The 238,820-nt window shown below is 44.7% G+C and overlaps 9 protein-coding genes and 1 long non-coding RNA gene across 14 annotated transcripts; 7 read left to right on the top strand and 3 right to left on the bottom strand.

The window, feature by feature from the left end:
- Positions 1-4,781: 4,781 nt before the first annotated feature.
- On the top strand, positions 4,782-37,355 carry FBLN7 (fibulin 7). The gene is made up of 8 exons (XM_080998175.1): positions 4,782-5,133; positions 18,295-18,454; positions 19,484-19,654; positions 26,720-26,845; positions 27,295-27,432; positions 29,448-29,585; positions 31,435-31,573; positions 34,740-37,355. The coding sequence occupies exons 1-8, from the start codon at positions 5,059-5,061 to the stop codon at positions 35,110-35,112; spliced, it is 1,320 nt and encodes a 439-aa protein (XP_080854301.1). The 5' UTR covers positions 4,782-5,058; the 3' UTR covers positions 35,113-37,355.
- Positions 37,356-65,780: 28,425 nt separating this feature from the next.
- On the top strand, positions 65,781-92,993 carry ZC3H6 (zinc finger CCCH-type containing 6). Its single transcript, XM_080998121.1, has 12 exons — positions 65,781-66,540; positions 72,572-72,755; positions 73,513-73,635; positions 76,276-76,513; positions 76,856-76,968; positions 78,864-78,980; positions 79,965-80,078; positions 80,981-81,088; positions 82,483-82,736; positions 87,215-87,684; positions 88,720-88,962; positions 90,650-92,993. The coding sequence occupies exons 1-12, from the start codon at positions 66,449-66,451 to the stop codon at positions 92,125-92,127; spliced, it is 3,534 nt and encodes a 1,177-aa protein (XP_080854247.1). The 5' UTR covers positions 65,781-66,448; the 3' UTR covers positions 92,128-92,993.
- A 117-nt stretch (positions 92,994-93,110) lies between these two features.
- Positions 93,111-107,472, bottom strand: LOC308472882 (uncharacterized protein). 2 transcript variants are annotated; one of them, XM_080998118.1, is made up of 8 exons: positions 107,151-107,472; positions 104,882-105,097; positions 103,435-103,618; positions 97,118-100,396; positions 95,949-96,140; positions 95,044-95,216; positions 94,306-94,423; positions 93,111-93,720 (listed from the first exon to the last, which is right to left on the bottom strand). In XM_080998118.1, exons 2-8 carry the CDS (start codon positions 105,085-105,087, stop codon positions 93,526-93,528), a joined length of 4,347 nt encoding a protein of 1,448 aa, XP_080854244.1. In that variant the 5' UTR covers positions 105,088-105,097; positions 107,151-107,472; the 3' UTR covers positions 93,111-93,525. The 2 variants fall into 2 exon arrangements, with proteins under 2 accessions (XP_080854244.1, XP_080854245.1); XM_080998119.1 differs by lacking the exon at positions 107,151-107,472 and having other exon boundaries at positions 95,044-95,183; positions 104,882-105,246.
- Positions 107,473-110,208: 2,736 nt separating this feature from the next.
- On the top strand, positions 110,209-143,609 carry TTL (tubulin tyrosine ligase). 2 transcript variants are annotated; one of them, XR_013983801.1, is made up of 8 exons: positions 110,209-111,044; positions 126,150-126,228; positions 129,471-129,703; positions 130,764-130,899; positions 131,051-131,320; positions 133,669-133,812; positions 136,216-136,946; positions 136,977-143,609. XR_013983801.1 is itself a non-coding variant. In XM_080998179.1 (7 exons), the coding sequence occupies exons 1-7, from the start codon at positions 110,888-110,890 to the stop codon at positions 136,328-136,330; spliced, it is 1,134 nt and encodes a 377-aa protein (XP_080854305.1). In that variant the 5' UTR covers positions 110,209-110,887; the 3' UTR covers positions 136,331-143,609. The 2 variants fall into 2 exon arrangements, 1 of the variants encoding a protein (XP_080854305.1); XM_080998179.1 differs by having other exon boundaries at positions 136,216-143,609.
- Positions 143,610-146,276: 2,667 nt separating this feature from the next.
- POLR1B (RNA polymerase I subunit B) lies at positions 146,277-166,484 on the top strand. Its single transcript, XM_080998122.1, has 15 exons — positions 146,277-146,492; positions 147,787-147,954; positions 149,220-149,366; positions 150,277-150,409; positions 151,838-151,974; positions 152,693-152,916; positions 154,097-154,268; positions 155,888-156,059; positions 157,127-157,408; positions 159,177-159,310; positions 159,628-159,798; positions 160,915-161,071; positions 162,165-162,361; positions 162,961-163,214; positions 164,385-166,484. The coding sequence occupies exons 1-15, from the start codon at positions 146,313-146,315 to the stop codon at positions 165,262-165,264; spliced, it is 3,408 nt and encodes a 1,135-aa protein (XP_080854248.1). The 5' UTR covers positions 146,277-146,312; the 3' UTR covers positions 165,265-166,484.
- Positions 166,485-169,330: 2,846 nt separating this feature from the next.
- LOC308472948 lies at positions 169,331-173,629 on the bottom strand. Its single transcript, XR_013983806.1, has 3 exons — positions 173,544-173,629; positions 171,108-171,233; positions 169,331-169,878 (listed from the first exon to the last, which is right to left on the bottom strand). It is a non-coding gene; the product is annotated as an uncharacterized lncRNA (long non-coding RNA).
- On the top strand, positions 173,511-177,392 carry PTCRA (pre T cell antigen receptor alpha; the record flags this gene model as incomplete). Of its 3 annotated transcripts, none has more annotated exons than XM_080998207.1 (5): positions 173,511-173,642; positions 174,803-175,126; positions 175,511-175,552; positions 176,344-176,476; positions 176,931-177,392. In XM_080998207.1, the coding sequence occupies 5 exons, from the start codon at positions 173,576-173,578 to the stop codon at positions 177,076-177,078; spliced, it is 714 nt and encodes a 237-aa protein (XP_080854333.1). In that variant the 3' UTR covers positions 177,079-177,392. The 3 variants fall into 3 exon arrangements, with proteins under 3 accessions (XP_080854333.1, XP_080854334.1, XP_080854335.1); XM_080998208.1 differs by having other exon boundaries at positions 173,522-173,642; positions 174,806-175,126; XM_080998209.1 differs by having other exon boundaries at positions 173,576-173,646; positions 174,810-175,126.
- A 2,138-nt stretch (positions 177,393-179,530) lies between these two features.
- Positions 179,531-186,013, top strand: CNPY3 (canopy FGF signaling regulator 3). The gene is made up of 6 exons (XM_080998196.1): positions 179,531-179,738; positions 181,805-181,928; positions 182,854-182,950; positions 183,081-183,203; positions 183,983-184,100; positions 184,916-186,013. Exons 1-6 carry the CDS (start codon positions 179,618-179,620, stop codon positions 185,164-185,166), a joined length of 834 nt encoding a protein of 277 aa, XP_080854322.1. The 5' UTR covers positions 179,531-179,617; the 3' UTR covers positions 185,167-186,013.
- Positions 186,014-197,889: 11,876 nt separating this feature from the next.
- Positions 197,890-210,865, top strand: LOC308472921 (glycine N-methyltransferase-like). The gene is made up of 6 exons (XM_080998195.1): positions 197,890-198,222; positions 200,166-200,293; positions 203,762-203,875; positions 207,147-207,289; positions 208,366-208,487; positions 210,379-210,865. Exons 1-6 carry the CDS (start codon positions 198,017-198,019, stop codon positions 210,548-210,550), a joined length of 885 nt encoding a protein of 294 aa, XP_080854321.1. The 5' UTR covers positions 197,890-198,016; the 3' UTR covers positions 210,551-210,865.
- Positions 210,866-212,336: 1,471 nt separating this feature from the next.
- Positions 212,337-229,514, bottom strand: PEX6 (peroxisomal biogenesis factor 6). The gene is made up of 17 exons (XM_080998130.1): positions 228,594-229,514; positions 226,631-226,794; positions 225,337-225,420; positions 224,754-224,856; positions 224,133-224,269; positions 223,364-223,475; positions 222,139-222,347; positions 221,602-221,794; positions 220,786-220,862; positions 219,764-219,896; positions 218,217-218,422; positions 218,072-218,133; positions 217,848-217,956; positions 216,189-216,305; positions 215,170-215,247; positions 213,858-213,997; positions 212,337-212,843 (listed from the first exon to the last, which is right to left on the bottom strand). The coding sequence occupies exons 1-17, from the start codon at positions 229,497-229,499 to the stop codon at positions 212,710-212,712; spliced, it is 2,964 nt and encodes a 987-aa protein (XP_080854256.1). The 5' UTR covers positions 229,500-229,514; the 3' UTR covers positions 212,337-212,709.
- Between the last annotated feature and the right edge of the window lie 9,306 nt (positions 229,515-238,820).

Genomic DNA, 238,820 nt, shown 5'->3' with positions numbered 1-238,820 from the left:
TGTGGCATTCCAGATACAGTGGTACCTTGGGTTACAGACGCTTCAGGTTACAGACTCTGCTAACCCAGAAATAGTACCTCGGGTTAAGAACTTTGCTTCAGGATGAGAACATAAATCGTGCTCCGGCCGCACAGCGACAGTGGGAGGCCCCATTAGCTAAAGTGGTTGACCATCGGTCCTGCGGGCTGGAGCTGATGTGGGGGGGGGGGGCTCTTAACACATCAGGAGGGACACAGGTTCTCCATCCCTGAACTAGAAAATGATTTAGAGGTAAGCATAGGCAAGCAAAACCACCACAGCAGAGGGAAATGGCTGCGAAAAGTAAAGCAGCAGGACAACAAGAACTACCACAATGTTCATAATATACTAGTAGAAACAGAAGATGATTAAAAAAATAGGATGTGCAAAGCTGGTGAGTGGCACAATCATCCTCATTTCCTAGGATAAATCACATGAGGAAATCTCTGACATCAGTCCCTGAAAAGGCCACTGTTCCTTTAAATACTAAAAAGGTAAAGGTACCCCTGACCATTAAGTCCAGTCGCGGACGACTCTGGGGTTGCACGCTAATCTTGCTCTATAGGCCGAGGGAGCCGATGTTTGTCCGCACACAGCTTCCGGGTCATGTGGCCAGCATGACTAAGCCGCTTCTGGCGAACCAGAGCAGCGCACGAAAACGCTGTTTACCTTCCCGCCGGAGGGGTACCTATTTTATCTACTTGCACTTGACGTGCTTTTGAACTGCTAGGTGGGCAGGAGCAGGGACCGAGCAACGGGAGCTCACCCCGTCACAGGGATTCGAACTGCCGACCTTCCGATCGGCAAGCCCAAGAGGCTCTGTGGTTTAGACCACAGCGCCACCCACGTGTGACATCAGTCCCTGAAAAGGCCACTGCTCCTTTAAATGGTACTATAGCAGCAATTTCCATTGAAGAAAACATGCCAATCGATTGAAAGCTTTGGGTTCTTGTGCAAAATCCCTGCAGACCTGAAACAAATTCCTAGTCTAGGAACGTGCTCAGAGGCACCCAGGACAGAACCAGAGAGGTGCAGAGGGAGTGGCTAAATTCAGAACCCAGAGGTCCGTGGATCCAAACCATCTTTTGCTAGGCAGGCCCTGGCACCCTATGTTACTTGCAGTTTCAGTTCCCTGCTGGTGGAGCACTTGTGCTCTTCAGCAAAATGGCAGATTTTGGGAACTCTGGCAGGCTGTACGTCCCCTGACATAGAGGCAAGGCAAGGATAAGGCAATATTGCATGAGTTGCCACCTTTTTATCTTCCTTCCTGGAGGATACCATACCTTAAGATCTTAATATAAATCACATACTGTTGTCCCCCCCCCCCCTTTTTAAATGTATTTATTAACAAATTGCACATAAGAAATTGTCAAACCCCCCCCCCCCCGGAGACTTCCCTGAGCTCCTCTCTCTGATTTCTCAGCACATATTACTCTCTGCATGTTATAAAATTATACATGTCCTTACATTATCAACTAATAAATTTGTGTATGTTTATTCAAAACCTGCCAAGGAGTCCAAATCATTTTGTTGTCTTTTTAGATAAGTTGTAAAAAGCTCCCATTCTTCCTTAAAGTCACAGTTGTCCTTGTCCCGCAATTTGTATGTCAATTTAGCCAACTCTGCGTAGCTCATCAATTTTTCTTGCCACTGTTCTTTCGTTGGGATTTCCTCATTCTTCCATCCTTGTGCTATCAAGACTCTTGCCACTTTTGTAGCGTACATAAATAAGTTCTTTGTTTTTCTTGGCAGGTCTTGTCCTACAATCCCTAACAAAAATGCTTCTGCTTTTTTTACAAGTATAAGTCACATGCTGTTTTCTTTCCTTAGTGATGGCAGATAGAAACAATAGAATCTTTCTAATACTATGTTTAAAGCAGCCATTCTCCAAACTGCATCTTCCAAGTAATTTGCAGTTCACACTTGAAAGCTAGTGAGGGGGGTGATTTTTTTCCTACGTCCACTAATTTATCCTGATAAGAGTGGCACCAGATGTCAAGCTACCATGACATAATGCAGCTTGGCTTGCTCTGAAGGGGTCTCAGGTGAATGGCAAAGCATCTGCTTTGCAAGCAGAAGGTTGTGAGTTCAATCCCCAGCATCTCCTGGGAGGACAGGAAGAGGGCCTTACCCCAAACCCCAGAGAGCTGCTGCCAGTATGTGCAGACAATACTAACTATATGGACCAATGGTGTGACCCAGGATTCGAAAGAAACCTATGTTCCAAAGTACCTACGTTTCCTTGCCAAAGGTAATACCTCTTCACTGGAGACATAAAGGTAAAAAAAAGGTAAATGTATTTCTCTTTCGTCCTAAGGTTTCCCGCCCCCACCTCCTTTTCTTTACTGAACCTATGGCTTTTCTTTCGCACTGGCAGTGCTTTTAACTGTTTCTACAGCAGATGGTGCTAGAGGTCAGGATAAATGAATACTTTTCTTAATCGTTGCAATCAGATGCGTCTAGCTTGTTAAAATCTTGATAGTGGGGTCTTGTGCTTTGGGAATCCTCGACAATTTTGCCCATGCAAATTATCGGGATTTTGTTTTGTGCAAGAAGGTGGAGGGATGACAACAACAAAATGTTGCAGCGTATCCACAGAGAGTGGTGACACAGCATGTCCTGGACTCCAGCCAACTTCCCTGCCCACCATGCTCACCTTGAGGACACACTAGGTCAGGGGTGCGGAACCTTAGACCTATGGGCCAAAGGGGATCCACACAGCATCCCAGAAGCCACACACTTCTTGAGTGCTTTCGCCTGGAATGTGTCCTTGAGAGGTGTGTGTGTGTGTGTGTGTGTGTGTGTGTGGTCTAAACCACTGTGCCTCTTGGGTTTGCTGATTGGAAGGTTGGCAGTTTGAATCCCCTCAATGGGGTGAGCTCCCGTTGCTCTGTCCCAGCTCCTGCCAACCTAGCAGTTTGAAAGCACCAGTGCAAGTAGATAACTAGGTACTGCTGCGGAGGGAAGGTAAACAGTGTTTCCATGCACTCTGGTTTCTGTCACGGTGTCCAGTTGCCCCAGAAGCGGTTTAATCCTGCTGGCCACATGATCCAGAAAGCTGTCTGTGGACAAACGCCGGCTCCCTTGGCCTGAAAAGCGAGATGAGCGCTGCAACCCCTACTCACCTTTGACTGGACTTAACCGTCCAGGGGTCCTTTACCTTTACCTTTTATGTGCAAAAACCTCTGAATTCTTTTTGCATGGCTGGAATATAGCTTAGTATACAAATGTGAATCTATTGCTCCAAGCACTTCTGTATCTAGCCTGCCCATTACAGTCATACCTCAGGTTACAGACGCTTCAGGTTGCGCGTTTTCGGGTTGTGCACTGTGCCGAACCTGGAAGTACCAGAACAGGTTACTTCTGGGTTTCAGCGCATGTGCAGAAGCACTAAATTGTGCTTTGTGCATGAGCAGAAGCGCCGAATCGCGACCCGCATGCGTGCAGATGCGGCGCTGCAGGTTGCGAACGTGCCTCCCGCACGGATCAGGTTCTCAGCCCGAGCGTCCACTGTACTATGACCATCCAGTGAGGTCTGTGGGGGGAGAGGCTCCTTTCCCCCCAATGCCAGAGATATTGTTGGCGAGAATAAGCGAATGTCTGAACAAGTGTCAGTTTGACACCCACTTCAGGGACAATTCAAATCTGAAGGTGAGGTGGGGAAACGGATGTTGTGGTATGATCCTGACTGGGGCGCTCCAAGGCTGCTTTCCTTCCAAAATAAAAAGCTTGAGCTCACTTAAACAAAACAAAACAAAACAACCCACTATGAATAATGTAATGTGTACTTTGGCCCTTAGCCACTTCCCTGCAACAGCAGATGAATACTGCAGAGAATGATCCTGGCCTACCTTACAAGGTTGCCGTAAGGATTGCTGAGCTAATTTTGTCAAATGCCAGATGAATGCAAAATAATAATAATCCTTGCGAGCCAAAACAAACAGGAATGTTGGATGTTGGAATGAAATAATGTGGTTTTAGCAGAAATGTTATAAAGGATTAAGGAAAAATAGATTGCTAAACGGTGAAGGAGGGAAAGTAAAGTTACATTATATTAAGATAAAATAGAGGACAAAAACTGGAAAGGAGGGAAAGGATTTGCTGAAATAGTTAATTGAGCTAGAATACAAAAAAGGGAGGTGTGAGGAGGTCAAGGAAATAAGCAAATGAAAGATAAGATATGGGAAGATTTATTGTATTTTCTCTTTTTTTCTTTTTCCTTTTCTTTTTTTTTCCTTCTTGCTTCTTTTTTTTATTATTGTGATGTGATATGATGTGATGTTTTGTATTTCTTAAATATGCTGTTTTTTAAATTTTTTCTTTTTGTAACCCTTTAAAATTTAATAAATATTATTAAAAAAACAAACAAACAAACAGGAATCTCCAACCTATTAAAGAAAATGTGAGTGGCACCTACTGATCCTGACTACTTAAACGCTAATGTTTAGTGTGAGCTCTTGGCTTGGGAGGGCAGGTTATATATCTAAATAATATCCTAAATTATGGGCCACTTTGATTTTTTTTTTAAGTCATCCTATTTCTCTCTCACACACAAGTTTTTGACTGTGGTGGGGAAGAGGCGACTCATCGTCTTTGAGTAGCAGAAATAAAGCAAGCTAAACTTCCACGTTAGAGGCATCAGTCTGAGATGCAATTTTGCAAGATCTCTCTCTCTCTCTCTCTCTCTCTCTCTCTCTCTCTCTCTCTCTCTCTCTCTTTCTCTCTCTCTCTCTCTCTGGGGTGTGTTTCTGTGGAGGACAGCTCCTAGGAGGCAGCACACTGGCAGCGAAGGCAGCCTACCAATGAGAGGTGGAAACTGAGCTCTCTCTCTCTCTTTTTTTTTACTCTTTGGATCTTTGGAAAACCTGCTGTGTGATGTTGCAGTCATTTCTGATCTGAGCACAGGAGTGCTCTCTATCCCTCCTGATCTACAGTCAGGGCAACTTGGCTGTCGAGCAAAGTGTTTTGCCAGGTGTTCCCGTGCAATCTGAGAAGAGTTTTTTCTTTCTATCTCTCTACCTATCTTGGAATAATAGTGCCATGCCTTCTGGATTGCAAAACAGCCTCTTTCTCTTCTTGTGCCTAACATCATGTCAGGAATTTCGAGCATCCCAGGTAAGCCCCATTCTCCCAATCAACAACTGGTTAGGTCTGGATAACATTTCATCTATCTATCTATCTATCATCTATCATCTATCATCTATCTATCATCATCATCTATATCTATCTACCTACCTACCTATCTATCTATCTATTACCAATCTACCTATCTATCTATCATCTATCTATCTATCTATCTATCTATCTATCTATCTATCATCTATCTATCATCTATCTACCTATCTCCCTATCTATCTATCTATCTATCTATCTATCTATCTACCTATCTACCTACCTACCTATCAGCTATCTATCGATATCTATCATCTATCTATCGATATCTATCATCTATCTATCTACCTATCTATCTATCTATCATCTTTAACATCTATAAAATCTTGGAGGGGTTATGAATGCAATGCATGAAAGAAAGGACACGTTTCCCTTGACAGTAAAACAAATGGTGGGTTTTTATTATTATTATTATTGCTAACTTTTGCTTAAAAGGCTGGACTTTATTTTAGTTTCCCCTCCCCGGCCTCATGTGTCTCTTTCTGCAAAGACAACAGGTAAGTAAAATGATGGTTGCTAATGCCCTTTGATACACATCCTCTAATTTTCAACTTCACACCAACGACAAGAGGTGTGGTTAATATTTTGTGTAAATCAGAAAAGACACGCAGGAAACAAGGCCAGTCCAAGGCCAAATAAGCACCATCAGTCCAGACTAAAATGCAAATCTTCATCAGGAGAAATTTGAAGACTAAAAAGATAGCCTTCCCATCACTTAATTCTCGAATTCCTCGACACTGTTTGAGGTGAAGAATGCAGCTCCAGAAGTGTAGGGCATGTAATTACTTTTGCAAATTATCTGCCTCTGAAAATTCTTACATTTCTTGCCCTGTATCCCTGCCAATAATGCAACTGCAACCCTCTTGCTGGGTTAGGAAACTCAACCTGTTCCTCCGTTAATGCCTGAATAAACCAGCGCAGTCAAGTGATTGCAGAGCTTGTGAGTTCAAGTCACTTTGCCGGAATATCAGCATGGGCTGAGCGAGCTGCACAGTGTTGAAGTTTATTATGCTTAACTGTAGCGCAGTAGTTCAGGTTAAAAATAACTCTTTAACAAAGAGCTTATTATAAAGGTATCCAGTACGACTTTTTTTTAAAAAATGCCTGCTGCATGCTACATATGATAAGAGTCTTCGGCAAGAGAAAACTTGTTCACTCCCCAAACCCCGAGAACATGCTTCATATAAAACATGGCAATTAAATTCTTGTTCATTCAAATTGTAAGGAAATGTCAGGTTTATTGTGTCTGCAGTCATTCCTTTTTGACTGGCTCCTGTCCCAGTACTTAGTGCTGACTTTTGATGCTGGTGAAGACGTTGTGCAACGGATAAAGAAAGTCAATTTCACAGCAAAAGCAGCATTTGTGTGGGTGTGTCTGTGCATGTGCGATCAGCAATAAGAAGAATTTTGTTCACTTCGCATTTTACTTTGACCTTGCCTGATTTTAGTGCAAGCCGCCCTGCAAACCCAGCTATATTTCAAAACTTGCACTTCTCTGGATTTCAGGATGCAGTTTTCAAACCAAGAAGAGTGCACCGGGGGGGGGGGGAACTATATTAACCTATGGATTTGCTTGCAAACATATGTATAATAGGCAAAATTGCAAAAGAAAAGAAAAAGAGATGCATATATTAGGCTTAACCTGCATGGAAATGCATGCTGATTTTCGTGTTGACTTTTTTATTCAAAGTAATGCAGAAATAGGCAAACTGAACTTAAGGCTGGGAAAATGGGAAATCGAAAGAAACTGAAAATGACAGGTTTGTGCATCCCTATTTGCGATAGATGGACAGATAGTGATAAACTTGCTGAAATATACTTGGAGTCGAGTGTGGATTTGATGCTCTTTATTCAGCTCATAGTAGTGAGGAGGAATGGAAGTTCCCCCAGAATGTCTGCTTTATATACATTATTTACACAATGGGCCCCATGTGATTGGCTAATTCTAGGATTCTCCTGTAGGCCAATCAGGTTGCGGATTCACTTCCACCTGGAGTTGGATTGGGTGGCTCCTGTGGACCAATCAGACTGTTGCATTCTGGATCCTATTCAACTCAATACATAACGCTTGCACAGACAGACCAATAGATATGCATTTATGGCTGAGTGGATATAGGATTTAGATAGCGTAACAGAGGAATTAATCCCTTGTGCAATAGGTAACATTCCTTTCTTGCAGGAGGCAAACAGGACTGAACAACTTGGCACTCTCAGGGCATAAAGGAAAGGCAGGGGGCAGCAGCTGTTGAATGAGTTCCTTGCATTCCATTTGCTCTCTTGGCAGTCATTTACATGAAAGTATTTCTCACGTGACACTAAAAGTGATTCTGGGGGCTCTTCCAGCATGTTGTGGGATACAAAGCAGAAAATAACTGTTGTTGTTGTTGTTGTTGTTGTTGTTGTTGTTGTTTTAATCAGACACTCACAGTTTTGCTTATGTCAGCATGACAAAGTCAGCGCTAGCAGTTGGAAAATTTGGGTGCTTTTGGGGGGCCTGGACCAGTTAAGGAGCTGCCTAGCACAAGAGACCCACCAACTTTGCACCAAGCCTGTCGCCATGGAAGAAAGGAGATCAAGTGTCATGGGCAGCCAAATACCCAGTAAACAAAACAAAACATGTGTGACCAGCCATATCACCTGATGGTCCACACACCACTCACCAGATTTCTTTTTTTTTTTTAAATGATATTTATTGAAAAAAGAATTTTTAAAAAAATTACAAAGAAAAAAGACAAAACAGAAAAAGAAAAAGAAAAAATAAAACCATCATTTTCAAATTCTCCACTTTCATTACCTTCTTTCTATGACCTCCTCCTCCTCCCTTTTCTTGTATCTTGATTAATAGTTGTCACAGCAAATCCTTTCCATAATTCATAGTATTCTGTCATTACATTACCTTACTCTATTTTCATCTTATCTTATAAAAAACCTTAAAGCTTAAGACTTAAATCTTATTTTTACCAACTTCTCATAACCATTACCTTTTTACCTAATTCTTTAAACATTTTTACGAGAGCCAAGTAATTTCATTTCAACATTTTTCTAACATTCATCAATTTTATAAAACATTCCTAATGATAGAAAAAAGAAATAAGAACAATCCAATCTTCTTCCAGTGTCCCTTCCTCCTGGTCCCGGGTTTGTCAGTCCTTTTTATCCCATTAGTCTGGCACATTAACCTGGTGATCTTATATCCGAGGCCCTCAAGTCTCTTCCATGTCCCTTCCGCAGCTCTTCTTCATATTTTCCTTTCACTTGTGGGAACTCCAGCTTGGTAGTGTTTTTGACCCTTTTCAACAAATCAGCCCCTTTCCCATAGTCCAGACTAGACTCCATGTGGTATTTTAAGACATGTTTCAAATTCCCTCCAAAATTGGGAGCCCCCACAGCTCCAAACATCTGACGGCCCATTGCCAGACTCGGAAAGTCCAAACATCCCTGCATGGGGGGGTCAGTCCAACCCGCCATTTCCAAATCAATCCAAACTTTATCTTTCCAAATCTGGTTTTTTCCAAGTTCATTTGTCAAATCCAAAGGCTCATTTTCCTGCAGGGCCAAAAGTCCCTCCCTTTCTGGCGCCCAAGATTCAGCAACATTCTCTTCTCTCAACTGTTCTGTCATGGCACACTCCTGTTTAAGTTCCTGGGTGGGCTCCATATAGTTTCCCACTACCTGTTCAAATGTTCTGGCCGCATTAGTCATCAAATCCGTCTTCTGACTTAACTGATCCAATAGGGCATTTATTTTACAGAAAGCACCCAACAGTGCTTCTGAAAACATTGTCCTGCAAGGTCACAAGTCCTTTCCCACGGTTGTAATCTGTGGCAGCTGCAAGCTCCCTAGAATTAGTTACAGTTTCACAGTCCCCCTCTAGGGGGAAAACTTCTGGTTGTTCTTTCTTTTAAGGACAATAGCAACAAAGTTTCTTTTTTTAAGATATTATGCCAATATTTGTTCCTTTAAAATGCAAAAGGAAACAGTGGAATCACAATGTTACTCTTCTTTTAACTGTCTGTCAAAAACATTTGTCTCTGGTCAATGAGCTTCAAACGTCAATTCTGACACCCGCTCCAGGATCAGGACGGTGGAAAGTTACTGTCAGGGAACTGCCATTGGAAGGAAGGGAGGTGGAAGGGCTCACACAGGTTGGGAGAGACTCAGCAGCTGAAGAGGGAACCAGTAGGGGGAGAAGAGCTGAGCTGAGGGAAAGTGAGCAGGAGGGATGGCTCCGAGACACTTCCAGCGAAAACAGTGGGGAGGTTTCAGGACCTCCTGTAGGGACACCCACTCCTCGCCGGAAACTGTCACGCAGAGAGTCCAGAAGACGTGTTTCCGTTAAGGAGCTTTTATGTTGGAAGCGATTCCGAAAGCAACCACTGTCGGAATCTGCAAGCGACTGACAGAGCCATGTTTAAGGGGCTCCGTTACAGACAGAGGTTTGCAAACTTGACCAAACTCTGAGGGACTTGGATTTTACGCACAAGCAGCTCATCGTCCCATCACAGCATTCCGACAGTCTCTGTGAGCAGTTTGTGCAGGAGAAGGCATCATGAGCAACCCAGCCGGAACCGAAGAAGCAGGAGCTGGAGCGGGTCCAAGCCTGGAGGAAAGCGTTGGAGGTCCAGCTAGCGCTGCAGACGGCGAGGCTCGAGGAGAGGAGGGCTCAAGATGCAGAGAAGGGGAAAACCACCCCGCTCGCCAGAAAGTTGCCAGGATTGGTGCAGAAGTTTGGGGGGGAGGCCAAGGACTATCATGCCTTTAGGACAGAGATGCAATATGCCCTTAATCTGCAGTTTGATGACTTTCCCGACGAGGAATCGCGGGTGGCTTTTGTGATTGGGCATCTCGAAAAGGGGGCGAAAGACTGGGTGAGGCCCCTGATGGCAACAAACAATGACATCCTGAAGGATACGAGGAAGTTTTTTCGTGCTATGGATTTGATGTTTTCCAGCGATATTGAGCAGGGAGTGGTACGCAGACAGTTAATGGCGTGCAAACAGGGGAGCCGATCTGTGCGTGAGTACTGGACTGAGTTTACCATGTTGATCCATAAATTGGGGTGGGATCTATCGGCGGAACCCATTCAAATGCTCTTTGAAGAAGGGCTTGCTTCGGCGGTAAAGGATGAACTTTCCCGGGCGCCCAGGGCGGAGTCTATGGACCAGCTGACCAAATCAGCGCTGACCATAGGAGCGCGCCAAGAGGCGAGAGCCTTGGAGAGGCGGGAAGGGAAGGGGGAACGTTGGAGGGAGCTTCGCATTCCAGAGATTCCAGAGCCACCGTTCCCGCCGGGAGAGCCGATGGAAATTGGAACAGCGCGCGCGCGCGCAGTTTCAAAGCCCAGTGAAGAGTGGAAGAAGGAGGGAAAGGGCGCCAAGAAATGTTATCTCTGCCAACAGCCAGGTCATTTTGCCAGAGTCTGCCCCCAAAGAAAGGAATGGCAAGGAATGGCGGGAGCTGTTGGGGAGAGGGAGGAAAAGGTACCGGAGCAAGTAAAAGCCAACGCCTGGCTGCCACCGTCGGGGCACAGCAGCCAGGCCAAAGAGCAGTGAAAGTGCCCACGCCGGAACCTCCTAAACCCGCCCTAGTGATAGAGGTGTTACTAGAGCTGCCTAACGGACACCCACTAAAGATAAAGGCGCTATTGGACTCAGGCAGCTCCTGCAATTTCATGAGTAAGGAGTTTGCTGCTGAGCACCAGATACAGACTATCCCTTTAAGTAACCCTTTGCAGGTGACCACGATCGATGGAAGGGAGCTGCTGGGAGGAGAAGTCAGCCAGCAGACCGTCCCAATGATAATGAGGGTAGCAAGACACACTGAGCTAATAGCGTTTAATGTGGCTACCTTGGGAGGAGCTCCCATTATTTTGGGGATGAGCTGGCTAGCGTTACATGATCCGCTAGTGGGCTGGCATCAGAGAGTGGTCTCCTTTGGGTCAGCACATTGTCTAGAACACTGCAAAGAGCGGGAGGCTCAAGGAGGGGCCAGAGCCACTCTAGCAGGGACGGAAGTAACGGAGAAGGGGAAGGTTCCCGGAAAAGTTTACTCCCTGGGGCACAGCTCCCTGTAGGCAAGCTGTACGCCATGTCAGACAGAGAGATGCAGGAGCTAAAGGAGTTCATTGACAAGAACCTGAAGAGAGGGTTCATCAGAGAGTCCAGGGCGGTGGGGGGCAGCCCAGTGTTTTTTGTGGACAAAAAAAACACGGACAAACCCAGGCTTGTAGTGGACTTCAGGGCCTTAAATGCAGTGTCAGAACCAGTGACTTTCCCAATGCCCAGAATTGATGACATTTTGACAAGGGTCAGGAAGGGAAAGATTTTTACTAAACTGGACCTGAGGGGGGCGTACAACCTGATACGAATAAGGAAGGGGGATGAATGGAAAACCACCATGTTCACCCTTTTGGGGGCATTTGAATATTTAGTTATGCCCTTCGGCCTACAAGGAGGCTCCGCGTGCTTTCAATCGTTTATGAACCACGTCCTGGGGCCTTTGCTTTACAAGAATTGTGTGGCCTTCTTAGATGACGTGTTAGTATATTCAGAGACTGAGGAGCAGCATGTAAAAGACGTCAGGGAAGTGTTGGGCAGACTGCAAGCCAATCAGCTGTGGGTGAAGCTAGAGAAGTGTCAGTTTCATGCCAAGGAGGTGGAATTCCTGGGGTACCGCTTGTCGGACAAGGGATTGGCCATGGATCCTGGCAAGGTCCAAGCGGTACTGGAATGGAAAACACCGAAAACAAGGAAGGATGTGCAAAGATTCCTTGGATTTGGAAACTTCTATCGGAAGTTCATCAGAAATTTTGCCCACTTGACGGCTCCCATTACGGACTGTCTCAGCAGTAAGAGGAGATTCGTTTGGACGGCGGAGGCGGAGCGAGCTTTTGAGGAACTGAAAAGGGCGTTCGCTTCGGAAGAACAGCTCCTGCATGTGGATTTACAAAAACCGATGCGAGTGGAGACGGACGCATCAGACCGGGCTGTAGGGGCGGTGCTTTTGCAGCCTGGGAAGGAGGAGTCAGAGTGGAGACCGTGTGCCTTTTTTTCGCGAAAGCTGAACAAATCTGAGAGGAACTACACGGTGTATGACCGAGAACTACTTGCCATTCATGAAGCGTTCAGGAGATGGAGGCATTTATTAATTGGGGCACAACATAAGGTGCAAGTGTGCACGGACCACAAGAACTTAGAGTATTGGAGAACGGCACGAGTGCTCAACCAACGGCAAGTGCGATGGGCCCAGGAGTTCTCCAAATTTCACTTTGAAATCTGTTATGTGCCAGGTCCAGAAAATGTTAGGGCGGACGCTCTCTCACGCAAACCTGAATATTTGGAAGGGGAGGGGGGACCCGAAGAGAGACATGTCATCCCAGAGGACCGCTGGGTGTGTGGGGCGGCATTGGTGGGGCAAAGAGAACTGGTAGAGGAAACAGAGAATGATGAATATGCCCAGAATAAGCTCAGAGGTCTTAGGGGTGAGGGAGAGGAACCAGGGGGTTTTGAAGAAAGAAATGGAGTGTTGTATTACAAAGGGGCACTGTATATCCCCGAAGGAGACTTAAGGGGGAGGGTACTCAAGCAGTTGCACGACAGCCCCACGGCGGGGCATTTTGGACAACACAAAACCATGTGGTTGGTCACCAGGGAATTTTGGTGGCCTAAGGTGAGGGAAGATGTACGGGAGTATGTAAGAGGGTGTGAGCAATGCCAGCGAGCCAAAGGGGAGAGGCGGGCGCCGGCGGGGCTATTAGAACCCTTACCAACCCCAGAACGACCTTGGGAGGCAGTGTCGATAGATTTTATGACTGATCTGCCGAAGTCCAAGGGGAAAACAGCCATCATGGTGGTGGTAGACCTACTGACAAAGATGTGCCACTTTGTAGCCTGTTCGCATGCAGTCACGGCGGAAGAGACAGCGAAGTTATTTGTAGAACACATTTTTAGGTTGCACGGGTGCCATTGAGGGTGGTCTCAGACAGGGGAAAACAATTTACTTCCAGGTTCTGGAGGAAGCTCATGAGCTTACTGCAGGTGGAGGTCAACTTTTCGACTGCCCGGCACCCTGAAACCAACGGGCAGGCGGAAAGAGCAAACGGTGTCCTCCAGCAATACCTGAGGTGTTATGTCAATGACAGAGAGAATGACTGGGTAGAGAAGTTGGCGCTGGCGGAATTTGCCTACAACAATGCAGAGAATGTGTCCACAGGGATGAGCCCCTTCTTGGCTAATTATGGGTGTCATCCCAGGGCATTCCCAGGGGGAGGAGGGGAGAGATGGAGCATCCCGGCAGCCGAGCATTTTGTAGAAGAAATGGAAGCAATCCATCGTCAGCTCCAACTCAACTTAGAAAGGGCGAAGGAAGAATACAAGAGGCAGGCAGACAAGAACCGAAGGGAAGGTGAAACCATAAGGGTGGGAGATCAGGTGTGGCTGTCAACCCAAGGGTTGCCGTTCAAAGGAGGTTGTAAGAAATTAAGACCCAGGAGGTTGGGTCCCTTTGAGGTCATTCAACAAGTCAACCCAGTGGCTTTCAGGCTCCTGTTACCCAACCACATGAAACTGCACCCAGTATTTCACAGGTCGTTACTGTCACCGTATGAGGGGGGACGAGAAGGGATGTCCACTCGGGGACCGATCATAGAAGAAAGGGAATGCAGCAGCCATGTGGCAGAAATCCTCGACGCCAGGTGGAAGGGGGATCAGGTGGAGTATTTGGTAGCGTGGGAAGGAGAACCGGAGTCAGAAAACACTTGGGTAATGGCAGAAGATATCAATGACGAGGTATTGATAGAAACGTTCCATCAAAGGTTCCCAAGGAAACCTCAGCCTGTGGAGAGGTTCTGGAGGGAATACTTTGGGACCACCGATGAGGAGGAGGAGTTGGAAGGATTCACGGATTCGGAAGGGGAAGGGGAGATGGACTCTGAGGAGGAGGAGTACTTCGAGACCAGGAACCGCGACAGGTGGAGAGAAGTGTTCGAGACATTGGAAGGTGAAGGAAGTTCCTTCCGGGGTTTTGCCTCCTCACCGCCCATAGAGGAGGGGGCGGGAGGGGGTGAAGGGGGCCCTGGAGGGGAGGTGGATGTCAGGGAACTGCCATCGGAAGGAAGGGAGGTGGAAGGGCTCACACAGGTTGGGAGAGACTCAGCAGCTGAAGAGGGAACCAGTAGGGGGAGAAGAGCTGAGCTGAGGGAAAGTGAGCAGGAGGGATGGCTCCGAGACACTTCCAGCGAAAACAGTGGGGAGGTTTCAGGACCTCCTGTAGGGACACCCACTCCTCGCCGGAAACTGTCACGCAGAGAGTCCAGAAGACGTGTTTCCGTTAAGGAGCTTTTATGTTGGAAGCGATTCCGAAAGCAACCACTGTCGGAATCTGCAAGCGACTGACAGAGCCATGTTTAAGGGGCTCCGTTACAGACAGAGGTTTGCAAACTTGACCAAACTCTGAGGGACTTGGATTTTACGCACAAGCAGCTCATCGTCCCATCACAGTTACTTTACTTTAAACTCATTTCTGCAGGTTTAAACAGTCAAAAAAAAATCCCCCTTCTTCTCCTGCTACCGAAGGGGGGTTCAACGATTTTAAATGGTGAAAAACAATCCTTTGAAAGTGATTTTCTAAGCTCTAGTTTACGTTGTCTTTGCTTTCTTCTGACTACAAGGAAATGGAAGGCTGACTTCCTGTTTAGACCTTCCCGTTTCAGTACCAAATTAAGGTAAATTTTTAAGTCCAATTCCTTTCTAATCGCCAGTTCTTATTTGAAGTCCAATTGTTCAATGTTTAAGTACTCACGGGTGATTATTTTAGATGCCAAATTGTCCCAGGAAAAAGGCAGCGCTCTCCGGCAACAGCTATGCGGCTTCGCTCCACAGAAAAAGCAATTGACTCACAGCACCGCGCCACTTCCCCCTCTTCGCTTCGGAGCCCGTTAGTGGGTTCCTTTGCGGGTTGGGGGGGCGCTAAGGGTGCCCGCCGAGTCCCACGGTCACAGGCTTCATCCGCCTGTGATTTCTAAAAGGGTCCCCGCTTCGCCGCAGCGGAAAAGACCCGTTTCGCGCGGAGCTGGTCCCTCCGGTTCAGAGGGAGTCTGCCATTGCCGATGGCGCCACCCCGGAAGAACCACTCACCAGATTTCATCCCGGCTCCACCCTTGCACTGTCAAGTACAACACCCTGCCAAGAAGACCAATATTATTGACTTCCAAAGTTGGCTGCCAGGACATTGGCCCAGCTGGAAAGGCCAGTACCAGTTTTGTATATTGCTTAGCACAGTGGAGGAGAATCGGAAGGGGTTAGGCCATGAATGCTAGCAGGGGGACAATGACAGTCGTATGCCAATGATCTCATCAGCTCACGGCTTTGCTAGCCACTCTTGGCATAGCTGTCAACGTTTCCCTTTTTTAAAGGGAAATTCTCTTATTCCGAATAGGATTCCTCACAAGAAAAGGGAAAAGTTGACAGCTATGACTCTTGGCCCCTGTCAAGGCCTTGTATTCTGACATTTGCTGGACCAAGGAAAAGTTCACGCTATCTTAATAGCAACAACAACAGATTTATTTGTTACACTAATACATTTAATTTGTTCTCTGCCAGTCTTGTAAATAGCCATAGACCAGGGCTGGGCAACGTTCAGTCCTAGAGCCTTGTATGGCTCTTAGCCTGATTAAAAATCCCTGTACAATTCATACCCCTGGCAAGAGCAATCTGGTCCTCTTCTGATGCATACATAACTTTATTTTTATGCCACCTTTCCACAGTTCAAACCATGCTCATAGGTGACTTACAACATGGAAAAAATACATAACTACAACACAACAAGCGTAGTCATAAACAATAAACAAAATATTAAAAAATGCATGACCAAATTGAACAATTTCCACATAAATGACAGCCAGATCTAAAATATACAAAATACAGCAGCAGCAACCTCACCCAACAAAACACTCAAACACCCCCAGCCCAATTTGGTAGGGAACAAGAGTGGCAGAAAGAAAGAAATGGAGGTGGGGAGGGGCAAGAGAGAGAGAGAGAAGGGTGTTGGGGGGGGAGCAGTGGCTCCACCCATTTTTGTCCCTGGCCCTGCCCACCCCTTGCATGTGGCCCCCAAAGAATGCAGCCATCAGCAGAAAACAGATTGCCAACTCCTGCTTTTGGCAACTTCCATCAATAGGAAATGCACCCTTATAATAGATAAATACTACTGAATTACCGTACAAAATCAGTAGTAGAAGAAAACTATAACCTATTCAAAAGCATAACGTCTCAGGGCAACCAAACAACAGTCACCTGGCTTGAATGTTTTACCAGGTCAGCCTCTGCCAGCTTGGAAGCCTCCAAATATTTTGGACTACAACTGTCATCAGCCTCAGCCAACCTGCTCTGTCAGAGTTGACAAATGTTAGAGAAGGCGAGGGCCCTTTAAATGAAAAGTGACCTTTCACTGATGATGGAGCTGACTCCTCCATAAGGCTCAGCCTAAGAACTGCTGTTGCTGAAACAACATCTAAGTTCTACTGTCCTACAGCATTCAACCTGAGCACGGCACGGAGCTGTCCAGAGTTCCCAGGCAATTGCTGGAACCATTGCTCACGTCAGAACTGCTTTGAAACACATTTGTTACATGCATGAGACACAGGTCAGCACGAAAGACGCAGGGCTTGGTTGTCAGTGAAGTTAACTCTTTATTCAGGGGCATGGCATACAACTCAGCAACACTTCCAAGCAGATCTTGCCTCTATGAAACAGTTGCCAGGACTGAAGGTCCCCGCCTTCAACCCTTTCTAAGGCTCTCCTCTCTTGGATGTTTCCCAAGCAGTCTCAAACTGTGTCTGCCCACCTCTGGCCTCTGCTCTGCCCTCCTCCTTATCCTTATTATCCTGCACATTCTTGGAGACCAGCAGGGAGGGGAGCTTGTTGTAGCAGGAGAGGGAGACTCCCTGGATTCTTCAGTAGCCTCTCAGTCCCCCTCTGCTTCAGCCTCGGTGTCTGAACTGCTCCCTGTCACAGGTTCCTCCTTCTCACTAAATCCTGTTGCCCCTTCAGCATCCAGCCCTGCCTCCCAGTCCTTTTCCCTCTGACCTCTCCTTGGTGTCCCACCACCAAACCCTTGGCTCTGAGCCTTCCTCCTCTGTGGTTTCCCTTGGGGGTTCCCCTGCTGGTGCCTCCCACCACTCCTCTTTGTCCAGCCAGTCCTTGACACATGTCTTACAATGTTGTGAGTACACAAATTGTTTCAGGTTCCAGCTATAAAAAATATAATGTGTGAAATGACCACTGAGCTCAGGTCTGTGCTCCACTGAGCTACAGATCTTGGTGGGTGGCATGGGCAGGTTGCAATGACTCAGTTAATTCTGCCTTACAAGGCTGGTACTGTGGATTCCCTGAAGGAGGTACAGGAAGGTCAGGATAGCTCAGTTGCTTAGAGTGTGGTGCTGATAATGCCAAGGTTGCAGGTTCGATTCCCATATGGGAGAGCTACATATTCCTGTATCCTCAAGGTCCCTTCCAACTCTACAATTTTACGATTCTATGATACAAATCAAGTGGGGAAGACTGTCACGGTCCAGCCAATGGGTGATCGAAGTCCCGGCTGAGGAGGTTGGGACCGGGGGCAAGATGGTGGGGTGGGAACAGGAACAAGAGTCTAGAAGCCAGGGGTCTGAGGGTCAGGAAGCAGGGAGTCACGAAGTCAAGGGTCTGAGGGTCGAGAAGCAAGGAGTCAAGGAGCCATTGAGCTGGGGTCCGAGGATCAGGAAGCAAGGAGTCAAACACAGCAAGGCAGGAAATGTGTTGCTGTGGCAAAGAGCCGAAGGGAAATGCTGACCTTATATCCTTTCCCGGCTCTAGCCACCAGGTGCAGTGAGTTACCAAGCGGCCTCACCTGTGCCACCGTGCCTTGCCTCTCCAGAACAAACTTAGGAAGGTCCCAGTCCTGCGAAGCCCTACTGGTCACAGGGCCCGGCTCCTGCACGCACTCCTGACAAAGACATTGGGGGAAATGGCTTTCTAATTGTACTCAACCATCATGTTTAATGCCGTACATATAAAGGCACATTTAAATGCCTGATCGAGCTGTTTAAAGTCTTTGTGTTTCCCACAGAACTGCATGAACAAGCAGCAGCTTCTGACTGCCATCCGCCAAATGCAGCAATTTCTAAAGGGGCAGGAAACGAGATTTGCCGAGGGGCTCCGTGTCATGAAACACCGGCTGACGACTCTGCAAAACACAGTCATGAAAACCACCCCTGACCCACCAGCTGGTAATTAAAACAACAAGCCTAAAGTGATGGCAGTGCAAGAGCAGGAGCAACATTGCTCAGACGGAGAACCCAGGGCACAGCCAGCAGCATTATAGGACCAGATGGACCCCGATTGGCTCCTTGTGTCATATGACCCCTATATACTGCTCATCCATTATTAAATGACATTTGTTAGTCTCTCTTGGATATAGAGGTAGGAAAGTCTTCGAACAAAACAAGTAACATTTTTTATAAAAAAACTATGGGTGTAAAAGGGACGCGGGTGGCGCTGTGGGTTAAACCACAGAGCTTAGGACTTGCCGATCAGAAGGTCGGCGGTTTGAATCCCCGCGACGGGGTGAGCTCCCATTGCTCGGTCCCTGCTCCTGCCAACCTAGCAGTCCAAAAGCACGTCAAAGTGCAAGTAGATAAATAGGTACCGCTCCAGTGGGAAGGTAAACGGTGTTTCCGTGTGCTGCTCTGGTTCACCAGAAGCGGCTTAGTCATGCTGGCCACATGACCCGGAAGCTGTCTGCGGACAAACGCCAGCTCCCTCAGCTTATAGAGCGAGATGAGCGCGCAACCCCAGAGTTGGTCACGACTGGACCTAATGTTCATGGATCCCTTTACCTTTACCTTATGGGTATAAAATGCTGGGACCGTGCAAGATCCAGGGCCCATTGTAAAAGACATGGGTCTTGGCCCCCTGAGTCACCCCCTAACCACACCCCTGCATCCCAGCATGATTCTGTGATGGTGATGCTTTTGCCCTCTTTCCTCTAAGAAGAAGACGAAGAAGAATTTGGATTTGATATCCCGCTTTATCACTACCCTAAGGAGTCTCAAAGCGGCTAACATTCTCCTTTCCCTTCCTCCCCCACAACAAACACTCTGTGAGGTGAGTGGGGCCGAGAGACTTCAGAGAAGTGTGACTAGCCCTAGGTCACCCAGCAACTGCATGTAGAGGAGCGGAGACGCGAACCCGGTTCCCCAGATTACGAGCCCACTGCTAACCACGTCTTTTATTATTTTTGTGTACCCAACTCACAGTGTTCTGCCCTGCCCTGGATGCCCCACTGAATGGCAAAAGATTTGGCACCAAGAATATGGTGGACCACGAAGTTCATTTCACTTGCGATCCTGGATTCCGACTCGTCGGCTCCAGTTCTCGAGTGTGTCAGCCAAACGGCAGCTGGACAGGAGATGTTCCTGAGTGCACAGGTAATTCACTTTTTTATTCCCTTGGCTCGGGCATAAACACTCACCTTCAGATGATCAAACACAGCTGTTTCAGGAGTAGCCACAGATGCTGAAGATGGTTGAATTTGTACCCCACCTTCCCTCAGAGAAACTCAAAGTGGCATACATGGTTCTCCCCGTTCCCAATTTTATCTTCAAACAACCCTGAGGTAGGTTAGGCTCAGAGGAAGTGACTGGCCCAAGGGTTATCCAGTGAGCTACATGACTGAATTGAACCTTGGTCTCCTGGGTCCTAGTCCAACACTCTAACCACTACACCACGGTGCTGGCTCTTGTGGACTACGGCTTCCATAATCCCCTATCATTGGCTATGCAGGTTGAGGCTGATGGGAGCTTGGGTATAATTACACCTGGAGAGTCACAGGATCCTAATCCTTCTTGCACATTATATGGTGTGGTGTTCGTACAGAGCCCCCGGTCGTCTCACGGACTATTAACCTGTACACCACTAATCCACTGCCACCAACCAGGTCCTCCCCGGTAAAATCACTTCAGTCTCAGTCTGGTTCTCAAGTTAATAAAGAGGAGTGTGTTTTATTTCAGACACAAACAAACTTTTACAGCATTCCAAACATTGTTACTCTTTGCTTTCTTAGTCTTATTTTCCTCTCTCTATCTCTTCTACCTCCCCTCACGCAAGAACCCACTGCCCTAACAGTCTCTCTATTACCAACTGCCTTTCCCAACCAGCCAACCCACTAAAACCAACCAACTACCCACCAACAACTCTAACAAACCTCGGGCTAAGCCCTTTTATACACATGTAGGCTCCGCCTCCAGCTTTCCTATTGGTCTACATTTTTAACCCTTTCTTCCCCCCTGTACAGATAGGCTCTAAACAAACATGCAAACGCCACATAGGATTAGAAGACTATCACTTTAGCATTTATCCTCAGGTGTTACTCATCATTGATGTGCAGGGTTAGGGCCAAACTAGAAGTGAATTTGAATGCACTGAACATGCATATTTTTGTAGAATGGAAATAGAATCCATGGGGAAGCTGATCAGCCTTAGGACTACTTGCAGGGATGGGGGTGAAGGGGTGTGTGAGAGTTGAATGCTTTCCCAAACTGATATTTGCATTTCAGGGTAAACTGCCATTGATGCCAATGGAGGCTTTCTTTGCAATGCAAAAAGAGAAAAAGAGAAAAGCTGTTTCACAGAATGGATTTGTTGTGCCCAAATTATTGCTGATTGCTCTAAATCCACACGACTGTTGTTCATTGTGTATGAGGCTGCAGATCCAAGCATATGTCAAATCTTTTAATAGGCAATTTATTACTAGGAAACAGATGACAACATCTGAGAAATCGACTGGCACAAACACAGTAATTAATTTTATGTGCTTTGGGGGGGGGGGGGACCAACATGAGGTTTATCCAGATTGGCAAATGAGAAACTCATACATAATTACCTCTATTAAAAAAAATTGTTTACTGGGCAGAAGTCGGTTCTGTTGATGACGAGCAGGCATTTGGCATAACACACGCATTTTATATTCCTGAACAGCCATTGTTACTGTGCTTGCCTGTAGCTGAAGAAGGCAAGAAAAGTGTGATAGAAATGTCAAACCATGGAGGGAAGACGTGGTTGGAAGCCTCAGGGTGCAACTCTGCTTACACTGTAGGCTGGTGTACCTGCATGAGAGGCATAGAGACGACCCTCCGAGCTTATTTATGCTCACCTTTTGCTCTTCCTTCAGTATTAATTCTCTTTGGGCTGCTGACCTGACGGCACTCCCTTCTCCTTCTCCTCCATGCCATATTTCAAATCTGGACAGAAATGTTGTTGAGCTGTTTTGTTTATTTTTGGCAAAGCTTACATATGGCAACCCTATCCATACCACGACAGCAGACATACTTGAAGCTCTTTCCACTGAGATGGTAGACCAAGCATGGTGCATCTTAGATAGAACTGGGATCCTTCCTATCAAAAGCCAACATGGTGCAGTGGTTAGAGTGTCAGACTAGGACCTAGGAGGCCAGGATTCAAATCCCCTCTTTTTCATGAACCTCTCCGGGTGACCTTGGGCCAGGCACTGCCTCTCAGTTCAACCTACTTCATGTAGTTTTTGTGGGAATTAAATGAAGATTGGGAGAACCCTATACATCACCTTGAAGTCTCTCAGCCCCACTCACCTCACAGAGTGTTTGTTGTGGGGGAGGAAGGGAAAGGAGAATGTTAGCCGCTTTGAGACTCCTGAAGGGGAGTGAAAGGCAGGGTATTAAATCCAAACTCTAAAAGGTGGGATATAAATTCAGTAAAGTAAACATTTCCTACATTAAAAGTAGCTCATTTTCCAAACTCAAAGAGTCACAATGTGATTCCATCCAGAACAAAGCGTGCTCCTCCAGCAGGGAATTCTGCAGCAAATTCAACTTCTGCTGAGAATTTAAACTCCAAGGTCTCTGCAAACTATGATTCTACTTATGGGTGCTTTAGAGCTTTCCTGCTCTAATCTGGTTCCCTCCAGATTCTCTGGACTACAACTCCCATCAGCCCCAGCCAGCACATATGACATAAAGTGGGCGTGGTTTAGGGGGAAATGGCCTCATGGGTCGAGTAAGAACTTGTGCCTGGTGTAATTAGACCTGCGGGCCAGAGGATTCCCACCTCTGGCTAGAATACTGTACCACAGATGGGGACTAGGGACATTGGGAAAGGCCAATCTGAGACCAGACTAAGGGACCAGCTGCAGCATGTTGGTTGGGGGGCCTCTATAACAGCAATTGCCTCTTAGCTGTAGGGAGACTTGAACGCAGAACTGTACTTTAAAAGGGTGTGTGACAGCTTCAAAGGGATACAATACAGGCAGGAGTTCAAAAAGATATGATGCAGACAAATAGTATATCTGCCGTGTAGCCACTGCAGCCCATCAGTGATTCTGGGTGCAGAAAAGAGATGGCTAACCCATCCCATTTGAAATCTCTTGACTAATTTTATTACGACTGTTAGAATTGCTTTTGCTGGAATCCTGAGCGATGCAAGATATTATTAATGCACAGTAAATTGCATATTGGATTACCATTTCTTTAAACTATTAGTTGTCTTTTGACTCTCCAAAAATGCTTCTTTATTTTGAAACTACTAGTATGAAAATTCTGGGTTGAACAGAAATTTCTTCTGAATTGAACCTGCACTTATCCCTAAAGTGTGCCTTCCTTGTATTTTGCTTATTGAAATGCAACTGGGGAATGAAATTAACTACAATAACCTATAGAAACTGGCCTCTGGCCTTGCTCCTGTGTCTTTTACAGAAGCCTTACACACAAAAATCCCACCATCAAAGCTTTTTCATCAATCATCTCTGTGCCAAAAAATCCTTTCCTTCCTTGGTTTCGGCCCCTTACAGTGTTTCCCAACCTTGGGTCTCCGGCTGTTTTTTTTACTACAACTCCCATCAGCCCTAGCTAGCAAGACCAGTGGTCAGGGATGATGGGAACTGTAGTCTGAAAACAGCTGGCAATCCAAGGTTGCGGAATACTGCCTTAGAACGCCTGTTTAGCATTTTAGAATACCGGTATTTAAAAATGTTTTTAGCACATGGAATTCTTCTCCTTCAGCCTTCCTCAAACTGGTGCTCCTCAAGATCCTTTGGACTACAATTCCCATGAGGCACACCCTGATCATGGGAGCAGCCTTTTATTGCTCCTTTTAGAGATGTTGCTGGTTTTTATTGTGCTATGTCTTACTATATTTGTAAGCCACCTTAAACTATACGAGGAAAGCCAAGGGTCAGGTAAATAAGCAGCAAATAGATGGATTGTTATGGCTAGCTAATTTTTATTTCCTGTTAACGTTGGTCCTTCACCACACGTTGCCATTTGATGGAGAGATTGCCATCTCAAACATTGGATTAAATTAGTGTGCGGGAGATTTGCATCCATTTTCCTGACTTTGTCTCTCTCAGTTAACTCGATGCAAAAATTCTTGGCCCTGGTCTGTGTGGTTTACATTTTCACACGCTCCTCCATAGGGTGCTTAGGCCCCTGTGCATTGACAGCGCTGTTTGTTTAAGTGAATTCCTACCTCATTGTGCAAAATGCTAATGAGCCATTGAGCCGCTGGCTGACCAAACGGCTGCGAAGGCCAGAGACCTGCCACTCTCCATTGTGTTTGAGAAGACAGACATTTCTAAAGAGATTATGACACAGTGCGCTAGACAGCCAGCCAGATGTGACTCTAGAACAGGGGTGGGGAGCTGCTTTTCAGACCAAGGGCTGTATTCCCCATCTGGGCAATGTTGTGGAGGCCACATGGCAGTGGTGGGAGGGGCCGGAGCCAATAGGTGCAAAGCAATGAAATCTACTTCTGTACAGTAAGTTGGTTTCTATGCACAATTCCATCCATAGGAGCCAGTGTGGTGTAGTGGTTAAGAGCGGTAGACTCGTAATCTGGTGAACCGGGTTCGCTTCCCCGCTCCTCCACATGCAGCTGCTGGGTGACCTTGGGCTAGTCACACTTCTCTGAAGTCTCTCGGCCCCACTCACCTCACAGAGTGTTTGTTGTGGGGGAGGAAGGGAAAGGAGAATGTTAGCCGCTTTGAGATTCCTTCGGGTAGTGATAAAGTGGGATATCAAATCCAAACTCTTCCATGCAACCAAGAGGCAGGACCAGCGTTCAAGGCGACATCCTAGCAGGGCAAAAGCACAGGAAGAGTGGGTGGGGTTAAAAGGGGGGTGTCCCCTATGGAGAGGCAGGAGGGCTGGATAGAGAGGTCTGATGGGGATGTGCTGGCCTCTGGCCCAAGGTTTCTGACCTTTAGGCCAAGAATTAAGTGAGCAGTGGGAATCAGGAGAATGCCCGTTGCCGTTATCCACAGCAGTCTCATTCACAACATAAATTTAGATTACCATGATGCCACTGTAAACAGTAATGGTGCCTCTCCAAAAGGATCCTGGGACCTGTAATTCTTAAGAGTGCTGAGACCCTTTTACCCTCTGTTATGTACTGAGTTGATTAGGATCCAAAATGCAGCAGTCTGATTGGTCCTAGAACAATAGGATTCAGAATGCAGCAGTCTGATTGGTCCTAGAACAATAGGACCCAGAATGCAGCAGTCTGATTGGTCCACAGGAGCCACCCAATCCAGCTCCAGGTGGAAGTGAATCCGCAACCTGATTGGCCTACAGGAGAATCCCGGAATCACGTGGGGCCCATTGTGTAAATAATGTATATAAAGCAGACATTCTGGGGGAACTTCCATTCCTCCTCACTACTATGAGCTGAATTAAGAGCATGAAATCCACTCTCAACTCCAAGTATATTTCACCCTCACAGAATTACAATTCTCAGAGTGGTCAAACCATTCAGCTGAACACTGAGGTCCACCTCCAAGGCACTGGCAGAGGAATGGGAGTGCGGAGGGAGCGGACTGCAACCTGCACCACTATTCTGGTAGAGTGCCATTGCGGCGACCCCCCCGGACACGTGCCGCGCACCCCCATGCGCCGGGCACTACGTCCCCACAGGCAGCGCGTCACACCCCCTGAACACACGTCACACCCCTGCAGGCGGTGTGCCACGCCCCCACCTGCTCTCTGCCCCTGATAGCGTAGCATGCAGCTTCGCCACTGCTCCAAGGGTCTTCTGGCTGTTCCTTCACTGTGAGAAGTGAAATCACAGGGAACCAGGCACAGGGCCTTCTTGGCAGTGGCACCCACCCTGTGGAACACCCTCCCATCAAATGTCAAGGGGATAAAGAACTATACGACTTTTAGAAGACACCTGAAGGCGTCCCTGTATCGGGAAGTTTTTAAGGTTTGATGTTTCATTATGTTTTTATATGTGCTGGAAGCCACCTAGAGTAGCTGGGGAAACCTGGTCAGATGGTTGGGGTATTAATAATAATAATAATAATAATAATAATAATAATAATCCCTCTTCACAGGGAACTCTGTGAATTGCAGCTCTGGGAGGGGAATAGTGGTTCTCCTAGCAACTCTCAACACTCTTAAGCAAACTACATTTCCCATAACCCTTTGGGGGTTGTCCGTAGTAGAGAGGTCAGTTGGTTAGAGCACGGTGCTGATAATGGCATGGTCACAGGTTCGATTCCCGTATGCTTCTTCTGGCATTGCAGGGGTTAGACTAGATGATGCTCAGGGTCCCTTCCAAGTCTATGGATCTATGACTGTTTAAAGTGGTATCATAGTGCTTTTGCATAGATGGCTTAAGTATGGCCAGTGTCTTCCTTGGGTAGCTGGCATCTATGCAGGTGAAAAACCACCATTTGTTCTCTTTAGGACATCTGGGCAGTGTCTGGTCCTCTTCACGTTGCCTAGCCCAGGTGTCGATGAGGCCTAGTGCACACAGTCAGCACAGAAAGCCAGATGAGAATCTCGGCTTTGTAGAAAGTTCAAGGAAGCAGGAGCGGGTGGAAAAATTCGGCTACAACTCCTTGGCTGCTTGTTCAATAACTTCATGGTCTGGCGACCCCTGATTATTTAGAGTATTCTATTGATGATCAGGGGAGCTTGGCTTTTTGGCAGATGGGAAGCAGTGGCAATCCATGAGGCATTCACTCACGCAGTCTGTTTCTTCAAGGAATTCCACTGCGCTAATTATTTCAACACATAATAAGCCAGGGAGAGGTGAAAGGGTGCCTCAGGTGAATAGAGATTTTTTATGGGGGGGCAGGGGAGAATCTGGCCAGCTCTTGCAAATAAAAGATTTTGCTTCTTCCATAGGAAGACTATGTGCATTTGCAAAACCAGGGGGAAGCTGCCTAACCTTGTCACAAACATGCAAATAGCTGCCATATTGCTGTTGGTTGTGTTCACCACAGGTTGCCCTTGAGCAGGGGTAGCCAATGAGGTGCCGTCTGGATCTTGTGGATTGGGGGGGATATTAGAGGGAAATGCTTGAGAAAAATCAGTACATTCAATCCAAATTTTATACCGAAAAGAAAATTATGAGGAGAAATTTGTACTAAAATGTTGTAGGCTTTCACTGAAGAACTTCAAATGGGTTGCGGAAATAATTTGAAGCTCTGAAGCCTCCTTATTTTATTGGCCTTTTCTTAGATATTGGGGTTTGCACCAGTCACCTGTGCCAGAATGGAGGAACATGTGTTGACCGAGGTGAACAGTACAAATGCTTTTGTCCCCAGGAGTGGACAGGCCCCAACTGCCAATATCAAACGCAGACGGGTATGTATTGTGGTAAGGGGTTAAGGAGGGTGGGAAAGAGGAATCTTTAAACCTTAATGTGTGAGAGAGGGGAGGGCAAGCCCTAGAAACAGAGGACATTATAGTGAGTCAGACCATTTGCTCATTTAGCTCAATAATAGCTACACTGACCATAGTCGCTGGTTTCCACTGATATCCTTTCCCTCCATGTGGGGGAAGTGATCAAAAAGCTTACACAGAAAGAGGCAGAGGACTTGTCATGGGAATGCTGGTTTTGCCCATCTCCGTCCCCACACTTTGTGTGTAATGTGTAGTTTTCCCCTCCTTGTCGTAGATGTAGAACAAACCCACCACTCCATTTTATTAGCTGCGTAAAAATAAAATTAAAAGTAAGGATGTCTTCTCATTTGTGGTTTGGGATTTTACACTGTCCTGGAGGCGGATTCTTCCCTCCCCCACTTGTCCTTTAGTACCACCAGAATGGAGCGTAACAGATGATCCGGCGTTCAGCCGTAAACCTCGCTGCGCCAAATTTGACCGGATGCAGCAGTGCAGCTGCGAAGCAGGCTTCCATATGAGCGGCACAGCAGAAAACAGCATCTGCCAGGGTAAGAGTGCAATTGCAAGAGATCTCTGAGGAGTCTGCTGCTACAAGCTGCTTCGGCTTCCTGTCGAAGTTAAAGCCATGTCTAAACTGAAGAATATGGTAGTGTGGCCTCTCATTTATAGACTTTCAGTGCTGTATGGGGGGGGGCATTATAGAATAATGTAAGTTTTTTTTAAAAAAAAGATGAATCCCTGATCCAAGGAGCTTAATACAGTAAATTCCAACAGTAATAAAGTTGACAACAGTAGGAACTGCAACAACTTATTGCAGCATGGAGTGCTTCTGTTAAGGGTTCCAGCACTCCATTCTTTTCCTTCTCTCTCTTAAAGTTTTCCGGTTCTCCCCCAACTCTTCCCAAACAATCAACCACAATTCTCCAAAGTATCCTCAGTCCTCGTTGGGCTTTTTAGTTTAGTTTTGCTTTTGCATGTTTATTTTTTGGTGGGGTGGAAGACATTAAAACCTTGGCATTCTCCACTGATTACTGGGGACAGGTCAAATCGTCCCCTGGCATATTTAAAAAGAGCTTCTCAGTGTGAACCAGTAAACAACCTATCCGGACAATGAGATGGTTCTCTCTACCACTTTTCTATCTATAAGCTTCTAGCTCCATTTCTTGAGCGTGAGTGGCGCAGATTTGCCAGTGTAAACCCAATTGACTGAAGACTTGAAATCAATATTGATGTGTACAATGCAAATCCATTTGAATTGATTTAGAAAAGCAAAGCGGATTTATACAATTTTTAAATCAATAAATGAAATGCAGTTGCAGCACACACACTTGAGCTCATGGTGAAGCCATGAGAACCTTTACTTGGAAGCAAGTACCACAGAGGATTACTCCAAAATCAAGTGAACATAGAAGTCCAACCTTAGCTTCAGTTGGGGATAAGAACCAGAAGGTAATAAGATAAGGGGGTAAGAACCATGGAAGGCAAAAGGCGAGCCGCCCCTATTGTTAGACAAAAGGTAAAGGGACCCCTGACCATTAGGTCCAGTCGTGGCTGACTCTGGGGTTGCGACGCTCATCTCACTTTATTGGCCGAGGGAGCCGGCGTACAGCTTCCAGGTCATGTGGCCAGCATGACTAAGCCGCTTCTGGCGAACCAGAGCAGCGCATGGAAATGCTGTTTACCTTCCCGCCGGAGCGGTACCTATTTATCTACTTGCACATTGACGTGCTTTCGAACTGCTAGGTTGGCAGGAGCAGGGACCGAGCAATGGGAGCTCACCCCATCGTGGGGATTCGAACCGCCGACCTTCTGATCAGCAAGTCCTAGGCTCTGTGGTTTAGCACCACCTCAAATGGCAAGTGCTGACAAGCAAGACTGGGCACCACCAGAGCTATTCTTCCTAAGCTCCCGTTCCCCCTGGGCAACATCCTATGCAACATATCCCTGGCCCTCTGAACTAGCCTTGCTCCTCAGGTGTGGTAGAGGGTGATTTCCCATCACAGGTGTTGAGAAGTAAGATTCAACAGCTAGTCCAGCCAGAATGGGCTGAAGGCACCATCTTGTCAATAAAATGTCTGAAGGCGGCAAACTCTGCCACACATATAAGGAATTCCAAAGGGTTTCAACACCACCTTGCGGACTGCCTTGGGTCACTCCCAGGTCACTGTGTCTTAGGCAACTACTGGTGGGAACAAGCTTGCTGTTATCTGCACAATGGCCTGCATTCCTGAGCCAATTTATCATTCAGAGCTGAGCATCCCAGGCTTTAACAAAAAGGCCCTCCAGAGTTTTCCAGCGGCAGGCAATTTCAGCAACTTAAGAATCAGATCTGTACAGCAAGGCTCTCCTTACGTTGTTATCCAGCAGGAAGCACCAAGGGCTGTGCTTTTGAATAAACCCACACAGTTCATAGATCTGGAAGGGCAAAATGTATGCTGCTAATATATATAACACCAGTAGCATATCTCAGAGTTCCGCACACACACACACACACACACCCTTGCGCAGCCTGTCATGAAATTTGTCCAAGCAGAAATAACGTTGCTTTTCTTTCCCCTTGCAGATGTGAATGAATGCGAAGTTTACAAGCTGGAGGGAGCCCCTCGTCTCTGTATGCACACCTGCATAAACATTCCTGGCTCGTACCGCTGTTCCTGCCCCAAAGGATACCAGATCTTCAGCGACGGGAAAAGCTGTGAAGGTGACTTTGGCATGAGGCAGATGGCATTTCACAGACGCTGAATGACAAAATGTGCAGGCTTCAGGCAGACTTTTTGGTCCCCGAAAACTGCTTAGATTGTGTGCAGTCTGTTTCTCTGCAACCAGGGTTTAAGCTGCAATCCTGCACATTCTCTCCTAGCAGCAGGGACTTGGTTAGGCGCGCGTACATTTTTATGACTATAAATGCAAGGAAATGCTAACAGAATAGAAGCTGGACTTCCCAAACGCCGTGCAAGAAGCCAGATTTTTGTAACGGTTTGTAATGCACGGCTACTTAAAATTCTGGCTGTTAATGCCAAGGGAGTGAGACCCGCTGAAACAAGGTAGACATTGTAATACCATTTAGATATGTCGGGAGGTATGGCGGTCAAGCGCCAAAAGGAATTGAATAGCGATATTGTATGCATGAAGCATGCACTCTGTGCTCTCGCTGGCTACAGAAAATACCTTCAGATTATGATAAAACAGAGCTAATCACTGGGATTTGGTTGGCTTTTTTGTTGTTGTTTCTAAAATTAAAGCATCTTGTGTAAGGGAAGCAGACTGACATTGCACGGCTTAAAATATTTTCTGTCCACTCCACAAGCCAATTAACCTGTAATATTTCCCCTCAATATTTACTTTGGCTACATGCACACCATACAATTGAAGAACATCTGACGCACACATACCCCTCCCCCCAAAAAGAATCCTGGGAACTGTAGTTTGTTAGGGATGCTATAGCTCTGGGTAAACTACAGTTTCCAGGATTCTTGCAGGGGGGTAACTTTAAATGTAAGGAATCTTTTGCGCAACGTGGGGCTTGAACCCCCAACCCTGAGATTAAGAGTCTCATGCTCTACTGACTAAGGTATCCATGCATTTTATCCTTGCTACAACACTATGAGGTAGAGTTAGGCTTGGGTCTTCTCATATCTGTGGAGTGACCACTTAGGCCATCATCTGGAAACGGGAAATTCACCACCAAAAGAAGAGGTCAGAGGGTACCAATTTGCAGAAAACTTCCTTGGCAGAGCTCAGCTCCAGATACCTCTCATGTACATAGAAAGGATTTAGGTGGAACTTCTGTGCAACAGTTAGAATGTGCAAATTGTCACTGGCCTTGAGAGCCAAAGGGTGGAGAAGATAATACCTTCCCGTTTCTGTGTTAAGCGCGTCACCCAAACCATCGACTCTGGTCCTTTGCTTTTCATGTTTCCATTTTAGCGGCAGCTAAAAAAGCCAATGCAATTCTGGGCTGCATCAATAGGAGTATAGCATCTAGATCAAGGGAAGTAATAGTGCCACTGTATTCTGCTCTGGTCAGACCTCACCTGGAGTACTGTGTCCAGTTCTGGGCACCACAGTTCAAGAAGGACACTGACAAACTGGAACGTGTCCAGAGGAGGGCAACCAAAATGGTCAAAGACCTGGAAACGATGCCTTATGAGGAACGGCTAAGGGAGCTGGGCATGTTTAGCCTGGAGAAGAGGAGGTTAAGGGGTGATATGATAGCCATGTTCAAATATATAAAAGGATGTCACATAGAGGAGGGAGAAAGGTTGTTTTCTGCTGCTCCAGAGAAGCGGACACGGAGCAATGGATCCAAACTACAAGAAAGAAGATTCCACCTAAACATTAGGAAGAACTTCCTGACAGTAAGAGCTGTTCGACAGTGGAATTTGCTGCCAAGGAGTGTGGTGGAGTCTCCTTCTTTGGAGGTCTTTAAGCAGAGGCTTGACAACCATATGTCAGGAGTGCTCTGATGGTGTTTCCTGCTTGGCAGGGGGTTGAGTTCGATGGCCCTTGTGGTCTCTTCCAACTCTATGATTCTATGATTTGTTTTACAGACATCGACGAGTGTGCTCTCTCATTGCACAACTGTACCAGGGGAACGACGTGCATTAATACAGGAGGAAGCTTTCAGTGTGTTAATCCAGAGTGCCCCAAGCCCAGTGGAAACATCAGCTATGTGAAAACATCGCCGTTGTAAGTATAACGGGGATTCTGTCATTTGCCACCTTTGACAGCAGTAGGCTAGCTTTGTTGGCTATTTGCAGCTTCGTTGCGCTGCAGAGAGCTTGCTGGGGAGACCACACATTATAAGGAACGCAAAATAACTTTAGCTAGGTTTTAATAACAAAAACAAAAACTCCTTTTACATTAATTATAATATATCAATAAGCATGACCCATCCACCAGGGTGCTGAGAGAGCTCGGTGCTGCTCTTTATATACTATACCCAATTGCTGACACAGCTTAATTAACACAACTTAGCAGCACCTGCTATACTGTTTCACAGCTGTAAAACTGGGTCTCGTTATTTGCTCCGGCCCTTAAAGACATACACATCTTGTGGAACAATAATGAACCTTCAAATTTAAAGAGACCATTCAACAAGCTGAAGGCACTCGGGGCAGGTCATGCATGGCACAGAGTGAGCTCTGTATTCCAACACCTCATCATACTCCCTGCCCTGCTCCCTCGCCTCACTCTGCCTAATGATAGAGCCGTCCCTGGTTCTGGGCATAAGGAAAGAAATGATGACTGCCCAGGAAACCCACTGTGCAGTTCCAGTTCCTTTCTTTTAAAACTAAGAACCAAAAGATCTTGATGATCCAGGCTGTTGGCATATTGTTTTCTGGTCTGTGATCAAACATTACGACAACCTTATGAATATTTCCCCTCCAGCCAGTAAGATTACTTGTTATATTTTCTTTGATACAGGGCCAATGTTCTGTGCCTTGATTATGCACCATCGCTGTGTGTTGCAAATGGAGCTTTGTTTGAGTTTAGACAACTTTTTGGTCACAATCCAGACGAAGTTAAAGACCTTTAAATCCAACTGATTTCCATGAGAGGTTTATTCTGCAGAGGCACCATATCCTTAAAGTGCGTTTCCTCGTCGCCAAAAGGAATCCTGGGAACTGTGGTTTTTTAAAGGGTGCGATGGACTGTAGCTCTGTGAGTGGTGAACTACAGTTCACAGGATTATTTACAAATGAAAAATGTGCTTTAAATGTACAGTGTGTCTTCAGCCTTAGGCTGCAGTCCTAATCCCATTTACCTGGGAGTAAGCCCATTGACTAGGGACGCAGGTCACACTGTGAGTTAAACCACAGAGCCTAGGGCTTGCCGATCAGAAGGTCAGTGGTTCGAATCCCCATGACGGGGTGAGCTCCCGTTGCTAGGCCCCTGCTCCTGCCAACCTAGCAGTTCAAAAGCACGTCAAAGTGCAAGTAGATAAATAGGTACCACTCTGGCGGGAAGGTAAATGGCATTTCCATGCTCTGCTCTGGTTCGCCAGAAGCGGCTTAGTCATGCTGGCCACATGACTCGGAAAAACTGCGGACAAAGTCGGCTCCCTTGGCCAGTAAAGCGAGATGAGCGCCGCAACCCCAGAGTTGGCCACGACTGGACCTAATGGTCAGGGGTCCCTTTGCCTTTAAGCCCATTGAATTCAATGGGACTTATTTCTGAGTAGATGTGGTTAGGTTAGTGCTGTTCACTGTAGCGGGCAGGATTCACCTCATGAGCCCCATCAGCAGAAACCGTACACAAGGACTTCTGCTTGCACCCTGAGCTTTCCCCTGCCTCTTCTCCTGCTGTATGCCCCCCCCCCAAATTGGCTTGAGAGGTGGTTGGGAGAACCCCCAGAACAGCATGGGGGTGGTGGAAGTGGGCGGAGTTGTTCCAGCTGGCAAGCAGAAACCCTTGTGCAGATGGAACGCTCAGTTCATCAAAGCGTGACATTGAATTCCGATCCAATATGCCAAATTTTTACCCTTCAAAATAAATGGAAATGAAAAGTGCCAAAGGTCATCTGGATTTCACCTTCAGACTCTAAAACAAAGGTGGGTGACCTGTATGGAATCCAACAACATCTCAGAGCCTTGCTGGGAAGAAGAAAAGCCGTTGTTAAAGATTCTGCAAAGACCACCTGGAGTCTAAATCTTAGCAGTATTTAAAAAAAAGATTTAATATATTGTTTAGATATTTGTCCAAGTGTTTGGACCATTATGTTAGGGGTATGCCGACCCAACATATATTCTCACTGGCACTAACTGCGTTTTATCCAACTCTCTGGTTTTTGATTCGCTCAGGTGCACCAACTCTGTGGGGTTGAAGGCACCTTGGCCCCCTCGATATTTGTTTTAAGGGGAGCGGACCCTCCTCATCTTCATAGCGCCCTGCATGTGGTGCATGTGTATGACATCACATGCACAGCACAGGTCCAGCGCTGGCTGCTTCAGAGTGTATGGCTTCCTGCATTGCACATGCGTCATCACACACGCACAATGCCCAACATGCAATGTGTGTGACACCATGCAAATGCATTGAGCATTGGGTACCCTCAATTTTGGAGGCAACTTGGCGCCTCCGGATTCACTTATACTGCTGCTTTACAGTAGTACCTCAGGTTAAGAACTTAATTCGTTCTGGAGGTCCATTCATTGGCTCCCAGTACGTTTCCGAGCACAATTCAAAGTGTTGGTGCTGACCTTTAAAGCCCTAAACGGCCTCGGCCCAGTATACCTGAAGGAGCGTCTCCACCCCCATCGTTCAACCCGGACGCTGAGGTCCAGCTCCGAGGGCCTTCTGGCGGTTCCCTCACTGCGAGAAGCCAGGTTACAGGGAACCAGGCAGAGGGCCTTCTCGGTAGTGGCGCCCGCCCTGTGGAACACCCTCCCTTCAGACGTGAAGGAAATAAGCAGCTATCCTATCTTTAAAAGACATCTGAAGGCAGCCCTGTTTAAGGAAGTTTTTAATATTTAATGCTGTACTGTTTTTAACACTCGATTGGGAGCCGCCCAGAGTGGCTGGGGAAACTCAGCCAAATGGGTGGTGTATAAATAATAAATTATTATTATTATTTACCTGAAACTGTTCTTAGGTACCTCAGCCTAATGGGGCCTACTGCTGCTGCACGATTTCTGTTCTCATCCTGAAGCAAAGTTCTTAACCCGAGGTACTATTTCTGGGTTAGCGGAGTCTGTAACCTGAAGCGTCTGTAACCCGAGGTACCACTGTATTGTCATCACTGTTTGCAGCCTGTTGCTCCAGACTGGAGGGAGGGCAGGATGTAAAGATATTCCATACGACGAAGAAATAAACGCATCTCCTTTGTACCCCCACCCCTCACTTTCCTTCCTAGCCAATGCGAACGGAACCCATGCCCAATGGACAGCAGATCCTGCCACCATGCCCCGAAGACCATCTCCTTCCATTACCTCCCTCTGCCATCCAACCTGGTCACTCCCACCGCCCTCTTCCGCATGGCAACCGCGTCGGCTCCTGGGCGGCCTGGCCCCGACGGCCTGCGCTTTGGGATCGCAGCAGGCAATGGCCGGGGCCATTTTGTCATGCAGCGCTCGGACAGGCAGACCGGCGAGCTCATCCTCGTCCAGAGCCTGCAAGGCCCTCAGACCACAGAAGTGGAAGTTGACATGACCGAGTACCTGGACCGCACCTTCCAAGCGAAGCACGTCTCGAAGATTACCGTCTTCGTGTCGGCTTACGAGTTTTAACGGAAGCCGTTTGACACAGGAGAGGAAAAGAAGCAGCTTGCGGCCTGCTCTTATTCACCCAGAACTTTTGGTTCTAACCACCAGCTGTACTACAAAAGCCGGAACAGACATCAGGCATTGCTGTCTGGGTACTTGCCTGTATTAATGCCAGCCTCAGATATAATGGCTGTCGCCTTTCTGCTTCTCCTCCGGGGGTAGCTAGCATGGCTCTCTCCTGATGCTGTTAGACTACAGCTTCCATCTGTCTTGCGGGCTGCTGATGGGAATTCGAGTTCAGCATCATTTTGAGAGTGCCACATTGGCTACCCCTGTTTGACTTTAAACACTCAATGCCCTGAGTGCCTTGGAGGGATAATAATGTGATTGACTGCCAACTATGGTTGGTGTCCCACCTTGACCAACGCCCCCCTTACTCTAACCCAGACTTTCTCAAGCTGTGGGTCCCCAGATGTTGTTGAACTACGACTCCCATCACCCCTAGCTAGCAAGGCCAGAGCTCAGGGATGATGGGAGTTGTAGTCCAACAACATCTGGGGACCCACAGGTTGAGGACCGCTGCAGTCTAACCTGCCCTTTGTTAGCCAATCCAGCATGCCACATATACAGACAACCTGTCCTTAATGCAGACATTCTGCCCTCATCCCAAGCAGAAGTTCAACTAAGGAAGAGTACAGGTCATCTCTCTTTTTCTCCCTGTCCCTCTCTCTGATGCTGTATGAGAGCAAAAACATCATATATCTGTTGCAAGGGATCTGATTCTACTTTCTGTTGTTTGTAGAGTACTAATGCTGATCTGATGTCGCAAACCATGAGCATGATTCAGCAACCATGGAAACGCTTTTTAATTCCTGTTTATTTCAATGGTAAGGGCAAGCAATGGTGTGCTTAACAGTGCAAACCTATGCATGTTTGCCTGGTAGTGAGCAACACTGATTTCGTACGTACAGCCCTAGCCATGTCTACTCAGAAGCCAGTCCTACTGAATTCTGGCGGAATATCTGAGAGTGGAGTTCGGTTTGCAGCCTAACTCTCTAGTCAATGTACACAGAGTTACACTGCACATCCCTCCTTTTGATATCAGTGGGATCACAACAGGACAATCTTATGCACATCTGCTCTCAGACCAAGTAAGTCTCGCTGAGTTCAGTGGGGTTTACTCCAAGGTAAGTGGGTCTTCTAGGATCGCTCCCTAAAATACTGAGCTGGGTCAGTTCTAAATTATGTTGCAACAAACTCACCATTCCAGCCATACTTCAGAACTAGATTTTGAATATATATTTTTCATAGTTTGCCTGTGAAATAATAGCTTTGAGGGACACTTTGAGGAAACCGAATCTTAAGCCTTGATGATGAATTGTAGAAACCGTTATTATGAGTTTGGATGGTGCCCTGAGTCCCTTCCAGTTATTGGGATCCTGTATCTGTGGGGGTAAACCATAGGAGAGCAAACTTACCAAACCAGTCATTTTGTCTAGGTAAAGGTTTTGGCTGACTAGTTAAGCACCACGATTAGCATAACCAAAGAAGTTGCTCTCTGCCATAGCACAGGTGGGTGGGTCTCCCTGCCCCCAGCTGCTAGGAAGGAGAATAATAGCCGGTGTAGCATGTCTGAAAGAGGGAGAAGCAGGCTGGAAGCTGTAGGTGCAGAGACATGTTTGCTCTGTGCTGGATCCAAAGTTATAACTAACAGAGAAGCAAGATCGGGGTGTTAATGCTGCGAGCCCCTCCATCTTATGCTCAGGTTGTATATATGTGTAAATAAAACAATTTATCCAAGAGGCATCACAGTCTCCTTCCTATGGCCTTCATTCCAAGGAAACTCAACCCCAAAAAAGAGCCTTGAACCCCTGGATTCTCTCACCACTCAGAGACTGGGGTGGCATGTAACACTATTACGCTAAATAGTAAATTGTCGGATTTGCACCTTGCTTCCCCCCGCTTCATAATCCCACTAAATTTAACAGTATTTATAACTGGGAATACCCCAAAGAACCGACGTACATATGAATGTATTTTCCCATTATGGTTCCTTGAGGTATTCCTACTTCTAGAAGCCTATTATGTTTAGTGGGCTATATATATAATGCAAATCGCTCTTATAAGGATCTGTTTACACTCTCTCTGCAATAGCTCTGTGTCCACCCCCAGCTCCAAAATAATAAGAATTTTGTTCCAACTCTGATATCTTGTTTGGTCAAAGGGATGTGGGGAACACAATTCCATTAAACATGTCCTTGTTTGTATTTCGTGTGTGTTTTTCATTGAGTGCCTTGGATTTTATCTTCTTCTGCAGTTATGTATGCCCCTGGGATCATGGATCGCCAAAACCCAGATGTAGTTTCACCGAAACTGACATGACAGAAATCTGGATTATGACATAACATGAACAATGGCAAGCATCAGTTCATCCAGATCTGCCTTGTTTATTGAGCATCCAGGTTGCTTTAATACCTGCATACATAAATGTGTGTGTATATATATATACAGAGAGAGAGAGAGAGAGAGAGAGTGTTCTACGTCAGTGGCATAAACAGTCACAACACTGGCACAGAAATCTGGCTCTCTTTTGGTATCAGTGCCCAGGGGCATACTAGGTATCTGCTTCTGCCAGAATAAGAAACCTGGTAAAAGGGTATATCAGCTGCTGTTCCCTCGGGGTTTTTTTAAAGTCTCTTACTGGAAGGGGAGCATCTATATAAATTTCCTGGCAAGTCAGGCTAGACGTTCTCAGAGCAGTTCCAGCAAGGAGCATATCATGGACGCCAAATTTACAGCATACACTTAAAGCACTACGGCGCCACTTTGTGAGGTCATGGCTTCCCCCAAAGAATCTTAGGAGTTGCAGTTTGTTAAGAGAGTTATGAAGAGACCCCTATTCCCATCCCAGAGCTGCAATTCCCCAAGGTGCCTGTGAAGAAGGATTGATAGGTAAACCACCTCTGGGAACAACCTCCCACTAAAGCAGGATTAGGGAATGTGTGTTTTTTCTAGCCAGGGTGCAGAATTCCTTTCTGGAGAACCTCCAGAGGACCACATATCAGTGGTGGGCAGGGCCAGAGGGAAATGTGGGCGGAGCAACAAATGCAAATTTTGTCTTGTATAATAGGCTGGTTTCTAGCCACATTCACACACATCTCTCTGTCTTACAGAGTCATTACTGAAGTTCGAGGGCCATTTCCAACTGGGCAAAAGCACTCAAAGAGGGTGTGGAGCAGGGGTGTGTGGCCTGGAGAAAGCGCCAAGGGCCTGACAGAGAGGTTTGGAGGGCCACATTCAGCCCCTAGACCTGAGGTTACCCCACCTTGCGTTGAAGTTGCATCTTTCACTATAAATCAGCAGTAGGAGGCCACATTCCCTCAGGAGATAATCTGTTGCAAGCTACATACCAGTGGTGACAAGTGTCAGGAGCTCGTCCTACACTCGAGTAGGACTCTGGCAGAGACACATGCCCAACTGGCATGTTCTCTCCCTCCTGGTCCATCATTCAGGAGCTTCAAAAGCTTTCTTCAGCCCAAACATCACAGCGACTGATGCCAACAGACATTGGCACACTTAGGGATCCGCAGAGTTTGCGCAGCTTGCGTAACAGACCTCAGCAACTCAGCATTTTGGCTAATCTACTTTATTTACATATAAACACACACGGAGCACTGCAACATGGCTCCCTCTCTCACTAGCATCAGACAGCAAAGAGAAAAAGAACAAAGGACAATATTCCCACTTCACAGAACATAGTAACACAAACATCCTGTCTCTGTCACTTCCCACTCTGTGGAGTCAAAGCATATACCATCATGTGATAGACAACAATCCCATGACTGCAATCATGAAGCAGGAATTCTAACAACAAGAAGAGGAAAGGTGGAGCAGAACAGACCATCCCTTTTGTTTTTCTTTCTGACATCCTCTCCTCTCCTTTCTCTCTCCCTGTCTAGCTGGGAAGCAGACTCCTTGCTCTTCTTAGAGGTCTTAACTGGGCACTTGCAGATGACTTCCCTGTTTCCCTGCCCCAAGCCCCATCCATTTTGGGTTCCTCCCCATCCTTGCATTCCCCCACTTCTCTTCCTCCAAGCTCCCTCACCCATGTGAAATTAGGCCAAGGACCACACGCAGCCCCGTAACAGCTTGTGGCTCACCCCTGCTATAAATAGGGGTGGAGAGAATTTTGATTCAGTTTGCATCTAAAAATGAATTTACTGCAGCCACCTTTTCTGAAATGGTATGAGAGCTGAAACACAAGCTGTCCTTCGACGTTCACACTTCTCTGAATTTTTGCAATGCCATTCTCCAGCCAATCAATGTGTAGATAAATGCACAAAGTGCCCATATGAATACACACCCCAAAAAAGACATTATATTGTGGAAATCAGCTATGCAGAAAGATGTGCACTGGGCAAATTTGCAAACTAAGTTGCATATATGAGGAGAAATGAGCACTTAAATGCTGGTGGTTTTTTATGAGGACATTTGTGAATTTAAGGCTGGAAAAATGAGAAATCGACAGGCAAAAATTGGCATATTCACACACCCCTAGCTATAAGCTATACAAAAGGCTAGGGACGAGGTGACTTTTCTTGCTTACCTGCCATGTGAACATGTTATTTGGTTTCAAGCGACAGCTGATGCAACAGGTTTCCGAGAAACCACTCAAAACAGAGTTGCCGGGGAGAGCTAGGAGGGAAAAGGAAAATTTAGGTTAACAATACTAGTGGGAAATCTTTGAATAAATAGATGCTGATTATGCCTCTTTTATCTCCATCCAATCCCTTTTACATCCAGCAATCTCAAAACATTTGGGTCAATGATGTGACTAAGCTATTGGCTAAGAAGCTTGGACTAATTTGAAGTCATCTGCACACAGGAGCAAACAAAACTGGATGTTCCCTCTGGCGCATGGGCCTGGGTGTTCGAGTTTCCCACGCAGCAGTGGTTCCCATCAGCATCTATCCAAAATCTCGTGTGAGGGCTGCCGTTTGTTTGGAAGGGATCAGCTTAGGCTAGGGGACATCTGAGTGCTTTGCTAACTAGCTTGTGCATTTAGAGGGAATTGATCTAACTAAGCCGTGTCAATTAACCAAATGAAACTTGGCATTCTTTTTTTTTTTCCAACCAAGAGTACAAAATTAGCACTATGCCCCTCAGTGAATATATTTACAGTGGTACCTCGGGTTAAGAACTTAATTCGTTCTGGAGGTCCATTCTTAACCTGAAACTGTTCTTAACCTGAGGTACCACTTTAGCTAATGAGGCCTCCTGCTGCTGCCGCGCTGCAGGAGCACGATTTCTGTTCTCATCCTGAGGTAAAGTTCTTAACCCGAGGTACTATTTCTGGGTTAATGGAGTCAGTAACCTCAAGTGTCTGTAACCTGAAGCGTCTGTAACTCAAGGTACCACTGTACTTACTTTTATCCACCTATTCACGCTTTCTGTAACAATTGCTGAGGGCAGAAATGGAATGGCACAACTCAATCTTCAACCTTCGAAGGCTTTTAAAGAAGATTAAACAAATTCACGGAGGAGACGGCTATAAATGGCGACTAGCTACTATTTTCTTATGAACACGGCAAACTAGCACACTGAAACTCCTTGCTTCCTATCCTGCACTCCTTCGGCTAGCCTGCTGCCTTCAAGTGCAGTAGAAGGTGCTGTCTCAACAAAAAGATTTGGCTCACTTGTCAGTTTTTCTACACAGACTGGGAGAGGTGCCATCTTTATCCTTCACCTCAAGAAGCAAAACGTCTTGGGTCGAGTTGACAGTGAAACGACACTGAAAACAGTAGTCACATGACTGTCTCTCCAACTCGCTCCGTCCATGCGTATTAGCATGCATTTTAGTCCTGTGAATTGCCCCAAACATCCCCCAAAAATCATGTCATTTTCTCCCCCTGACAAGTTCTGTGCTATCGTGAACAATGTACACGGCTCCCCACTCAGAGAAACACAATGCCTGTACATGTAAATCCATCCCTTGAAATCATTTATCAGAGAACAGCGTGTCCTTGAAATACCAGGCCTGGGAGTTTCGATTTCTTTAAATTGCTGGACCCTTGCCAATTTGTACCTTGGAAGTGAACATGCAAACTGAGGGGTTTTTTTTTTAAATAAAAAAATAAAATCAATGTACCTATGTACTCAAAATATGTAGGTCAAATAACATATTTATCAACTCGTATCTTTTGCCTATGAACATGTGCAATCGTGTTAGAATGGAATGCAACAAATGTGGAGGCAAACCTGAAGCTGTGCTCCCTTTTTTTTGGAAGCATAAGCCAACAAATCTCTCCTTGAGATTCCCTCTTCTTTTAGATGGGGCTTCATATGTACAGCCAGTTCCTCACACGTCCTGTGCATTTGTACCTCCAGCATTTAAACACATAATCCAGGAGTTGCCAGCATGGAGCCCATGGACATGATGGCACCCTTGAGATATTTCCCTGGTACCTATGAAGGGTCTTTGTCATCTCCCCCCCCCCCACTGCCCCCTGGACCATCAGCTGGTGAGGGTGGTTGCCTTTTTCCTTCTTCAAAAAATGCATAAAGCTGAAAGGAAAACACATAGAGCTGAAGAAGGAAGTTGGAAGAGAGACGCTCTTTCCCACTTCCTCTTTCAGCTCTATGTGCTCAGATTAATCCTACCCAGTGGCGTAGCGTGGGGGGTGCAGGGGGGGCTGGCCGCACCGGGCGCAACATCTGGGGGGGGCACGCTCGCACTCGCAGCTCTCTGCCCCTACTAAAATTCACGGGTTAGGGGGCGCAAATTACTTGCCTTGCCCCGGGTGCTGACAACCCACGCTACGCCACTGATCCTACCAGGTCCAGTTTTTAGCGCAATCTCTTGGATAAGTGACATTTAAGTGTGTGCATGGTTTCTCTAATGCTCATCCGGCAGAGAAAAGTGTCCCGCGAAGGTGACGCCCATGGTACTCACTCAAACAGAAGATGACTAGATTGGCAGCTGCATTTTACTGACAACAGGGTAGTGTCCTTCATTGCGCTTGATGCAGCTGGATAATTTAGGGGGCTGAAGACGAGGGAAGGAAGGATCTGTCCATTTCTGTTTTCTCAATTTCTTATTTTTCCCCTCTTAAATTCAGTTCCCCGCATTTTGGCAATTTGCAATTTAAAAAAATAAAAAATCTCATGAAATTCACCAGCAGCTTAGTGTGAATTTCTCTTACTATAAACACATTTTTGTAAGCAGTTTTGAGTCACCTGCACATTTTCTGCAAGCAAATTTCCTGAATACAATTTATATTTCTATGTTATGTCACTAATATATTTATTTTTGCGTACCCTTCCCCCTGTTATATGCATTTTTGTAAACTGGTAGGAGAACTTCATTGTAAAATGTGTACAAGTGCAAAGGCAGAAGAATGACTGTGTTTCAGTTCTCCTGTTGTTTTGGGCAGTGCCCCTTTAAATGTGAACTGAACTAGATTTCTCTCTTTCCCTACATAGGACAGGTCATGTGACATATATAGCTCTGTCCTCCAACGGAGGAAAATGAGTGCAGAGGATTGAGTGGAAATGCTTGGGAGGGATAGCTTAAAAAAAAATAGATATTTGTCTGTTTCAAAAAAAGAGCAAGGCTTGTGATTTATCTGCAATTAAACTCAGAATATTAGGAATTTTATTATCCAGGAGATCAGGGGCCTTAAATTCCCAGGAAAATAAAATAAAGCTGTCATGCAGAGTTCATTTCCAGTTGGAAACGCTGTGTACCAAGATCTGCCCGTTGCTTTCTCACCAGCATTTAGTCTCTGTTAAATAAATTTATTACTCTGCCTTTGAGAAAGGGGGGGGGGGGACCCTTACAGAATTCATCCGGTTTTAGGTCTTCACAAAGTTTAACTGGGCAACAAATCCTCCTTCCACTGACATTCCTTTGTCTAAAATTGAACTTGTGAGTGGAAAACTCACCAACGTTACATCAGAAGACCACCAGAAAGATGCATGTGTCTTGACCCAGCAAGGGCAAGCTATGGAGAAAAGCAATCTTCCACACCCAGGGGGCCATAATATATTTGTGGGGCTGGGCCCCTATGAAATCAATGGGCAAAGTTGAAACCCTTCGTTGTGGGCACCCACAATCTTTGGCGCGAGATGACACCTATGGTTCTGAGTTATGTTTATGCCAAAGGGTGAGGTAGGTAAGTATGCTAGTGTGGGATGGAGAAGGGAGGTCCGTTAAGAACCTGTGGGCACATCGTGAGGGTTCTGCAATGCACACAGATCCCTGAACAATCAGCAGTGTATTCTCTGCTAACAAATGATCCTCTAACAAAGAGGCTGAATCCAGACACTCCCTTTTCCTTCTCTCCTCTGCTTTCTGGTGATTAGCACTGATCATGTATTCGGAAGGAGAACGACAAGGAGAAGACCATTTTCACAAGCTGCTTCTTGGAGCCCATTTATGAAAGAACGACCGTATTTTTCCGTGTATAAGACTAGGTTTTTTCCCCTAAAAAATAATGTCAAAAATTAGGGTGCGTCTTATACACTGGGCCATCTTCCCCAATTTTCTTAAATCTGGTAAAGGTAAAGGGACCCCTGACCATTAGGTCCAGTTGTGACCGACTCTGGGGTTGTGGCGCTCATCTCGCTTTACTGGCCGAGGGAGCAGGCGTACAGCTTCTGGGTCATGTGGCCAGCATGGCTAAGCCGCTTCTGGTGAACCAGAGCAGCGCATGGAAATGCCATTTACCTTCCTGCCGGAGCGGTACCTATTTATCTACTTGCACTTTGACATGTTTTCGAACTGCTAGGTTGGCAGGAGCAGGGACTGAGCAACGGGAGCTCACCCCGTCGCGGGGATTCGAACTGCAGACCTTCTGATTGGCAAGTCCTAGGATCTGTGGTTTAACCCACAGCGCCACCCACATCCCTCTTAAATCTGAGTCCCCCATAATAGGGGGCATCTCATACATGGGGGCGTCTTATAGACAGAAAAATATGGTATATATCAGAACAAAAATGCAGAAGGAATGAAAACAATGCCTCCTCTGGTTCCATTTGCGGTAGAAGTGTTTCAGAACTTAACCACTTTCCCCTCAAGAGAAGACATGATCCTTTACCCATGACCAATGAGATCTGTCCATGGAGCCTCAGTTCTATTCCCTAGGAATCTACCAACACTCAAGGTCCCTCACATTTCAAGGAACCTCTGCTTGATCTGGCAGCACCAGGCACATCACCTATGAAGTGCCATGAGCATGTGACGCTAGAAATCAGGGCACTGCCCTTGCAAGATCATTCCAGCTGACAGGAGGGAGAATTAGAATCACTACAGTTGTCATTGGCCTTTGTAGCAACATCTGTGGTTACCTGTTGCTCTCCTTGGTGCTGAATGTGGTCTGGTCCTATTTATTGGCGCTTTGAGTGGGCTCTGACCCTGGGCGTTCTTTTGGTTAAGGGATTCAGGTGACCCTTAGGCTGAAAAGGGCTCCCCACTCCTGCCTTCCGTCACGATGGCTGTAGTCTAGGGTTGAAGAGCAAAAAGCCATTGCTTGAGCTCAATACTAGGTGGAGTGTTGCTCAGCCCGAAATTCAAGCCTGGACAGCATTTCTAGCCAGCCTAAAACAGGAGGAATTAACGGGATTCTTGAGGAGTAGCTGTATGCTGGGATTTGGAAGAGCATCAACCTCACTTCTTCTTCTACAGTACAATGCCAAATGCCTCACTATTTGGTGTTCCAGCACACAGACCAAGGGATTCCTGATCCTGGCAGTACTCAAGATATGAACACAAAGTGCAGATATTTTGCCAAGGAACTGGCCAAAGATTATCAATGTCCCTGCTCCCCCCCCAAAAAAATATCTGGTCTTATGTAAGGTATCCACTACCTTATATGCTATGTTACAAATGACCCAACAGTATTCGCTTCTAAATATATGGGATGGTCACACTCAAAGACTGCAATCTAAAGAATTGGTAATATGGCTGTTGGCAGCAGCTAGAATATTCACAGCACACAAAAAATGTTCTTGATGTTTCTACTAAAAGGCATCTCCTCACATCTTCCAATTTTGCTGACAAATCAAGATACGTGGACCCCTTTGTCATTTCTGATTTTTCCTGTATTCTTACATTTGCTCTTGTTTGTGTTTATATCTTATGTGTGTTGGTATAAAGTGAATCTTACATTATTAACAAACAAAGAAACACAAGTCCAGATATACCACCCACACTGCTTTCTGGCTCACTTTGCAAGGGAGAAGCTCCATCGTCGGGTACCAGTTCCTTGCAGAAGACAATTTGCTCCAGCGTTGCAGGGTGTCTGTACCTTTGCATCTTTTAGTGACATCACATCTACTTTCACCTGAAATGAAGAATGGAACTGCCTATTGCTGTACAATAGCAGCTCGAAAGCACGCCAAAAAAAGTGCAAGTAGATAAATAGGTACCGCTCCGGCAGGAAGGTAAATGGTGTTTCTGTGCGTTGCTCTGGTTTCGGTGTTCCAATACGCCAGAAGTGGCTTAGTCATGCTGGCCACATGACCCGGGAAAACTGTCTGCGGACAAACACTGGCTCCCTCGGCCTGTAAAGTGAGATGAGCGCCACAACCCCAGAGTCGTCTGCGACTGGACTTACGTAACTGTCAGGGGTCCTTTACCTTTACCTTTATTGCAGTACAGGGGTAGACATTCAGTCTCCAGGACAATAGAGAGTTTACATGCCATGCGCTCCCCCCCGCCGCCGCCGCCCTTAATACACTGCAAAGGCTGTTTTATATGCATTTGGCTTAAATAAGGCAGACTTGTGTTTATTCAGTCGATCTTACCTGACTTCGGTTGCATAAGGAAGTTTACATTAGCTAGAATTCCCCAGGCGATATATTTGAGGTTGAAAGTTGTTGGCGCAGGGGTAGCGATGGAATCGCAAGTGTGTTCATGCGCGGCTGAAAGTTCCATTTATGTCCCAGTGTCATAAAAATAGCCTCTACCTTTGATAAGACAGACTTAACACCCGAGCTGTTGGGTCCAAGTGTATGCATAGGAAAGCAAAACACAGGGCAAAGTGTTAATCTAATGCATTTTTTCACCTGGTGGAATTTTAAACGCTTACAGAACCTTTAGGACTGGTTTTCCCTTGTCTTGGTAGTCTTTAATATCCTTCATGCACGGAATGCCCAATCACATGCAGTGTCTGTGTCTGGGACAGGACATTGCAAGGGTAATCAAAAAGCAGATCACCTAGTGCAGGACTGCCCAAACAGTTTGGTGAAGTGAGCATGCATGAGGGCCGACCAAAGTTGTTGAGCTTTTTTTACAATTTTACCTCAAAGTTGTTGAACTTTTTTTCCCGATTTAACCCAATGACATATACTGCCACGGAGGCCGGATTAAATTGACCAGCGGCGTGGATTAAGCCCTGAAAAGGTATTATGTACTGAGTTGAATAGGATCCAAAATGCAGCAGTCTGATTGGACCTAGAACAATAGGGTCCAAAATGCAGCAGTCTGATTGGTCCTAGAACAATAGGATCCAAAATGCAGCAGTCTGATTGGTCCTAGAACAATGCAGCAGTCTGATTGGTCCGCAGGAGCCACCCAATCCAGCTCCAGACGGAGGTGAATCCACAACCTGATTGGCCTACAGGAGAATCCCGGAATTAGCCAATCACGTGCAGCCCATTGTGTAAATAATGTATATAAAGCAGATACTGTGGGGGAACTAGCCATTCCTCCTCACCACTATGAGCTGAATAAAGAGCATGAAATCCATTCTCGACTCCAAGTATATTTCAAAAGGACTTTGGACATGCCTGACATAGTGATTTGAACTGAATCAACGAGGATTTCAGACTCCCAGTTGTCCAACAATAGCAGCGGCTTCTGCCCCCGACATCTCCAGTTGAAAAAGGGTCAGGCAGCAGGTGATGTGAAAGAGGTTCATATAAGACCACGAAGACAGACGCTGCCAGGAGGGATGGGTTAATCTGTCAAATTTGAGTTCTCTCGCTTTCTCATTTTTTCCAGTCCTAAATTCAATTCTCCATATTTCCACATCAGTTTGCCTTTTTTAAAAACTCCAGCATTTTAGTGAGATTTTTTGGTAACATATACCTTTCTGTATGCAAGTATACCTAGTATCAGGGCTTTTTTCAGCCAGAACTCACCAGAACTTACTTCTGACACCTCTCAGGTAGGCGGCTATTGCCGTTATAAAAGAACAAGGGATGAACTCTTTTTCTAGAAAAATAGCAGTGCCAAATAAAATGCATTTTTGTATGTGCTTTTCTTTAATATATGAATATTTATGCTCACTTCACTCTAACACTTGAATTTTTGTAGGTGTGCCTTGGCTGGAAAGCTGCATTACATAATTCAGAGAAGTTCTCCGGGTGGGAAGAGAGTGCCCTTGTGCTCGGGTCCTCTTTGCCATCTGGTTGGCCACTGTGAGAACAGGATGCTGGGCTGGGCTTCAGTTCTAGCCCTGTTTTGGAAAGTAGAAATTAGGTTAGCTTGCCTATAGATGCAGCCTTTAGATGCAAGCAAAGACATCACCTTGCCAACAAAGGTCCGTATAGTTAAAGCCATGGTTTTCCCAGTAGTGATGTATGGAAGTGAGAGCTGGACCATAAAGAAGGCTGATCGCTGAAGAATTGATGCTTTTGAATTATGGTGCTAGAGGAGACTCTTGAGAGTCCCATGGACTGCAAGAAGATCAAACCTATCCATTCTGAAGGAAATAAGCCCTGAGTGCTCACTGGAAGGACAGATCGTGAAGCTGAGGCTCCAATACTTTGGCCACCTCATGAGAAGAGAAGACTCCCTAAAAAAGACCCTGATGTTGGGAAAGATGGAGGGCACAAGGAGAAGGGGACGACAGAGGACGAGATGGTTGGATGGTGTTCTCGAAGCTACCAGCATGAGTCTGACCAAACTGCGGGAGGCAGTGGAAGACAGGAGTGCCTGGCGTGCTCTGGTCCATGGGGTCACGAAGAGTCAGACACGACTAAACGACTAACAACAATAGATGCAACCTGAACCACATTTCTCTCTCACCTGTAGCTGTGCAAAACCATTGTACTGGGGATGCTTGAGCAAACAGGTGAAACAGGTAAAAGGCAGCTTCCATTTTCCATATGAAAGCTTGAATATTGCCTCTTATTTGACACTGCAATTTGGTTTGTGGCATTTGAGATCACATCCCTTCATCAGATGTTGATATTACAGGCTGTTTTGCATGCATCCATGGAAGGCCCCCCCCCCCCCTTTTTGGCTTGCACATCCGAGAGCAACAAACGAGACACAGCTGAACCTTTCGCCAGGCCCTGTGGCCTTGGCCCATCAGGCACCCACTGCTGCTTGAACCTGCTTTTCCTTTTATTGATGTACTCCGCAGAGTAATTATTCCAAGAAAGAGCAGGGAACATGTTTGCCTGAAGCAAAACAAACAAATAAATAGAGAAATCTTTATCGCTGTACTTCCTAAATGCAGACATTTGAATAACAGCAAGAACTGGCAGAGGTTGATTGTTTCAATAACTGCGAGGCAGTTGATTTCTATCATCTTTTACGTGGCTCCAGGCAGTTCCGCAGAATCAAGCTTTTTGTGCAAGCAGTGAGTGTGTGTGCATTTCCTATGGGCGTCCCCTGAAAGCAGTTTACTTGTTGTGGAAATAGAATCGTAGAATCATAGAACTGTAGAATAGGAAGGGACCCCGAGGGTCATCTAGTCCAACCCCCTGCAATGCTGGAATCTCAGCTAAAGCATCCATGACAGGTGTCCATCCAACCTCTGCTTATAAACCTCCAAGGAAGGAGAGCCCCTAACCACCCTGAGGGAGCCCATTCCAGAACTGAATGTGGCCCTCAGGTTGAAAAAAGCTCTCTGCACCTGGTATACAGGATTACAGCCTAAGATCTCTTGTAAAACCTGCGCCGGGAAATTGGGTTAAAGAAAACCAAACACCCCATCATGCTGGCACACATAGCTGGCTTCTTCAAAGTGAACTGTGAAACAGTCTTGTTCCCCTCCGAGGGTTTCCGCTGGGGGCTCATCTACTGATCCAGTAAAAACACTACGCAGGCAAAGGGAGGGAAAAGAAATCGCAGAAGAGCAACATCAGCTTGGTTTCAGTCCAAATCCTTCAAGGTTGTTTATTTTAGTTTCTTTTTTTAAAAAAAAAATCTCTAAAAGTATGCAAGCCCAGTAGCCCAGGATTCCCAGATTCCAGTAATGGTAAAGTGGATAACTTGGTGTGGGCAATAATAGATTATCTTATTTACTACTGTTGATTACAAGGAAGGAAGGAAGGAAGGAAGGAAGGAAGGAAGGAAGGAAGGAAGGAAGGAAGGAAGGGTTCCAACTTGAATAAAATATTGGGGGAGCAGCCCTCTCAAATATTTTATTGAGTGGGGGGCAAAGAGACCTCGGCCCCTGGGAGGTGGCTCCTAAGGAAGCAAGGAAGCTATAAAAGTAGTGAGTTAACCTTTCAGAGGCCTTCTGCTTCAACTGGAGCCACATTCACACCACACATTGAACACATTATGATAAACAGTCATGGTTTGATGGGTAAAATAGCCTGTGATGTAGAACAAAAGTAGGGAAAAAATATTCAGGTGCAATGGAAAATATGCTTAGTAGCGCGGCACCGACACTATCCGCTAGCTGCCATACTTAGAGCAACCCTCGGTCATGCGGTACCTCGGGTTGCGAACAGGATCCATTCCGGAACGCAACCTGAAGCGCCGTATCTGCACAGGTGTGCGGTGTGATTTGGTGTTTGTGCGCATGCACGAAGTGCGATTTAGCGCTTGTGCACATGCGCAGGCAGCAAAACCCGGAAGTAACCCTTTCTGGTACTTCTGGGTCGCCGCGGGACGTAACCTGAAAGAACGTAACATGAAGCAAACGTAACATGAGGTATGACTGTACAACAACAATAATGACATGAGAACAGCCTGCTGGGTGAGGCCAGTAGCTCACCCAGTCCAGCGTTCTGTTCTCACTGTGGCCACCCAGATGCCTGGAGGAAACCCGCAAGCGGGATTCACGCTCAAGAGCATGCTCTCTTCCCGTGGTTTCAGGCAACTGGTATTCGAAAGCAAGAATGTCTCTGACCATGTAGGCAGAGCATAGCCATCACGGCTAGTAGCCATTGGGAGCCTTATTCTCCATGAATTTGTCAGGGTGAGGTAGCTGACGGGGGGAAACCTACACACCATATTTTTCAAAATATTATCGAAAATGCTGATGAAATGCTGCCTCCCTACAGCTGAAGCACAATCCATAGGGGGAACAAATTGCCTGCAAGGAATTAGTGATGACCCTCACCTAGGAAAAACCCACCCTAATTAATACTTTAAAGCACTACCAGAAGTTGATGCCAGCAAAGCACTTTGGAGACCGGTGGTCTACTCAGCTCTGCATATTGTCCAATCTCTTTTTATCGAAAAGCAAAACCCTAATGCATCGCTCCATCTGTGCGTAAGAAAGGCAGTCGCAAATAAAGCAATAGCCCTTAGAGAGGAAACACTGCTTGTGCGAGCGTTTAGAAATTGAAAACAAAAATAACTCCTGGAAGAATGCAAAGGCATAAATCATACCCTGAGATGGTCTGCTTGGTGATGGATCCATTATATAATTCCTCTAGCACTCAGTTTTAGCAGGGGCTCATCTGTGTCTTCCAAAGATGAGGCTTTGGTACGAATGACTTCCATATGTGTGCTAGCAAGCAGCTGGAAACTGGGCTTATTCTCCTCCCCAATCAATCTTTGGTCAATCTAAGCCAAATAGCATGGCATATACAGTTTTCAGGTGATGGGAGTCCTGATAAACTTGAGCTTATATAAAATAATTGGCACTGTAGAATACTGAACTGGATGAAATAAATCCAAGGGGGGGAGGACCTTTTTCAGTCTGGGGTCTCCATGCTAGTGGAGAGTGAGGCCAGAGGCAAACATGGCTGGGACAATGGATCTGACGCTTACCTTTGTACCATAGGTTGCATTCCAGCATGTAAATGGGGAGTTGCCTGTACTAATTGCACACAGTGAGCGCTCACTGGAAGGACAGATCCTGAAGCTGAGGCTCCAATACTTTGGCCACCTCATGAGAAGAGAAGACTCCCTAAAAAAGACCCTGATGTTGGGAAAGATGGAGGGCACAAGGAGAAGGGGACGACAGAGGACGAGATGGCTGGACAGTGTTCTCGAAGCTACCAGCATGAGTTTGATCAAATTGCAGGAGGCAGTGGAGGACAGAAGTGCCTGGCGTGCTCTGGTCCATGGGGTCATGAAGAGTCGGACACGACTAAATGACTAAACAAGAACAAAAACCTTGCATGGTAAGGTTAATTTCAAACAAGTTCTTCTATCCACTTATACTGGTGGAAAATCAGCTCTAGGACTCTGAAGGAAATCAGCTGATCTGGGATGAGTTACATAAAAATGGAGCTTACCAGCCAAAGTGAAACGCACACAGCATTACATAACGGCAAGCAGAGAGGCTCATTCGCTAGCGAGTGGTGACTGCGAGTCCCTGGATATTCTGATAATCTGGTCCCAGTGCCTTAATAAAGCTTACACTACTAGGACACGATCTACCATTAGATGGAAATGTTGCCTTGAGTTCAGCTGGCTTCGGAACAGTCCTTAAGCCCTCAAGTGTGGGTGATCTCCAAGAAACACTGAAAAGTCATTAGTGTCAAGCTCGTTGAAGTCACACGGCTGACCGCAGAGAATATGCTCCTGTGGCAGCTGAGAACGGTTTTGGATCCTGCACAGTCCCATGCTAACCTTCAGGTTTTTATTTGTACATATGGAATCCATTGTCGGACGATGTTGTTTCCTGGAAGGATTTCTTTCTTCGTAGGAAATACTCGGGTTTTTTTCTCAAGTCTGCAAGATCACCTTTGGTTTAAGGCCTGTCAGTGCCGTATTGTTACCTAATAATCCCGTGATCATCTATGTTGCTGCCGAAGGCTACAGAGAGTGTTGATGAAATAACAGCAGTGTCAAGAGCTGGGATTCTGCACGTGTGTTTGTTATGATAACCCCACCTTTTGTGTGATATAATTTCTGTTTGTAGAGGAGATGTGCTTCTTCTCCATGCCAAAATGCAAACCCTTAAAAAAGATGTTTCTTCTTGTTTCTGTCTCTCTCTTACCCAGGGGCAAACAAAGGTTAACCGACAACAGGGGCGGGGCAAACCGCTGGCTGCGCATGCGTTGCCCTGCTACGTATGATGCATGTGTGGCATCGCTACGTACGACGCATGTGCGGCATTGCTACATACAGCACATGTGTGGTGTCGCTACATATGACGCATGTGTGGCGTTGCTACGTACAGCGCATGCGTGGCATCGCTACATACGACACATTTGCGGCATTGCTACATACAGCACATGTGTGGTGTCGCTACATATGACGCATGTGCAGCTTTGCTACGTACAGCACATGCGTAGCATCGCTACATACAACGCATGTGTGGCATCGCTACGTACAGCACATGCATGCGACACTGCGATATTGTACATAGCTGCCCGAGCACTGTACGGACAGTGGCAGGATCCTCTGCTCCCAGCGGTGCCGGCGGAGGGATACTTCACATGTGGCTACGGCGGTGCGATGGCTGCTCGCGCTACCGCGCTCAGGGGTGGTGGGGTGAGCACCCCGCAGGGTGCCTTCTTGTCATCCCTCCAGACATGGCACCCGGGGCAACCCCCCCCCTTGCGACACCACTGCTCTTGCCTCCTTGCAAGGAGGGGTGGGAACTCAGATGCAACAGAAAAATAAAGATCTGCCTTGCTTTCACTGCATCCTGCCTCCATCCATTCATCTCTGACCGATCATAGACTTAGGGGGCTCAGTGCCTTGGGGAGTTGGGCAGCAAAAGCCAAGCACCCCTATTTTTTCTATATCAGTTTTTAGTATATTGGTCCCCAAAAAGGTTCAGTGGTACCTTGGGTTACAGACGCTTCAGGTTACAGACTCCGCTAACCCAGAAATAGTACCTCAGGTTAAGAACTTTGCTTCAGGATGAGAACTGATATCGTGCTCTAGCGGCGTGGCGGCAGCAGCAGCGGGAGGCCCCATTAGCTGAAGTGGTACCTCAGGTTAAGAACAGTTTCAGGTTAAGAATGGATCTCCGGAACGAATTAAGTTCTTAACCAGAGGTACCACTGTAATTTCATAAATTGTTCAGATGTAGGGCCAATATATCATGAGCCAAGCTGAGTCTAGCTAATCTGGGCTGCAACAACAGAAGCATAGCCTCCAGATCAAGGGAAGTAATAGTTTCACTCTATTCTGCCTTGGTCAGACCACACCAGGAATACTGTCTCCAGTTCTGGTGCGGGCTGCCTTCCTCTGCTGCAGCAAAGACTTGCATCAGCAAGACTCAGATGATCCCCTAGGTTGTTTGAAAAGCCCACTAGATGATTCCCGTCCAACTGTTCCAGTTAATCTGAATACATGTCCCCCTTCTCTCCGTTGCCTTCCATAACCCTGGAGAGCCACTGCCAGCGACATAAACAATCCAAAGCTACTGTAGATGGTCCAATGCCCTGATTCTGTACAAGGCAGCTTCCCATGCACCTTTGCTACAGGGAAGGGCTGTATCTCAGTGACAAAGCATCTGCTTTGCAGGCAGGGTGTATTGGATTCAATCCGCAGCATCTCCAGGTAGGGCTGCAAATGCTATGTCGACAATACTGTACTGTGCTAGATGGACCAATGATCTGACTCAGTATAAGGCATCATATGGCCCTATGTATGTTGCATTTCTGCTTAGCTTTTTTCACTCCATTGGCCTAATAAAATTTGTTTTCTTTATTATGTATATATATACACACACATAAATATACTTTATTATGTATGTATGTATGTATGTATGTATGTATGTATATACACAGGGACGCGGGTGGCGCTGTGGGTTAAACCACAGAGCTTAGGACTTGCCAATCAGAAGGTCGGCGGTTCGAATCCCCGTGATGGGGTGAGTTCCCATTGTTCAGTCCCTGCTCCTGCCAACCTAGCAGTTCGAAAGCAGGTAAAAGTGCAAGCAGATAAATAGGTACCGCTCCTGCGGGAAGGTAAACGGTGTTTCTGTGCGCTGCTCTGGTTCACCAGAAGCAGCTTAGTCATGGTGGCCACTTGACCCAGAAGCTGTACACCGGCTCCCTCGGCCAATAAAGCGAGATGAGCGCCACAACCCTAGAGTCGTCTGCAACTGGACCTAATGGTCAGGGGTCCCTTTACCTTTACCTATACACACAACACTTTTAAAAAGAACTCTGTGTGGTGTATGTAACACAATATAAAATAATGATCAATAATATACAGAGAGGGGAAATAATACACAGAGAAAATAAGCAACATTTTAAAGGAAATACTAAATTATATATCTATTTTTTAAAAATTAAAAATGAGTCTAAAACAGTATAAAGAGCATGCCTGTCTCATGTTACTAGGCGGGGACTTCCAAAACATAGATGCTGCTGTTAACGGAGAAATCCGACAAAAAAACAAGGACACCAGCCAGGAATAACAGAGCAAAACGGCAGCCAGTAGGCTCGGTCTTTATTGAAAACCGCCACGATAGGACTCCCACCTGCCACCAGGTGAAACAAAATGGAAGCCCAGAACAAAAGAAGACCCCAACTTTTATTAGTTACTAATCCCCCAAACTACACCCCTAGAACTACATCACAACTACATCATGACTACATCATTGACACATCACAAAAAGGAGGGGTTGAGGGAGGAGTCGTGGAGGTAACCTCAGTATCTTGTCACCTGGCTGGTTCCTCCTTTCCCCCTACCCATGAGTCATTTCCAGAGGACAAAGGGGAGCTGGCAGTTTCCTGCCCCCAGAGGGAAGATCTGATCATTATCCTTTGTTCCAGTCCATGTTGAATCCACTCCCATATGCAAGTCCTTTGTGACCTTGATGGTCTTCTGTCTGGGACCATCAAGATTGTCATGCCAACTGGGCAGGGCTCCTGTGTATTTGCTGGTACGGTTAAGGGATTATGGCCGTCCTATATCAAACCATCCCCCTTTGATAGTCCTTCCTTCATGGAGTAAAATAAAAGTGGACCGGTGTAAATCCGATGTATGGTTGATTTACTATGAATTTATAACAGAAAAGTCACGTATGTCGTGTGTGTGTGTGTCGTGTTTGTACAAACTGAATGATTGGGGGGGGGGGTCCTGCAACACTGCCACATGTAAAGCAGGATTCCTAACAGATGTGGAACGAACATTAAACGGCACTTCTAACAGTCCAAGCTCTGTAGACCGACGTTTATAGGCAGTTACAGATAGGTAGCCGTGTTGGTCTGCCATAGTCAAAACAAAAAAATTCCTTCCAGTAGCACCTTAAAGACCAACTAAGTTAGTTCTTGGTATGAGCTTTCGTGTGCAAGCACACTGAAGAAGTATCTGAAGAAGTGTGCTTGCACACGAAAGCTCATACCAAGAACTAACTTAGTTGGTCTTTAAGGTGCTACTGGAAGGAATTTTTTTGTTTTGTTTATAGGCAGGAACAGGGCCATTGTTAGACAACTGGAAGTCATAAGCCCTTGCCAATCTATTGCAAATTGCTAGGAGAGCTACCAGTAGAATCAGGGAGAAAATAGATTCAGTTTGCATTCGTTAGTATGGTTATTATTAATTTCAATTTATTACCTGCCCTTTGCCCTAAGGTCCCAGAGTGCATTGCAGCAATTAAAACCAGCTTAAAACAGTTTATAATCACATAATTAAGCTGGATCTCAAGCACCAAAAGCCAGAGTAAAGAGGTGCATGTTTTTTTAAAAAGGTGAAGCTACCCAATTCTCACTTTGCAAAACAATACGTGAACCGAAACTTCTATTCTTTGAAACTCACACGCCTCCATATTTGCAGTGTGGTTCTCTAGCCAAGTAAAATGTACAGAAATGCATAAACTGGGACAAAGTGTGCCTAAAAATGCATATACTAGCAAAAAATAACATGCAAAAATGTGCTATATTAGATGTTGTTTTGCAGGAAACTGCTTTGAGGCAATGCGCATATTCATGTCCATACATGCATTTTTAGAATTAAGCCTCAGTTCAATGAGTCTTGCTCCCAGGTACATGGGTATAGGATTGCAGACTAACTGTCCCCCACTGAAATCAATGGTGTTTAAAAATTACTGAACTACGGCTGGATCAAATCTGTTAACATCACTCTACTCATGTAGGAAATAAAGTCAGGGAAACGTGGGATTGGCTGAGCATGGCTTGTTTAAATAGCAGTTACATTATTTAAGGAAAGTTTATGATAACAAGACATACACTGACGATGGAAAACTGAGCCATTAATTAATTAAAAGGTTTTAAAATCATTCATTCTTGGTCCTGCATAGTACTGTGCTGCCTGAGACTTACTGTAGGTAGAGTCCAACAAAATCTGCAGAAGGAAGGCTACTCTGAATTTACCATACTGTCATTCCTATTCAACTCAAGTCATTGTTTGGGGCATGTAAATTCCAGTGTATTTTTAGTCTTCTCATGCACATAAAAAGGAAGAATGGTGTTTTTATTAATTACTGTACTTTTCCATGTATAAGACTATGGTTTTTTACTCTAAAATAATGTTCAAGATCTGGGCTCGTCTTATACACGGATAGTAGTATCTCCCCCTATTTTCTTAAATTGGAGTCCCCCAAAATAGGGGGGTGTCTTATACATGGGGGCATCTTATAGATGGAAAAATACGGTACATTTGTTAGCTGCTTTATAGAATCATAGAATTGTAGTGTTGGAAGGAATCCTGAGGATAATCTCTACAATGCAGGAATATGTAGCTGTCTTATACAGGGATTGAACCTGCAACCTTGGTGTAATTTATACGGAAAAGAATCATCTTAAAGTGACTATCATTTAAGAAAGTCAAGAGAGGAAACCTCCATGCACTGTATTACCCAATAAATATTTCATTTGTATCACGAAAATAAAAGACGCCTGCTTCTTGGGAGAAAAGCAATGACAAACCTAGACAGCATCTTAAAAAGCAGAGACATCACCTTGCCAACAAAGGTCCGTATAGTTAAAGCTATGGTTTTCCCAATAGTGATGTATGGAAGTGAGAGCTGGACCATAAAGAAGGCTGATCGCTGAAGAATTGATGCTTTTGAATTATGGTGCTGGAGGAGACTCTTGAGAGTCCCATGGACTACAAGAAGATCAAACCTATCCATTCTGAAGGAAATCAACCCTGAGTGCTCACTGGAAGGTCAGATCCTGAAGCTGAGGCTCCAATACTTTGGCCACCTCATGAAAAGAGAAGACTCCCTGGAAAAGACCCTGATGTTGGGAAAGATGGAGGGCACAAGGAGAAGGGGACGACAGAGGACGAGATGGTTGGATAGTGTTCTCGAAGCTACCAGCATGAGTTTGGCCAAACTGCAGGAGGCAGTGGAAGACAGGAGTGCTTGGCGTGCTCTGGTCCATGGGGTCACGAAGAGTCGGACACGACTAAACGACTAAACAACTAAACAAAAACAACAAAATTTTGTTAGTTTATTGAATAAATCTCTAACAGTATATCCTACAGTCAAACTTTTTCCTCTTACAGGTGCAAAACAAATACTGTACAAAATTAACAGAAGATGATGTAAAGACCAAGCCCCTCCAACAAACATTTGTTTACCTATAATTACATGTATTTGTGTTGTCAAGGAAAAAATAGCACATGGGAGGCGAATAAATGGCACTTTTTTGTAGCTTCGAAGTACAACTAAATTTGGCCTGTTCGACTAAAGAAATCCCTCAGTACAGTATACACGGTCAGATTACACAAACATCACAGGAGCCAGGCTTCTGAGTGTATAACTTAGCAACATACTTAGCAACCATAACAAATAAAAATATTATGCTTCAAAGTTTCATTAAAGTCAGCAGTGGGATTAATAAGTGCTTTGGAATGTGTTCTTGCTTCTTGGATTTAGGGAAAGTGTTTAAATGTAAGCCCTTCAAAGTGGCAAGGCATCTACAGTTTCCGTCCCTGAAATTAATTTGCCTACAACTTGATTCTTACTGAGAAGCAACTGTTTAGCCGTAACATTAGCAATAGTCCGCAATTACCCCCGCTACAAATATGGATGTTGTTTAGGTAGCTAGACAGATTAGACAGACAAAATGCACTGTTTTAATGGAAAGATGTAGTTTGCATGCTTCCCTCCAGTTTTTCCACTGCCCTCGTCATTTGAACCAAGGTTTAGATTATTACATAAACTAAACCTCGGTTCAAATTACGAATGCCATGGAAAAACGGAGGACAGACATGCAGAATACATTCCTGTAGAGTATTTTTGGGATGTATAGAACATCATCCACATGAGCAAAGTTGTTCCTGCTCAGAAAAGTTTACATTTCAAAAAAAAACAGGTGCATACATCTTCTTTCAAGATACATCAAAATATAAGGTCCAGAGTCAGTTTAGTGATTACAGCAATGGATTTGGACCAAGGTGATTTACAATGCAATTGCATACATATATCTACTGAGAAGTAATCTCCATTGAGTCCAATGGGCCTTTCATCTCACTGTGGTCTAAACCACTGAGCTTGCTGATCAGAAGGTCAGTGGTTAGAATCCCTGTGACGGGTGAGCTCGTGTTGCTCTATCCCAGCTCTTGCCAACCTAGCAGTTTGAAAGCATGCCACTGCAAGTAGATAAATAGGTACCACTGCGGCGGGAAGGTAAACGGCATTTCTATGTGCTCTGGTTTCCGTCACAGTGTTCCGTTGCGCCAGAAGCGGTTTAGTCATGCTGGCCACATGACCCAGAAAGCTGTCTATGGACAAACACCGACTCCCTCGGCCTGAAGCAAGATGAGCACCACAACCCCATAGTCGCCTTTGACTGGACTTAACCATCCAGGGGTCCTTTATCTTTTTTTTTAACTTTTACCCCCTGTTTGCAGAGATATTAGATGAGTCCGACTATTTAGTGAGCATGCATCCTAATTTGTTCACAGGGAGGTTAGATGGCGTGTCAAAGCAAATGTTACCCCACACTTTTCAGTGTGTTTTCCCAACACTTTCCTTACGGCAAAAAGTTCAGGCTTTCAGAGATATCTCTGAACTGCACACTGTTTCTATAAACACACACATAGGTGTCAGGAGTGAGCAAGCCAGCAATAAATCACACAAAGTAAGTGGAGTTAAAGCTCTGGTTTTCCCAGTAGTGATGTATGGAAGTGAGAGCTGGACCATAAAGAAGGCTGATCGCCGAAGAATTGATGCTTTTGAATTATGGTGCTGGAGGAGACTCTTGAGAGTCCCATGGACTGCAAGAAGATCAAACCTATCTATTCTTAAGGAAATCAGCCCTGAGTGCTCACTGGAAGGACAGATCCTGAAGCTGAGACTCCAATACTTTGGCCACCTCATGAGAAGAGAAGACTCCCTGGAAAAGACCCTGATGTTGGGAAAGATGGGGGGCACAAGGAGAAGGGGACGACAGAGGACGAGATGGTTGGACAGTGTTCTCAAAGCTACCAGCATGAGTTTGACTAAACTGCGGGAGGCAGTGGAAGACAGGAGTGCCTGGCATGCTCTGGTCCATGGGGTCACGAAGAGTCAGACACAACTAAACGACTAAACAACAATAACAACAAGTGGAGTTAAGCCTTTATTTGAGAAAACAGGATCCGCACAGGAGTGTCAGGTCAAATGAGCACAACAACGCTTCTGCAGTTGCAGTGACTGAAGTTCCCCCCTTCCCCACAGCTTCATTTTAATAGGACTTATTTTGAGTAAATAAGCTGTGAAATGCAGCCTAGGGGTCTTATGCTCCATTGCACTGCAGCAAAACTGCAGAACCAATATGAATTTCCCAGCATGGACACAAACAACCTTTTTATTTCCTTCTACCGGTGTTGGGAGTTGCCCTGGCCCAGAATGGTAGGGCTGCCAAGCTACACTGCTGCTGCAAGGTCAGATCAGCTTTTGCCTGTGAACAAAAAACATGGAATGAGTCATTTCATGATGAAATGACTTAGCGTTCTGTCACAGGTCCAAGTCCACTTAGCACCCCAGCCAGAATGTTGGTCCAAAAGGACTGAACTTTTAGAAAACATTTTGCATGTGTTTTAAAAGTGTTTGCTGCCAATCGGTCAAAGAGGCCAAATGCACGGTGGCCCAGCAGTGTCTCCTCCTGAACCAGAGGAGTTTACAATGCTTATCAGTGCAAACATCATATTAACCAAAGACCTTAACTGTAGAAACAATTCAATACTTCAGATGCAGTGGAAGGTTCCAAGGAAAGCTTTCTTTCCTCATCATTTGCATGTGACCATCAGCTTCCTGCTTTGAGTAAGAGACCGTGCTCAGTGGCCTACAAGGTCTTCTGCAACTAGGATGGGGGTGAATTTCAATTCAGTTCCCATTTAAAAGTGAGCCCACATAATTTTGACTTTCTTAAACTATATGGGGACCGAAACACAGCTATCCTGTGAAATTCACACTTCTCCGCATTTTACAAAGCAATTCTCCAGCCAACTAATGTGTACCAAAAATATTGAGGTATGCTGGCCTAAACACATATATTGGTGAAAAGAGCATACAAAAATGCATAATTCTAGGGGAGAGAATTTTGCAAAAGTATGCATATAAGATAAAAAATGCATACATTAACATATATATCAGGAGAAATGTGTGTTTAAATGCTGGTGAATTTTCAGAATGACTTTTGTTTTTTAAAATTTCAAACTGATGTAGAAATGTGGAGAACTGAAGACAAGGTTAAAAAATTAAGAAAGTGAGAGAAACTGAAATTGACAGATTCGTTCATCTCTACCTCCAGCTCTGCTATTCTTTCTCTCTGTGTGTGCCTTTGCTGTTAGAAAATAAAATACATGCCTGCCACAAAGGTGACCACTACACTTTGTTGTAAACAAAAAATTGCCCTTTTCCCTTATGGGGTATCCAAGAGCCCATCTAGAGTCCTTACATAGGTTCCCTATTGGTAGGAGAAAATAACAGAGGCCAACCAGAGAATATTGAGAAGCAAAGCAGCTAGTAAGCTTGATCTTTATTGATCTGTTGGAACAGGGTGCTCCCCTCACACGCAGGAAAGGAGGAGGACCCAGAAAAATGGTGTGCAAGGGCTTATAAAGACTTTTGAAATTCCCATCCTGTAGATCAAGACCACCCCCCAGAAACATCACAGAAGGAGTGTAACCTAAGACCACCCCTCAGATACATCACAGAAAAGGTGGTCTTAAAACAGAAATTTCAATATTGTTTTTCTCCTGTCCTTGTTTATTTCCTGTCTGGCAGGTTACTTGATTGGATTGCCTGAGGAGCCTGGCCAGTCTTTTGTAGTGATAAATACTTAGTTCCTGGACCAGGTCACACCCTATTCAAACGCAGACATACCCTTAAGACAGGATTTGTGAAGGAAAAGACAATGGGGAGGCTTTTCCATTTTGACCTTGCAGAGAAAACATTTGCTCAGTTTAGGAATCAAAATGGTTCCAGGTTGGCCTTCCTGTGGTGATCTATGTACGTGCGGTTATGAACATTACCATATATCTAAGACCATAAAATTCCTATCACACTTGTCATACTTATGCTACAAATTTATTCATTGAATCTCTCTCTTGCCCTTCATTTGATTAAAAAAAGAAAGAACCATAACTCTCCCTCTGTGTGTTTCTGTGTCTGTATAGGTTGGATTGCTCACATTCAAAAGGCTGCCACAACAAGGGACATGGGGAAAATTCAATTCAGTTCATGCTTAAAAGTTAACTTACCTACATTTTTTATTCCTGATATAGAGACACCCTTCAAAATGTGCACTTGTGCAAATTTTGCAGTGCACTTCTACAACCAAGTAATGTGCAGAAATATGCATATATTATGGTAAAGTGTACATGAAAGTAACGTATGCTAGTGAAACTAAAATTTAAAAACGCATTGTACTAGGGGAAACTGTTTTGCAAAAATGTGCATATGAGGCAAAATTGCTGGCCAAAAAAAAGTATGTATATTAGGAGAACGTCTCAGTAGAATTTTCATAAGGGCTTAAAACAAAAATCACAAACGAATGTAGAAATGTGAAGGGCTGAATTTAAGGCTGGAAAAATGAGAAACTGAGAGAAACCAAAGTTGACATTCACCCATTCCTAGTCACCAACAAAAAAGAAAAGAAAAGATAGGTAATATATAGCTCCTATACGCCACCTGGTGGATAAGGAGAAAATAACAAACTCCAATTATGATAAAGGTAAAGGACCCCTGACAGTTAAGTCCAGTTGCAGACGACTCTGGGGTTGCGGCGCTCATCTCGCTTTACTGGCCAAGGGAGCCGGCGTACAGCTTCTGGGTCATGTGGCCAGCATGACTAAGCCGCTTCTGGTGCAACGGAACACCAAAACCAGAGCAGCGCACGGAAACGCTGTTTACTTTCCCGCCAGAGTGGTACCTATTAATCTACTTGCACTTTTGGCGTGCTTTCAGACTGCTAGGTTAGCAGGAGCTGGGACTGAGCAACGGGAGCTCACCCCATTACAGGGATTCAAACCGCCGACCTTCTGATCGGCAAGCCCAAGAGGCTCAGTGGTTTAGACCACAGCGCCACCCGCTTCCCTCCGATTATGATAGTTCATAGCAATTAGCAGAACCTGCCACAAAATGTCACATAGGATGCTTCCAGGTGGTGTGTTTATTTGAGCATCCATCCTGTTTTTCTTGTAGTAGCATTAAACAACACTGGCTACTTCATGAGAATTCCCTCTAATTTGTTTGTGGGGAGGTTAGACCACTTTGGGCCAAAGCAAGAGTTATTCCATGCTTTCGAGTGCATTTTCCAGTTACTTTTCTGATTGCAAAAAGTCTGATCTTTGGGGAAAGTGGGTTACAGTGGTACCTCGGGTTACGCCTCAGGTTACATACACTTCAGATTACAGACTCCGCTAACCCAGAAATAGTGCTTCAGGATGAGAACAGAAATCGTGCTCCGGCAGCGCAGTGGCAGCAGGAGGCCCCATTAGCTAAAGTGGTGCTTCAGGTTAAGAACAGTTTCAGGTTAAGAACAGACCTCCAGAACGAATTAAGTACTTAACCTGAGGTACCACTGTAGTTGTAAAACTACTCCAAGTCAGCTTTAATTTACCAGCTTGTACTTGAATTCCACCCTTGGATATGCTCATACCAATAACTAACTTAGTTGGTCTCTAAGGTGCTACTGGAAGGAATTTTTGTTTCAATCACCTAACAGTGAGGGTGAAGGAATCACCAAAAAAGTAAGGTTTGAAAGGAGGGAAGGAGAGAAAAAGAAAGGAGCAGAGTGGCATTATCCTAAGTACGCTCATAAAAATTCCAGGCATAAGAGATGGCATGGAAGAACAGGCGGGTCTATTGAGAACAAGTAAGGGAAAGGAGAGATAGCTGCCTCGCCTTCAGATAAACTTATCTAGGATTGTTGTGTCTTGAGTCTCTGGCTCAAGGCCAACTCAAGAGCTCTTGGTGCCTAAAATTATAAGATGGCGTCCCACCTTCTTTCTAGGTATGGGAGGAGTGTGGGGTGGGGAAAAGGTTATGTCCTATATTTGAAGAGTTAAGATGCTTAATCCAGATAGGAATGTATTATTACTAAAAGGTTGTTTGAATATCACAAAAGAACAGTTGGCAGCAGGTGTGTTTTTTTAACATCGAATTTTAAATGGAATGGGTAAATTCAGATTTAAAAGGGGAAGGGATATGAGCTGCCATTTTGATGCTAATGATGTTTTCTGAACGTTGCAAAAAAAATGCATGAAGAAAATCAAAACCACAAGAAATACCTGTCTGAAAGAACTCTTAGAAAAGGTTTGCTGGTGTGTGTGTGTGTGTGTTAAAGGCTACAGTGTATGTAGGGCAACATACGCGGGTGGCACTGTGGGTTAAACCACAGAGCCTAGGACTTGCCAATCAGAAGGTCGGCGGTTCGAATCCCCGCGACGGGGTGAGCTCCCGTTGCTTGGTCCCTGCTCCTGCCAACCTAGCAGTTCAAAAGCACATCAAAGTGGAAGTAGATAAATAGGTACCGCTCCGGCGGGAAGGTAAACGGCATTTCCGTGCGCTGCTCTGGTTCGCCAGAAGCGGTTTAGTCATGCTGGCCACATGACCCGGAAGCTGTACGCCGGCTCCCTTGGCCAATAAAGCGAGATGAGCGCCGCAACCCCAGAGTCGGCCACGACTGGACCTAATGGTCAGGGGTCCCTTTACCTTAAAATATAAAAGTTATTTCAACCCTTCCTCCTCTCAAGGACCCCTTGTGGGTGACAACAGCTTAAAAGACAGCAAAAGACATACATTTGATTTTATGTTCCTTGGTTTTATTGTTTTCACTTTATTAGTAAAAACCAGAAAATGACATGTATTTACAAGCAAAGTAGCAACTGTATAACAGGATGTTTTATTAAAGTTAATTCACACAGACTTAGCTTGTGCTGTTTAGAAACATTCAGGTTAAACTTTTCTGTTAGGAATTCAGATAGTCGAAAGGGCAATGTAACTGGTCGTGCATGCCAGGTGGTACATGAGAAACAAGTCTGCTAAGCATATTGTGACTATATGGTAATATATTTGTGACTACAGACATGCTGTTAAGACCATATTCATGGAAGACAATCTTACGAGTGATCGCCAAAGAAAGAATATATTTGTGACTAAGAAAAAATTGAAAATAAATGTATTGCATACATTTTAAAACTTGTAGATGCAGAACCTCCTCCGTGCTGCATATATTTGCATAATGTTCATGCACAATCCTTCAAGTGGCTTTCTGCTGAGCTTCCTGCTCACAACCTTTGCTTCAAGTCTTGAGGAAGTGATATTCTAATCTAAAGTTTTCTGCAGGTCCTTTCCCTTAACAGCCATTCCCAACTGGGATCTGGAAAGCGAATGTCTCTGAATTCAGCCGGAGGCTGTATATGCACTGGAAAGATCCATGCCATCCATTTAAAGCACATCTAAGGAGCTATTTGGCCATGTCTAAAATAATTTTTAAAAGGTTGATAACGAGCCAATATTTAGAGATTTTTAGGGGAGCAAGGTTGGCAGCCAAGTTTTACTCAGACGTATTGAAATTAATGATCCCGAGTCATGCTCGTTAATTTCAATGCGTGTACTCTTGAGTAAAACTTGGCTGAATGCCACCCTCGATCCCAGTGAAATAAATGAGGCGATTTATTAGCCGCTCAATCAAGCGGTACACCTAATACACACGTTATAGGGGGGAGGGGGAGAGAGAGAGAGAGAGAGAGAGAGAGAGAGAGAGAGAGAGACCCCCCCCGCTATCTCTGCGCTTAGGAAAGCAGGAGACGGCGAGAGAAGCGGACGCGCGCCCGTTTTATAAATAACAGGAGCGGTTGCGCGACGCGCACGCAAGAGAGAGGGGCTTTCCGCTCTTTTGCATTTCGAACGCGCCCTCGATAGGCAGCAAGCTCACCCAATGGACGCCTCCCCATCTACCCTCGCGGGCCAATGCTGAGAAGGGAAGCCCCCCCCCTAAAGCTGGGCGATGACGACAGCGGCGGGGCTCAGCAGAGCGCGCGGCCAAGCCCTCGCCTCGATCGCAGGCGACCCGTGAGGCGCCAACAGAGAAGCTCCGCTGGCCCTTCCCCCTCCCCTCCCCTTTCCCGCCGCCACCTCCTGCTCCTCCTCTGCTCGGCGCCATTTTGTGAGCGCGTCCCACCTCCTCCCCCACCCGCTCCCCTCCCCACCACCCCGTTCCGCCGCGCGCCATTTCTCTTCCCACGCGCTCTCTTCCCCGTCTCGCTCTTTTCTCTGTGGCAAAGCGACCGGGCGCCATGTTTGTAAGGAAGACATAACCAGACCAGCCTCCTCCTCCTCCTTCTCCTCATCCTTTGCGGCCAACGGCACCTCTTCCCCGTCCCCTCCGCCCTCACCGACCGACCCACCACTCCCTCCTCTTCCTGTGGTGCGTGTGTGTTGCCTGTTGTTAAACCCCCCCTTTATTTTAATTTTATTTTTTGAAATTTGTGGCCAGCCTCGCCCGGCCCAGAGCGACCGTTAAAAGCGCCCTTTTCTGGGGGCCGCGCGCGCGCGTGTGTGTTTGCGTGTGTCCCCGTGCCCACCCTTCCCGTCACTCAGTAAAAAACCGTGAGTGGAAATCTTCGCTGCTTCTTGCTGAGGTGGTGGGGGGGGGCCCCAGGCGGTCCTCCTCCGGCCGCCGCCGCCGCTTCTGCGTATATTTGTGTGTGTGTGTGTTGTGTGTGTGCCTAGTGTCTCCTCCTCCCTCCTCTTTCCTCTCCCAACGCCCCACCACGGGCAGCAGTGTCCTGCCTTCCTCCTCCTCCTCCTCCTTCCTCCTCCTCCCTGCACACACAGCCAGAGCCAGCACAATGGCCTTTGAAAGCCTGTTCTCCAAGCCCCCAAACCCAGTTCTTGACCAAAACATGCCCGACTCTGACAGGCAACATGCAGGGGACGAAAGGTCGAGTAACGTTCTTCTCTCTCTCTCTCTCTCTCTCTCTCTCTTTTTTTTCTTTCTCTCCGCTTCTCAATGGTGATAATAACTAAGAATGTGAGATGATGGTCGTGGTAATAATGATGATGATAATGATATTGTCTTAAATGTACCTAGGTGGGTTTTTTTTTAAATTTAAAATGTATGTAACATTGTACTGGGGAGGGGAGTCACCTTCAGCCTGAGGGAGGGGGGTGTTCTTAATACAGGAACAAGGATGTCTTTTGAGGAGGGTGTTTTTTTTGTCTCTTCAAGGTGCATTTTGCATGCATTCCCCCCCCTCACATTTCATTATCTTTTTAAAAAATCCCATCTTTTCATAAAATGCACTTTACATTGGGTGTCTGTATAATGTCACTGTTGTTCTTATCCTTCCGTATATCCCTTACTGCCATTTGAAATCAAAGAGTGTGTTTCTCTCCCCTCCCCCCTTTATACATGGAGCTACATGTAAATGTTTACACCTTACACATTTAACTGGATCTCTCTTTGTGCAGGTGAAGTTCTGTTGGATTTTATCTTTTCCACCTTTCAATCCCTTTGAGCCAAGACACCAGAGGGGTTTTTTTTTCCCTGGTTGAGGTCTTGTGCCTTGCTCTGTTTTCTCCAGCCTCTGGTTTTCATAAGATCTGGCTCTTCTCAGTTGGTTAAAAAAAGGGGGAACCTCTCTGAAATTATTGATCTGTCATTCACCAACATGTATTCAAATCTTGTTCCTTAGAACACCGTTTGTAATTGTATTCCCCATAACAGCAAGCCTACCCATGGTCCACATTCCCCAACAACCATGTACAATACTGGTTTATCAAAGTGGTAAAAAAAAACATAACATAACCCCTAATTCATGTAGTAGCATTGTAGGTTGTATACTGCTTTCATCTTTTATAAGCCAGGATACAGAGACAAAATGGCAATTAAAATGACTTGGACAGAGCTACAGTGAATCGGACTGGGCCTTGTATCTCAGATCTACATATCAGCAGTCCTTCATAGCTGTAGCAGTTTAAAATGTTCATGAAACAGTTTGTACTGCAAAGGTTACTACCTGGTGCAGTATTGTTACTTTTAACATAGTCATAAATGCAGCATGAGTTGTCCAGCAAATATTAGTTAAAGGAAAGGCTTGCACATTACTGAATTATTAATAGACCTGGTGCTAATCATCCTAGGAGTTCTTAAGAGATATTACTCTTTTGAAAGGGGAACTAATAAGGGGAAATCAAAGATTACTACATCATGCAATGTGTTCTCGTAGACATTTAAAAACAAAAAGTATGTCAGAAAAGCAGGTGACCCTCAAATCTATTGACAAGCAAATCTTCTGAGATACATTGGAATTGTACTAAGTAGTTTAAGCACAGCCAAAGCCTGTAAACTTGTATCGCTTTGCAGAAATTGCAGCTCCTAATGAACTAATTCCCCTGCTAGCCTGTCAAATCTCTGAATTTTTTATGTTTCTTTCTAACTCCCAATAATAAATTAGACCTTTTTATAGGTAGATAATTTTAATATTGGGATTCCCTGAATTGTTGTTGGAAAAACAAGAAACACAGGGGTTGTGATTCCTTGTTTTGCAACAGTAGCAGATACTCTTTCTGCAGAATCTCAAAAACAGTTAAGTTGCAAAACAAGAGGGAAAGTCTACATGGAGAAATTTAAAATACAATGGGAATCCTCAGTTCTTTCGTGCCATACTTTAAAGCAAATAGAGATAGGGCTGCTACTTTTGAATTGAATATATATTTTGTTTTGTTTTGACATAAGACATCTGGGGCAAGGAACTCTGCAAATGTTTAGCAGATGTTTCCATCCTAGTCCTTGGAGGCCCAACTGCCCGTTTTACTGCCCCACTTATTGCACTGAGTGTAACTTACTATGTACAGCAGACAGAAAAGGAGGGTGTTTGAAATGTTGAGTGTTGGGAGTCTTAGAATTTGCTAGAATAAATAATATATAGTTAAATGGGAACACTTGGTGCCTATGAACTTGTTATTGTACACCAGTAGTACTATTCTTAATCTATATCAGAGTTAAACCTTATAGTTTTCTCTTTTCAGTATAACTTAACACAGCACTGTTGGACAGAATTAGATTCCACTGTATACAAGAGCCAGATCTTTTTCTGTTTATAGCTAGATTAATCTAATTTATAAGCATTGATCACATCAGTGGTAGCCAACATGGTGTCTTCTGAATGCTTTGGAATACAACTGCCATAATCCCTGATCATTCACCATGCTGGCTGGAGATAGTTGTTGTCCAGACATATAGAGAGCACCATGATGAATACCCTTGCTTCACATTAAGAAAATACTAATAGAGCTATTTTCTCATTTTGTGCTCTTAGATTTCCCCCCCCCCCTTGCATTAATGAACACATTTTAACTGCATATTTAAAGGGTTATCTTTTTCATCTCACATTAAATTTTAACTTGAATATACTAGATTTGTAGATCTGTGGAGTTTAGTTAACAGGGAAGCAAGTAAATTCTTGCATCTCAGTTGCAAGAATGAAAACCATATTAAAAGCTCCCACTTCTGAACAGGTCAGTTTAGAAAAAGAACAATTAGATAAATTTTGGAGAGGTTTTTAAAAAATCAAATCCTTTTTCTCAGAATAAGAGTGTAAGGTTTACTGTTACTGGAGGATCAAAATATATCATGATGCTGTTCATGCTAAACTAGTTTGGCCCTTCAGATATGTTTTAAAACTAAAGGTATGTACAGTGGTACCTTGGTTTACGAACTTAATCCGTTCTGAAAGTCCGCTCTTAAACCAAGGCATGCTTTCCCATAGCAGCAGGGGACTCAATTTACAAATGGAACACACTCAACAGGAAGCGAAACATGTTCTGCTTCCAAGGCAAAGTTCACAAACCAAAACACCTACTTCCAGGCTTGCAGCATTCTTAATCCAAGTTGGTCATAAATTAAGCTGTCCTTAAATCAAGCTACCACAGTATATGGCAAAAGTGCATATTTCAAATGCAGTTTCTGCATAACTAAGATGGTGGAATGTTAATAGTTACAAAATTACACCAACCCACATTCCTGAGACTAACTTTGATAAACATTTGATTACAGTGGTACCTCGGGTTACATACGCATCAGGTTACAGACTCTGCTAACCCAGAAATAGTACCTCGGGTTAAGAATTTTGCTTCAGGATGAGAACAGAAATCGCGCTGCGGCGGCGTGGCAGCAGCGGGAGGCCCCATTAGCTAAAGTGGTGCTTCAGGTTAAGAACAGTTTCAGGTTAAGAATGGACCTCCGGAACAAATGAAGTACATAACCAGAGGTACCACTGTATTAAACTAAAGATATGTTTATGGCACATTGCATATATTAGTAGATGCCATACAAGTCATCTAATTTAAACCTTCAGTATTGAGACCACCCCTGGTATCCAAATGCTGGAACCCTCCAAAGGAGGAGACTTTCTGTTTTCTAATCAGTTCCTTAGCTAGTTATCCTTGTGTGTATAGTCCTTGTTTATGTCTAATACAATACACTGCCTTTGTGGAATTTAATTTTGTGTTTTTCACTGAGCACAAGATTATCAAGTTGTGTGTGTGTACTTAGATGATTTGGGGGGGGGATCAGTGTTAAGGCCTGCAATGTTGAGCAACTATGGTACATCTCTCAAGTAAAAGGTAAAGGGACCCCTGACCATTAGGTCTAGTCATGGCCGACTGGGGTTGCAGTGCTCATCTCGCTTTATTGGCCGAGGGAGGCAGCGTACAGCTTTCAGGTCATGTGGCCAGCATGACTAAGCCGCTTCTGGTGAACCAGAGAAGCGCACAGAAATGCTGTTTACCTTCCTGCCGGAGCGGTAACTATTTATCTACTTGCACTTTGACGTGCTTTCAAACTGCTAGGTTGGCAGGAGCTGGGACAGAGCAACGGGAGCTCACCCCATCATGAGGCTTTGAACCGCCAACCTTCTGATCAGCAAGCCCTAGGCTCTGTGGTTTAACCCACAGCGCCACCTGCATCCCTACATCTCTCAAGTACTTTTTAACTATTTGCCATAGCTCTGGCAGTACAAGATGCCCAAAAGAATTGTTTCCCCAAGAGTTGTAGTTGGCTTTTGCAACATACCTCGTCAGCATTTCCCAATTGTTGAAATGTAGACAAAGTTTTTCCAAGTAACATTTCATGAAAAAGCTGAACAATAGCAGCTTGAGGTGGTACTGTCCAGAAGCAAATTAACCACTTCATCTGCTGTTTGAATAAACTTGATCAGAGGCCTTTGATACAGCGATAATTTAGTGCTCTCTACCCCAACCAATGTACTGAACAAATGGTTGCCTGTATGTCCTGTTATACTTAAAGTTGGTTGAGATTTCTCTGTTCATTATTTTTTTCTGGGCATATATGTTGTAGGTCTTTGCAGATTTTACCAGAGCCTGAAATAAATGCTTTGATTTCTTTTATCAATCATTGACAATTCTACCCAGAGGCAAATTGCAATCATGCTGTTATTCACTATGGCAGAGGAATCTCACCCTGTGCATGCTGTGAGGCATTCTGGTACATAAGAAGAGCCTCCTGCAGGGCCAGGCCAGTGGCCCACCCCACCCAGCCTCCTTAGCTTTCACAGTGTCCAGCCAGATGTCCCCATGGGCAACCCTAAGAGCAGGATCCATGCACAAGGGTACTTTCTCCCTTCCTGTGGCTTCCAGCAACTGGGATTCATCCTATGCCCTTTTAAAATGCGGGGGGCTTTTGGGGGCGTGTTATTGGGCTGTTGTTTTTATTTTGATTATATACTGTAGTGGTTTTATATTCTGATTTTGTTCTGTAAACCGCCCTGAGACCTCCAGGTATAGGGCGGTATATAAATTCAGTTAATAATAATAATAATATTAAGCATACTCACATATACCTTAATCCAGGGTTAAATCCATCCCTCCTACACCTCACTGATCAGCAGCTGTTAACCTTAAGGTAGACATTAAAAATAAATAAATTAAGACATCATACTAAATTTGTGAGATGTGTTTTGTTTTAGTTTTCCTTCAAACACAAGTAGCCTATTTTGAGAAGAGTTTAACTTCAGTACTTTAGAGAGCCTTCCTTTTTAACTGATGTGCTACACCACTTAACATAACATCACTGTTCTTGCATAGTTCATTATTTCTATATTACAAAGTGCATTTCAATTATGAAATTCACTTACACTTGCAATAACCCTGTAAAGTAAATTAACCAGAAAATAATTATTTGTGCAAGGCTAGAAGTACAGGACTTAGAAAATAGATTTCCATGCTCTGTATTAAGTGTAGTTAAGATTATTCTTCCTAACAAATTGTATATGTTATTATTTTAAATTGTATATCGTATATTTTCACAACCAAACTAAATAACATTGCTGTCACATGTGATCAGTGTTATCATAGTAAATCAATACCAAACAGTGTTCCCATAAGAACCTGCCTGATAGTTAAGGTATGCAATAGATCCCTCTTTTCCAGGGGCCCTTCATAAGTGAGTCAGGATGAGGCCTCACTTCACTAGGCAAGTGAAGGAGGCATCTACACTAGCATCATTTAGTTCAGAACTACTATATTCACCTGGGCAATTAATTAATGTTTTTTAATTGCTTTTTAATAGATTTATCTGCTTTATTGGTTTTGTCAGCTTTTCATGTCTTGGTTTATTTATTAATGTATTAATAGTTTTTAGGTTTATGTTTTTATGCATTTCATAGTGGTGAGCTTTGGGAACTTTAAAATCAAAAGTGTTTTTAGTATTCATTAAACTGCCTATAATTTTAAGGTAGTACACTGAAGCTATGTAATCCTTGCATGCCGCTGTTTCTTAAAATGCAAACAATACTAGATACTACTAGTGTGTAAATGTTATGTAATTGTTGTGGTTGTTGAACAAATAAGCATGGGAGATGATTGTACTATTACTGTCAACTATACCCCCTTAAAAAATAATAATATTCTAATTCATATTGAATCTAAACTATTGTGACTTTATAAAACAGAGAGGATGGTGAACTCGAAGATGGTGAAATAGATGATGCTGGATTTGAAGAGGATAAGGAAGAACAAGATGCAAAGGTTGAAGATAAACAGAAAAATGAAAAAACCCACAGAAAATCCCGCAAGAAACGCAAAAAAGAAAAAGATAAGAAAAAATCAAAAAGGAGAAGACGAGATAAACACAAGGTTAGAATTATTAGTCATTATTCTTTGCAACTCTAGTAATTATTTTTCCTTTACTCAAAGTAGTGTTAAAATAAGTTAAGAAATAATGTTTAATTATTAAATTTGTATTCTGTTTGCCATGTCTAGAGTGGCAAACATTGAAAATATTTAAACTGTACAATTTAAATAGAATAAAAACATATTTAAAACACTAAAACAATTTAAGAAAATTTAAAAACATTCACATATCACAGTTTTTAATTTCACAGTTGCCATGACCATTATCTACAGTCATCAAATGCCTGAGTAAACAAAAATATTTTAAAGTTTCTCCTGAAAGTCAATAATGAGGGAGAAAGGCACACCTCTCCAGGGAGGGCACTCTGCAAATGGGAACCACCACCAGTAAGGCCCTGTAACAAGTGAGCACCAACTGGTTATGTACAGATTATAATGTGCCCAAGAGTATTGGCCTACTAAATCATTATTTGCTGTGTCCAACATTCCTCACACCACATGTGTACTGGGAAGTGTGCCAAATAATGTATTGCAATGTTTGCCTGTTCATGAGGCTCATGACCTGCTCTAGTGCATACAGCCAAAGTACAAGCTACCTTAATTATTATTGGCAATAAATTAGCCCTCATGGGGATTTGAATTGTATGCCACTTCCCCACAATCTGCTTGTCTTCCAATTGACTTTACTGTAGCATTTTAAATACAATATATATAGTTCATATGCCTGCATTATACAAATGAAATCATTCTTGTTTTTCAGCATAATTCCCCCTCTAGCAATGACAGTTCTGACTATAGCATTGATTCTGATGCCGAACGAACAGAAAGATCCCATAAGAAAGGATCTGGTTTCTACAGAGATTATGAGTCTTCATTCATTCAGGTACAGCTTCCAAAATGTTCATTCCATCCAAAGTTATAGATCATGCTGATTTCGTGGCTTGTTACCATTTTTTGGTGATATGGGGGCAAGAGAGGGCAACAGTTTCCCTTGTTACTTGTTAGTAAAGTTTCCAGTCAGAATGAATCAATTTTTATCCTCCCTCTTTTCTGGCCGAGTATGAAAGCCTTCCATTTACTTCTCAATAGCTTCAAAAGTAATTTGTGTCACTTTGAGTTTTACTGGGGCCATGGGTTTCTTTTTTGCCTCTGCCATATTTATTCAAAGAAATGGAACCAGAGATTATTAAAGTAGCATATGTCTTTGCCTTGACTGCCATTGAGATTTTCATTGTAGGAGTTTTGTGCAGTGTTTCAGTATTCTTCAAAGGATCAGTAACAGGCATTCCTTACAGGGGAGTAGTATCACTTTGTTCTCTGTTACAAAAGCTTCCTCTAGATTCATATGGAAAGAGGACATATGAGTGACTCTGTTGAAGTAAATCTCTCCCAGAAGTAAAAATGATCTCGCCCTATGAGGGCTCTTGCTTTCCATCCAAAACCTCCTTCCATTACAGTCACCTCAGGTTGCGAACACTGCGGGTTGCACATTTCTGGGATGTGGACCGCGCCAAACCTGGAAGTATCGGAATGGGTTACTTCCGGGTTTTGGCGCATGCACAGAAGCTCAAAATGACGTCATTCACAGAAGCGCTGAATAGCGTCACGTGCGTGCGCAGACACAGCGCTGCGGGTTGCGAACGTGCCTCCTGCACGGATCACGTTCGCAACCCGAGGTATGACTGTATTTGAATAAAACAGGACTTCGTTGGGTTTTTCTTGGCTTCATGTCTTCCCGAATGAAGGAGCATATGCTTTCTCTTGACTAGTCTAACAGTTGCTCTGGGAGAAGATAAATGTCCATTCAGAACCGCAAACAATTTTATTACTGCTTGACTTATAAAATCAGTAGTAATTTCATACTATCTGGAGTTTAAGGTAGCACAGCCTTATATGGATATTTATTTATTTATTTGATTATTTTTATTATTATTATTATAGACAAAACATTAAAACAATCAACACATTCCAAAGATCATGTTGAGAGAGACAATACATAAGTGAACTGTGCATCCTTATTCCACACTTCCAAAATAATATATCAAAAATTATTAAAATTAAAGGTGCTGGCAGAATGAAGCCTAAATTCAAAACATCATTTATATCACATGAAGTGTTTTTGATATGGCTTGCAACCAATTCAAATTGAAAATTCATAAGGTGAAACCCAGAAAAAGGAGATAAATATTCCAGACATAGAGCAGGGAACCAACTCCTATCAGCCCCAGCCAGCACGGGGAGTGGTGATCAAAGATGGTAGGGTTTTAGTTTACCATAACTGTAGGGCCACAGGTTCCTCAACCCTGCAAAATTTGCTACTAGCATAGCGTTACTAATCATAAATTTATTCACAATGCTGGAAGTCATCAAATTGGATGTACTACATCTAGAAAAAGGGTGGAACTGGCATAAGAATTGCTTCACTCTTACTGCCAGAAAAAGGGTTGCAATATCTTCATGCTACAGAAAATAAGTAAGAATTTTTTCACTTGAATCTAGTAGTTCTCATTGGAGAAATAATTAATGCTTACTGTATTATATGCTTATGTTTCAGCATGTTTTCATAAATTTCTCTGCAAGCAATGAGGACAGTTGATCTTGCAAAAAACCATTCCTTTGTGCTCCAATTACTCTACTAAAATTGAATACTAAAAATGTTAATTTGCATAATTTTGACTTACTGCAGAATTTCACTTTTGTGGGGAGCTGAATTTGTGTTGACTTGGCACACACTTAATTGTGTGTGCCCTTTTTTGGCAGGGTAGTCTTGATTCTGCCCATGCATCTGTGGTGTTTGTTACAACTTGAACTCTAAAGCATGAGAAAATCATGTCCTTAGAATGGTTTTTTATTTATTTGTTATTGCTCATTGCAACAGAATGATACAAATAACTTGTTCAATAAAGTCATGTGTCTTTTGCCACAAAATGAGCTATTTATAGAATAACACCTGTAAAAAGAGTGTGTGAGCTGCTGCATAGGAGGAGAAGCTGTTAATTCTGCTTCTCCTTTCATCCATCTCCAGTATTTGCATGTACACACTTGGCTTAGCAAATGGGTAGTGCCAAAGTCTCTGCTAAAAACAGTTATTTCTACTTTGGCCACTCTTGTGTGAAATACAGACAGATTTGGAAGAAATAGAAACTTAGTGAACCATTTATATTATCCACCCACTTCACCAGGGAGTCTTTCAGGATCAGTATTTGTTGCTCTCCCTAGAACAATGGTTTGAGGGGACAGAAAGCTCTACTACAGTTTGGAGGCACAACACCCATAACCAAGTGAACAGATCTGTGTTCATCCCATCAATTCTCCATCTATCTATGGATAATCAAGCACTATAGGCATCTTTGCACTGTCTTCAATTTGCAACTGCACTACACATTTAATGACTTGCAAATAACAACCCTAATTCAGGATAGAAAAGTACACATGAACACCAATAAAATGTTATGTTTTCTTTGTAGAGAAAATAGTGAGAGGTCATATCCTAATGGTTTTCTAATTATTCTCTTTTGTCCAGCATGGGCATATTTCAGGAAAATACACCCCTTCACAGAAGTCACAGCATACTAAAAAATCAAAAAACAAAGATTATGATAATTACAGTGATGATTTTGTCTACAATGAGGATGAAAAAGAGGATTTTGCTGACCAATTAAAACAGTATAGACAAGCTAAAGAAACTTCAAATGCTGATTTAGATGCTCCAATTTCAAAAGAATCCATGAAAAAGCAAGGAATGAAAGGGATTCAGAAAGGTAAGGCATTGGTCTAATGCTAGCTTAGTTTGTGTTAGAAACCCACCTATGCATAATTACAGCATTTACAGTGAAATTGTGTTCAGAACAAGCATTTTCCATTGAATGGCCTGGAATGAAACTTTTTGGGGCCAAGTTGCAACTTCACTGTTTTGGAAGCTAGAGTTAAAATGCTATTTTATAATTTTAGAAATGACCTTTAAAAACACTATAGTTCTGACCTGGCATGTATGCCTTACGTGACCTCTTCACTCTGCAGAAAAGTACAGGTGGTATGTATGTACATTCTTCTTTCAGGTCAGAATCTTTATGCTGAAATGTGTTGGGTGTTTTTGTTTTTAGGTGCTACACAGACAAGCAATAGTTACGGTATTGGCCGAGGGCGTGGCATGCAGAAGAAAATGAAACGCAAAGACCGTGGAAGGGGAAGAGGGATAAATAAAGGTCCTGAAGAGGTAATAATAATAATAATTTTTATTTATACCCCGCCCTCCCCAGCCAAGGCCAGGCTCAGGGCGGCTAACAAGCAATAATAAAAACAAGTTGAATGAATACAACTTAAAAACAAAATTAAAATACAACATTAAAATATTGAAACATTAAAATATTAAAATGTAGCCTCATCACAGGAGGAGAAAGGAAAAGAAAAAAGAAAGGGGGAGGGAATCAAATTGGCTCCAAGCCAAAGGCCAGGCGGAACAACTCTGTCTTACAGGCCCTGCGGAAAGAAATCAGATCCTGCAGGGCCTTGGTCTCATGAGGCAGAGCGTTCCACCAGGCCGGAGCCAGAGTTGAAAAGGCCCTGGCTCTGGTTGAAGCTAATCTAACTTCCTTAGGGCACGGGACCACTAGGATGTTGCTATTTATGGACCTTGAGGCTCTCCGTGGGGCATACCGGGAGAGGCAGCCCCGTAGGTACGAGGGTCCTAGGCCGTGAAGGGCTTTAAAGGTCAAAAGCAGCACCTTAAATCTGGCCCTGTACTCCACCAGTGCAGCTGGAAAAGCACTGGGTGAATATGCTCCCATGGCAGAGACCCCATGAGGAGCCTCGCTGCAGCATTCTGCACCCGCTGGAGTTTCTGGGACAGCTTCAAGGGCAGCCCCGCGTAGAGCGAATTACAGTAGTCAAGCCTGGAGGTGATCATCGCATGGATCACTGTGGCCCGGTCGGGGCGGGAAAGGTAATTGGAATGGAAGTGGGTTAAGTTACGTTGAAACTTGGGATTTCTGTTTAGTTTGCTGTGTATAATTTAGAATACCGTATTTACTTGAATCTAATGCTCTCCTTTTTTGGCTAAATTACGTTGCAAAAATTAAGGTGCGCATTAGATTCAATGGCACATTTACATTCGCCAGCAAATCCTTTTTTTGGTTTCAAGGTTTTGAAAACTGAGGTGCGCATTAGATTCGATGGTGCATTAGACTCGAATAAATACAGTATTTAATTTAGAATAAGCAGCCCTTCAGTTATTATTACTCTGCGTCATAGCTGTCAGAGCCAGTGTGGTGTAGTGGTTAAGAGCGGTAGTCTCGTAATCTGGGGAACTGGGTTCGCTTCCCCGCTCCTCCACATGCAGCTGCTGGGTGACCTTGGGCCAGTCACACTTCTCTGAAGTCTCTCAGCCCCACTCACCTGACAGAGTGTTTGTTGTGGGGGAGGAAGGGAAAGGAGAATGTTAGCCGCTTTGAGACTCCTGAAGAGGAGTGAAAGGCGGGATATCAAATCCAAACTCCTCTTCTTCTTCTGTCAACTTTTCCCTTTTCTTGCAAGGAATCCTATTCGGAATAAGGGAATTTCCCTTTAAAAAAGGGAAACGTTGACAGCTATGCTCTGCATCATGTAGCTTCAGTATTGCAGCCTTAAGGACACATGCACTATGAAATGAACTTCTGGTAATGCTAAGCTGGAGGAAGGCGTAGTAACAATTTTGCAGTTTGGAAAAATAATGTGACTAAGATAAATATTAGTAGTTGGCAGGTAGCAACATTGGCAAAATTAAAATGATACAGAGAACTAGGGCTAGTGAAGTCAGTAATAGTAAAATGTGTACAGCTTGGGGAAAGAGTGAATGAATTGTCAGTCCCATCACCTTCCATCACCACCACTAAAGACGAAGAATGACATGTTTTTCACAGCTTTGTTTCCTCATAAGCAAAACGTCTATGCCTAACACTATGCCTAGCATTTACCATAACTAGAATGTCAGTGACCATACCTGTTTGTGTGGCCCTATGCTTTTTGAGAAGCTTGACTAAATCATTTTAGTTTATCATTTTGAGTACTGTAACTTTGGATCTTCAGTGACACTTTAGGTAACGATGCATTAAAACAGGATGCTTGTTTTTACAGGAAATAAAGCCTGTTAAGAAATGGCCAACTATGAGTCAGGCATTCATAAATCAGCATACTGTGGAACACAAAGGAAAACAAATCTGTAAATATTTCCTAGAGGCACGATGCATTAAGGTAAATATACAATTGTACTCTTTCTAGAAAGGGTAGGGGGAATGTGTGGGTTTTATTCCAGTTTGCTCAACACATATATCAGCCCCCACCCCAACTGTTAAGTATTTTTAAAGTACTAAAAATATATTTAAATTTAAAATATGGGTGTATTTTGTTCAGTCATTTTATTTTTTGTGCAGGCTTTTATATTTAATGTTGAAAGTGTGTAATATTTAAATGGCAGCCATGATCTCCTTTTATTGAAATAGAAAAGCTTGATTGTACAGTATATAGTATATCTTCTAGTGAGCTATGTAAATTATCGCACAGAGTTGCATCACTGTGAACAGAGCTGCTTAAACATTTCTACCAGTCAGCTGTAGGAGAAAATTCAAAAACTATCAATGCATTCTGGCAGGCAAGTGTGATAGGGCTTTTCCAGTGGTTTCACTTGTTTTTAGAAATGACCTCCCCAAGAACTGCATTCGGCTCCCTCCTTGATTTATTTCAAAGCAGCCCTAAATATTTTTCTTTTCCAATCAGCTTTTGGTTAATTTAGGGTGGCTAGCATGCTGTGCTGGGAGTGAGAGGTCTAGCCGTGCTATTTTCATGCTTGTTTTTGTTTGTTTTTTAATTTAAGATCAATATTGTATTGATCTTAATTGTTTAGGTAGCTGTGTTGTTTTATTATTTTGCTTTGGTTTTCTACTGTAAGCCGCTTTGGGAAAGGTCTATGGTCCTGAAAAGTATTATAGAAATGACTGAAATAAATACAATTCTGAACAACTGCCATCTGTTTAGTGTCAGCGCAGGTATAGTTTCATGTTCTGCTTTTTTAATGATTGGTTTGCCTTACAAATAACTTCCTCCAACACCACTGGTGGGGGGGGGGGAGGAAAAGCAGCGAACTATGTTTGATCAAACTTTCTCATACTATCATTGAAAATTCAACTTGAAATACAATAATTCCACATTTGGAGCTAATAACCTCTTTTATGTACACAGGGAGACCAGTGTAAATTTGATCATGATGCAGAAATAGAGAAGAAAAAGGAAATCTGCAAGTTTTATATACAGGGTTATTGTTCCAAAGGAGAGAACTGCATTTACATGCATAATATCCTTTTACAAATAATATCCTAAAGATATTTTGTTTAATAGTGTGTGTGTGTGTGTGTGTGTGTGTGTCTACATATACATATAAATATGACCTCAAATATATAATGTAAATTATATTTTCAAAGTGATAAATAATGGGAGATCATAGTCTTTGATATGTCACAGTAAGCGTTATACTTAATATATTGTTTATACTTTGTTGTTAAAACATCAAAAATGCAGTGCTTACAATTAAAGAGCAGGAGTCCAAAATTTTGACTCTGCTTACAAGTCCTGCCTATTATTTGTGATGCCCACTAATTTTCCCCTTTCCTTACTCCTGTGCTATGTTCAAAAGCCACACAGGATGGGAGAGAAACTATTTCTCCTTTCCTTTCTGGAGGGGTGGAGGATCTAGGGAGAAAGGAGAGATGATTTGTCTCCTACAAGTTGGACTTTTGCAGAAAGCTTCAGCAGCAACCTGCTGCCACTTCCACCACCTCCTACAAAAGCCTAATAGAAAGGCAAAGAGGCTACTCCATTTTTCCTCAACAAAATGGGCAAGAAAGGAGAGGGTCAATTCTCTCTTCCTGTTGGGTTTTTGCTGGAAACAGCAATGAGGTACTGCCAGAGCTGTTTGCAAAAGCCTAACTTCTCATGGAGAAGCTACATCTCTTTACCCCCATGGAGGACTGGAGAGAAAGGGCTTCCACAAGCAGCAATTTTGCCAAATGGGAAAGAGGTGTTTTCTGCTGGTAAGCAGGTGAGTAAATTTACAGAAGGCAGAAAATCTGAATCCAAAACATTAGCTGAGCATGATCCATCCTGTTCCATTAACAGTCATGAGGAGTTCCCTTTAGGGAGCCCAATAAGCCCACTCTCAAAGTGTTATACTTGTTAGAATCCTTAATACTGGCTCACATGAGTTCCCTTGCAAGTTCTATCATACAGGAGCTAAGTGCTACCACGGTGACAAGTGCAAGTTTTCTCATGATCCACTAACTAAAGAGTCGAAAGAACTCCTTGATAAGGTGAGTAATACTCCTTTGTATCAACAGAATACACCACATCATACTTTAATATGAAACTGATATTTCAAATAAGCTGTTTTTCAAAACTAAGAAAAGTCTGTGGTGACCCAGTTTCAAATTGATTTTCCAAGGAGTCCAGTCATGTTTATCGATATTTCAGTTGCACATGATGTACAGTGTCATCTGTCAACGTAGTATATTTTCATGTAGAAAAAGCTATTCTAGGCTTCATAGATTTTACCAGCATCTCATGATAAAGACAAACATCATATAAAAAGGGAGCTTACAGCAAGATCCTTAGCTGAAGGGTGAACCTGGCGCCCCTCAGCTTTGCAAGGCTTGCACATCACAAATGTGCATGCCATTAAACTAAATGCTGTCTTAGCATTTGATCTTGCCCCTCCTTTGTTTCACCATCAGTTTATTTTTTATAGCACTGCTTACGCATTTATGCATTACCCATTTGTTTTCACCCTCCACTTAAAATGGGGAGGGAGGGGATAAATGGCAAAGCTCCAGAAATTTTGGGAGAGGTTTCTTGTTCACTTCATGGGTAGCAGCTAGTTAGCAAAGTGGACAATCAGTTTCTGGCAGGACTGGACTTTTCCCCCTTAGTGGTAGAACCCAAAGAGGAAAAGCATGTTTGGTCGGAGCATTTTTATGTTAGCCCCACTGAAGTAAAAATGTTACATCTGATTTAAACTTTCTGCTTTCTTTTAACCCATTATCACCTTTTCCCTTTAGTTTTCCTCTTCAGGTATTATTCTTTGAATCTCCTAACTGTTCATACTGGTGTAGTGTAGTCTTACAGAAATTGCAAGGTGCACATCACTGCACACTGTCCATGAAATCATAGGATCCAAGGGTTCTGGGATGGGCTTGTTGTCTATTGACAGTGTTAGAAAAGATTCTCCCCAAAGTCAACATTTAATTTCTTAGTCATGGTCTAATTGAAACTAGCTGAAATAGTTGTTGCTATTGAGGGAGAAACCACCATCCAGTTCAGTTCAGATCAGCGTACCAAAGAGTTGAACATTCATAGCAGTGAGCAGATGTGAAGCCAAAGTTTGGATGGTGGACTGTACTCTGATTGATCTAAATGTTAGAACATAATGTTCTGAAAACTTGGTTAGGTCTTTTATAGGTGGCTTTTTTTAGGAGCTGCACTTCAAAATGGTGTTTGAGAGATTAATTGGGGTATAGTATGTGAGTTATTTTAATCTTGTTTGAATTCCATGGATGCTTTGACTTTTCTATTTCGAAGATTTGTAACCTACCCTGATCCTTCAGGATCAGATCAGATAGAATTCCAGTTAGGGAGTTGTATAGCAGCAACCAGAATATTATGCAACAGAAACTTTTATAACTCCGAGTATAATTTGTGTATGTTTTAGGTACTGAATACTGAAGAGGAGCCACAAAACGATGATGAAAAGGAAGTGGAGGAACTTCGGAAACGAGGCATAGTTCCTCTTCCTAAGCCTCCTCCAGGAGTTGGGCTTTTGCCAACCCCACCAGAGCCGTATTCATTTACTGAGGAAGATGCAGAAAACTTTCAGGATCCCTCTGGTGAATTCAAGAAAATCCCATCTCTCTTTGAGATAGTTGTGAAGCCTACTGTGGATTTAGCCCACAAGATTGGGAAAACGTAGGTATTAGAAGTATAAAAGTTGTGCATGGTTTTAATGAGGCAATAAGGAAGTTCAGGAAAATGATGGCATTATAGTAATCTTACAGGATTGGTTAAAAAGAGAAAGAGAGAGTTACAAGCACAATGACCCTAGAATATAACAGTGGTGGCAGGCATAGTTTGCCACTCTTAGCTGAAGTGGCAAGTAGTTTCAGACATACCGGTAGAAGGCTGCATTACGTTTTTTAGGAGAAAAGAGCTAAAACTGTATTTATAACCTTGCATAGATCTAGTATGTCTGATTGAAATAACACCTTAGTGAAAAATTTGTGTAATTATTGCCTACCTATTTTGATCTAAAATTTGGCCTATATTTAAAAACTAATTGCATATTGTTGACATCCTTTTCAGAAAAATGGAAACTACTGGTTGTCCAGTCAGTCTCATTTAAAATATACCGTATTTTTCGCCCCATAGGACACACATTTTCCCCTCCAAAAATGAAGGGGAAATGTGTGTGCGTCCTATGGGGCGAATGCAGGCTTTCGCTGAAGCCTGGAGAGCGAGAGGGGTCGGTGCACACCGACCCCTCTCGCTCTCCAGGCTTCGCGCAGTTGCCTGTTCTGGGGGCTGGGGTCGGGGGAAGCTCGGGCTTCCCCCGCCCCAGCCCCGCGCCTGGGGGGGAAAAATAATTTCCCCCCCTTTATTTCCCCCCAAAAAAACTAGGTGTGCCTTATGGGACGGTGCGTCTTATAGGGCGAAAAATACGGTATGTATTAAGGAATGTCTCAAATCTCGCTTCTTTGTATTTCATATGTTTACCTTTCATAAGAAGAGCTCCTTATAAGGAGAACAGTTGCTTTTCATCTTTTTATTAGGCACTTAAGTATTTGAAGACTTCAGTCATGCTCCTTGTAATAATCCAAAGTTCACCTGTTTATGGTCTGGTGAAAACACCAAACTGAATGGTAGTGTTCCCGTCTAAGAGAAAGCAAACTAATTTTGACAAAATAGAGCATGTAGACATTTTCAGACTCTCGACCACTATGCTCCTAATAACTTGCTTATAGTTTATACTTATATAAACTATATAATTATATATAAACTATATAAACTAAATTTTTATTCCTTTTTTTCCTTTTTTCCTTTGTTGGGGGTGGGTGGGATGGATAGTTGGTTGGGGATTAATTTTAGTATAATTGTTCTGTTCCTTTTTGTTGTTGTTGTTTTATTGGTTCTGTATAGTTTGTGTTTTGTTTTTAAGGGGCGGGATCAGGGCTGCCTGGGAGTGGCTCCCCAGCCAACACGATGGCTGGGACAAGTTCCACAGGGGGGGAAGCACTGGGACATCCGATCTCGGTGATCATGGGCAGGAGGCGGAGTTACGCTAAGGCCAGACCATGTCATTACCGAGGAGGCAGGTTTAGTCGTTGTTTGACGACTATCCCTGCCTCCGGGTCTGGCCTTGACCGGATGGATACTGGAATCAACAGGGGAAACCCACATGACCTGAAAGTGTTGCTGTGCAATGCCAGGTCAATGATGAATAAAACCACTGCCATCCACGACTTGATTGTGGATGGAGGATTTGACCTGGCACGTGTGACAGAGACCTGGTTGGAGGAAGCAGATGGGCCTGTCCTTGCCGCTGCTTGCCCACCAGGTTTCTCTTACGCACAGCAACCCAGGTCATGTGGGCGGGGGGGGGGTTGCAGTGATTTTTAGGAAGTCACTAGCTTGCACCAGGCGTCCTACTGGGAAGATCCAGTTCTCTGAGTGCATGTTCTGGAAGTTGGGCAATAGGGGCAGTACAGGATTCCTTTTGGTGTACCGACCTCCCCGCTGCACCAAGGATTCCCTGTCCGAGCTGCTTCAGGTCGTGGCGGATTTTCTCCTGGAGACACCTAGTTTGGTTGTCCTAGGGGATTTTAACATCCATGCCGACACGACCTTACAAGGGGCTGCTCGGGACTTCGTGGAAAGCATGGCCTCCATGGGGCTGTCCCTGAATAAGTTTGGCCCAACTCATAGTCATGGACATGCCTTAGACCTGGTGTTCACCTCTAGTGAACGTGGGTGATCTGACACTAAGTAAAAGTGAAACAAAAGAAGTGCCATGGTCAGATCACTTCCTGGTGCAACTGGACTTCTCCACGACCCTTCCCTTCTGCAGGGAGGTGGGACCAATTCGGATGGTCCGCCCCCGCCACTTAATGGATCCAAATGGTTTCCAGAGAGTGGTAGGGGATGCTTTAGCCCATGTTGATGGCCTTTCAGCTGATTCCCTGGTGGCCCGCTGGAATGCGGAGTTAACCAGGGCTATCGACTGTCTGGCTCCGAAGCGCCCTCTCCGATTGCATGGAGCGAGCCCGGACAGCCCCATGGTTTTCTTCGGAGCTGAGGGCGATGAAACAATCGCTGAGACGGCTAGAGCGTCGGTGGCAGAAAACTCACTCTGAATCTGACCGGACACAGGTTAGAGCTCAACGTCGAGCCTACCAAGTGGCGATAGCGACGGCGAAGAAGACTTTCTTCACCGCCTCTATTGCATCTGCAGAAAATAGTAGCAGGAGACTCTTTCAGGTGGTTCGCAATTTAACGGAACCACCTTTACCACCGGGGCCTTGTAAAGACCCCAAGATCTCCTGCAACGATTTTGCAAAGTTTTTTGCAGATAAAATCACTCATATTCGGAAGGAGCTAGACACCACCGTGGGAGCAGGGCGGGAGAGTGCTAGAGCTCTGTCTGGTCAAGTTGCATGGAATCAATTTCAATCCGTTACCCCCGAGGATGTGGACAGGCTGCTGGGACGCGTGAAACCAACCACCTGTCTCCTTGATCCTTGCCCATCCTGGCTAATAAAAGCAAGCCGGGAAGGGCTGGGCGATGGGCTCTGCGGGGTGGTGAATGCTTCCCTCTGTGAGGGAACATTCCCAGATCCGCTGAAAGAGGCGGTCATTAAACCGCTTCTTAAAAAACCATCTTTAGACCCGGCCAGTATGGCCAACTATCGCCCAGTCTCAAATCTTCCATTCTTGGGCAAGCTGATTGAGTGAGTGGTTGCTGAACAACTCCAGGCACACCTGGAGGATGCGGACCATTTGGATCCCTTCCAATCGGGGTTCAGGCCTCACCATGGGACTGAAACTGCCTTGGTTGCGCTGGTTGATGATCTCCGGCGAGCTAGGGACAAAGGTGAGAGTTGTTTCCTGGTTCTGCTGGATCTCTCAGCGGCCTTTGATACAATCGACCATAACATCCTTCTGGACCGTCTAGAGGGGCTGGGAGCTGGGGGCACTGTTATACAGTGGTTTCGCTCCTTCCTCCTGGGCCGTGTTCAGAAAGTGGTGGGGGGGGATGAGTGTTCAGACCCCTGGGCCCTCACTTGTGGGGTGCCTCAGGGTTCCATCCTCTCCCCCATGCTTTTTAACATCTATATGAAGCCGCTGGGAGAGATCATCAGGGGGTTTGGACTGGGTGTCCATCAATATGCAGATGATACCCAGCTCTACCTCTCTTTCAAATCAGAACCAGTGAAGGCGGTGAAGGTCCTGTGTGAGTGCCTGGAGGCGGTTGGAGGATGGATGGCGGCTAATGGATTGAAGTTGAATCCTGACAAGACAGAAGTATTGTTTTTGGGGGACAGGGGGCGGGCTGGTGTGGAGGACTCCCTGGTCCTGAATAGGGTAACTGTGCCCCTGAAGGACCAGGTGCGCAGCCTGGGAGTCATTTTGGACTCACAGCTGTCCATGGAGGTGCAGGTCAATTCTGTATCCAGGGCAGCTGTCTACCAACTCCACCTGGTACGCAGGCTGAGACCCTACCTGCCCGCGGACTGTCTCGCCAGAGTGGTGCATGCTCCAGTTATCGCCCGCTTGGACTACTGCAATGCGCTCAACGTGGGGCTACCTTTGAAGGTGACTCGGAAACTACAACTAATCCAGAATGCGGCAGCTAGACTGGTGACTGGGAGCGGCCGCCGAGACCACATAACACCGGTCTTGAAAGACCTACATTGGCTCCCAGTACGTTTCCGAGCACAATTCAAAGTGCTGGTGTTGACCTTTAAAGCCCTAAACGGCCTCGGCCCAGTATACCTGAAGGAGCGTCTCCACCCCCATCGTTCTGCCCGGACGCTGAGGTCCAGCGCCGAGGGCTTTCTGGCGGTTCCCTCATTGCGAGAAGCAAAGCTACAGGGAACCAGGCAGAGGGCCTTCTCGGTAGTGGCGCCCACCCTGTGGAACGCCCTCCCATCAGATGTCAAAGCGATAAATAACTACCTGACATTTAGAAGACATCTTAAGGCAGCCCTGTTCAGGGAAGTTTTTAATCTGTGATATTTTACTGTATTTTTGGTTTCTATGGAAGCCGCTCAGAGTGGCTGGGGAAACCCAGCCAGATGGGCGGGGTACAAATAATAAATTATTATTATTATTATTATTATTATTATTATTATTATTAAAAAGTGGTATTGACCTAACTTTCTGTCTTGCAGTCCACCAGCATTCTATAACAGCACATCACCGCCAGGACCAGAGTTTGAAGGAAATGATCCACATATGTATAATACAGAATCGAGCCCAGGACATAATGGACCAGCAGGGCTCCCAGGTTCTCCTGGGCATCCTTGCATAGGTCTAGGAGGGCCGCAGAGTCCGCCTTTGCAGCCAGTTCCTCCGGGTTACCTAGGACCACAGGGTCAAGCCGGTGGACCAATGCATGGACAGCAGGGTGGGCCACCTTTGACGCCACCTGGTTCATCATATGGCTGTGCAGTTGCTCAAGAACATATGGCAAACATGCCCAGAGACAATCATTGCCTACCTGGTCCACCATATCAGCAAATCCCCGGTGAACGGCTGCCAAATACTTGTTACGAGTCCCTTCAGAATCCAGCCAATTTCTATGATAATTACTATTCACATCAGGCTGTACATAACTTTCAGACAACCAATAACACTGGTGGTAAGTTTTAATGTATAAATCTTATGTCCTTAGTTAGAAGTAAAGAATTGTGTCTCATGAGAATGGGAGCTGTATTATAACTCAAAGTCACCTAGTCTTGGGCCCTTCTCATTCAAGATTTATAAAAGTATTCCCAAAATACTCATTATGGGGGGGCATGTGCGTGTAGGAGGGGAGAACACAGACTTTTGAAAGTGCGGTATGCTTCTGTATACTCTGCACACACCCTCTTCTTGAATTCTTGTATGGGGGACTCAGGACACCCTAGATCAGATGTGAAAGATAAATTATGCCTTCCCACCCTCCAGGATGCTTCTAACTTTTCCCCATAAGCAACTACTCAGTGCACAAGTCTCCAGTAGTCTCCATCTCTTCACCTGTCAATCTTCCCCCTGGCCTTTCCTAAGTGCTTGAGGTGCCTTCTAGCAGCAGCATTTAAAACAAATAAGCATTCTGGCCATACGTAGAGGGACATGTAGTGGCTTGGATGCTACTTCATAGGGAAAGGCCAGTGGAATGGTGCTGCTACTTGAAGACATGCTGAGCACCACTGACCAACCCTCTTCTTCCTCCCGCTCTGGGCTTTCCTGCTCTAGAGCAGATAAGAGCAGTTTGGGATAGAGGTTGATGATGTGGCCACACAGCTCCCAAGGGACACCCCTGCCCCTGACTTCCTTCCAGCTTTGGAACTAGGGAGGTGGCAAGAACACCACACAGCTAGCAGTCCCTGCCCACCTTGCAGCTTAAGCTTTGGAAGGAAGGCTTGGTAACTCCATGCTTGCTAGAGGGCATTTGCACACTCAGCTGCGTTGAGGATGGTGAGAGGAACTGATGAAGCCCGTTTGCATGTGAGAAAGTAAACCTATCCACTGCCCCCTAGAATTAAGCCTCTTATATGTACAGCCCCACCCCTTCATGTGCCACCTTGATGGCTTTTATAGAAATCTCATCAAATAGTACTTAACATTTCTTTGTAATTTCTGTTTAACTTATGTTGAGGATAAATACTAATTGTTTGTAATACTGTCAATGTAGATGGTGCGTGGCAAGGAGAATTTGCAGATCAACAGCCTCACCACATGTCTTCAGATTCACATAACAGTGGCAATGAGTACGAGTCAGACTGTGCTACAGCAGCAGGCCACAGTTCAGCTATTAATGTACCAGATTTTCTTCCTGCAATGCAGAAAGCCCTTTTTGTAAGGCTTAGTCAAAAACAACAAGACGATGGAGAGCAAATGAGCAATCAGTGTCAGAGATCCCTGAGTAGAGAAGAAGGTATTGTCACATTCTACACTTTTAAAATAACATGTTGTAACATAGTTGTGTGCATTTGCTGTTTCCAAATGTTAGTGAAGAGTTTAGTTTACTTCCTACTGGTGTTTATTTTCCTTGCAACTTTTACTAAAGTTACTTTCACACATTGAAGAATCCAGTTTGATCCAAGGAAGGGGTACTGGGGCTGATTCCATTATGGAGATGAGTTAGTTTATCCACCCGCCTGCAAAACTCACAGTAACAGAGTTGCTGCTGCTTCTTCATAATAATAATAATTTTATTATTTATACCCTACCCATCTGGCTGCCTTTCCCCAGCCACTCTGGGCTGCTTACAACGTATTGTAGGCCCTCTGCAGAAGGAGGTGCCTATATTCTGCAAAACCTATAACTGCTAAATGAAATTCTTGTTCCAGTTTCAGCAGCCAAGAAGAAAATTGATTATGTAAATAGTTGGTATAAAAGGAAAAGGTACATATTGACAGAAATGGCAGAAGTTCATGAGAACAAAGAAATGAAGGTTCATTCAATCCTTAGCAGAGCTCTGTAAAATGGAACTGAGAGTGATATGGAGAGGTGAATTATAAGTTCAGTCATACAGGCATTTCTTCTTGAAGCTGCTATAGAAGGAGGCAGTGGTTTCCCTCTCCCAGTAACATGTCTGAGCTAGATTATTCTGTCCCAGTATCCAGACTTTATTCTCATCCAAGCAGTATAGCACTGAGCTAAACTTAGATCTGAAAGTTGAGTGACTAGAGTTAGATTACTGCAATGTGTTATATGAAGATGATTCAGAAACTTCAGCTGGTGCAGAATTTGGTGGCCAGATTCCTCACTAGGGCAAGAGGGTTTGAGCATATTCAAAGTGCTGGCTTTGATAAAGCATTAAGTGAGAAGCATAGCTCAAATCAGTGGCTCATGAGAGTGTTAATCTCGGGTTCAAGCCTCATGTTGGGCAAAAGATTCCTGCATTGCAGGGGTTGGTTGACCCTCGTGCTACTTTCCAACTTCGTAATTCTATGATTCTATGGACTGGCTCAGGACCACAATACCTCAAGGACAGCCTCTCCCTATATGAACCGAACCAGACCCTTCAATCATCATCTGAGGTCCTTTGTGCGCCGCCTCCATAAGAGGTCCAGAGGGTGGCAACATGAGAATGGGCCTTTTCTGCATTGGCTTTTCTGCAGTTTATGGAATGCTTTCCCCAGAGAGGCTTGCCTGGTGCCTTCATTGCAAATCTTTAGGTACCAGGCAAAAAAGTTTGTATTTAAACAGACTTTTGGCTAATTAACATTCTATATCCCTTTAAAGGTGTTTGTGGGAAGAAGGTTATTGCTTTGTTTTTGTTCTTGTTTTTATTATGTATTTTGTGTTCTCATTTTGCATTTTTATGTTGTGAACCTATGATCTTCAGATGAAGGGCAATATACATATTTAATAAATAAAATAAATATCACTGACATAAGCTAAGAGATGGCAACAGACTATGGTTAAATAATTTTCCCCACTCACTTACTACCATATTTGTCATCCTAATAGGAAATTAGAATTCCTTTCTTTTACATAATCTGGTTTTATTAAAAAGAATTCCCAACACTATTTGGGAAATTCTGTTTTGTTTATCTTAGGAGAGAAAATATACACTATGGCTACTGAAATTTGTATGGTGTCTTGTCTTTTTCTAGATGATAATGTAAACTGGTACTCCAGTAGTGAAGAGGAAGAAGGAAGCAGTGTTAAATCAATATTAAAGACCTTAAAGAAACAAAGTGAGACATTAAGGAAACAGCAGCAGCAGGCAGCAGACCAACAGCTTCGTGTTATGCCTACTGACCCAAGACTTGCTAAAGAGCGAGGTCAAGGAAGCCAAGCTGTTGATCCCAGGCTAAGATCAGCTTCAAGATCAAATGCTAGAAAACCATCAGAGTCAGGAACCTTGGACCCAAGACTTGCACGAGATCCTAGAATTTTAAAGAGCAGCGAAAGCAGTCATGCTAGTTCATCTGCTAGTGGAGCAAACCCTGGTGTCAAGACTATGCAAAAAGGATTAGAGGAGGAAGAAGAGGATGGAGAACGGGAGCTGAGAGAGAGAGCTTTCTTAATACCATTGGAACCTCTGCCTGGAGTAACACTACGGGATCCAAGATCTCAGCTTAGGCAATTCAGCCATATTAAAATGGACATTGTTCTGAGCAAACCCAACTTTGCTAAGCATATTGTATGGGCTCCTGAAGACTTACTCCCCGTACCTTTGCCGAAACCAGACCCAGTATCTTCAATCAACTTACCCCTTCCTCCGCTTATAGCTGACCAACGATTTAATCAATTACGGAATATCAAAAGTGATCCCATCCCAAGTACAATACCATCTGACCCAAGATTAGCAGCAAAAGCAAAAAATAGTACACATTTAGCAAACAGAAGTGTCTCTTTGGACCACTCTACAGATTCTCATCCTGGTAGCACAAGCAAATTGGGAGACCCTCGCTTGCAGAAAACAATTGATCCCAGGCTCCACAGACCATCCAGTACAGACTCTCACCATGCAGTAGTGAAGGACTTTTTGCCTCCAAAGACTGACCCCAGGTTAGCCAAATCTAGCACTGGTACATCACAGTCCTCAGAAGCTGCAGCCTTTCATTCTGATTCGGATGCGTTACCCCCATATGCACCTAAGCTATCATCTGCCACTGCTAAACTGGGCACCCCCAGCTCCTTATTAAGTGGCATCAGCTTGTATGATCCAAGAAATCACACTCCATCAGACCCCTCTCCAGTTAATTCAGGGGAGAATGGAGAGAACCTGAAGAAGGGTATTTTGAAAAATGCTGGCCAAAATGAAGCTACGCTCTCAGAAGAACAGTTGCCTCAAAAAACATCCCTGCACATAGAAAAATGCCTGGAAACATCTGGAGAAGCCATTCCAGATAAAGTGGGCAGTAAATCTCAGGCTAAACACTCCAGTGCTGCTCCAGCAGTACACAACCTTCCCATTCAGGCTTTGTCAGGGTTAATCAGACCACAGTACAGTGATCAGAGGCCTGTAAGGCAGCCTGGGCAAATCAGTCAAACGTCAGAGAGTGATCCAAATGGGGAATCCGATGACAAATCACTGAAAGATGTTTTCAAGACTTTTGACCCAACGGCTTCACCTTTTTGTTAGCTGTGTGTTTATGAAGACTTTTTACCATTGTGAATAATGCAGGTTTCTGCGGTTTTGTAACTGATTTACCTCTATGCTTTATTTATTTTTAAATTATAACCAGAAACACATTTGGGCTGCTATTTTCAGAACCACATGCCGTAACACAGTATGCTATAGTGTTTGCCAAGTTGGTATTTTCTATATAATTTTCACATTTCAGGGAGATTAATCATTGATCTGTTTTTTAAAAATAAAAATAGGTATATCATGTTAGATCTGAAATAAGCACTTTCATTGTAAATAATCATTAAGGATTCAATTTGAAGACTTGTATATGTGTAATGTGTCTTTTCAAAATCAACATTTAGAGAATGTTTGCCACTTTTGTAAGATTGTATAGGTTCAAGCAATATAATGTACATTACTGTGAGAGACACTATTTAAAATGACAATTATCTGATCTATCAAGTCCAACTTGCTAAGTAAAATTCAAAAAGAATTGATCTTTTCTGAGCGTTGACACAGCATCATTTTTTATTCATGAATTGATACTCATAGCCTAAAAGATACTGTATTACATATTGAGGAACTGAAGCATTTTTAAAGTATTTTATTCTATGCTGTATATAGAAGAAATTGCAAAGGACACAGCTAAAACATTTCTAAGTAGAAAATTCATAAGTTGTATGTGTAAAAAATGTATTTACTTTTTTCATGTATACATTATTCTCATTTAGTGCTGGCACATTGTGGTGTTCATGTATTCAATGTATTTTTGTATTCAACTGCTTAATTTGTATTGCTTTTTTGTATTGATATGTAATGACAGTAACATATACTCATGTGTCTGACATTTTTAACAAATTAAAAAAGAGTGAAAATCTCTTGACTTTTCATGGAATGCTAAAAGGCTGGGAAATCTGCATTGTAGATTTTATCTACTTTCTCCCCCTTCCCTCCTAAGGTGTATATACTTGTTGGACTGCCTGGTCATTTCCTCCTACCCACAATAACCCTGTGTGGTACGTTAGCCTGAGATATAGTGAGAGTCATGGCCAAGCAGCGGTTTGAACCCATGTCTCCCAACTTTGGTATTCTTTCTACTACCTGACATGGGGGGGGGGGTGAATGGTAGTGAAGTTGAAGCCATCTGAAACAAACAAGATAGGCATATTGAAAGGCAAGGGCAGAGTTGCAACTTTGAGGATAGGCAACAGCTAAGCATGTGAATAATTGTGACCATAGCGGCGAGTACATTTGTGCATTGAACTTGGGCACTACGTCCACAGCAACTATAATGGGCAGACTAAATTATTCTGAGTGTGATGTCTCTTTCAACAAGTTGGAGCATAACCAATGTCAGTAACCTGCTTCTGGGCAGAAACAGCAAAGCATTTAGATTTAGAGCAGTTCCGACTAAGGAGCTGATAGTTCTTGGGTCATGGATGTGAATGTGGGTTCGGTCCACGATCCCTTTTTGCGAAGTCCCAGTTCATCTCTGTCTGAATTTAAAGCTTCCTTGGCCCTGTGCCACCACAGACTTTTTCTCCACCTGCTGCAAAATGCAGCTACATTGGCTTCTTCTGAATTAGGGGCCGGTTGACGCAAACCCTGCAGAAAAGCGAAGCAAGGAAAGAGTAATGCTGTTTGAAAGTGAAACTAATACATTCAGGAAACGGGCTTTAGAATTAAGCAGATGCAGGCAAAACAATTCACAATCTCAGGGTGGTTGACAAAAGAGATGAGTGAGAAAATGCTCACTTTCCTGAGTATGTCAAATCCCAAGATCAAAACACTTAGTTCAATGTGATGTGAAAAGCCAAGGCAAACCTTGAGTTCACATACTCTTCACTACTCTCTCATCTGGCACAGCTGTGAGGGGTGCAGAAGCTTCCACTTTTGCTTAACCACAAGCTTGTGGCATTGCCACAACTGACAAAATGTGGTTAATTTGAACTGGTGGCTAAAGCCAACTTGAAACCATGGGTTCATCTAAACCAGTTTAAAATGACTGGCCCAAGGGTGAATGTAGTCCATGTGAACCAAAAAGGTCTAGACTCTAGCCACTCCTGCCTTGAAGCAACAAATTGCAGCGAGGTAACATGAGGGAAGAGTTTCACTTCCCTCTCCCACATAGTCTTTTTAATGTAAGGACCCCCAAACCCCTGCTTTGTATGTAAATAAAAGGTTACTTACTTTGACGCAAGCCACTTCTGCAGCCTTTAACATCTGAAGAGCCACCTGGATTAGGTTCTGTGCATTGCTCACAAGGTGCTCGGCAGATGACCTGCTTTTACCTGTTGATGCATTTACCCTTGGAAGTACAGAAAGAAAGCATTATGCGGTGCACCTAAGGTGTGACATGGGGTTTCTATGGCTGGAGGAAGTGTTGAGCCCTACTCATGCATTGTTTTCCTGATCTAAACCCTCTAGAGATGTTTTTGGGGTGTTCTATTGATTACTCTTTTATTTATGTAATATTGTTGTAATTCTGGCCCAATAAGGCCATCCTGATAAATATAAGGATCAAGGGTGATTAAAAAAAACAACTTTTAAATCGACTAAAGAAAGATGATTCACTTTTCCTGGGTACCAGTGCTGAAAAGCCAGCACTGAAGTGCTCAACCAATCCTGTTTACAAGAACAAACACAGTAAGTGTGTTCACTGCTGCAACTCCCTCCCTCATCCACTAGAATGGGGCTTGGAACCTTTTGCCCTCCAGTCCAGACCATCATCTGTCCCAGCTCCCCGGGGGGCAGGCAACTAATGAGATGTGGAGGCTATGAATATCTGGAGGGCCACAGTTTCCTCAGCTCTACACAGAGAGATATGCAATAAATCTCTCCCCTAGCAATAAATTGTGCCATGGATAAAATGCAAAGCATGTTACCCTATGGAAAGAATCAGAGAACATGTTTGAAAGAGCCAGTTACCTGGAAACGATGCTAAGCTGGTAGCTAATGGTCTTGGTTTGCTCCATGGCATACAGCAGTTCGGTCGCACATCTTTCGTCTAGACAGTTCTTCGCAATGATGCCTGCAAACTTTACCAGGGCTTCCCCTCCAGAAATGATCTGTGCAGCACAGGAAATGAGTTGTTCCTTGGTCTAAATGGGAAGCAGTTCCAAAAGAAAACCCCACAACACAAAGTCAGTCCTCATATCCACTAATACATTCACACTCTACTCTTTATCCAAAGAACTCAGAACAGGCCTTAAGAGACAGTGTCTATAACCTGCAGTTGAGGAATAATATCATTATAAAAAGCTCCCTGCATCTGGAAACGGGAGTGGGGAACCCTTGGTCCTCTGGATGTTGCTGAACTAGAACTCACATTGGTTCTAGCAAGCATGGCCAATGTCTAGGGCTGGCAGGAGTTTGTAGTTCAACAACATCTGGATGCCCCAAACCTCCCCACACCACATCTAGAAAGGCAGCAGGTTAAGGATAAAGGCTAGGTTGGAGCATTCTTCCTGATAGAATAGTTTTCTATGTGGAGGGGAATGTGGACTATTTAAACATTTCAGCTGAGGTTAAGGAGAGTGTTGTCCAGAGTGACAAGGCAGAGTGACCAGGTACAGGCATCTGAAAGGCATAACCAGCCAAAAGACAGCAAAGGAAAGCAAAACAAAAGGCACAGATGAGCTCCCTGCAAGCCAGCTTGGCATATTTATTGAATAGGTTAAGTTTCTCCGGGAGTTTGCACAGCAGAATAACAAAGGCAGCACTGTAGAGAAATGAGAAAGGGCAGAGTCTGTTGAGAAGGAACAATATGGTGGCCTTCTGAGCTTTTGCCCTGGTCTTCTTTCCCGAAAGAAAAAACATTAATGGGGAAGTACCGCGATTGGCCCCTTCCTTTTTAGAAACTTGGCCATGTAGGACATCTGAGTTGTCATCTGATGGGTGACTTGTGCAATTGGACAGCCGTCGTGCCCCGACTTCTCAGAGTCTCCCGGCGAGGTAGCAGGGCTGGCTCTCAAGTTGCGTTCAGAGTGACTGGGCTTGAAACCACTTTGCGGATCTTCCAGGGGCTGATGGAGAAAGCAAAAGAGGAAATTCCAGCCTAGAGAATATGCAGCGTGTCCTCTTGATAAAATGCAAAGAACGAAATCCAGGTACTCAATAAATTAAATACATTTCTATATCATATATAGGACAATCTTATAGCCAGATACCCAAGCATATATAAACATTGGTATTAACAAACGAGAGTATGTAACCACACGTCAGTGAGATACAAGGTATGAATACAATTCACTGTACAAAACAACTGTATTCTGAGGGTAACGATTCTGTGTTTCGACTTTTAAAGTCTTTTTCAGTGGCATACAAGTAAAGAGGGGCCTCTGCTTGGATATGGGCCCAGAAAGCAGAGTCATATTTGTGATTTGCTGCAACGGGGTTCTTTTGTGGGTTGAAAACAAATTACCTGTTGCTCTTCAGAGCCCAGCAGCAAGTTTATTCTTCTGCTATTGGGAGAAGTAGCGGTGTGCGGGTATTTTTACCAAGCAAAAGCTTGGCCAGTTCTGCATGTTTGTTTCCCTATGCCAGCCCCCTCCCAACCTGATGCCTCCAGATGTTTTGCATGTTAATCCATCAGCCTCAGCCAGCATGGCCAGCCAGACAGCAATCTGGAGTTGGGGAATGGTACATTATCCCAAGGGGGGGGAACATGTGGCCTGTGGATGTAGTTGGATTCACAAAACACACGTCACAGAAGAGAAGCAGGATAGGCTGAAGGGCTAGTAAATTGCCGAGGGAAAGGTGGAGATGGCTTCTGAGCCCCCAAACACAAAACCCATATTTGTTTGCTCCAAAACCCACTTCCCATAAGGGAAACTGGTGAGGCTAAAAGAATGGATTTTTCAGAAAAGATCTTGCAGTAAGTTGGAGCAGTTCTGCTCCTCTCACCGTATCCTGATGTAACTGGTGAGAAAACAGTGGTATCACTGGCAAAGCACATCCTCAATAACTGCTAAAGAGCTAGCGGAGATACGAACCATCTTACCGTTTTGGTAACGTCCTTAGCAAGCAACAGGCCTTGCCCAGTCTTAGTGGCTTTGTGCTTTGGTGTCACGGGACTCTGGTCCTTTGCACTACCCAGTTCTTTCTGTAAGGGGGGTTGCAGCTGACAGACAGATTGGCTGGAAGGCATGTGCCCCTCCTTGTTTTGCAAGCACCTCCTCACGTGCTCCACAACTGCTTCACCTGCACCCTTTACGGACTGAAGCTGTTTCACAAGATAAGCCGCTGTAGCAGACCACTCGTATAAAACACTGTCTCCGAGAAGATGCTCCTTGTCTAGCTGGCTTTGGAGTTCCCCAGCTCTCCTGATCACTTCATCAGTGAGGAGCAGAAGGCAGTCTGCCGTGGAGAGTAAGTTCCCTCTCAGTTCCTCAGAAGAAAGGCTCTCCAGAGCATCACCAATGGTCTTTTTGACCATCTGGATATTTGCCCGGAGCTCATCCGCATGTTTCTCAAAGGCCTCCTTGTCACGTGGCACAGGCTGGGTTCGGCTGATGATGCTTCGGATGCTACTCAAGTATTCTCCATTGATCACACTCATCTGAAGCAGAAGGACTTTGGCTGTTATGGCAAGTTCCCTTTGGAGAAGCTCAAAACGAACTAACAAATTGGGGGCAGGCAGCGGGGAGGCAGTCAGAACATCGGCAACTCCAAGCAGGGAGTATGTCAGTATTTTCATCTGCTCCTTTAGTGCTGTAACCTCATGCTTAGCGCTGTGTTCAGCACACGACAGAAGCGACAGCCTGCTTGCTTCCTGTATTCGAAGGGAACTTTCTGATACTGCTGCCAGGCTGCTCTGCAAGCAAAGCGGGTGCTTTGTTTTGGCTCGCAACTCGGTTAAGGACAATACGTCTCTTCCTATAAACTGGTCTACAGAGTTTAGGAATGCTTGGATGGTGACAGACCACAAGAGGCAATGGGCATCCATTGTCTCCAGCTCAGTTTTGTTGCTGGAGCGGGGCTGATTAACAGCCAGCACCTTTTCAAGCAAGAGTTTTGTCCTGGATTGCACACAAATTAGTTTAGCTTGAACTCGCAGAAAAGTTTCGTGAAGTCTGGGAAGCTCAGGGAGCCCCTCGTCGTGTTCTATACGAGTGGCTTTGCCAGCCAGCTGAACAACAGCTTGTAAAATCTCCATGATCTCGCCTAACACTTTAGCATTGTCAGAAAATTCGGGAGAGGATCGAATGCAAATTAACTGCCTAGCCAGGCTGTACCAAGAACTTGCAACAACGGTCAGACCTTGCTTAACTGCATCGATTCTCTCCGAGAGCAAAACTGCTGTTTGCTGAAGTGTCTCTGTGCAAGGAATAGAGTTTGAGTCTACCTCTCTGGCTGAGCTAATAAGACAAGGGATTAATGTCACTATTTCTCTGTATTGCAACAGTTCCTCTGACACAGGCAGCTTAGAAACCTGCAAGGCCTCTTTAGCAGCATCAACCCAGCAACTGGAAAGCTCCAATAAGTCAGAGCAAGCACTGTTCAGACTTGTGACATTGTGTGTCTTTGTAGCTGCTAGGATCTCACTGATCAGAGTGTGCATATCCATCTTTTCACTTGCACCTTCAGAAAATAAATCACTGCCACTAGGATTTGGGGGGGAAGAACTGTAGACAGGGATAGACCTGCCTGAGAGCTCTTCCAGTAATTCTGAATTGTTTGAACTACTTTGCTTCGTGGTGCTTTGTGTGTCAAGCTCTATAAGGTCCTGGGGAGTGAAACAATCTGGAACATCTTTGAAAAGAATGCCGCTTCGAACACCCACCCGAAGTGGGCTGAGAATATCTGGCTGATTGCATTCATCCAGTCCCAGTCTGACATTGCAAGCAGCTTCCATCAAATCTTTTGCCCTCTTTGAATATTCATCTTTGGCTTGCAGACTAGCCATTCTTGCCAGGCACTGATCTGCAGCAACCTTCACCTGCGGTATGGCATTTTCCAGTTGCTTAATTAGAACCAGCAGTCCATTCCGGAAAATGGGATCTCTGGCTCTGTCCAGATGTCTGCTAATAAACTCAACAACTTGCACAGCTCTTTTGGAAAGACTGGATGCGTGCTGAGAAAACTCTCCAGACTGCTGCTCCTCTAAGGCCTTTTCACTCCCTGCCTTGTGCTCCACCATGTCCTGCAGACATAATTCGAGGAATTCACGCAGATCAACTACTTTATCCAAACACATCAGCAGGCTTTCGGTTGTGCTCAACCACGTCTGACACAGGAAGTGCAATTTTTCAGGTGCACCCTTACGACCTGGAGGGTGGCTCATTTCACTGAGAAGGGCAGGCACAGTGGCAAGAAGTCTACTCAGATGGTCTACACAGCCTTCGATGCTTTGAATGGTTTTCCTTTCGGTACAGGTGACTAGAACAAAATTTGTCGCTTTGAGCATCTGGTTGGAATGGTTGAAGAATTCAGTAGTGAGAGGCTTCAGCTTTCTTAGGAATCCTCCATTTTCAGCAGGAGAACATGGTTGCATGGCAGCTTCCACCAACCTCTTCATGGGTCCTTTGGTCTCCACAAAATTGTCCAGAACCTGATAGAGAACAGCAGTACGTACTGCTTGATCAAGATTTTCCATCTCTGCTCTCATGGCAGAACATTTCTCTTCTATACTACACCCTATCTGGTTTTCCACCGGGAAACCCTCCAATGTGCCCTCATTTGTGGCAATCATTTTTCTGAACTTCAGGAGGCGATGGCAGTGCTGGACCAGATTGAGCTTCACAGGTCCTCTTGACGAGTCAGCTAACAGCATGCAGTAGAATACTAGCGATTCTACAAGGAAGCTTATCTCACCCTCGTTGGACTGAGGTCTGGACAGTAGGCTCAAAACATTGTGCAAGTGGTGAGGAAAGAGCCCGGTTCTTTCATGTAGTTTCTTTGTTCCCACCTTGTTCCTCAGCTGGGAGATCAATTCCTTCACCGTGCTTCTTGCCAAGCCAAAAATATAGCTTTTCGAGACTTCCACTTGCTCATCACCAGGGTGCTTTAAGCTGCTGAGTTTTGCTGTGTACAGCATCGGAATGCAGTTTTTAAGGAGCTGTAGGGTTTGAGCCAAGTGCTTCCGACAAGATTCTTTCAGATCCCAAAGAAGTCTTTCTGTCAATTTGGTCAGCAGCAACAAAGCCTCCGAAAAGCTGCGGAAAGTGACCAGCATTGCGGATACGTCTTCAGCAGGTTCCAGTACAAGGAGGCAGTTGAAAAGCCAGTGGGCAGCTTGAATTATCTTCCTAACCAGGGCATCATCTTCTGCTTGGAGGACCTAGTAAATTAATTAAGAACATATGTATTACTATTTTTTAATTGCATTGGAACAATCATTTTGGGTGATTAAACACCACCTGCATTTTGAGAATGTTGATGTGTAAATACTAGTTATAATGTTAAAAGCACAGGTATATTAGCAGCTCTCCTGCGCTGTCATCTCATTTTATGAAGGTCAGGATTAAAATGAAAATAAAAATAAAATTTAAAAGGTCAGCATAGTTGCAATAATCTATTTGGCAACTCTTATAGTGTCATGCTTTTGAATTATGGTGCTGGAGGAGACTCTTGAGAGTCCCATGGACTGCAAGAAGATCAAACCTCTCCATTCTTAAGGAAATCAGCCCTGAGTGCTCACTGGAAGGACAGATCCTGAAGCTGAGGCTCCAATACTTTGGCCACCTCATGAGAAGAGAAGACTCCCTGGAAAAGACCCTGATGTTGGGAAAGATGGAGGGCACAAGGAGAAGGGGATGACAGAGGACGAGATGGTTGGACAGTGTTCTTGAAGCTACCAGCATGAGTTTGACCAAACTGCGGGAGGCAGTGGAAGACAGGAGTGCCTGGCGTGCTCCGGTCCATGGGCTCACGAAGAGTCGGACACGACTAAACGACTAAACAACAACAATAGTGTCATTATCCTAAATGCAGGGATGGGGAACCTCAAGCCTAGAAGCTGAATGCAACCTTCCAAGCTCCTCTTTCTACCCAGACCACATGCCTCAAGGTACTGCTTAGTACCTTGAGTACTTTGGCCCAGCTAGAATGTGTCCTTAAACTCAGACAATGCCTCTTGCTTGCCTGGATAAAGAAAAGAGAGGGATGGGCGAGTGGGTGCAGAAACTAGCTGCTGTACAAAGGGAAAAATTACATCCGTTGCTCCACCCACTTTTGCACCTGGCCCTGCCCACCACCAGCATGTGGTGGTGCCCAGAAGGTTGCTCAGAAGGGAATGAGGCCCCCTGGGTTGAAAAAGATTCCCCTACGCTCTCCTAACGTTCCAAAGATGGGATTTCATTTTCATATATTACCTATATAATATTATTGCAAGAAAAAAGTCATCATGCTGTAGTTTGCATGGGCCACCACTAGGTGGCCAGGTGAACCTCAGTGTGACAACAACAAGTGAAGTGAGCAAGCAGGTAGGCAGGCCTTGCCATGCTCCCCCTGTCATGTTGCTGCCGCCACCACTCGCCTGCCCATCATGAGCAACATGAATGATGACTGTAGCATACCCTCCAACATTTCTCCAGTGAAAACAGGGACGTCCTACTCCATAAAAATACAGTGGTGCCCCGCAAGACGAATGCCTCGCAAGACGGAAAACCCGCTAGACGAAAGGGTTTTCCGTTTTGGAGGTGCTTCGCAAAACGAATTTCCTATGTGCTTGCTTCGCAAGACGAAAATGTCTTGCGAGTTCCTGCGGGGTTTTTTTCCTTTCCCCCCCTTTTTCCCAAGCCGCTAAACCGCTTATCAGCTGATGGCTAAGCCGCTTAACAGCTGATGCTAAGCCGCTTATCAGCTGATCGTTAAGCCGCTTATCAGCTTATCGTTAAGCCGCTTATCAGCTGATCCTTAAGCCGCTTATCAGCTTATAGTTAAGCCGCTTATCAGCTGATCCACTAAGCCCGCTAAGCCGCTAATACTGTAGCACTAATCCGTTAAACCGCTAATGGGCTTGCTTCGCAAGACGAAAAAACCCGCAAGACGAAGAGACTCGCGGAACGGATTCTTTTCGTCTTGCGAGGCACCACTGTAATAACAATAATTTTATTTTATATATATCCTGCTGATCTGATGGGGTTGCCCCAGCTGCTCTAGGCAGTTTGCTCTAGGCAGTTTCCAACATATATAAAAACATAATCAAACATTTAAAAGCTTCCCTATACAGTGGTACCTCGGGTTAAGTACTTAATTCGTTCCAGAGGTCCGTTCTTAACCTGAAACTGTTCTTAACCTGAAGCACCACTTTAGCTAATGGGGCCTCCTGCTGCTGCGCCGCCGTCATGTGATTTCTGTTCTCATCCTGAAGCTAAGTTCTTAACCCAAGGTACTATTTCTGGGTTAGCGGAGTCTGTAACCTGAAGCGTCTGTAACCCGAGGTACCACTTTACAGGGCTGCCTTCAGATGTCTTCTAAAGGTTGTATAGTTACTGATCTCCTTGGCTCGGGGGTCAGATAACTCCATACCCTCCAACATTTCTCTGATGAAAATAGGGACGTCCTAAGGAAAAGTGAGACATCCTGGGATCAAATCAGATTCTGGGAAACAGGGACTGTCCCTGGAAAACAGGGACACTTGGAGGGTCTGCTGCAGTCTGTAGTACAGTGGTGCCTCGCAAGACAAAAAGAATCCGTTCCGCGAGTCTCTTCGTCTTGCGGGTTTTTTCGTCTTGCGAAGCAAGCCCATTAGCGGTTTAGCGGATTAGCGCTACAGTATTAGCGGCTTAGCGGGCTTAGCGGATCAGCTGATAAGAGGCTTAGCGATCAGCTGTTAAGCGGCTTAGCCGATCAGCTGATAAGCGGTTTAGCGGCTTGGGAAAAAGAGGGGGAAAAGGGAAAAAACCCCGCAGGAACTCGCAAGACATTTTCGTCTTGCGAAGCGAGCACATAGGAAATTCGTTTTGCGAAGCACCTCCAAAACGGAAAACCCTTTCGTCTAGCGGGTTTTCCGTCTTGCGAGGCATTCGTCTTGCGGGGCACCACTGTAATATAAATACAAATTCACAGTGTGATGAAGTCTGGGCATGTATGTAAACGCTACAAGCTTTGTTCCTCCCTGATGAGCAGCATAGTCCACCAGTTATGGTGCCCTGCACCCAGCAGGGACCAGCCTCTCTTGGGATACTGCAAGGCCTGCCCCCAACTCCCCACTGGCTCAGGAAGAAGGCCTAGGGAGGCATATAACGCCATATAGAAGAAGCCTGAGGTTGCATCCAGCAGTTTGTAGCAATTAACTGGCGAATAAAACATCACTGAAACACTGGTGAGTGAGCCTGTTTGTGTTTAAACACACTGGAAATACGTTTGTCGTACTTTTATGGTTTCCACGAGGATCCTTTTTGCAGATGCAGCCAGTTCCTCCAGGCAGTTCTTGGCATCAGGTTGAATGAGAAGCTTCTGAGAAACCAAGAGGATGTTTTCTCCAGAGATCAGGAGAGATTCAGCTGCGGGTGTCATTTCCCGCTTTAGCACCTCATCATCAGATTCTTCAGCCAGCCTAGAATCAGGCAAAAGATTATAATAGTAACAACAACAACAATAAATATTATTATTATTATTATTATTATTATTATTATTATTATTACCCTGCCCTCCCCAGCCAAAACCGGGCTCAGAGCGGCTAACATCAAATACATAAAATCAGGCAATCAATTAAAATACATCCTAAAATCAAATCAGAAGCAAAGTGAAATCCAATCAGATGGCAACCTGCAGATTGGGGCTGGGAACCTTAAATGCTCACCAGCCTAACTGTTTTTACTGATCTTATATGAGCCTGTGAGAAACGTGGGGGGGGGGCACTTTCATTCAAGTTCTTATAAGGAGAGAGGGGGAGTCAGACTGGACCCTGACCAAAGGCCTGGCGGAACAGCTCCATCTTGCAGGCCCTGCGGAAAGATATCAGATCTCACTGGTCTCTTGTGGCAGAGCATTCCACCAGGTCGGGGCCACAGTCGAAAAGGCCTTGGGTCTGGTGGAGGCCAGTCTAACCTCCTTGAGGCCTCCAAGATGTTATTTGTTATGTACTGAAGTTCTCACCCTGGGCCAGCAGGGGGATACTGTAGATAGTTTTCACTCAGGTCCACATATGCAAATAAGGGATTGAAAGTGACATTCAGTGATTGGATAGTTACAGAAAGTTGTTACAGTTGCGTTGTACTGGAGCTCTATATAAGCAGGCTGGCTGAACCCTTCAGTTCAGTTCTGTTCTGGCCTGTGAATTAACAAGAGCTGTTTGAAGAATCGCTGTGTCGTCTGATATGTTCACCCACAAGTTAACATTATTATTTGCGGACTGTAAGGTCCTCCATGGGGCATACCAGGAGAGGCGGTCCCGTAGGTACGAGGGTCCTAGGCCGTATTGGACTCAGCTCAATAACTCTTTTTCTAGAAAAATAGCACTGGAGCCAGCATTGCTTCCTCTGGTGGCTTAGCAACAGTGATGGATTAGGTGTCCTTAGCAATGCCTGATGAGTGCTGAATCATGAGAGCTACCTCCACAATTTGCATGTAACTTTCTTCAGAAATGGCCAACTGACTTTTTTGTTTTTGTTTTTAATGAACGTTAAGAGACTGGAGCCACTGGTGGTCTTGGGCCTCTCAAAATCCTATTCTTTCTACCCATCTGTCGATGGCCCTGCAGGACAACTTGGCAAGCCCAGTCCCTGACTTAATACACGGGGGAATTTGGATGGCTAGTTGGTTGGCTTGAGCCCAGATTTCAAACTGAACTATTTTACTTTTAAAAAATAAATATTACCTCCTTGCAGTAGAGGAAAGCTGTCCAGTAGCTTTGGCTAATTCCTCCGCTGCCTCCTGTAAACCAGCCAAACCTTCACGATTCACTTCTCCCCATTGTACTGCTATAATTAAGTGGTAAAGTTCAGCAACCATGGGTGAAATTATTCTCTCGGTGGATTTGGTGTAAACAACAGCAGTGATGTCATACAGAGAAAAAGGTTCCATTGCTTCGGCTCTGGAAATAGGAAAACCACTGTTACCTAAGTCAGTTCTATAATGTAAACAAAGGGGTGTTAATACAGTGGTACCTCGGGTTAAGAACTTAATTCGTTCTGGAGGTCCGTTCTTAACCTGAAACTGTTCTTAACCTGAGGTACCACTTTAGCTAATGGGGCCTCCCGCTGCCGCTGCGCTGCCACCTCACGATTTCTGTTCTCATCCTGAAGCAAAGTTCTTAACCCGAGGTAATATTTCTGGGTTAACGGAGTCTGTAACCTGAAGCATCTGTAACCTGAAGCATCTGGATCATGAAGCGTCTGTAACCTGAAGTGTCTGTAACCTGAAGCGTCTGTAACCCGAGGTACCACTGTATAGTTACTAAACTGCTCGCCCCATTCCCCAAATACAGTGGTACCTCAGGTTACAGACGCTTCAGGTTACATACGCTTCAGGTTGCAGACTCCGCTAACCCAGAAATAGTGCTTCAGGTTAAGAACTTTGCTTCAGGATGAGAACAGAAATCGTGCTCCGGCGGCACAGCAGCAGCAGGAGGCAGCGGCGTAGCGTGGGTTGTCAGCACCCGGGGCAAGGCAAGTAATTTGCGCCCCCTAACCCGGGGCAAGGCAAGTAATTTGCGCCCCCTAACCCCTAACCTGCCGCCGCTGCCAGCTTCTTCTTGCTGCTGCCTGGGCTGGTCTGTTGTGGTTCTCTCCCGCGCTCAGCGCTGCGCTGGGCGGCCGCTGCACTGTCCCTCCCCCAGATAGTCCCTCGCTCTCTCTCCGCACCGCACGCCTGGCACCCACCCCCTCCACAGTGGGCGGCGACCCAGCGGCTCGGATCGGATTCTCACAGCCAGCACTGCAGTGAGAGAGAGTGAGTGAGCCAGGTAGGGGCAGAGAGCTGCGAGTGCGAGCGCCCCCCCCCCAGATGTTGCGGCCGGTGCGGCCGGCCCCCCCTGCACCCCCCACGCTACGCCACTGGCAGGAGGCCCCATTAGCTAAAGTGGTGCTTCAGGTTAAGAAAAATTTCAGGTTAAGAACGGACCTCCGGAACGATTTAAGTACTTAACCCGAGGTACCACTGTAAATTTGAAATTCCAGAGGTGGGCATTTGTACTTCCTGTTTCCGTGTCATGAAAGAGCACTGAGGACTTACTACATCTTTGTAACCACAGCTTATTTACCAATATAGAAACAGATCACATTAGTTAGCAGGCAGAAGAACTACTAATTCTGCTTCAGATCCCCAAGGACCAACTGCATTGCAGGAATATCTCAACTGTAGCTGAAACACTCAGCTGAAAACACTCCCAACTCTCTGCTCTGATGCTATGCATATTTCTGCCAGACTCTGATGAGTAACACAATGCTGATATGGTATGTTATACTCCTGTTTTAATAAACGTACCATATCAACATTACCTTTTAGCAGTACCTAACAATACCTAACTGCCATATTTAGTGAGGATTCATGAATTAAAAAAATATAATTGTAGAGATATTTTCCCCTATTAATTTCTGCCAATCAACACATTAGAAGATTAACAGATTTAGAGTGAATCAGCAATTCTGACTTGTTAACTGCATGTGTTAATTGGCTTACGAATGCGTAATATCTGTGTTGTCAACATCTCTTTTTGTGAATGGTGACTGTTAATAACTTAACAATCGCCAGCTGTGCTTTTCTACATTTCATTTCCTCCTTACCTGGCTGTTTACATTTCCTACCCATCCCTAACTATGTGTCTGGCTGTGTATGTGATTTGTGATACCCACGCACACACCCCACTCAGGGTGACATAGATCTGAAGAGAAGTGCCGTGGTTCACACAAACGCCACAATAAATTTGTTAGTCTTTAAAATGCCACAATACTATCCGGGAATTTTTGCTGATACATACTAACAGAGCTATCCAGCCAGAAGTTGTTAATCTGCCATATGCATGTTTTAAATCGAAATAAAAATAAAATAAAACATGTGCAATCCCTCTTTTTTATGAGAATAATTCAAACACCCCCCACACACCGCTAGAACGGACACCCACACATGAAGGAAGAGTGATAACTTACATATGTTGCTGCAAAGGGGGAGTCTATTGGTTTCCAAATGCACACTTCTCATTAATGGACTAGAAATGGCAGCTTTCATAAATAATTTATCTTGGCTTGTTTACAAGTAATCGGAGCCATCGGCAGATGTGATGCCTGTCATGGCAACAGGCAGTCAGCTGATCGGGGACCTGACATCACTGTCAATGGGTCTGGCTGGCAAATCATGGTGAACCTGTTAAGAACTAAAACAGGGCAAACCTCCCACAGCTACCAGACCTCACACCTGATGTCTTAGGAGATCTGACCCATAAGGAGTTGAGGGACAGGAAAAAATTGAATTCTTATATGACAATAGTAGAATGACACAGAGAGGTGGAGCATGTCTACACGGATGTATAGAGGTGAGGGAGAATTTTAATTTGGTTCACACTTAAAGGCAAACCTACTTAATTCTCACTTTACCCGAAGCATTGCACAAATTGAAACACAGACAGCTTTCAAAATTTGCACTTCTACAAAAATTTCACTGCAGTTTTGCAGCCAAGGAATGTGCACAAAAATTCAAATGCTAGGGTGTTTCAGGAAAAGGCATGTTGCTGAAAACTGCAAACGAAAATGAAAACCGATTTGCAAAAATGTGTTTACGCCATAAAATTGCATGCAATAATGTTTCTATTAGGATAAATTCTCACTGAAATGCTGGCTAGTTTTCATTGGGGCTTTTCTTTTTTACTTCCCCCCAAAATTGCAAACTGATGTGGAAATGCGTTGAACCCAATTTTAGCTGGAGAAATGAGAAACAGAGAAACTGAAATTGTCAGACTTGTCCATCCCCTCCAATAGGGAACAGGTCCATCAAATTTCACTGGACCTGAAGTTCAAGCTGATGCAACTATCATTACTATTTTGTACAGTGGTACCTTGGGTTACAGATGCTCCAGGTTACAAACGCTTCGGGTTACAGACTCCGCTAACCCAGAAATAGTACCTCGGGTTAAGAACTTTGCTTCAGGATAAGAACAGAAATTGTGCGGTGGTGGCACGAGGCCCCATTGGCTAAAGTGGTGCTTCAGGTTAAGAACAGTTTCAGGTTAAGAACGGACCTCCAGAACGAATTAAGTTCTTAACCAGAGGTACCACTGTACAAGCAAGACATCTCTGAGGCCATTTCATGAGCGGTCTGATTAACGTTGGCGCTGCCACACAGAATATCCCTCGTTGAGCCACATGCTATGGTCATGGCAAAGGAATTGCCCCATCCATGGGAAGAAGTGTGTTCTTGTAGGAAGGTATGAAATCTGTTGGCGTTAAGCTGCTCATGGAGTACATTCGTGTATTGTGGAGTCTGACTGATGGGATGGCGTCGTTGAACATGGCAAGGCCTTATGGTGAAAATTCTGAAGCTTCAGCCTCGGAGACAGCGCCACTTTCCACTGCCTGGTGGACCCAACAATTCTCTGTGCCTTCAGACATGCTGCTTATCCTAGACAGCACTTGGGCACCTGCAGGGAAACTCAAAAGAGCTACTGCCAGTCAGTGTAGACAGCATTGAGCTAGATAGATCCATAGTCTGAATCAGTGTAAAGCCACTTCTTAAAACCCTATGACCTGTATGTAGATCCTATTGCTGGGTGCTGAACACCCCTCAACGCGGACTTTATTCCCAGTGCAAACAAGATTCTCCCCGCTTCTACTCCGCTTCTTCCCTTCCCTTCCATGCCTCTGACACCGCAACTACAACGCAATCACAATGGCAAGTGGCCATTGTCAGCCTTATGCTCCACAAATTCGTCTAATCTTCTTTCAGAGCCATCCAAACCGGTGCCCGTCGGTACATTAAAGGTAAAGGTAAAGGGACCCCTGACCATTAGGTCCAGTCGTGGCTGACTCTAGGGTTGTGGCGCTCATCTCGTTTTATTGGCTGAGGGAGCTGGCGTAAAACTTCCGGGTCATTTGGCCAGCAGAACCTTCTGGTGAACCAGAGAAGCCCATGGAAACGTTGTTTACCTTCCCGCTGGAGCGGTACCTATTTATCTACTTGCACTTTTGTGCTTTCGAACTGCTAGGTTGGCAAGAGCAGGGACCGAACAACAGGAGCTCACCCTGTCGCAGGGATTCGAACTGCCGACCTTCTGATCGGCAAGTCCTAGGCTCTGTGGCTTAACCCACAGCGCCACCAGCGTCCCTTATCGGTACATTAGAGGATGGCAATATGAGAACAGGCCTTTTCTGCGATGGCTCCATTTGTGGAATGCTCTCCCCAGAAAGGTTTGCCTGGCATCTTCATTACATATCTTCAGGCAGAAACGTGTCTCTTCAGCCAGGAATCTGGCTGATTCTATTGCTTTTTTAAAGTGTTTGTGGGTTTATTTTTGTTATGCATTCTGTATTTTCATTTTCTATTTCTCTTATACTGTATCTTATAACTGCAGTGTTGTAAGGGGTCCCAAGGATCATCTGGTCCAACCCTCATAACGCAGGAGTCTTTTGCCCAATGTGGGGCTCGAACCGACGGCCCTAAGATTGAGTCTCGTGCTGTACCGACGGAGGTCTCCCATGCCACTATCCCAGTCCTGTTGTGAACCGCCCCGAGATCTTTGAATAGAGGGTGATATGCAAATTTAACAATAACCATAACATTTTGTGGGAGTTGGATGAGATTATCCAGCCGGCCACTGATGGTAGCAGCACGATGATGGGTTTGCTCGTTTTTGGGCGTGCGTGTGAGAAAGAGAGAGGATGCGTGTGTAGCAAGGAGGGCCCAAAACCCCATTGTCTGCACCCAGCTTGCCGCAGGGCACATATTTGGAGACGCTGCGCGCCTCTGCTACGGCTCCTCTCGAACCGGCGCAGAGAATCGGCCCCCTTTGCGCTCCTGATCCGGAGCGAAAACACACGCTCGCGCACCGACACACCGAATCAGCTCCGAATCAATCGCACCCAAAGAGTTTGATAAGAGTTCTGGGAACAGAAAGGACAGTCTGTCAGACGCGGCGAGGCGTTTTTTCCCGGAGCCCGGCCCCCTTTTGCTCCCTGACCCCTGCGCTTCGCGGCCCCGGATCACGGCGGGGTGGAGCCAAGATGGAAGAGGAGCCGCTGCCGACGCTGCCGGAGGGGGAGAGGCTGCCTCGGTCTTCCCAGAAGGCGTTTCCTCCTCCTCCAGAGATAGGCGTGCGCCTCTCTGCAAGCGGCAGTGAAAGTTCGGGCTTGTGAGAGCGCCTCCTCCGCAGGGGTGACCATGGCCCTCCGGGGATCGCTGGAGGGACCCGGGGGCCGCTTGGCCGCCGCTTTTTGATCCGGCTCCTGCTGCTGCCTTCGGCGCCTTCCTCGCGAGCATGTAGGAAGGGGTGCCAGGAAATGCTCGGGAGTCCAGCGCTCGAAGGGAAGGTGCCCGGGCTCTGATCCAAGGAAGGCGCGCGCCCGGATCCCACCCCCCGCCACCCTCCCCGGTGCCGCGGAACCGGAGTCAGACCCGGCGGCAAGCCTCCTTCGCTGCGTCCTCTCGGTTTCGCCGCCGCCGCCGCCGCCCCTAACTCGTTTTTGAGCCCGGCAGGGTGGATACGTCTCTTGCAATGCCGGTTTGGGTGGTTTTTATTTTGGGGGGGCTAAGAGACGGCGGGGCCCCCACGCCTTTTTAATCCATGGGTCCAGGGCTTGCGCTTTGATCCGGCTTGGTGGGGCGGGGGAGTGGCGGCGCATTTTGCGCCTCTATTTATTTATTTATGGTTCATTTTTAAATATACACATATATAAAGATGTACACGTTTGTGGCACGGGATGAGAACAGCAGCGTCTACGCGGAAGTCTCCAAAATCCTGCTTTCCACCGGACAATGGAAGAGGCTGAAAAGGGACAACCCCAGGTTTAACCTCATGCTGGGGGAGAGGAACAGGCTGCCATTTGGGAGACTGGGTAAGCGAGCGATGGGGCCGACAGTTATCCGGGCAAACGAGCTGGCTGGGTTTTTTTGCGCTCTCGAGCATCAGGTTTCCGCGCAACACTCCTAAAGCTGCGCTTGGTTGTATGAATGGGCGCGCGGGGGAGGCAGCCGGCTGCGTTGGAAGCGATACGGCGCCGGGTTTCCTCCCCCTAGACCTGCTTCTTATGTATGCAACTGCTTAAGTTTGGGTGCACAAGAGGAGGGGCGTGAGAGAGAGTGAAGGAGAGGGTCTGTCTGGCTCGTGGCGCATATAACTAGATTTGGGTGTTGGCTACTGCAACCAGGGAGTGACTTGACTGTTTGGCAAGTCCGCTTGGGGATTTGCTTTTTCGTGGGGGGGTTGGAGGACAAAAAGTAGCTGGAGTAAACGATATACTGTACTGGCACAACGTCATAAAATTGGCATCCCTTGTACCTTCACCTCCTGATATATTTGTTATCAATGCTTTTTAATGAACCAAAGGATTGCGGCAGTTGTGAAACTAATTTGGACTGGGGTGCTCCTCTTGGTAAGGATAATGATGCATTTGGTTGGGTCTCAATCACAACATATTTCTGAAAATCACATTTCTATAGGAATACTTAGATTTCTGCCCCACTTCCAAAGGAACCACTGGAGAGCAAACTTACCGTATATGGCAGCCAGTCCCTTATTAGGTACCGAAATGTCATTTTTGCCTTTTCATATTAGACTGGTTAGAAGCAACCACAGATCACCAGCAAACTGCCCTTTGGCAGGCTTTGTTGTACCTTGACCATTTTTTTAAAAAGACTGCTGGATCTCCCAAGTGTTCAGCAAAAGTGTTGTTGTGTGTGTGTGTCATTGTTGATGATAAAAGTAACAAGAGTGCCCTTTATTGAAGTGACATGGGAAGGACTTTTCCTAAGTTGGAAATAGTAATTAAGCTGTGCGCAAAAGACGGATGAATCTTAAACAGTTGTTATATCTTTAATACAAAGACCCAAACACTTGGCAAAAAGAGTTTAGTTCATTAACCTCCACTATTTGAGTTGTTCATAGTTACTGGTTGACTAACTTTAAAGCTGATCCACATCAAAAGCTGATCCACAGACCTCTGGGTATAGGGTGGTATATAAATTCTAATAATAACAATAATTTATGTGAACAAAAACGAATGACACTGCAAATTTCTGTGCTGCCTCTTAATTTTGTGTAATAGTCTTTATTTTCTTCAGTGGGGTTATTTTTAAAATGCCATTTGCAGACTCTTGTGAGTCAGGCAGACAAGACATTTGAGCCTGTTCAACCAAGAGAGAATAATGTGCTTTTGGAACAGGTGGCTTCTTCGAGAGATGGATTCCTGGGAGGAGAGAGAGCATTAGGGGGATGTAGGAATAGTGGCGACAACCCCAGAGAGAACTGTAGTCCAAAATACCTGGAAGGCACATGGCGAAGGACAAGCTCCATTGGTTGACTTTGGGGCAGGATGAGCTTTGGGAGGTTGGAATAAGTCCTGGAATTAAAAGCAAAACAAAACCATGGAGTGCATTGTACTTGGGAAGAATTGCAGAAATGGCTTGCTCATAACATCATTGGAAAGTGCATCAAGGATTCTAGTAGGCCTGAAGCTAAGCATGAGTCAGTAGCTAAAAAGGCTGAGTCAGGAACAAGTTCCATAATTTGACTATTCACTGCACAAAAAGGTACTTCCCTAAATCTTCCAACATTCATTCAGCTTTATTGGATGCCTACAAAGTCCTAGTGTTACGAGAGAGGGAGAAAAAAAAATTCTCTGTCCACTTTCTCCATGCCATGCAGAATTTTATAAGCTTCTATCTTATCACCTCTTTCTTTTCTCCGAACTAAAAAGTCCCAAACGCTGCAACCTTCCCGAATGGAGGAGTCTCTCCATCCCCTTGATCATTTTGCTGGCCCTTTCCTGAACCTTTTCCAACTCTGCAATATCCTTGCAAGAAAGGGGATTTCAGCTAAGTATTAGGAAGAACCTCTTGATGCTGCACACTGGAACAAGGTGGATGGCTTTGCTCTCATCAGAAGGCTGGATGGTTCCCCTTTAGGGATGTTGGGTTGCTGGCACTAGATAGTTGGATTGGTGAACTTGGTGGATTCTTTCGCCTCTTACGATTCTGTTAATCTCAAGTTTTTCAGAAAATCAAACTAGGAAAGAAGAGTCCCAGCCTTCTGCCACCCTACAAGGTAGAAGATCGCACACTGAGCCGTGTGCTTCTTTCTGAGATAAATGGGCAGTCATAATAATAAACAGTCCTATGTATGTCTAGTCAATGGGATTATTCCCAAGTAAGTGCATATAGGATTGGGTACATTCATGGGTACATGAACAGGATCATTATTTAAGCAAACCAAACAAATCCATATGTTCCAACTGCAGACTAATCCTACGGAAATGTAAACGTCATGGAAACTAGCCTTGAGGGGAGTGTGACAGTAGGATAGGCTCTGCAGTTGCTCTGCTCCCAACATACAGAAGTCCTTCTCCAAGGTTATGAGCTCCCTGCTTTGCCATTTCATCTCCTGTGTGGATCATGAATCTCAGTAATTGTTTTAACTGATGCATGAGTAAGAATAGCCAGGTTCAGCTGCTCTAGATAGGGGACATACCAGCAGCTGCACCAACTCGAGGAGAACCCAAGAACGAGGACCAACTCAAGGAGTTCCCCATCCAAGATAGGTTGTACCTCTCCATCTGGATTATGTACACCATGTACACAGACATGGTACCTTCATCTTGGTCTGCATTAAGGACAGTTTCAGAGCTCGGGACAGCTAACGGAGGATATTCTCATAACTCGCCTCGTGTGGCGTTCTAACTGGAAGGAAAGAAGTGTGTCTTATCCTGTTTGTGGATTGGACACCTCTGCAAAACTGTTGTTGTTTAGTCGTGTCCGACTCTTCGTGACCCCATGGACCAGAGCAAGCCAGGCCCTCCTGTCTTCCGCTGCCTCCCACAGTTTGGTCACACTCATGTTTGTAGCTTCGAGAACACTGTCCAACCAAACTACAACTGCTTTTGTGCTAGTGTTACTGATGGAACGATTGCAAACAAAATGCAAAGTCAGAATAGCTGGCCAGGCAGCAGGACTGGTGAGCAACAATTCAGACAAAGGAAGTTAGGACTGATTGATAATGGAACATGAGTCAGCAATTAAGGATGGTTGCATAAAATGCTAATGGACTGCATTAGCAGAAAGCTTCATGTCCAGATTTCAGGAACCAATGCTGATTTTCTTGGCTCTGATGGGTTCTCAGCTGATGCACTCTGTAAAGTTCTGGATACCACAATTATAAACAAATGAAAGATCCGCCTTGTAGCCCTGGGACTTTTCCCAGCCCAAATCCTGTTCCAACGGGGCTACATTGTGCCCTTGTGTAAATAAAGGGTGAAGCATGGTCAGGCTATTCTTGCTAGCTGTGTTTTGTTTTTAAAAGAAGCAAGTTGTGTGCTTCAGCAGTATAGAAGACTGGGTTAAAAGAATGAAGAAAGTACAGTATAGCTATATTTTCAAGTTCGAGTTTGCAGGCAGAGCAAAAAACCTGACTCCTGAAAGGCGCTTAACATGGAGCTGCTCTTGAAGACAGCTTGGAAGCTGCTGCTGGAACAGAATGTGGTAGCATAGCTTTTGACTAGAGGAAGCTACAGGGATTGCTTAACACCAGCCTTGTGCCAACCTCATCGTTATTAGTTTGTCTCCAGGCCACATTAATGGAGTGCGCTTTCCCTAAATGCTCTGGGTGTTTTTGTTGGATTTATCTTAATGAGTTGTAGGTGTCCCTGCGCATGTGCCTTTGCCACTGCAGCGTTAAAAGTGTGCTAACAGTACATGCAATTCAGGTTGTTACGATTCTCAGCTGCTCTGAAGGCCATATGGCAGAAAGCGACCTATGAACTTGAGAGCTATTTATATTTAAGGGGTGGCGCTGTGGTCTAAACCACTGAGCCTCTTGGGCTTGATGATCAGAAGGCTGGCAGTTCGAATCCCCGTGACAGGGTGAGCTCCCGTTGCTCTGTTCTAGCTCCTGCCAGCCTAGCCGTTCGAAAGCATCCCAGTGCAAGTACATAAATGGGTATCGTTGAGGCGGGAAGGTAAATGGCGTTTCCATGTGCTCTGGCACTTGTCACAGTCCTCCGTGCACCAGAAGCGGTTTAGTCCTGCTGGCCACATGAGCCGGAAATCTTTCTGTGGACAAACGCTGGCTCCCTCGGCCTGAAAGCGAGATGAGCGCTGCAACCCCATAGTCGCCTTTGACTGGACTGAACCGTCCAGGAGTCCTTTAGAAGGTAAAGGGACCCCTGACCATTAGGTTCAGTCGTGGCCGACTCGGGGGTTGCAGCGCTCATCTCACTTTACTGGCCGAGGGAGCCGGCGTACAGCTTCCGGGTCATGTGGCCAGCATGACTAAGCCACTTCTGGTGAAACCAGAGCAGTGCACGGAAACGCCGTTTACCTTCCCGCCGGAGCGGTACCTATTTATCTACTTGCACTTTGATGTGCTTTCGAACTGCTAGGTTGGCAGGAGCTGGGACCGAGCAACAGGAGCTCACCCCGTCACAGGGATTCGAACCGCCGACCTTTTGATCGGCAAGTCCTAGGCTCTGTGGTTTAACCCACAGCGCCACCCCCCATAGGAGTCCTTTACCTTTACCTTGTTACCTTTATATTTAAACAATGCATTAAGTGATTGCATGAATATGCCACAATTTAAGAAGGATATTGACAAGCTGGAGTCCGTCCAGAGGTCAAGCAAGATGATCAAGGGTCTTCATTTCATATGTTAGTACATTCCTTTTACTCATATTTTCAGCAGTAAACAATACTATTTTCTTTCCTTTGCCGAACCCCTTTTCCTTTCCTTTGCTGAACCCCTTCTGTTTGAAATTTGCACCAGCATGGTCTATAAAGCATCTCCAACAGGGATGTATGATTGATTGACATAATAATATTAAAATTGCTATCCCCCTCCCCCCATTTTATATTTTGATCTTAGCTGCATGTATCAGAGTGCTTGTTTTTGTTTTTAGCCATGCTCAGATTCATTCCTTGAGCCTGAGGGTATAGAGTGCACCGCCTCACAGATGTTGTCAGACTCCAATTCCCATCAGCCCCAGATTATAACAAGGGTTGCCTTGAAAAATCTGTCTTTAAATTCAGCTCTGTGCAAGGCCAGATGTCAGGATGCGTGATTAAGCCATACGAATGAAACTAATCTTCGACAAATCGTGTAGGAGGAAGAAAGGCAGGTGACACAGCAAGTGAAGAAAGAGTAATCAAATCCGGATGGAAGTTCTGCATAATTTCAAGGGAATCTTGGGCTTAGATGAGGAGCGGAATCTATAAATCTCTATGGAACACGAAGTTCAACTTGGATGTAATTAGAGAGAGAGAGATTAGAGAGAGAGAATGAATTATTAATGTGGTTAAGGGATATCCATCCCCACTTAGGACTGCTTTACCCGATATCAGAGGCTGAAACACAACATGCTATCCTGGGATAGGGAGACAACCAGAGATATCCGGACAGTCAGGAAAATAGAGTACCATATGCTTCTCCAACAGATGTGGACAGATGTAGTATTCTTATTATTCTATTATTAAATTTATATACCGCCCTTCATCCAAGCATCACAGGGTGGTTTGGAAAATAAAAACACAAAAATATATACCATAGTAGCAAACAAAAACAATAACCCCTGCACACAGTTTAAAAGGCCATTGATTGTTTAATTAGCCAAAGCGCTTGGGAGACGATGAATGTTATTGCCTGGCACCTAAAGATATATATCAGAAGCGTTCTTGTGTGGTCACCTAGGAGCCTCAAAGGATGATCTCAGGGTCCTATGGGGAGAGGTGGTCCTTGAGGTATTGAGGTCCTGAGCCACTTAAGGCTTTATAGGTTAAAAACAGCACTTTGAATTGGGCCCGGAAACTAATCGGCAGCCAGTGCAGTCTGGCCAGAATTGGTCTAATACAGTGGACACTTGGGTTGCGAACGTGATCCGTGTGGGAAGCACGTTCGCAACCCGCAGAGCCGCATCTGCGCACGCGCGGGTTGCGATTCAGTGCTGTGCATGTGCAAAGCGCGATTTAGCGCTTCAGTGCATGTGCAAGCGCCGAAACCCGGAAGTAACCCGTTCCAGTACTTCCGGGTTTGGCGTGGTGAGCAACCTGAAATCACACAACCCGAAGTGTCTGTAACCCAAGGTATGACTGTATGCTCAAACCGTCTTGTCCTGGTGAGCAACTTGGCTGCTGAATTCTGCACCAAGCTGTCTTCAGGGGCAGCCCCATGAATAATGCATTGCAGTAATCTTAACCTAGAGGTTAGCAGAGCATAGGCAACAGAAATGAGGCTATCCCTGTCTAGATATGGGCACAGCTTAGCCACCAGCCAAAGCTGATGGAAGGCACTCTGTATCACTGAGGCCACCTTGAGCTCAAGTGATGGTAATGGATCTATTATTATTATTATTATTATTATTATTATTATTATTTCTATACTGCTCTTTATCCGAAGATCACAGGGCAATTTACAATAAGTACCCCCACTAGCAGTAACTACTTTCCACTAGCAGTGCCTCAATCTTATTTGGATGGAGCTTCAGTTTGTTAAATCATAGAATCATAGATTGTAGAGTTGCAAGGGAACCTGTGTATCAGGGGTCAGCAAACGTTTTCAGCAGGGAGCCGGTCCACTTTCCCTCAGACCTTGTGGGTGGCCGGACTATATTTTTGGGGGGAAATGAACGAATTCCTATGCCCCACAAATAGCTCAGAGATGCATTTTAAATAAAAGCACACATTCTACTCATGTAAAAAAACACTGATTCCCTGACCATCCACGGGTCGGATTGAGAAGGCGATTGGGCCACATCTGGCCCACGGGCCTTAGGTTGCCTACCCCTGCAATGGATCATCTCATCCAGTCCCCTGCGATGCAGGAACATGCAGCTATCCCATACAGGGATCGAACCTGTGACCTTGGCGTTACCAGCACCATGCTCTACCCAACAGAGCTACCCATGTTTCACATCCAGTCCATTACCAAGGCAAGACACTGGTCCAGCACTTCCACTGCCTCACCTGCAGATGTAAAGGAGAAATAGAGCTGTGTGTCATCAGCCTATTGCTGGCAACGTACTCATGTAGATGTTATATTTTATATTTTTTTTTTAGTTTTTTAACATAACATTTTCAACAATTATTAAACATACTTTTATATCTTATACACTTTTTTTGACTTCCATCCATCACATCTGAAATTTTTCCAATCTTGTCACCTAATTTACATTTCTTACTTTCACGATTACATTTAAATATTATAACTAATGTCTCTCTTCTTTCTCTTCTTTGCAATATTTCATATATTTTTCCTTACAAAACTTCTTGTAGTCCTGCTAGCGTAATTTGTTGATTACAATCGCTCTTCAAATAGTTCGTATATTTCTTCCAATCTTCTGTAAATCTCTGGTCCCGCAGGTTTCGAATCCTTCCTGTCATTTTATCCAATTCTGCGTAGTCCATTAATTTCGTCTGCCATTCTTCTTTCATCGGTATTTTTTCTTGCTTCCATTTCTGGGACAACAGGTTTCATGTAGATGTTAAACAGCATCTTAAATTGAACTTCGTGTCCCTTTAGAGATCCAAGATTCTCCTTCTTATCTAGCCTGAGATGATTCCCTTGCAACTCTGCAGATTTGCCTCCGGATTTCGTTACTCTCCTCACTTGCTGCGCCATCTTCCGTTTTTGCTCCTTCGTGATTGTCCAAGTTTAGTTCTACCCTAACAGTTTAATAACCCTTCTTGACATCCGGCCTCGTGCAGAGCTAAACCCAAAGGCAGATTTCACAGAAACCCTTGTTAAGATCCGCCTCTCCTTCGGCAATTAAAAACACTTGGATAACTACTGTGTGGGCTCAGTTGCGTATTTTTTATTTTCTTCCTTGTTTTAAGTACCAGTACTTCAGCTCTGTCAATGCCCCCATTGTTGCCATAAAAAAGAGCTTTTTGATCGCCCTCCACCACCATCTGTGGGGAGGAAAGCCAAGAGCTCTGTTGAATCTCCTTTGTCAATGGTCTTTGATACAATTCTCAACGTGAATACATTTGATGAGGGAGGCTAGCGTTTTTGGAATATTTTCCTAGGCCTGCCTCACTTTCGCAAGCATTCCCCACTTGGAATTGTTCTTATACAGTGGTACCTTGGGTTAAGTACTTAATTCGTTCCGGAGGTCTGTACTTAACCTGAAACTGTTCTTAACCTGAAGCACCACTTTAGCTAATGGGGCCTCTGCCGCCGCGCCGTCGGAGCACAATTTCTGTTCTCATCCTGAAGCAAAGTTCTTAACCTGAAGCACTATTTCTGGGTTAGCGGAGTCTGTAACCTGAAGCGTATGTAACCTGAAGCGTATGTAACCTGAGGTACCACTGTAGGTTCTTAAATTTCAACAAACGTCATCAAACCTTGGCGTGGCTAAGCCCGGTTCTAATGCCCAATGTACTGTGCAGTGGGGGGCTGCAAATATCGCACAAGAGCCTTGACCAATTCATCCATCGAGAAGCTATTATGATACTAGCATCATGCATTATACATGAGAAGCCCAGTGAAAGTTCGCCCGAGGTCAGCTGAAAAGCTACATTCATGCAGTTTTACACTTCGGGACAGTTCACACCAACTCTCACTACTTTCTGTGTTTCCTCCACCTTTAAAAAAAACACACCACTTTTTTCTTTTTAAATATGCTCAGATGTGATCCTGTTGCATTGCTAGATGTTTCAAATGCACATTTGTATAACGTATGCACACAGAGTCAGCCTATTTGTCCGTCTAGCTCAGTAATGTTATTCTAGCAGCAGTTCTCCAGGGAGCTGGAGCGAAGAAAGGTCTTCCATATCACCTGCTACCCAGTTCTTCTTCTGTTTGTTTCGAGATGCCTGGGATTAAATTTGGGACTTGTTTCTGCATGCAGAGCATGTACTCTACCACTGCTGAGTTACGGCTCCTCCCATCCTATAAGGCCCCATTTGCACCGTACATTTAAAGCACTACTGTACTACTTGCCCTTGAGGCTGACCCAGAAACTCCAGCGGGTGCAGAATGCCGCGGCGAGGCTCCTTACGGGGTCCTTGCCGCGGGATCACATTCAATGGCCAACTGCACTGGCTCCCGGTGGAGTACAGGGTCAGGTTTAAGGTGCTGGTTTTGACCTTTAAAGCCCTATGCAGCCTAGGACCCACATACCTACGGGACTGCCTCTCCTGGTATGCTCCGTGGAGGACCTTAAGGTCCACAAATGACAACATTTTCCAGGTCCCAGGTCGCAAGGTGGTTAGATTGGTCTCAGCTAGGGCCAGGGCCTTTTCAGTACAGTGGTACCTTGGGTTACATACGCTTCAGGTTACAGACGCTTCAGGTTAGACTCCCCTAACCCAGAAATAGTACCTCAGGTTAAGAACTTTGCTTTAGGATGAGAACAGAAATTGTGCTCCGGCGGCAGCAGGAGGCCCCATTAGCTAAAGTGGTACTGCAGGTTAAGAACAGTTTCGGGTTAAGAACAGACCTCCGGAACGAATTAAGTACTTAACCCAAGGTGCCACTGTACTGGCCCCGACTTGGTGGAACGCTCTGTCACAAGAGACCAGGGCCCTGCGGAACTTGACATCTTTCCACAGGGCCTGCAAGACAGAGCTATTCCACCTGGCCTTTGGTTTAGACTCAGTCTGACCCTTACGTTTCCCTCCCCTTATGGTCTTGATTTATCAGCTACTTTAAAATGCGGCTGCATTTTAAATTGCATTTTAACCTGTATTTTAAATTGGGTTTCCCCCCCTCTCTTTTCCCCCTATTATGTTTTTACCGTGATTTTCTTGGTGTTAGCCACCCTGAGCCCGGCTCTGGCTGGGGAGGGCGGGGTATAAATAAAAATTATTATTTATTATTATTATTATTTGAAGCAGGCATGAAGTCCTGCAAAGAACCTGGGGAAGAGTAGTTTGCTAAGGGTGCTGAGAGTTGGGGGGGGGGGCTCATACTCTCCTCAAAGAGCTACAATTACCAGAGTGGTCTAACAATCATTCCCCCTTCCCAGGGAATTCTGAGAATTGTAGCTCTGTGAGGGGACCTGTAAGCGCTCCCAGGAATCTTTGGGCGAAGCCATGACTCTTTAAAGTGGAATGGTTCTGCTTTAAATGTCTAGTGCAGATGGAGCCTAAGTCACAGTAACCTAAGTCTGCTCACTACACACCATACAGAGAATTATTTAAACTATTAAATTATTCTTATTCCATTTCCACATCGCTCTGTGAATCTTCGTTTAACGTTCCCATAAAAATTCATCAGCTTGTGGTGTTTTTTTAATCATCTGCTAATTTCTCTTAATATACACATTTAATGATTCAGTTATGCCCAAGATAGACATTTCTACAAAGCAGTTTTACCTAACAGAATGCATTTTGTATGTTAGTGGAAATAACATACAAAATGCATTATATATGGAGAAAGAATTATTATGCACACTTTGCCATAGTATGCTTGTTTCTGTTGTCATCTTCTTCGGCGGTCACCCGTAGCCGAGTAAGATTGTCTTCCATGAATGTGGTCTTAACAGTGAGTCTGTAAGTGAGCGCTCGTGTTTGTTTCTGCATTCATTGCTCAGCTGGTGAACTTCATAGCAAAATTCATTGAAGAGTGAATTTCAAGGATTGGCTGTATTTCAGTTCTCTAATTGCTTTGGAAAGTGCAAATTATGTAGGTTTGCCTTCCAGTGTGAACTGAATCTAAGTTCTCTTTCATCTCTAGGCAAAAGGTAGATCGCTGGGTGATTTGTAGTAGACGGGGAAATCCTGCCTTCCAAATTTTTAACAATACCAGCAAAAACTACTGCCCAGCTACCCTCAATTGAACTGCTGAACAGAAGAAAGCATGGGAGTGGATTTTTATGTGAAAGGACTGGCCTGTGTTCAGTTCTGAAACTCAGAACAGATTCCTGAGCTCTGAATTCTTTAATTCTGAATATCTTTTGCACCAGGGTCTGCTTGGCGAATCTTGAGGCTCTAGTATAAAAGAAAGTAGATCCCGTAAGCCTGACGTCGGCTGACCCTTGCTGTGTAGGTTTGGAAACGACTTAAGCTGCTTACGTCTCACAGAAGGCAATGGGATTTAAGCAGTCTGTCTGGGAAATTGCAGCCTTTGTATTATCAGATGTAAGGATGCCCAAATCTCTTCTTGCAAATGCCCAAATTGGCTTCTTCGTAAACGTGAGCATGGCACACATTAATGCATCTCTTCTTGTCTGTCCGTATCTATGTATTGACCTTCATTATTCCTAGCTCGTACACTGGCTGCACTTTGGAACTTCCGGGTTGGCGCCATCGCCGAATGGCGGACTCCCTCCGAGCTCCGGAGGGAGTCTGCTCGGCAGGGGCTGGGTCCTACCGCGCCGGCGACGCGGGGACCCTTAAAAACCACGGGCACGGAGTCCGTGGACATGGGTGACTCGGCTTGCACCATTAGCGCCCTCCCGACTCGTGAAAGAGCCTTTTTAAAGGCTTCAGATCGGGTGCCGGGGAGCGGCGTGGTGCTTTGAGTCTTCTGCTTTCCCTGCCGAGCGCAGCCGCATGCCATTCGACGGAGAGCGCTGACTTCTTCCATTGAAAATTTGGACTATTAACAACAACCCGTGAGTAATTGGGAAACCGGGTTCAAAATTTTGGATTTGGCACGAGCGGGGGCAATTTAAAAAGGAAGTCAATCCCCCCCCTACTGTAAGCATTCCAAACAAGGACTGAGCAACCAAGGTCCAAAGGGAAGTATATTTCTGATAAAAATCATTAATTCCACGATGGGAAATTATAAGAACTGTGCTGGAGGAGAAGAGTGGAGGGGGAGAAGGAGAATGCAACCCCCCCCCCCGGGAACCGGGGCGATCCGCGGAGCCTGGTGAAGAGAGATGGAGACTTTGACAGCTGTCAAAGTAGCTGTCAAAGCTGGAGAATATAAAGAGGACTTTGTTACAAGGACTTTGCTGGTTAATTTTGTTACATTTTGCTATAATATGGATACAAACTGTTGGAAAATAAGGAACAACAATTTGACTTTTGGATCAGAGGATACAAAGTTATTATAATCCCCCTAGAGGGGTATTGGGACATTACAAGAACGGTCGTAAGTGGAAAAGTACTCCGGGATTTGCACAGGACTTGTTATCTTCTGGGAAAGCTGCAAAACTGAAATAGTATTTTGTCTACAGAGGTATTTACATTAAAGGAGACAATAGAATTTTCTATTGAAGAAAGGAAGGGACTGGACGTAAGTTTTTGTTCCTGAATAACAAACCTCTGTAGAGATACCAGATTTCTGAATAAGAAAGTTTTAGCAGCTGAACAGGACAAGAAACCTGAGAAAGTGAGGCATAAGAAGAACAAAGGACTGATTACGACACGGAAAGAACAATGGGAGGAGTGGTAAAGATCAAGGAAATTAAAGGCCTTTGTTAGATTGGACACTTGAAGTTAAATATCATTAAAATTAATAAATTAAAAGAAAACCGGCAAGATGGAATTGGGGAGAAATTTGGCCATGAATTGAGACTTCCAGGCTGATAATGTATAGACTGATGGACATGGGGAATTCAAACCGGGGAAGGGGGGGGGGGAGATTTGGAATCCAAAGGCTGTGTAACAATCTTTTGAATTTTTTTTTATATCTCTTATTTTCTATTTCTTTATATAACTTACGTATGTCATTTTATTTTGATTGGACGTGTTTAAAAAAAGGGAATTCGTGGAAGGAACTGGGGTGGATCTTGGGGAAAATCTTTTTTTTTTTTTTTTTGTTTGTTAATGATGTGGGACGGTGTAAGATTTGTACAATTCAATTTGGATAGTGGGTTAAACAAATTAAGCTTCAAATTGGGAGTGAGAGCTTGTAGAACCAAATTAAGGAAAGGGGAATACAGTCGGGGGGGGAGGGGGGAGTCCATGAAAGTAGGCAATGAAAGTAAGGTTCTAAATATTTTTTTTTTCCTTTTCTTTTTTCTTTGTATTTCTATATCTTTGGAAACTTTAATAAATATGATTAAAAAAAAAATAAAATACACTGGCTGCACTTTGACCTTATATTGTTATGCGAATGAGCCAGGGTTAAGCCTTGCCCCCATACGCTCCCCGTTTCCTCCTCCAGCTCTGTTTTTAACTAACCACAGTTTAGTATCAAGTCTGAACCCAGAAGCTTTACTCAAATGAGGCAACTTCAAACCTTGGTTTATCAAGCTGGCTTGTTTCAATACACTGTGGCAATATTAACCCAAATTTAGGGCAATTGCCTATGCCTGGCTCACCTGACTTACTGTTTGCCTACCTTCAGATCTGACTGGGTAGGTAAGTTCTCCCTGTCCGCTTTATCTACGCCATGCCAAATTGTATAGACCTCTATCCCCTCCCTTGCACCTTTTTCAAAACTAAAAAGCTCTAAATGTCATAACCTTTCTTCCAACCCCTTGACCTTTTTGTTTCCCCACTTCTGAACTACTGCTTCACAATGAAAGCTGGATGGGGATGGGGGTGGGTGAATCACACTTGTGAATGCTCCCTGTGTAAAATATTCCCTGCAAGTATAAATCTAGCATATTGCAGGGAGAGGTTCTAGGCCAGTCTGATCCCTTCTGAGCTACTTTTCTACTTGCAGGAATTTTGTGGGTTCCTTTTTTTTTTTTTTTACATAGAGAAACATTCAAAATTTTAACTGGAGTGTATTTATTGAGACCCACTTGCAGTTAGAAATAATAATAATAATAATAATAATAATTATTATTATTATTATTATTATTATTATTATTATTTTATTATTTATAGCCCGTCCATCTGGCTGGGCTTTCCCAGCCACTCTGGGCGGCTTCCAAAAAAATATTAAAATACTGTGATACATCAAACATTAAAAGCTTCCCTAAACAGGGCTGCCTTCAGATGTCTTCTAAAAGTCTGGTAGTTGTTGTTCTCTTTGACATCTGATGGGAGGGCGTTCCACAGGGAGGGCGCCACTACTGAGAAGGCCCTCTGCCTGGTTCCCTGTAACTTGGCTTCTCGCAATGAGGGAACCACCAGAAGGCCCTCGGTGCTGGACTTCAGTGTCCAGGTAGAACGATGGGGGTGGAGACGCTCCTTCAGATATACTGGACCGAGGCCGTTTATATATGTTATATAATCACCTCCACCTTCTGCATGTGTACCTGAGACTTCAGTCTTCGTGGATTTGTAAAGAGATAAGAACCCTGTCTTCTAAGCCGCACAATGATGGGGTGAGGGAGTTTTCTGTTCTTCCCACAATGACTGCTTATACCACTTCAGTAAGGTGTCACTTCTGATTTGGTGCTAACTGCGGTTATTAACTCAGGGTTGGTCATGCAGCTTGGGTTTAGAATGCCACTTGCTAGCCTAGGAGAAGCCAAAATCCTGCCTTCCAGATGTCTTGTTGGACTACAGCTCCCATCTGGCCCAGCCAGCATGAGCAGTGGTCAGGGATTTGAAGTCCAAAACATCCTGTTCGCTCCCCCAAATGAAATCAGGAAGAGTCATCAGCCTGCCTTTCATCAATGTGTGTTTAAGTACAAAAGAAAAGATGTTACCGTGCTACCTTGGTTGTCAAACTTAATCCGTTCCAGGAGTCCATTCGACTCCCGGAACCCTTCGAAAACCAAGGCGCGGCTTCCGATTGGCTGCAGGAGCTTCCTGCACTCAAGTGGAAGCCGCGTCGGACGTTCGGCTTCTGAAAAACGTTCGCAAACCGGATCACTCATTTCCAGGTTTCTGGCGTTCGGGAGCTGATTTGTTCGGGAGCCAAGCCGTTTGAGTACCAAGGTACCACTGTATTTCCTTGAGGCTTGGGCACAAGCAAAATGGCTGGGATTTTTCACTTTCCCATTCCACCGAACTGGGTTTCCACCTAAAAAAAATTGGAGTTCATTTGCCTGGATAAATGTTTATCTCTTTTAAAAAAAAACTTTTTCGTGCGCACACATGTACACTTCCAAATTCAAAAAAGAAAAGGTTAAGATATAAAAAACCTCTCTCTTTCTCTTTTGTAGGTCACGAACCTGGACTTGTGCAGCTGGTGAACTATTATAGAGGAGCTGATAAGCTTTGCCGCAAAGCTTCTTTAGTGAAGTAGGTTTGGCTCTTTATTTTCTTTCTTGTAACTATGGGTTATAAGGGATCCTGTGTAGCACATTTTTGTCATTTTTTTCTTAAGTTACATGGGAGAGGGCAGTTAGATGCAGGATACTGGGGGGGGCACGCGAGGGGAGGAGAGGTTGGAGAAACTCCCATTGTGCAAGCAGAAGTCCTTGCACAGGGCTGCTACAGACATGAATCTTACCCCTAGGATATTTACACCCTTGACATTTGTATTCTAAAAACTATGTTTATAATCATTGTTCCTTACTGTATGTTATGAGCCTTCCTTAAAAACCCATACCTTTTCTTGTGAAGGCGAAATAAATTACAGTGGTACCTTGGGTTAAGAACTTAATTCGTTCCAGAGGTCCGTTCTTAACCTGAAACTGTTCTTAACTTAAAGCACCACTTTTAGCTAATGGGGCCTCCTGCTGCTGCCGCGCCGCCAAAGCACGATTTCTGTTCTTATCCTGAAGCAAAGTTCTTAACCCGAGGTAATATTTCTGGGTTAGCGGAGTCTGTAACCTGAAGCGTATGTAACCTGAAGCGTATGTAACCCGAGGTACCACTGTACTGGGCCATTCTGCCATAGTTGTATGTCCTTTTTGAGATACATCTCTTGATAGATATGCAAAATGTAGTATAAACAACAAAGAGATTTGTGGCACCTTAAAGACTATAGCTTGCACCCCGTAATTGTACAGTCAGTGCAAGGCTTTTCTCTTGTGTAGTGGGACTTCCTCCACCTACGCACGCCCTAAGTCTGTTCTGTTCTGCGTTTTCCCCAAATCCCATGGAGCAGATTCGGGGAAGGGAGGAAAGTCCCTTTGTGCAAGAAAATCCTTGTGCTTATGGGACATGAGAGCTGCCCTCAACAAATTTATTACTTCGTAAGCCTCCGTGAACTCAAGCTCACCCCTCTCCCTTTTTGCTGTTTCCTCTTAATAGCAACAAATCGCACCTTTTCCCCTGCAGCAGACCCCGCAATTTGTTCCTTTCAACTTGTAAGAATATGAAACACAAAGCGTTCTTTGAAATAATAAATGGTACTATGACTGGAAGCCTTCCTTTGGCGATCCGCTTTCAGACCTAGCGTGATTTCCGTGAAGCCGCCTGACACGCCACTCTGATTCTGGGCAAAAGATGCTTGAGGGCTCGTTTTGATGTGGTCTAAACCACTGAGCCTCTTGGGCTTGTCGATCAGAAGGTTGGCAGTTCAAATCTGCGCAACAGGGTGAGCTCCCGTTGCTCTGTCCCAGCTCCTGCCAGCCTAGCAGCTCGAAAGCACGCCAATGCAAGTAGATAAATAAGTACCGCTGTGGCGGGAAGGTGAACGGCGTTTCCATGCGCTCTGGTTTCCGTCACGGTGTCCCGTTGTGCCAGAAGCAGTTTAGTCCTGCTGGCCACATGACCCAGAAAGCTGTCTGTGGACAAACGCCGGCTTCCTTGGCCTGAAAAGCGAGATGAGCGCTGCAACCCTATAGTCGCCTTTCACTGGACTTAACCACCCAAGGGTCCTTTTCCTTTATATAGTGGCATAATGTAGGCCTTTTCATGCTGCCTTTATTTGCATATGGAGATAAGCCTTGAGGCTGTGTGACTCGTTAATTTCAAATGAGCCTTCCTTAAAAACCCTGACCTTTTCTTGTGAAGGCGAAATAAATTACTGGGCGATTCTGCCATAGTTGTGTGTCCTTTTCAAGATACATCTCTTGATTGACCTTTTGCAAAATTATATTCCGCTTGCCCTTTAGTGCTAGAAATCAAGCTGGAATTAACTAGAGTATCTTCTTCTACAACTGCATCTCAGTTTAACTCTAGGACCAAAACTGATCTTAATCCTGCTAGATTCCGACCCAAACCACCTCAGTAAAGATGCTCAGCAATTACCCTGCCAGGGTTCGGAAAACCGTGAAAATTACCTGCGCTCAGTTCTCACCTGTGGCTCCTACAGGTGAAACTTGGAAAATTAGAATATTGTGGAAAAGTTCGTTTATTTCAGTAATTCAACTTAAAAGGTGAAACTAATATATGAGATAGACTCACAACATGCAAAGTGAGATATGTCAAGCCTTTATTTGTGATGATTGTGATGATTATGATGTACAGCTGATGAAAACTCCAAATTAACAATCTCAGAAAATTAGAATATTAAATGAAATCAGAAGCTGTCAGCATGTGACAGTGGAAATGGCTTCAACAGGCCAGCCAAACCAGGTGAGGGGAGCCGATGGGTCTCAAACCCTCAGTGAGTTAGGGGCTTCCCCTGCATGCGAAGACAGGCTCTGGTGGATTGAGCGAACGAGACCAATAGTGAGTCCAAGGATCAAGAAGGCGGTTTCTGCATGTGCTGTAGAAGTAAGTGAAAGGCACATGGGACTCTTCAGCCTGGAAAGGTAGCCCATATAGGGATATCTTTAGGAGAAGAAGAGGCTACGGAGTACCTCCAAATTTTACAGCAGAGAGATATTGAAGATAATGACTTGCCCCTTTCAGGAAGCCTTCTAAGTGGAGATCTCTCCCCCGCCCCCATTCAGTATCTGCATTGGATATTGTCAGATGGCTGTTGTGGTTGCTCGAGAGTAACCAGGCCAGACTCCGACCTGTCTTTTACAGGCTTTATTTTGGTGCAAGCTATTTACAGTGAAGAGCGTCATAAGTTCATGTCTGGCTCAATCGCTAGCAGAATCCGGGAGTGGTCTGTTTTTGTACCTCCCCCAACGTAAAAGTTTCGTTACCCCCAGCCGTTTCCGCCCCTCCCTGCGGCTCAGACTACTGCGCAGGATGGGCGATGGCAAGAGCGTGCTTCCCTCCTCTCCGGCTTGCTCAGGAGTGGTGTTACGGCTTTTACTAGCATCCTCTGGTCCTTGCACCTCTGCTCCACTAGAGGTGGGGCTTTCCTCCTCACCAGAAGAGGAACTGCTTCGCAAGATTTTCGGAGGCTCCCTGTAACGCAACTGCCCTTCTATCTCTCGCCTCTGAGCCAATGGCAGTTCCCTGACAGATATAAATGTTTATGTGTCTATATAAATGGTTTTTTAATATGCCATGCTTTTGAATTGTGTTTATATATGCAGTTGTAGTGTGAAACTGTTTTGAACTGGTTCGTAGGAAAGGGTTTGTAAAGGAACTAAATGGTGGTGGTCGTGATGATTTGAAAGGTCTTTCAACTCCAGCGTGCCCTATGGAGGGGAAAAACCCAACTCAAATTAAATCCTTGTCTCTTTCTTTAGACTAATCAAGACAAGTCCTGAATTAGCAGAATCTTGCACATGGTTCCCGGAGTCGTATGTGATTTACCCAACTAATCTCAAGACTCCAGTGGCTCCAGCACAGAATGGGACCCATCATTTGATAAACAACCCAAGAACGGATGAAAGGGAAGTTTTCCTGGCATCCTATCAGAAGAGGAAAGAAAGCGGAGAGGGAAGTGTGTGGATAGCCAAATCTTCGGCGGGGGCCAAAGGTTAGCAAAGAGAGTCTCAAATTATTGAGATATTTATCCAATAGATGCTAGAGCAGTGTGACAGCTAAGAGGCTGAGGCGCAAATCAAAAGAGCCACAGACCCACTCACAGTCTCAGTATCTTACAGCAAAGACGTAATAATATTGTATGCTTTTTAAAAAAAAAAGTATGTCTCTTTTGTGTGTGTGTGTGTATAATTTTTATTAAGTTTTCTATTTTACAATTTAAAATATTCATTAAACAACCCTAAAATGTCATTGACTTCCCCTTTTCCATGGTTCAATTTGCATATCATAAATCCCTGCATATTTTTCATAAACTAAACCATTCAGTATTCCATTATTACTTCTATCAAAACTTATTTACACTGTTGAATTTATCTTAATGCTGCCAACGTTTTCAAGTGTACACAGTCTCCCCCCATATATTCAATAAACATTTTCCAGTCTTCTTGTTCTCTTATTCTATACGTTAGGCCTGCAAACTGCACATATTCCACCACTTTAAGTTGCCATTCTTCTTTGGTTGGGACCTCGCTCTTTTTCCATTTTGAGGCTAATGAAACACGGGCCGCAGTAGTGGCATACATAAATAGCCTTTTTTTGACACCTGGGAATTTCCATCAGAATTATCCCCAACAAAAGGGACACTGGTTTTTTTTGAAAAGTACTTTTAAACATTTCCCCCCCAATTCATTATAAATCATTTCCCAATACCCTTTTACCCTTTTACAGGTTCTACCACATATGAAAGAACATACCCTCAATCTCATTGCACCTCCAACACTTATCTGATTCAGTCTTATACATGTATAAGATGTATTAAAAAGTATGTTTCTACCCTGCTTTTTAGCCAAAATGGCTCCCAGAACGGCTTGCAAAGATGAGCAGTAATATTACTCTTTCCCACAGGCTTACAGTCTAAAAGGGATGGCACACAATGGAAAAGGGTTGGAGGGGATGGAAAGTCATTGTTCTTTTTATCTTATCACTTCTTTGTTGAGGTGGAGGCTTGTACTTCCTGTCCAACTTCTTCGCTTTCGTCTTTTCCTCCTGGTTAGGTGAAGGAATTCTAATTTCTTCGGAGGCTACGGAACTTCTGGACTTCATAGATAATCAAGGACAAGTGCATGTGATTCAGAAATACCTTGAGAAGCCTATGCTTTTAGAACCAGGTCATCGCAAATTTGATATTAGGTAAGGTCTTTTCATATTGATATTTCAGCTCAACAACCCACTGAAGTGAAGGTTTGGTGTGAAAGGCTGGTCATTAAATCTGATTCTTCTGAACTGAAAATTTTCTTAATGGTTTTAAAAACACCGCCTCTGTATTTTTTCCAACTTCTAGAAGCTGGGTGCTAGTGGATCACCAGTATAATATCTACCTCTACAGAGAAGGCGTTCTACGGACCTCTTCCGAACCTTACAATAGTGCTAATTTCCTAGACAAAACCTGCCATTTGACCAATCACTGCATACAGAAGGAATATTCAAAGAACTATGGGAGATATGAAGAAGGGAATGAGATGTTTTTTGAGGAGTTTAATCAGTATCTGATGAGCGCTTTGAACATTACTCTGGAAAACACAATCTTATTGCAAGTCAAAAATATAATAAGGTAATGTGTTTTACATTTGTTAACAATTGTTCCTTGAAGATTCTTCCAAGACAGAGGTTACCATTATTAATCAATTTATGATTGATTGGGGGTTTTTTCATGGATGCTTTTAGAATTACGGTATTGTGTTAATTTGTTGTACAGTCGTACCTTAGATCCCAAACACCCTGGAACTCAGACGTTTTGGCTCCTGAATGCCACAAACCCAGAAGTGATTGTTCCGGTTTGTGAACATTCTTTTGGAACTTGAACGTCCGACGGGGCTTACGCGGCTTCTGATTGGCTGCAGGCTGCAGCCAATCAGAAGCAGCAATTTGGTTTTTGAACATTCTGGAAGTCGAACGGACTTCTGGAACAGATTCCATTCAACTTCCAAGGTACGACTGTACTTTAATGTCACTGTTAGTCCCTAGAAGAACAGAAGAACTTAAGAAGGGTTTGCTAGATCAGACCTATGGGACAACCTGCCTGCCAATTTTGTGATGGCCCAAGGAGATCATCTGATTGAGTCAAACTCAGCCCGTGAGGCTGATCCTGCAAAGGAATCTACCCAAAAACGGTTCTTGGGTGAAGGGCGGTATAGAAATTTAATAAATAATAATGAAATAATAAAAGCACCTATGGTCTTCAGCACAGTTTGGCATTTACAAAGCACATATAAAGCACATATTTTAATTAATATTACTTCCCCCTCCTTTTATAAAAACTCCTGTAGACCATAATTGCTGCCGGTACAATATATGTCTTTCTTTATGGTCGACAGTCCCAGCAGCGGATGTTACTATGCATTACAGTGGTACCTTGGGTTAAGTACTTAATTTGTTCCGGAGGTGCGTTCTTAACCTGAAACTGTTCTTAACCTGAAGCACCACATTAGCTAATGGGGCCTCCTGCTGCTGCTGCACTGCCGGAGCACAATTTCTGTTCTCATCCTGAAGCAAAGTTCTTAACCCTGGGTTAGCGAAGTTTGTAACCTGAAGCGTATGTAACACGAGGTCCCACTGTGTTTGGTGTTTGTTAAAATTGGGATGGTTTTAGCATGTACAGTTTGACAAAGATTTGTCAGTGTGTTTGGACTGTTGTTTTATTTTCAGTTTTGCTGTTCTGTAATTGGTGTGTGTGATATGTTTAATAATAATAATAATAATAATAATAATAATAATAGTAAGTTCCCTGACCCTAGTGTAGCAAATTAAACTTTTAATGATGGGCCACTGTGAAGAGTGAGTGTATTCTGCCATCCAGGTCAGAATAAAAGCAAATCAATGCTTTTATTTGCTGTCCTAGTCATGAATACCCAATGGCGGAATAAGCCCATTGAAATGAATGGATATGACTAACTTAGATGTATTCTGAGTGTCACCTTAATACAGTACTTCCTCCTGGCACCCAGTCAGAGAGGCAGTTGCTTCCTACCTCAGCTTAACATAACTATTACATGGATAACAACCTAACATAATGCTTTGGGCTGGGGTGCCGAAATTCCAGGGGAGCAGAAAATACTATTTATGTATGTGACCATGGCTGTGCAGATGTTATTTGCCCAGAGATGGAAAGAAGATCAAGTCCCTACCAGAGAAGAATAGCAGATCAAGTTGGTGGATTACGCTGAAATGACCGGAAGAATCAGAAATCAGGAAGACCAAATTTTTTAATAAGGAATGGGGAAAATTTATAATTTATCTTAAAAACCATTGTAAACGGTTAAAATTGTTAGTAGGATCGGAATAACACTTGTCGTTTAATGGTGAATTTTGGACACAATGGAGAGGTAAAAGATTTGGATTAATATAAAAGATGCAGGAGGAAATGATTAACAATAGGACCCACAAAGGGGAGCAGGGAAGTCCAGGAGATTTGGATAAAAAGGTAAAAGGACCCCTGGCCATTAGGTCCAATCATGACTGACTCTGGGGTTGCGGCGCTCATCTCGCTTTATTGGCCGAGGGAACCGGCGTACAGCTTCCAGGTCATGTGGCCAGCATGACTAAGCTGCTTCTGGCGAACCAGAGAAGTGCACGGAAATGCCGCTTACCTTTCCGCCGGAGTGGTACCTATTTATCTACTTGCACTTTGACGTGCTTTCGAACTGCTAGGTTGGCAGGAGCAGGGACCGAGCAAAGGGAGCTCACCCCATTGTGGGGATTCGAACCACCGACCTTCTGATCGGCAAGTCCTAGGCTCTGTGATTTAACCCACAGCGCCACCCGCATCCCTTTGAATGTTGGATATGTGACTGTAAAACTTTAATCTGAAAAAGCAAATAAATAAATTTTAATAATAATGATGATGATGATGATAATGCTTTAGGCTGATATCAGGCGTGCTCTGTCCTTTTCCCCCCGCAGAAGCTGCCTTATGTGTATAGAACCCGCTATCAGCACCAAACACCTTCATTACCAGAGTTTCCAGCTCTTTGGCTTCGATTTCATGGTGGATGAAGACTTGAAGGTCTGGCTGATCGAAGTGAATGGTGCCCCTGCGTGTGCCCAGTAAGTTCTTGTCACATGCTGGCATGCTTTTCCCGCATGTGGGTGAGCTGTGTCGCAGTATAGAATACCCTGTAAATTCCAGACCCTTGCTGTTTTGCTTTTTTTGTGGGGAGATGGCGATTGTGGACACACGAGCATTTCTCTCTCCCCCTGTAAAGCTGATGTAGGTGCTGGAGGTTTGGAAGAGAGAGTCTTACACTCTTGGGGCAGAGTTGTTGTGGTTTTGGTTTTTTTTACTTACTTTTTTTTGAAATAATTTTTATTTGGATTTACAAATATAAAATTATAACAGTACAACCACACACATCAACAGATTCCTCCGAATCTCTGGACTTCCCACCTTCTCCTCCATGGGTCCCATTATCAAACCTTTCTTGCTGCATCTTTTTCAATAGTCCATCTTTTATATAACTCCATTATCTCCATAGTACTTGCTACATTACAAGTGTTATTGCAATCCTGCTAGTGTTCTCATCTCCTTACAGTGGTCTCCAAGATAAATTATAAATTTTCCCCATTCTTTGTTAAAGTTTTTTGTCGTCTTGGTTCCTGAGCTTTCCGGTCAATTTTGCCGTTTTGGCATAGTCCAACAGTTTAATTTGCCATTCTTCTCTGGTAGGGACTTCTCTTCTTTCCATCTCTGGGCTAGTAGCATCCATACTGCTGTCATCGCATACATAAAAAGTCTTTTATGCTCCCTTGGAACCTACAATTCCAAAAAGAAAACCCTCTGGTTTTTTGTTTCTTTTTAAATAAAAGTTAATTTAAACATTTTTTTCAATTCATTATATATCATTTCCCAGAATGCTTTTATTACCTTACAAGTCGTGGCAGAGTTGTTAGCACAATGGAGATCGCTCCAAGCACATTGAAACTTGGTTAGATTTTGCACACGTGCACAAGGGTGCATTGCTGCCCAGGGAAGGCAGGTAAGATAGATGGGATCTGCCGAGAGAGCCACTTCCCAGCCTCTCTCAACAGTGCCATCCACACTGCACATATACGTGTGGATTCCAGGAACCATAAGCGTCTGTACTTCATGTCTGTCCTGCTCTGCTATAATAGGGGAGGGAAGGTGGAGGCCAGAGAGGCAATGAACCCCAGCAGCCCTAAATCTTAATATTTCGAAATTAAATTGCCAAAGATATCAGCTGGTGCATGGAAAGTTTTATGCCGCTGTTTCTTTGTACTGTTTCTTTGCTAGCAACACCAGATACTATTAGTGCATGCGTGAAAAATGACAAATGACTGGGCTAGCGGTTAAAAAAAACAGGTGTCTTCCTGCATTCCTAGACCCTTGGCCAGCTGTGTGTTTAATATCCTTATTAGGGTAGCAGCAGCCTGTATTCGTGAGGGATCTTAGCTAGGATTCAGATTCCTGTTTCTCCCAGCTCCATAATATCAAAGGAGAAAGACTGTTTGTCTTCCGGCAGTAATGCTGAGGATTTGTTTTGAGCCTTGGTTTAGGTTGAGACGAGTTATAAATAAATATTATTAGTCATGACATGACATTTCAACAATACAATGCAAACTGGCCCCTCAAACCCACAATATTCTTTTCTTTTCTTTTCCAAAAAAAAATTATTGGTTTTCACATTTATGACATAAAAAAGAAACAAGAAAAACATTACAAAACACAAAAACAAAGAAAAACACACAAAAAATGAATTTTTACTTCCAAATCCTAATTTCATTACATTGATAACTGACTTCCTCGCATCCCCTCTAACTGAATTTCATTACTGTTTAGCAGTTCTCTGTTTAGCAGTTCTCCAAATTCATATTTCTAATAATATTAACTTCTTTCATTTACTAACTTCTTCTCCTTTATTAATATTCTAATCCTTAATATTTATTAACAACATATTCTTATTCTACCCCTAAGCCTAATTATTACTTCCAAGAAATTTCTCTTTATATTATGTTACAATGTTTAGCCAAATATTCTTTAAAAGTCTTCCAGTCCTCTTGTGTCTCCTCTTCTTTCTGGTTGCGGATTCTTCCAGTCAGGTCAGCCAGCTCCAAAAAGTCCATCATCTTCATCTGCCATTCTTCTACACAGTATTCTTTCTAATCCCCCGGCCCCCGTGTCTGCTTTTGTTAGCCACACTGATGACAGAACATTGCGCTATAATAATTTAATTTCAGTTTTAGAGTGGTTTTTTTAAAAGGGGGTGGGTCTAGATAAAAGGGGCTTCAGTAGTCCTTTGCCGAGAGAGGAAATGATACGAAATCAGATGTTCTGAAGAATGTCACTGCTTTACGGTGCTATTTTGTGCATGCTTACTCAGGAGTATGTCCCATTTTGTTCAGGGGAGCGTATGTCCTAGGTACGTGTGCATACACTCTGCTCAATCAACTTTTCTAATTCAAACTTGTCTCTTCTCATTTTTTATTTTTTAGGAAACTTTACGCAGAGCTATGCCAAGGTATAGTGGATGTAGCCATCTCTAGTGTCTTTCCTCTTAGTGACACTCCACAGAAGCAGAGCCAGGAACCAATATTTATTAAGTTGTGATGATGATCACATTTTTTGAAAAAACACCGTCCACCCAAAACACATGGGAGAACTGCAGCCTACGGATTTTGGGGGGAAAACAGGAAGCTTGGATCGATCATTTCACCTGCTCACCAGGCAGAAAGGATACAGAGCGATGTCTCAGAAATTTAGAAGGGAAGCCAAGTTTCCAAGAAAAGTCCAAAATGAACCAAAGCTGTCTCATCAACGCTGTGTGTGCGTGTGTGTTTTGGAACACCTTTGCTTTTGAAAGGATTCTTGCAATCGAAGGAAATTCTGTAGGAGAACAGCGCAACAGTTCTGCTTTAATGTGAGCAAAAACAGGGACGTTTTGTTTTTCGCACCCCTCCAATGTAATAAATTATTTTAGCAAAGCATTCTTCCAGGGATTCCATGGCTTAGAGGTTTTGTCAACTTGACATACTGTTATGTGGGTATTGTTTTGTTCTGTTTTGTTTTCTTTCCTTCACCGGCTGCAGTTCTAGTGCCTTAGCTTTGTTCCCAATAAGTAACTTATTTTATTCTTACTTTGTTCTGTAGCTTTTGTTTTTTTTAAAGCTGTGGGGTATAAAGTGCTCCTTTAAAAACTGTTATATATATGTGTGTGTGTGTGTGTGTGTGTGTGTGTGTGTGTGTGTGTGTTGAGTTTTAAAAAAACCTGTGGTGTTTTTTTATTATTGAACATTACAACGTGCAGAAAACTAACCTGAAGGACTGCTATCTCCCTTTTGACTCCCACCCCAATAATGCAGGAGTGGCCATTGTTTGGCCGTCCAGATGGCGCTGGACTACAATTCCCATCATCCTTAGCTGTTGGCCATTCTGATTGGTGCAGATGGGAGTTGGAGTCCAACATCACCTGAAGGTTCCGTCTTCCCTGCTCTAATACAGGCCGGCACAAGTCGTGACTTAAACAAGTCAAGGCAACCAACCTTGTTCCTGTGGCTTGGCAGACCCTTGGCAATCTCTTGCAGACTCAGGCAGGCAGCTTTGAAATGAAAGGTTTATTAAGACTGCAGTCTTATGTTCACTTACCTGTAAAGCTCACTGAGACTGATTTCTGTGTGAACATGCAAAGCGTTGGGCTGTATGCCTCCGAGACGTTGCCGTGCATAGTTGATAATGGGCAGCATTTAGCTTGGTTGGCCAGAGGTTTTGTAGGCCATCCTTAATGTAGCTTCCATCTGTTATTCCTCAGGATCTGGTATTGCTTTTTTAAAAAATGGCACTGAAACCATAGCACGTGTGTCCTAGCATTAGGACCTTTTCCCCAAAAAACGTTCACATCATTTAGACTCCAAAGCTCTGTGTGTCACTGGCTGCAGAACCCTCTTCGCCACCTTTTGTGTTTTAACTGTTTTCCCCCTTTGACTTTTACTCTTTTGGTTCGTTTTATTCATATTTCTTAACGAGGGGAGATCACTGGAAGGGAACATTGCCATCTTCTTTTGTTGCATTAAAAAACCCATCCTTTTGCTTATCTCTTCATCTTATTCTAAGGCTTCAGAGGTTCCAAAATACAGGCCACTGATCCCTTTCCTGTTTGACAGATGTTGTGGCTTGATTCAGATGTCACAGCCAAACCACGGTTTGGTGGTTGTGAACCGACTTGGAAGTTCTTATGCTTCCTCCTTTCCCTCATATTCCATGCCACCATTTTGGTTTGCAGTAGCTATAATTCTCCATGATTGCCCAGTGAGCAAACTATGGTCGCCACAACCACTGGTTTGAGTCTCAATCAGTATTGAAACAAACCATGGTTAGGAGGCATGCTATGGTTTGCGATAAAGCAGTTTTTGCCCAATTTGGACCTTACGGCAAATTAAGTCTACTGTGAACTAGGTGGGATGGAGGGAGCAAGCCCGTTCACAACCACGAAATAATTGCTCTCTGCCATTATTTCTCTGAAACAGTTCTGTATAGTTAGAACTAGCAACAACATTGCATCCACAAGACCATCCCATAAAATAAATTATTTTAAGATTCAGTTTATTATATAAAGAAGCTGACATTTGGAAGTTCTGGATTCAACCATAAACATACTTACATGTAAATAAGGCTGAGTGCAATAGGAAAAAAAGATGCTAGAACTTTGTTTTTAAGGTAGTCGCTATGGTCTCTTAGGAACCCAAGAGATAGGCTAAATTAGATCTCGTGTATCATCTGCTACACTTGTGGTATCCTCAGAATGCATAATATGAGATTAGATGCTGCTTGAATACATACAACCTGGTCCTATACATATTTACTTAGAAATAAATTCTGCTAGTTTCAATGGAACTTGCTTCACGTTTGAGAGCTTAGGATCAAAGCTTCAGCTTCAATGTTCAAGAAAGCTTTGCAAAAACGTCTGAGCAAAGCGTGGTGAGCTATAAACTATTAGGTCTTGTACTCAGACTTGTGCTTGAGATTGCTCAGCTTTGGGGTTCGGCTGTGATTGCACACTTAAAGCAAACATTAACTGCTCTGCATCTATGACTCTTGTTGCCCTTGTAGACTTGGCTACAGAAGCATGCCTTCAACATTTTATCAAACCAGATTAAGTTGCCTGACAAGTCATTCAAATGTTCGGGTGACAAATTTGTAAGTTCTTCAGTGGCAAAAAGGTGCTTCCGACATACTTAATGTAGTGTGTCCCCTTTGGAACTAAATGCAATTGCTCTGGCTTAGGAGGGGTCAACTTTTAACTAGCCCTTGTTCTTGGGGTTTAACAGCATCTTGATGACGCTTACTGCTGCATTGTAAACATGCTGCCTTTGCAAATCAGCTTCCTACAAGAGGCCAGACCGAGACAGTCCCCCACTGCCTGCTATTCGGTTGGCAACTCTTGCTGGATTTTGGATTGGACTGCATGCCATTTTAGACCACTGCTCCCTATCAGTGTGAGGCCATTGTTCCTATGGTAATATGGCCTCACCTCTGAATGGAAAATGGCTCCCCAGGCAAAGATGGTGGAAAGTGTCTTCTCCTTCCCTAATATGGAAGAGGCTTTTACTGGCAGAACAGGGTCAAAACAGATTCACATCCACCAAGGCAGAACATGTCACAACCCACTTCAGAAAGTATTGGCTAGAGGAGAAGATGTGAAGGCCTCACAAAGGCTGGGTGGTCTGGTCCTTCGATTGACTGCACATTGCCTCCACTTGAAGGGTTATTTTCTGATTCTGTTTATGGAAGGAGGTGGCACTGAGAATTGTGTGGGGTTGTGTCTTCAGAGTCTGATTAGTCTATCAAAGCAACATCTTCTGGCCTAGGAGGTCTGGAAGTGGAGGGATGATAAGTTCCCTAAAGGCGCTTCCTCTTCATCCTTATCTTCCTCTGAGCTTGAGGGCAGACTGAGCCCTGAGAACATTTGTCCCACCTGGTATTGTGTATTCTGGTTGACAGTGCCTTTCCACAGTCTCGGGCATGTATTCTAGCACTGAGTTATGGAGCTTCTCCTTTACAGAAGCTGCTATGGGCTCTCTGCTTCAGAGGATTCCTTTTGGGTTGCAGAGTCAATTCATGTAGGATGCTAGGCCCACACATTCTGAGTCTGCAAGAGCAGAGAGCACACCTTGACACTCATCCAGTGCTCTCCTTTGTATAGTGAAGAGTGGCATGCAAACTTCCTTTTGCAGAAGCTTGTCCACCATGACTGATCACCTCATGGAGGAAGGAGGACCTCAACAAACCTAGTATTGCCCAAAACATTGCTCAAGAAACTACTGCTGTAAGGCACCGGGAATTTTTCAGATCTCAGATTAGACATTCAGCCACTCAGGTTTTAATAGTGAGGGGTGCATAAATATTGAATGGTTTTAGGATCATGGCATGATAAACTAAGAAGTACATGGAAGGAAAGTATACATTGTTGTCTCCTCTCTCCTGCAGCCTTCTGAAAGGCCTCATGGAATTGGGAAAGGGGGCTGATGGGGGACAGGGAATTGCCCAAACTTAGGTTGGGGTCGACCCAAATTCAGACAATTCTCCCTTTCCTCCAGGAGCCCAGGTTGTTTCAGAGATTCTCCTGAACATTTCAAGATAGTTCTAAAGGGGGGAGGAGACAGGAAACTTTCATTTCACAGTCTTCCTTAATTTATCTTAGGCTCTAAGCCCATGACTTCTGCTTTATTTTTCTGTCTATTGAGACTTTATTGTTGATGTCTTCATTTAAACATTTTTTTTGCATTTTTCCTCCGTTCATCATCATTTGCCCCCACCATCTAATTGCTAAAACTGCGTTTGTTGTTCCATTAACTAACTGGATCCTCCCCCACAGTAAAAAATCATTGTGATACGTAATTTGATAGCTGAGGAGAAAAGATGTGAACTGTTGATGGAACACTTAAAATTTCCTTGGATTATTTGCATTTAATCCCTTTTTTGCAAGTAGAAGAATGTATAATGCAAATTCGGTTATTTAAACAATTTTTGAACATCCAGTACATTCATAATTCATTGCTGATATGACTTGAGCAGGTGACCTATAGTTATAAGTGCATTTACATGACCATGGGATATAGTTCTCTAATTTTAGAAAGTAAAAACTGGATAAGAGATTTGGATGGTGGGCACTTTACCAGATTTTGGAGAGTTTCCTGAAACTACCTTTGCAGGCAGACTTTGTATGACAAAACGCAGCAAGCAAAATGTGATGCACAGCATGACTCTTAACGAGTTTAACAAATGCAGAATAACAGGACAGCACTTAAAAGTGTCTACTTGTGGACTTAGAATTTCTGCCCATCGCTATGAAAATTCCTTTTTGGCTTTGTAATGTTTTGTGGGAAAGCCTTGTTTAGGAACACAAATATAGCACATAAGTTTTTTTGCTTTTCTTAAAAAAAGATCTCTCTTTAAAAAAAGGGCTGTGTTCCAATGTAAGACAATTATGTGTATGGCCTCTTTTGATATTCGGGGATATCTTTTCTACGCTGTAACTGATTTGTGTGTCCTTTGTATTGTGGTGGAATCATGCATACTAGAAACCTTGTTGTGTTGTCAAAATCCAATGACTTGCAGATCTTTTTTCCAGTAGGATTTCGGAAACGGTTTTACTGCTCAGCCAAACCTTCGAAGCAATAAGAGAATGGAAATTCAAGTACTAAGGTGTAAATACCCACGTTCTTAGTGCAAATATCATGTACATTTGTTCCATAAAATGACTGAAACGTACAGTAGATAGTGATAAGACAGACTTAAATACAGGACGTGATTGTGACTTGAGTGAATGGACGAACGATCTGAAGCATCACTTTCGCAAAAATGAAAAATGGGTACATTGTGCCCCGTTTTGAGAGAGACATGTTGTCCAGTTTTAAATACATAAATAAAAAGCCCAACCGTTCCGTGAAAAAGCCCAATGCGAATAGATTGGCATCTTTTCATTTTAAAGTAGTCAGTGGCGTAATCTGTCAATTCAATACAGTATTTAGTGTAATTTATCCTGGTGCGATTTGTCTTAATTTTGCATTGGATACAGGATTGTCTGCAATCCTGTATCCTCTTACCTGGGGATAAGCCTTATTCAACTCAGTGGGACTTACTTCTGAGTAGACACATATAGGATTGCCCTCTTTTGCTTTAATTTCTGGATGAGGCCTACTCTGTTGAGTTTTTTAAAGGATTTGCTCAAGTGGTCCATCGCCAGCAGAATGTGTACTTTACTGTTGAGGAGTTAGAAAACTCAATTTCTGTGGCAAACAGTAATTTAAGACTTAGAAGATGGCGGTGTTGAAGTAGAAGCTCTTTTTAAATGCAAGCACTTTTAGAAACAATTGCCAGAAACAATAGGTAAGAAAATAAAAACATTTAGGCTATCCTCCTAAGCATGTTTACTTGGGGAGCAAGCCCCATTGAATACAGTGAGACTTGCTACTGAAATAAAACACGCATAGAATCGAACTGTTACTCAGGGGTTTCCTTCTCAGATGGTTTCCACTGGTGACTGACATTTGCCCTCTATCACTCTCCTTACAAGGTACTGTATTTTTCGCCCTATAGGACGCACTTTTCCCCCTCCAAAAATGAAGGGGAAATGTGTGTGCGTCCTATGGGGCGAATACAGGCTTTCGCTGAAGCCTGGAGAGCGAGAGGGGTCGGTGCGCACCGACCCCTCTCGCTCTCCAGGCTTCAGGAAGCTCTGCGCAACCCTCCGGAGCCTGGCGCCAAGCTGCGCCGGGCTCCCAAAGGTTGCGCAGAGCTGCCTGCATTCCGAAGCCTCGGGCATGCTGAAGAGCGCGCACGGGCTTCGCGCAGCTCTCCGCAAGCCTGGGGAGACCGGCGCGGCTCCCTAGGCTTGCGGATAGCAGGCTGTTCTGGGGGCTGGGGTCGGGGGAAGCTCGGGCTTCCTCCGCGCCAGCCCAGTGCCTGGGGGGGAAATAATTTTTTTTCTTTATTCCCCCCCCAAAAAAAACCTAGGTGCGTCCTATAGGGCGGTGCATCCTATGGGGTGAAAAATACAGTATTTTAGGCTCTGGCTAAATCTCAAAAGCACTTTTTGGAAAACGAAAAGGAGTAAAATGGCCACAGCAGGAAACTGGAAAAGCTGTCTGAGAAAGACGGCTTTTTAACCAGTGGCTTGTCCACTCCTGACAGTGACTCTGTGCCTTCAGTAGCTGAGCAGAAATTCAACCGGTGTAGCTTTACCCTACTCTAGGCTGCTCCTATTGAATTTCTGCCCGTTGTGAAACTGTTGAAGGAACGGCAGGGCCTCTTTTACAAAATGGGTGGCAACCCTTTTAGCAAACAGCATTCCTTTATATACAGGATCTGATGAGAAACACGGAAAGGAGACATACACACCCTTCTTCCCATCAGAATTTTCCAAGTGGATTCGTGTTTTAGCTCATAGGAAAAATATCCTAATAAAACTACCCCTTCTGTGCTAAAAACTCTAAAATGTGCTCCTACTACAATTTAGGTGGTTGGCATGCAAGTTATTACAAACTCATTAATGATGTTCCTGACCCCAAAACCAGTTTCATTCATGTGGGGAGCCTTGCATTTTGCACGGTATTTGAGAGTCCTCAATACTGAATGTGTATGAATGGTCAATGCATGTCTCATTCTCTGAGCATTGTCTGTTTAAAAATAAAAAAAATTCTGAAACCATGTCATATACACAGTGTCTGAAGTTACATCATATGGATCTTTCATCTTCAGAATATTGTAGCGTGTGGATCTTTGTGTCTGATGAAATATGTGACTGTAAGCAGTGCATGGTTTGCTGACATTCGTATTCAAACCTCTCCCGAGCAAATTAAAAATATAAGCGAATTAAAAATATAAAACCTAATTTTACCTGTGCGTTCGTCTCTTTCTCTTGAAAAAGCAGGATTAAAATGTGTGGGAGCACAGGGATATACAAACAAGGAGGTAAACAGCTTGTCTTTCAAGAATTTTTTGAAGTCCCTCGGTCAGCAAGGGGCATATTCTTAATGTAACAGAGAGGCTAAGGCAGGATCCTTACCCTCCTCTGCTGTCTTTAGCCATAAACCTGCATCTCCTTTGAAGCATTTCCCTGGTTAAAAATGTGAGAGAATTATGCATCCACAGGGAATTGCAGTAAGCATTTAGGAAAGGGATGAAGAACCTATTTTGTTGGAAGCCGCCCAGAGTGCCTGGGGAAACACAGCCAGATGGGTGGGGTATAAATAAATTACTACTACTACTTCTGTGGCCCTCAAAATGCTGCTGGACTCCAGCTCCCATCAGCCCTGCCAACATAGCCTATGGCCAGGGATGATGGGAGTTGTAGTCCAGCAACTTCTCACATTTTTTTTTATAGGTATCCCCTTAAAACACTCCCTTGAAAGCCAGCCCAGGAGTTTTGGCAGCCTGAGGCAAAACGGAAAGTGCTGCCTTTTGGTGACAATGGCATTTCCCCATCTTGCCCCCTCCCCCCATAACCCATCGTATTGGAGCACAGGTGTTATGAGACTGGTGACACTCCAGGCCAGCCACCATAGGGCTGGTACACCTGCAGGGGGCTGCAGAGGAGGCAGCTGCCACCACAAGAGGGGATACGATCCTTGGAGGCTGGATCTGCTGTCCTTGTGGCTCCTGCGGCCCAAGGCAGCTGTCTCACCTGGCCTCATGGGTGGGCCGGCCCTGTCTCCAATAATAATAATAATAATAATAATAATAATAATAATAATAATAATAATAATTTATTATGTATACCCCGCCCATCTGGCTGGGCTTCCCCAGCCACTCTGGCCGGCTTCCAACAAAATATTAAAATACTGTAATACATCAAACATTAAAAGCTTCCCTAAACAGGGCTGCCTTCAGATGTCTTCTAAAAGTCTGGTAGTTGTTGTTCTCTTTGACATCTGGTGGGAGGGCGTTCCACAGGGGGGGCGCCACTACCGAGAAGGCCCTGTGCCTGGTTCCCTGTAACTTGGCTTCTCGCAGTGAGGGAACCGCCAGAAGGCCCTCGGCACTGGACCTCAGTGTCCAGGCAGAACGATGGGGGTGGAGACGCTCCTTCAGGTATACTGGACCAAGGCCGCTTAGGGCTTTAAAGGTCAGCACCAACACTTTGAATTGTGCTCGGAAACGTACTGGGAGCCAATGTAGGTCTTTCAAGACCGGTGTTATATGGTCTCGGCGGCCGCCCCCAGTCACCAGTCTAGCTGCTGCGTTCTGAATTAGTTGTAGTTTCTGGGTCACCTTCAAAGGTAGCCCCACGTAGAGTGCATTGCAGTAGTCCAAGCGGGCGATAACTAGAGCATGCTCCACTCTGGCGAGGCAAGCCGCAGGCAGACTGCTCCTGCTCTCTCTCCACTGCTAGACCTTGGCAGTTACCAGAATGTAACTGTAATTAAATTGCAGCCTCCAAATAACACTAACCAGATGCCTATAGGAAGCCCACACGTGAATTCCCAGCAGCTGGCATTCAGAGGCATTATGGGTGACAGTCCAACTAACTATTACCCAGGACAGACCCACTGAAATCAATGGACGTAACTTAGGTTCATTCATTTCAATGCGTCTGAGTGAAAGTTAGTCGAATACCATCGATTGCCTCCAGCAGCAGAAGTAAAAGGTAAAGGTAAAGACAACATGCGGGACTGACGCAAAACATTCTTTAATGTGTGACATTTTAATGCATTTTTAATCTTTGTTGGCTGGGAAGCCCCAGCCAGATGGGCGGAGTACAAATTATTATTATTATTATTATTATTAATAGTTGTTGTTGTTGTTTTCTGCTGCCTGATGCGAAAACAGGAAATCAAGGCGCACAGATTATCCAAAATGGGCCAGATTATTTTGACACCCGAGGCAGAAAATCCCACCACCATCTCTCGCTGGGAGTACAAACTGCAGCCGAGATAAATGACAAATCTGACACTGCACCCTTAAAACAGCTGCCTCGCCCTGGCTAACGCTAGCGGCGGCCCGGATGTCCCGCCCATGGATGGAAAAGGAGAGCCATCAGAGCAGCAAAACCTCCACTCCAAAGAGCTACCCTCTCCCAACCTTTAGGCGGCGCTCACAAGCTGCACGCACAAGTAAGTGCGCAGGCGCTCAGGAGAAAGAGAGATGGAAGGAGGGGGAGCCAGTTGGTGAGATTGGGAATGAATGCGGCAGTAGTAAATTACAGAGGTGACACGCTGCGTTGAATCTATGGTGACAATTTAAATCCGCCGCTGGGCCGTGCTACTCCCTAGCCTAGAGCCTCTCTAGAAATTGGCTATGGCAACTGAGACACCCCTAGGCGTGTAAAACATGAACAAAAACAGATCACGTTGGCCAGAAAAGGGTTTGCGGTGTAGTATAGCTCTAACTTATTTCTATCTCTGCGGATTAAAAACTGCCCGGAGGAAAAGTGGGCGCAATGCGGTCTGGGAGTTGTATGCCTTCCCTTTCAGTGCCGCCGTTACCTAGAACGCCTAGGCGGAGGAGGAAGAACTACAAGCAGCGGAACGGAAGTGACGGAACACGAGGTGTCTTTCTGGCGGAGGCGGTGTCCTGCGGCTGCCCAGGGAGAAGCATGGGCGACAGCGCGTGCAAGTGGCGGGCTTTGCCCAGCGGCCCCAGCCTCAGGAACCTCACGGCGCCGGGCTACGGGCAGCCCAAGGAGCGCCAGACGCCGGCCCTGCAAGACGTGGCGCGGGCGCACACCGAGTCCTTCAACTACGCCGTGGGAGAAGGGCTGCTGCGGGCCGTGCAGGTGGAGCCGGAGGGGAGGGAGCCGGGGAGGGGGGGGAGTCAGGGAAAGTAAGCGGGTATAATAATATTATTACTATTATTACTACTAGTAGTAGTACTAGTAGTACTACTAGTAGTAGTAGAACAGGAAAGGGATGCGAGGGAAGTCAGTTGATATTTAATAATAATAATAAAGCTTTATTGGACTTTCTTAAATGATTTTTCATTCTGGATAGTTTTATTTGATTGCTTTAAATGTAGGTTGCACACAGCTTAGATTTATTTTGTTAAAAATATAAAGCAGTACAGAAATGAAATGAAATTAATAATAACAACAACAACAACAAAACAACATTATTATTATTATAAGAACAGGAAAAGGGGATGCGAGGGAAGTCAGTTGATATTTAATAATACTGTAATAATAATACTGTAACAATAAAGCTTTATTGGGCTTTCTTAAATGATGTTTCATTCTGGATGGTTTTATTTGATTGCTTTAAATGTAGGTTGTACACAGCTTAGATTTATTTTATTAAAAATATAAAGCGGTACAGAAATGAAATGAAATTAATAAGAACAACAACAAAACAACATTATTATTATTATTATTAGAACAGGAAAAAGGGATGTGAGGGGAGTCAGTTGATATTTAATTATTATTATTAATGGGGTTCTGTTAGTATTTGTAATGCAATTTCCTCTGAAATGTATTTTACAAAGAATAAATGGTACTGGGGAAAGGAGGTGGCAATTGGCAGTTGGCATTTGATTGGTTATTTCATGAGATTTTATGTACTGCCTGATTGTAGAAGGGAAAGAACCTTCAGAGTAGTTTGCAAAGAAGGAAAAACCATTGCTTTAAAAAAAGTACGGCTGTGTTTTAAAACATACAAAAAGGTTAAAACCAGCATAGTGTAGACTAAAGCAAATCAAAACTCATTCAGGCTTTTTAGACATCTGGTTAAGGTGCGTCCAAGTAAGAATACCTTCAGCAGATACAGGAAAAAAATACAGTAAAGATGTCTGCAGGGAGCTGCAGTTTGGCATTAGCCGGTATAGAAGTGAATAATAATATTAATACTTTAAGGGTAGGAGGGATTTGCGGGTTTTAAAAAAACATGTAGTGCCTTTATTGGGACCAACTAAAAAGTCACAAAGAAGTGAGCAGGTAAGGAAAAGGGCTATTTCTCAGAGGTTTGCTGCCTCTGAACCTGGAGAAATAGTATACAGTCATTATGACCAGCAGTGGATTTGGTGGTGAGCTGTGATAACCTGTGGGTTTTCTTTTTCTTTCTCTCTCTCACTTTTTAAAGGCCATCCCACCTTTGGAATTTCTTTTCAAGAATGATCGGATCACTTTGGCCATTGTGGGAGCCACCATCAACCCTCCTATGGTACCAAAAGGAAGTATATGTAACGAGCTGAAAGTTTACCCAGCAGAATGCAGGGGGCGCAAAAGCACCTACCGCGGAAAAATAACTGTAAGTAACAAATGTAAAGGAATGATGTGTAAAGGAGTGTGGCGGAATCATGTGAACTTTAGAAATCCAAGGTGTGTAGAGACCTGGCACTACAATATTTTGGAGATTTATAAACTCCCAGCTGGCATATAAGGTGAACTGTTAAGACAGCCTGTGGGTGTTACAACTCCTAATAATTTGTCAGCTACCACTTTCTTCCATTAAGAACGGTTTGCAAGCATGGTGATAGGCGGGTTTGCTCATGTAAGCCAACCCATGGTTTGTCTCAAGCAGAGAGATGGGAAGAGAGCATGCGAGGCTAACAAGTTAAGCATTAATATAGTTTGATTTGATTAGAAAAACAGGCAGTGCTTCATTTGTACTGGACCACACTCTGGTCTTTCAGAAAATCTGATGAGTTCACACTTGGAATCTAACTAGACATCGTAGGGAGATGCCTTATACCATGGAGGCTATTGATTCATCTAGCTTGTTTACACCAGAGATAGTCAATGTGATGCCCTCCATATGCAGTTGGACTGCGGTTTCCATCAGCCCCAGCTGGTCAAGGATAGTGGGAATTGTAGTCCAACAACGTCTGGAAGGGACCATGTTGACTACCGCTGGTCTACACAAGCTGGCAGCTGCTCTCCAGGGTTTCAGAAAGAAAATTGGCTGCCTGTGAGCATCCAGACCCTTTTCAAGGGGTTTCTACTAGTGCACAAAGCCCTATGTTACTTGGGACCCCAGATCTTGAAGGAACGTCTTTACCAGTAACTTCTGGCCTGAAATTTGAAATCTGAGGGAGAGGCCCTGCTTGAGGTCCTGCCCATCAGTTGGAGCAGTAAGGAGGATGGGAGCCCAAGAAAGGGCATTCTCAGTGGTTGTGTCCCAGTTAAGGAACTCACCCCTGCACCAAGGAAAATGGGTCATGCAGGTGGGATGCTGAGAATTTTTTTTGCCCAGGCCTTTGTAACGTAGTTCAGGAACACTTTTGTCTCCTACTGTGGATGCTCTAATTGCTGTGGATGTTCTAATTGCTTTCATGAAGAGGAGTTTTATTGCTCTTAGCTGCCCTGGGTTCCCTTTGGGGAGAAAGGACATGTTATAAATTTGACCTAATAAGTAAGCACACACTGCTGGCAGTTTTTCTCTAGGCACATTTGTTGCCTTTGTAAGATACTTACAATGTAGCTATTTCTTTGAGAGGAGAGCCTTCTACATTTTCAGTGATTTGGATAACATAGATCTATTTTTCTCAAATCGTTATTTCCCCTCCCATATAGGCTGATATCAGCTGGGCAGTGAATGGCATCCCTAAAGGGATTATAAAACAGTCCCTCGGAAATGCTCCGATTATGGTGAAGTCCAAACTTTGCAATCTCCACGGTCTCTCTCCCAAAGAGCTCATCAAACACCATGAGGAGGAAGAGGTATTGCTGGATGTTTTTGATTTGCTTTTCTACGAAGGAAGCCGCCTTATACCGAGTCATACCATTGGTCCACTCAGCTCCCTATTGTCCACCCTGACTATCAACAGCTGTATGGGGTTTCAGATTGGGAGTCTCTCCCAAACCTACCTGGAGATGCCAGGGATTGACCTTCTGCATGTAAATCACATGCTTTAACCACTGAGCTACAACCCCTCCTTTTATATATGAAGCGAAAGAAAGTGAATGTTGCATTGCTTGGAGTGAGATTCACCACGTCCATTTCAAAAGTGATTTGTACCAAGGTTGTTTCCTCTCCCTCTGGAGAAAAGGATCCACTGACTTCTGTGAGGACCTAGGACTCCTATTATTAATATTAAGCTTTGTACGTAGTTGTAGTTTGCTTTTTAAAATGCAATCATTTTAAAGGTAAAGTTGCTAACTTCCCTAAATGGAATGGAAAATGCAGTCTACAAATACAGTCATACCTTATGTTACGGATGCTTCAGGTTACGTGTTTTCAGGTTGCGGACTGCGGGAAACCTGGAAGTACCAGAACGGGTTACTTCCGGGTTTTGCCGCATATGCAGAAGCGCCAAAATGCGCCGGCACAGACGTGGCGCTTCAGGATGCAAACATTGTGGACATACCTCTGTCACGGATTACGTCCGCAACCCGAAGTTCCACTGTACTTTGATGAATAAAGAAAATAAACTAGATTATGTTGAAATTAAATTTCCTCTTACTAAAATTTTGATCGTTCTTTGCAACAAAAACGATATTAAAAAATGAGTGAGTGCCCTCTTCTTCCAGACCTAATAAAATCTGCCTTTGTTGATTAATGCACTGAAGTCTTAATGCACTGAAGTCAATCTTGCAGCTCTGTTAATTGCCTTTTTTCACCTTTTGGCAGGAAATGGGAGGCTATTTCATTGTTAACGGCATAGAAAAGGTGATCAGAATGGTGATTATGCCAAGGCGCAACTTTCCCCTTGCAATGATTAAACCAAAATGGAAATCCAGAGGTCCAGGCTACACACAATATGGTAATGTTGTTCTTCATAAAATAACTTTAAAATCACCCTGCATTTTTAAAAAAAATTTAAATCACATGATGAACAGCATGTGCTGTTGCTCTTGCTGTTCTCTGGATTTAGCAATTCATCTACCTTTGATTCTCCTTCCCCTGATGCTGTTAAGTTGCTCTGCCCACTTCCACAAATGCTGGAGTAAAGTATGTAAGGAGTGCCAGAGAACAGTGGCAGAGCATGTGGGGCACCCAAATCCAGTACCCAGCATCTCGAGCAGCCAGACTGGAAAGAGGTCTGCCTGCAACCTTGGAGCATGGTCTGAACCCTCCTTACCTGGGTCCCCCATACTGTTTAGAGTGGATCACAGCCACCTTTCCTGCACCTGACGCCATATGCCACCAGGCACAGGGAAGTTCAGGTCGAGAAAGGTCAGAAAAGAATTGAAGCCACAGCTGTAAGGGAAGAGTTGGGTGCGCTTCAAGCAGCCGTGCCTTGACATTTCATAGAATTGTAGAGTTGGAAGGGACCCTGAGGGTCATCCAGTCCAACCCTCTGCAATTCAAAGCTTGAAGGACCATAGCTGAATGGGAGAGCTTCTTGTTTCACATGCATACGGTCCCAGATTCAGTCTCTGGCATCTGCTGGTAGGGCTTGCTGTCTGAATCCTGGAGATCCACCGTCAGTCAGCATAGACAATACAGAGCCAGATGGACCAATGGTCTGTCTCATTATAAGGCAGATTGCTATGTCCCATCAATCACCTGCTGTCTCCTGGCCAAATCAGACTCCCTGCTCTTGTCTTAGAGAGCCTTCCAACCAAAATAAGCTATGCTAGACTTCATTTTCATTTATTATAATTCTATGCTGCTTTTCACTCAACATGAGTCGCAAAGCGGCTTACATAACAATAAATAATAACATAAATTGCAACATAAATCGTATAAAATAATTAACAAATTGTCAGTATTTACAGATTTACAGTATTCCAGATCTTCAGGAAAACAACCACCTTCTATAAAGCACTATTAACAAAGCAACTTTAAAAAATAGGCCAAACAGCACGACCACAAGAAAAATTGTATTATAAAATCCACAAAGCATTAACAGCACTCATAATCCACAAAACAGTATTAACAACATTAACAAGCTAACCACCAAAAGCACTAAGCACTGCTGAATTCTACTAGGCTTGATGGAATTAGTAGTTTGACTGTATAATGTTAGTACAGAGGTGCAAATGAATGTCCTGTCTTTGGTGATTGCTAGGGTTGAATATTAGGTAAACTGCATTATTTCCTCTTTTGCTTATAACAGTAATCATGCTGGTATTTTTAGATGACAAAATGACACAGTAACTCTTAGAGGTTTATTTGTTTATTAATTGGTATATAAATCTTGCTTAAGTAATTGATGCTACGATTTGCTTCCTTTGGATGGCGCTAGGTGTCTCAATTCACTGCGTTAGAGATGAACACACAGCAGTTAACATGACCCTTCACTACCTTGAAAATGGCACAGTGATGCTGAACTTCATTCATCAAAAAGAGCTGTTCTTTCTTCCACTCGGATTTGTACTGAAGGTACTGCAGCTGTGCTCTGTCCGTAAGATCCCTGTTATATTTTACACACTACTTTCCCAAGAACCATGAGACATACAATTGCAAATAAGTCATTCAAAGTTAATAGCCCACCTGCTTTCAAACACTAGTGTAAGCCATTTGTGGTATGTCCATAGCCTGAAAGGAGAGTGAAGAAACTCTTCCAGTTTACAGAGTCATTCTGTGCTTGCATGCCTAGAGTCCATTTCTACTCAAGGCAGGTTGAGGTAGGCAAGTGGCTATTTACAAGCCTGTCACTAGCTTAGATTAAATGTAACAGTCGAGCCATGATTTTCATGAACGGGCTTTAAACTTGAAAACTCCTCCCTTCTTTCCTAAATATTTTGCTGTGATGTCCAAATTGAGCAAAATCTGAGCTTCCAATTCCAGCTTGGAGGCAAACCTTTTGCCCTGTATGAACATGGCAAACAAAGGATTGTTTAAACCAAATAGAGAATATAGCTATAGATATATATAGTATGGTTCACCTCATTCCTCCCTGTCCCCACATTCCAGGGACATGTTGGGAAAATGGGAAAACATAAGAAAAAGGCTGCCTGCTCCTAGTATACATGGTAGCAGGCTATATACAGAATTGCAGTCTTTGAAAATCATGATGCTTTTAGTGATACCTGCCTAGTATGTTCTCCCCCCCACCTCCCAAACTAATTTCTTCAAACCTTTTCTTTCTCTGCTGCAGGCATTAGTTAGTTTCTCAGATTTCCAGATTTTTCAGGAGTTGATTAAAGGAAAAGAAGAGGATACTTTCTATAAGAACTGTATGTCTCAGATGCTGCGGCTGGTAGCAGAGGATGGCTGCATGACGCAGAAACAAGTCCTCATCTTCCTGGGGCAGCGCTTCAGAGTGAAATTCAGCCTTCCTGACTGGCACAGCAGTGAACAAGTTGGAGAGTTCCTTCTTAAGTATGTCTTTAGGCAGACGTAACTTAAGACACGGGTGGCGCTGTGGTCTAAACCACAGAGCCTAGGGCTTGCCGATCAGAAGGGCGGCGGTTTGAATGCCCACGACGGGATGAGCTCCCGTTGCTCTGTCCCAGCTCCTGCCAACCTAGCAGTTCAAAAGCACACCAAAGTGCAAGTAGATAAATAGGTACCGCTCCGGCGGGAAGGTAAATGGCGTTTCTGTGCGCTGCTCTGGTTCACCAGAAGCGGCTTAGTCATACTGGCCACATGACCCAGAAGCTGTACGCCAGCTCCCTCGGCCAGTAAAGTGAGATGAGCGTCGCAACCCCAGAGTCGTCCGTGACTGGACCTAACGGTCAGGGGTACCTTTACCTTTACCTTTAACTTAAGTTTTATCTTCCTTTTGAAATACAAAACCAGTCTTTGACTGGTTTCAAACCAGACCCTGGTGCAGGGGTCCCCAACCTGGAGGCATGTTCAGAAATATTAAAGGTTGAATCTAAGAAGACACTGCGTCAGTGGAATGACTTCCGCAAGAGTAGTGGAACTGCCCCCCGCCCCTCTGCTGCCCCCGCCCTGCCTCCAGATCTGTTCCTGAGGGTTGGGAAAAGCCCCAAATTTGTAGGATGAGAGGGAGGGGAAGTTCTGTTCCACTTGTGCAATAGGATGCAGCCTTGTGCAGTTATTTGAATCTAATGTTCAGTGGGTGTGCGGTCTGCATACACAATAGTTGTACAACCCCAAAGAGCATACACCCTTTCACACAAACACTTCTATGTGTATAGAAGCAGCTTGTACCTGCACTCAGTGTAACGTGCGAGCAAGCCTTGAATGTTTCTTGGGGGTTGGAAGTCTTAGTTTCACAGAGAAAACCAATGTGAAATTTTATTTTTTGTTACAATTCATTGCATGAATAATAATTACAAAAAAAAAAAGCTAATCTCTCTCCCACCCCAATGGAAAACTAATTTTCTTCCAGTGAAATGAGCCCTTTACCAAACCTGAGGTAAGGTCACCACCACCATGAAATCCTAGGCTGCTATTTATTTGTATGGTTGAAAGTACCAAAGGCAAGTTGCAAAGATAGCATTGGGCTAAAATTACTGCCATGTTTAAGTTTTGGAGTGATGCTCAGCTAAAAAAGAAATGGTTATCCCAAAACTTTGTGTTGCTCCCACAGCCAATGCATCTGCGTACACCTGAATAACAAAGCTGAGAAGTTCTACCTGCTTTGCTTCATGACTCGAAAACTGTTTACTTTAGCCAAAGAAGGCTGCATGGAGGAAAATCCTGACAGTTTAATGAATCAAGAGGTGCTCACCTCGGGACAACTTTACCTCATGTTTTTAAAGGTACTACCCTGAGAGTTATTCTCCATTCCCCTATAGATAGCCAGAAACATGCTCTTTAATAGTTGCCAGAAATCTTGGAAATCTTAGCAACAGCTTTCCAGATTACATCAAGCATCTTGTGGTTCCCACAAACTTCATTTATTTTGTGTGTTTTATGTCATTTATTTTGACCAAACTGTGGGAGGCAGTGGAAGACAGAAGTGCCTGGCGTGCTTTGGTCCATGGGGTCACGAAGAGTCGGACACGGCTAAACAACTAAACAACAACAATGTCATTTATAGGCTGTCCCATCACTGAAGTCCTCTGGGCAGCTTACGGGGTTTAAACCAACAACATTACAAGCCAATGTGGTGCCCTCAAGATTATGTGGATTACAACTTGCATCAGCGCCAGCCAGCCTGGCCAGTAGCCTGGGGTGATGGAAGATGTAGTCCACAACACCGGAACGGTGCCATGTTGTCAACTCCTGGTATAGCCCATCACATAATTTCAAAGGCCTGGGGAAAAATAAAAAGGTTTTTGCGTGGCATCAAAAAGAGATTAAAGTAAGTGCCAAGCAGGTTTCATTGGGGAGGTCATTCTAATACTAAGGAGCCACTGCTGAAAATAGTAGAATAGGAAATTGCTGTCCCTGGATAAAATAATCCCAAGTAAAAACTGTTCTTATTATATATGGAGTTATTTGTGCCAGGAAGTTTTGTGTTTGGTGGGAGAGCTGAGGTTCTGGTTTTTTGTGACGAAGCTGGAGAAGGAAAATTATTCTCCAGTTGCCCTGTCTCTCACTGATTTCTCACAGCTATGTAGTATCCCTCTTACAGGTCAGATTTGAGCTCTGATGCAGGAATGCATATTGCATAGCTGAAAGCACTTCAGTGGAAATGTCAGCAGTATTCCAATGAGCGAGGTTGAGCAGTAACATGGAGCTATGGTTTGGCACCACATGAATAATTTTCTAAGGGCTCTCAAACCTGTGTGCAATACAACTCCAGCTAAACCATAGTTTTCCATTTTTGTAACCTTGGCTTGTTCTTGCCCTGCAAACCGAGATCCCCCCCGTTCTCCATTGCAAGGACTTCAAGTGACCAGTCATCTTTGCAGGTTCAGTTAAAATGACAAACTTCTGCCGTGAGCCAAGGAGGGGGTTGCAGAACACAAGGTCATTTGAAAGCATGTTCACGTCGCAACAGATTGTGGTTTGGTTGATAACTGCCTCTCAACCTAGTCAGTGGGGCTAAATTGCTGTCGGCTGCAGCTTTGATTGATTTCCCTGCTTATTAAGCTGGGTATCTCTACTCACCTCTGGTGGCTGTATATTTGGCCAGAGCATTGAAATCTGTACTGGTAGTTGATTGTGTGTGACACATTTTGCAATGTTGAAGTTCCAAAGCAGATGTACATAATAGGATGTATTATGTTGTGCTGTAATAGGTTGTGATGAATTGGGAGGCAATTTGAGAGAGGCCTAGTTCCAACGGCAACTTTCCCCTCTGCTCTTGTGTTGGGACAGGAACGTTCCTTGCCACCCATATACTAGTTTGTCACGTGGCCAGTTTGTATAGAAGTGCATTGTGTTAGTTCTTGAAGTTTTTCTTGTTTGTTCCTCTTATCCTATATCGTAGGAGAAGATGGAAACTTGGTTGCAGTCTGTGAAAATAGCCTTGGACAAGAAAGCTCAGAAGTCAGCTATGACAATTAATGCAGAAAACATGATGAAGATTCTTGGCATGGGGACAGATATTACAAGGATGCTTGAGTATCTCCTTGCTACTGGCAACCTGCGCTCTAAGACAGGTAAAAATGTCGAAGACCTGCAGCACAATTTTGCAGCTGTAGTCTGAAGCACGTGGATGGCACCAGCTTGTGAAAGGCTGCTGTAGACATTTTGGTCGTATCACAAGCGAGGGGCTTGTTTGCATGTGAGAATTTGCAAACGCACAACAAAGTGGATGCAGTGATTCTAGGATGCAGAGATCAGGTTCCGTGGAGCCTTGCCTTTTCGGGTGGGGGTTTAACCCAACACTTTCTTTTCTTTACGTTTGTAAAACTGCTACAAGGCATGTTGAAAACTCAGCACCCAAGGAACACATTTCCAGAGGTTGGGGTTGTGCAACCTCCATAGCTCTCCCATCCACCCTCCCATTAGCAGCCAAGGCAGAATAGGTTATACAGAGTAAGAGTCATTAATGCTGATCAACGTACGTCATGTAGACAGGGCAGGAAACTGTTTCTTCCTTGTCGCATAACTTGGGATTATTTGGGTGCAGAATTTTAACTTAGTAGAGCATGTACACACTAAATCCTAATTGTAGGATTAGAATGCTCTCTCGTTCTAAAGATGGATCATTTGCATCCCAAACTACATTCCCACCACCAATTAACTCCCCTTTAGATTGCAATCCAGCCTGTAGGATGCTGCAACCAAAAATCAGGAAAGGTGATGCACACCATATCGTTCCAGGGATCACAGCATAAGTAAGCAAAGGAAGGCGCAGATTACAAGGGAACGTATTGAGGCTGATTGGCCAGTCTGTTGGTAATCATTATGCCTTACATTCCTAGAGTGATTCCTTGCTGCAGGCACAGGAGCTGTTACTTGGCCTACACCCCTCTTGAATCCTGACTGCTTGTGTTTACCTTCCCTATTTAAAAAAAATCAGAAGTCCTAATGGATGCTTACTCTGTTTTCTGCGATGTTCAGATGTTGATGTAGTTGAATATTTGATGTATTGTGCACCACACAACTCAGTGCATGTGGTGGTGGTATTAAAACTGCTACTGCTACCAAGCAACTGTTCTTGCAAAATAATTCTTGGATCAAAGCTGATTTTCCCTGCTTCCCATTTCTCTCTCTCTCCAAGGTCTGGGCATGCTGCAAAACTCCGGTCTCTGTGTGGTAGCAGACAAGCTGAACTTCATCCGCTACCTCTCCCATTTCCGCTGTGTGCACAGAGGGGCTGATTTTCTCAAGATGAGAACCACCACAGTGCGCAAGCTGCTGCCGGAGTCCTGGGGTTTCCTTTGTCCCGTCCACACGCCCGATGGAGAACCGTGCGGTCTGATGAATCACATGACAGCTCCATGTGAAATAGTAACACAGCCATCGTATACATTCTCCCTGCCGTCCTTGCTTTGCTCTTTGGGTAAGAATGGATCTATTTGATCTATAAGAAATGCTTTCAGGGGGAAAAGCAAGTCTCAGATCGGTAGGGTTGGCCGTTCACTGAGCTGTAATTAATATGCCCACAGACATAATTGCAAAGTTGTTGTTTAGTCGTGTCCAACTCTTCATGACCCCATGGACCAGAGCACGCCAGGCACTCCTGTCTTCCACTGCCTCCCACAGTTTGGTCAAACTCCTGCTGGTAGCTTCGAGAACACTGTCCAACCATCTCGTCCTCTGTCGTCCCCTTCTCCTTGTGCCCTCCATCTTTCCCAACATCAGGGTCTTTTCTAGGGAGTCTTCTCTTCTCATCAGGTGGCCAAAGTATTGGAGCCTCAGCTTCAGGATCTGTCCTTCCAGTGAGCACTCAGGGCTGATTTCCTTAAGAATGGATAGGTTTGATCTTCTTGCAGTCCATGGGACTCTCAAGAGTCTCCTCCAGCACCATAATTCAAAAGATTGCAAAGTAGTGGGTTTCAAATTGGGTTCTGGGGAATCCTGGGATTCCTTGGGAAACATATCTGGGTTTGTCAGTGAGAAGATCATTTATGGCACACACACTTCCTTGAACAGCGCTTTTCTAGACTCCTAGACTTCCCTTGCAGGCTGCAGCCACAAGAGTGCCTGGAGTACACCCTCAAGTTGTGCTGGGCAGTGGTGAGGCCCAACAGGCCCAGCCAGTGCCCACTGAGTACTAAGCATGTGCAGTAGCCCCAGAGCCAGCCCCAGAAGCCTCTGTAGTGCATTGGAGGTCTTTTTGGCAGAATGCAGAAGACTCTTAGCAGACAAGCGCATGTGAAGATAGTTGTCAAAAAATTGAAATCATGGAAGCTGAGGGCTGCAGCTCATTGGTAAGCTGCGTGCTTAGCAAGCAGGTGACCCAGTGCTCAATTCCAGGCGTTTTCAGTTAAGAGGATCAGACTGCAGGTGCTGGAAAGACTTCTGCATCAGATCTTGAATAGCTGCTGCCAGGGAGACCATACTAAGCTAGATGTACCACAGTGGACTGAGTCAGTACAAGGCAAGATCATAACTTGAACCACTGTGGTGTGGTGTGTGGTGTGGCAGTGGACTCGTAATCTGGTGAACTGGGTTCGTGTCTTTGCTCCTCCACATGCAGCTGCTGGGTGACCTTGGGCTAGTCACACTTCTCTGAAGTCTCTCAGCCTCACTGACCTCACAAAGTGTTTGTTGTGGGGGAGGAAGGGAAAGGAGAATGTTAGCTGCTTTGAGACTCCTTAGGGTAGTGATAAAGCGGGATATCAAATCCAAACTCTTCTTCTTGCTGGCCACAGGGTATGATCAGGCCTGGCCTTTCCCCCCTTGAAATACTATACCTGATTAGTCATTTTCAACAATAAGCTCTTGGGCTGCATTACTGGTATATATTTCTGCAGCATAGTTTTAGAATGCAAATAAAGACAGTCTCGCTTCCTGTGTTCTTGGCTGAACCAGGGACCTGAAGCCATCACTTCCCTGCTTCAAATAAAACACTGTTTAGTCAATGCCCCTCCCTGTTTTCAAAATGAGCCACAAATCCTTCATAGCATGTCAGTTAACAAAACAAAACCTAGCGAAATTACAGGTTTGTACGTTTCAAACCACCTAGAGAGGCTCGTCAGTTGCAACGAAGCTTTGCTACAAATTTTTTGTAGCCGCTAGTAAAATGTTACACCTGTTCACCTTCTGAAGGCTGCTTGCAGTCGGTGGCGTTGATGCATCACATATTGCTGTGCAACTTTCTGTAGGTGTCACTCCAGTTGATGCTGTGCCAAGCCAGCCCTACTCTGAATGTTACCCAGTTTCACTAGACGGCTCCCCAGTAGGCTGGATAGAGAAGGATCAGGCTCCTGGTCTTGTGGAGACACTCAGGCACTTCAAGGTTAGTTTTGTTTGTGCTGCAATGTACACCGCTACTGTATTTGAAAGTCTGCAGGCACTTGGACATCTTGCAGCATTTTGATGATCCATCTGCCTGTAGCTATGTTTATCCTACAGAATTAAAAGGGTGAAGAGATAAAGATGAATTATCATTGTATAAATACCTGGCCCCACCCTTGCTGACAGTGGGAGGAGTTGCTCCATTTGAATATTTTGTTTTTCGCTTTGCCTCTGTGGATCGGGAGAGACATTTCTGCATCGCTCTCTTGCTTTAGTTGAAGGATGTAAAATGGATGCTTCTTTGATTTATGTCACTAGGCAATGCAAGAAAAGAAGATTCCCGTTTGGACAGAGGTGGTCCTTATCCCAATGACAGGAAAGCCCAGCCTTTACCCAGGACTCTTCATTTTCACCACCCCTTGTAGGATGATGCGTCCCGTGCAAAATTTGGCCCTGGGAAAAGAAGAGTTAATTGGCACAATGGAGCAGGTACATGTTGATTATGCAGCAGTGATCTTGGGAATCCTTTTAGTGTATTTGAACAATAGTATGCAGGTGGCGCTGTGGGTTAAGCCACAGAGCCTAGGGCTTGCCGATCAGAAGGTCGGCGGTTCGAATCCCCGCAACGGGGTGAGCTCCCGTCGCTCGGTCCCTGCTCCTGCCAACCTAGCAGTTCAAAAGCACATCAAAGTGCAAGTAGATAAATAGGTACCGCTCCGGCGGGAAGGTAAACGGTGTTTCCGTGCGCTGCTCTGGTTCACCAGAAGCGGCTTAGTCATGCTGGTCACATGACCCGGAAGCTGTACGCCGGCTCCCTCGGCCAGTAAAGCGAGATGAGCGTCGCAACCCCAGAGTCGGCCATGACTGAACCTAACGGTCAGGGGTCCCTTTACCTTTATCCTAACTGGGTGGTAGAATCCCTTCTGCTGCTGTTACTGTGAGTAGAATTGGAAGGGAAATGGGAGGTCATTGGATTCATATCGGGGAAGGGCAGTAGCTCAGAGGTAAACATGGCCTTTGCATGCAGAAGGTCCCAGATTCAATCGTCTTCCTATGTTTCTATAGTCTTGCACTTTTCTGTGCAATTTTGGATTGTGCAGCTACTTAAAAATATTAACAAGTCGTCGATACGAAGAGCCATTGCTAACAAGTTAGTCCAGTGGGTATTGCCTGTGCATCTGTGACCATTTACTGTGCATCTTTCTCCTTCTAATTCTGCAACCACAATTGTCGGCGTCGTTGGTGTTGCTGAGCATGTTTTAATGTCACTATTGTATGTGACAAGTCACCTTATCTCATGAAATGCTCTTTCCAGCAGGAACAGGTTTTAAGGAGATGAGCTACCATTACCACGACTGTTAAAATCTGGTGCAGATTGTGCCAAAAGGCACTCTTTTGATTTTGTGTGTGTTGACTTAATAATACGTCATCGAAGAATTGTGGCTTCCGTTGGTGTAGAAGTCTTTTCCAAGAGCTTTGCTTGTGTTTAATGTGCTTGGTGACCACTCATAGAAGTTGAAAATAGATCAGCTTGCTTGCTTGCTTGCTCTGTTCTGCCAAAGAGAGCTTCTGCAAAGGGTTTAAACTGGCTTTTCCTTACCCCAGGTCTTCATGAACATTGCTGTGTCTGAGGATGAAATTCAACCGGGACTGACCACACACCAGGAGCTCTTTCCCCATAGCATATTAAGTGTGGTGGCAAGTTTCATTCCCTTCTCGGATCACAACCAGAGTCCAAGAAATATGTACCAGTGTCAGATGGGCAAGTAATCCTTGGTTGTTTTTTTTACCCTGGGCTTGGACAGCTAGAGATGCATTTTCCGGACCCACACTTTTCTTCTGATGTAAATCATGTTAACTGCTTTTTAATCGTGTACAGTGGTACCTTGGTTTTCGAACGTTTCAGTTTTCGGAAGCCAGATGTGCCACACGGCTTCCATATTGAGTTTTCCGGATGTGAATGCTTCCAGAAATGCATGCTTCGGTTTTCCGGATGTTTTGGAAGTCGAACGGTCTTCCGGAACGGATTACGTTCGAAAACCGAGGTACCACTGTATTATATTTTATGGTGAAGCGCAGATAATAACTCCTATAAAACAAAATAACAAAAATGTTCATAGGAAACTCCTTCTCCAGGTATGGATTCTTATGTAGCCAATTGGCTCCCATCCACACATCAAACTATCAGTTGAGGGAATGCCAAAGTTTGCAAAAAACAACAACCAAAAACCATAGTTTTTTCAGGGGGCGGAGAGTTGGGTGGGAGACCCAAACAGGGCAGTGAGAACAATGTGGTCATGGGGCACACAACACTGATAGTTAATGAGGGGCAGCTAAAGAACCAGGTTGTGGGGGGAATTAAACAGATTATACGGGGGGGGCAGGTTTGCTGTGCATGTTGGGGCTGATGGGAATTGTTGAAAGACAACAGAAAAAAGGGAGGGGGCTCTCCAGAACTAAAAACTTTTAAGTAGAACAGAAGATGGAGACTTGAGGATGCTGGAAACTTTAGATTGCACATAGAGCAGCCCCACATAAGGATTTGAAAGGGAAACAAATGGAAGTGAATGCCTTAAGTGCTGTATTATTTTTTTACTTAGGAAATACAGGGAGACGCCTTACAGGAGGTCAGGCTAGTTCGTCATCTAGCCCAGTATTGTCTGCTCTGACTGGCAGTGGCTCTCCAGGGTCTCGGGCACAAGTAATTCCCATCTCCTGCCAGGGAACCGGCCTGTGACCTGCATGCGAAACCTGCCTTCTTCCTTTGAGCTCTGGTCTTTCCCTGTGGAAGACATGAAAGACTTTGAGTTTATTTCATCTGATGTCTACTGTGTCTGTGTATTTTGTCCTTCCAGGCAAGCAGACGATGGGTTTCCCGCTTCTGAGCTTCCCATACCGCTCAGACGATAAGCTCTACCGACTTCAGACTCCTCAAAGCCCACTGGTGCGGCCGTCTATGTATGACCATTACGACATGGACTCCTACCCGGTCGGTACAAATGCAGTTGTTGCCGTGATCTCCTATACTGGCTACGACATGGAAGATGCAATGGTGAGTCCTCGGTTTTAAAAAAGCAAAAAGGAAATTTACGTTCAAATTAACGCTGTTCTCCCTTCCTAATCCCGTCACCTTAGGGTGAAAATGAAGGGAAATGTGGAGTCTGTAACCTGAAGCATCTGTAACCCGAGGTACCACTGTACCAGGAGTTGAGGGAGGGGAGCCCATCCTGACCCATAATTTGGAGGGAAGCTTCTCTGGCTATTTTAACAATTTGAATCCACCTTTAGATTTTAACCTTAGCTGGATCTTAGAATTGAAAGGGACTCAGGTATATGCAGCCTAATCTCCCACCCCAAACTCATAACATCATCATTATTATTACTTAGCTTGAACTGATTTCTAGTTTGCCTTTTAGAGTGTGTACCCCCCCAGGCTAATTACAAACCAATAGGGTGTTAAAATTCAAACATTAAAATGGCGGTTAAAAACAAAGAATGACATTGAAATAGCAGTAGTAGATCAAACAGTTCCTAAATAAGATCGCTAAGAGCATCTGAATTTGGGGATAAAAGGATCTTCAAGTTTCCTTAAAGGCCAGGTTTTTGTTTGACATTGATTTGTGTGGGGGCTTTATTTCATGTTATTTTTAGATCTTGAACAAGGCTTCATGGGAGAGAGGCTTTGGACATGGAAGTATCTACAAAACGCAACGTATTGACCTTGCGGAAAAAGTCAAGAAGGGAGAGGATAATCTGGTATTTGGGATTGGTCAGGATAAGCTGGCAACTTTGCAGAATCTGGACCCAGACGGCTTGCCCCACATCGGAGCCAGACTTCAATACGGGGACCCTTTCTATAGTTACGTGAATCTCAACACGGGGGAAAGCTTTGTGACCTACCACAAGTAAGTTCAAAATGCTGCTATTTAGCTACAGTTTTCAACAAGACGATGTGGATATTGTGTGTGTGTGTGTGTGTGTGTGTGTGTGTAAGTGTGTAAACTGCCTATTGAAACGCTAGTGAACCTGTGACTAGGTGTTGCTGGTCTACAAATCCCATCCCATTGGCCCTGCTGACAAATTCATGGAGGATAAGGCTACTAGCCACAATGGCTAGGTTCTCCTTTCACTGTCAGAGACAGCGTGCTTATGAGTAGCAGTTCCTGGGGTTCCCAAGTGGGGAGACTCCTGTCATACTTAAGTCCTGCTTCCAGGCTTCCCCTGGGCATCTTGTGGGCCAGTGTAAGAGCAGGTTGCTGTACTAGATGGGCCATTGGCCTGATCCACCGAGGTTTTATTTTTTATATTCTTAGGCTGGCTGGGGTTGATGTAAGTTGGAGCCAAGCAACATCTAGAGGACCATAGTTCCACACCCTGCTTTATAGGTTCTCTGTTGCAACTCCCTGGGCACCTTCCCACTCCGAAATACTGCTCAGGAAAATGCTTTGGATGGGGGCGGTTCTGTTGCAGTGCGTTTGGGCAGCTATGCTCACAGGATAGCCTTGGGTGGGTCACAGGGTCACTCATACCCACAAAACCTGGCCAAACCCATTCGTGGAAATTAATGGATGAAAAAAACGTAATGCTCTTTACAAGATTGTGAAGCCTTTTGCAAGCCTTCTCTGGCTTCCCTTTTAAGATTGCAGCAAAGGGCCACCTACCTGCCAAATTTGGCCCATGAGACGGGTCCTGATAAGGTTCTCCACCCGTCCTTCCCCTTTTCTGATTGCGATGATGGTTATTAATGGTTGCAGTTAGGCAGCAATCCCTGGGACTATTTGCTCTGGGTGTTAAGGTTTGGGTTGAGAGCATTTGCTTCCTTGCTTTCTTTATTTGCAGGCTCTTTCATTTCATAGAATCATAGAGTTGGAAGAGACCACAAGGGCCATCGAGTCCAACCCCCTGCCAAGCAGGAAACCCCCTGCCAAGCATTTGTTTCCATCTTCATTTTATTCTGTATTTGTATCGGGTGAATACTTCACACGTTGCCTTCCCCCATCACCACCAAATAAATTGGAATCAGCTTTCCTGCAGAATCTGTTGGCGATTCAAACCTTTCTTTCCTTTTTCTCCAGGAACAAGGAAATCTGTATTGTGGATAACATCAAAGTATGCAGCAACGACACAGGGACAGGGAAGTTCAGGTGTGTGTGCATCACCCTGAGGGTCCCCCGGAACCCAACGATCGGGGACAAATTTGCCAGCCGGCACGGACAGAAAGGCATCTTGAGCAGACTGTGGCCGACTGAGGACATGCCCTTCACCGAAAGTGGAATGGTGCCGGATATCCTCTTCAACCCTCACGGCTTCCCGTCCCGAATGACCATTGGCATGTTAATTGAGAGCATGGCGGGCAAATCCGCCGCTCTGCACGGGCTTTGTCACAACGCCACGCCCTTCACATTTTCTGAGGAAAACTCTGCTCTGGAATACTTTGGCAAGATGCTGAAGGCCGCCGGCTACAACTTCTACGGGACGGAGCGAATGTACAGCGGCGTCTCGGGAGTGGAGCTTGAAGCAGACATCTTCATCGGCGTGGTGTACTACCAGCGCCTCAGGCACATGGTCTCCGACAAGTTCCAGGTGAGGACTACCGGGGCCAGAGATAAAGTCACCAACCAGCCCATCGGAGGGCGGAACGTTCAGGGCGGCATCCGTTTTGGAGAGATGGAACGGGATGCTCTGCTGGCTCACGGGGCCTCCTTCTTGTTGCACGACCGCCTTTTCCACTGCTCCGATCGCTCGGTGACCCACGTGTGCATCGAGTGCGGGAGCCTGCTTTCTCCCCTCTTGAAGCCTCCGCCCGACTGGTCCACCACACGCATCAGGCAACACGTCTGCGCCACCTGCGGCCGGAGCGACACCATTGAAACGATTGCCGTCCCGTATGTCTTCCGCGTCTTCATAGCGGAATTGGCTTCCATTAATGTAAAAGTGAAACTCAGTGTGAGTTAGGGCGGTGCGAACTGTCCCGACCTGAACACTGGGAGAGAATTGAAAGTACGTTTTCCCCGTGGAACCGTCTTTAAAAGGGCTGCTAAGTTATTACAAGTTGTCAGATTAGTCTCCTATATATTTAAAAGTGAGGTGGAACTCTGCTTAATGCTTATTTACAAAGAAATTGGACTCCCAGGGCAAACAAGATAATTAATAAACTAACTAGAATAATTATTGGGGCTTTCAATAAATTATTGAAAGCTGGCTGTTTTAAGAAGACGTGTGTGCTCTGCAGTTAGGACAGGTGAGGAACCTATGGACCCTTCCATGTTGCTGAACTACAACTCCCATCATTCCCTGATCATTGGCCATGCTGGCTGAGACCGATGAGACTTGATAGCCCAACAACATCTGAAGGCCCACAGGCTCACCACCTCTGCAGGTCCCATGAGAGAAACGCATCTCCAATTTCCTCCCAGAGCTAGGAGGTCCAGATAACTTATTTTTTCATGCTGTGGATTTTCAATTGTGATGACAAATGCTGGCAACAGAGATACCAAAGAGGCGTATAAATTTTAAAAGCTGGCCAGACAACTGGAAATATTTGCGGTAGAAAGAGAGACATGTGCCTTTACACCTCCATATACTGTCCCAATATTAGAAACTTGCTTACATTACTTGAACGGAAAATGGCTGCAAAAGTCCTCGGACAGCCCTGAAGCGGCCACTAAAATTGCCATAAAAGCAAAAGTTGCAGATTGTAGCCTTTGTTTTGAAAAGGAAGGAAAGTTATAGTGGACATTGTTATTTTACACCCACCATGCCATTTCTGAGTTGCATACTAGTGTCCAGAAGGACAGATCCACATCCCTACCCTCTCAGATCCCAAACACTCTGGAACTCCGACGTTTTGGCTCCTGAATGCTGCAAACCTGGAGGTGATTGTTCCGGTTTGTAAACATTCTTTTGGAACCTGAATGTCCGACGGGGCTTCCACAGCTTCTGATTGGCTGCAAAAGCTTCCTGCAGCCAATCAGAAGCTGCACTTTGGTTTCCGAACGTTTTGGAAGTCGAACGGACTTCCGGAACAGATACCATTCGACTTCCAAGGTATGACACTATCTATTTCCTCAAAGTAGGTATTGGTTCAAGGATGTTGCTCTTTGCTGTTGTTGCTGTTCCATTTTCACCCGAGGTTGCTCACAACATTTCCATTAAAAGATGTTTTACAATTGGTATTGCTTTTGTCTTTCAAACGACCTTTTCAGTTTAATAGGATCCAACTCATATTACTTACTGCTTAAAAAAAAAATGGTTTCTGAAATGTTGCCATGTTTTGACCATGGATCCATTGTTTGCATTCTGAGAAAAAAATACTTTTTTAAAAATAAAAAAGAATCTTATGCAAATACTGCTCTTGATTTCCCTCCTCTGTTGATATTTTAGTTTTGTTATGATTTATAGGAAAGTAAACCTGATCTTGAATTTAAACTATTACAGTCTTTATGGATATTCATTATGTTTCACACACATAGTACAGTGCTCAGGAACACTGTATTTAGATGCAAAAAGCAGAAATCCATTGATGGGTTTCAAATGTTCTGTTGGCAGGCTAATAATGGCCAATTCATATTACATATGACAGTTCACAGGGGCTGGGATCAAAACATGGAAGAATCCTTAACAATCTGAATTTTTGATAACGCTCCAAATCTATCTATCTGCTTTGGGCATTTGGAGAAGAATTAAAATTGGGGTAGCCTTGCAAGCAGATTTGGGGGCTTGGGCTAAGTTCCTGGGTTGAAATGAGAGTTTGCAATTTCAGGGCTTCAAAACTTTTACTCCCTGTGTATCTCACTTTCATTTCTGAAATAAAGCAGAGACACTATTCTGCACCCAGGAAGAAGGAAATGCCTCTTCTGCCAGACACCATCCATGCAGCATGGTCTCTTAACTCCTCATCAAACGACAGAGGAGAGCCCCAAGGTTCCTTTCGCCTCTGAAGACCAAGCCATGACTGCCTGGTAAAATACTGAAATGGATGCAGCCCTCTCCCTAATAGAAAATCAGGGCGGAGAGTTGCTTGCTTCAGTCTTGTAGACTGGATAAGCACAATCGAGACTCACACTGGGTTTTTTTCTTTCCTTCCTGTTCCTGAACCTTTGCATATTGTCCCTAGATACATGCTTCCTTCTTCTAAATTGCTAATATTCAATCAGTAGCTATGCAGCCATTAATGTCTTCAATATGATGATACGAGCACATCTTTCAAGCTTTCTTAAGGAATGGAACAGCAAGAACTGACAACTTCATTGTTTCAACTGCACTTTAAAAAAAAAAGTTTCCCAGCATTCTTTCACAGTTATGGCCAAGACAAACGACTCAGGATTGTGCTTTGCAGCTAGGAACAGACAGGAATCTTGGCGCAACCTCTATCACCGAGGTCTTCAGCAGAGTCAACTCATTGCTCAAATCCACCAGCTGCTGTACGTTGAGCATTGTGGGCCCAATCCTCTGGAACTCTCTTTCAGATGATATTCTGCTGTATTGAATTTCCAGCATCCGGTGAAGACCTTTTTCATTGCAGCAAGCATTTTAAGTTTTATGGTTTATTTTCTTATTAACGTAGTTTTAACTGATTTTATTGCAACTTTTAAACTCTACTGCACACCACTTGGAGACGATGGTGTTAAAAGGGCATACAAATTGATGGAATACAACGATAGGATTTTAAGGTACCCCCCCTAAATCATTCAGTCCAACCTTCTGCAATGCAGGAATCTCAGCTAAATATCACAGCGGTGTCCCGAGTGCATGCCTTCCCCCCCACACGGAGGTAATGGTAAAGGGCAAAGGGACCCCTGACCATTAGGTCCAGTCGTTACCGACTCTGGGGTTGCGGCGCTTGTCTCGCTTTATTGGTCGAGGGAGCCGGCGTACAGCTTCCGGGTCATGTGGCCAGCATGGCTAAGCCGCTTCTGGCGAACCAGAGCAGCGCACAGAAACGCTGTTTACCTTCCCGCCAGAGCGGTACCTATTTATCTACTTGCACTTTGAGGTGCTTTCGAACTGCTAGGTTGGCAGGAGCTGGGACCGAGCAATGGGAGCTCATCCCGTCGCGGGGATTCGAACCGCCGACTTTCTGATCGGCAAGTCCTAGGCTCTGTGGTTTAACCCACAGCGCCACCCGCGTCCCTCCACATGGAGTTACTTTTCCCATAAAGACAAGTCCCACACTTGGGGAAACACGTGTTTTAAGAGCAAGGACAAAATTTGCCCTCTAACCATGACACTGGGTGGCTGGAGCCATACTGGCAAGGATCCTGCAAAAGAGATGCACAGCTCTGCTTGCATGCCCATGCCTGAGTCTCGTATACACCCCAAAACCGCTGCCTCTTTGCACCCATCCTAATGGTGGGAATTTTACAAGTAGCTATTTCCTAACGCAGCCTCAGCCGCAGGTGCACTTCCATGAATTGCCTTTTGTGCTCTTGGTTAAACTGCAGCGCGTCCGTTACTCAGGTGCATCCTTTGCTCAGCTCACTACCAGCTGGAGGCCAGCTTTGTGGCTTAGAGATGTCAGCCAGCGATTGCCTGGAGCAGAAAGCTGAGGGGCTCTTATCTTTCTGCACTCCCTTTCCATTTGGGGTTTAAGCTGCTTCTGACCTCTCTAAAAACAGGCCCTTGCTATATAGCGCATGCCAACAAGTGAGACCCAAAGTAGGTATCATTAATTGGATTCTCCTTTTTCTGGCTACAGGAAAATTGCTTTCATTTAAAATAATATGAACTGCACAACTGCAATTGTATTCTTGAAAACGCATGGGTGATTGGTGAAGCTTCAAAGTCAGAAAGGCGGGAAGGGTATTTCAGTGTCCCTGCCTCTTCCCAGACTAGCAAAAGGACAATGCATTATACAAAATAAGATAATATACAAATTTACTTAGTTTTCATAATTATGCAAACTGCAGAATTCCACATTTCCGGGTGCAATCTTTGGATTGCTTGCGTGCAGAAGCATTTTTTTGAGTTATTTCACATTATTGTGATTTTAAATAAAGGACTGGCAGCCTTCAAAGCACACTTTGGTAAAGGACACATTTAATTATAAGTTGCAGAACTAATTCAATGCAATAGCCTCTTGTCCTCAAGATCATGCAAACCAGCAGGGTTTAAAACCCCCAAAAGGTGTACACACACAGCTCTTTTAAGTTCGCAAATCCATCAGACTTGGTAAGTATTGCTTCTTTCTGGTGTGGAAGTAAGACAATAGGTCTTTCTAGTCACAATGGGTTGTTCTCCCAAGGTTTGGGTCTTCGGGCCATTTGAGATGGTGTAGGACTCCCATTTGTTGGGGTGATATTTAGCTTCTGCAGCCCAGGAATGTCTTGCCCAGCCTGGACCAGGCGGAAGATCTCAGAGAAAGACACAGAAGTATCTGGACTCTGAGGCTGGTCAGCTGGGCGCTCTTGAAGTTCTTCCTTCCTATCCTCCACAGTACTGGGAAGTGAGCTTGCTGTCCCTGCTGCTGTGGATTCCATGGTTTGGTGGGTGGATGCCTGATGTCCAGCTGCAAGAACCAGCTGTCTAATGTTCAATGTTCACTTTGGTATCAGAGAAAAGGAAGCACCCCTGAAAAGAGACATTTTTCAAATTAAAGAGAGGGCAACTCAAGCTCCAGGTAAGGTTCCTTTCCAATTCTTATAAGCGACTAAATTAGGCTTCCCTGTGAGTAGCTGTGGTCCACAATGTCTGGACCTTGTCTCAATTCATAATCTTTATTTTAAAATATTAACATCATTTTTGTTTGCTTGCTACCACTTCGTTAGCTTCCTGAGGTGCATACATAGATGTTAAAAGTGTGGAATATTTTATTTATATATATTTTTTATAAATAAATAAGGAAACTCTTATCTGCTTATTTAAATAAATAAGGGCCTTCTTGGTAGCTGCTCCAAGTCTTTGGAAATCCCTCTCTAGAGAAGCTAGACTGGCTCCTTCCTTCTTGTCCTTCCACCTGTAGGTGGAAGTGACTGCTTTTAATTAAAGTACTGGTGCTGTGCTGTGCTGATTATATTACATTAATTATATTATTTTATTTTATTAATGCACACACACACACACACACACATATATAGTTTTAATTCTATTTATGCTTAATTGGTTTTTAATTGCTCTTTCTATGTTTTTGCCAGGAACAGGCACCTGGTTTCCTGTACCCTCCAAGCGGTCTCCAGCCACAGCCCCCAGTCTGGATGGCATTCCCCTTTTTCATGCAATTTCATCATACCACAAGCCAAAAAGGGCTTTTCAACCTCTCTGTTCCCCTCAGCTGCAGAAAACCTGGAAGGGGGCTTACCATCGGAGACCGAACAAGGGCAGGAAAGGACGGGCGAGGGCAAGTGGGAGTAGTTACACGTACTTAAAAGCTCGGGTATCAAATAGTTGGGCATGAGGATCTGGGGGGAATAAACTAAACGCGCATTGTGCTTTTATGTTGTGGCCAATGCCCCGTGATCTTCGGGTGGAGGGCGGGATACAAATTTAATAAATTACACAGCGATATACTGTAGTGAAATTTGGGTGAGGAAATGAACGCTTTCACAAGTCCTGCTAAATCTCTATTTGGAAAGAGCAGCTCCCATCAGCTCCCTGTGGCTTGGCAAACTACAGCCTCTCTTTTTTGGGTGGGTGGGTTAACCCCCAGAGCTTATACAGGGCTCAGCCCCGACCCTCTCTCCCCGTTTACACGGAGGTAAGCGCCCCACCTGTCCCAACCGGCCTACTCTGCAGGGAGGCAGCGCCCACGTGCCAGCCCCTTACACAGGCCCGCTGCCTCCCCCGCCTCCCCTCGCCCTTACCCTTTGCAAGCCGAATCTCCGGAGCCGGGCTACTCCACTCCGAGCGGACGTCATGGAAAGCACCACCAGGGCAGCGAGGGGGAGGCCGGGCCGTACCAAGAGCGATCTATCGCCGGGGGAGGAGGCCTAGGAGGAAAACAGGGCTGCTGAGCCTAACTCACTCCCCCCACCCCACCCGCAGTTACAGTCCATTAATATAGCACAAGCGAAATTTAAGTCGGCCAGCCCAGCTTTTTAATCGAGGAAGGGGTTGAATCTGCATATGCAGCACCTGCAGACTGTATAAACAAGTAAAAAAGGGTTGTTTTTTTCATGTGCAGAGTAGACCCATTGAAATCAATGTGCCCAACTTAGGCCTGGCTGCTGATTTCAGTGGGTCTACTTGGGGTGCGCATAACCCCATACCTTCCAACAGTTCTCTGATGAAAATAAAAAGGTAAAGGGACCCCTGACCATTAGGTCCAGTTGTGACCGACTCTGGGGTTGCGGCGCTCATCTCGCTTTATTGGCCGAGGGAGCCGGCGTAAAGCTTCCAGGTCATGTGGCCAGCATGACTAAGCCGCTTCTGGAGAACCAGAGAAGTGCACGGAAAAGCCGTTTATCTTACCGCCGGAGGGGTACCTATTTATCTACTTGCACTTTGACGTGCTTTCGAACTGCTAGGTTGGCAGGAGCAGGGACCGAGCAACGGGAGCTCACCCCATTGCGGGGATTCGAACTGCTGACCTTCTGATCGGCAAGTCCTAGGCTCTGTGGTTTAACCCACAGTGCCACCCACGTCCCTCCTGATGAAAATAGGGACGTCCTTTTCCATCATCATAATGGTTTATCCTTTATACCCCACCCATTAAACATTTTTTAAAAATCTTCCGTATATAGAACTGTCTTCAGATGTCTTCTAAAGGTTGTACAGTCACTTATCTCCTTGGCTCAGGGGTCGCCTACCCTCCCCATACCCTCCCACATTTCTACGATGAACGTCCTAATGAATGGGTAGGCAAACTAAGGCCCTGGGGCTGGATCCGGCCCAATAACCTTCTAAATTTGACCCACGGACGGTCTGGAAATCAGCGTATTTTTACATGAGTAGAATGTGTGCTTTTATTTAAAATGCATCTCTGGGTTGTGGGGCATAGGAATTCATTCATTCCCCCCCCCAAAAAAAAAATAGTCCGGCCCCACACTAGGTCTGAGGGACAATGGACCAGCCCCCTGCTGAAAAAGTTTGCTGACCCCTATAAAGTTTCAGTATAAAATCAGAAACTGGAGTGGCTTCTGTAAATCCGGGGCTGTCCCTGGAAAATAGGGACACTTGGACTGTCTGATAGCACTGGGTACTATGACCCAATGGGTTGACCCAAACGGGGGATGGTGTGGAAGGAAAGCAGCTCCCACCGATAAATTTTGCATCCTCTGGTCCCTGGAGCAACTCACTGTGTACAGCTCCTTCCCTGAAAAGTCTCTCCAGAATGTCTGGTCTGGGGACCTTCTTTATTTCATTTCATTTATTGCATTTATACCCCCACCTTTTCCTCCAAGGAGCTCAAAGTGGCATACCGGGTTCTCTCCTGCCTCATTTAATCTCCACAACCACCCCGTGTAATAGGTTAGGCAGTGTCTCACCCAAGGTCACCCAGTGAGCTTCAAGGCCCAGTGGGGATTTGAACCCGGTCTGATACTCCAACCACTGCACTTCACAGTCCTACTGCATGCAATGGGGCTACTTCTGAAAAGACATGGTTAGGATTTGGCTGTACTGCATACTAAAAATATTTAAATCCTGCAGCACGAAAAGCTGAATTCTGCAGCTTGCATGACTCATGTAACCTGGACTACTCTGTACAAATTTCTCTTATTGCATAATTATTTTTTCAATTTCTCCCTATTTCACATAATCATGGATTGTTCTATGGGATACCAATATGATACATGCATCATCTGCAATGCAGGCAAATAGTAGGATGATTTAGTCAGGAAAACAACAGGTGTAAAATATATTTGAAACCATCCCTCAGCCTTGATCCAAACTCTGTCCCCTACCCCATTAACACTTTTTTAATAATCAAAAAAATAATCCGAGAGACCCTGGCTAGAGACTTCCTATTTTGTGCCTTCCTTGGCTCTGAGATTTTCAGGTGCGTTCTGGACCTGCTGCCCTATTCAGTGCTTTCTCTAGCAGGAGATAAGTCTCTCAAATAAATGTGCAAGCTTTCGGAGTACCACAGGACGCTGCAATTGTTATGTCAAGTTCTGGTGGTACTCACATAAGCCAGTCACACAGCTAAAATAATCAAAAAGTGTGCTTAAAAAATCACACCAAAACACTTCTGTTGTTTACTAGGGAGCAGCTGTGCAACCGTTAGCTGCGGGAAAGGAGTACTGAGGTCAGAGAGGAAGAGAGATGGGTTGAGCACATTGCCTGCTAGTCTAGCGCACTCTCTGTTTGTGTAGCTGCTCATTCTCACAAGATGTCTCCAGCTCTCCACCTTACGTTCCAGCACCTCCTGACCAGCGCAGCACTCCAACTTCTGACCTGTGAGTAAAACACCATAGCTTATTTGCTTGCTTGTTGGGGGTCAGTGTGACAGTATCATTCAGAAGGCAGGGGAAGTCCATCTGTCTGATGTTATACGAGTTTTTAAAAAACCAGAATGAAATAAAAGAACTTGGGATCTGGAATTTTAAAATTGTCCCACAGGGGCCTAAAGTCTGCACTAAAGTTTAGAGTCCAAACAGAAACAAAACAAAATATATTAGACCAAAATTATAGGACTGCAAAGTTGGAAGTGATCCCAAGGGTCTAACTCATGGGTAGGCAAACTAAGGCACGGGGGCTGGATCTGGCCCAATTGCCTTCTCAATGTGGCCTGCGGACCGTCCGGGAATCAGTGTGTTTTTACATGAGTAGAATATGTCCTTTTATTTAAAATGCATCTCTGGGTTATTTGTGGGGCATAGGAATTCGTTCATATTTTTCCCCCAAAATATAGTCCGGCCCCCCACAAGGTCTGAGGGTCAGTCGACCAGCCCCCTGCTGAAAAGGTTTGCTGACCCCTGGTCTAACTCATTGCAATGCGCACCATCTCCCATCCAATTTGAAACCACACTGGACCCTGCATAGCTTTGCAAATGCGGTAGCAGTTTTATTGCTGCACCACCACGCTAATCATTACAATAGAATGTGTAGTACCTTAATTTTGCATCCTTTAGCCTGCAAAACCAGACGTGGAGGTGGGGGTGGGCAGGAAGCAGTTTGTCCCAGCAGGAGGGAATGTTATAAAACCAAAGAGGTAACCATGCAAACCAGAGGTGCTCCTCCACCTGCCTGGCAGAGCTGTTTGCTTGGAAACTTTTCAGAAGTGTCTTACACAACCTTTGGGGCTAGGCAAGTGAGCAGCAAGAGTTTTGCAGAGTGGGGTGCAGGGGAATCATTGCCAGAAGTTCACCTGCCGGGATGACCCTTTTTGTCTATGGGAGTTGCTCTGACCCCTTGATCATTCATTGAATTGGACAGAAACCATGGGGTGGGAAGAATCTCCATTTTTATGGAAGACAGCTCAAATGAAGTAAAAACCAAGCAAGGCTCCGCCAAGAAAGATCCCAAAAAAACATTATCTGCATAATTTGTGTACATGAAAACCAATAGCTCTCCGATCAAGTAGTTTTGCTCATGCACGTTTATAATAAACTCTCAGCAGGTAGCTTATCTTGGAGCTTAAATGCAACACTGGCACCACCGCTCCATGTGATAGTAAACGGCGAAAGGAAGACCTTGGTAATTTGTCTGGTGAACGATCTCTCTGAGGAAGCATTGGGGGCAGTTCGGTTTTCCAACGGAAATGGGAGCATGCTGGAGTCTTTCACCTACGGGATTTCTAGGGAAGACGATGGGACTTTCAGCAGCATCTCTCAACTCTCCATCAGCACCAAAGAATTTGGATCATGGAGTACAGTCGCTTGCTACGTCGCACCAAACGAAACTTCAAAGACATGGAGCACCACCTCCCTTCAACTCTCAGGTATTCATGAATGGGGGGATGGGGGGATGGACTGTAGATGTACTTTTAGGACCTCATAAATTAACAGTGCAACCCTATGCATGTCTAATTAGAAGTAAGTCCCATTGAGTTCAATGAGACTTACTCCCAGGTAAGCATGCATTGGAACGCAACCTCATATATCTAAATTGCTGTTATCCTGTTACACTTAAATCCTGCCTTTTTGCCAATGAACTCTCTCCTTCAAACCGATGTGTCCTAATACAATCAATCAATCAATCAATCAATATAGACATTTATGCACAAATTCCAGGCACTTCAAATCAGTAAATTAATAATCTGGAAACTTATATAACACAACCAAGGCTTGCAATGCCTTCTCCAAGTCATAATTTTGTCTTACAGAAGAAAATATGGGAGATCTCTGCCTGAGTGAAAAGCAAGAAGGTAAGAACAACAATACACTCTCCTTCCAATCTCAGTTATACTAAGAGCTCAGTTCCGACCTGGTGTTTTGGGGGCAGGAATTCAGACAAAGCTGTTGTAAGTATACAAGGCTAGTGTTTGGAGCCTTGTGCCATGACGAACAACTAAATTCCAGATTCATATATCCTTATAGAACACAATTTGAACTATTGTGAATGAAGCAGATTAGAGAGGAAGGCCACAGCTGCAATTCTATCCATACCTACAGGGTAGGTGCCAGAGGCCAGGGGTCTTTGGCACAGTGCTGCCCATGCCTTCCACCCCACCCCCCAAACATTGGTTGGCATCCATCTGTCTCGGGGGACAATGGAAGAGTGCGCCTGTTGGAAGGTTACAGTGCCTGCTGTGGCTGTAGAGATCGACACAGAAAAGACATGTTTTGTTGCAGCTGGGGCAGATGAAGGCACTCGGTTGTGCAGATGCAGATCCAGTTGTTCTCTGTGCACTCTTCCCAGTGGTCATTCCTTCTCTGGTCACTGCTACAGGCGCACTATGGACTGCTATCCTCTTGTTAAGAGTTAATACAGTAATGAAAAGTGTAAATTCTAAATTGTCTGGAACTACCTTATCCATCAGATTACTGCTGTCTCTCCTGATAGTTTGATCACCCACTGGGCTTGGCAGCAATTAAGAGATAACATTGGTAACATAGGCCTGTATCCAAAGTATCGAGGGAGCACATAAGTGGATGGTGATATAGTTATTCTGTGGATATTACTCTGCCTTATTCTTTCTTCTTTTTGTGGTGGCAGCCCAAGAAGAGTCATTGTTCATTGAAGATCTACATAGCCGCTCACAGATCTTACTTCTTCTGGCCATCAGAATTTTGCTGTTCAAATTGCTCCTGTTTGACGTGTTGATGACCTGCTGCATTGTTTACAAGAGGTAATACTGGCCACAATATCCAACACATAGACCTAGTCCAGATATAAAGCTAAGCCAAACCATGGACTCGAATGAGCAAGCAAATGTGCAGTTTCCTGGATCACAGATTGTGATAGCAGTGTACCTCTCTCATTCTGCTGCTGCCACACTACCCAGAGCTATGCCATGGTTTGGTTTAGCATCACATCCAAAGCCAGGCTCATGGTTTGCCTCACTTCAGACGAACCACAATGTTTGTTCTTGGTTTACTGTTCATGGTTTGTCTGGGGGAAACACAAGCATAGGTTTGGATGTAATGCCAAGCCAAACCATAGCTCAGCCATGGGTAGCACGGTGGCAGCAGAAACACCACTGAACTCTTTGAAGGAGGGGTATGGTGTTAAGATGATGGTGATGATGATGGTGATAGTAAAGTTCAGCTCCCAACCTGCTGTAATCTTCCCTCTCCTTTCAGGGAAGATATCTTGTTGCATCTGAAGCCTTCCAACTTTTCTGCAGTTCATCCACACAGAGTCAGAACTGCTTCTGTCACAGAAATTGTTGCTATGAAAAGCACAGAGCAATGGACTAAGGGGAAAGGCAACTTTCACATATCTGGCTGAAAAGAAGGAACTCCATACGGAAGCAGAATATGTGTCCTGAAGATGGAAGCATTCACTTGAACAAAAGAGGGAGAGACTAGCCTGGTTTGAATACAGGCTGAAAAACAGGCTTTTGGCTTCCTTTCATCTGCCTCTGCTGTGACCTTCGATTCGGGTTCTTTGGTGCTGAACACTAATCGGACAACAACTAAGCCAGGCACCCTGGCTGTAGCAGTACACAAATCTGCACGAATAACAAGGCTTGACACCCTTTCAATATTCTTGTGTTGTGAGCGCAGTATGTGATGTCCTGAGAAGAATGTTTCTCTCTTGAATATTGCCGTGTGATATTTCTTTGTTCATAATTGTACATATAGTCTTGCTTGCATTGTCCTCAAATATACAGCTCGTTGTCATCTATATGAGAGAATGCCTAAGGCAGGGGTTCTGAGAGTTGGGCAACCATATTCAGCCCCTGAGCTTGAGGTTCTCCACTCCTTTCACTGTAGTAGGGAGTGAGGTTCTGGGTTTTCAGCCCTTCCGAAGTAGCAAAATATTAATTGCATAAGAAGTCATTAGGTGCAGGATCACAAGTGCATTGTCACTGCTCAGCATCTGCAACATCATGTCACAGTGTTACCCTGCCTATGTGAAACAACAGCTGTCACAGGATGAATGGCACAGATAGGCATCACATCATCTTAAGCAAACAGGGCTCCAGTTCTGAATCCTGGCAGGTGCAAGGAGGAAGGTGCATGCAAGGGAGGCATGGGATAGGGGTTGGTTCTTCCCTACATTCTTGGGATTGTTACTTAACAGACATATGAATACGATTAAATACTCTGTGTGTGCTTACAGAACAGCCAAAGCATGTCTAGCATTTTTATGAGGATTTATGCAGCAATTGTGGATTGTAACAACAATCACAAAAACCCTCTTCCTTTTTGTATTTTACAGGTGCTATAAATCTGTTTTCAAAAATAAATTACTTAATTTTTTAATAATAATAATTGTAATATTTATACCACAACCATCTGGCTGGGTTTCTCCAGCCACTCTGGGTGGCTTACAGCACATAAAAAATTGTAAAACATTGGACATAAAAAAATTTCCCCATACAGGGTTGCCTTCAGATGTCTTCTAAAAGTCTGGTAGTTGTTTATCTCTTTGACATCTGATGGGAGGGCGTTCCACAGAGCAGGGTGCCACTACCGAGAAGGCCCTCTGCCTGGATGCTTGCAACAAAAATGTATGGGGCAGGTAGGTAGCTGCAACAGCCAGCGGAGTATTGGCGATTACACATGCTTTCAAAATACGAACTCGCTGTGTAGCCATAGGCAGGCCCCACTCCACCTCAGTCCTCCCATCTGCAGTATGGAGAATAACAATACTGAGATGAAAACCAAACCTGGGAACTGACTGAATCCAGGCCCCTTAACAGCCTGCCTCTTAAGCAACTGCTGCAGCTTTTGGGATGGGAGAGAGTAAAAAACAACGAGTAGCTGCGTCTATCCTAACCATCTCAGTAAGTTTGGGTTGTTGTTTTTAATAAGTTCGCAAACCATCTAGAACACTGCACGGTCAGGGAAAAACAATGCTGTCCAGGGTTGTAAAGACTGTGGAGAGAATAATTGGGTGCACTCTTCACATCTTGGATCAAATCTATGCTTCCAGGTGTCTATGGGAGTATATTGTATTTAATTATGGGGTATCAGAGTTTTTAGGGGGGTAACCAGGCTGGGATAGCTGGGATAGCAGGCTTGTTGGTTTTTGAATGTGTGATGTAGATTTTTTTCAATTTCGTTGTTCTGTATGGGGCACACTGACAATAAAGATGATCGTATATTAAGTTGATAGGCAGCACAGAATGTCATAAAGTAAAAAGTAACAGCACAGACCCTATATATGTCACGCCAGAAGTGGTTTAGTCAGAGATGAGCACCGCAACCCTATAGTCGCCTCTGACTGGGCGTAACCGTCCAGGGGTCCTTTACCTTTTACCTTATCCCACTGAGTTGGAGCCAACTTATCCCCATGTAAATGACTACACAGGATCGCAGCCTGAGAACGCAAAGTAAAAAAACCGCCGCTCTGGAACTGGATAAATGGAAAATCTGAAAGGATGGGAGGAGCATTCTCCCTACTCCCCACCCCTGGCGTGTTACCTGCGCCAAATATTTGTGAATGCCTTTTTTACAAAAATGAATGGAGTGAGCATTCCAGGGCTGAGACGAACGGAGGCGAGCACCAATCACAGGACAGCGCTGGCGGCACTCCCATTGGCTGACCTGAGGGGAAAGCGAAGCTGCTCCATTGGGGAAGCGAGAGAGCGCCCCACCCACCCCCGCTCCTGATTGGCTGATATCTCAAAAGACCGGGCGCCTCGCGCCGGCCCGTTGGCCTCGGCGTGACACGTTCCCGGCCGCCATTGGCCAAGGGCTCCGGTTGTTATAGCTACGCTGCGGGAAAGGGAAAGGGGGGAGGTTCCCGGAAGCGCGGTGCGCGCTCTGGAGGGCTGTGGCGGCGTGGCGGCCTCTCGCGGGGGTCTCCTCCTCCCTCCATGGCTCCCTGGGGTCCCGCCGTCGCGCTCTGGCTCGCCCTGCTGGTGGGCCCGGCTCCTGGGCGCGGCGGGGCCATTGCCGAGGACAGCGAGTGGGTCAAGCTGCCCAGCAAATGCGAAGGTGAGAAAGGGAAGCCCCCCCCCGCCAAAGAATGTTATTGCAGAGCTGTGGGGGAAGGGAGAAATCGGCGCCTGAGTTTTGATTTTCCTCATCCCTCCCTGCTCCTCTTTCCTTTCGTGTCGTGTGAATTATTATTATTATTATTATTATTCATTTATTACCTTTGCATGTACAGTACTGTTTTTAACATTTGATTGGGAGACGCCCAGAGTGGCTGGGGAGACTCAGCCAGATGGGCGGGGTATAAATAAATTATTATTATTATTATTATTATTATTATTATTACTATTACTATTATACCGCCCTTCATCCAGAGAGCTCAGGGTGGTTCACAGCATCATCATCATCATAATAGCAAGAACAGAAGCAAAACAAACCAATAACTCCCACCCCTCCCACAAACACATTTAAAAAGACATAGAATGATGATGATGAAAAGCCTGCAGTTGGGAGCCTTTTTGGATGAAGGGTGGGGCCACAAATGCCCAAAATAAAGTATAGTGGTACCTCGGGTTAAGTACTTAATTCGTTCCAGAGGTCCATACTTAACCTGAAACTGTTCTTAACCTGAAGCACCACTTTAGCTAATGGGGCCTCTCACTGCTGCTGCGCAGCCGGAGCACGATTTCTGTTCTCATCTTGAAGCAAAGTTCTTAATGCGAGGTACTATTTCAGGGTTAGTGGAGTTTGTAACCTGAAGCGTATGTAACCCGAGGTACCACTGTAAAGGGACAGGGAAAGGGGTGGTCAAAAACAGGGGGCTGAAGCTTCCTATGGAGAAAGGCTGTAGCTCAATGGCAGAGTGTCTGCCTTGCAAGCAGAAGCTCCAAGGTTTGTTCAGTCCCCGCTGGCATCTCCAGGTAGGTCTGGGAGAGACTCCCTGCCTGAAATCTTGGAGTGGTGCTGCTAGTCAGTGTAGACAGTACTGAGCAAGATGGACCAGTGGTCTGACTTGGAGTAATGCAGCTTCCTATGTTGAAAACCACATATTGCCCAGCCGTAGACATCACTATATAAGGTTATAGGTAAAATGATGGGGAATCGGCGACACTCAGTATTTTACTGGGTGACAACTACTGCCATCCCAGATCTTTCTTGATACTGGCTGTGGCTGTTGGGAGTTGGAGTCTGACAGCTTCTGGGGGGCCACAGGTTCCCCTCTCTTGGCGAAGGACTTCCAGCATGAAACAATGACAGGCTTACAGGTAGACTAGCTTATGCAGGGGCACTTATATAAGGTAAGGCTGTCAAGAGTGAAAAGGGGATCTGAGAAGCGCCTTGTCACTAAAAATGGAACTTAATAAGTTAAAGAGGAACAGAGAGAACTATGAGCTGGAAGTTGCAGAAGAGGTTCACTGACGTGAAAGCCGGAGTGGTATTTAGGTAGAGGGTTAGAGCTGCCTTCAACCTGCTGCACTGTTATTGGGGATCATCCCTGACGGTTAGGCTGGCTGGGGCTGATGAATCCAACAACATCTGGAAGGCTGCTTTCAGCCCCAGCCAGCACAGCCAGTGGCCAAAAATGATGGGATTTATAACCCCAACAGGTTCCCTATCCCTGCTTTATTTTCTCCAAATATAAAGGTAAAGGGACCCCTAACCATTAGGTCCAGTCGTGGCCGACTCTGGGGTTGCAGCGCTCATCTCGCTTTATTGGCCGAGGGAGCCAGCGCACAGCTTCCAGATCATGTGGCCAGCATGATTAAGCCGCTTCTGGCGAACCAGAGCAGCACACGGAAACACTGTTTACCTTCCCGCCAGAGCAGTACCTATTTATCTACTTGCACTTTGATGTGCTTTCGAACTGCTAGGTTGGCAGGAGCTGGGATCGAGCAACAGGAGCTCACCCCGTCACGGGGATTCGAACCACTGACCTTCTGATCAGCAAGTCCTAGGCTTTGTGGTTTAACCCACAGCACCACCCGCGTCCCTGCTCTGCAAATATACACCATTGTGTTATTTCAATATGGCCTGCACTGTAAACTCTGTTATCTGCTTACCTACCAGCTTTTGATCACCAATTAAAATATGTGAGTGGTTACTAACTGGTTCTTTTCTGTCTTTAGTGTGCAAGTACGTGGCTTTGGAACTGAAATCCTCCTTCGATGAAACTGGCAAGACCAAGGAGGTGATTGACACGAAGTACGGCTTTTTGGATGGCAAGGGATCCAAAATCAAGTACACAAAATCGTAAGTGAATGAGGCTGTTGATGGACCCTTGGAGGCAGCCGTTCTCCACCTTGTACATTATTGCAATATCTTGGTCAGTAAGTAATTCAGAGAGGGTGTTAACTCTCCTGAATCTTACTTTTGTCTGCCAGGATATAAAATGCAAAAAAGGTCACACCCATAAGTCACTTGCCATCCGTTCCTGCAAGGAAGGAAGGTTTCATATTCCTTCTGCAGGGTTAATTGAGCTCTTTGGTTGTGCAGTATGCAATTTATAGGACTCCCCCAACATGCAGGCAAAAAAAGTGACCTTTCAGTAAAGATTGGACACCCTAAGTCCCATCGAAATTTGGTGGAACTAACATACATAATTAGATGCTTTAGGTCCTGTTCTTATATGTGCCTAGTTCGTATTGTGTTTTGTGTTTCTAGTCCATAGCTGCCAACTTTCAGATTTGAAAATAAGGGATCAGCAGCCTCAAAATAAGGGATCAGCATCCTCACCTGTCCCAGGGACAGTCTACGGGATATCTAACAATCCGGGATAGCAGCGGGAAACAGCGCTGGAATAAGGGAATTTTCCATTAAAAAAAGGGAAGGTTGACAGCTATGTTCTAGTCCTCAATGTTATATTGTGTTTTGAAAAAGGTAGGACAGGTAACTCACAGATTACATGAGGTGAAGTCCCAGGGGTGTATGCATATACACTGTCTATTGACTGAGACTGTGGAAAGGGACATTTTAATGGTTTTGCTGGAAAGCTGCATTCCAGATTCATAAGCTCTTACTAGCGAAGTCCCATAACACATGGAAATTGATCTCAAGCAGTAAATTGTGAGTTGATAAAGTGCTGAGGTACATTCTACCAGCTGCTATTTTATACTTGTGTCATTGGACACTCATACAGAGATCTTGCCACTCACTAATACACTTTTTTTGCCTGCAGGGACATTCGCCTTATTGAAGTGACAGAAAACATCTGCAAGAGGCTTTTGGAATACAACCTGCACAAAGAGAGAACGGGAAGCAACAGATTTGCAAAGGTTTGCAACGTCTCGGGATTTCATCTTGCTTCCAGATTTTTTTTTTAAGAGCCGCTTTTCTGCTTTTCATTTTCTTTGCCTGTCTTGGCTCTTCCAGGATACACCTCTGAACTCTCTCACTTCCTTTTAGGGTATGTCTGAGACCTTTGAAACACTCCATAACTTGGTACACAAAGGAGTGAAGGTGGTGATGGACATCCCTTATGAGCTGTGGAATGAAACCTCTGCGGAAGTGGCCGATCTAAAGAAGCAGGTACAGCCCTTGGCTTCACACTTTGTGAAGGCCACATGACTGATGGCGGCACAGCAGTTCCAAGTAACTGGAGCTCATGGTTGGTCTCCTAGAGCACCTTCACCAATTTGGTCTCTCTGGATGTTTTGGACTACAATTCCCAACAGCCCAAGGCATCCGGGGAGCCCCAGATGGGTGAAGGCTGTCCTGGAGGATTCTCCTTTCGAACGGGAGAACTGAAAGCGAGAATTCTGCATCTAATGCTGAAACCACTGGCCTGTCAATCACATTTCTAGGGTGTGTTCCAAAGGTACATTTTCATGGATGTTGGTGGGGGTGGAAAACTAGTGCATAACCTAGCTCAGGCATCCCCCAACTTGGCCCTCTAGATGTTTTGGGACTACAACTCCCATCATCCCTAGCTAACAAGACCAGTAGTCAGGGATGATGGGAGCTGTAGTCCCAAAGCATCTGGAGGGCCAAGTTGGGGGATGCCTGACCTAGCTGAAGCAAGGCAGGTCTGGTGATCCGTGGTTAGATGAGAGACTGCCGGGGGATCCTTTTCATGCCACTTTGAATTTGTAGAGTTGGAAGGGAGGGTCACCTGGTCCGATCCCCCTGCATTGCAGGACTCGGAGGTCAGGTGAGATCTAAATGTAATGTGGCTTTGTCACAGCCAAGCTAGGGTTGCAGTGGCGATGAAGCCATGGCAATGTGTGCAGACCTACTGGTGTGGTTGAAAACGCCACAAGTAGATATTTGAAGGAGAATTTCTCTCTCTTTTTCTCTCTCTCTGTTAGTGTGAGGTAATGGTGGAGGAATTTGAAGATGTGATCGAAGACTGGTACCGGAACCACCAGGAGGAAGACATTTCCCAGTTTCTCTGTGCAAATCACGTCTTGAAAGGAAAAGACACCAGTGAGTTATGTTTCCTGGGAAGTGGCAGGCCCTGTTATTGGGGTCCAGGGATATGTGTATGTGTACGGGCGGCGGCCATTATAGGCGTGTTCAATTAACGTGTGGCCGCTGTGCAGATCCTTTTGGATGTGGAAGAGGGAGGAACGGGGGTTGGGGGTTGGGCAGACTGGGCTTACATCTGCTCCGCCATTGTGCATGGGGGCCAGGAACGGAGCTCTGGTGCAAAATCGCCACCACAGAACCATCCAGATGGTTTTCAGTCAGGAATGGGGAATATCCGTCCCAGGTGTTGTTGGACTTCAACTCCCATCAACCCCAGCCATCATGGCCAGCGGTCAGGAATGATGGGCATTGTAGTCCTCACATTAATTTATCACATTTCTAACTTACCTGTAGTTCACGGAGCTTGGAGCAACTTGTTGCTTTCCTTCCCTTGTATTTTTCTACCCTCATAACAGCACATTGAGAGCCGAGGGGTCGTGATTGACCCAAGGCTAGCTTGTGAGGTGAGTGACTGAAAGCAACGATTTTGTCCCAGGTTTTCTATTCACCCAGTCATAGTCAATGTGCTGCCCTCCAGATGCTGTTGGACTCCAATTCCCATCATCCACCACCATGTTGGCTGGGGCTGATGGGATCTGGAGTCCCCACAAAAACAAGTGAATGATACCACCAGGTGTACTAACTAGTAATCTAAACCGAATGGAAACTTCATCTAAATAAATTAGGTGGCGACTGGAATTGTGTGCTCAGGGAGAAGTGGAGGCATTGCAAAATCCCATAGTCTCCTTTTCCCACCCCTCTCCTCTCTCCAGGCTGCCTGACAGAGAAGTGGGCTGGCAAGAAAGGGGACGTGGCAAGTTCAAGGCCGAAGAAGTCTAAGAAGAAGGAGGGCAAAGGCAAGAAGGCTTCGAAAAGCAAAAAGAGCAGCAAAGACAAAGCAGGGCAAGAAGGGGAGGGTGAGAAACCGAGTGTGCAAGAGGTCCCTGACCAATCAGAGGAGCAGGATGAAGCAAAGGATGCTGGGAAGGAGGCTCCACTCTCACACAGGCCGGACGAACTGTAGGCTAGGTGCCAGCCACCCATGCTTTTCCTCGCGTGGACTCGCAAGCTTGTATTCAGGCCACTGAGAATTGCTTTCGCCCACCCGAGTTGCAAGATGGAGATTTCTCAGCTTCCTCGAGGGAGAAGTGCCAGGCTGTTCCTGATGGGCAAGGATCGTGGCCTTTCGAACTTTAGCCACCCAGTGTTATGGTGTCTCATCGCAGGTGCAGGGTGGGCCGAACCCAGCTAGCCCCTTGCCTGCTGAGAGGAGCAAGCCAGGCAGAAGGAGGGCCTGAAGGACTGGCTCCCTAAGTCTGCGTGGCTCGTGTTCAAAAACTGAGCCCGCTGCTTTCATCAATTGACCCTCACCTCCACGAGCTTTGATCTGCTAAACGCAACTGGGGGGCGGGTGGAAGGTAAGGAGAAAGTTGTAAGAGATCCAGGTTGGGTTGCAAGGCAGCTCGCCTCTCCAGCCCATTTGACTGAAGCCATGATAACCTCTCTATAGCCAGCGTAGCAGGCTCTCAACTTGGTACATTCCCTAAGTCGATATTTTGGAAAGACCTTCTTTTCATCATGCAGATCACTGCGTTTGCTTGGAGGGAAATAAGGGCGAAGGTACTATTCATGTAAGGGCACTGTGCTTCTGTTGTGATATCTTTTTGTTGGTTTGTTTTGTTTTTGAATTACTCCTCACCTTAATGGATCATTTCCTGCAGTTGCTCCAGTCAGGAGAGAACTTGCAGGTTGATGAAGTGTTTCTCTTGTCTCCCCTCCCTTAGAAACATGTGCTTTCTGTTGCTGCGATGACCATTCTTCCTGTTTCCTGAAGTCCTGCAAAGAGTGAAAATAAAAGAGTTTTTGAGTAATTTGTGCTCCATCCGGCCCTTCCATTGGCTTTCTTTCCCCGCACTGCTATATGAATGATATTTACCTTTGTGAATCTTTTGAGGAAAAAGGTTGCAATACAGTCATAATAACCTTTGTTTCTCCCTTGGAAAATACATAGAGCAGAAGGAGGAAGTTGGAAGAGTGATGCTTTATTCCCTTTTCAGCTGTGTGATCTTTTCAAGGCTCAAGTTAATTCTGCTGGAACCAGGTTCTGGGAAAGTGATCTATTCTGGGGAGCCAGACTGATCCAGTGAAGAAGGAACCGACGGGCGCATGTGTGTCTGCAGCGCTTGCTCAAAAATCCTAAAAGGTTGGCTTCCCCTGGTGTAGATGGCCACTCTGTGAGAGGGACCAGTGGTCTGACTCCATATAAAGCAGTTTCTTACATTCCTTGGCTGGGCAAGTAGACCAGCAGCTGGCAGTCTCAGGGCTTTTTAAAGGGCAACTCAGTCCATTCTCATTTTTGTCAGAGCTTTTTAAAGAGATAGGCACTGTCCCCAGCAAATACCTGCCAGTCCTAAAAGTTGGACGTTCAGTTAAAGGTCATTTTCTGTGTTGAATACTTAGGAGAGCTTTCCTGCAATTCACCGTGTGCTTCCTCTTCTGCACTTCCTCTTAAGCAAACAGCCTTTCCTGTCCTATATGTCTTTTGTTCATATACCTGGAGCGTTAAACCACAGAGCCTAGGACTTGCTGATCAGAAGGTTGGTGGTTCGAATCCCCGCAATGGGGTGAACTCCCATTGCTTGGTCCCTGCTCCTGCCAACCTAGCAGTTTGAAAGCGCGTCAAAGTGCAAGTAGATAAATAGGTACCGCTCTGGCGGGAAGCTAAACGGCGTTTCCATGTGCTGCTCTGGTTCACCAGAAGCGGCTTAGTCATGCTGGCCACATGACCCAGAAGCTGTATGCCGGCTCCCTCGGCCAATAAAACGAGATGAGCGCCACAACCCCAGAGTCGGCCACAACTGGACCTAATGATCAGGGGTACCTTTACCTTTATTGCAGAAGTGTATGATTACGGCTTTTGGACATACAAGGTGCTGAATTTTGCAGTCACAGTTCTTTTTTAAAGTTCTATTCGTGGTTTTTAATTATAACAAATAAATATTTCAGCAAAAGAAAAGAAAAGAATTCTTATATCTTAAATCTCCCACTTCCCTCCCTCTCCTTCTGCGGTTCCATAAATTTGTTCTCTTTCTTTTCCCCTGCATATCCCAGTTAACTATTTATTCTTTTTTCTCATCTATTTCCTAAATGTTTTAGAAACTGCAAGTTTTTATAATTGCAGTCACATTTATGACATAATGTGAGTCCCATGCCACCTACTAGCTATGGATCAGAGGCAGGAGGGTTTTTTTTAAAAAAGTCCTCTAATGTTTATTATTTCTTTATTTAGATTTGTATGCTGCTTTTTGATATAAGCAATGCTCTAAGTGACTACAAAAAGAACGACAAAAAAGGAAACCAACACATCATTATGGTGGCAAATAATCACTTCAAAACTTAACATGGCAATCCAGCAAATAACTCTCTAATCATATGAATGTAAAACAAATCCATGTGCCCTTTCGTAAGGAGGGATACAGGAATTCGTTGTTAAAATCAGCCAACTTTCTGAACTAGGGCCAGAGTCTTTTCAGTACTCGCCCCGACTTGGTGGAACGCTCTGTCACAAGAGACTAGGGCCCTGCGGGACTTGACATCTTTCCGCAGGGCCTGCAAGACAGAGCTGTTCCACCTGGCGTTTAGTTTGGACTCAGTCTGACCCTTATGTTTTCCCTCCCCATACAGTTTTGATCCATGCGCTACTTTTAAGATGCGGCTGCATTTTAAATTGCATTTTAACCTGTATTTTAAATTGTGTGTCCCCCCCATTATATTTTTATTGTAATTTTATTGGTGTTAGCCGCCCTGAGCCCAGCTCTGGCCAGGGAGGGCGGGGTATAAATAAAATGATGATGATGATGATGATGATGATGGGTCAACCTCTTCAATTCCAAGGTAGCTGGAGAGGTTAACCCCATATACGCTTTGTTCTCTGAATTATCTCATCTGTCTCGCTCTCCAAAGGCGTTTGGAAATCAAGGCAGAAACTCATTCTGTGTTCTTTATTTCCAGTGAGTGTGTTGTGTATATTTGGGGTGAACATCTTCCTGTGATAAACTCCTTGCAGGTGTGGTGCTTGCAAAAAGAGATACCTGACTGCGCATGCAAGGTTCAGCACCTGCGTATGCCCATTGTGGCACCTGCCTCTGTCCCTGACATTCTGGCAGCCAGCGCAAGTGGAGGGAAAGGAAGCAAAACCATTTGTGGAATAAACAACAGATGGTGCTAGTGAGATCGGAAATGCAAGCCCTACACTATAGCCTTGGTGTTGCTAAGGGTAGGACCTTGGTTCCCAGGCTGTAGATTATCTTCTCCAAGGAGGCCCAGTTAGCCCTCCTTTTCTCTTTTGGCAAGATGTTAAAACTATCCTCTTGAGAAGCTCGAACAGATGATCAATACAGGCGACCAAATGTGTTTGAAATGTTTGCTGCATTTTACTTCGGCTGGCATCTGTCTCGTTCCAAAAGACAGGGGAGGAGTGTGCCATCAGGGGTAAAACCAAGCCATTGGAGAGTTACAGTGTCTTCTGTGGCTGTAAAGACCGATACAGGAGAGACATGTTTAGTTGCAGCTGTGGCAGATGCATTTAAGATTTGAGAGTCCCTGCCGGCAGGTTTATAATTGAAAAGACATGACACGTAAGGGAAAAGAGATGGGGAGGGAAGAGGGGGCAGAGAAGCAAACTCAGGCACAGCTTCTGAAGGTTAAATAACAGCGCTTATCATAACCAGATGGATTATCATACCAATTAGTGGAAACCATAGAGGGGAGAAAGCTCTTTCGCTCTGGTCCTCCTAGTGGGTTTTCTGCAGGCATTTGGTTGGTCACTCAGAGAACAGGACGCTGTTACAAATCATCAGATGAGCCATTGCCAAGATCTAGCTGACTGTTCTTAGGGTCATTTTCAACCTCTTTATTCATAGACTTGGAAGGGACCAAGGGTCATCTAGTCCCACCCCTTGCAATGCAGGAATCTCAGCTAAAGCATTCATGGTAAAAATGTAAAAGTAAAGGACCCCTGGATGGTTAAATCCAGTCGAAGGCGACTAAGGGGTGCAGCGCTCATCTTGCTTTCAGGCCGAGGGAGCCAGCATTTGTCCACAGACAGCTTTCTGGGTCATTGGTCAGCATGACTAAACCGCTTTTGGTGCAATGGAACACTAACAGAAATCGGAGCGCACAGAAATGCTGTTTACCTTCCCACCGCAATGGTACCTACTTATCTACTTGCACTGGCATGCTTTCGAACTGCTAGGTTGGCAGAAGCTGGGACAGTGCAACGGGAGCTCACCACCGTTGAGTGGATTCAAACTGCTGACCTTCCAATTGACAAGCCCAAGAGGCTCAGTGGTATAGACCACAGCGCCACCTGTGTCCCTTTACCTTTTACTTCCGTTGATATGGACACTATACTTCTGTTGATGCAGCCTAGAATAGCATTAGTTTTTTTTTGCTTCTGCATCACACTGTTGACTCATGTTAAGCTTGTAGTCCACCAAGACCACTGGATCCTTGTCATATGTACTGCTAGTAAGCCAACATATGGCATTCAAACACACGAAAACACGAAGGAATGATCAAAGCACCATTTTCTCAAACCATTGGGGGGAAAGGTAAAGTACTCTCCCTCCTGCACAATGTTAGGAATACATCATGCTTTGTGTATAAATTAGTATAAGAATATGGTGGCTGTTCAGAGTCTCTTGGTGGTTGAACCCCCTCCCCCTATTTTATCAATCAGGGGAATCATAGCTCTAAAAATGTGTCTTCTGGTGTTCAACTGCTGAAAGGCAAATGTCTCCATTCATATAAATTCCCGTATCTTGGCTTGTCACAGTTTTAGGAGCTCTGTGTTGGGGTCATTCTAAGGTTTTCCTCTGTATCCACAAAAGCAAGAAGCATTTTTGAGGTTGAGTCTAAAAAGCAGCTGATGGCTCCTCACATTTCCACTCGCACGTCAAGCCAAAGATTTCTGTATAACGGGCTGCTGTAACCACCTGTGTGCCTGAATGAGATCGCTTGCAGGAGCAAGTACGCTGAGCTTGCCCAGAAAGCGATGGGGCTTTGGGGCTGGAAAACGTTCCCCCATCCCATTTTCCGATGGACAAATAGCCTGTGAGTGAGGGTTGGTATGAAACCATATAAAGAAGAGCGTTAGCAGATGCAGTCTTGACCAAAGAGGCAGGAATGTAAGTCAAGACTTGTGTGACGTGTTAAGCAAAATACAAACATTCTGTGCCCAGCAACAGAAACCTATGCCTTCACGATTAACATCCACAGAGTAACTTGGAATCTCATAATGTCATCTAGTTTGGCTCTCCCTGCAGCAGTTTCTCTTCCTGGTCTTTTTGTTCAGTTAAATAAAAACAACAACACACTCCCAGAAGAGCTATGTCTACATCTCTTGATGCCAGATTTGCAGCTGTGTCATTCAGTGGGCATTTCCAGCTAGTCAGGTAGTGTCATGTAAAATGACTTCATACTAAGTATATTTATTTTTTTAATATGCTTGTGAGACTTTTTGCTGCTTGACTCACAGGCACGTCTTTTGCTTGCGAAAGCTGTTTGTCGCAGATTATACGGTACTTTATGTGAAAACAAATGTAGGATCAATTTGAAACAGGAGGCTTTGTGCGGTGGAAATGCCTTCTGGATTGCTCAAATCTGCTTTGATCTGTTATTATATTTATATATAGATGCAGATATATATAGCTTCTGGAAGCTTTTTATGCAATGCTCGGATTATTTGATGACCACCTTGTTTCTGAATGCCCCTTCGGTGAGAACTTTTAATTTTTTAATCAAGATTTCCCAACGAATAGCTGAAAAAATGTTTTAAAAATAACAATCTTTGTACAATTCCAGACAAAGTCACCATATCAGGTGCAACCGAAGCGGGCGCATGCACCCCACCAAGCTGAAACTGTTCTTCTTTGGCGACCACTCGTAGCCGAGTAAGATTGTCTTCCATAAACACGGTTTTAACAATGAGTCCGTAAGTGACTGTGGAGGCCAGTTCTGGATCCACACGTCCTACCACAGTGGGGACATTGGTTTCCGGGCAGGAGCTGATCACAGTGTGGATTTGCCAAGCGTGCCTTCCTCCTAGCACGTTTCTCCCTTGTGTCCTGAGTTCGAGTGTCTTCAAAGCCCATGACACCTTTGGTAAAGGCTGTTCTCCAACTGTGGAGCGCTCGCAGGCCAGTATTTCCCAATCGTTGGTGTTTATACTACATTTTTTAAGATTTGCCTTGAGACAGTCTTTAAACCTCTTGTTGACCACCAGCATTACGCTGAGACTGTAGGCAGAACATGGCACAAATCTTGCCAAATCCAATTAAACTGAAGAGCCAGTAAACATCCCAGTGTATTAAACCATGGTAGATTTGAGGGAACAGTAATTATAACTGAACAACTTTCATAGTTTATAAGGATGGTTTTCATATTTTTTATCAAAAAGTCAGCATTACCCATGTGGAATTGTTAACACTATTATTTGGTGTTCATGACAGTTATGTTAATGACATGTGGCTAATTCTGATTTTTTAAAATAATATATATATGAAAATTGCCTTTAGGTGAAAATAATGCTATTATAATGATTTTAAGCTATACCCCATTGACAGAAGCCTGTCTTTCTTTTCCCCCCAGCAAATGTCACAGGGGTAAGAAGAAGAAAAAGCCGCAGGTGCCGTAATCTCAAATACAGGAGCCCTAGAACTTGACCTCTGATTTAAATGAGGTGAATCAGAAACCCTATTGGTGGCTGAATATACTTTAGGTTTCACTTATTATTAAAATTATTGGCTTTGCAACCAAAAATCAACACCAAGCTCGAAGGGTTGTTATGCATACCCTGCCCTCTCAAGTGGTGCATATAATAGAGAAGCCATTGCACTTGTGCTCAAGGTTTGATTCCACAGGAGGCTGCATCACACCACGTGGAACTGCTTGGCTGTGCAACCGTTTTGCAGTACTCCCTTCTGGGCAACCTGTGGTGGGCGGAGCCAGAGGCAAGAGTGGGGGCGGAGCAGCAAGGGTAAAGGTTACCTTTGTACATTCACTTTTATACACACACACACACACACACACACACACACACACTCCTCTGTCCAGGCAAGCAAAAAAGCATTAACAAAGTTCAAGGGCACCTTCTAATCAGGCAAAACCAGTCAACAAGGGTGCAGTAGAGAGGCAGTGAGTTATGTGGTCTGGGGACAGGGTGTTCCTAAGAGCTATATTAAGAGGCCTGTCTAGACCTGTCCCCTGGGTTTAAGCTTCCCCACACCGATCTGTTGTTGTTGTTTAATCGTTTAGTCGTGTCCGACTGTTCGTGACCCTATGGACCAGAGCACACCAGGCAATCCTGTCTTCCACTGCCTCCCGCAGTTGGGCCAAACTCTGAGAACACTGTCGAACCATCTTGTTCACAGTTGAGAACACTGTCGAACCATCTTGTCCTCTGTCGTCCACTTTTCCATGTGCCCTCAATCTTTCCCAACATCAGGGTCTTTTCCAGGGTCTTCTCAACACAGTCTTCTCTTCTCATGAGGTGGCCAAAGTATTGGAGCTTCAGCTTCAGGATCTGTCCTTCCAGTGAGCACTCAGGGCTGATTTCCTTCAGAATGGATAGGTTTGATCTTCTTGCAGTCCATGGGACTCTTAAGAGTCTCCTCCAGCACCATAATTCAAAAGCATCAATTCTTCGGCGATCAGCCTTCTTTATGGTCCAGCTCTCACTTCCATACATCTAACCGCTTGTTAATCTTCCATCACAGCAGATCTTCCATCACCTGCCATGTGAGCCTTATTTTATTTTTAAAATCTGGATTTGCCACGGATTGAACCTGGGACCTTTTTGATGCAAAAAGCACGAGGTCTATCCCTCCTCAATCGCCCCCCACAACCACCTCTCAGGACATCTCTACAGCCAACGTGTCTTCTTTTTCTCATTGGAAACTGGTAGGGTTGTGCCGGCAGCAACATTGCCGCTGTTTAAATAGCGGCCGCTGGGTTTCACAACACATTTTTGCCCAGTTGCTTTTGTTAAGCAAACAACACACTTCATTTCACATCGGTGGTTTTGTCATCTCTTTCCCGATTCTTGCCAACTCTTGCCTCTTCCTTGATGATGCAGGTTCGCCTTGATTCCCAGCTTCACCCACCCCCAATTCAAATATTAAACAAAAGTGTGGCTGCCAAACGAGCAAAGGTTGACCCTCTCAAAGCTGGAAGAGGGCCCTGGTGTCTAAGGCAGCGAGAGCTGTGTGGGCATCAGCTTGAGAGAGGGGTCAAGGCCAGGTGGACTCTACCTCCATACTAGTTGTGTGCGCTTGAAGCAAACAGGGATCACATCATGCATTAACTAGTTTTGAATGAGCACCTTGTTTTTAAAAAGCCGCTTCCAGGAAGAGGGTTTCTGCAAATGTCAAGTGTGTGGATTTGGTGCCTTCGAAGGCACACGTGCTTTCCAGCCCAACAAATTGGTAGCATCGTCAGGGCTGGTGCAGTTGACAATGGCGATTGTAATATGGAACCTTGCAAGACACGGGCTTTGCCGCTGCAGCCACTGGTAGAAGCTGCCATCTGGATGCAACCTTGACAGTGAAAAGCAACGTGCATATTACCCAGCCATCCTCCCATTGTGCCCATCTTCCATAATAATTTATATAATAATTATTTATTATTTATACCCCACCCATCTGGCTGGGTTTCCCCAGCCACTCTGGGCGGCTTCCAACAAAACACTAAAATACAATAACCTATTAAACATTAAAAGCTTCCCTAAACAGGACTGCCTTCAGATGTCTTCTAAAAGTTTGGTAGTTATTTTTCTCTTTGACATCTGGTGGGAGGGCGTTCCACAGGGCAGGTACCACTACCGAGAAGGCCCTCTGCCTGGTTCCCTGTAACTTGGCTTCTCTCAGTGAGGGAACTGCCAGAAGGCCCTCGGAGCTGGACCTCAGTGTCCGGACAGAACAATGGAGGTGCAGACGCTCCTTCAGGTATACTGGACTGAGGCCGTTTAGGGCTTTAAAGGTCAGCACCAACATTTTGAATTGTGCTCAGAAACATACTGGGAGCCAGTGTAGGTCTTTCAAGACTGGTGTTATATGGTCTCGGCGGCCGCAACCATATATGCTTGACAAATGTTTTGACTGCCAAAGAGAGAGGGCAAACAATGGGCATATTGGCACCCCTCGATTTGTTTCATTGCAGAATCTGTAAAGTGCATTGCATTCAAGGGATACCCAAACAAGGTGTACAGAAATAAAATATGGAATGTACGTGTGAGAATTTATATGTGTAAACATTTATATAGGAAACCCATTGGGCACGATGCATACTTACATGGTTCCGCCCAGAAGCATCACAAAATCCATTGTCTGTGGTCAGTGGCGGCCTTCTAATGCACATTAAGATCGCAGGGAGGCCAAAAGGACCAAAACCATTGACTTAGTTGTGAGAAAGAAGGAAGGCAAGGCACAGGGCAGCTGGCTGGAGGCAGAGTGAGGTTAGTGGGGTAATGTACCATTTGCCCAAATGGAACAACCTCCACTATCTACAAAACAGCTGTAGCTGTTCAGATTCCTAGGACAGGATTCACACCTCAGGGCTTTTACAGCAGGCGGCCTTCAAGCTACAATACTTGCCCAAGTGAAAAGAAAGTTTGGCCAGGGCAGGCTGCTGCCCAGGAATAAGCTGCTACAGGACAGGCCTGAAAGAGAGAACATAATAGAACACCGCTTGCTTGGCACTCACATTTCCCAGATGAAACCACTCAAATGTATCAGCAGTGGTCTAATGATCTACAGTGCACTCTACGTGGGGCTACCTTGGAAGGTGACCTGGAAACTACAACTAATCCAGAATGCGGCAGCTAGACTGGTGACGGGGGGTGGCTGACAGTCCTGAAAGACCTACATTGGCTCCCTGTACGTTTCCGAGCACAATTCAAAGTGTTGGTGTTGACCTTTAAAGCCCTAAACGGCCTTGGCCCAGTATACCTGAAGGAGCGTCTGCACCTCCATCGTTCTGCCCGAACACTGAGATCCAGCGCCGAGGGCCTTCTGGTGGTTCCCTCACTGCGAGAAGCTAAGCTACATGGAACCAGGCAGAGGGCCTTCTAGGTGGTGGCACCCGCCCTGTGGAACGCCCTCCCATCAGATGTCAAAGAGATAAACAACTACCTGACATTTAGAAGACATCTGAAGGCAGCCCTGTTCAGGGAAATTTTTAATGTGTGACATTTTAATGTATTTTTAATCTTTGTTGGAAGCCGCTACCCAGAGTGGCTGAGGAAACCCAGCCAGATGGGCAGGGTACAAATAATAAATTACTATTACTATTACAGTGCCTTCTGCATTACAACATTTGCCTCCCACAGCCCTTTGATGCTAAGCTGACAGATATCACCCCAAACCTAAAACAGTGACAGACCCTTCAGTAGATATATGGTCAGGGGGAACAGCTCCTGTGGCAGGCCCAGATGCCAACTCTGACAACTCACGCTGTGTGTATACCACACATTTAAAGCTGTGGCTGTTCCCCAAATAATTCTGGGAACAGTAGAACTACAATAATGGGTGGAGGGGGGGAAGGGGGCAAGTGCCACTCCAACAAGACCTTTCCCCCCATTGCTCCTCCATTGCTTGACTCCTGTCATTGACATACATTTTATTTCAGAGATCTTAACATAGGAAGCAACTTGCTGATGTAGGAATATGCTTTGCCCCTTTAAGGTTTAAATAACTTTAAAGCATCCATCCTGGAGCAAAGGAACTTCAAAAGGAGACTGCCACATAAAAGGATTAAACTACAATACCCTCAGAGTCCCAGTGCTATCACTAGTATACCAAACTGAGACAAAGGATTCTTAGCTTATTGTATATATTAATCGGCTTATCAGTGCCGGGATATCTGCCATCAGAAATCACTGTCTGTACTTTCTTGTGTTCCATTTCTCTCTTACCTCATTTCTTACAATCCCCACCTCTACCCAACCAGGCATATATGCAGCTGCGAATCCAGATAACACTTAATGAATCTATCTTATCTATTGTCCATGGAAACTTAAGCCATAATAAATTTGTTAGACTTCATCAAGGTGCTGCAACAGGACTCTCTGGGCTGGTGTTTTGCATAACCTCCCTATTCAACTTGTTTCAGTTCTGATTCGTATTCCTATAATTCAAAGGCACTCCCTCAATGCTAATATTTTTCTTTTCTTTCCTTTTCGTTTCTCCAGTTCCTCAAGCGTTCTCTTCCAAGAACCAAAGCCACAGAAGAGAAACAGAACTGAGCAGGTCTTTAGCGACATGAAAGGAAAACAAAAAATAAGCGAGGCAGGTCTGGAAACGAAAGGAAGTAGGCAACAGTTGTCATTATTATTTTTTTAGCAACTGCTACCGCATGACATACCCAGATGGACTATAAATGTAAATTGACTTCTAGTGCCATTAGTAATTGTATGCAGGCTATATTCTGTGTGATCTCTGTGTATTTAAAAATACAAAACACAAAGGAGGCCTGTGACACCTAAGAAACGAAAAACACAGGAAGCTGTGCAGGTGGGAGATTTGTGAAATAAAGTGATGGGAATGCATATGTTTGTGATGAGAGGGGCTCGTTTCCAATCTCAGACCAATTTGCAGTAGGCAGAGACAGCACAATCTTATCCCCTTGTTCTGATTTTGGACTAGATCTCAGTAAGTTAATTGAACAAAGGATACAATGGCTGTTCAAACCAATGTCAAGAAAAGGTGCACCCCACTTTTGGCTTTACTTTCAGATCAATGGCACTTTGGAACTCCCTCTCTAGTGAAATCCGGCAGGTGCCTTCACTGTATCCTTTTTGGCCCCTGCTGAATACATTCTTATTGAGTCTACCTTCCCTGGGAAATTTAGAAAAATTGTATGAGTTAATTTGTTTTTAGCACAGTTGCTGTATGGCTAAATAAGCAATAAGCAATAATTTTATTGTTTCGGAAACAAGCGGCATGGAAATATTATGAAATGAATACATAAATACATAATGAGAAATAAATTATTTATTTAATTTGTATACATCCCTTCACCCGCAGATCCCAGCGCGGTTCACAGCATAAGAACAGAAGTTAAAAACACAAAATACATGACAAAAACCAATGAAACCTGGATAGCTTCGTTGGTTAGAGCGTGTTGCTGATAACACCAAGGTTGCAGGCTCCATGCCCATATGGAACAGCTGCATATTCCAGCTTTGCAGGGGGTTGAACTAGGCATTCCTCAGCGTCCCTTCCAACTCTACAATTTTATTCTGTCCCCCCCCCCCACCTGCAAATGCGTTCATAGGCCGCCTCCTGTTTTCGATCTTGGCTGCATTTCTTCAAAACTGTGATCTACGTGCACACATCCAACGTGCACACCCCCAATTAAATATTTGAGGGGGCCCAGCGGGTCTTACCTGTCCCCCTCCCCAATATTTTATTCAAGTGGCCATCTCTAAACACATACACATACTTTATAGGGCTTCCTCGAGCAGGTGCGCAAGGGGTGCAGGTGACAAAGCAACACGAGCCGCTGAGCTGCCGCCCTCCGGCTTGGAAACAGTAGACTGGGGGGCGGTGCACACGCTAGAGGTGGGGGGAGGAGAGAGGCGGGGCCCGGCAGGGGGTGTGCCCGGCGTTGCGCCCTTTGATTGGCGAGCTGCAGGGTCGAAGGGGCGGTGCCGGGGCTGCCCCTGCTGGGCTGGCTGCCGGGGCTTGTTGCGCGCAGCTGCCCAGACGCGGCTGCAGTAGTAGCAGAACCTCTACCGGCTGCCAGGCGCGCGCTCGTGGATCTGCGCGCTCTCCTTCCCGTCCGTGGGCGCCCGCAGTAGCTTCTGTGCTCTCGCCATGGTGGACAGCATCTACCGGACCCGCTCCCTGGGCGTGGCGGCCGAGGGGCTGCCGGACCAGTACGCCGACGGCCGCGCGGCGCGGGTCTGGCAGCTCTACATCGGCGACACGCGGAGCCGCACCGCCGAGTACAAGAACTGGCTGGTGTCGCTGCTGCGCGCCCAGCGCTGCAACACGGTGCTCGACGTGGCCTGCGGCACCGGGTGAGTCACACGGCAGCAGGAGGAGGAGGCGGCGGTGCTGGATCATGACCCAGCTTGAAGGCCTGGGCTCCCTTCTCTCCAGGGGGGGTTTGTCTCTCAGGGTGGTCTAATCCGGATCCACGCAGGATCAGGACCTCTCCCCCCCCCCCATTGAAAGCACATGGCTCGACACCCCGCGCCCAAGAATCCTGGGAACTACAATTTCCAGCGCCCTCTAACAAACCACCACTTCCCAGGATTCTTTGAAGGTGTGCGCTTCAAACGCATCGCGTGTGCTTTAAAAGTGAAAGGAAAGCCCCCCCTCGCTTTGTTGTGGGAGAGGCGCCCCCTCCCGCTTAGGAATATGACACCCTGTCAGTGGGGATTTATGTACTGTATAGGCTAAGTAGGCTGAAGCCTAGGGCCTTAGATGCACTTTCTTCAAGAGGTAAGTTTAGGATAAAATCCTTTATTCCTATATTAAATGTACTGTGTACAGTGATGTTGCACAATTGTTTTCCATTCTTGCTATCCTGATAGCATCTAAGCAAGAAATTCAGCAAGGTGTTGAACTGTTGATGGAAGCATACCCAGAAGATATTGACCTGAAACTTATTTAACTTTGCACTTTCACCTGTACATGAGATAAAGCCATAGGCTTACAGCAGAGCACTCTCTGTCTCATACAGACCTTTATCAAATTATATACAAGGAAAAAAATTCAGATGGCCTTTCCTAATGTGGAAGCAATCTTGCGGCTATTTCTTAGCTTCATGGTCACTAACCGCTTGGGAGAGAGCTGTTTTTCAAGACTCAAAAGAATTAAAAATGAATTAAGGGCCACGATTGTGCTCACTGAGCATTCTGTACATTGAAAGTGACAAACCTAGACAAAGAAATTTTGATGAAGTTTTCTGACGTCCTTTAGAGGAGAAATTTTGAATTGCAGAATTTTAAATACCCATCATCTTTGGCTTCACTCATTTTTGTTTATAACACTCTTCCATTTTCTTCTAGTCGTGGGGGGGGGGGGATTGGGAGGGGCCTCACAAGTGGAGTAGCCCAGGACCTCTCTTAATCTAAATCCGGCCCTGCCTGTCTCTGTGCTCCCATGTTCCTTGCTCAGCTCTCCTCTTCTCCTTTATTTATTTACTTAGTAAATTTGTATACCGCTCTCCATTTGAGGATCACAGGGCAGTTTACAGTACAGTGGAACCTTGACTTACATACCCCTCATCTCGTGGACATTCCAAGTTGCGTCCACGGCAAACCTGGAAGTAAACACTGGGTTTGCCACGATTCACGCATGTGTGGAAGCGGCTTCTGCCATCTACGTGTGCACAGAAGCGGCTGCTGCCACCTGTGCATGCGCAGAAGCGCACTACTGCTGAATGCGCACACGCACAAGACGCCTCTTCTAGCATCCCGTTTCGACTAGCGGACGGACCTCTGGAATGGATTATGTCCATAAGTAGAGGTTCCACTGTACAATCGCCTTTCCTCCTTTTCTTTCTGGCTTAATCCTTCCGTTGTTTAAAAGGCATGCCTTGCCACCCATATCTCTCCCGGTGGGGAATTTAAACACATCTTAACCTCCTGTGATCATTTGACCAGGCAGGCTTAAAAATGAAAGCTATTCTTTTCAGTAATTTTAAGTTTTCTGGAGTGATCATTTCTCATCTGACTGGGACTCCTCCCCACTGTGAATACCAAGCACGGATGTAGGGGCACAGTTGGTAGAGCATGAGACACTTAATCTCAGGGCCATGGGTTCGAGTCTCAGGTTGGGACAAGGATTCCTACAGCATTGCAGTGGGTTGAGCTAAATGACCCTTGTGGTCCCTTCCTACAACTCTGTGGTTTTATGATCTGCTCTCACTACTGAATAGCAATGCAGGGAACTGCATTGAGTTTACTTGGGGGATTGTTTAATCCAAATACCCGAACGCTTTTATCTCATGCAGTGTGGACTCCATCATGCTTGTTGAGGAAGGATTCAGGGTCACTAGCGTGGATGCCAGTGACAAGATGCTCAAATATGCCCTGAAGGAGAGATGGAACCGCCGAAAAGAGGACGCTTTCGACCATTGGGGTATCTATTTTTATTAAAAATCTTGAATCCCGCCTACTTTTCAAAAGAAGCTCAAGGCGACTGACAAAACCAAGCATCGCTGCAGTGTTGAAGTATCTATCATTCCCCATTCCAACCTGTCATTAGATCAAAATGTTAACGCAAAATAGCAGTACGGTACCCCAATTGCAGAGTTCCCAAGCAGCTATCAAAATGAAAATATCCTAATATACCTATAATAGTAGAGCTGAAAAATAACCACCTGAAAGTCTTTTTGTGTTGTGTGCATTCTGCGTGTAATAATTTTTGACAGCCACATTTTTAGCAGCTGTGTAGAACAGAACAGTGACGAGGCCTGACACCTTGTGGCAGGGTGTTCCACAGGGTGGTCACCACCAGCAAAAAAGGGCCACAGCTACCCCTAACTCACAGGGCCCCAGAGCACGAGGAGCATACAAAATAAAATCTTGTCATCACTGGCGAAGACAAGCAACTGATGAAATATTAAAAAAAAAATTTGAATTTTTAAAAATAGCTGATTTACCATCTGCTTCATTACATGTAAACATATTTGCTTTGCCACTAAAACCGATTGATAGATGGTTTCTCGGGTATGTTCCATGTGGACTGGCACAGGTTTAGGAGGAAAGGCATGGTAGCAATTTGATTAATAATGCCCTTATTAATAACCTTAATAAAAGTGAGATAGAAATGTAATAAAAGGCTGTAACAAGTGGCGTATTTTCTGCAGTAACACACCAGGGAAAGAAATATCACCTCAGAGTGAACATGTGTACCTTTCAATCTCAATCCCATTTATTAAAATTTGCCTTGGCAGCTTAAAAGGATAGAGCTTCTGAAACTTTAGTTGCTTATTGCATCATACAATAAGCCCCGGTTTTGCTATAAACACTGCTGTATTTTTTTTAGTAATTGCTTGTGGTTTGCTAATTTTGTACAGGCAAAAAAAAGGCTTGCTGCTGCACTTAAGTCTTAATTATCTGTAAGCTTCTTGCTAAGGATGCAAAACATGTAAATCAGAATTGTGGCCCAAGGCAGTAACATCTCCAGTTGCTCTTGCCCTGGGTAGCTGAGGAGTCAAATTTTGAACACTTCAAATAATTGGGGTTTGAGCATCTCTTGAAAGTTCTGCTTGCATTTGTTAGCAAGCAAGTTTATGTATACAGGCCGAAATATGATCAGTGCTGCTGAAGCAACTGGCAGAATGTCAATGCTGTAATGAGCTCCTTGTTGACACATCCCTTTTCCAGGACTAAACTTGGTGTGGTTGGGTGTTTGTGTCTCTGCCTGGCTTGTTTACCTGCAAAGGGCGCAAGGAGACGCTCATCTCAGCCCCATCTTTGGCCTGAAATAAGAGTATGATGCCCCTCCTGACTTCACAATATCGTGTAATTATATGTGCACTAGAAAGAAAAAAAGGGTTGAAAAATATCTGCCTTTTGAAACCCGATCAGTGAAATGTAAACACCGTCGGGTCTTTGTGTGATTTACGATATAGGGAGAGGGGAATAAATAGCACCCGATTCACAAAGAAGTATTGCCTTGATGCTTAAGAAAAGAGTTTGACTCTTGTATCAAATTCATTTACTTCAACATTGGTGCTCACATGTACAAGCGTCTCAAATTGTCCATGCTCTCTCTGTGATTAGGACTGTAAGTGTAAACAACTACCACTAATAATAAATTCTGTACTGAAATAAGCAAAATTTGGCAAGCTGGAAGTTACACAAATAGTGCATGTTCCCATAATTTGTTTTGGGCCTGTGATCTGCATGGCAATGCGCTATACAGGGCACTGAAGCTGTGCTTTAGTGCCAATGGAATTCTTCCTGAACTCCACTCCATCTTCAGAGATTTCTCCAAATTTTGGAGATTTTAAACAACAACAATTATCTGAGCTGCAAGGGCTAAGAACTTCATTTTTTTTCTTTTTGATTATTAAAATCTGGAGTTGCTGAGTTCTACAGCTAGTGCCTTTTCTGCATTTGCATGGAAACAACAGATTTGAAACAGCCTAGTCGGTGATCTTCAGAATTCTGTTAAAATCAAATTTCCTATCTTCTTCTTCTTTGGCGATCACTCATAGCCGAGTAAGATTGTCTTCCATAAACACGGTTTTAACAATGAGTCCGTAAGTGACTGGAGGCCAATTCTGGATCCACACGAACTTCCACAGTGGGAACATTGGTTTCCAGGCGGGAGTTGATCACGGTGTGGATTTGCCAAGTGTGCCTTCCTCTTAGCACGTTTCTCCCCTGCGTCCTGAGTTCGAATGTCTTCAAAGCCAATGACACCTTTGGTAAAGGCTGTTCTCCAACTGGAGCGCTCGCAGGCTAGTGTTTCCCAGTTGTCAGTGTTTATACTACATTTTTTTAGATTTGCCTTGAGACAGTCTTTAAACCACTTTTGTCAGATTTCCTATAGAGAAATGTCGTTGTCTGACTCCTTTCCTTTTGCCTGCTGGTCACAAGTGCCCAACTCAGTTTTCAATGCATCTTCTTTTTAATTAGAGGTGATGCTGGCTTTCAGGTTCCTTCCTGCACTCAGATTGACCTGGAGCCAAATGGCATCTGCAGGTTGCATTGTTTTGGGGTATTGCCAGCTGATGCAAAGCGGCCTTGTCATCAGAACAGAACAGAGACATGGGTAACCCAGCCACTGGGTTCTGGCTACTGCGTTTGTAGAAAGCAAAGCGATATTAGCACCTGGGGAAAGACAAGCTTTGGCTTTAATTTAATTCAGTAATTTTGTTTATGACCACAGCAGCAAATGAAAGCATGTACGAATTGGTTAAATGCTGAAACATCAAAGTAGGTGCTGTGAGCCCATGGGAGGCTCTGTATGCCACACAGGAAAAGCTGGAAGATTACTTGCAGCTGGGAATTGCAAGTGGGGAGAGCGCGGTTGCATGCAAGACCTGTTTGTGGGTTTGTCTCTCAACACAATTCCCAGTACAAAGACTCCATACTCGTACCTTCCTGATCCAGGTATAAAAGGAATACAGCAAACCACATATAGCCACAGCAAGATGGAGAAAGCTGGAAGTTTCCATCCTTGGCTGTTAATGCCTATGCCAAAAAAAACCCCCACCATAATACAGTGTTTCTCAAACTTGTTGGACTACAACTCCCATTGTCCCTGACCACTGGTCTGCTAGCTAGGGGTGATGGGGGTTGTAGTTTGAGAAACACCGCCTTAATCACACTTTCAAAGAGTCTCAGCAGCAAATTGTAGGGGGAGAGAAACCTGGGGATTATTTTCATGCTTAGCACATTGTATTTCGTAACAGATAAGAGGCTTTCCAACTAAGTGCCTTTTTCCTTTAAGGTGGCACTTTTCACTATCCTTCTGCACGAGGAACGTAAAATCCTCCAGCTGCAGAAAATGTGAGGAGGCAGAGGGTTGGCTAGAGAAAGAAGAACTCTCCTCCATGTGTTCAATGCACTTTTTTTTTTTTTTGTTCCACAGTCATCGAGGAGGCGAACTGGCTCACCCTGTCACAGGACCTAGAGAAGCCTGGCAAGGGCTTTGACGCTGTCATCTGTTTAGGAAACTCTTTTGCACACCTCCCAGATTTTAAAGGTGAGTGTTGCAAGGCTGGTTACATGCTCCTGGGGTCAGTAAGCATTGTCCAGTGCTATAGAAAGCGTTGAGTGACTGAGCCTTCTAGCCATGAGGGCTATGCTCTCCGATGGTCAGGAGCACTAATGCTTCTGTATACTGGTTGCTGGAAACTGCAGGATGGGAGAAGGCTCTTGTGCTCTGGTCCTTTGGTTCCCCACAGGCTTCTGGGTGGCCACTGTGAGAACACGATGCTGGACTGGACGGGCCATTAGCCTAATCCACCAGGCTTTTATTGCATACTTTCCTTCAGAGCCCTTTCCTCAGGCTACCCATAGTTAAGAAGATGGTGGGCGATTGGGAAGTGATCCATAATGAATTGAAAAAAATGTTTAAAAGTACTTCCCCTCCAAAAAACACCCAGAGTCCTTTCTGTTGGGGATAATTCAGACCAAAATTCCCAGGTGTCAAAAAAGGTTATTTATGTATGCCACTACTGTGGCCCGTGTTTTGTTAGCCCCAAAATGGAAAAACGAGCGAGGTCCCAACCAAACAAGAATGGCAACTTAAGCTGAAAGAATATGCGCAGCTTGCAGACTTAACATATAGAATAAGAAAACAAGAAGAACATATGTTTAGAGAAAATTGGAAAAAGTTTATTGAATATATGGGAAATAACTCTTTGCAGCTGAAAACGCTGGCAGCATTAAGATAAATCCAACAGTGTAAATAAGTTTTGATGGGTGTAATAATGGAATACTGAATGGTGTAGTTTTTGTAGAATATGCAGGAATTTATGATATGTAAAATGAACCATGGAAAGAGAAGGGAAGTCACTGATATCTTAAGGATGTAAAAATGAGTACTTTAAATTGTTAAAACAGAAAATTTAATGGAGCACCAAGAAGGAAAACAGTACACAGTCTCAGTTTCCAGAGGAGCATCCCTTATAAAGTGCTTGTGATGCCACAGGACTCCTTTTTATGTGTGAAAGCAAGTTGATATTTGAGCAAGGATGCAATCCACCTCAGATTGGTTGCGAGTACGGGTGGGAAGCCTGTGACCACCCAAATGTTGCTGGACTACACTTTTATTCATCCCTGACCATTGGCTATGCTGACTGAGGCTGATGGGAAGTGGAAGTCCAACTAGATATGGAGGGCTGCAGATTCCCCCAACCCTCAGTTAAGGAATCTCATACACACATGTCCATCTGATCTAGACTGGGTCTAAGACCAGTGAAGAAGAGGTGTGTCTGTGCCAATAAATTGTACATTTACTTAAGATTTATAACTTCCAAGATCCCTTGCAACAGCTCTAAGAGATCAGACAGAGGGAGTTGTTTGCTGCATGCCAGCCATGAAGGAGGCACATACTTTTATTATTTATATAGCACTATCTGTGGTGCTAGAGAGAGAGAAAAGGTTTTCTGCCCTGAGGTTGCAATCTGCTTTTGACAATGGGGCAATAAGCCTGGGTAGGAGGGAATGGTAATGAGCGAATGCAGGTACACATCCTTAGATTCCTTCCTGTTTTGAGGTCCGGTTCCGGTCAAGATGGAGGAGACAAGGTGAATCTGGCTACTCCCTAATTGAAGGCAAGATTTATGCTCCTAATCTATTTCTTGGCACCAGTTAATCTGCCTCCCCGTTCTACCTTTTAATGCTTTATTAGAGCTCTTCTCAAAGTTGCGATTTATGTTCTACCCTGCTATTTTATCGGACTAACAACCTCCATCGTGAGGCTGCAGGAAGTTGCAGGAAAGGAAAAGCTGAGCTCTCTTCCACCCCCCTGAATGAGAGGCATTATTAATGAGTTTCTATAGCCTCACAAGGCTCACAACTTCATTTTGAGCAAGGCTCAACAACCTGCTTCCAGTAATAAATATTGCAAAGAGGCTTATGAGCAAACGAGACTAAAACACTCTCTATGCGAAGACGCCAAGTCCTCTGTCGAAGTTAGAAACTAGAACCAACTGATTACCTGAGGAACTGAAAGCAAGTTTGGCTCAATAATTTTTATTTGGCATCAGCTATTATCTTATCATCTGTCAGAGATATCAGTAAGCTTCAGTGGCAACCACCGTAAATCCCTGCTTTCGCTAGTGAGTCTCTTTAAGTGTTAACACCCAGATTGGCATTTGCCAGGGCAAGGTTAAACTCCCCCGGAGCAGAGGGTCATCAAAGAACTGCTGATATTCCTGTTTTGAGGAAGCTTTGGTAAACCCAAAGCTTAATAGCTGGTTTTCAGAGGATTTGAAGAAAGAGAAGCTTCACCACACGGGTAGGGAGTTGCAGGCATAAGAAGTGACAAAGGGGTGGCGGTGGATAAAAGTCTTAAAGTGGGAGGTATTTAGATGGTCACCAGGAATATAACTAGAAATAAGGCCAGGAAAAGTAGGGTAATGTGCAGGTTAGACTGCAGGTCTTATCTGAAACTCCATTGCCTTTTAACACCTTGCTCCTTGGTGATAACTTTTTTCTAACGCTAGCTCGAGCAACCAGAGTCCACAGCAATTATCTCTCACCTCATGTACCTGTCCGTACAAAATACTGTGGCTGACCTGTAAGATAATCCCAACTCTCACCATGCTTCTTGATGTTAATTGCATCTGCTGCATATTGCAAGGCAGGGAGAGTGCTGGCCACACCTCCTCTCCAGTTCCTCTGAACTGACTCTTCCAGCTGTGCCTTTATGTCCAGCTACGCTGTGCTGGGAGTTAGGATTTGTCAAAAGCCCACCTACTTTGCAGAGTCATTCTTTACCACAGAAACTTGCAAGTAATTGTTTTTTGGGACAATAGGGTCTCTTGCAACCTACTGTAAACAAGTTTGTTCACTTAAAATATCAGCACTGTTTTTCATTTTTAAAAAGCAGTGTGCATATTGATTTTAATGTTCTTTTTGATCACTAAAACAAAAACTAGACGCAGCAGCAGGAAACAAAACAGCCAACTATGATGGCAGAGCAAAAAGAAAGGAAGATATTAACCTGCCTTCTGAAAAGGAAGGTTGAATAATGAAAGCCAATACTGTTTTGGGGCTGCCACAGAAAAGGCCCTGCTTCTTTTCGAGGCTAGTCTACACTACAGAAAAGATGGAATGTTTGCAGGGCAACATTGGTAGATCTCAAATGCTGGGTTTATATGAGGCTCTCAAAACCCAGAATCAACATAGTTCTAGTTTGACGGTGAAGAGAATATATGACCAGGCCTCTCAGGTTTTATGCATATGTGAAGAATCTCCCTCTAGCTGCAGTAAGGAATTTAATTCATAGTTGTCTCTTTTCCTAGGTGACCAAGCTGCCCATAAACAGGCTCTGAAGAACATTGCCAGTATGGTGCGTCCAGGTGGCATCCTTGTCATTGACCACCGTAATTATGACTACATCCTCGAAACAGGCTGTGCCCCTCCTGGGAAGAACATTTACTACAAGGTACTTCCGAGAAATAGGTCTTTTGCCAAAGCTTTGTAGTAGTGATGGTAGCCCTTTTAATAAAAGGAAACCATTTCTCTGACTTTCATGCTTCCAGCAATCAATTCAGGCTGAGAACATGGTACCATTCTGCATTGTACACCCCACCTTGAATGCAGCTCCATGCCCTAAAGAGACAATTCAGGGGCAAAGGAAGTGCATCGAGGAAAATGCATCTAGCATAGTTATTTCCCAAATGGCCTAGGCTAGCACACACAGTGAATTTTACAGGTGGAGGAGACACAAGATATTGCACCTGCATTCTGAGATGGTGTAGTCTCATAAAGACAATATGAAGTTCTCTGGATGTTTGAGCTAGCATTTGAACCGGCACCTGTCCTGGGTTCGTAATTAGAATAGGAATAGCTCCTATGTGTATTTTTTTATCTGTATCAACAACAGAGAGAAGGGAGGGGTTTTGAGAGCGTGCTCACTTATGGCTTATGTGTGTGGTACGGAAGCTGTACTACCCAGGACAGGATGGGGATGTGCAGGGTTGTTAAGGCAGCAGAGAGCATTGTTGGCTGCCCACTCTCTACCTTAGAGCAGATTTATGCCACAAGGTGCCATAGGAAGGCACTGGACATAGTAAAAGATCCATCGCATCCTGGTCACTGTCTCTTCGAGCTCTTGCCATCGGGACGGAGATACAGGACGATGAAGACAAGAACGAGCCGTCTTAAGAACAGCTTCTTCTCCAGAGCGATCTCGGCCCTGAATGGGAAGCCCGGACTTTGAAAGTCATCTAATCTCCCTTGCTGTATTATACTGTATTGATTAATTAGTGTTTTTATGGAGCAGTCAAGTAATTTCGTTGTCCCCGAAGGGGGCAATGACAATAAAGATATTATTATTATTATTATTATTATTATTATTATTATTATTATTATTATTTATGGGGAAGATGTGTCAATTGCATAGCCTGGACTAGGATTGCATTGGGCTAATCACAATGAACTAGTCAAGAATGCACCAAACAAGAAAGGGAATGAAAACTAGAAGTTTATTTTTTCTCTTTCCCCGCACCTCTGTCTTAGAGTGACTTAACCAAGGACATCACTACATCTGTACTTCTTGTGAACAACAAACCGAACATGGTGACGCTGGACTATACAGTACAGGTGCCACCCGAGGGGAATGATGGAAGCCCGGAACTAAGGTATATTCTGTTCAGACCTCATGTGCTATCCAGAGTCTTCAGCCTAATAGCAAATGTGGGAGCATCCAGTTACTTGGTAAGGTTGGGTGGGAGCTAACAGATGTCTGGGTCCAGATCAGCCAAGGCTGATCTGCGTTTGGGGCCTGCTATGAAGAACCATCAGATTGGCAGATATCAGAATCAGGGCCTTTTCAATGGTGGCCCCACAGCTTCCTTCCTTTAGGTGTTTATGCCCTGCTCACTGGTAGCTTTTCATACACTTTAAACTCTGCTTTTACTTGCTGGCTTCATGTTTTAGATAAGTCAGTTGGTTTTGTTTAATGTTTTATTGTTTGATATATTACATGTTGCCTTGTAAGGGTGTTACCTGAAAAGGCAAGCTATTCATTAAATGGGCTATAACTAGAAGATACCCATGCCGTATCCAGCCATGTTGAAAAAACAGCTCCCAGCCAACAAGATTCTCTTCCTTTAAATTGGCTCTGAAAGATGGAATTACTGGAGATTATAGCCACATCCAGGCACTTACCTGAACACGTGGCGGCTTAAATTGAGCAACACCCCAAGGCACACCAGCAGCTCTTCAGCTATTTCCGCAATTAGCTCAAAAGTATGAAAGAGCTTCTAAGACTTGTTCAATCTACAACTGTCCCTGTGACTGGAAATTGTGAGATGTCACAGTTCCCGACTAAGAAGGAGGGTTTCTAAGTGCATTCAGTCAAATGTGCTTCGAATGCCTTCACCCCTTTGTGCCAACCACACACGCGCCTGTCCCTCACCTCTGGTTTAACATGCTTGCGTGTGCACCTCTGCCCCTAGTTTAACCCTTCACATTCCTATTCAAAGGTGAAACCCAATCACATTCTGTTAAGGATGTTTGCGTAGGAAAAGCAATACTGTGTGTTCCAACAAATATGCATGGCTAGAGTACAGCTTAATGGGATGCGGGTGGTGCTGTGGGTTAAACCACAGAGCCCAGGGCTTGCCAATCAGAAGGTTGGCGGTTCGATTCCCCGTGATAGGGTGAGCTCCCATTGCTCGGTCCCTGCTCCTGCCAACCTAGCAGTTCGAAAGCACGTCAAAGTGCAAGTAGATAAATAGGTACCACTCCGGCGGGAAGGTAAATGGCGTTTCCGTGCGCTGCTCTGGTTCACCAGAAGCGGCTTAGTCATGCTGCCCACATGACCCGGAAGCTGTACGCCAGCTCCCTTGGCCTATAAAGCGAGATGAGCACTGCAAGCCCAGAGTCGTCCGCGACTGGACCCTAATGGTCGGGGTCCCTTTACCTTTACCTAGAGTACAGCTTATCCAGCTTAGGGAGGATGCAGAGACCTTTGCATCTTTTATTTTTAGCAATAAACCAAACTTTCTTCAGCCCAAGTGGTGGTGGGGCCAGAGGCAAAGCAAGAAATGTGGCTTCTACCTCTGTACAGTGGGCTGCAAAGGTTAAGTTTCTTTCCATCCTGGCAAGCAAGAGACAGGTATTTCAGCAAGGCAAAATAACTTGGAAAGGTGTGGAGCAGGGCTAGTGATTGGTGTGGCCTGGATGGTGAGTTTGGGCTCTGGGCTGGAGATTTCGCCCTATCTGCAGCTTAAAAAGTAAAGGAGCGCTGATTCTCCAGGTTGAACCATCACCCCACTGCAATACCTTATCACTGAAAGGGATAAAATGGGCTTCACTGCTCACTACTGCAGTCGCTTCAAGGTTGGTGATGAAACAGCACAGAGAATAAGTGTGGCAGCCAAGATCTGTAGCAGGAGATTTAGGAACCAGAAAGCAAGAGGATGCTGGATGGGTAGTGCACCTGCTACATGTATACACAAGTAAGATTTCTGGGGGAAGCTGCCGAGCAGACAGCTGCTAACGTTTCTTTTGTGTATGTCTCACCAGCCAGTTCCGCCTCTCCTACTACCCCCATCGCCTGGAGCCTTTCACAGAACTGCTGAAAAACGCCTTCCAGTGCCCGTGTGAACACAGCGTCTTGGGGGACTTCAAGCCTTACACCCCGGGCCAGCAGTACAGCCCATGCTATTTCATCCATGTGGTGAAGAAAACAGGCTGAGAATTATTCCGCAGACGACTCCAGCAGGCGCAGACGGTTTGTCTTCAGCTGCTGGAGGGGCCAGTGGGGGTGCAAGCGGCAGTGAATGTGCTTAAGAGGTACCTGAACCAGAAGAGGAAGTACTTGAAGGAGTCTTTCCCCTCCCCTCCATCTTGCCCTTTTCTAAGGGGGAAATCTAGTTAATCTGCTTTGGGAGACTGGAGGAGCCATTGCTCAAATCAGGGAGCTCTTGAGGGAAGAAGGTGGCAATGGCTTGCTTTGCATCTGAATCATATGCAAGGTCACATGAGCTTACTAAACTTTGTTTCTTGATAACTTTTTGGTTTTTGCTTCTCTGCCTTGAGATTGCCTCAATGATTCGCACTGATGCTTGAAATTCCGAATGAATGTGGTTGTGTGTGTGTTTCTTTGGGGTGGGGAGGAGGGATGAGCAAATACGTGTGCTTTAGCTACACCTGGAGTAATGGCCAGTTTGGGAACCTCATTAGTTTTGAAGGTGGCAGAAGGAAAAAGAAGAAAACATAGCAGTGTCTCCTGAGCTGGAGTGTTTATGTGAGTGAGGGTAGCCACTGGCATGCAACCCTTATAGGGTCAGTTGCAGGGGGGATTGCCCACCTTTGGCTCTTGGTGCTCACAATGAGGAGACCTTTTGGCTGGGAGTATCTTCTGCCTTCTGATGAAGGAAAAGTGCTGCAAAGTTCCCATTCATTTCAGCAGGCACTTACTTAAGGGCACTCCTTAAAATACATTGTGCCCAGAGATCTTGATCAGGGACAATTGGACGGAGTTAATGGTGGCACTCTGATTAGCTTTCATGTATTTGACTTTTAGCACTTCCCTCTGAAACATTTCTGGCAGTAGAGCCCCACCATCTCCTCCCCCAGTGTTCCCAAACAACTGGTAATACTCTATTTCGCCTTGCCAACAGAGCCAGAAAAACAGGTTTCACAGGTTGGTGTTGGCAGTGAATGAACTATGGTAGTAAAAGTTACTGGTAGAGATTTTACTTGATCTGGACCAGGATGAGGCCATGCTCTGTTAAGGATCAACTGTGTATTTTGGTGTTGTTGTGAGACCTGATACAGCTCCTGAAAACTTAGGTAGCAGCCAAGACAAGTGCCTTTTAGCAGCATAACTGTTTTGCTAGTATGGTACAAACAGTAGTAACCTCAGGGCTGGATGACTGATTACAGTGTGTTTTATGTGGGGGGAAACTGTCTGGAAATCTTTGTTAGTTCAGAATGCAATTTCTTGTTTAATCACACGAGCAGCCAGACAAAGAAATTCAAAAGGATGAATCTGCTTTTTTGAGTTCTTGTGGCATGCAATAAAAGTTTGTGGACACTTTGCTGCAGTTTTACACAAGACTTTAGGCTGCCAGCCTGAGCTGCCTTGCCCCATAGCTGGAAAACGGGGAGCTGAATCCCCTCCCCTGGCAAATGCAGAAGTGGTAGGTTAAGTCCAGCAAGCCAAAGAGTACAAGGTTATCAGTCTCTCTTCTCCCCCCCCCCCCCAACAATAAAAAATGGGAATATTTTACCTTATTGCTACAATTGTAAACACCAATGAGATTATATTATATTGGCAGATTACATAAATTTGGCAAAATGGTGAAGGAGCCAGCATGGGAACAAGACCAGTTCTACAAAACAATTAAATATATGATTGCATTAAGCATCAGAGTGCCCTACAGGAAGGAAGGTGAGCTCTGCTCTGCTTTGATGGTTTTCTCTTTCTCCCTCCGAAAATCTTAGTTCATAAAAGGCACTAAAGAGCATTTATGTCATTCTGGCAAAGAAACAGGATTTTTATTTATCCATTCTTAGACACAGCCACTGCACCACCACCCAAATATTCATGGGCCCAGGTTTTCCACTGGGTGTTCAAGAAACCTGAACGTCTCATATATAAGCAATGGTGCTGAGAACTCCTGAGGATTAGCTTGAGAGAGTTCTTACCCAGCTAAGCAGCCAATAGTCTCAGTTCCATGCCTAGATCCCATTTTCAGTTTTTCTCACTCACCTGGCCATTGGAATCCACTGTTTTCACTTCTCCAGCAGAACCGACAACAACACATCAAACATTTCTTCCAGATTCCATGGAATTATACAGTTCCAACCATATGTATCCCTTTCTTTCTGGTCCTGCTGGATCCTTAATCAAGCAGCAAATCTCTGCTGGATTAGTTTGTATCTAAGCAGTTCTGGTTCGGAAACAGACGGCTGCAGCCTTGTCGCAGCTTGTACGAAGTCCTCCATGGTTAGAGTTAGGTCTGAAGTCTCTGTGTCTAGCCCTGGAGAAAAAGAGCAAAATGGTTGCCAAAAAAGTTATTCATTTTAGACATGTCAGATGCTGCACACCCACAAACTGTTCCTGGGTATGCAAAATGGGGTGGGGAGCAGTGGAAAAATGCAAAAACTTCTACAAGTCTTTCAAGTGCAGAGAGAAACTCGGACAACTGTGAATAGTGCTCCAAAGTGCAAAACTCTCCCTAAGAGTTTTCACAGTGCACTGATTCTTTGCACTGGACAACATCTCATTTCCACAATGTTTTACCAAACGACAGAATCCTAACAGCTGGATCAAGACCCACTTATGCCAGTCTCTCATAGATATGCGTTTAACAGGTTCCCACCTCAAGCAAAGTCAGTTCAGTCCAATCCAGATAGCACAATTAGACCCCCACAAGTAACTCAACCTATTTTCCAAAGAATGTCTCAAGAACAGACCCAAGGGTGGCACAGGTAGCAGCAATACAGAAAATTCTGAGAGACGCATCACAGGGAAAATAATATATTCCACCCTCAGGTCTGAAATTACACCACAGCCTGTAAAAAGGAGGAGCTTTTCTATAGATCATTCCCATAAAAGGAGCCCAAGAACAAAGGAATATTTTACCCTTCCCGTTATTGCCTGCTAATTCCTCTCAATTACACACACCTTTGTCTGCCAAGTGTCCCAGAGGCTTGAGACCAATCCGACTTCCTACTCCACTATTTAGAACTGATCTTTGCTTATTGATATGCAAGTCCAAACAGAAGGACGTAAAGCAGTAATAGTTTTGCCAAACACTTGATCAAATGTTTATTTAAAATATTTGTATTCTGCCTTTCTACCCCATCACTGGAGATGGATGGACACAGTAAAGAGTTCAGTTATCTTGTTCACTGAATTAGATTCAAAGAAACAATGGCCCATGAAGAACATTTTTCTCTTTCCAGAACCTGTCCATCATTCCTGTCTTAACTGCCTGCTGTGCATTTTTCTTAGCAGATTTGAATCTAGCTGAGCTATGTCAGTTCCTTACCTTCCTCTATCCACGCCACTTTTCTTTTGATAGCAGACATCATGGCATCTGAGCAGAGTGCGTATATGTCTGCTCCCGTTAGCTGTACGGGACACTTGTCAAGGATACCAAGGAGACTGACGGAAGGATCCAGCTTAAACCTACCAAGGAAGAATATATCCAAGGCTTAGTATCAAAGAAAGATTGTTGTTAGACTGCAGCCCGTCTGAGAGCTGTGGACAGAAAGGAATAACCCCAAATCCCAGGTTCAAATGAGTGTGATCATAGAAATGTAGAGTTGGAAGGCACTCCGAGGATCATCTAGTTCAGGGTTTCCCAAACTCGGATCTTTAGCAGTTTTTGGACTGCAACTCCCATCATCCCTAGCTAGCAGGACCAGTGGTCAGGGATAATGGGAACTGTAGTCCAAAAACAACTAGATAGCCAAGTTTGGGAAATCCTGATCTAGTCTGACTCCCTGCAATTCAGGATCATGCAGCTGTCCCAAACGGGGTTCAAACCTGCAACCTTAGCATTATCAGCACCATGCTCTAGCCAACTGAGCTATCCAGGCCTAATGTGGCAAACACCAAATGAGAATTACCGGTCTCAAAATAGCACACACCTCTCTTGGGAAGATTTGCAGCCAATTTAACATTCACAGCTTTCTAAGATCAGAAACTTCATAGTGCAAGGTTGTCTGCTCTACTTTTCTTTTAACAAAAGCAGCAAAAGGAGGTGCTGATGCAGTGGGCTAAGCTATCAAGCCCAAATCAGCAGAGGCTGTTAATCCAGTTTTAACCTATACTGCAGTTCTGCTGCTTTCACCACTCCATAAAGAGTATAAGACAACCCTGCCGGATCAAGCCAAAGGCCCATCCCATTCTCACAATGGCCACCTAGATGCCTATGAAAAGCCTGCAGATCAGGACCTAAACACAGCATCTTTTAATTCCCAGCAACTGGAATGCAGAGGTATGGTGCTTCCAACAGTGTGGATAGAACATAGCCTTATCCTTCATGCATTTGTTACAGTAAATTGGTTTGCTTAAAACGGGAAGCAATCAAGCCTCATGCTCAAGAGCAGAAGGGAATGCACAAGGACAGCACTTATTCACAATTTTGCAGCCCATGATGTGAAAGATCTTCTGAATGCAAACCAGCAAGTTGCAGTTGTACTTAGCTGCTTGTAGGAGTGGAGGTACCACTTTGCACAGACTTCTCTTCCCCTGCGGAGTGAACAGCTATATACAAGGAATACTAAGGCCATGAAATATTGGGAATCACAGGGCTTTCGCTTTGTCACTACTTTTATTTTATGGTAGGCACTCACTTTCTGGTGATAGCATTTAGTACTTGCAGCTGAGAGTCTCGGTCTTCATTTATACCCACATAGACCAATTTATCAAATCTGCCAGGGAAACAGACAATAAAGAGACAAAGTGCAGTTGTCCAATATACATACATGCTATTCAGAAAACACACACAACCCCAAGAAGATCTGAGAACAGACTTCTATTGTTAGGCTGTGGAGCTTTTAATTCAATATAGCAAACATTTTCCAAGTAGCTCCACTCACAGTGTGCAAAGAAATGAGAAGAAAAAAGTGCAACCTTCAAGAAAGCCTGTGCCTGGCTCTGTGCATAACTGATACCTTCTACAATGAAGATGGGGGCTATTTTGACTAGGGCACTTGCCTAGGGCCCACAGGGGAAGTCATATTCATTTTCTATAGAAGTTAAAGGGGCCCTTTTTGGTAGCCTGCCGTGTCCCATGATTTCCACCTGTTTTTAGAATGATGTTGGTACTTTAAAACATTAGTAAATTTTATTAAGTTGTCTGCCAAGACCTCCAGCAATTTTCAAGTGGTCTACGGGGGGGAAAAACCTTTGAAAACTATTGCGCTAAATTAGAGCAAATGAATGCATCCAGCACCAAATAGGCAAGGAAGAAGCAACAAATTGTCTGTTATTTTGCGTGGAAAAGCACTTCAAGACCTCACTTTGGGCAGAGGATTTGTCTGCCAAAAATGTAACACAAACAGAACAGAAGGGACAGGCAACCTCTTAGTGCTTCACATCTTAACTTGCTTTCAAAGACTTGCAACAAGTGAGGGAGTGGGGAGTTAGGATACTACACTAATCTAACTTTGTCCTTGTCTCTACTGTAACTAAGTCATGGTACACACAAATGAAGTAATCACATCTTTTGTTTCCCTGTCTATATTTTAGATTTTAAGAGCCAGAGATCTGTTATACCTGTTCTTTGTAAAGTGCCACGTATATACATGTGGTGTGTGTGTGTGTGTGTGTGTGTGTGTGTGTGTAAAACCAATAATAGTGAGAATCATACCTGCCTGGCCGGAGCAATGCTGAATCTAGAAGATCAGGTCTGTTTGTAGCTCCAATAACGAAGACATCTCGAGAAGAATGAAGTCCATCAAGTTCTGCTAGTAGCTGAGACACCACTCTACCAAGGGGAAAAAGAAAAGATTTTTAAATGCCACAAATCCTAGTGCAGCCATTGAGAAAGTCAACTCATTACTCCAAACAGTACATACACAAAGCACTGGTTCAGATAGGTATGACCAAGCTCTTAAGCTCAAAAGTATTACTGTACTAGTTGCTATGCACCACTGAGAGGAAAACTACTTGCTTTGAACGAAACAGTTCTTAACAGACAAGGTAGGGCAATGGGGATGTGCAAGCAAGTCACTAACTTTGCAGAGTGAAGTAAGAATCAAAAATACAACTTTTCTTCTCACAGCAAGAGCATCACGTCTTGGAAGATTGGCAAAATCCAGTATCTTCCTATATCTCTCTAGAACTGTAAGGTCCCGCTTCTCACAAGAGGCAGACATTGATTCTAAGAATCTTAAAGATTCACCCTGCTTTACAAATTTCTCATCTGACCATTGCCGTATTCTTCTTGTTCAATGACCGAGTTATATTCTGCTTCAGGTGACAGAACAAACCAACATTTGGTTAGTGCTAGAGCCAAACTGGAGATTTTTATTATTTTGTGTTATATACTGCTTAACACCGTAGTCTCTAAGTGGTGTACAGTAAGGTTGCAAAAGATATAAAAAGATAAAATCAGTTTAAATTAACCATTAAAAATAAGAAAACTTAAATGCAAGCAGATATAAAAAAGGTCTGCACCAATTGCCAGAAGTTCAACTGGAAGGAAATCTATCTGATCTCAGCCGGGAGTGAGTTTTGACAGAAATGGACCCACAATACTGAACACCTGGCAGGTATGAGCCATGCATCTAAGTCATGGGGACAGACTGGGCAGGGATAGAAGGAATCAGGTGGTGCTCATGGTATCCTAGACACCAGTTGTTGCGGGCCTTCCATATGAATATAAAAACTTGGCCCAATGGCATAAGGGCAGCTAGTGCAAGCTTTGAAGCACCAAATGCCTAGGCAGGTATTAGGCATCAAATACCCAGGGAAGTTGATATGCCTGTGAAGGCAGTTTTTAGCTGGGATCCAGAGATGAAGTCATATTTTGCTAGTGCTTTATATATATATAGAGAGAGAGACATTTTGTTGAAGTTAACCTTGGTAGCAGGATCTGCTTTTTGTTCTATACATCAAAATACAAAAAGATTGCTGCATTAACATTAGCGGCTGCCTTGAATGCCTTGAATATCCCACATAGAAAGGTGGGATATTAAGATTTTCGATAAAATTTATTTTCACCCTTTCTATCTTCTAGAACTAAGCCCCAATGCAGAAAAAAATAGGATCATCAAAGCTAAGGTTCAGGGACCAAAGACAACCTGTGTGCCATCAGGGAGTGGGGCACCCCAGCCTTTATAGTGTTTATACATTTGACAGTGGGAGTCCAGGTTTTATGGAACACATCCAGATACCTCCGGCCTGCCTGGATCATTATACCAAGCATGGATAAAGGGGAAAAAAATCAAGAGTTTGCACGGAGTTTGCCACAGCAGGATGCTTACGCTTCAGCATTCCTTAACAGCAGCTGACAAGTGGCACTCACCGGTCCATTACACCACCGGAGTCGCCACTCCGCCCACGATTGGGTGCCAAGGAATCAAGTTCATCAAAAAAGATAATGCAGGGAGCAGCTGCCCTGGCTCTGGCAAACACTGATGAGAGAGAGAGAGGGAGGGAAAGAAATTAATGTGCATCTTGCAGAGTCGCGCTAAAGCCAGCAGCATACATAATGCATTCCTCTGCTCCACGTTGGAGCTCCACACTAACCTTCACGCACATTCTCTTCACTCTGCCCAACGTACATGTTGATGAGCTCCGGGCCCTTCACACTGAGAAAGAGAAAAGACAGGGCTGGTTATCCCGAGCTCTGCGCCCCAAGGCTCCCCTTATCCCTTTCTGCCACAGTGCCCACCTGAGGAAAGTCATGGTGCATTCAGTTGCCACAGCTTTTGCTAGCAACGTTTTCCCTGTTCCGGGAGGGCCATAGAGCAGAAGACCAGAGCGGCGAAGACCTAAAGATAGTAGCTCTGGGTGTTCTAAAGGAAGCTGAATGGTGTCCAAGATCTCCTTCTTCACTTCCTGGAGCCCACCAACATCTTGCCAGAAGACAGAAGGTATCTGCGGCGACAGGACAACCTTGCAACTCTTGCCAAGTCTACAACCCTATTTCATAAACCAAGACTTGCACTTTTTTCTTTTTACGGTGCTCTCAAGACACAGTCCCATAAACCCTTTGAGACCACAACACTCCCCTCTGCGCCATCCAGCGACTGCCACCGCTCTCACAGCATCCTCCTCCTGCTCCAAGGGGCAAGTGAAGACTGGTCTCATCTGGAATCATCCATGTTGCACCCTTAACTGCACTTTAGCTACCTTTAGTAGCTCTTCTCCCTTACGTACTCACTTACACCTTAATATCAAAAGGTGAAGCCCTGCTGCTTATTTCATGTATTGACAATGCATTATTAATTCATTTATATAACACCAAATCATAGGTAAAGGATGAAGAGGAAGAGGGTGGCTTACAGTTCTGATTGGAATTTTTCAAACACTTTCTGGCTCATAAAGTTGCTACTTTACAACGGACTCAATCACAAAAAATAGATTTCAGTGTACATGGACCAATTGTGCTTGTCTATATCTGGAAACTGTTTATGTTCAAACTGTTGCATGTTCAAAGATCAAAAACACAGTAAGGTTCCAAGTCCACAGTGTAATTGTTGGCAGAGAGCTGCCTTTCCAGTGTTGTAGAATTAGATTTTCTCAGTTATGAGGGCTTGCAAGACTCATTTATGTTGCCCATTCATTAGCTCCAACAATATCAGAATGAAAAACGGGATTATGTGGATTTCCTTGAGCCTTAAAGTGGTTCAAGGTTGAGTACCAATTAATGTGTTCCACAACCCCTGTCCGAAAAGGAAGCAGAAGATTCCTGTATTTTAATATAGTAAGATCTGCATGATTACACAGCTTTCCCCAGTTAATAGTACTACTACTAGTGGTAATGTTCCTTCCCAAGGACACCAACATTTTAGACACCATCTCTCTGGAATTTCCTACTGGGGGGGCGACTCTATTTGGCCCTGCAATTGTTAGTGAAAGGAGAGAAGTTTTGGGTTTTTTACACTTGAAAATTTACAGATTACTACTAAATTATTTTGTCTAAGCTTTGATAAGCACTGCTCCTTCCCTACTTCTTTATTACGTTTTTAACATTTATGACTGGATATTCTATTGATTTTAAACTAATGTATACCCTCAGTTGCGATTATGACTGAAATTTTATGAATAAAATTTGTGAAAGATCGCATAAGCACTGAGCTATCTAGTTAGTATGATTTAGTCATTGGAGCAAGAGGCGATGATAACATTCTCCACTTAATGGTAGCAGAGAGTTGCATGAGATCTCAGAGGGTGGTTTGTGGGGGGTTTTTAAATCAAGCTTCTTATTAGTCATACCTTTGGAGCTCCTATTGCTTGCGAATGAGCATCATGCAGCTTATCCAGTGCAACACCAAAATCTTCTGCTAGAAGAGGGAAGCCTGCAGCACAAAAATCATGTTCTTCCTCCTCACTCAGTCCCCCCAGGAAGCTGGCAAAGTGGAAACAGAAACAGCAAACTGTTTTCTGCAATCTTGATAATAATAAAAAGTTAATTGGACCACAGGTCTCCAAATTACAGGGCTGAGCTGGGTGCTGATGTGCCAAAGATAGGTGCCCTCAATTTTGATCATTTGCAGGGCACACCAACCAGCTGCACCACAAAGGTGTTTGAGAGCCCTGACAATCAGGTTCTGCTGTACTGCAGAAATGAAACAATCACTGAGAAGTCAGGCACAAAGTCAAATGCGCATCTGAGCAGGATGTTATCGCTCTACACTATATTGCTCTCAGATGAGCTTTGATGACTAAGGCTCAATCAGGCCTTAAGAGCGAGAGCAAAGTAGCTTCATTTCCCCTTCACTGACATTGCCTTGCAGCCCAATCTGACTGGCTCTGATACCATCAGGGATAGTATAGTGAAAAGGAATTCAGTTGCCCTATTTAAGCTGATAAATTGCTCCAAAGTGGCAGTAGGCGAAGGAACTATGGTTGGAAGCAGGGAAGAGAAACAGTGCAAAAACAGAAGGTTCCTGTGGGGGTGGGGATTCTCTATCCTTTTTCACCAAAAAGTCTTAAGAGTCACTGGGGCTCTATCAAATGCTGCCACAGTAAGTTTCCAAAGACAAATCTTTTCGGTCATTTTACTAAGCCACGACCCCATGGACACATGCAAACTGGAGAGGGTGGACTCTTTGTACTTGCTCCTTGTGCTATTCCCTCCTGACTCCTGGCACCTCAGGTCTTGAAGATCACAAACCGGCATGCCTCCCTTATCCCATTCACAGTTAGGAAACCTAAATCTCATCTTCCAAAGTGTATAAAACATTTGCAGCGATCACCTGAAGGCTTACAAATCACCAAAAAGTCTCCTCCAGTACCTTGAATTCTGGATCCTTGCACAGGCTGCACGGCTGCTGTGGGAAAGCAAAGTGCAGAAGTCTCCCAGAACGAAGCCCTGCAAACATGGAACAAGATGCTAGTAGTGGAGCAATTCCCAAGGCAAGCAGAGAAAGCATTCTGAAATAAGACCCCTTAAGGATAAGGATGAAGAGGTTTAATTCTCTACACAGAAAAATCTGGGGAAATCCTTCTGTACCCATTCCCTCAAGCTATGTGAGCACACCACTGAAGTAATGGAGAATGCTACTGCAGGCAGGTTTATATTGGTTTGCAAGGGCCTCCAAGCCCTCCTAGCAAAGGCAACCAAGATACCTATATTTGTGTAATACCGGCTATCCATAGGCCAGAACTCAAGTCAAATAGCTACATGAGCTTGACCACATTCCCAGTTTACATACTGTAGATAATTCTTTTTGATAAGTCTTTTCCAGGGAATCTGACTTGGGGCCTAAAGTAGTGAGATCCAGCACTCTGTATTCCTATTTGGGTCATGCTGCTTGCATAAAAAAGAAGCAATTCCTGGGAAGGGCTGCAGCTCAGTGGCATAGCATGGCTTTGCATAAGAAGGTCCCAGGTTCAATCCCCAATGTCTCTAGCTAGGGCAGGGAGAGGCCCTGGTCTGGAACCATGGAGAGCTGCTGCCAGACAACACTGGGTTAAAAGGGACCAATGGCCTGGTTGTTCTTTCCTACTGCAAGGTGATCCTTCAGCACTAGAAGAAATCACACACTGTGGCAACTAAGCTCCCCTTGTAACATTGACTAGGCTGTCCTGCCGTTTGGGATGCAACTCACCGCGCTTTGCCGGGCTAGCTTAGTCAGGCTCACTTCTTTTCCCAAAGGCAAGCCCTCTGTCAGCATGCTTAGAATGGCCTTCCTCTGCTCCTCAGACGGTGCTTCGATTTTCAGGTCATGAAGGAAAGCCGTCTGCAAGTCCGTAGGGACATTCCCAAGCCTGGTCGTTGTTCCTACTACCAGGACAGGATAACTAGTGAGAAAACACACAGATGAGCCATGAATATTTCAGCCAGGGTTGAGAACACAATGCTGGATCCAGCAGGGCTCTTCTTAAGTGCTTACGAGAAAATCGCAGTTAGAATATAAAGAAGGCCCCACTCTATATTGATAATACACCGTGTGTATTACACCGTAATACACCGTGTAATACACCGTGTGTATGCTCACCATGTGAGCAGTGATCCAAAATTTCAATATCACACAGCCAGAGAAGAACTACTCAATTGACTGCTAGGTTGTAGAATCAGGCACACCATAGTGATAGCCATCCTTCAGAAACAAAACACCAGAAAATCCTAGTGTGACGATCCATACCTAGTACTTGCCTCTCTGTCCAGGAGAAGGTGCCGTAATGCAAGAATTACTCGGGAGTCCTCCCCAAGTCCATCACGATCTCTTCCCAGCAGCTCTATATCTTTCATTAGCAGGACACAAGGGCTATAGACCTCAGCCTGTGAGAACGCAGCATGCAGTTTTGCTTCTGTGGATCCACTGGTGTCACCACACAAACTAACACAATCCACCTACAGGAAGCCAGGGGACAAAGATATGTTGAGGACTGCATTGCAAAAATATTTGAAGAATACATGCAGGGGAAATGGCTTCAGATTCTGCTGATCTAGACTAGTTTATTCCTTGGACACATTTTTAACCTACAACCATACAATAACCTCTTTTACAACTGTACATGCCCACCATTTTCCTGTAGACATCTTTAACAGGTGTGAGGATGGGAGAATTTTAGCAAGTGCAGACTATCCTATATGGGTAAGAAAAGCTGTATCAGGCTTCCTCCCATCTTACCACTTTCAGATTGTTGCTTTCTTATGATTGGTATATAACTTTCACAAAAATTAAAGACAAATACAATTTGGTGGCCTCTCAACTGATACAACCCAGCAGTTGAAGAACAATATTACAGATAGGGGTAATTTTAATTTTTTAAGGCTATAGAAACAGTGTCCTGTTGTTTTCCCTGTGCTAAAGCAAGATTTCAAACAAATGGAATACTTGATTAAAAAATGCCTTCATAGGGAAGAAAAAGCAGTGGAAGCAGCACAGAGCTACAGTGCGGTGTCATCAATTGGTGGATAAACATATCCTGATCCTCTGAAGGTGGGAGTTTTGAGAGAAGACCCAGAAGTCCAAAACTGCCTCTTATTTCAGAGATGCATGCATTTAGAAAGAAGTATCCTTTATAAGGAAATTATAAAACCCCTATTATTCCTTGTAAGCACTCCCACCAGCAGAAGCACTCTGCATTCAGGTAAGATGCCCAAATTGGAAGGGGCAAGAGACAAATACAATTCACCCTCAGCTAAGAGGGAAAGAGGACAGATGTAGGGTGAAGAAGGAATATGCAATGCCAGAAGTTCTCTATGGAGAAACCACTTTTCTCCACTGTCCCTGAGTGGCAATTTGGGGTCACAAAAGCAAAAAGAGAACATTGCTATTTGTAAGTAGCACTGCATTCTTTCAAGGCCATTTTCCAGATGTTAAATGACATAAAAAAATCAAATGGAAGGCTCAGACAAACTACCTTGAACAAATGGAGATTGAGGCGGCTACAGGCAGCTCTGACAGCTGTCAGTTTCCCCACACCACTGGGTCCTGAAAGAAGAATGCTTCCAGCTCCATTTAGTAGAGTCCCCCTAGAACACAAAAACCAGCAACTTCATTAATTAGTATTACAAAAGAAGAAAGCAAAAGAGGGAGTCTGCAGCACAACCACATAAACAAACGGGGAACCGGGCAGAGGGCCTTCTCAGTAGTGGCACCCTCCCTGTGGAACACCCTCCAGATGTCAAGAAGATAAAGAACTATACAACTTTTAGAAGACATCTGAAGGCAGCCTTGTATCAGGAAGTTTTTAATGTCTGATGCTTTATTATGTTTTAATATATGCTGTAAGCTGCCCAGAGTGGCTGGGGAAACCCAGCTAGTTGGGTGGGGTATAAATAATAAAAATAATTAATTATCTGTTGTTGTTGTTGTTGTTGTTGTTGTTTTGTTGTTGTTGTAAAAAGAATTGTTGTTGTTGTTATAAACTCACAATGTGAGGTCCCAAAGGTTCAATGAGAAATTGATTTCAGGCCCCACTGTCACAGGAGCACCTTGAATGAACAACACTTAAATGTGGCACGGTCCAGAACCAGAAAAATCCTACCACCCCATAACCAAAGTAATAATACTGAATTCCCAAAATCTATCAGTAAATGGCAACAGCTACATGCAGCACAGACCCAGCCCCCAAAGCTATCTGCAGCTATGTATTATGTGGTAGAATTAGGTCGAGTCAGCTGACTTACCTACTGTGTAAGTGTGGCCCAAGAATATCACAAAGCTGTTTCACTATGTTGCAGAGTCCAGCAGGAGATAAACTATTCCAAAACCCATGAGCATTTTGAGACGGGAAAGATGGGACAGCACTGTTTGTTGAACCAACCTACAAAAAACGGGAAATGATAATTACCTGATATGAATATGTCTTCTCAAATCACTCAAATACTCTTTAGAGCAGTGATGGCCAAACTTGGACCTCCAGCTGTTTGGGACTACAACTCCCATCATCCCTAGTTAACAGGACCAATGGTCAGGGATTGTGGGAATTGTAGTCCCAAAAACAGCTGGAAGGCCAAGTTTGGCCCTCACTGCTTTAGAGCAAAGGTAGCTGTTTAAATGACTGATCAGGTCCCTGGAAGTCCTACCACATTTTAATAGAAGAGAAATATTTTTTTCCTGTTTTGCAGCAAAGGAAAACAGGTGTTAAAAAGTTGGGATAAATGTGTTCCACTTCAACATTACATCTCTCTCTGAATTTTGTATGCAATGCCCTAACCATTATTTATATTTTTATATGTATTATACTCAAGAGCTCTGATGTCAGCACTAGAATATGCTATTTACCTAAAACACTTTTTAAACCTTACCAGAAATAAAGACGTGTTCTGAGTGTCGGCCAGGTACCCCAGGCTCTGCTCTTTTTCGTCTGCTGCTACTATCTTTTTTACCTTGAAGTAGAGGTCTGGCCATCTGAATGAATAATAATAATAATAATAATAATAATAAATTTTATTTATACCCCGCCCTGTCTGAAGAGCAAACAGGCTAAAATTCCAGTACCAAATGCATTGGTTAAATGAGGAATCAATAGAAAATAACTGGAGTATTTATATGAAAAAATATACTTTGCAAAAGCACAAGCTTTAGGTAGTTCTATGGATTTTTTCCTCAATTGCTATTTTTCTCCAAAAACACCAGCATTTACCATTTTCTGAAATTAAAGAACAGCCCCTAACATCACAGGACTTCCTTAGGTATAAAGCCACAATCTGCAAGACTATAATAATGGTACCATCAATCCAGGGTAAACAAGCTTCTGATTTTCCAGGACAGCTCTCCCTAGGCATTTAACCCAAACCAATAGAGGCTACTTCAATCAGATTTTTTAGTAAGCAGACTGATAACTGCAAAATGACAGATCAATTAGCTTTAACAAAATGGAAAACATACCTAGAGAACTTATCTGAATTTCCTTCTAAGAACTCAGGATGCCCGACTGTTGGAATACACAGAATATCTTCCTCCTGGACTAGCCTGCAACAAAACAGTCATGGTGATACATGTGTTATCAAACTAAAGGAAGGGAGAAAAATCTGTGTGACAATGCAATAGTCTGAAAAGAAGCAAGGGAGGCCATCAGAAATATTTCAAGTGTTTAATACCCTGCGGCAGACAGATATGTGGTCTAACTAGCAATTTTAATTTTTGTCATGAACAGAAAGTGCTGAATGAACTTGTATGCCTCAAAAACAGAGGCCTCTTCACTGTACTGCCAGCATTTGGTGTGAAAAAGGAATCACCAGATGGAGAAACCTTTCTGCACAAATGCAGTAATATATAACTTGCCTGTTAAAATCGTATTTAAATCAATTTGTTACAAAGCATACAGAAAAAGTGAGGGGGGATGAAACATAGTGGGGGACTGTAACCTTAACATGGTATTTGTTACTTACATTATTTTTGTTTATAAAGACATCTATACTGCTTTTTAGGACAATTGTCTTACAAACCAATTCACATTAAAAAAACCAATCAGTAAAATATTACGGTAAAACTATAAAATCTCATTAGATTCAATGAATAAATAAAACTACAATTAACACTGAAAAAATAGCTGATAATTTGGTCCAACATCACATTTCATTCTCCCAAGGCCATTCCTTTAAAGAGTGTGTCTATAAAGCATGTTTAAAAGAGATCAGGTTCTGAGCTTGCTTAATTTTCACTGGAAATATGTTCTATGAGTTATTTTGCATTAACCAGCTTTCAGTCCAGATCTTGGACCACAACTCTCAGCTGTGATTAGCACCACTGGCCACTGAATAAGAGAGGAAAGTTGAGGGGGTTGGACTAGATGACCCTCAGGATCCCTTCCAACTCTACAATTCTATGATTCTGTGAAATGACTGTGAAATGTACTTGGCATACAGACCCCACAAAGACAGGCTTAAGATCACAATGCTACTGCAAACGTTTTTAAGAGTTCTCTCAGCTGGCACAACCAATATATTTCACTGATTTAAGACAGATATTCTAAATATTTCCAGAATCAATACTTTACTTGTCCACTTATAATGTTTAAAATGCCTAAGCAAGCTTCTCAAATGTGGCACATGGGCAACAAGCCCATGTCCTGCTAACTGTGTGCTCGTGCAGTAAGTAAGAAGCACAGTAACAAGATTATCCCTTGATCTCATAAAGAGGGATGCAGAGGTTAAGTTATTGTCTTTACTGAAACGCTAACCTGGGAGTTTGAAAGTGTTGGTAGAGAATTTGGTCATATACTCCTGTGATGCTGTAGGCTGGTGAGGACACAATCTCTATGTGTAGCTCCTTGGCAAAGGGCGGCACAGATAGCAAGGACCGACTTCCTTTTAACTCCTGCGCACCAGCAGCTTCCCCATATCTCTACGGAGGACAAACAACCCTATTCCATTTTAATTCCACTACACAAAATTAAAAACTAGGAGATTAGGACAGAACAATCTTTTTTAACTGCAGTAACCTTTGAGTACCAGGCCTAATTTTTCCCATCCCATAATAGGTTAGCGAAAACCCAATTTTCCAGTCACAAAGGTGTTTTAAACCTTTTAATTTCATTATCCCCGCTTTAACATCATTGTTACAGTCTGTAATTGTTCCATTTCATTCCCCGCTAACTTCACTGCCTACATTTTCACCCTCTGCCTTACAAATATGAGTATCTATATCTGCCAGTTTCCTGATAATGTTTAATACATGTGATTAGTTTACTCCAGTCCAGGAAAGCTTGTACCACAATAGGTTGGTTAATTTTTTAAGGTGCCACACAGCAAGATTGCTTCTTTGACACTAGACTAACTCAGTGGCAGATGTTTTCATTCATTCAGTACATATCTGCGTATGGAACAGGAGCTCCAATCTCTGTTGGTAATTCTGAATATACAACTAGGGGGTGGTAGTTTTTCCAGAAGCATTCCAGCCTGGAGTTAAGGGTGAAATTTTCAATGCATAAATCAAGTAAGAAAGGAATGATGTATCTGAAGGGGAAACACCATCTCTAAATGCAAGATAAAGCTCTATGATGTTCATAAAAGTGGAAAGAAGATAAAGATGAGGGTTTGTTATGCAATCCTGAATACAGAACTAACTTTACCCAAGCAGTCACACGCCTGTTACCTTTGGGTCTATACACCGGCATAATCACACAAGATTTTTTAAAATTGTATACAGATAGAGATCCTCCCCATGCTGCACTTCAGAAGTTCCCAAACTTCCACTTTAGAGACTCTCAGTTCATCTCTAACTGCAGAATCAAAGTCCACCACATCTTCACAACAACCTGTGCATGCTGTCATGACAAACTCATGATCTTGTCTTTCACTTTTAATCCTCATGGCTGTTAACAACAGTGCAAAGACCTGCAGCTTCCCTCAACCCACCCCAATATTGAAGCTAAGACCCTACTGAGCCCTAACTAGCTTATAAGTTAGCATGCTATGCTTTAAGGAGTCATTCTGCTAAGCACATCCTTTACAATATAGGCTAGGCTCCACAGATAACTAAAGACTCTTTACAGATGCTATAGAACTACACTACCACTGTAATCCTGATGTGGCAACTACCTCTTCTTGCTCTATGGCATTTGACACAAAGGTATGCAACCACACTTTCCCCTTATATAACCACAACTCTATTGCAGACAAGCCCCATCGTGCTAATAGTCCAATTTCCACATACCAAACAAGCCACACCAAAGGAGATAATGCAACTTTACCCTTGCGGGGGGTGGGGGTGCCATTGGTCAGATTTACGGGCATTATTCTCCCTCCAGACAGGAGGTTTTGCATTCAGTTCCCAGATGTGTGAGGTGGGCATACATTTGATAAAAAGACTATAGTCAGTAGTTTTGCCTGCTGAAACATCTGGGGGTCGCACCCAGCTGCTGGGTGACCTTGGGCTAGTCACACTTCTCTGAAGTCTCTCAGCCTCACTCACCTCACAGAGTGTTTGTTGTGGGGGAGGAAGGGAAAGGAGATTGTTAGCCGCTTTGAGACTCCTTAGGGTAGTGATAAAGCGGGATATCAAATCCAAACTCCTCCTCTTCTCAGTCCCAGCAGGCAGAACCGTGGTAGTTTGAAAGCTGCCCTACATGGTGCGAGGCAGCTTCCCACGCTCAGCACCTGTTTTCCCAGCTGGGCGCCTCATTCTGCACAGGTGCCACCCACCTGGATTTTAAGGAGCGCGCCTTCCAGAGGGTCGCAGGACAGGTTGAAAGCCAAGGTGGCGGGGAGCAGCGCCCTCTCGTGCGGAAAGGCGTCCTCCTCGGCGGCCCGGCGTCGCCTGTCCTCGGCGAGGGAGAAGTACCACCGGGGGTCGAGAGCTCGCACGGTGGCCAAGTGGCGGGAGCCGCCTTCCGGCCTCGACACGGACACCCACTCCCCGTGGAAAAGGCCCAGGCTGCGCAGGCCGCCGCGGGTCACCCACAAGGTCTCGCCGGCCTCGCCTCCCCACAGGGCTGCGTGGCCCCGCTCCGCCTTCACCAGCCGCTCCCCGCCGTGCGCCCACGCAGATACCAGCGGCGGCGGCGGCTCCCCGCTCCGCTCCCGACTCTCCCCGCCGCCGCCGCCGCCCTTCAGTTCAGTCACGGCCAAGCGGGTGCCGGCGCCCAGCAGCCCTTGCAGGGCCGGCCGGGCCTCCAGCACCAGCAGCCCCGAGCCCGGCAGCGTCTCCCCGCGCCGCACCAGGACGCTGGAGCCCGAGGCGGCCGCGGGGCGCGGAGCCCGCCCCGCCCCTGCCGCCCCCAGCAACACCCAGCCTAGCAACGGCGGTCTCCTCACGGGCCAGACCCGCACGCGGCTCCCCGCCGCCAGGCCCAGCTGCCTCAGGAAGGCCCGGCCCAGCCACAGCTCCGGCTCCGAGGCCGCCTCGGCCTCCAGCAGCGCCGCGCACAGCAGCACCGGCTGCGCCTCAGACCCCGCCGGGCGGACGGCCAGCACCAGAGGACCGCCCGCCGAGGCCGCCGCCGCCACCGAGGCCCATTGCCCGTCGGCCGGGGCCACCAGCAGCCCCGCGGCCGCGGGCAGGTCCTGCGGGGCGGCGTCGCCCAGGCTGCGCAGCACCGCCACCGCCATAGAGAGGCCCTCAGAGCGGCGGGGAGGAAGCTTCCCGGGAGGACCACAGAGAGAAGGCGCAGGAAGGAACGCCCCTTCACGGGCACTTCCGGCCCGAGTTTGGAAAACGCCCAATGAGAAAGTAGACGTGCGGATAACTAGAGATACGAGCGTCTAGAGTGGCGCCGCTGGCAGGGGTGGGCTCACGGCGGACGCACAAGAGCGCTCTTCCCTTTCCGCGGTTTCCAGCAGCTGTCGCTCGGAAGCATTTCTGCCTCCCGACCGTGGCACAGCCACCACGCAAAGAAGAGGGGCTTTAGGGGTTCTTCCTAGGTCATGTCCTCTTCCTAAGCCACAGGTCCTGCTCTAGATGGCTTTGGCTGTTTGGAAGGCACCCTAGAATCATGCTAATTACTGTTTGCTTGCTTGGATGGGCAGAGAGGGCATGTAGAAACCTGACACTTGTGTGCTTGGGACGTGGCCCCTTGTAGAAAGGGAAAAACCCCATCCATTGATCTGCCCACTTTTGCCTCTGGTCTTGCTCACCACTGGTGTGCAGCCTCCAGGAAGTTGCTCATCCAAGAATGTAGCCCTTGGAATTAAAAGGGTCACCCCTTCACTCAGTGTAGAAGAGAAAAGTGCATTCTATGCAACAAGAGGAAATTCTTGTTTAAGGTTTTTTGTTAAGAAGTTGATGGCTTTTCAGTAGCGCTAGACTGGTATTTATAGATTGGTGTATGGAAGTGAGAGCTGGACCATAAAGAAGGCTGATCGCCAAATAATTGATGCTTTTGAATTATAGTGCTGGAGGAGACTCTTGAGAGTCCCATGGACTGCAAGAAGATCAAACCTCTCCATTCTTAAGGAAATCAGCCCTGAGTGCTCACTGGAAGGCCAGATCCTGAAGCTGAGGCTCCAATACTTTGGCCACCTCATGAGAAGAGAAAACTCCCTGGAAAAGACCCTGATGTTGGGAAAGATGGAGGGCACAAGGAGAAGGGGATGACAGAGGACGAGATGGTTGGACAGCGTTCTCAAAGCTACCAGCATGAGTTTGACCAAACTGCGGGAGGCAGTGGAAGACTGGCGTGCTCTGGTCCATGGGGTGACGAAGAGTCGAACACGACTAAACAACAACAACAAATTTACAGTGGGGAGCAGCACTTGGCATCTTCTTTCCAGAGTTTTATTTTTAATTTATAAATATTGTTATATATACTTAACGTGATCCTGTTTTAAATGATAATGGACTAAACTTACCTTAGTCCGGTATGCCACACTCTCCACAACACCTCCTTCTCCAAATGTTTTTTCCCCCAATAACACTGTAAGAGTTTTCTGCAGTTATTTAAAGAGCTGGGCTGGGTATAGGCAAACTAAAACAAACTCCTAGCAATAGTTGAATCAAACCTGAATCCCTGTGAAATGCTGCTGTTCATGGCAGAGAATACCGGTGAATTGTTTATGGAATCAGAACTGAATGCTTTTATTGTGTTTTGCAATGCGGCCTGATCCTGTACATAATTTCTCAGCGGTAAGCCCCATATTTCAATGAGACATACAAGCATGTAAGTTACCATAGGACTGCAACCATAAAAGCCAATAATTGCCCTCTGTGCTCATTATTGCCCATCATGAATATCTAAAACCAGGTGCTGAATGTAACTGAAGCCTCATGTACTTGTATATCCAGGACTAAAAAGGAAAATATATGTGCAGTTTGAATCTGGCCAAAGAGAGCTCCAGGGGAGCTGCTGTTTCTTCTGTGGACTGATGCTGCTTTAGAATTACTAGAGTCCCCCTGTGTTCCTACTTGCTGCCCACCTGATCAACCTAGGCAATTGTAAATAAATATATAGGGTTGGGGGTTTTTTTTGGTTTTTTTTAAATACCACAGGTTTCCTGTACTCCCTTTCCCAACAATAGACATTATTCTGTAAGGTTGTTCTGGAACTTCTTAGTCCTTGAGACAGTGGGAAGTTTTAATAATTATGACAAAACCATTGTGTTGTGTAACTAAGCCTCGCCTCAAACTGCAAAAATCTGGGTTGAATCACCATCTCTCTGCTTAACCTGTCTCAGAGGGTTGCGTTAAGGATAAAATGAGAGAAGTGTATGCTGCCTTAAGCTCCTCGAAGAGTGTGCAGAGAACAAATCAATTGCCACTTCCCTTGCTTCAGATTTTCCCATGTTCAAGCACTTCCTTCTTTCTTCCTACCATAACATGTACATTGTTTTGCTTTCCCCATTGCATTCCTTCTCTGTGCTGGGAGGGGGACAGAATCAGCAACCTTCCAGATACTGTTGAACTCCATATTTCATCATTGCAAGTTAACATGGCCAATGGACAGGGATGATGGGAGTTGTAGTCCAACAGCATCTGGAGGGCCAGAGGTTCCCCATCCCAGCCCCAGGCAAACTGAACAAAAGGTTGATACCATTTCTTATTAGAATGCCCGAGGCTAAACCTGAGGATCTATCCAAGGAAATAAGGTCATTCAGGTGAAAGTATTTTTGGAAGGGCTGTGGACAGCAGCCAAAGCCATTTACGCTCAGTTAAGATATTCTGTGGCCTGCTGAGCTGTCTACATTGCTCTGTGTATCCATTCCTTTCAGTGCTCCATCTATTATTGCTCAGTAGTCATAGAATCATAGAATCATAGAGTTGGAAGAGACCACAAGGGCCATCGAGTCCAACCCCCTGCCAAGCAGGAAACACCATCAGAGCACTCCTGACATATGGTTAAAGACTGTCTGCTTAAAGACCTCCAAAGAAGGAGACTCCACCACACTCCTTGGCAGCAAGAACTGTCAAACAGCTCTTACTGCCAGGAAGTTCTTCCTAATGTTTAGGTGGAATCCATTGCTCTGTGTCCGCTTCTCTGGAGCAGCAGAAAACAACCTTTATCCCTCCTCTATGTGACATCCTTTTATATATTTGAACATGGCTATCATATCACCCCTTAACCTCCTCTTCTCCAGGCTAAACATGCCCAGCTCCCTTAGCCGTTCCTCATAAGGCATCGTTTCCAGGCCTTTGACCATTTTGGTTGCCCTCCTCTGGACACGTTCCAGTTAGTCGTGTCAAGTCTTGGCAAGAAGCGACATTTGCCATTTTGCTTCCCAAACATAATTATTTTAAATTGGAAGGGGAAGGAAAACTAGAATACATAGTGATGCCAAATTGAAGGAAATAAAGGAGGGGGAAATCTTCACGAAACAAAGCAGGACAAAAATAAAAGAGCAGATGTCTAACGGTCTGCCAGTGGGGGTTGGTCAAATATTGTGAAACTGGAAACTATCCAAAATGTCTAATTGAGGTCATTATGGAACCTACCACGCGGCAGTCCTTATTTCCATGGTAAGATTTTAGGTTGGCTTTTCTTCGGTATTGTCCAGAGTTCGTGTTGTTTTCCATTTGTACTGGTTTAAATACTTAAAAGGGGGGAGGAGAGAAAGAAAACAACAGCCCCAACTTGGAGCAAATTTCAAATAGAACTGGGCTGACAAAGTGAAGCACAGGCTGATTCTCTATGCTTATAAGGCTGTTACTCCTGTAGCTCAAAATAAACCCATGGTGTATTATGAGTAAAGAGTAGGGCCTTTCTTTTTATAAGAGCCCTGCTAGGTCCAGCATCCTGTTCTCACACAAGCAGGACCCAAGCACAAAAGCACTCTCCGCTCCTGCAGTTTCCAGCAACTGGTATTCAGAAGCATTGCTGCATCTTAACTGTGGAGATGAAGCACAACCATCATTAACAGTAGACATTGATAGTCTTCTCCGCCATGAATTTGTCCAATCTTTATTTTTTTAAATCACCCAAGTTGGCAGCTGTCACTGCTTCACTAATAATAATAATAATAATAATAATAATAATAATAATAATAATTTATTATTTATACCCCGCCCATCTGGCTAAGTTTCCCCAGCCACTCTTGGGTGGCTTCCAATCCAGTGTTAAAAAGAATACAGCATTAAATATTAAAAACTTCCTTAAACAGGGCTGCCTTCAGATGTCTTTTAAAGTTAAAGTTTTAACTCTGTGATCCATGAAGAAGAATTTATTTGTCCTGAATTTTCCCACATTTAGCTTCATTGGATGTCCATAAGTCCTAGTGTTGTGAGAGAGGGAGAAAAGCTTTTCTTTGTCCACTTTTTCCATGCCGTGCAAAATTGTATAAACTTCTGTTATGTTACCTTTTACTTTAAAAAAAGAAGAAGTTCCAAATGCTGCAACCTTTCCTCATAGACAAATTGCTCCACTTCCTGGTCATTTTGGTTGCCCTTTTCTGAAATGTGTTATTATTTTGTTCAATCTGATATGATCTAATGACAGTTTTTAAAAGTTTTATGTTGGTGTAACGAGGAAAGTATTTTCTGCTTTGAGATCCTAACCCTATACCACAGGATATTTAGAGGGGGAAATATAATGCAATATCTGAAAATAATGGTTTGGACATTGGTGTCTGGGGAGAGGTAGAAGATACTGTTCACTGTGTGTTGTATGTATGTAATCCTATATAATCCTCTTGGGATAGGTTTTTGAAAGAGATTCTTGTTTCTTTATCGGACAGTAGGAAATAATGATACAGTAGGTATTTATTGTAACCCACCCATCTGACCAGGTTGCCCCAGCCACTCTGGGTGACTTCCAACAAAATATGAAAGGGCACAACAAAATTAAAAGCTTCTCAAAACAGGGCTGCCTTCAGATGTCTGCAAAAAGTCATATAATTGCTTTATCTCTTTGACATCTGATGGGAGGGCATTCCACAGGGTAGGTGCAACTGCTGAGAAGGCCCTCTGCCTAGTTCTCTGTAACTTCAGTTCTCACAGTGAGGGAACCGCCAGGAGGCCACTGAGCTGGATCTCAGTGTCCAGGCTAAACAATGGGGGTGGGGTAGCTCCTTCAGGTACACTAGTTGATTGATATACATACAGTAATATATGTAAAGTTTCTTAACCAATCAGATCAGACTAAAATGTAGCTTACAAAATGGGGTAAAATGTGCTTGGGATCACCTGTACTTATGTCTCTCTCAGGTTGATTATGCCCATATTTTTGTGTTGACCGTGGGTTTTTAGCAAATAAACGTGACTAATTTATGACACAGACACCATCCTGGGATGACACATCAGGTTGAATCCCCCTATCTAAAACCTCCTTTAAATATCTACTAAAACCAAAGGGTGGGATTCCCTTAAAGAGCCTCGTCAATGGAAGCCATGCAGGACTTCCACTTGCACAACAGGGCTTTTCCTCCTCTCTTCCTCCTGCATCCCCCAAAATGGGCTCTAGGGGTGTTGGGAGAACCAGAGAAGCCTCAGCACTGGGAGCCAGTGTGGTGCAGTGGTTAAGAGTCTTGTAATCTGGTGAACCGGGTTCACGTCTCTGCTCCTCCACATGCAGCTGCTGAGTGACCTTGGGCTAGTCACACTTCTCTGAAGTCTCTCAGCCTCACTCACTTCACAGAGTGTTGTTGTGGGGGAGGAAGGAAAAGGAGAATGTTAGCTGCTTTGAGACTCCTTCGGGTAGTGATAAAGCGGGATATTAAATCCAAACTCCTCTTCTTCTTCTTCAGCAGCAGAGGAAGGCTCAGAACCAAGGGAGTGGTTGTGGGGCAATAAGACAGGTCAGAGGATGACGGGTAGGGCAGAATGGTTAGATGCTGAACAAGCAACAGGCTTGAGTGAGAGAGAGGAAGAAGAGGCAGAAAGCACTGCAGGTGTAGGACAGGCAGCTGCAGAAGAGGTGGGGACTGAGGCTGCAACAGATTAATAATAACAAATAATTATGATGTTATTTATACCCCACCCTTCTGGCTGGGTTTCCCCAGCCACGCACAGGAGCCTGCTGGTCCTACTGTACTCAGCTTCCCTCCTCCTTTGTCTTATAATAATAATAATAATTTATTATTTATACCCCGCCCATCTGGCTGGGTTTCCCCAGCCACTCTGGGCGGCTTCCAAAAGAATATTAAAATACTATGATACATCAAACATTAAAAGCTTCCCTAAACAGGGCTGCCTTCAGATGTCTTCTAAAAGTCTGGTAGTTGTTGTTCTCTTTGACATCTGGTGGGAGGGCGTTCCACAGGGAGGGCGCCACTACCGAGAAGGCCCTCTGCCTGGTTCCCTGTAACTTGGCTTCTCGCAGTGAGGGAACCGCCAGAAGGCCCTCGGTGCTGGACCTCAGTGTCCGGGTAGAACGATGGAGGTGGAGACGCTCCTTCAGGTATACTGGACCGAGGCCGTTTAGGGCTTTAAAGGTCAGCACCAACACTTTGAATTGTGCTCGGAAACGTACTGGGAGCCAATGTAGGTCTTTCAAGACCGGTGTTATATGGTCTCGGCGGCTGTTCCCAGTCACCAGTCTGGCTGCTGCATTCTGGATTAGTTGTAGTTTCCGGGTCACCTTCAAAGGTAGCCCCACGTAGAGCGCATTGCAGTAGTCCAAGCGGGAGATAACCAGAGCATGCACCACTCTGGCGAGGCAGTCCGCGGGCAGATAGGGTCTCAACCTACGTACCAGATGGAGCTGGTACACAGCTGCCCTGGACACGGATTTAACCTGTGCCTCCATGGACAGCTGTGAGTCCAAAATGACTCCCAGGCTGCGCACCTGGTCCTTCAGGGGCACGGTTACCCCATTCAGGACCAGGGAATCCCCCACACCTGCCCGCCTCCTGTCCCCCAGAAACAGTACTTCTGTCTTGTCAGGATTCAACCTCAATCTGTTTGCCGCCATCCATCCTCCAACCGCCTCCAGACACTCACACAGGACCTTCACCGTCTTCAAGGGCACGAAGAGTTCAGAGCACAGAGAGCACCTCCCCAATGGAGTTCATGACTGCTGGGAAAAGAACCGGACAGGAGGTACAGATTGTCAGTTCTGGCAACTGCTTTACCATGGCCAGTCTTGTCCATAGGTTTTTGTTTGTATTCTGTTTCCTTGAATAGATAAGCAACTTATTCTGATGGACCCTAGTCTCACATGCATGTCCATATTCCCTGAAACAACGCAGAATGCAGTTTACAAGACCTTCAATCCTTTTTATTATTATTAAGGGCTGCGTGCTTAGAGATTGTGATATATTTGTCATACCTTATTATCAATTGGTGGCAAAGGCCTGGAATCTGGCAGTAGGAGAAAAACTGGCTGAATGCAACAGACAGACAGCTAAGGGGAATGAAATAAAAAGGGCCTGTTTGATGGTACATGGTACCCATTTATAACCTATGTGGTCTAACGAAGTGGTCTAAACCTTCCAACTGATTCCCAGAAATCTATCTGGCTTGATACAGTTCCAAGGCACCGTTGGTCTTTGGGTTAGAGAACAAAAAAACTAAAGCAAAAAATGAGAAACACATTTTCTTTATTGAAAGTCCTGATAATGATCTCCTGATCTCTTCATTTTAGTTCTGATATAAGAATTTGCTGATGATCACCCAGTGTTTATTTTGTATCCTTACTGCAGTATGATTGTTGATGTTTGTTTTATATTGTTCTGCTTGTTTATGTATCTCTTGCAAAAATAATTAAAACATTTAGGGTTTTTTTGTGGGGTTTTTTTGTTTGAAAACACCTTATCGAGAACTGTCATTTTGTTTGGTTGAAATCTGGCTAGCAGATTGGTATGAAGTACAATAAAAGCTTTATGTCCTCCCTCCATTCAGTTTGAGAGCTGAGGAACTAAACCAGCAGTTCTTAAACCACTTTCCTACACAGATAATTAAAAATTGCTGGGGGGTCTCAGCTGACCACTTACCAAACTTTCCCCCCTCTTCAGCACTAACATTTTTGTCAAAATTATCACTATATTGTGAAAATCACAGCCCCAGGCTGGGGCACTGAGAATGGTACCTTTAACTGGCAGATTTCATGGGGGAAATTAGTACTGTTATAAAAATCACAGATCCTAAACCAGGGCTTTGGTCCCCTCTTTGATAAATCTAGCCTGTGTCAAAATGGCCTAAATTTCCACTATCAGGAACAAATAAATCAAGTGCAGGTACCCTAAACTCTTCCAAAATATTTCTGTGGACCACCTGAATGGATCTTGTGCTCCATGGGATAGTTGCTTTGCAGGGTCAGACCTACATCCAGTTTTAAGCATATTTATAGAAATGTAAATGCCGTATTTTCTTCCTGGTAAGTATGCTGAAGAGTCCTGGTTTGAGGCCCATCTAAAGGCATTTTGACAGGACCCATTCAAGCGTCCCTGTGAAGCTCTTAAGTTGGGTATGATGAAGCTACCGGTAATTGCTACTTAGGTTGCTTCTAGGAAACTTCTATGCACCTCTTGTGACTAGTAGCCATTGATAAGCTTATGAACATTGATTCATCTAATTCTAAAGAAAGCCATCTATGCTAGTGTATATCACCACATCTGTCAGCAATTAATTCCATCAATTAATTATGCATTGTGCAAACAAGTCATTTTTAAAATTCCTGAAATTAGCAACCAAAGCTGTAATCCTATGCACATTTTAAGATGTTACCATACCCCACTGAATTCAGTACAGCTTGCAGACTCAGGCCGCACATTTTACTCTATTTTCACAGGGAAGGAGGAATAAGTTTATTCACTTTCTCCATCATTTTATAAAACTCTACCATGTTCCTCCTTGGATAATATTTTTTTTCCAAAATAAAAGCTCCAGCCCCATAAGCCTTTTTTGTAGCAAGGCTGTGCCAACTCTCTACAAGTTTTTAAGCAGTCCTCACTTGAAGACACACTTGTTCATTGCTGCTTTTATGGAATGCTTTTAACTGAGCTGCTAAAATAGTGGTGCTGTTTTCTTCTGACTATATTATGTTTTATTATTGTACTGGGCAACTTGCTGCAGTTTGTACATACTATTTTAAAGTTTGTTATGTTGTTGCTGCATATTTCAGAATATTTTCCTGAAAAATGGTTCAATTTTTTTTGATGAATATTTTTTATTGCCCTGTCCTAGATATTGATCAGACAATACAGTGCAAGTCTTTCTGTCTCCCCTCAGAAGTAAGTCACATTGTTTTCAGTGGGACTTACTCCCGGGTTAAGCACCAATTTGATTTCAGCCTTGCTTTGTTGGGGCACCCACGTTTGCATTCATATCTGGATCCACTGGAAATGTCTTTAACTGCATTAGGATAGTGGATTCTGGATCTTAAGTATTCTTGATTGTTACAGTTTATATTCTCTTTTCTCCAAGGAACTCAGAGCTAAATACTGTACCCAACTCACTTCTAGTCCGTTGTGTTTAGGATTTCAGCCTTTTTGTTTTCACTTTCATTCTTTCCTGAAAAAGCTGGGCACAAACCAGCCAAACCTAAGCTAACTTAAGCCCCATCA

This window comes from Podarcis pityusensis (genome assembly GCF_964106645.2).
Source record: "Podarcis pityusensis genome assembly, chromosome: 3".
Lineage (NCBI taxonomy): Eukaryota > Metazoa > Chordata > Lepidosauria > Squamata > Lacertidae > Podarcis > Podarcis pityusensis.
Note: the sequence above shows the minus strand (reverse complement) of the source record. Positions and strands in the feature narration are given on the sequence as shown.

What these genes read in the sequence shown, in the direction of transcription:
- FBLN7 (XM_080998175.1), top strand. Translation starts at nt 5,059, where the DNA reads ATGCCTTCTGGATTGCAAAACAGCCTCTTTCTCTTCTTGTGCCTAACA. An exon ending in AGATGTTCCTGAGTGCACAG is followed by an intron (nt 19,655 to 26,719) that starts GTAATTCACTTT and finishes GCCTTTTCTTAG; the next exon opens with ATATTGGGGTTTGCACCAGT. An exon ending in CCAATATCAAACGCAGACGG is followed by an intron (nt 26,846 to 27,294) that starts GTATGTATTGTG and finishes CTTGTCCTTTAG; the next exon opens with TACCACCAGAATGGAGCGTA.
- ZC3H6 (XM_080998121.1), top strand. Translation starts at nt 66,449, where the DNA reads ATGGCCTTTGAAAGCCTGTTCTCCAAGCCCCCAAACCCAGTTCTTGAC. An exon ending in TAGAGGCACGATGCATTAAG is followed by an intron (nt 78,981 to 79,964) that starts GTAAATATACAA and finishes TTATGTACACAG; the next exon opens with GGAGACCAGTGTAAATTTGA. An exon ending in GACAACCAATAACACTGGTG is followed by an intron (nt 87,685 to 88,719) that starts GTAAGTTTTAAT and finishes CTGTCAATGTAG; the next exon opens with ATGGTGCGTGGCAAGGAGAA.
- LOC308472882 (XM_080998118.1), bottom strand. Translation starts at nt 105,087, where the DNA reads ATGGAACCTTTTTCTCTGTATGACATCACTGCTGTTGTTTACACCAAA. An exon ending in CTTTCCTCTACTGCAAGGAG is followed by an intron (nt 103,619 to 104,881) that starts GTAATATTTATT and finishes GCCTGATTCTAG; the next exon opens with GCTGGCTGAAGAATCTGATG. An exon ending in CAGAAGTGGCTTGCGTCAAA is followed by an intron (nt 93,721 to 94,305) that starts GTAAGTAACCTT and finishes GCTTTTCTGCAG; the next exon opens with GGTTTGCGTCAACCGGCCCC.
- TTL (XM_080998179.1), top strand. Translation starts at nt 110,888, where the DNA reads ATGTACACGTTTGTGGCACGGGATGAGAACAGCAGCGTCTACGCGGAA. An exon ending in CATCGCAAATTTGATATTAG is followed by an intron (nt 130,900 to 131,050) that starts GTAAGGTCTTTT and finishes TCCAACTTCTAG; the next exon opens with AAGCTGGGTGCTAGTGGATC. An exon ending in GGTGCCCCTGCGTGTGCCCA is followed by an intron (nt 133,813 to 136,215) that starts GTAAGTTCTTGT and finishes TTTATTTTTTAG; the next exon opens with GAAACTTTACGCAGAGCTAT.
- POLR1B (XM_080998122.1), top strand. Translation starts at nt 146,313, where the DNA reads ATGGGCGACAGCGCGTGCAAGTGGCGGGCTTTGCCCAGCGGCCCCAGC. An exon ending in TATGTACCAGTGTCAGATGG is followed by an intron (nt 161,072 to 162,164) that starts GCAAGTAATCCT and finishes TTGTCCTTCCAG; the next exon opens with GCAAGCAGACGATGGGTTTC. An exon ending in ACGACATGGAAGATGCAATG is followed by an intron (nt 162,362 to 162,960) that starts GTGAGTCCTCGG and finishes TGTTATTTTTAG; the next exon opens with ATCTTGAACAAGGCTTCATG.
- CNPY3 (XM_080998196.1), top strand. Translation starts at nt 179,618, where the DNA reads ATGGCTCCCTGGGGTCCCGCCGTCGCGCTCTGGCTCGCCCTGCTGGTG. An exon ending in GAAGCAACAGATTTGCAAAG is followed by an intron (nt 182,951 to 183,080) that starts GTTTGCAACGTC and finishes ACTTCCTTTTAG; the next exon opens with GGTATGTCTGAGACCTTTGA. An exon ending in CTTGAAAGGAAAAGACACCA is followed by an intron (nt 184,101 to 184,915) that starts GTGAGTTATGTT and finishes TCCTCTCTCCAG; the next exon opens with GCTGCCTGACAGAGAAGTGG.
- LOC308472921 (XM_080998195.1), top strand. Translation starts at nt 198,017, where the DNA reads ATGGTGGACAGCATCTACCGGACCCGCTCCCTGGGCGTGGCGGCCGAG. An exon ending in GGAAGAACATTTACTACAAG is followed by an intron (nt 207,290 to 208,365) that starts GTACTTCCGAGA and finishes CCTCTGTCTTAG; the next exon opens with AGTGACTTAACCAAGGACAT. An exon ending in GATGGAAGCCCGGAACTAAG is followed by an intron (nt 208,488 to 210,378) that starts GTATATTCTGTT and finishes ATGTCTCACCAG; the next exon opens with CCAGTTCCGCCTCTCCTACT.
- PEX6 (XM_080998130.1), bottom strand. Translation starts at nt 229,499, where the DNA reads ATGGCGGTGGCGGTGCTGCGCAGCCTGGGCGACGCCGCCCCGCAGGAC. An exon ending in AGAACACGTCTTTATTTCTG is followed by an intron (nt 224,270 to 224,753) that starts GTAAGGTTTAAA and finishes CGTTTTTTGTAG; the next exon opens with GTTGGTTCAACAAACAGTGC. An exon ending in AGTGGCGTGGATAGAGGAAG is followed by an intron (nt 212,844 to 213,857) that starts GTAAGGAACTGA and finishes CTTTTTCTCCAG; the next exon opens with GGCTAGACACAGAGACTTCA.